Raw genomic sequence first — 288,358 nt, forward strand, 5'->3', positions numbered from 1 at the left:
GCTGGAGTTCCTCCAACATTTGCGGTTAGATTATCATATTTTTTTATTGACAAAAATATAGGCTGCTTCGGCTGATTTTTTTTTTATGCGCACATGTGCCCCTAAATATTTTTTACAGTTCGCACACACCTATTTTTAGTCGCAAATGCGAGTGAAACACACTGTCGAGCCCTGGGACCCGAATCAATCAACAACACTGCTAAATATGACTATATATTAAGTTGAGTTACTTTCTAAATGCTATTATGACAGTATTACAAGATATGAGGACAAGCATCAACTAATAAATTGGTTAATCAATAGCTAACATAATAACATAATTATAGATTAAACACAGCTGTGTTTTAAACACATGTATAAACTGTTTTAAACCTGCCTGTAAAGGATTTGTATATGTGTTTATACAGTTAATAAATGCTTTTAACACCTATGTTATGTGCTATCAAGCATTAATTCACTGTTTAAACAATTAATGAATTATACAGTTAGGTATGCTTCATAAGACGAGCTGTAACCTTTGACAACAGCATTAGGAAACACTTAAAAGATGAATGTCTTATGAATGTTAAATGTCAAATGTTAAATGTGGAGGTTAAAATATTGTATCATGGGAAAGATCAAATCATGGTGTGCCTTATGCAATTTACTGAAAATGCTTGCATCATATTAATTCATAATTCACTGTATTTGTGATGACAGCTCGGCAAACTGGGGCTTTCATGTTTTGTTTTGTGCATTTTTATTTCTGTACTTGCACGGCGCACAGGTCTACCGCTTCAATATCCATAGCCCACGCACTGGCACCTCCAGGCATGTTATTTACGTGTTGACAGCCATGTCCAATCTCACATGAACACTGAGATGTGAACCTGTATCCCCGTCCAATCACGGAAATAATATACAAACCGATTAAAATGTTTTGCTTCAAGATCCTGCATCTAAATCAATCAGAACACACACAAACACAGAGACACGCACACACATCATGTATTGTTTGAGGGTGAGATTAAATCTGCAATCTGTGCACACAGGCCCTCTCGTACTAAATATTTCATTGACAATAAACATTGCTGTGATTGATGTGAAGCCGAGTCAGTCAGAGAGGAAGGGCGAAAGAGGAGAAAGGAGAAAAACAGAGGAAGGGGAAGGAGAGAGGTGAGGAATAGAAAAAGACAGACACATTGTAGACACAAAGCAACAGAACAGATCTGGATTCCGCTCATCATGTTGCTGCAATAATAGAGGTTTCGAGGTCAATCCATGCTTGAAGTGAGAACACTACTTTAATTTTACACATTAGGGCCTAGTCTTGTTTGTAATGAGGCCCTATGACTCATAACACTTACCATGTTAAAGACGGGGCGGTCATTACAGTGCTGAAAGTGAAGGCCAAGCTCTCACTCCTCCATCGGGCAATTTAATTACTGCAATCAGAAGATCAAGAGTTACCAAAAACGACTTCAGTTCCACAATCCCTCTCCATGAAACATGGCTTTACATAGCTCCGAAGGACCCTCTTTTCTCAATAATCATGTTATTAAATCTTTTTTTTTTTTCTTCTTCTCTTGCTATAAATGGGCTAGGAGGCAGCAGCACCTCGGAGACAAAACAAGTTTTATCCATCTCCCGTAGTCATGGTCACTCTCACACCAAGGTTAAAATCCCTTTTGACTCGCCAGTATAGTAAGATTCATGAATAAAATATACAGATGAAAAGGAATAATACCACAGGAGCTACAACGTATTAAGAGCCTTTGCATTCACCTGTAACTCAGAGTCATCCTCCTTAATCTGTCCACTATTTAAGTTTAAATTAATTCTTTCTGGCATCAGCTTTTTATTAGGAATTACCTACTTTTTATCGTCTGGGGAAGAAAAAAATAGTAGAAACACCTAGCATGAAGGTTAAATGTGTGTCAGATGTGTCAGAGGAGCACACTGACTGGCTTGGGTGTCTGCCAATCACTGTTAGCTAGGCCTTGCAGTTACTGTGGCCATGTAAAGCTTTCTGTTCTCACATGTAAGGAGTTTACAATAACTATGGCAGAGTTCCCTTCAGAATTTGGTGTAATTCTTTGATAGAATTGGTCTTTCTGTAGATTTCACACGGAGCAAGAAAGGCAGTCTTCTCATTTCTAGCAAGTGACCCTGTGAGCTAATGCCCCTGCCTTTAGAAATATTGCCAGGTCAGAAATGTAAATAGTCAGCTAGACAGCCTGACATGCTAACATTTGCAGCTTTCATTGGAGCAGACACACACACTGCTGTACTCTTGTGTTGTGAGACAGAATTCCCAGGATCTGATAACATTCTATTAAAAATAGTCCAGAAAACATAGATTAACCATCGACAGTCTCTATAAAGCTTCACTGCCCAATTATGATGTGTCTCTCCATCCATGTTCCAGTCAAAGGCTAGCTTTGTCAGTGGATCAAACATCCATTTAACTATATTGACCGAGCACAGCATGGGAACTAACAAGTGCCTTGAATCCATTTAGTATATCAGCTGTTCAATGATCCCCAGTGACCTACCCTGTATGGAATATAAAGCTAAAACATTTAACTGTGGTTAAAAGATTAAGAGAACATACTTCATACTATGACTGCATATGTGTTTCTGCAGCCATGTCATGAATATTTTATTTTCTGTTTCAGCGCAAATAAATAGACAAAATAGGCGAATATAAGCTATAACATTAGTTATTCATAAACTCATTATCTAGTTGAATCACAAACCTCTTTAAATGAGAAACTAAGGAGGATTTTTTTTATTAAGGCTGGTTTGCAGATGTGTTAAAGATTTCTCTATTACTATTCATGGGTGGCCATTACTAACAAACTACTTCAGGCTTAGCAAGTAGCTGTGGTCAATAAATACTGACGTACATGGGGTTAGAACCAGGTGTATAATGGAAGGTTGGGTTTGAATGTAGGCCCTTACAGCTGATCTTGTGGACCACCATCCATCTCCATCTGCAGCTGACGAGTATATGGGCACTGTAATTGAATGTGAAGATGCAATGGACATCCCACAAAAGACAGGCACAAAGGAATAAATAAGGTCCCCTAATGCTGAATGCAGTCTGCCGTAGGGCTGCTTGATTATGGTTATAAAAATAAATCATATCATGATTCTTAGTCTTTTGATATACAGTATATGACGATTATTTAACATGATTACTCATTGACTTTGCTACACTCTTAGAAGAGATGTGTTAAAAAATGACACAAAAAATGTGTTGTTACATGTGTAACACATTTTGTGTGGATATCAACACAAGTTGTGTACAAAAATGCACAGAAAGCTTAACACATTTAATGTGCTGGACAGTTTGACACAATGTGTGTGTTACTAAGTGGCGGCAACCAGTTTAACACAATGCGTGTGTTACTTTAAGTGGCGGCAACCAGTTTAACACAATGGGTGTGTTACTTTAAGAGGCGGGAAGGGGTCGCCCTTTACGTGTGCTTTACTCTGAGACAGACAAAGGGGAGGAAGATAGAGGCTGCTTCGCCTAGGGTGCTGTCGGACTCTTCGGTAAGTATCCATTACCAGTTTAATTTAAACTATCTCATTGAACTGTTTATCAGTCAGTTAAATTCGACGTGTAGAAAACATCTGCTAAATCATATCTCTAAGAAAATCCAGATACGGTAAGCTTCCCATTTTGTTCAGCAGGGCTGTCGAACAGTAAGCTAACGTTAACGTTAGCTGCTAATGTTAGCTTAAGTTCTACTGTGCTTGTTACCAAAATTACACCAAGTAAAATGCAGTTTAGGACAGTATAGCAAAACAGTCGCTCATTCCATAAAGTCGGCAGAAACCTCATCTAGTTTACTTTAACAATTAACTGGGTTTGAAGTCAATGCCACAGTAATTCATTCATTTAGCAATTCAACACCACCATTTTGCTGGTTTCACTGCAGAGGGGAACTGCCCATTGGTTCGACATCCCATTGGTTCGACCATATTAAACTCACTGTTCCGAAGTCCGTTCCGAAATCATCATGATGCCCTGTGGTTAAGGTCTGGTTAGGTTTAGGCACAAAAACCACTTGGTTAGGGTCAGGAAAAGATCATGGTGTGGGTTAAAATGAAAAAGAAAGTGACAAACTCATAAGCCGTGAGCCTGCTCCGCCTCAAGCCGGTCGCAGCGCACCATACGCCCGCCGCGAGCCGTTCAGCACCGCGGACAGTCAGACTAATGGGATGTCGAACCAATGGGCTGTCGAACCAATGACATGGACCCCTGCAGAGTTGGGGGGAGGGGGGCAACCGTTGAGATTTACGGTCATGTTTTCATTTGTATTTTTTCTTTAATTATATTTATTTAGTACATTAATTTAATGATACATGAATCAGGACCTGCAAGTAACGTCCTTTGGGCATCTGCCAGTTGTGTTTTATGGTTAGACAGACATGTTTGCTTGTTATTTGACTATTAACCGGGCAAAATAAAGGTGTATTCGGGCTGAAACCACTGGTTTAGTGCTGACACACTAGAGACGAAGATAAGCATTGTGCTCCTCTCAGGATAGATTATGCTTAGAGGGAATTATTTCCACCAGACATTTTGACCATATAATATATATTTTTTTAAATTTCAAAATATCGGACTTAGACAGACTTTACAAGCCAAAGACTTGTACTTATGTATAGAATATAAACACATGCAGGTCCATAATACTGCTCATTATTTTCTGCAATGACATGTCAAAATGGGAACCGCAAAAAGTGCCTATGCCCTGTATGCTCCAAATATAATTATTTTGTAAATATAATTTATCATTTGTAGAAAATTGAAGTTTGTCCTTAAATTTTGAAATGTTTTTCTTTTTCTTATGCAGTAGCAAAAATGGAACTCTCTGGAAATGACCCTGGACCACCACCAAAGAAGGTCCTTGTTTTAATCTATAAGGATGGCACTGAAATGTGTAAGAAACTATTCCATGTTAACAGTGCCTCACAACGGTTGGACGCCTGTTACTCAGAGTTTCCACACCTCGTGCAGCTGGAAAGATTTCTTTGATATAACATTGACTTTAAAGAGTACATTGACTGTGACACAAGTGTGGATGTTAATGATTATGACTTTTCACTTTAATGTTTAAAATGAAAATGAAATGAATTGTTGACCAAATGTCTTAATGCTAGGTAAAAGGTTTTTAAAGAAACTTTGAAGTTTCATGAGTGAAATAAGACATGTTGACTAAATGTTTAAAAAATATTTCTTGAAATAAATAATTTTTCAAAATGATTCCAAGTGGCATTTTCCTTTTTATTCATTGTATTCTGCCATTTATTTAGAGTAACACAAGGTTGTGTTCGATCACTGTGTAATTTTGAGTAACACATGAATGTGTTAATATAAAGTTTTATGTATCAACACATGAATGTGTTAATATAAAGTTTTATGTATCAACACATGAATGTGTTAGTACTTACACATTATACACATCTGTGTTAATCTATGTGACACAGTCATTGTGTTGATATATTAACACACTGAATGTGCATATACACATAACACGTGTTGTCCCAAATTCAACTCACTGATGTGTAGAAATTCAACACATGTTGTGTTAATATTGACAAATTCTTGTTAAGAGTGTACAGTGTAAGATTTAAAAAAAAAAGATTTAGGAAAGATGGCAAATGTTTGGTAGGGCTGCTCGATTTTGGTAATGTAAGCTCTATGTAATCTATGTAATGTATTCACCTGGGCTAATGACCCTCTCTGAACAGGAACTTGTGGCTGGTATACACAGATACTTCTTTGCCAGGTTGGAGAGCTGTGGTTAGAGCTTGTAGGGTCCTCCTCAGCGTCCCGTGTCCCTGCCTGGAGGTAGGACTGTAGCTCAAGAGATATAGCTGGGTGAGTAGCAGAGCAGGTCTTGCATCATTTTCTTCTTAAGTTACCTTGAAGAAACTTATCCGGGTCTTCTTTTTTTTTTCGTCTTCTCCTTTTTTGGTGCAGCAGTATCCTCTACATTATCAGAAGGCATTGTTGCTGTCTCAAGAGGGCCATTTTACTTGGAGGGGGCGAAGAAGTTTACCTGTTGGAGGTGAGCTGTTTTCAGAGGTGCAGTAAGAGCCTGTTGTCTGCGGCTCTTCCTCAATATCACACTGTGGCTGTTTTACTCCTCCTCCCTGCGGTATTAGTAGAAGTAGGGCCTGACCGCCTGGAGGCAGTCAGGCCCTACTTCAGAGATGGTCCACCTCTGGCATGGTTGGCTTGGCTTGGCACATCTAATCTTATAATGGAAAGACCAATGGGCGCAGCATGGTTTGATTTGGTGCCACCAAAAGTGGTAATGGAAAAAACATAATACTGCATACTGCTGAGGAAAAAAAATCTAAATGTTAAATCTGACTAACTGGTTATGGGTATTAACATTTATACCTAGAATTACATTGTAACACTTTGACAACACATTCATTTACTTAATTTACTACCAAATCTTTATTTATTCATTTGTTATCAGTATTGTAAGGATCATCACACTCTTCGTCTCAGCTAGTCTGGCTCTGATGGTCCCGTGATTGCCTTCACTTACATATTTTAGCTTGAACCTCAGGCTTAGGGCAGGGGCTATGTAAAGCAGCTCTTGTGTTACTGTGTCATTGTATTTGTCATTGAGACAGTCCATCTTCTTTTTGCTAATATTGAGTTGTTGAAGAGGTGGAGGGTTGGTTTAAAAAAAAAAAAAAACACCTATTTGTCTCCAGAAAGCACATCTGTGAATTTAACCAGAGAGCTGAGCTACTTATTGATGGCCTCCAGTACATCAATGTCCTGCCACGAGGGGATGAGACATGTGACCTTTCAGTCTTTTGAAAGGACCTGGCCAATGGCTTACTTCTGCTCAAGGACCCTGTCGATCATGGCCTGCCTAGATACGCATCTGGTTGGGTTTTCTGTCTTTAGCAAGTGTTCAGGCAGATTTAGCTGCTTCTGTGCCTCTGCAAACTCCCTCTTTTTTCTCCAACTGCAGGAGAAGCTGCTGAACAGCATCTGACAGAGGCCCATCGCACGGTCAACCCTGGGATTCTTCATTGCATTCCCTAAAATTAAAAAAAATATATATACATATTTAGTAGAGAAAAGCATTAATTACTCATTCTTCTTTTTATTGTTGTTGCCTTTGTTATTAAGAATCACATATTTTATACAATCAGGAGGAAGGAAGCCTACTCACCCGTGACCAAGTGGAGTCTATGCCCATAGCACTGGAGACTCATCCATCCATTGATGTCAACTGCCAGCTTTATGTTTAAAGTTTGTAGAGGTGCAGCCAGGCTTGTCTTCCTTTAAGCCCTATGCAGCCCCCGCCTCCCTCAGTCGGTGATGTTTAGCCCCGTGTGGTCTTCAGTAAACTGAAGATTTCAAATTGCAAATTGAAGTTGGCGTCAATGTAATGCATTTTAATACTGATGTAAGGCTCCTTGGTGCTGCATAATCATATGTTTGGTGGCAAAGTATCAGGCTGTAGATAGATAATTTGCATCTTGGCATTTATTATACAGGGCAGGCGGTGTAACTCTGGTGAAATGGTGACACAATGACATCAAACTCTGTTGAAACATAATTCCAGCTAGCTGGCATACATGGAGGGAGAGAAATGGGAAGAAAATTAAGAAACGTGCGAGATGGTACACAAAAGGTCACACACCAACGCATATGGACACATTGAGCTGCATTATGTCAACGGCGACAGTCACATAAATTTGCTGTTGGGTAGGTAGAAAGGTTATTCATGGAAGAAAATTGTATAATTTTATTACACACAACGTAATTCCAAGATTTTTCGAAAACTTTCAAGTGTTTTACTCATTCCATGACTTTTCCATGCTTGAAAAACAGGACTGTGGAGTGTCATAACTTTTCCAGGTTTCCAGGAATGCTGTTGTTTGCTCATTGACCACTTTGTGATTGAATTTTTGATGATTAAACAAATTGGTCTTATTGTCTTGTAGTGCAGACACAACTGTGTCAGAAACCTAGCACAGAGTTAGCTGTTGTTCCTCGTTGAGCACCTTGAAACCAAATTGTTTCCGAACAGCTGAATTGCTTTTACTTTTCCTGTCATCATGGCTAGGGGTAAACTTTATATGCCACATTCTGGCTGAGAGTGAGTTTGGGCTTTTAGGGAGGGGCAACAATCCCTCGTTGTAAAGAAAAGGAGTACGCTGGATTCATAACACAAGACAAAACAAGAGCGTCACTGCCAAATGGAATGCAACACAATTGTCATTCTATCCATTATTTTTTTCTAGGTAATCAAGATAATCGAGATCGTTGGATCCAGCCCTAGATTGTGCTAGAGTTAGGCCTTTTAATAGTATGCATGTTTGAGTGTATGCCAGTGCATGCAGGCAGTCATGGAGACTGCATGTGTGTACACAGGTATGTGTGATTCCACGTGCAGCAAACACACCTGACAGATGAGAAAGAGAAGGCTCAGGACCCACCGGGGACCAATTTCCCCAGTCTGTTCTGAAGGCCTGTTCATTACTGGGAGCAGGAGAGAACAATAGTCCACAGCCCGCCAACTTCATTTGCTGCCATTTTCTCTCATTCTCTCCCTCTCCTCCTGAAACACAACAGCGCGCCGCCCTGACTTCCCACAGCGCACCACTGCACGCCTGTGAAGCCGAGATTGGTTGCAGTGGGCTCTCCAAGGCTCCAAAGCCGTCGCTGCTGCCTAGAATGTTTTCTCTCTCCCTCTATTTTTCATCTGTCATGTTTCTGAGAGTGAAAATAAACCAGACATCTTGGTTTTAGTTTTCCTCTCCGTATTGCATGTGGGCGCCGGGAGTTTGAAGTTGGCAATGGAGAGAGGAGAGGGAGTGAGACAAAGGCAGAGATACAGCGTGCATTTGAAGGATGCTAATGCACCAAGATAGCAGCAAATGGAACTTGAATGAACTATCCTGTCATGGACTTGGTCTTTTAAAGTTTGTTTGCCTGGTTCTCATTGCTCATGCATAAATATCTGCATATACAACACAATGAATATTTTATTTAAGAAGATGACACAAAACAAATAAAAATCCTGAAAATATGTCTGTGGTTGGGAGCGTGACACCATGCAGTGAAGCAGAAGATGTGATTTGTATTTGGGTAGAGAGACATAGCTAAAATTAGATGGCTGATGTACAATAATGATACTATATCAAGGCAAAGCATGCAGCTTATGATGGATCCATGCTCAAAATGAGATCTCATTTCACATTTCTTGCAACACTTATTCTTAGCAAGCAGGAACACAGACAAATAGAACCATCAGATGGAAATTGATCCTTTGCACGAATCAGTTTTACAGGCAGCTCACAGATGGGTGTGCTCACCACAGCATGCTGAATAAATCAGGTTTGTAATGGCCCTACTGCAGCCATGACAAAAAGTCTTAGAGAGGCACTGAGCCCTATATGGGCTCATGGAGCAACCGGTGACGAGGCGTTTTTCTGAGTCAGATGCCGCCTCTTGAAAATGAAGGGTATTCTGTAACTAAGTGTCTGTGGACCCAAATGTTTCCTTGAACTATTTGCTTTCAAGAGTGAATATCAATGATGTGTGGGAATTACAATCTGCACTAGAAACAAACATGTTTGAAATTGAAATGCTGAATAAGACACTTGACTGTGAAAAAAAAATAAAGTCTCTCTTGTCTCAAAAAGTGTGCGTCTGCTTGTGTGACACAGAGATCAATCCTCTGGAGCTCTGACTGCCAACAGTCATTGCAAATCTTGTTGTGTATCAGTTTAAGAAAACAGTTAACCTTGGATTTGTAGCCTGCTAGCAGACATACACACTCTTAGGAGCTCCATTTCAGGCAATTAGATATTTATATGTCAGTAAAACAAAAATGCAGTCTATATGACATTATAACACACATCCCTTCCACTAGAGATGACAGTTTTGGGTAATTTTGCTTTTGATAGCGTGGCGCTTATTAACTAGTAATTTACAGGTTAATTTACAAGGACAAAAAATAAATAAAAATACAGGAGGCAGGCATTTCCTTTTAGTCTTCCACTCCATTGACTCAGTGAGTTTTAGCACCGCATTTCAAAGCGCTTTCCATTTAGACATGGTTTAAAGTTTTAATGTTTTGTGTGGCCCATGTCCCATCCACGGGCAATCAAGATGTTTTGGTTTCACTTTAAGGGAGTGGTCATGTCATCCATCTTTAAATACAGTCTGTGGCAGAATGGTGCCCACTGTCCACCAACCGGTCTCATTTGGCGATTACCACTAGTAACACTGTCCTAGTGGTGGGACAGTAACACTGTGGAAACATGATGGCCATCCTCTGGTCTCCCCCCAGGTGGCCCCTGTGTGTAAGTGGCTTTATTCTGAGCCACAAAACCTTTTTAGCATTGACAATTATGTTAGCACCACTAGCCGTGCTGACACTGGTAACAGCACTAACAGAACTAACAGTACTCATGTTTCCACAAGAATGGTGTTGAGTTGGGATGGCATTACTAGCAGTAATGGCTGAATCAGCATTGCTGTTAGCTAACCTTAGCTTCCAGCAGATCCGGGTGATGCACAGTGCAGTAAACTGAAAAAAAACTGACGTATGGACCAACATGCTTAACTGGTCAAAAATATTCTCTGCAGTTAACCGATTAACAGTTAACCATTGACATCCCCATTTCCAAACTTCTAAAGTAGTTACATTTCAGCAGATATGTAGGATGATCAAATTAGGGAAGTGGCAATAACCACAGTCTCTTAATCTCTGCTCTAAACTGTATACAGTATTTGGACATTGTCCTTTAGCTCAAGATCTCTGCTTGTGAAGACAAGTATCAGCTTCTGTGCTGACTGGATGTCTGCAATGGGGTCTAGACTTGTTTTCACCTTTCTGCCAAATTACTGTCATTGTGTTGAATGGCAGATATGGGGAGCTAATAGGCATCAGGCGAATTAGTATGCCCCCGAAGCACTCTGTGCACTTTGTCAAGACGAGAGGTGATGTAAGAGGGGATAAATGTTGCAGTCTCCCCCTGACCTGGGGCTCAACATCCCCCGCACAGTGACACACTGCCCCCTCTGGGCTGGTAATGGAGATTATATACTTTACAATTTAAACTGCGTTCCTTAAAGTGATTTACCTAGATCTGCAGTGATGTGGGAGCATCAAACCTCCTGGTTCTGTTATGAACTTGAGTGTCTTTAAAGCAAGGTGGGTGCTGACATTAGAGGAACATTAGGGCATGTCCAATTACATTTTAGTCAAATTATACTCAGCATACATAATGGTTAATCTGGATTCAAATACCCAGGCCTGCAAACTCAGGTTATATGATAAACAAAAAAAAACAGCAACAATCTTGGTAACCTGATATGGAGGGCATTCTTCTATCTTATCTAACATTTTGTATTCTAAACAATTAAAAATAACTGATTGATTATTACATTTGCAATAAAAATAATCATTAGTTTAATCCCTAATCTTTTTTTTGTGTTAAATGTGACTGCTTGGCTATGCGCCTCTTTCTGCCACTTCTCCTCCTTCTTCTTCCTCAGCTAAGGACGTGAAACTTCATCCTTTTGGTGCAACATACACACATAACAGAGACCATAACACACTTGTTTTCTGAGGTTGAGGTGTGTTAAGAAACATCAAGTGAGCAGGATTTTCAAGAGACAATCTGCAGGGGTGTTTTGATGGTGCCAGCTACAATACTTTGTGTAGCACACTGCTTGCTTACTTTAGACAAAGTAACCTTACTGTAGCCTAGTTGAAACAGCAACATTTCAAGTTGCAGTGACTGAAAACAAAAGACATGCCATTTCTGTGATGTTTTGACTCTAGCAGCATTCATTTCCCTGATGCTGCATAGACTCTGATCTTATGACTCAACCTGTCATTCAACAGTACCATATAAGATATTTCAGGGAATGTAGCAATCTTTTGATGCCACCTACCCATGATTGGCTGTTATATCTGGTAACAAGAGATGTCATGAGAGCTGGTACTTTGGTATGAAGCTGCTGACAAAATTCTAAAAAAGTGATGGTACTGGTTTTTCTCCAGTCCAATAGGTACCGGAATGAAATTCCTCCGGACCTGACAGGGGCAGCATGTTCACCTACAAGTGTTGTAGTCTGCTGTTAAATGCCAAAGAAAAAAGCAGAATGCATACCAGCATGCAAGACCAATAACAACACATGGAAGACAGTCACAAGTGCTGCTCCAACAACAGCTTCACCTCAGCCCCATAGAAAAGAAAAGCGTTTATCCCCGTGGATCACCTATTTTTTAATTCCTTGCAACAGGGGCTCCATGTACCCTACACTGAGGGAAGCAGTGTGATGAGGCACACATTTTTCAATCTTGGGTAAAATGCTGTGCTTGTCACTGCCATTTTTTACCCAGCCAGGGGTGGGACAAATAGCCTACCACAAAGACTAATCATTACATCTCACAGGTCTAAGTGCTGAACAACATCAGCAATGGAGGAGAAATATGCTAATATCCTGTAGGCCAGGGGTTTCCAACTGGTCCAGCCATAGGGTCCAGATTTCTCTTCAGTCATTAATTCAAGGTCACCGCAGTTTAATATATTCAGCATCATACTTGTGTTTGGCCATGTCCCTGAGCTAGTTTGCCGTCTTTGTCAAGTAGCTGTCCATCAGTCACTCACTCTACAGCAGGAAACAGCAACATATGCCGGAAATTCACTGTACTTCAAAATGTTTTTACATACCTGACACATTCATGAGTCACTCGTGGTCCATTCAGAATGCACCCCAACGACCCACCATTTGGGAATCACTGCTGTAGGCTGTGTATCATGTTTCCTCTCCCACAAATCAACCCAAGTATATTAATATTTTGCGTTCGAAGTTGATCATCAGAGAGTAACAGTAAAAAAAAATAATAATATTTCAAATGTGTTTCTTTTATGTTTGAAGTTCATGGGATTTATTATTTTGTTTTTGATTTTAACTGTGGTATTGAACTGGATATCAAGTATAATGGAACTTTACTGGTGTTGGTATCGACTACTAAATTTCTATTATCATGACATGCCTACTGGTAAACATGCAAAACTTAATGCTCAATGTCTGTACAATTCTGACTACAACTAAATCCAAATGTCACCTTCCAGCTACAGCTGAATCTGACGAGGTTATGGAGTAGTTTTTCTTTAAAGAACGGTAATGCTGCACAAAGGAGGATCAGCGATGAGGGTAACTGAGGCAATGTCTTACTTGTAATACTTCTGGACCCTTGCCACAACCTTTCTAACAACGCATGAATGGAGGGAGAGCAGAGAGTGGAAAGGTTAAAGTAGTTATAAAGAGCGAATGTGCTTGTTAACTTGAGTTGAATTTATTCATAAAGTGCTCTTTACACAGTTTTTTTTCCCACTAAGTGCTTGACAAAGAACAGGGGTCATGAATAAAGATGAAAAGAGAACTGGAAAGAAGAGAGAACAGGCATTTCACAAACGTTGTGATATGGGCCAAAGATTGTGTGGAAAATGTGTTGCTCCATTTTCTTAGCTTAACCTAATGTTAATATGTTTCTTAACTTGGCAGCTTATTACAGAGATGAAACAATGATGCCCTGGAACACTGTAGGAGTGATTTCATATAAAGGAGAACTCAGGGTCAAAGTCATGCCGAGATCTTTAACTGAGTGCTTGAATGAAACTATTGTGGTGTTGAAAACAATTTTGGAGGGTTTTGTAGCTAAATTATACAATACTTTCTGATATCATTTTGCACTGGGCACATAAGCACATAAACTTCTAAAACAGAGAAAAAAGCTACAGGTTATCAGGTATGCTTGCGGCTGTACGGCAGCAAGGAACATACACACTATACAAAATGATAATAGTACTTGTCCAGGAACTGAGCCCCAAAGGCCTTGGAGGGAAATGATTCCTTTTTTTATGTGGAGGAATTATAATTCCTCAGAAAACTGTGTGCCATATTCATTGCAAGAATTTAGTTTTATGGTATGGAAGTTTGAAGCCTAAGAGGTTAATAATCAATCACTGATGTTGCTAGGTTCATGTCCTGTGTCCCTATCGCATTAAAATCTGAAGGAACACAGGGAAACTTACTATAGATGCGTCCATTTTTTCCCCCCCTGATAATGCTACATGGTGCTAATGTGATTTTGCTGCTGATCGATACTGTATTTACTCATGTCGATGATGACCCAGTGTTCTGGGGACAGGTTGTGTTGTCATGCAAGACAGGATCCAGTTCTGTTAATGATTTCAATAAGTGAAAGGAAAATGTAAAAACTCAGGGTATTTCTCAAAATGTTTACCTATTCAATTACAGAGTAGCTCATTAGAATTTGTATGGATTTTCTCTTATCACAATCATATACCACATCTAATCTAGCCTCCATAGTGGGTAGAATAATTTGGTGCTCTCTACACTCAACCATAATTAGAACCATACAACATAAAACACGAACTTATCACTACAATTTGTCAAAAAACACAAATTTCATTGGTGGCCCTTTCAATTTCCCTGAGACCCACTCAAATAACCACCTGTGGGTCTCAGTTTTATTCTTGTTTAACAAATCAAGGCCAACCTGCTGAAGTAACCAATGCAGCTCATGCTGACTCATGTTCCCTATACTGCACTTGTGAACACAGCCATATACCTGAAGAATACAGCGAATAAGCAAACTTGCAAGAGTGGACAAAGAACATCAACTCTTTAAGGACAGACTTAATTTTTTTCAAGTGCTTTGACACAATACTCAATACAGAACTAAGGGGGTCTGTTTAGTTCAAAAAGTCTTAATTTTCAAAGGGGTCCCTTGAACTCTCACCTCAAGATATCTGAATGAAATTGGGTTCTATGGGTGCCCAAAAGTCTCCTAAACTTGAGAATGCTTGTTCTCAGTAAATGTTTTGTTCCTTACATTCAATGTACTCCTTCGAATTGTCTGTTTAAGGAAAATAGCCTGTCTGAAGAACAATGAATCACCTAACACCTAGAGATACATAACATGATAAATAAGGACTCTTCAAGAACTCAAAATGTTAATCATTATTACTGTAAGCAAATCGGATGATTAGTTATATTAAGTGTAAAATAAGAAACCAGTCTGTGATCTGTATAACTGAGTTTTCAACTAGCCTATATACTACAACAGCATGATCAAATACCTGAAATTCAGTTATGGCCTTTGGTTTTGATGTGCTTCCCCACGATTTTCAGTGGCCACATCTGGCTGTCCCTGTTAAAAATAACTGGGGGCATCACAGTTGCCAAGACAAAACATTAACTCCCAATAAACCCACACAAGATACCAGGACAAAGAAACCAACTTGATTTGGCTAATTCCAACTGCCTCATGTTAGCTTTGGTTAAACGTAAGTAAAAGCATTTTTGCAAGGAAACAGGACTGTGGATTCTATTGCCACTGTCAGTGCGTTAACTATAGTGTTTACTGGTTCCAAGCAGAAAGGTGTGTTTTGTTCCATTTTTTAGACTGTCTCATACTCCCTGTGAGAAAACTGTGTTGTATCCGAGTATGTCCACAGGTTTTGGAGTCAGAGTCTGGAAATGTGGTAAATGTTTTAGCAAGCTTGAAGGTGAAGCAAGTCTGTAAGATGCTGCAACAATAGAGTCAAAGTCCATTTTTTTCAAGCCACAACACATCACTTGCCCTGTCCACTGATGCATGACGTCCTCAGGACAGTTTGATTGAGAGCACTGAAGGTAATTCAATACTCTCTTGTTTGCTTGCTGGCATCATGGTGTGTGAGAAAGGAGTATTGGGTGTTAAGAGATGTGTCCTACATGAGCACGTCCTCAGTTAAACTCATCTATAAACATGGGAATTCTGAAAGCAAAGGACTGTGAGGATGTTTTCTGTTTGGAACAGGAAGAAAAGGGTCCACTGAATAAATGATCCTGGGAATAGATCAAGCCTATTGGATATCATTCATTTGAACCAGGAAGAAAGGGAAACCACTGGCTCTGTCTTGTTTGGATAGTGATGGCAGACCAAATGTGCACAACTTTGATGCAATATTTAAATCTATTTAGAATTCTGATCATATACACCTTGTGTTATGAAATATCTAAGATGAAAGACATATATAAGGAAGTATGTTTTGGAGTGGAAAACATTCCTATTAGAATCGCAATTTTATGACGTTTAAAACTTTATAATTCTTTTTCCCAAAGCTCACTGGAGCCCAAATAGCAATAAGTGGGTATGAAAATTAATTGATTTAATGGATGAGTGAAAACTGTATGATTCTGATCTAATCGTATGCTGTATGCATCCATGCGTATGAGTCTAATACCTACTAAACATAGCTAAATGTACCACACCTTGCCTAAGCATATCTATTACAATGTTTCCTCCACAAGGTAATTTTTACTACAAACTATAGATTAATTTGCCGCCTGCATGCTGTCTGTCGTCTGTCCTTGTATTTCTTGGCTCAGCTCAGTCTGCACTCATCCCCAGCTGAACTAGCCCTGGCTCTATGTATGTCAGCCTAAGGGGCCTGTTTGTGGATATATGTATGTAAGTGCGCATGCGTGAGTTGTGCGTTTGTCCTACCTGGCACAGTGCATACGATCCCTAAGGACCTTTGTGTGTGTTAGTTTGTGTGTGTGCGCTTGCATCACTCCAGCTGTCTCCTCACATCCATCCATTCTCTGATGACTGAACTTCACAGTGAATCTCTCCGAGCCGCTACCTTTAGGGCTCCACCCAAACAGACATACATTTCAAACAATGCTTCTTGGGACTGGAGCCAAACCACCCAGTGAAAAGTGGAACTTGCGCATCCGTGTGTGCAGAGCAAGAAATCTTATTTGAAACAGACCAGCGCTGGATGGATGGACAGCCAATTTCTCAATACATGTGCAATTTCATATAAGCCACCTTTCAGCCTTTGTATCTTTTAGAAGAGGTCATTCCTGCTGTTATCTGGAGCACTACATCCACTAAAAGGTACAGACAGCCAAGATAGACATATTTTATTTATAGAACCTCAACATAAAGTACTGTGCACACACAGCTCACTCAAAAGAAGAAGAAAAAACCCTCTATGGACATTTAACCCTTTCTTCCCAAGCTACACACAGCCTTGCACACTTTTTCCAATCACAACAACAATATATTAAATAAAACCTAAAAAAAAAATTGAACAAATAATAAATCAATAAATAATCAGTAAAAAACGATAATTCAGAAACTGAATTGGATGGACATCAACAACATGCATTTCAGAAACTAGATTGTAGATGATCTTGCACTAGGACTTGAGTGTGAATAATGTAAGTAGTACAGCCCATCAGACTGTCCTCAATGTAAAGGCCAAAGCCAATGTCGCACGTTGTTGTCTCCACAAGCGTGGCATTGGGAAAAGATGATTTGTGAGTAAATGCTCCAACTTGTTTTGGAACTAGTCTTGTTTTTATTTCATTATGAATCATTGAGAAAATATCCTACATTTTTCCAAAACACAAAATGACTCTAAAATATTCCGTTTTTTCAAATTACATTTGAATTTATTGCCAATTTCAAAATACTTAAAAAGTAACTGAAATGCATATTTCAAATACAAATAATGGAAATACTACCCATCTCTGATCCTCGTTTTGCACTAAGTCAAGGTAATGTCAATGTGGACTTTTTACAGTTAGTTTCTTTGTTTTTCGATTTTTTATTTTTTCTATTTTTAAGGCGGGAGGTGGTAGATATCTACCAAGTAATCGTCAATAGGCTTTGTCCTTTTCTTAACTGTAGTTATTATATTGGCCTCTAAAAATCCAATATCAGTCGACCTCTAGTATGTGGCCTTGACAAAGTAAGAGGACAGGCCACAGGGTCGTTCTTAACATTTTCTACAAAACAATAAAAATAGTAGATATAATGTGAAGGTTGGCTCCATTGTATGGGCTGTGGATCTTGCAATTGGTGCTCTTTTCTACGCTGCAGCAATAGATGGATGTTATACAGATGATGACCCAAGTGTACGCGGGTACAGAGCAACATAAGTAATGTAAAAGCTGAGCAGCAAGGAGTGGAGGGTGGTTAACTGTACATGGGCATGGTAAAAATCAATTGAACCTGATATTAAAACTCCCTAAGAGTGTGTTTAGCCACTGCACTGTGGATTAATGCAGACATAGAGAGTCTCTCTCTCTCTCTCTCTCTCTCTCTCTCTCTCTCTCTCTCACGACTCCTCACACTTGCACATAGAAGTGTGAACTTGCGACTTCCCAGACCATTTAGATTATTTCTGCAAAGGAAGTGTTGACAGGGAGCTACAAGTGTGGGATCGACAGTGAGTTAATTAACAGCCCCGTTTTCAGGTCCCCAAAGATAAACAACACCTGTAGGGGGAAGACAGGGTGTGTGTGAATTCAGCCTAACACATACAAAACTGAAGAAATCTTACCGATCATGAATATGCATAAAAGTAGAACATAGTGCAGTAAAAGTACAAGTGCCGTATATCTCAGCTGGTTTCCTGTATGCATTTCTTCCTTCTTTGTATTCAAAGTAAGTCACAGGGCCACATCATTTATAGAGCTGTTTGCACTTTTCAAAGTTGATTCTATTGCACCTGCATCATCAATTACCGCCGCAAGCAAGAGCTTCATTGTCAGTGCTACATGAATTTTGTTGTTGATGTTAATGAATTAATTTCCTAGAGGTCAACCAATTGTTGCAGGTTTGACTTATTACAGTGAATGTAACAAGCTTTATGACAAACAGTGCAGTGACAACAAATTTGCCCACAGCCACAAACTACATTAACTGGTGACCCATCACTAAAAACCTCTGGGAAAACCAGGAGGATTTGCTCCTTCACAAATAAAACTCATGCTTACATTAGACAGGTTTGTTTTTCCTCATGAATTAAAAATTAGTGTAGTTTCAAAACTGAGACGTAGCAATAAACATAGGTGAAGGTTTTCACTTTCATTCCTGCAGCTGACTCTGTACCCTCAATGTCTCTAATTAGAACAAACAAGCTGTTTCTGTGATGGGGTCAGTGTGCTGTGGCTCCCCTCTATCCTAATGTCTGAGCCAAGAAAACAACACATCTCCAGATCTCTATTATGAAGACTAACCTATTCAACTTAATTGTTGTTCTCCTCCAGGTGCCAATTTACTTTGATGATAAATTATTGTGAATGTTCTGACAATGCTGTGTTCTGTCTGAATGTGAAAAAGTAGTTAAGGTCATTGTTTATCTCAAAATATCAATAAGTTTAGCTTCAAAGCCTTAGTGTCTGAAAATAAGTGAAACTAAGAAACTTATTTCACAGCCCAGTATGCTAGAGAAGGTACATCACATTTTTCCACAGCTCACGATTCATATCCAGTGCCAATGCATAGAATAGTGTGCTCTTTATTCAGCAAGATGGTATGTAGGGGTGTGGAGGTCGGTGTTGTTGGTCAGCAAGCAGTCCATTCAACCTTATAGGAGACACCTTCTATTACAGACCAGCACTCAAAGGGGTATTTCACCACCATGAAGATGGCCGTTTAATAGAACTAGGATGTCTATGCAGCAGAAAGACACAAATACTTTCAAAATCGGTGCTACAGAACCAGAGAAAACAGAAAAAAAGGACACTTTTCCTCAGGGCAGGAAACAGTATGGCGCCCAATTCCTGTTCACAAGCTCTTGCTATTACAGCTGAACGTGGTACTAAAATATGTTTCTAAAAACATTGTAAGCAAGAAATAGGCAATGCAGTGACATAATCTTGACACATATTTGATCATCACTGCTTAGTTTTACTCTGATCAGATTTTGGTCTGAGTTTTAGAGAGAAAGGGGTGCAGGTCCATCTCTGTGACCACGGTGGCAGCATAAGTGGCAGACAATACTTAATTGTGGAAGTACAGCTTTAGTTCAAGCAACAGCCCGAAAGCCAGCGAAACTCTGCCGGCTGATGCAAATTACGTCATCTAGCAGAGTTTTGCTACAGTTACATTTACACATACTACCCACACAGGGCTCCACACTAACTTTTTTTTAGTAGGAGCACTGTAGCCCCTAACTGAAAAATTTTAGGAGCACAAGCAGAAAATTTAGGGGCTAACCTTAAATCGTCCTGCAACGTAATTATTCACATTTTTGGGCATTTTAACTGTATCATAAACATCTAACATTGAGGTTGAATCATTAACATAAATTACAGATTGCCCGTAAAGCATTTTAATATAACAACCTATCATAATTAAAACAATTGGGGACTGAGAACAAACTGATATAAGAGTTTGGATTCATTTGGATTCAGCCCAAATGTCCGGACTGGTGCAGACTTCATCAGACTTCAGTGATTTAATAACCCACATTTCACTGCAATACAGACGTGACTTTGTGGGTTACTGAACTGCCGGGGAAAAAAAACGTATAAATGTGTAAAATAGTTACTGATGGTTAGGCCTATTAAAATGCTACATCAATTGTGTAGGCCAGAAATAATATTCATCCACATCATGATACAGAAATATGTATAAGTATAGGCTTTAGAGGGACTGAAAATGTATTTTATTATAGCAGCCTATAAAGTGAAACAGGCAAAGAAATTGGCTGAAAAACAACAAAAGAAGGTTTCTAATGTCAGTTAATTACAAATATTTCTGTTTTTGAATATAGACATGTATTAGTATATTTTTGTTTAGTCACAGAAAAAGGCTACATGGGATTTATATCTTGTTATCTGCAGGAACATGAGTAGGTACTGTTCATCAACCTATATGTGACATATATGTGAATATGACAGCAGCAATAGTTGAACACAGCAACGGTCTCGAAGGAGTGTCTATCAGTCGCTTGCCGTCTCTGCCCTCACAGTCTTTACGCGATGACAGTAAATACATCACAATACGTACAACTGAAGTCCAGAAGGTGACAGCCTAAGTATGAGGTATATAGTTATTTCAACCAGAGAGAAAGCGTTTACATCATTATTAGGCCCTAATATTTTTATTATTAGTTTATGGATTAATAAAGTTTCACACCCACCCCTCTCAGTATGATTAAAAATTCCTGAGGCATGGGGCATTTTACTGTGATTGGGCTATTATTCTGATTATTAGTGGAATATTAGGTTCCATGTAAACACACCTACTTTGTGTATCCTTGAAGTCTAAGAAACATGTTGAACATGCTCCTGTTCTGATTTAACATTTTCCAAGTTTATATTTTAAGTCATTCATTCCTTAACTTTTAATAATACTTTAAAATGATGCAGATATCATTAAAGAAATGAATTACTGGGGAAAAATCACAGTTTGCGATGTAATACAATATCAACATTCTGTCTTGCAATAATGTTTCCTTATTCTAGAGCAGCAATCTGCCTTATTCTTTATTCTTCTGAGGTAATGTCTATAGGAACAGGCTAAAATAATCTTACTACACTAGGAGCCTGTAGTGAGGCATTTAGGACTCAATTACAGACAAAAGCAAATTGATAGGGCTGTGATTTTGTGCAGTGAATAGAACAAAATAGAGTGACTCATGTACTTGGATTTTACTGTGAAGAATATTGTTTATCTGTCCCTTTGCCAACAAAGAGAGGCTTATGAATGGGAAGCACTACAGGACGCTACATTCAAAGCAATCAAGCCCTTTTGATTCAAACACCACGCTAAATGATTAAGTTTCATTCTTTAAAGATTTCTGCTCCTCTGCCCAGATAATGAGGCCTGGGCAGCGCATTGTAAAATCTGCCTGAACATCAAGATCTACAAAACCAGCAGAGTAATTCATTTCCAATCTCTTTGTAATTTTTTTTCATTCATTCAATACAAATAGAACATAAAAATCAAAGAATCACAATTTATCACAAAACGGTGGTGTTTAAGTGGCGCATACTGGTAACAGTAGTTTTTTGAAATAACTCAGAGTCTGGTGTAATCGTGCATATTGTGAAATCGACATTATTGACAACAACTGCTCGCAGCATGACCCGGACACAAAGACAAATCCATCTGATATTGCCTCTAGATTGGAGTTCACCAGTCTTTAAAACAGGGAAATGAGCCAGACAGTGAAAAAGAGAAGGGAAATATTCATTTCTGCACTCCACGTGGGCTGTGGTATGATATGGCATTCATTTCTCTGCAGCAATCAAATTTGCGAGTGGAAATGGCAACAAGCATCCAAAGGCCTGCTGGTAGCAGCGTGCCTTGCAGACAAAGGCGCCGCTGGTGCCCTGCAAACGGCATGCTGCTTTCAGCGGCACTATGATGCCTTCACTGAACGGGCATAATAAATCATCTGCTGGAAGAGAGATGGAGAGACAAAGGGTTGGAGGGGAGCGTGGACAGTTTTTGAACAAGATGAAAGCAGATTGAGAGGTGGAGGTGTAGAAACACAAAGATTCAGAAAAAAAACGAGGGGAAAAAAGAGCGACAAAAGCATACAAGAGGCCTTTGTGCTCTGCTTTCGATTTTGCTTGATTCTCTGTGTGTTTGCTTTCTCATTGTACCAACACAACACAACACTTCCAGGACAGCTTTTAGCCTTGAAAATGTGACTAGAATATTGATGTTGGAATCCTGCGTCTTTAATGTCATCCCTAAGCAAAGTAAATCAGCCTTGTTCTATTTGAGTGAGCATGGACAGGAAGTACGGCTATATTTAGGAGGTAGGTTACATCCCGTGATTAAACAAGGAGCACAACAATTAACATTTTAAAGGTTAGCCTCTCTGTAGAGAAACATGCATGTTGTCCCTTCCAGCACACATATGGCACAGTCTCTATTCTATTCTGCTTTGCAATGCCAGCATTGTTTACTGCATATCTTAAGAGTTTGACACAGTTAGGATGGAACAGTTTAAGGTTCAGGGATAATCCCTCGGAGAGAGGGAGAGAGGAAAAAAGAGGACGATTATGAGAAAATGATGAAAAACTGAGTAACATGCTGCAGGAAGGCAGTGTTTCGGCTGTGTTTCAACATAGGTAAAGAGCACAAAAGCAGACTTCAATCAAGTGACGACTTGAGTGGGTCCAATAACGAAGGAAAAAAGCCTCTACAGTGCCTGATCCAACTGCGATTGCATGCAATTGCCCTTGAACAGCTAAAAAATAAGACAGCTATGCCAAAAAGGCAGACAAATGGAGGCCCATGCAAATTCTCTGTCTGGCTAGATCCAATACAATTAGCCTCTGTTGCTCACTGTCACTGTATCACAACCCTAGAGAAACGGAGGTGGGCAGAAGAGAAGCCATCTCATCTTTCATGTGTTAGAATGAGACCTGAGGTAGAACCTATCTTTTGTTCTCTTCCAGGCAGAGAGCCGACTATTCCCACTTGACGCCACCTCTCTCCTGCTGTACATATTGCACAACTCGCCTAGACGGTTGCAGAGGCCTCGATTCCCTCTGCGATTTCTCTTTGATTCCCACTCAAGCCTGTATCGACACATGCGCACAAAAAAGGCCTGTTAAACATGTCCACAGCAGCCAGAATATATCAGAGTTAAAAAGGCACTTCACTAAGCCGTGTGTATATTTACAAGACTTGTCACTTCCACTTGAGTTTAGTTGATGTGCATGAAACATAAATCGAGAGTTAGCTACGAAATACCATAAGTGGCTCATGGGCACCGTAAAGTGGCACCTCCTCCACGCTATACGGCTGCCAATACTGGCAAGAACGCAGATGTACACTCGCACTTCCATTTGTCAGTGACACACACACACACACACACACACACACACATAAATCACTGTGAAAATGCTCGGCAGTTACATCATACTGTACCACAAACACATTCCTAGGCTCCCAGTCAACCCAGCCCATGGGATCATGATGCTTCTCTATAGGATGAGCAGTGTTGGAGATAGTGGGCAGGACATTTTCCTTTATTGGCCTGCCAAGAGATGTCATAGTACTATCAGTATGAATTAGACTTCTGCTGTTGTCACACATCGTGGTTTATTGTAGCGTGACTGCCAATGCTAGAGTGCATTTCTCTCATCCTTTGCTGTTGAAAACATCTAGACCAGACCAGGCACATGAAAGAATCCTAGCAGGTATATTTCATTATAACCTGGGGCATCAACCACATACGCTCCAGGGGAGGTATGGAGTTGATGGCTCTTGCTGCAGCCATAAAAGACATACAATCTCCATCTATGTCAGGTAAGTGCAGTAAAATATCACGTGCTGTAGAATACTGTGGTATCCATCTCAGTGAGGTTATTTTATCGTAGCAATAAGGTCAATATCGCAACTGTATTGAGGTAAACACTACCAGGTCTTCAAATACTGACACTTTGTCACACCCCTCAGAGTCTAATAACGATGTACAGGGCAACCTTTAGTGAATCTACGAAAGGCACAACAGAAAAACACTGTAACACGTAGCTAGTGTTGTGAAACAATCACAGTCAGGTTTAGGCAACAAAACTACTTGGTTGGGTGAAGAAAAATAGACCATGTTTTGGGTTTAAATAAGTATGTGTGTAACGTAACGTGACGTAAATGTGATACTTGAGTGATGTCAGCATGCAAATATTCGACTATAGATTCATCACCCTCCTTCAAATCATACTATCTCGATGGGGTCAAATCGCCAAAGACTTTTCACATTTTTCATTCTGATGTGCACATGTTAATATTCTTTTTACTATAAAAACAAGTCTCTCCTGATTGAAATACAGTTACCAAAGCTAAACACAGCAAGACTGAGAGTTTCTGTTCAGAGGAATATGAAGCGTTAAACAGTGAGCTGCAGTTTAATGTGTCAACACAACAAGTTCACATGGCACTGAAGAACTATAGCGGAGAAACATTGCAGTTTGGAGGCAACGTTAAAAGTACTTCAGAAGTTTGGAGTTACAGATTATTTCCAACTTATATTCTACCAATCTTTGTCAGAGATAAAAGTATGTAACAAGAAACATTTACTGCATTTACTGGACTAAAGTACACTTTTGATGTACTTGTACTTTCATAACAAAATGTTTATGTAGTTGTTTACATAGCTACAGCGACTGAACTTAACAGCCTTTAACTTAGATCTAATCTGTATGACTTTAAAATCAATCCTGACACTTCAGTGTGATTTTTTTTTCTATAGGGCTAGCAAATTTTTAATTATGTTTTTATTCTGCCACTAACGACAGATGGTTATAACAAAGTAAAGAAATTGCAAACTGTGAACTACAAGACTGTGAGCGAACATACCATATGTTTGCAAAGATATGTTCAGTCTGTTGATATATTTTCATTAATTGTATTGTCAAAGCTAAGGAAGGCTGTGTTATGTTGCATTCAATTTCCTCTTCACTATATGAGAATATTTAACATTAACCTCTACTCCTAAGCCTGGTGAAAAAACAAACACAAACAGTTTTGGCCTCTGTAGCTATTTTCCCTATTAACAACTACTGCAGGGGTGATGAATTCTTATGTTATTCACATGTTTACCTTTCATTAGAGCTCAAAGCTATGCACAAATAAGGGTGGGCCAATTTAAGTGACAGGCGGTCTGCGAGACATCACTACAGTCTATAAGTCGGATCTCAGATCCACCCTCTCATCCAATTATGGGCCCTTCCTGGCAACGACCAAAATGCCAAACTCGAGGCATCAAAACGAGAGTCCTCAAACCAGAGGGTGACTTCACAGTGGCTTCGTCAATTAGCTTTATACAATCTATGCTGTAGGCTACAACAAAACAGAATTTCACATCCTCCTTTACATCCTCCTTGTTTGCCATTAAATTCAAAATTATAAAATTATATTGTTCTTAGTCTCCCTGAGACTGTGTGTAAATCTTTTTTTTCCCCCAAATTCAGATTCACAACTTTTACACTGTATTTGACAATCTTAGTGAGATCAGCCATGCTAGCAGCTCTATGAGGCTGTGCTAGCGATGCTTTGAGCCAAATGCCAGGCTCATAATGACAATGTTAACATGAAGATGTGGCAGGTATGTTATTTACTATGTTGATCATCTTAGTTGACTGTAGTGTGTTATCATGCGCACATTTGTGATTAGCACAAAACACAAAGTACAGCTGAGGCTGATGGGAGTGTCTTTAGTTTTCAGGTTTTTGGTCGTACACCAAATTGAAATTCAATTCCAAACACCAGGTGGATCACAAGAGTTATTACAATTAATCCAGAGGGCAACATAAATGTCTGTTCCTAAGTTTGTGGCAATTGCTCTAATTGTTTTCATGATACTTCAGTTTGGATAAAAGGGATGGACCAATCTGTTGGTCGAGAGAGCCAAGCCGCTGGCATTGCTGAAAAGAATAAGAGAGCATGATTTGCTTGAAAGCTTTCAAGTGACATTTCCCCTACTTCTCGGGTCTGATGAAGACACACTACTTAATCTACATTTGCTCACATGACAATACTCCAAGGTAGCTGAAACAGAAAGGGGAGCTTGTGGGGAGGTGAAGGAAAAAAAAATCAAAGTATCAGATCAGTGCTGTGCTAATCTCATTGCCATTTAGACCACAATTGATTTCCATAGGAAGCACCCCCAGCCTCAGGGCCTCCTCTGCCCAGTCTCATCGTTCAGAACCCATGGCCTTATTCAATAGGAGCTAAAGGCCAGGCTGGTGTTTATAAGGGAGGTAATTAGCTTAGTGTCTCACCATGCTAAGTAGCAGCCCCACCAAATCAATCCAGTCACTACAACCCACTCTATAGGGTCACCTGCCTCTGTTACTGACTGCACAGGGAGTGTAGTGGGTAGTACTTTACATCATTTCTTCAAGCTAATAATTGCACTGAAGCATTATGTTTGGTGATGGTGGTTAGTTTATAGAGAAGCTCTTCCCTCTTCATTCTGACAACCTGTCAATAAAAAAGCTGTTGACCCCTAAGTGGTGAGTTTACATGATTATGATGGAAGTTTTCTAAAACATGGACAAGTGGATTGATGAGTGGATGGACAATAGGCAAAGAATGACATAGGCAGACAGAGGATGGGGAAAAAAGAAGTGTATGAGCCTCTCCATCATAACACTGAAGCCATGGCAACAGCAATAATGGTTGGGATGACAACTAGAAATACAAATATTTTACATCTATAGATTAAACCAAACAGAAAGTTCAGGACAAAGTGTGTGTGGAGACAAGCCGAACACAGGAGGAGTCTGTGGCAGTCTCAGGAAAGAAAGAATTGATTCAACCCACAACTATATGGTCCATCCATTGTAAACTGTCAAAAGCCTTTTTCTAGTGTCAAGGACCAACAATACACTGACATGCACACCCTTAGTGTACTCATGTTAACCTCTACACGCTGAAATGTAAGAGATGCGGTGTCACCAACGCAGGCAGAATGACACAGAGATTGATAAATAGGTACATAAACCACAGGCTGTGGAGGGTGTTGAGAGTCTACAGGGGTAAGGAGATAGAACAAAACCTCAAGAGAAAAAGAAAAAAATCCAGGCGCTTAGAGCTGAAAGGTCCTCCAATCTTACCGGGCAGCTCGCTGTACTGTAAATATGTCCCACTTGGTGGGAATCAGTGTAAAAGGCAGCTAGCAGCTGGTGCTTAGCGGGGTCCTGCTGGCCCAAGCCCACAGCCGCCCCGGCTCACTGATGAAGACAGATGGATTGGGCCACAGCCCCGACGCAGGAAACACACCCTCGAGCTGGCAGATTAGAGCCAAGCCGCCAATGGAGTCCTGATAGCCCGCTGAGGGAGAGAGAGCAGACTGGGCAGAGAACTAATGCTTGGTACATAGGCGCCTCTTCACGTGAACTTTTGAACCAAGAGATGATATGGAATGAGGTCGGCTGAATGTCAATGGTTGAGTGAAGCGGTGCACTGCAGATCTGCAAATGCCAGAAATTTTAGAACGATCATAAAAGTTACCAGCAGGTAAATTAACAGCATCCCATGTTTTCAACTCACTTTAGATGGAAAACAACCATTAGTGGAAATTACTTCTCTGACAAGGTTACTTGTTACTGTAGGCCAATAATGTGGTGGTAGCAGAACTTCAAGGTAGCTTGGTGCAGTAAAGCTGTGTCAGTTGCACTGACTTTATGATCAAGATAAAAGATGTTACAGCTCCCCAAAAGTTGGGATGCACCGTTTTTTAAATTATGGGCAGATATCAGTACCAATGTTTACAATAACAATTTGGCTGATGTATGTTGAAGTATTCGTGTTTCTGATAAGTTTGGGTGTATTTACTTATTTGATGCTACAAAGAAAGGGGGTTTGATATCATGATTGACAGCCGTGTGTGTCAATCGAGGGCCCACAATCAAAGATCGCTGCTGCACAGACTCTGGCTCCAAATTACATCACCAGCACAAGATGGCAGCAGCTGTATGGATGGGATGTTTTGGCTTTATTTTTGTACATTGGAAGGAAGTGAAGACGCATCATCCATCCTTATATCCATTCATTGGTTGGGTGTGATTATTTTCTATCTCTAAAAGCATCTTTATGGATGGATGCTTTCCAAACAAATGGAAAGATGGCTTAAATAAAGGCTATAGGTTCCTCATGGTAGAGGAAACTAATTGTTTTGTCCTGCTGTGTTGTAGCATGCATCTTCTGCTGCCTAACAAAGAAAAGTCCTACTCAATAAATGTTTTTTTAGGTTCTTTTGCAGAAAACAATGCAAATCATTGAATTAAGGCATTTATCTAAAACGAATCGGAAATGAGCCAATTACAAAGTGTAGCTGAAAAGTTTTTTACTTTTTGTAAGATGCTATAGGAACAAGCTGTATGTTCAGGGATATGCAGTTTATCTTGTTCGTAGGCTGATGGATCTTAATGTTGAACTTAAACATCACCTTTCTGAGATAACCTTCTGTTAATCTGTGCAAAGGTTCGAGATATAAGTACTGGTACAACCCACGCAGCTTATTATTTTTAAATGTACTTTTTGTTTATTGGCTCGGGCTTCACTACCACCACTGCCTAAAGATGTCACATGCAGCAATGCAAAATCACACACATAGGCCAGCTGATACATCACTTTACCAAGCTCTCCAAAAAGCCTCAGCACAGAAAAATACGCTTTTGACAGCACAACAGACATTTTACTGATATACACCATTCCACATGCACTGAAGCAACTCGGCAGAGTGGAGCAGTCAGTGCTGGATCACTGACCATGAGACTATACTGAATGAGATGAAATGCATGAAAATAAGGTATTTACACTGAGGAACACAAACACTGTCAACAGATACAACACAGCATTTACAATATGGACCTCAGTGCTTTCGTTAATTAATGTGCATTTGTATTAATACTGCCTGTTCTTAAACAATATAAACATAAACACATATAAACAGCTCTACCGAAACACACACAACTCCAGACCACTGTGCGGAGACCAAGACACTGAGAGGCCCAGAGCTGGTGAGAGCTACAATAACCCCAGGAGGTTAGTTTATTGATCGGTAAAGCCCCTGCTAGGTGTGTTACAGTTGGCCCAGGCGGATCTCTGATTGACTTAGTGTGATGAGAGCATAATTAAGACTGCAGCACATTAACAGATGGACGCAGTATCACACAGAGAGCGAGTTAGAGAGAAGATGCCTGGTGTGCATATTATATCTTACTGGACGGCCTTACCAATGCATAAAGTAGGAGACACATCAAAAAAAATACTTCAATATCAACATTGCAACAGTATTACGGGAGTATTGAGTATTGGTGTTTTCACGAAATATTTACACAGAGATTTTTGCTGATAATCAGGGATGTGGATATAATGAGTAGGTGGGTAAGGCAAATAAAAGCCTGATAAGTTCAGGAAGTAACAGTGATAAAATGCTGCTTTACTGGAGAGTTCACACAGATTAAAGCTGGGAAATATGATATTGGTGTCTCCTGACACAGCCACCAAGGTGTGGTCTCACATAGAAATAATGGTGTTTTGACACAAGTCAAACGCCAGCAAGGTGTTATCTTAAAGTCACCTAAAGCTTGTCCATGTAACTTTTGCTGCAACTGTGCAATTACAAGACAACGACACGTTAAATTATCCCTTATTTCCCAAATTTGCTTTAAAATATATCATCATTTTGTAAAAACTGACACAGAAACAGGCTGTCCAGTAGCTTAGTGGTTAGAGCAGGCAACTCATGTTCAAAGGCATGGTCCTTGCCACAGCAGCCGTGGCTCTGATTCTAACCAGTGGCTCTTTGCTACCTTGTCATCCCCTCTCTCTCCCCTCTTTATGCTTAAATCTATTCTATCAAATAAAGGCAAAGTCAAAGCAAAAAATCTTTAAAAAAAAGGAACAAACATTTCTACTGGTGAGAAACCATGCGTTTACTGTATTCCTTACTTTGTCAAGCAATCACAATCTTTTTATTTGGTTTCTTCTTGTCAGATTAAAAGACCAGATATTTAAATATTACTATTTGTTTATGAAGCACTGAATTGTTTAGGGCCAAAATCCATTGCTAATTTAGACCATATAGATATAGTACATGTCTTTTTAAATTGCATATTGTTGTATTTCTTTGTGCTAAACAGTAACGTGCTTTTATAATAAAGCAATTAAGGTTTATCTGTGACACGCATGAAGAGAACAGCAGTAAAGTCAGGTGACTAACAATAAGTTACATTGCAATGTTTGATCATAGTTTCCTAACATTCAATTTAGGGTTTGCTAATGTTTGCAAACATCAGCAACCACTGTGACTGTTGACCTTCTAAACTAAACTGAGCAGCAGTTTGTTTCATTACAAAAAAAACAAAACAAAACAAAACACAATCATTCATTTGTAAGAGAAAGACTAATTTCTTCTTTTTGGGTTCAAATCTCACTTTAACATCAAGCAAGGAACTAGCTTCATCTTGTACTTACAGGAAAAAAGGCACCTCCTAAACAGCTACGTTTACCCTCAAGTTTGGCATTACAGGCATCTCCATCTTGGTATTTTTAAACCAGAGGTGACCATATTTGGGCGAGAGGCTGTCGCTGTGAAGGATTGAGGGGTTGATCTGACGGAGAACGCAAGGATATTGTCAGCAGACAACCTATCACTCAAAGCAGCCCTTCCCTGATAATGTATAACTTAAAGCCTTAATAAAATGTATAAGGATGAGTTATAAGAACCCCCCCTCCACCCCCCATTAGCTATATAGACCAAAACTATGTTTCGTACCAGGCCGTAAACATGTATTCCTGCTGTAAAGTTGGGCATTTTAACATGGGGGTCTAAGGGGACAAACTGGCTTCTGGAGCCAGCCTCAAGTGGCCATTGGAAGAACTGCAGTTTTTGGCACTTCTGTTTTGGCTCAATTTTTCCACCTTTGCCACTTGTGAAAGACACAGCAATGTGCTACTGAACTCTGTGTCTTTGTGTTTTTAACCGAGCTAGACCAGAGAATATCAGGGCAAAACAGATTGGTGATGTCATTTTTGTCCTCATTGTTCATTGTGAATTTTGCTGGTAGTGATGTAATATAGCCTTGATGCCTCTGATGTAGAGTGAGCACTGCGCTGGACTCTAAAAAACAGCCTTTTAATTGCTTGTCAGCAACGGGTCATATGGTAACTTAAGAGGCAATTTGGCCTTGTGCGCTCTGATTAATTTGGAATGCAGTTAACAAACCAGTCATATCATTTTTTAAATAAAAACTCAACTCCTGGTATTTGCTCCTGGTGTTCTTCGCCCCTGATTTGTAAGGAGGAAATAAAAAGTGGAACAAGTGATTCAGCTTTAAAAGTGTCATATTTTCTGATTCATGCCAATTTAAAGAGTGGTTCATGCGGATTTAGAAAAGTAACTGTTAAATATCTGGAAAAGGAACAACTAGATATTTAAAGACACTTTAAAGAAATTCAAAGTGTTAATGTGAGAACAAAATTTGGTGTGATGTTCGGTGCTAGAACAAGCAAACCCGGCAGCAGTCAAGCTACTGAAGGGGAAACACCAGGCTGTATCATAGCTCCATCATGAAATGTTTTGTAGTCTGCTGTTTACAACAACAAAAACAAAAAATGGTCGCAGATTAATATTCATCAAATGTCCTGGAACTTTATTGAACAAGTGACTTACACAGCAGGTCTGCTCATTGTGTTTACTTCTATTTTCCAGTTTTCACCCCAGCTTTCATTCTCCCTGTCTTTTGTTTAGTTTTGCCCCATCCAAATAGGATAAAAAAAGTTAATAGAGGAGAGGAACCTCAGGGAGCAGATGAGAAAACAGTAGTCACGATTCAAGCCACATACAATTTGATGACATGACCAGAAAAATCAATAGGAATTCATTGTGAGAAACCCCCTCAGAGCTTCACTGGCAGAACAAAAGAACAATTCAGTGCTGTCTAGCTGAAGCGGTAATAGCCCAGTAAAGTCATTCTCCTGCAGGAATCAAACTATGCGTGCTCAAGCAGTGCATTATCCTTCTCGTGGTTTACCCCCCACCGCCACCCCCCCCTTCATCATATATCCGGGCGCTAAATTCTGACAGTGTTTTCTTTTGAAACACCATTTACAATTTGAGGGCACAAGCAGCGAAATGAAAAGTTTGCAGAAAGGCAAAGAAACAAAAGTGTTTCTGCTGTTCTTTTGGTAGCCAGTTAGCTGCTTTGTTGAACTCTGCAGAGAAGTCATAACTGCTTTGTAAATTCAGGAGATACAGGCAGCTGCTGCTAGCTTTCCAGCTGCTGTTAGCTCTGATGCCAAGCTCTGATTTATCTGTTGGATGCCAGTGCATATGAATCTTCAGTGTTCTTGTATTTATAGAACCAACATATCTTACATACCTTTAAAAACTATTGGCGGGGAAAATGCGTTTTTCTCCATATAAAAGATGCTTTCAACAAAATGCACACTGAAATTTGTGTTCTTGAGTTTGACCCCTACAAACTGTGACTCCCCTCAGCCTGTTTTTCCCCTACGCATTTGAATGTAACTTCTAAAATAATTTTGTATTCCCTTGTGATGCTGATGCGTTCTTTAGTCTGTCTGAATGCTGCTCATCTAAATAGTTCAGTTTTTTCTCCCACTGCTTCTTTCACCATTCTCCAGCTTGAATATAGATGGATTTTACCATTCACCATTGAGATATTTCCCAATGGTCTTCTTGTTAATGGTTTGTTTCTCTCTACTTCCAAATATGAACTAGTATTAGCCAAAGACTGCGAGGAACTTGACAAAGAGCTAATGGCAATGACCTGGCCTCCAAATTCCCCCAGTCCAAATCTCATCAAGCATCTGTGGGGCATGCCAGTAACCCAGAGGTCCTTTGTCCATGTTGGAGCCAAGTCCGATCCAAAGTTGGGCCTGTTTGGTTATGGACACAGGATCTCTGGGGGTGTCCTGTGGTGTCAGGCACCAGGGCACTGGTGGCAGATCCTTTGAGTCCTGTGGGTTGTGAGGTAGGATACCACCACATTCCATAAATGCTCAATCAGACTAGAATGTGAGGACTTTGGAGGCCAGGTCAATGCGTTGAGCTCTTTGTCACATTTCTTGGGCCATTCCTGAGCAGTTTTTGCGGTGTAGCATGGTGCACCGTCCTTCTGGGGGACCACTGGCATCTGTGAGTGCTGTAGCCTTGAGCGAGTGTACTTGGTCTGCAACTGTGTTTGGGTGGGTGGTGCATGTCAAGTGGCATCCACACTGCATTGTGACGAGATGATCAGTGTTATTCACTTCATCTGTCAGTGGTTTTAATGTTGTGCCTAATCAGTGTACCCAACCATTTAACTGACACACACAGAATAAACCATGATATTATGTTATTCCACCCTCTAGGTCAATATTAGATGCTTTATATTATATGATACATCAAGTGTTCATGTCAATTTTGAAAGAAGACTTACTGCACATTATGCCCCTGTTGGACTGAATGCTGTAATATTTGCTGTCTACAACTGAATTACAGAGTAGGGAGTGTTTTGTTTATTTGTTTCACCCCCCCCCCCCCGATCACACCAGGGAGGAACTTTTAAACCTTTGACCACTGGTCAAACTTTTCACCCTTTTTCATTGAACCATAAAGTTTTACAGAGCCTTTAGTTGGAGGAACAGCAGCTCTCTATGGGATTAGCGCGACACGCCGGCAAGGGATAAGAGCTGGACCGCTTGTTAAACTGTGACAGCGGTGATTTTGAACTGTGCTCCTATCAATAAATCTGGCAAATGTCCGCTCTCTGGCCAACAAGATGGACAAGCTGCTGCTTCTCAAGAAAGCAAACACAGACTTTTGCAAATCTGCCACCCTGGGCTTCACCAAAATCTGGCTTGGTGAGCACTTTCTGGATAGCTCACTACATCTACCCAGTTTCCAACTCCTCTGAGCAGACCGCGTTGTGGAGCTATCCGGGGAGGCAGAATCTGCATTTATATAAATAAAGATTGATGTAAAGATGTCACGGTGTTGAAGAAAAAAATGCAGTCTTCTCCTAGAATCTCGTCATTGACTGTAAACCTTTTTATTCACTGCAGACATTTTCCTCGTTCATTGTGGTCAGTACCCCACCTCAGGCATGTGTCAGTGAGGCCTTACAACACCTGGTTGACCTGATTACAAACGTGGGGAAGAAACATCCAGACTCCCTGCTCATTGTTCTTGGGGACTTGATAAAGCTAATCTCAGTAAAGAACTAACAAAATTCAGACAGCAGATACAGCAAAGTGTCCCACCAGGGACAATAACACACTGGACCATAGCTATGTAGTCATAAAGGACCCATTTGGGACTCTCTGATCACTGTCTGGCTCATCTTCTCCCTACCTACAGGAAGAAACTGAAATCTGCTAAACCTGTGGTCGAGATGGTGAGGAGATGGACCAAAAAGGCAGAGCTAGAGTTACATACTGCTTTGACTACACTCAGTGAAGAGTTTTGGGGCTGCAGCTAGAGACCTGCAAACTCACTGGCAAAGTGACATCTTAAATCAGTTTCTGTGAGGACATGTGCAGACTAAAAACTTCAGGCAGCTCTGTCAGGTTGAGGAGGAGTCATACAGAGGTGCGGACAGACCCTTGTGCAACCCAGCCAGGAATACACTAATGAAGGAGATCTGAGAAGCAAAGAGGAGCTGCTCCGAAATGCTGAATAACAGGTTTTCAGCGAACGACCCTGAATCGTGTGGAGTGGCCGGTGGGACATCAGTTACTACAGGAGTCCAGCCCCCAACACTATGGAGAATCGGCAACTGGCTGACAACCTGAATGCTTTTTACTGCAGGTTTGATTCACACCCTTCTCTTCAAACACTTACCTACACCATGTGAGTGTATTATATGCTAGAATTAACTTAATAGGTTTAAATTCTGTTTTTTTAATAAAAAAAGCAAAGCAGCAGCAGGTGAAGTTGGGAAATATCACATCCAGCACCCAGACCATGAGCACGAGTGCCCCCCAGTGATGTGTACACTTTTAACTGCTCTTCTCCCTCTACACCAATGAGTGCACCTCAAGATCTGCGTGTTAAACTCCTGAGATATACAGATGGCATAACAGTCATCAGTCTCATCTGAGACAGTGACAAGTCACCATACAGACAGGAGGTTGAACAGCTGGCTGTCTGATGTCAGTACAACCTGGAGCTGAACGCTCTTAAAACTGTGGGGATGACAGTGGGCCTCAGGATGAGCCCCCCAACATTATCACACATCACCATACTGATCAACACTGTAGCCCTTTTTAGATAGGAATTGTGCAAATTTGCAGGAAAGCCCAGACAGTCTTTTTTTCAGCATTGGCAGTATTAATACAAAATCGGGGAGTGCGGCAAAATGCCGCCTACCTACTTTTGTTTATACAAAATGCGCCTTTTTCGGGGCAATGGGGGGCGTGAGAAAGTAACACAATGTGTAGCTCAGCGTGTGATGTAACCAGTGACGGCTAGTCAGTCCTTCTGCGATTCTCTCGTAAGTTGGCCTGTTCCTCACCATTCCTGTCATCTGATGTTTAATGGGCAAGGAAGCCCAATTCCTTGTCTCCCCAGTTGCTCATCTTTACAGTAACTGGGTTTCCATCCAAATGTATCACAAATTTTAAGCGAATTTTGTGAAAATGCGCAAAAGAAAATGCGAATTTATGCACGTTTCCATTCAGTATTGTTTTGTGAGTATTGGGAGTCAACAAGTCGAGCAGAAGGTAGCGCTTCTCATGAAAAATAAAAATGCAAAAGAACACCCGTAGAAGAAGAGGGCGCCATGAGATGACGTCATTGAGAGCGTCTCATGTCCACAACTGATGTAAACAATTACCGGCACATCCATGACTACGACGAGATGGAGAGATTCCTTGGGAACTTCTTGGCTATTGCGAGAGCTCTCATCACACTCCTATCAGCGTTGTCAGCGTAGCCTACATAATGCCGTGATGTGTTGGTACACCAGGCAGCGCACATAATGCAGCGGTATTCAACACATCCAGTCTATTCAGGTAAGTTGTGAAATAGCCTACACTCACCTGACACTGGAGTAATTACCTCTCTCTAAGTTCACACTGGTGTGTGTGTGAAGTAGAAGTAGGATCCAGTAGCCTACGCCATTGTTTATTCGCTAAATCTGTTTCCATTGCCAAAAGTCGCATTTTCCTAATATCGATACGCTGACTTTTCCACCCCCTCCAAGCGTAAAAACTTTTTTGCGATATTTCAGCCTTTTTTCGAATTTCTGGCGTTTCCATTCAAGTTTTTTTTCGCAACTGTTGAAAATGCGAATAAAAATAGGTGGATGGAAACCCGACTAGTGTCTGTCAGGTTTGCCTTTCCCTCTTGCTACTAGCTGCTCGCTAATTCCTGCTATCAGCTGTTTCCTGTTTATCCACCGCCAGTGGCTCACACGTGCGGCGTCATCAACAGCTCCTCCCACAAGTCTTCAACAGCCCCTCCCGTTGCGGAAGGCCACCTCCGTCTTTTTAAACTAAAACGGTTCCACCAATATGACTACCCTACGAGACGGAAAATTGGGCACCTCGGCTCAACTCGCCAATCCAGCTCTGTGTGTCGAAACGCTCGCAGTTTGCCAGCAAAACGGCCCAACATCCACGGAAAATCTGGTAGTGTAAAAGGGGCTTGTGTCTGCCATGGAAACTTTCAGGTTTCGAGGACCCACCATCCACCAGGACCTAAAGTGGATGATCAGCATCCACATCAGGAAAGAAACCCCAGAATAGGATGTACTTCCTGTGCCAACTGACTAAGTTCAACCTGCGTCAGGAGCTTGCGAGTCTGTTCCCTGCACATCCATCACTGTGGTTTGGATCAGCCACCAAACAGGACAGGAACAGACCACAATAGACAACCAGGAATCATAGAGAATCATGCAGAAAGAATCATAGGTGCCAGCCTGCCCTCTGTCCAGGACATTTAACACCACCAGAGTCAGGAAACCGGCAGGTAACATCACTGCAGACCCTTCACACCCTGAACACAACCTATTCCAACTTCCTCCCTCTGGCAGGTGCTACAGAGCGCTGTACACCAAAACAACCAAAAACAAGAACAGTTTCTATCCACAGTAGGGCTGTCAATGAATATTCTAAATTCAAATTTGGAAAAAAAAAAAAAGGACCTTTGAATGTGAAAATTGATATTCGATTGTGGAGAAGAAAAAAAAACACCACCGCAGCTGTCCTCTTTGCGAGTGGGTGTTGGCCTGGGCCGCTGCACTGAACGCACTGCATAAGGCCACACCGCCTGCAGAGGTGCTGCGAAGCGCAGCGCACGAGCCGGAGCACTTCCGTTCACATCAGACGCGCATTTCTCCACACTGGTCGACAAGCGGTTCTGCTCCCAACTGTTGCTGCTGACACAATCGCTCGCAGCTCGCGCAGAAAATAGACCAGAGCCGGCCACGGAGCTGTGTGGAAGACACAATCGGTTAACATGGGTGCCGAAAGGAAACTGGCTTCGTTTCTCTGCGCTTCGAGGCTCTTCGCAGCGCTTCCACGAGCCGTGTGGCCTGATGGGTCAGAGAGGGGGCGAGCGAGAGGTCCATGGTCGTTTCTAACGTAATGTGTAGGTATGTAAATGTTTTCAAAGATGTTTATGTTGAAATAAAAATACCTACAAGTAGTTATGTTTCCTTGTATTAATACATATACAAGTATGTTTCCTTGTATTAGTTTGCCCTCTTGTGGATATAATGCGAAAAAAAAAATTTGAATGGTTCGAACCTATGAGTTATTTTTAGAAGGAATATTTGAACATCATTTTTGAGCAATTTTGACAGCCCTAATCCACAGGCTGTCACTCTGTCAATAACCCTGTAACACCAAAACATCAACTGCTCCCATTAGACTCTAACTTTACAGTTTTTAATGCACCATATTTTTTTATGTACATATCATCTGTCATTGTCAATATAAATCATACATGCTGTATATACAGTTTACAGACATGAATTATTTTATTCTTATTGCCAGTCATGAAAGCTTTTTTTTAATATATGTATACAATAATTGCAAAAAAAAAAGGCAAATTACTTGTACGTGTACACATACTTGGCAAATAAAGGTAATTCTGACTGTAGAAGAAACACATCGCTCAATTGTCACTCTTCCAGAGAAGGGTTGGTCTGTTCGTTTTAAACTTAGAGTCTCTCATATCCAATACTATACTCATTACATCACATTCCAGCCAGGGCAATTCCTCTTTAAAACCATTACATTGTACTCTGACTTAAGCTACTCCAGTCCAGAGTAGTCTACTTTATACTGACAGAGGTTTACTTCCCCATTGCCCTTTCTGTGCCATCCTCCCGCCCTTATGTAACCCCTGAGCTTTTTTTTTTTTTTTTTTGTTTAACTCAACAGCAAACCCTTATGGGGACAACACTTCAAAATCTCACCTGACCTTATGTTTATTCATGTGTGTAGGAGAAACAAGAAAGGCCTCTTCACAGCTGAACTACCCAGGCAGAACTAAGGCGATCACCCAAGAGAGAGGAGACGGAGAGAGCCGAACATTTAATTTAATATACACCCCCACAGAGAATGAGGGTGGGTGACAGCGAGAGGTTAGATAAGGGCAAAAGAGTACCTTTTAGCATGGCTGGCCTGATGCAAGTCTTGATGCAGCTGCCCTCTGGCCCTGCCCTGCAGACTACTGAACCACAGGGGTTGGAGTGGAAGCTGGGATCGAGAACCTTGGTGGGCATGAAAGCTCAGTAAACAGGGTAGCCATTTGCTGACCTTCGGAGGATGACTCACTGGAAAGGATAGGGGCATATGATAATGAGAGAATTGCAGTAGGGTGGTTCAAGTGCTGGATAAGAGCGTCTCAAAGGCATGGGCTTAGCATACAGAGCAACGATAATACTTTTATTTATTTTTGGTGAAATGCTGTCAGAGGTAGTAGTGATATCTTTTACAGTCAAGTCCTTGCAACAACACATGCTGCCATCCAGACAATGTCTTTTTCAGGGACGTCCCTGTTTATTCCAGCAAGACAATGAGACACACTCTGCACGTGTTACAGCAGCATGGCTTCATAGCAAATGAGTGCTATTTACTAGACCGGCCTGCTTGCAGTCCAGACCTGTCTCCCGTTGAAAATATGTGGCACATCATGAAGCACAAAATATGACACCAGGGACCCTGGACAAGCAAGAATGGGAAAGAATTTCACTTTCAAAACATCAACAATAGTGTCTTCATTTTCCAAACACTAACTGAGTGGTTCTTGAATTAAAGGTGATGTAACACAGTGGTAAACAGTTTTTTAGCATGTTGTCGGCATCCAACTCAGAATGAGTGTATACTTACAAAATTTAAAAAAAAAAACAAAGTTTTATCATTTCATATCTTGCCTTTGTACTGTATTGTACTGAATATAGGTCAAAATGGATCTGTTTTTGTTTTCATTTTACACAGTGTCCCAACTTTTTTTTGAATCAGGGTTGTATAAGTAGTACGGAGGGCCTTCAAATTATTCTTTGTATTTAAAAAAATCCCTTGCTTTAACCCTGAACATAAGATGATCATACAACTGCTACATTATAATGGACAAAGATATTCACAGGATACAGTTCTAGCTTTAAATCCCAGTTTTTGAGTAACTTCTAACCTCTAACCTTGGAAGTTTAGACCTCAACTCTGTTTCAAGAATACTGACTATGCTGCTGTGTGTTTTGCAGAAACTGTTTTAATGTATGCTACACCAAATACTGTGGAGTAGCCAGTTTAAATTAATTTAGTCAAACAGAAATGAGGAAAAAATGCTGATAAGAATCTGGCGAGGCCAGTGGGTTTTACAGGTTCAGAGAGGTTTGATGTACCAGTCACACATGGCTAAATGTAAAAGAAATGTATGCTCATCTGAGACATACAGAATCCTTTTATCAAGTATTTCTGCTTTTATTCATGTTTTAATTGGAAATAAACTGAAACTCCAAGACAATGCTGACAATAATGACCATTATGTGTTTGGTGGCTCGGTATTTTAAAAACTGGGTTAACTGACAGATGATGCTTCACAAAATGTCTTTTGTGTTTTGACACTTATGATGTGGGATATTTGCTCGTTTTCTGGAATATGGGTTGACATTATATATAAGATTTTGTTTTATATGTATTGTTGTTGCAAATGTTTAGGTTTTATTTCATATTCACTACCTGCTTTATTGATCCTGCTGTTAAGACCATTGCTAATTTGCTTTTTTTTATCTCTTTCGCTATTTGTTACCATGCGACCAAACTATTTTTCTTTCTGTGGAAAGTGTCAAATAGAATTATGTATTTACCACCATAAATCCCTTTATTTTTTTCCAACACATTTACTTTGCAGTCAAACTAAATTTGCCACAAAGTGTGAAAAAGCATGAATTCTTTTAACAGTCAAGTCTTTTTCCTCTATACTGTTAGCACAAAGGTTGAACCCTGCGCTACACCTTCCTGCAGTGTTTTTAGAAAAACACTGCACAAATCTGCAGGAAGAAATACAGTATGTCTCTCTCTCACTCACACACACTCACACACACACACACACACACACGCGTACGTGTGCAAACACACACACCTGCATTTCCCTGATCTCTTTTTGTCTTGTTCTCCTCTTCAGCATTCAAAGCATCTGAAACTAGCAGTCAACTCCTCATTCAGCTGAGGCAACAGTCCTCCTCTGAGGACAGCACAAGTCAAAAAATTAAACTTCACTCATCGTGCCATTAAAAACAACCTGGAGTATTTGAAGCTGTCAGGTGAAAATCCCCCATAAGCTGCTGAACACAACAGAGCAGATATATGAGTGGAGCAGAAAGATAAAACACGCCATCTATTCTTGCGAGTTTCTCTTTGAAACTTCTCTTGAGTGTGCCTCTGAGATGGAGGTTCTTTGCTCCCTGCAGAGCTGCTCCAGCTTCTCCTCTCCCTGGAGAGATTTGCAGAGCGAGACAAACACCTTGGGTTTCTCTGCGGCTGTGTGTTCTCCAAAATTCGCCCCAGGCAACTTTAAATTAATACCTAGCACTGCTTTTCCCCTGATAATTATGTATCATCAACCATGAATGCTATAAACGCAGGATGTTTAGTGCTTTTATAATAGGGCTAAACTGTTCGGCAAAAATCTTGTGCAGGATATAATGAATGCTGCATCTTTTATAAATGTGCTGAACGTCACTACAATTACAGGGAGCTCTGCAGGTTCATAATATTTACATGTTATTACAGCTCTGTGCCTTCCAGCAACGCTTTCTTTTGTTATAAGGAAGCTATCTGTGCCCACAAATGTGACATGTCAGTGTCTGGGATCAGCAGAAATTTGTTGCCTGCTTAACTCTCTCCTGTCCTTTAACCAGGACAAGCTTTGTTAGCTGCTACTACAAGCAGAATGCAGCTCTTCTCTCAATAATGGGCAGACTGACAAGCCCGTGGAGGTTTGTAACCGACAACAATTCTCCCAGGCTCGCTGAATGGCAGAAGCATGTCTCTCCCGTCGCCGCAGTATGCACCCTCTGTTGCAAGGAGACTCTGCCATTAGCTGGAAATTCATTCCCGACATGATAATTGCTGTCAAATTACAGCCAACCACTAACAATTATGATGGGTGCTGACAGGTGAAGTGTTCTCCTCTCCCAATCACCACGTCGCACACACACTGTTTATACAAGGCAAGAGAGTAAAGCAACACACACGATTTGAACACACCAACACAATTTATAATTGCTCCAGGTCCCTCGGTCAAGCAGCGCAGTTCCATCGACACACAACTGTAGTGCTGACTGGTGGGGGGGTGGGTAATTAAATGCTTTGTGATGAACAGGGAACTTTCTCCCTTGTGTGAATGTGTCTTCTTTTATCACACACCACTAACTCATCTACAGCCCCTGAACCATGTGTGTACCAGAGGGAGAACTCTACAGGCTTTAACGTATGGCCGTGGATGCCAAAGGATGTGAAATCTATAGAGAGGAGTAGATTAAGTACTGAGCCAATTACACCTTAGCAAGAGAACTTGGTGTAAATCTGATGTGAAGGTAGGGACATAAAACGAGTAGCAAGTGTTTCCACTAGTGAGGGGCAGACTGATTCCTTTCACAGCCTTGTGCTGCATTCATGTGGAGTCGGAATAATTATATTTCATGGCTCATCCAATCCAATTCCCTTGGTTATCAACGTGTTGTTGAAACAAGTACCAAGCAATAAAATATCTATGTCCTTGTCTACGGAGACTGTCATGTTGCACTACCATGTTTTTTTTCCCCCACCCCTTACGAGCACCCAAACCTGGAACTAACTGGACACTACAAAGAGTCATTCAGGAAGATTTGTTTGTTCATTTTCATCCACAACTACTCTCTAAAAAAATGTAAATCCAGATTCTTTTTATTATTCTATGAGTATAGTCCTATCTTTGATGCTGCAAGTGACCACACAATGTATGAGTTGTCCTACATACTTAGGTATACCTTGCAAAATACCAGTGTTTTTGACCTAAAAGCAGGGTCTCTATAGATCACCTTGGTATGTCTAAGCATAAAAGAAAGAGTAGCATTCTACATGATGGTGTAAAGTGATATTTGGAGGTATACTGGTCATTAATATACTGTACAGAGGGTACTAACATACCATAATACTTGAACAGCAGTTGTTTCTCACAGCAGATATTATGACTTGTCACAGAAGGAAAAGCACAAGTGTTACTAATAACATTAAAGGGGCAAAAAGCGAAATCGTTTCACCGCTAGGTTTGCTGTTGTGCACTGCCTGTAGACCAAAACAAAGTGTGTCATGAGCCACACCTCCCTCTACCTCTGCTCTCCACCCCCTATCGGGCAGCTGAGTGAAGCTGGATGAAGTGGAGGCTGCGGAGGAAACACCGGGATGGGTTAATGTCCGGAGCTTGAGCAGCCTGTGAGCCCGCCAGGCTGCCAGCCTGGCTCGTGGGCTGCCTGCTGTGATTAGCTATTCCCCTGCCTGCTTCAATGATGATGATACCTGTAATAAATGTAATATATTTGCTGAGATGAGGCGAGGCTCAGTGACTAGAGGAGCTGGTAGAAGCGCTCCATAGCTGTAAGTTACTCCAGTAGCCGGTGGCAGCCGACTCGGCTAGTGCTAACACCGGGAGCTAACGCTAACGTTCCTAGTCTTATCCGTGAGTGAGAGCAATGTTTTAAGCCTGATTTATGGTCCTGCACTGAATCAACGACGTTGTTACGTCGTAGGGTATGTGGCTACGCAGAAGGCTCACCGTAGCCCCCGGCGTAGCCTGACGTGCACCTCCCCAAAAATGTAACTACACGTCAAGCCTCCTACCGCTCTGGCGGTGATTTGCACCGCGATGAAATGGAGTGACGGAGAAGTTCGAAGGGTTCACGACAGCGTCACGGCAACGACGTAGGTACGCCCCAGGACCATAAATCAGGCTTTAGCCTAGCGGGCTGCCCGCCTGGCTCGCTGACTGCCCGCGAGCCAGGCGGGCGAGCCCGAACATTAACCCATCCCGGTGTTTCCTCCGTAGCCTCCACTTCACCCAGCTTCACTCAGCTGCCCGATAAACCCGCTGCTTCTTCCCACTTTAACCTGAATAACAAACCAGGGCTCGGTGCTCCGGTTGGATCCAAACAGAGAGCCGGGGCTAGTTGGGAAGCTAGCGGAGGCTAACCGGCTGTGCTTCCCTCCGGTCATGCTGGGGCTAACGCCTCGCCAGCCACTCCCAGCTAGCTCCGGATTGTTATTGAGGTTAAAGTGGGAGAGGCAGCGGATCTGTGGGGCAGCTGAGTGAAGTGGAGCCTGAGGAGGAAGCACTGGTTAGCCCCAGCTCTCCGCCATTTCACTTCGAAAATATGCTGCCATTGCTCACTGGCTGTAGCCTTTTATAAGGACGGATCAAATCAAAGTAACGTTAGCTAAAAGGAATTCAGCCATGTATCATTTGATTACATACACCTGTGGTGTTTCTACTGTGACAAGTCAAAATTTCTTCCATGAAAAAAACCTAGCCTAATATTTATTTTGCTCTTAAATTGTACCTTTATGCTGTATCTATGGTCCTCCAAACAACACTGATGTGTTGAGCTGACGTTAGCAGCTCTTTAACGGACAGTAATGCTAAATGCTAACGTCAGTTTGCTAGCATGCTAATGTGTAACATAACGTTAGCAACAGGTTCAACATCTCAGTTTAGCGTGTTAGCATGCTAATTTGCTCATTCACCTTACCCTTAACAGAAAGTAACTTACAGCTGAGGGTGAGGGGGTGTAGTTTTAAAGTTTTTGCGCATAACATTAAACCAAAGCATTGAACAAAAAATAAAAACAACATTTTTTAGACCAACACTGTAAATCTAATAGAGCCAGTAAGTCATTTGTCTACCGTTATGTACTATTTAACATTTCCCACACACTTTAATACAGGTGATAATCCAAATGGGTACATACCTGTTCTCCTCTGGTGTACTGCTTAATTCCCGTTTGTATGCGCTGTCAATTTGTTCTTCACCAGGTACCACCTCCTCCCAATAACACCCAAGAGAAGTGAAGGAAAATAGCGTCTCCCCTGACAAGCTAACGTTAGCATTTCACGTTAGCCTTTTCGCCCCTGAAGAACCACCCCACATTTGACGACTAATTTTTACCAACGGTTTGGTCCATGACAATATCCAGCGGCTGGTGGGCACTGAAGTATTAAGTGCCAAAATTTTCTTCAAAACGTACTTTCACATTATGCTGAAGAACATAATCCACACTGTTAGTTGTCACCGCAGTTATTTTCCTTAAAAGGAATACTAACTTCTGCCACTGGGCACGTGACAACAGCACCAGTGGCACGTGTCAATTTCGGGCAGTGTGCAGCCACTGACCTTGAATTGTATACATTTTTTTTTATAAATATCAGCAACAGAGGATGTTTAATGACTTGAATTTATCCATAATTATATTAATTTCGAAATACTCAGTACCACTAAAAAACACATCTGTTTTGATGAAATACAGTGCTGAATTTTAACACTTTAAGTACAAAAAAACTTCCTCACTAACTGTGCTTTCAAATGGTGCAAGATTCGAGGTCATAGCCATGGACTCAACAGTATGTTGTAATATTTGCCATAGGCAAGTACAACAACATCAGTGATTGAACCTTAAGTGGATTATGTGACAAAATTCACATAATTAAGACAACAATAGCTGAATATGCCCTTGAGCATCATTATTGAGGACTCAAGACCTTTTCAAGGCCTTGGCACATTGAATCTCTGTTTTTTCGAATGCGTTTTTTTTTTCATCTGCCATCCCATCCGAAAAATATTCTTACGTAAAGAAACCTTGCACACTAATTCCAATGCATTTTATTGTTCTATTCATTGTAAAAATTCATAATACGTGACAAAATGAAAAGACACATTTCCTCCTTTGCCTCTCTCCACTCCCTCCCTGTCTTGCCGTCTCTGTCCTCCACATTCTGTGAGAAGTCCACATCCTCCTCTCCATCATCATCCACCTGAATATTACTATCTGATCTGTTGAGAGTAAGCTGAGTTATGAAATGATTCTGTTCCTCTGTCTTGTCGCAGCTGTGCCCCACTGCCACATTTTCTTCACTGATTTTTGGTCAAGCCTCTCTAAAGGCTTCTGATGGATGCGAAAAATGCGAAATTTGAACTAGTTCAGAAAAATTTAATGGGGAACCAAAGTTTCGGACCCAGTGTGCAAATGTGATTGACACATTGTGAGGTCGTATTTATTTACAAACATGCAACAATTTCAGACTCAGTGTGCAAAGGCCTTTACTTGCGATTTGCTCAGGTACATGTGTACCAGGCTACGGGATTCTTGTGAGGATTCTTGCACACATTGTTGATCATTAGGTGAAAGTGTGGCTAGTTAACTACAGGTAACTTAGCTATGATAGCTAACCACCTTAATGATTTAGTGATTAGCGCTTGCAAATCTACCTGTCTTCACCAAAAAATGGTAAAACCACATGCAAAACTGCAGTACACAGTAATGCATGTTTGCATGTTGTATTTATTGGGATATATATTGGAATATATTTACATTTTGAGCATATTTGAATATTGGGGAGGGGAGTGGGGATGTGTCCTCCCCCGATTTATATCATAATTACTGCCTTGGATTGATTTACATTGCATATGGTTCTCACCAATGCTCGTCCTTCTTCCCTAAATCCCAGGTTGTGGCCTTTCAAGTTAACTTCCGAGGGGGGCATCTCTTATTATCTCTGCAGCGCTGGGTTTTTTCGTGTATTTGAAACCTCAAAAAAGAAAACAAATCTGTCAGTCAGTCGGTTTGTATTACATAGGGCAGTTTATTGAACTTGTAAATGTGTTAGGTGTCATTATGCATGACCTTAGTTTTTCTACACTCACAAAACCATAAAAGTTTGAACATTTATAATAATAATTTGCTGCTTCAACATTACATTCAAAGCTGTAAATTGTTATAGCTACATTTTGTTAAAAACACAATATTTACATTAATTGTAATACACAAATTTTATATTTGGCATACTTACATTAATCTCATCATATAATTTACAGGTTCTCAAGTACTGATTAATGTGAATATTTAATCTCAAAAATTCACAACAAATCGAAAAGTAAATTAACCATACAAAAATGAAACATACAAACAATACTAAAGCTAACCCCCCCCCCCCCCCCCTCCAAAAAATGGTGCACGGATTTTAAGATTGATGAACATTTTATGCCAAAATGTCCTCTATTTTACAAAACATTGTGAAATGTGCCTGCCACGGAACATTTACTTCACTGCAGCAATGCAATGCGGTTGAACCAAGCAACTATTTATAGTGCAGTCATCTCACGTCCATCTTTTTAATCAAACACAAAGTAAATCTCAACTGTACAAATATTTGACAATGATTAGTTTGTAAATATTTCTTCAATAGAGCGTCAGACCTTGTGTGTTTTTAAGGTGACTGCTGACAGTGAAACTCTGGTCCAATTACTGTTTTGTCAAATAGAGAGTTCATAATAACAGTACTGGTCATAATACACATGATAAAGTCTTGTTTGTGCTTGTCTTGAGTTACATTTGATCCGCAGATTACAGTTTAATTAGGATTTTTGGGTGAAATCACTTTGAAAAATTCTGTCTCAAAAATGTCTTTTCAGTTGAGCACTTCTGAGCTTTGTCGAGTCCAGGCCCCAGATCAGAGAAAGTTCCTTTTCAGCACATTGTACATTTTCCTTTGGCACAAAACTTGGTACCCCCCACCCCTAAAGATCTGTTGTCATGTACATCATGCAGGAGGGATAGGGTGTGTTCACATAAATGGCAATGGTCAAAGGCAAAGTCCAGCTTCTACGCATGCAGTTGCACCAGCGGTTTTCTGTGTGTTTGGTCCAGGCTCATGATGTCATCATTAATGGGGGCAATTTTTGGTTAGATGTGAAAATTTTAAGCTTCTAGAGAGAGAGGGGCAGTAGAGTGGATTGTTATGGTCACAACTTCCCACTGAAAACCTCTCTAGTTTTGTGATTTACATAAAACAATGTGGAGCTAAAATAAGCCAAAGTTACCAAACGTTTTATGCCACTGCATAAAAATGTCAGAATATGGTTGTCATTTTAAAAGCTGGCAGGTATAATTAATTATCACACATTTTTTTGTACCATTGCTAGTGTGGATATGACTATAGGAACACACCCGTTTCTACTACACTTCACTGAAATGCATACTCGAGGCCTCTAGCACCTTTTTAGCCATACAGCATACAAATGTTAAAAAAAAAAAAAAAAACGTGCAAGACTCACGGATAAAAGACTCTGTTTCCAATACTTAAGGCAAAAACAATTCTCATATATACCAATATACATATATTTGAGATTATTACATCTATCAAAACTGTGTTTTTCTAGAGTGTTCTGGTAAACATATGTTGAGACTGATCGTGTGGTGACCTATTATACATACTAGAGCTAAAAGTGCGGAATGACCGAGTCAAAGTCAATGCAATGCCCTCTAGTAAATACAAAAAGAAACTTTCCTTATTTGACAGTTTCTTCAGGTTTTTTTTGACTGCCTGTTAATCTATAGGCCTGTGTCTGTTATTGGAGTGTAGGTCAGGAATGCCAAACTGAAGATCACAAAAAACAAGTGAGTGCCCAGTAGAAAAGTGCAAAATACGCCAGTGTGTTTTCTTCGAGCCCCAGACCTGGACGAACCAGCACCTATAGCTGGGACACCTTCCTGGGCAGAGGCCTTGGTCTGGGGACCCGAGGGTCGGAGGTTCCGTCCAGCTTCATGCTGCCCGTGCGGAGCTGATGAGGCTTGGGTGGCAGGGCCGGGGGGTCCGTCTGTGGGGGGATGGAGAGGCTGTGGGGAAGCGGCACAGGCCTGCGGGGGTTGTTCCTCTCGTACACGCTGTAAGGGGGCGGGGTCTTGTTTTCTCTGCGGATCGGCTCGTCCGAGCTGCTGGAGACGGAGTTTGGCAGGGTGGTGGGAGGAGGCAGTGGGTGGTCACCTGCAGGCAGCTCGGTGCCCGAAGCTTCCGACACGCTGCAGCGACTGAGGGAGGAGATGCCACTGGAGTAGCTGCCGGAGAGGACAGGGGAATTGGAGACCAGGCTGGTAGACTGGCACTCGGTGGGCGAAGGGGTGAAAGGTGGCACTATGGTCTAGAGGGAGAGAAAGAATGAAAAGAAATCATATATATTCTTCAAGTGAAAAAATAATATGCTTTTCTTCCTTCTAGATTCACTCGTGTTTGGCATTTCGCCTCGCTATATTTGCCTTTTTTTGGTACTGTACCTGACGTTTACAGTCTGGCACCTGGTCACTACCCTTTTCATAAAGCCATGACCTCACCTGAGCACTGTGGGGGTACATGCCTATAAACATCCTGAACACAGCAAAATAAAAATAAACTATGAAAATACCAGCAAAGGGCAGAGTCTATGCAGAAAAATACACCACCACATTCTTCTAGTCATAAGTGATGACTGAGAGGAATTACTTCTGTATGGTCTAAATGGACTGCACTTGTATAGCACTTTTCTCTCAAGGCATTTTTACACTACATGTCACATTCACCCATTCACACACTGGTGGCCAAGGCTGCCATACACCTGCTACTCAATATTCATTTACATGCACTCACACCGAAGGAACAGCCATCGGGAGCAATTTGGGGTTCAGTATCTTGCCCAAGGATACTTTGACATGCGGACTAGAGGAGCCAGGGATTGAACTGCCCATCCTCTGATTAGATCGGTGGACGAGAGCGGTCGCCTTAAGCATTGTTATTTTTTTTTAAATAGTGCAGAGTATATCTTTAAAGCCGAACCAATTAGTTGATGAACCATCAGACAAAAAAAAAGAATCTGCAACTATTTTCATTGTCAATTGATTGTTTGAAGAGCAACACAGCAACTCCAGGTTACAGGTTCAGAGCACCAAAACCAACCACTGTCTTATGGTACAACCCAATAATGATTTTTATTATTTAATTATTCAATTATGCTGTTGATTACATTTTTTGATGAATTGATGAATCGTTTAGTCCATGAAATGTCAAAACAAATTGAGAAAAAATGGCCATACCAGGGTCTTCGAGCAAGAGCTGACATTTTGTTTTGTCCAACTGAGTCTAAAACCCCAAAATATTCAGTTTACAATAATTAATAAATACATAATATTACAATTTCTGTATCTAGAACCAGTGAATATATGCCATTTTTGCCTGAATAAAAAAAACATTATGGAAATACTTGACAGTTCATTTTTGTTAATCAACAGTAACTATTATTAATGGCAGAACTTTACAAGTGCATTGGATTGTGATGTTTGACAACTTCAGTTCAATCAGGAACACTTTAGTCAAAGGAAACTTAATTTCCATTTGTAGTATTATATTTGGCAGTATGGCTCTGTTCTGGGGCCCCTCTGCCTTTCCTTGGGCCCAAGCAGAAAGTCTAAGGCGGAGAGCACACTTCTCTGCCCTTCCACGCGCATACTTGAAAAGCCTTGAAGCAGAGAGAGCACACCTCTCTGCCTTTCCATGCACAAATGAGGAAGGCCTGAGGCAGAGAGCAAACCTTCCTGCCCTTCCATGCGCCTACATGTAAAGCCTAAGGCTAAGAGTAGGCATGTAATGATATGTCGAATTTCGTTGTGTCGCGATAAAATAAATTCTCAATACCATCATGGGAATGCCACGGTAGTTATATAGCTGCGTTCTCCTACAGAGCCGGTAATATGACTGTGTGACTACATTCCCCATACTCCTTTGCATGCAACTGCGCGCGCAGGTGAGAGCAGACTCGTGCAGCTCAGCCTCTCAGCCTTCGACTCTGACCTGTGCGTGACCAGAGGAAACAGCGAATAAAAGTAAGGAGATTGACTGTTCTTCTCTGTGGATTTTCTCCACGACCGTTCGTCATAGCGAGAAGCCACGCATATCACGTGACACAGCGGAATCGTGGCTTTCCAACAAATACATCATATCGTGGACTCTTTATCGTGATAATATCGTATCATGAGTTTCTGGTATCGTTACATCCCTAGCTAAGAGTGCACAACTCTCCATCCGTCTGTGTGCCTACATGGAAAGTGCCTTGCAGAGGAAGCCGCAACAGTCAGCAGGCCAGAGTAGTTTAAATAGAGCGCCCTGAATAAGATTTGCCAATTGGTTGCACAGAAAGGAATCATGCAATCAGCTGACTCCCTTCCAACAATCAGCTGCTCCATCAGTTGATTGGGCTGTTTGAGATCAGCTGATGTAGCTGGGATGTGAGCTGAGCTTGACATCGTGTCCTGCCTGAACTAAGGCTTTGCTAAAATAATATCTGCTGTGTACGACTCACAGCTCCGCCCGCTCACCGGAGCATCTCCAGTCTCTGTCTTTGCCGTCTGTTGAATGGCAGTCTTCAGTGTTGACTGCCTATTACTCCTGATGTGTAACCAATCAGGCAGTGCTGTGGTGGGACTTTGAAAGAGGCTACAGATGGTGACAGAGAGGCAGCTGCATCAGAGCCAAAAGTAGCGCATTTTCCAATTAATTTATTTCATCAGCCATCGGACTGTAAATAGTAAATAAAGAATATAAAATCAGTATGTGGCGGTCAGTGTTGATATTGTGGTGGGCAGACACAAATAAATCAATGTATGAGAAACACTGAATCCATTAGATAGATCCAGATATCTGAAACAGTTATATCATTGGGCTTTGGGCTATTGGTGGAACAAAGCAAGCAATTTGGAGACATCACCTTGGGCTCTGGGTAACTGAGACGGAAAAAGCAAATAATCAATTAATGGAGAAACTAAACAGCAGATTAAAAGATAACGAAAATAATCATTAGTCATGGCCCCAAAGCAATTTCTACTTGTAACCTCAGATTGTTTCATTTGAAAGATTTTTAGTGGCCTGAATTGAAAGTATCCAGTATTTCTCAAGACAGAGGCAAAAACTAGTTTACATCTGATAAAAATACGCTGAAAACAACATAGCATTACTTTAGATTTATGGTAAGTATGCAACCATATTGTCTCTTTTTCTGCTGTCTGAAACACGTTTGCTGACACAGCCCTCCAGCCACAATAAATACTTTTTAAAACAGGAGAGTCAGTGAACAGATTGAGAGGGCCAGGTTTTTACACTCCATCAACTGGCCCTGTGCACCGAGATGAAAAAGCACAATATGCCGCACTCCCCCCCCCCCTCAAAAATCCGATCGCTCATCAAAAATGTTTTTCAAAGCAATTACACCATGCTGCCATTATATCTGCTGAAACTTAATTGGATCTAGTGGAGTATACAATTGATCAGTAAGGTTGTAGTGTTCATGCTACAGGAGGCACGCACCAAGAAAGGTATCCATTTGACGTGCACGAATGGACAAACCTTTTCACATCTGGGGCAAGCATGATGAAAATCTGTGTATTTAATATAGCGCTGACAAGCAATTTCAACTCCTGACCCAGTTCTCCAGGGAGAGGCCGGCACTAAATATCATTTCTACCTCTGCACATGAGTAAGTGCAGCCCTGTTGGACTGGCACCATGTGTTTTCTGCAGGTTCACTACTGTCCTGGGGTTTGTGGTCTGGTAATGGGCCCCTGGCTGCACTGACTGATGTGTGCGTTCACCGTGTGTGCCAGATAATGGGGCCTGCTGGAGGTCCACGGAGGACCCGTCTCTGGCTGTGCTGTGATGGGCAGCTTGGTTCTCCCGCTCCAGGCCGCTTCTATTGCCACAGCACGCACGCACACACACACACACAAACGTGCCAGCATGAACACACCTAACCACACACAGAAATCTGATTGACAGAGCACGCTGAGTGCCAAGCTGTCACTCACACTTTGGTTTCCAGAGTTGTTCTCTCTCTCTCCCTCTTTCCGCCTCACACACACACAGACCACACCAACACACGCAAACAGCCGAATTCTTGGTAGCTGTCACATGTAAGAAGACATCACACCCGCAACAAAGCCAGGAGCTTAGCACTGTTGCTTGTCACAAGCCCACAAAGAAGATAACAGTTAGCAGAGAGACAAGCTTCAGTTCACCAGAGTTTCAAAACAACTTTTTTCCCCTCATTAAAAGCTCACTCAGCGCTTAGTTAACCTCTCCTGGCCCTCTCCTGCTTCTGCAGACTGGTATTAACTACTAAGAGGCTCATTAACAACAAATCAGAGCTCGGAGACAAAGCAAGACTAATCAGTTTAACTGCAGATAAACAGAAAAACACTTGAGGTCAGAGGTATTATAAAATTGTTTCAACACATCTCACTTGAGAGATGCAGCATACAGAGGTCTCAAAGCATCAATAGTAAAGGAACATAACATTAGCAATTAGCGTTTTTGAAATTTAAATTCACTGATAAAGTACATGTAGCTGAAGTTTCATAAATCAATCTGTTTTTGCTCATTTTGGGCAAGACACCAGGTGACATCCTCTCAGAGCTTTTGCTAAGGATCCCAACTTCCCAGATAACAAACTTTTCTCCTTGTTGAGAGTTTTGCGTGGAACCAGTGTAATAAAGATTGCATTAAGGATGCAATATGCACAACGGAAGTAAGCAGTAGTAGCAAAATGGCAGATCCCATTGCTCACCTGAGAGCTTTTGTTATGTTTTGCAATTTTTTTTCTTATCCAAAAAAACAAACATGGACCAACTATTGAGAGGACATAAAAGACTATTACATGCAGGACTCCATCTTTTCTTTGTGACTTGTAGCATAGGACACGCCCATTAAGCTTAAGGAAAACCTACTATTTTTTATTCCAGCTGAGAACTATTTCATTTCTGAACCAATTTATTTTTGGCCAAAATGCTCCAAACGGTTCAAAATGAGGAGCATGAACTGGAATAGAACCTGTTCCATTTTCCATGAAAAGGGTTATGCGAAGGGTTGGGTATCATTTGGGTTTTTAAAAGTTTAAAGTATAGTTAAATGTATAAATATGAATAAGTACAAAACACTTGTAACGATTTCACATTATAAATAAAACCTAACCCAACAACAATAATTTAACACCAACAGTTACAGTACTGGGATCAATATTTGTCTCCCAAACTCAACGGTTCAGACATTTCTCCATTATCTATTTAAGAGCAGCTAAGGGCGCTTTCACACCTGCCCTGTTTGGTTTGGTTCAATCGAACTCAAGTTCGTTTGCCCGCTAAGATCGGTTCATTTGGGCAGGTGTGAACACAGAAATTACACTCAGGTGCACACCAAAATAACCAAACTGAGACCTTCTTGAAGAGGTGGTCTCAGTCTGGTTACAAATGAACTCTGGTGCGGTTCATTTGTGGTGAGAACGTGTTCTGCCCTCGTTCCGAACCAACTGCAGTCACCTTCCACATTGTTTGGGTTAAACATGAGCATGTTACAGTCCTGGAGGATTATTAATGTGCACCTCCTCCTGTACTTCCTTAACATGCACATTCAACACATCCAATGCATCAAAACATTGTTTTCTAGTTGGAGCCGCGCCTCGTTTTCAAACTGTATGGTGTGACTAAAATGAACAATGACAGCAATATAGTACATGATGACCAGCGCTAAAATCAACCTGTGTAGTTGTCCCTCCATTGTGACATTAGAAAGTGTCGCATTTATCTTTCAAGCGTACTCTTCTTTAACGTTTTGGTTACTTCCTGGATTTTTCCCACACAGAAATTCTGACCAATCAAGAGCAGCTTTCTCATCCAAGGCATTTGATCTGGTTCGTTTGTAAATGCTGCCGTGAGAACACGAACCAACTCTAGGCAATTCTCCAACTTTGTAACAAAATTAGTCCCTGATTCAGACTAAAGCAATACAACTCTAGGTCTGAAAGCACCCTAAGATTGTCACTACATTGAGAATAGCTGGTCCATCTTAACAGTCGACCTTAAGAGAGACTAACTTTGAGCACAGATCCTTGACTTAAATCAGCAGGTGGTAAGCAAGACACCGGAACTTGACTTGGGTCTTGAGTTGTAGCATTTATTTGCTAACTAAACTGTTCACACATTGTACTGCTACGTTTAACTTTATACTCTCTGCTCTGGTCACCACAGCCTACGCACACCATCTGGCACCAAAACGAGGTACTGAAATCTGTGTTGTAATTTGGTCCAGTAGGTACCGGTCGTATAGGAACTGGACCCAACCCTGAGATGGAAGCTCAGAAAGAGCTTCTACCCTCAGGACACTAGGATCTTAAATGAAGACACTTCCAAAGAATGCCCCTCCTTAATCATCAACAAACAGGATTTTAACTAACAAGAAATTATATTTAACTGGAACTGTAGCTTATATAATTTAATGTGAAGAATAAATTGATTGATTGATTGATTGATTGATTGATTGGTTAAACACAGTGGACAGTTGGCATGTACCAGGTGTACATTAGCTAATATGAGTGCCCTCCAGCCAGTCCCATTTTCTCTTTGAGACAGCCGTGTCATAAAAAAACTACAAAATCAGCAGCACCGGAGCAGTTAGCAGCTTCACTGAACAGTAATGCAAAGCTCCCAGGCCTCCGGTTGACACAGACTAGGATAAAGACCCTTGAGCTGGCCAATAAGACGTTAGCAGTGCAGGATAAAGGCCCAGAGGCTGTCACTAAGCAAGGTCAGCCTGTCTCAGGGAAAGAAAGATAAAGTTAAAAAAAAAAAAGAAAGCCCCAAAACTCACACCAAACGGAGAGAGGAAGTGAGTGACACAAACTAAACCAACCTTTTGCGGCGATCTGGACGCAGAGACAGGAGACTGCGACCTCATGTTTTTAGCCGAGGAGCCTGCTGACAAGCAGATGAGGGAGAGAGACACAAGAAAAGAGGGCAAATTCAAATTAGAGGGCCGTTTTCTTCCATTCACCATGATGACACAGCGTGAGTCATGCAAACATACACACATGGAGCTGAGAGGGCCAGTGGCTTAAAGCATCAATGAATCAAATAAGCGCTGATGTTCTGCAGGTCTTTTAGGCTGCCTTAAGCTGTTTCTACATCCAACAGCTGTTCCTGCTCTTTGCAATGAGGGCAGAAAAAGTAGGGGGAAGAAACACTCCATCTGCTTACTACGCTGCTGGGCAGTACAATATATCAGAAAGCACTGGGGAATAAGTCAAGTCTGTTGCATCTGTAAATAAGTAAACAACTAAAACACAGTTTGAGCTGATGGTGGAAGACAAACTGTTGTCGAAATGTAATGACATGCAATTCTCAGGGGGCCTGAAACGGAAAAGAAACACAAATCCGGGAATTGACTGGAATTTCAATTGGGATTGACTTCAGCCCTCTCCAAGTCCACAGAGATTTTCATCCTTGTTCTCAGCTTAACACACACATCTCACACCAGAAACTATCAGCATTTCAAGACAGTTAGTGAAGAAGATGCTGTGGCCATTGTGTATGTGGATGATGTTAGGAGCAGCAAGCCAGGAATCAGCAGCTGGGAGCCTCAGATGGGAAAATGCCACAGTAGGAGGAAGAAGAGGAAGCACCAGGTGTCAAAAGTCAGAGTGGAAAAAATTAGTACCATTCTTCGTCAGAGGATTCAACATGATCGGCCACTTTACCTGAGTATGGTGGCCTAGGAGGTACAGGCGGGCATTGCAATTTGCCAAAAGAGTCAGAGAAGGATGGAGCGCCCTCTTTGACACTGTCTAGGCTCCAGCTACTGGGTGTGGGTCTCACTTACAGTACACAGAAACATCACAAGTCACTCAACAGCTTATGGGATAACACAAGACAACATGGAGAAACACATTTCACATGGATGGGATGGTAACTGGAAACACACTGAGCATGATCAGCTGACTGTGATGTAGTCAGGACACATTCAGGAACAGTAGTTTCACACCAAACGTGCAAAAGTACCTAGAAATTCAGCTCCATACAACAAGAGATGGGATCCAACATGTACGCACTGTCTTTTCCCACACAGTTATGGTTACTTTACATGACTGATTTCTGTGTTGCTTTGGGCTCTTCTTACTTATTTATTTCTTTTAAAGAGGGCAGAGCTGAAGAAAAGTGATGTCACAAACATGCGTGCACCAATCACAATGTAAGCAATATTTAAAGCAGAATCTGATGAAGCCAAGTTTTCAGGAGCTTTAATGAAAAATGCCCTTTTAACTCTTGTAGATCTCATCCCTGCTCATATTTTGCACCTTTTTTGACAATATATGTAAAAAATACATGTATATACAAAAAAATCTTTTTTCGAGTTTTTCTATATTAAAATCTAATCATGTTTTCTTTCTGTAAACAAAATAGAATGTGTGCTTTTGTAAGCTAGTACCAACCAATTTTGACCAAAAATATCAGGGCATCCACCAATCCATAAAATTTGCAACTTCTAGCCACACAGAGCTAAAATTAAGTTAGCTAGCTAGCACAACATGCTACATCAGTGTGTCTTCTTTTACCCAAATACCGTGTTGATGGGCCGAGGGCTGAAAGAGTTTATCCACTTTTAGGAAAGTGGTAGCAGCTTCTGATTATGCACAAGGCATTTTACACGGGACTGTTTCAGCAACTAATGTTACATGAAGCATACTATTGGCTTCATCTCTCTCCCCATTGATACTACTAACCTTTGGGCGTTACACTGTTGTAGCCTAAGGTTTTAGCGTTGCGATGCGCCTGCCGTTTCTGGGCTCTAGGCGCCTGGCTTTTTTGCCAGAGCGCTCTGGACTCCACAAGCTGAAAAAACTTCAACTCTCAACGGAGAAGCGCTCCTCATAATCTCTTTTTTCATTGCTGGATCCCCAGAGCTGTATGATCCGACGATAGACAGCAGGTTTTTAAACTGCCCCTGCCATCGAGGCGAAGCTCCTGGACCAACTGGTGGTACTCCCCATTACCCACCCTCGTTTTAGAGTCTCATGTACCCACACAGATCTCTGTTTCCCTGTGACCAACAAACTACCTACTGACAGCCTCTCACCTTCAGCCAGAGCTACAGCAAGTACCCTTGCCTGTCCATTTTAGAAACTAGCTACTAATTACTATGAAATAAAAAAAACAGTAGCTTGATTACAGGGGAAGGTTAGTGTAAGGAGGTGATGGGGTGGTTGCCTGGCAACAATAAAAAGGCGCAGCAGGCGTTTTTGATTTTTTTACTAGTATTATAAATATATTTACTATTCAATTTTTTTAAAAAGGCAGTACGGTGCGGCTCATGTTTTGCAACACTTTCTGTATGATCAAGGCCTAACTGTTATTACACACCCACTTTTCAATGATCAAGTCAAATTTCGTCAAATACTATATCCCACCTGCCTATTCTGTTTCATTCAGAAATGCACAATACTGAAGCTGGATACACACAAAAGCCATTTCAGCTGATATCTGATATCAGAATATCAAAAATCACAAAAATCATTTTTCAGGTTGGTATTCTCTTCTGCTCTGACAAAAGATGCAATGTTTGAAATGGGTTTTTTTTATCCAAAATTGTAACAGTATCATAACTGTGCTACCTCAGAGATGCACAAAATTTGCTTTTTGGTGTTTTGTACAGTGAAAGAGGTGCCATCATGATTTCTGCCTCCTAACATTAGAATCCTACTGGCTGTGCATTGCGGAGGTCAGCGCATTTGAGGTTATACTGAAATGAACTTTGCCTGTCAGGGCAGTTCTCACCGCTGTGGCTCACTCAGCAGCCCAGGAGAGCACAGCTCGGTGTATATTTTGACATCCAATTGATTCAGTCTTTTCTTTTGACATAAGTGGTGACACTTCAGTTTCACTTTTTGCTATGCATTTTTAATGATTATGTCTTCCTGGAATCCTGAGGCCTGTCTCAGTCTTTGATGTGTCCCAGCTGTTTTGTTCTTGCTTTTTTCCTGACTTCCTGTCCTGTCTCTATTGTGCTTTTCAAAGCAGACTGTGGATGATTTTAGCCCAAAAATGATTCCTTTATTTCTTCCAAGAAAAAATAACATTAGCTGATATCACTGTTAGAAACATGACATAGAAATGCAAGATGCTGCTTAAGGTCAGGCAGCTAAATGAACCTCTTTGCAAGTGATACTGTATTTGTGGGTGGTTGAGGATACTTTTTAAACCAATTATGAGCATACGATGTTAGATGCACGCAGGTCACTGACTTTGGATGAGATGTTGTGTGAAAACAATAATTATCTTTCACATTATTGCTTGCTTTAATTTGCTGACAATAACTTAAATGTTCACAAACAGAGAGATCAAATATCTGTGCAATGCAGCATTTGCACATTTGGTGTGAAAACAGGGTACAAGGCTTTCATGAATGTACATTTTACATCAACAGGAATAAACTCCAAAATAATGAGTAATAAGTAAACAGAAACTATAATTGAAATCGCAGTCAGGGTGATTGGTCAGGTCACAGTTTATAAAGTTGTGGTAGCCTGAGGTGTCTGGACACCACTACCGAACAGGCTTCATTTTCATTTCACTGCTATAGTCTAGGGAGCGTCATATTTTAACGACACTATATTTGGTATCTGGAGTTGTAATCTAGGTTCAAAGCAGAAACTGTGGCAAGCAACACTTTTATACAGTCACAGGTTTTGTGTAAATTCTCGCACCTTTCATCATTGTTGTATGCATGAAGGTGTCATGTCGCCATATTGTGGCAGTTCATCTATCTCTCACTGCATTATTTACAGATCACACTCGAATCACATGGAAAGGTGTGTGAGTCACAAGGAAGCTATCACATCCGCACTCCTCGCTCTTTATTTAAAGGCGTCTCTTCCGCTACTCTCACTAATTATTTCACAAAGCGTTCGCAAGCAGCACTGATGGAAGGAAACACATTTTACACTCAGTTTTGCTGGAGTTCAGAGAAAAGCAATCAAACTGTTCGGGGATTTTTTTTTTACTTTAATTACACATAGGAAAGGGGGGGTCAGCTTTCATACTTAATTCTCAGGCATATTTTTCCCAGAAAATGCAAAAACTCGACTACGCTGAGCAAAATGACAACCAGGAGGCTTAACTAACAGATATGAAGTCATACATATGAATGTCACACACGTCCATCAGCGTCGCAGGCATAGTACCTGCAATTTTATTACTCTTCTAGGATAAGGGAAGATGAAAAGCTGCAATCTAGACAGTGTGTCTGGTTAGGAGTCGGAGGAAAATGGAGCCCAGCATGTGTGTGTGAGTGGATGTGTTTGTGTATCCTGAGGAGCTCCCAGAAGCAGCTGCGCGAAGACAGACGCCTCTAGTCTCTCTGCAGTCAAACTGTCATACACACTGCATGTCTGGGCACATGACCGCCACCCTGGACGGCGGTGTAAGTGTCGGTGAGTAATAGAGAGGATGCCTGTTACTGCTGACAGTAAGGAACACGAAAAATATAAATAATAAAAACTGCACATCTAACTTTAAGGGCTGCTCGACGAGGGCAAAATTCATATTCACAATTATTTCGGTCAATATTGAGATCGCAATTATTCAACACAAATACTAACTGTAGGTGGCTCATCTGCCCTAGTTCTTACTGTAACAGTTAAGGCACTGAAATACTGGCATATAGTCAATAAAAAAATATACAGTAAACAACTCTTCATCGCAACTCTGACCTATTGATAATTCCTGAGCTGCAGCTTGCTCTCATTTACACACAGCAGGCACAACGGACTGACTAAAAGGCACACGTGACAGCACACTTTGACTGCACGCTCTAATTCTGTATTCTCTACCATATGTGTATATGCATGTGTGGTCAGATATTTGCGGCGAAAAACACTCTATAGCATTAGTTATTATGGTCTGAATCTACAGCGAGGCTGCCTGAACACTCAGGGGAGAAAGAATTAACCTTTCAGTCTTGCTACACTAATTGACACATTGGAGTGATGCTGTCATGAATAAAAAGTTTCGTTTAAAACACACCAAACAGCGGCAAATTGCAACCTGCGGCAAGCTGCCTTGCAATGTCCATGGAAAGTTGTAGTAGCCGCTCTGAGCTCAGCGAGCTGTGGGTGTTTGATTCTGCAAGGACTGCTGCCAAAATAAAAGTTAAAGATAGTTTGAGGGTGCTTTCACACCTGCCCTGTTTGGTTTGGTTCAATTGAACTCAAGTTTGTTTGCTCCCTAAGCGCGGTTCGTTTGGGCAGGTGTGAACACAGCAATCGCACTCAGGTGCACACCAAAACAACCGGACCGAGACCATCTTGAAGAGGTGGTCTGGGTCCGGTTACAAACGAACTCTGGTGTGGTTCATTTGTGGTGAGAACATGTTAGGTCTGAAAGCACCTTAACTCCTGTAACGTTGATGATAAAAAGACTTTCTTTCCACCTGAAACACGTGAACACGCTTGCCGGCTGCCCAAAAATGCAATTATTGTGGTGAGCCACACTTTGCTGCTGCTTGGTGTGTTTTTGGCACTAGCAGCCATCATAAGAGCTCCTCCTCATAATGTAATGAGAGCTCAACAGGCTGCACTGGAAATGGTCACAGTGGCAATGGGTTAATAGAGTTACTAGAGGGTCTGAAAAGTCGCTAACTTTAGCGAGAAAGTCGCTATGCTGGCTGAGTGCACCGCTGTAAAGGGAAGGACTGTGCTGGATTTATGACACAAGACAAAACAAGAGCATCGCTGCGAAACGGAATGCAACCCAATGATCGTTTTATTTTGTTTCCATAATTATCGGACGCCAAAAATGTAAATGAAAATACAATTTAATGAATCAATTAACATTTTTTCTGCTAGAAGGGATGCCCTGCAAGGTGTATTTCAAGGGTTTCTGAATGTGGAACATCATGAGTCCACAGAAGAGAAGGATGTGAAAGAATATACTAAACACAGTGATTTACCTTTGTCTGGTGCTGAGAGGTTGGGGTCACTCCTTGGTAAAGTGGTATCGCCTATCTGATGAGGAGGAGCTCTCTGCAAACAGAAGAAATAGTCCAAATTACTGTCAAATATGTCCAGCGTGAAATATTTGAGATAACATAGGTAAATGCCAGCTTTAATGCAAAGAGGAATAATTGAATATTGGGCAGTTAAAACAAATATCAAGGTGTGAAATCTTTCCCTCACAAATTCAATAGAACAGACAGAGGGAGGCTCAGACAGCAAAAGAGTCAGACAGAAACGGTGTTGAATGCGTAATGACCTTTATGTCTGGCAGTGGTGTGGTATTTGTCGAGAAGGGAGAGCACTCCATCCTCAAAAATATATAAATACGATTTCTTCTTATCCTGTTGCTAATTACTGTAAATGATACAAGTGATCAATGTTTCTAACAGTCACTGTGACATTAGCAGCTAATAGCTGATCCGTCTCTGCTCTCAGGTTGGAAATAATTGTTCAGCCTCCCAACATCTATTCATCTGTGGACTTAAAATGATTCTTTTGACTCAACACAAACAGGATAAGAAAAACAGGTGAACTGTGCCAGTAGCGCTGACCGCAGAGATGAAAGGCCTTGAAAAGCAAACACATTATTTTTCTGTTACAGTAGCTCTGTCACTGAGGATGGAGTGTGTGATTGCGTTACATACTGCCCTTTAGCAAGAGAAGACACTGCAATATCGTGTCGGCTCTTGTTCTTGCTGTACTACAATGTTGTTGTCGTTTTTTTTGTGCTGAAAATAAGGCTGCTGCTCTTGAAAAACTGCAATTCTCAGCTACAAAAGGCCTCATGGCATGTGCCCTCATCCGAGAGGCAATTTTTCCTTGCAGAGAAGTCACCCATTGAGATATGCTGTATAATACAAAGGCGACCTTGATTTCTGCCACAGCATGCACCTTATGGGCCGCTGCAATGTTGGGCAAACATGCAGCTGTGGAGTCGCCTCACATCACCTGTGTCATGGTCTGAAAGTTGTGCTTGAACACACCGAAAAGACTACAGCCAACTGAACATACTTTCTGCGCCTGCGTGAGAGAAAATACCTCTCCATACCAGCCAGGCCACCTAGGAAGTGCACTGTGCTTTCAAGCCAATTGTCAAAGTGGCATTACACAATCACATGATACCCTGCAGCCCAAAAAGACTTATACAAATAATTATGATCCACTTCTGCTACAGAGCTCAGTGGCTAAAAATATAATCGTGACAAATCATGGTCGACCAAAATCACAGCGTCAATGATGCGGGACCCCCTGCAAAAACTAGGGCTACAGACGCTGAATGATGGCCAACCATCAACTTGGTGTGTCAGGGCCCTGAGGAGCAAAGTCTCAAAACGTATATAGAATTTGTCTTATTCCAAATAACACAACCACACATTTGGTAGACAGGTGGAGCTAAGTGAGCACGGCTGAAGAGAATCATCTGTAGGAGCTGCAGGTGAGATACAAAAAAGATCCTTCCTCTTCCATAACCATCTGCTTACAGTAAAGAGTGGGAGGGGAGGTGTTTTCCTCATTCTCTATTCATATTTCAAACTTTTCTTTTAATCATATCCTCAGTGTTGCTTGTTAAAGAAACACAGACGGCTCTAAATGCTGCAAAACCCATGAGACCCGTGATATTTTCTTTTACATAGCTGTGCATCTTCTTTACTGATGATTCAACCGGCAGAGTTTTGTGCCCACTGAAGCCATGAAAATGCTTCAACTGTGAGTCATCTCACATTGTCTGTGCAGAAAATGACCGTGTCTTTTACTGCAACAACCACTGACATGACGCCACTATTGGGACAACAAAACAATTAATTCAAATTTCTGGTATCTATCACAAAATGGTGTGTCTTCATTTGTTTTTTCTTTCAACCAAATATAGAACTACGTATGTGACAGCAGGAGCACATACTCTAACTTTCCTCATAACAGCAGACGCGCTTCCTTCGCGTTCAGGTCACTGAAAGGCCAAAAGCTTGTTTGTCTGTTTCTATTTTTGTATCCACTTCTTCACTGCCTGCAAATATCCATATGTTGTAACCTGAGGGTGTGACAGCTGCATTGCACTTAAATTGACTTGACAATTAAAATCCATTCTATAGTATACTGGAACTAAACTTATTGCTGGATCCCATAAATAGCTACACTGTGCCATTCCCTGTGGTTATACCTTTCACACTTAAAGCCTGATTTATGGCAGCGCGCTCAACACTTTTGGTAAGTGTAAGTCAAGTAAAAATAAACAGTTGTGTGTCGTTTTCACTTTATGCTTCAGCCAAGGGTGTAGGTTTCATGCGGGGGTGGGGTCCTCTGCAAATTTTGTCAAAACAAAAGTCCTTTGCCACTTTCATGTTTTGAATTGCACACGTTCTAAATACTGACAGAGATCTGTCCGTTGCACCCCTCCAGAAACCTCTGTCTATGACTTCTGGGAAAGGTTTTTAAGTTATCTCCATGGTAACCAGAGACCTACTGCGTTCTTTAAAGATCTGAGTCTATTTCTGTTGCATTCAGTAAAGCGTAATCCGTTTAAGTCAGCTGTTAAATCACACAAATATCCTGTTTTTAACTATGGTACACTGATTGCTCAGCTACCAGTCTGTGTGTGAGTGGCAGATTCCCTCACCCATTTTAGTGGGCTGGGAAATCAAATCAAAGTATCAATAAACAGAAACGCTGCTGATTTCCTCCCATGGCGCTGTCATGAAAACTATTTTGGTTCCGTAAATGTGTGCTGTCAGTCAGCCTGGCGAAGGCAGTTTGGCCGGCCGCAGTCCACTCAGCTTCCTGGGTGCTGCTGCTGACAGACGGCCTATGTGGATTGAAACCCACTATCTCCGTGGCGTTGTTGGTAACACTATCCAATCACATTGTGCAACAAAATATGACACTGTCCAAAATAACAAAATTCTCAAGTGGCACGGCAGGAAAGTGTCAAGCAACGCATTTTTTTCTGTCTAAAAAATACGCCATTTCTGTTGAGCAACACTTATCAAAAGTGTCAAGTGCCCTATCATAAATCAGGCTGGAGTGTGTGTGTGTGTGTGTGTGTGTGTGTGTGTGTGTGTGTGTGTGTGTTAACCTGTGCAGGGTCCAGGGGGTTGGGGAAGATAGCACTGACCGGTCTCTCTCGTGGAGACAGACACGCATTTTCTCTGGAATGCTTGTGTTTCTCTGCCATCTGGGGTGAACCTGGAATGGAATGGTATGAGATGTTAGAGCGGCCACACACACACACACACACACACACACACACACACACACAAACACACACACACACACGCACAAGAGCCTGTGCAACACATAAGGGACCAAATAGCAGCAAGGTGTTAGACTATTACCTACAAATACTGGCAATCAGGAAAGGCCAATCTCTCTTTCTCCCTCCAAGCCTCTCTACCATTCTTTCAGCCTCACTAGCTCTACGACGTGATAAATGGCCTGCGCCCTCACACACACACACACACACACACCCTCCTTACTCCATCCAAATCGCACTCCCTCACCTCCTCAGTTGGACTGGACAATTACAACAGACAGCACCACCTGCTAAACCATAACTCAAAAACATATGTAACCCATGCACCGACAAAACCCCACACACACACGCATGCCAATGATAACACTCGCTCGCACCATTTTCACAGCACTTCCCCTCGTCTGGTGTTAGCCACTGTATAGATCTCGATCCATTAGTGACTGCGATAGCACTTGGAAGGCTATCATATGAGTTTGAGATACCCATCGCTGGCTCTCATTCAGATAAGACCACACAAGCAATAATTCTCTGTAGGCTTTATGGGTAGACAGAGGCCACTTTTATAAGGGCGCCGCCCGCTGCCAGCAGCTTGCCAAAGGGGAGTGAATAAGCTTCCATAAATGTCTTCATATATCCTTACTTTTTATGATGTGGATCAGGCAGAGACACATTTGCACATTTGAACACAGCGAGATAAGAGGGCAGACAGTGAAGGCATTAGATATTCACACTCCACACTGTGGAGGAGGCCTTGGACGCACTGCGCTGGACTGCTGGAGATTGCACGCAGGTCCAAGAAGGATACTCCACAGAGCTGCAATCATCTCTTACTCTCTCTTGCATTTTCACCGGCTCCATGTTTCTTTCAACAGCATTTGTCTCCACGTCTCAGCCCATTTCATTTTTCATCTCAGCTCATTTCGTATTCTCTCTATTTTTCAGTCTCTTAACTTTCCATTCAACCCTCTCTCTTCATTGTTCACCTTTTTTTTTTTTTTTACCCCCCATCTTCCTCTCCTGCTTGTGCTCCCTAGCTGTCTTCTAACCTCCCTGACCTCACCAGACAGGACGCTATGGTGGTTTGAGAGAACATCGTGTCACTGAGAGGTCAAAGGTTCAGTCCCTGTGTTTGGTGTGTCCAGCTGAACCTCTGTCTTCTTCCTCTGTGTCACTCCAGGGTGAAATAACAGCTAAAAGCCTCCAGTGTATAATACTAAGAATTTTTTAAAGAGTCTCACCTCTGGCACTGGAGGGGGCTGAGCTGGTGACATTGGGCGAGGCAGAATGGTTGGAGCTGAGGCTTGAGGTAGACGGACTGGGCTGTAGGTGGGATGACAACAACAACAACAACAACATTACTAACATAAGCCGGAGCATTATGAAACATTATCTTTTAAATATGAAAATAAATCAGCTTAAGTCATAATTCCAGTATCGAAAAAATGTTAAGACGTTTGTGATGAAGTCTTGGGGTGGGCAAGTTATGTCTTGTTTGTTTAATCTGTACAAAAACCAAAGTGTAAAAGCAACATGTGGTGGTTTTTACAGGCTTTATGTGCTGGACGATTCTAGGCTGGGGGCTGTTGCCTGGCAACTTTCAATGTCGACAAGACTAAGCTAAACAGCTGTTGGTGATGGCCTCATATTTAGTATACAGACAAGAGAGGGACCTGATCTCATCATCGGCAAATGAGACCAGTTCAGACACTCAAACAGACAAAACAAACAAAAAACACCCTGTCATTAAAAACTAGAATTACCACCTCATAGTTGTGTGCCTCTATGAACCACTCGTGTTGCCGTTACAGTTTACATACACGTCTGTGAAAACACTGATGCTTCACACACATCTTCCCCCTGAAGAGGATGTCCGCAATCAACACAATTTCAAGGTGGACACCCAAGATGAGTGTCACCAATTCAGTATCTGACCAAATGTCTCTTCTGTTCCTGAGATATGATGTTGAGTAATGGCCGGAAAAGTGTTTTTGCAGAACAGGATGATGTCACAGTGAAGTTGACCATTGACCTTTTATATATCTGGACCTTATACGTCATTCTTCTTGACTAAGACCTCTTGTCCTCATCCCTTTTTGTCCCATCTAGTGGTAGTGTTAATTAGAGAGTACTTATTTGAAGACATTGGGAATTCATCATCAGCTCATTGTAGGGCACTGGGAATTTATTATCGTGTCGTTTGAGGATACTGGGACTTTATCATTGTTAACAATGTTTAGTTTGTTTGATACTTATCAGGTCCTACTAATCCCAAATAGCTAGGAGAAATTAAAAATGCATGCCAAACAAAAGTTCAGGCCTCAGGAGGATATAAAATGTCATCACTTTATCATTATATGGTATTAGACATTTGTGAAATTTGGTCGTAATTAGTGTACGACTTCTTGAGTAGTGCCCAAAAACATGTTTTGTGAGGTCGCAGTGACCTTCAATTACCAAAATCTAATCAGCTCATTGTTGAGTCCAAGTGGACATTTGTGCCAAATTTGAAAAAAGTCCTTCAAGGGGTTCTTGAAAAATCATGTTCACGAGAATGGGACGAACGGAGTGATGGATGAACAACCCAAAAAACATAATGCCTCCAGCCATGGCTATTGCCGGTGTGAGGGCATAACAATCCATGTACAATCCAAAGTCTGCAACTGAAACCTGAAAAATATACCTCTCTAGGAGGTTGGGGGTTTAAGGCTTAATGCACTTTGTGACTTGAGTTGTTCAGCAGTGATACTTGTCTGTAGGATCCTCGTTAAATGAATTGTACTTGATCTACACAACAAACACTTTGATGTTCAAAAATAATATTGTAATAGGTTGAGTCAGATCCCTGACAACAGCCTTTTTCCCTTGTGTTTGTCTCTGCTTCCTGTTATTCGAGGCCTGCCAGGTGCGCTGGACAGCTTGCGGGGAGTTGTCAGCAGCTTTCTCAATTGGCCAAATCCAGTTTAGATTACTGCCCGACTCCAGCAAGCTGCCTGGACGGACCACACAAAGCACTGTGTCCTTATTTGATATCATCATGATAATTTACTTGGCCGGACAAAGATCCGAACAAGCAGAGAGGACGACGGAAAAGAAGGGTCAGAGTAGGAGAGAAATGAGGAGTGAGAAGGATTAAAATGTATTGGATGTGAAAGCTGTAGGGAGTAGAAAGTCCTTGTTGGCATAAGGACTCGATGTACTTACCTTAAACCCCCCTCCCCAAACAAGTTTTACTTTACTGACTAACACTAAAATTTTGTTTAATATGACTTTCCCATATAAATATTTTAAAAAGCAACTCTGAAAAGGGGCTGGAGGCAGATCTACTCTTTTTCCCTTATTGAGAAATTCTGGATCTAGCCTCCGCCCCGCCCACCAGCGCTGCTCGCACTCGGTTGACCCATAAAAGAGCGGATCACATCAAGATGACTAGCGCTAACCTTAGAGGAAACATCGGAGAGATTTAGCCATACATGACATCAATCAGACCCAGACTCAGATGAGGAGTCTCATCGACTAGCAGACATATCAGAATGGTGAGTGTAGTTAGCATCTTTTATTTATTTTCTGGATGTGTACGATTTGTCGACATGTCAATAGAATGTTGCTACAATTGCTCGCCGGCACCAGAATTACTTGTTGCTTTAGCCTGCTGTTAAAATTATCATTTTAATGCAATTGCATTCACCCCATCAAAATGCCTAAATTGCCTTTATTTTCCTAAAGAATATTGTTTTCAATAAATGTTATTTGTTAGCTTTTATTTAGAGTTATTGTCATGTTATGTAGAATAATGTGCAGTGGTCATATCACATGGCGCAATGTGCCGCACATTTCAGTGGCATTTAAAATATGATTTGGTGACTGAAAAATGTGATTAACGATTTTAATTGGCTCTACTCTATGCAATATTTTTGTGGACAACATTTAACCTTGTAGATCAAATTATGCACAATTCTGACTGTTTTCTGAGTGCTTTCTTACTTTGAGAGTAGCTGACTAGTCTAAGTTTCAACTTCCATTTAAAAATCACAGACTCCGTTTTACATCCAAAAACCGCTCTCGTTCATCATGTTTGCTGCCAAAACTTTTACTATGCTAATGCTTACTCTGCTCTCTGTAATGGCAAGACTGCTCTGCAGTGAAGGTTTCAGATTTCTTCGCCGATGTTGTGTTGAAGTGTGTTCCCCGTGTATACGTGTTCCCATTTTAGACTGCGACTGACTTTCAGTTTGAGGTGGCACAGTTAGACAGTGGTTAGCATTGTCTCCTAACAGCAAGAGGGTTCCTGGTTCAAACTTTGGGGTGGGGAAGAGCCTTCTGTGCGGAATTTGCATTAAGGATCACATGTATGCATCTGCAATAGACAAGCGGGAGATTACCTGCATGTTGAAGACTTCATCTGAACTCTCCGACTGCCCTGTGATGTTACTGACTTCATTGGAGGCCTGAGACGACAGTGAGGACGAGGAGTAGCGGTTCACCGCAGGGTAGCTGGGGAGACTGAGGGTGAGAGACAGATAGAGAGAGATGGTTCTGGCGACTTTCGGTAAAGGAGGCTACAGTATTTTGTTTCATTAGCTTTCAGAGGTTTTCACTCACCGAAAATTCGTCGCAGAAAGGCAGACAAAAAGACAGGCAGGCAGGAAAAAAGACAAACGGACAGAAAATGTCAGATTATAAGAAGATAAATCAATGCAGCAATCACAGCATTTCATCAAGCACTTGCCCGCCAAAAGGCAAAAGTGTGAAAGAAAGGTTAGAGAACAAACACAATGGGATTTTTAAAAGGAAGGTTAAAGCGGGAGTCGTCACCAAAAAACAGACGTAACCTGTTTTTGTGTTGCCAAACAGAGAGCGAAAAAGAAATCAAAACTCTACAAGTAAAACATGAAATGTCACCGGGAGACTGAGGTGATGTGTGTGTCTCTATGTGAGGCATTGCCCCCTGGGATCAGACTGTGGAGGCAGAATGTCGCAGGTAGACAGAGTGGCAGGGTCACTGAACACATCAAAAACACACACACAGACACACGCGTATGCACACTGTCTGCCTGCTGGCTCGGCAGCACCCACACAGAAATGTCCCTGTGGGTGCCAGCCGGCCACCCCCACCTATTGTATGCCCAGATGGAGCCACACCAGTAAAGAATGGAAGGGAGAAGAGAGCAAAGGGACAGAAAGTTGTGTTTGAGGTGAGGTGGGGACATGAAAAAAGTATTAAAAAAGATGAAGACAGAAGGACAGCGCATCAAGAGAAAACAAGTAGTAAGGTGAGAAAATATGAACAGGAAATTTAATACTAAAAGAGCCTTCCTGGTGCTTCTTAAAAATCCAATCTAATATAAAAATAGAGGATGAAAAACAAAAAGGCACCGACATCAATAAAACACAACAAAATTAGACAAAAGAGGTCGTCACCTCCGCCTGGCAACCCCTCTGCCGCCGTCTGGGCTGATGATGTTGGGCACTGAGTTCCTGCATGTTCGTGGGCTCCCGTTGGTGAAGTGTACCGGGCTGGCGCGCACATAAGCTGGAAACTCCTGGGGTTTCAAATTGGAGAAGAGGGAGTGCACATGATTAAATGCTTCTTCATGCCAGCGTGAGGTATGTAAATAAAATACACAAATGCAGATGAAGGAAGTGTGTTTAATGAAGGGTGGCTCTCTCCTCCGAGGACTAAAGGGGTCATTCACTCGGAAGTCTGAACACAGCAGTCGCTTTCTGTTGTCACATACAGCGTGCGCTTCCATAAAAGACTTAATGATTTGAGGAAAATCATTAACACAAGTGGTATTGTTTCAATCTTCCTAACACATAATTGGTTGTCATTAACTGAAATAACGTCTGTTTAACTTAATATCTGAATCCCTCATTGATTTACAAATGCTTCTAAAATACACTCTTTAATGTGTACGATCTAAGATTCAAGATGAAGTGTCAGCATGTCTCGTCTTCTCCTACCTGTATGCCAAGACTGGATTTCATCAGATGGAACTGGTCCACTAACTTCTTGTGGAGAGGTCTCATGTCCTGGGGAACAAACTTCTCATGCACAGCGAGGCCATACTCCAGAATGTGTGCCTGCAAAACAAAAGCTGGTCAACATCTCTGGATATTACAAACAGCAAAATCTGAGGACAAGAGAGAGGGATAAACTGAATATGAATGAGAGAGCTTTTATTCCCCCTGCTTCATTTGTAAATCATCCGTGTAAATCAAAAAATATTTGCTCATTTGTTCCAGACGTGCTTGGGTAAAATACAAATTGACACATTAATTGAAGTGCATTCCGTTTAACACATACAATTGTTAAGTGAGTGTTGTTTAGCCATACTTTGGCAATATTTGACTACTTTTTAATAAGAAGAATTTGTAAACACACTGGGATACACTAAATATTTAAAAAAAAAAATATGGGTTGTATCAGCAAAAGCAAGCTCATTTCAGTTGATAGAGGAAGGAATTAGAGCTGGATCTACATATTATATCAAGATATCTTTGTCAAATGTCTTTAAAATAAATTTAAGGGATCCTCATCAAACATGCTTGTATATGATATGTGTTGTAGTTAAAAAATACTGATTTATTCAACTCTCAGGCACAGGTATTGGCCTCAAAAATCCAGCATGGGTCTTACGACTCAAGGTCCACTTACTTGCATGCCCTAGAGCTTTTTTACAGTATCATAAAATCTTCATCTGCACATTCTGCAGATGGAGAAAGCTTCAGAACAAGTGAGTAAGAGGACATTGAGTTAAGTGCTTCTGTCATGTGCTGTTTCAAATGTCAGGAGAACTGTTAAGATTTCTGTTTCCATGTAGGGCTGGGCAATATGGCCTATAAATAAAATCACAATATTTTTAGGCTACATTGGATACACGATACATATCTTAATATTTTGAAACCTCCTCTATACTACTAAAATACTAAACTAATAGGAAACTACTGCTACAATAAAGTTAAATAAAATACTGTAATAATAAAGTTGCATACTGTACTGTGATAATGAAGTTAAAGTACTATTATAATAAATTTAAATAAGGCACTATTATAATAAAGTTAAATAAGGCACAATTATAATAAAGTTAAATAAGGTACTGTTATAATAAAGTTAAATAAAGTACTGTAATAATAAAGTTACATACTGTACTGTGATAATGAAGTTAAAGTACTATTTTAATAAAATTAAATAAGGCACTATTATAATAAAGTTAAATAAGGCACTATTACAATAAAGTTGAATAAGGCACTATTATATATAGGTTAAATAAGGTACTGTTATAATAAAGTTAAATAAGGCACTATTACAATAAAGTTAAATAAGGCACTATTATAATAAAGTTAAATAAGGTACTGTTATAATAAAGTTAAATAAGGCACTATTACAATAAAGTTGAATAAGGCACTATTATATATAGGTTAAATAAGGTACTATTATAATAAAGTTAAATAAAGCACTGTAATAATAAAGTTACATACTGTACTGTGATAATGAAGTTAAAGTACTATTATAATAAAGTTAAATAAGGTACTATTATAATAAAGTTAAATAAGGCACTATTATAATAAAGTTAAATATGGTAGTTATAATAAAGTTAAATAAGGTACTGTTATAATAAAGTTAAATAAGGCACTCTTATAATAAAGTTAAATATGGTAGTTATAATAAAGTTAAATAAGGTACTGTTACAGTAAAGTTAAATAAGGAACTATTATAATAAAGTTAAATAAGGCACTCTTATAATAAAGTTAAACATGGTACTGTTATAATAAAGTTAAATAAGGCACTCTTATAATAAAGTTAAATATGGTAGTTATAATAAAGTTAAATAAGGTACTGTTACAGTAAAGTTAAATAAGGAACTATTATAATAAAGTTAAATAAGGCACTCTTATAATAAAGTTAAACATGGTAGTGTTATAATAAAGTTAAATAAGGCACTATTATAATAAAGTTAAATGTGGTAGTTATAATAAAGTTAAATAAGGTACTGTTACAATAAAGTTAAATATGATAGTTATAATAAAGTTAAATAAGGTACTGTTACAATAAAGTTAAATAAGGAACTATTATAATAAAGTTAAATAAGGCACTCTTATAATAAAGTTAAACATGGTAGTGTTATAATAAAGTTAAATAAGGCACTATTATAATAAAGTTAAATATGGTAGTTATAATAAAGTTAAATAAGGTACTGTTACAATAAAGTTAAATATGATAGTTATAATAAAGTTAAATAAGGTACTGTTACAATAAAGTTAAATAAGGAACTATTATAATAAAGTTAAATAAGGCACTCTTATAATAAAGTTAAACATGGTACTGTTATAATAAAGTTAAATAAGGTACTGTTATAATAAAGTTAAATAAGGCACTATTATAATAAAGTTAAACATGGTACTGTTATAATAAAGTTAAATAAGGTACTGTTATAATAAAGTTAAATAAGGCACTATTATAATAAAATTAAATAAGGCACTATTATAATAAAGTTAAGTACTGTTACAATTAACTTTAACATACACAATAATTAATAATATAATAAAGTTAATTACAGTACTGTTATAATGAGGTTAAATAAAGTACTGTCATAATAAAAGTTAATTAAAGTACTTTTTTAATAAAGTTAAATAAAGTACTGTTATAATAAAGTTTAAACAAATCAAAGCGTAACCACTGGTGCTTTTATTCCGAAGCACCCAGCAGGAAGTGTGGATGGTTTTGTTGTGAACTTAAATCTTCCAGTCAACAGTTAGCTGTTTGCAATAAACGGAAAGTTGGAACTGTCACAGTGGTACTCTTGTGTAGACGCCCTAAGCAGGAAACTCACAGCTCTTCGGTTCATATATAAATAATATTTGTAAGTCGCACTGGTGCTCCATGGTCACAAAAAGCGACTAAATGGTTGCAGTCTGGAACCCTTCAGATACCATAACACAAGCCTCGCCTTGCACACATTGCACGTTGCACATGAGAGAGTAGTCTGGATAGGCACAGAAGTGTGTGTGACACATCATGTTTTTGTTCTTACGTCTGTGAAAGGGAGAAAGCGAGAACCAAAACAGCAAAGCAAGTCTCATGCCAGTGGCTTTAAAAACATGATGTAACAATTTATACTAGATATTCGCAATACAGTCATTTTATAAATCACATGTGGAACAAGCCACGAGTATAACATCGAGTATAATCGACATATTGCCCACCTCTATTTCCATGATAGAGAATAAACATGCTGTTAGATATGAGATGGCTCTCTAATCACTGTGTATTTTTGTCTTATTATTTCTTGAGCATGAGCACACACTACACTTAAATGTATACATCTCTTACTACGAACCTGTTCAAACATGAGTTCTCTCAGCCGCCCGATCTTCTCTCCATCCTCGGGGTGATTCATAATGTAGTCCTTCACGAAGAAGGCCTGCGTGGAGACAAAATGCAGAGCATAGGTTATGCACACACTGGGAGCTGAGGCAGTAGGCTTTGTGCGCTGCAGTGTTACCTGAATCCCCGCTGGGCTGACACAGTGAATTAGTGTCCACACAACTTTGTTGAATCCTTAAAAAAACATTCAGGAAAAAACTGCGAAAATAACCAAACAGAGCAAACTAACATCCAGCTCAAATGGGGTGTAATGCTCCTGTCTGGGTTTCTGTGCTGTGATATTAATATCAAGTTCAGGGACCAGAATAAAAGCACACAGTGGCTAAAAATAGAGAAAGAAAAACACTGTGCCAAATGGTGGAATCAAAGGATTGATTTCACTTTGATTTAGGGGCCAATTTGGTCTCAGATTTTAAAAGCTTTTTTTGTCAAATCAAGTTCATTCATCTAACAGCTTCCTGTTACAGATCATGTCTCATCAGATACATCATACGTCTTGATTACGGCTCACAGACGGCGCTTTCTATTCACTTTCCCAGACATTTTCTTCAAAAAGGCGACTCAAAGGAGAAACGGATAAGATGAGAAATGACCTGGTCAGCTTTGAATGATGATCGCTGTTTTTTGTTGCATCCATGAATTACATAAACACCCAGTCCCTGGTTGTTTACAATGCCATCAACACTTGTGATGTGTCTACAGATTATGCGAAATCCTTTTCAATCTGCGTCAGAGTACACAAAGAGGGGAGACGACGAGCCGATGAAAGGCCCGGCTCACAATCTGCTTTCAAATCTGCCACGGAGGGAAATGCACACAAAAATAAGGGACTGAGAGGTAAACAGGGAGTTGGCTAAAAAGATCAGCACGGTTCCTCTCCCAAGGACACAGCTGTTTATCTCCAAAGAGACAGAGCCAGATGACAGTTACAGAGAGAAGATTCTCAAACATGTCACACACAGACACACAGATCCCTGTCAATGAGCGCAGGCAACTACAGCTTGTCGACTATGAATCCTCAATAAAACAAGGGATTTTATTATTCCAGACAAAATCCTCAGATGGCAATCTTCATCAAGATAGCACATATTAGTATGCACTGTACATGATATCACCCTCTTATTAAACCACGCAACACAGATGGAAAGGAAATGAAAAATGTTTTATTGCATAAACGTTATTACGCTCTTTATAAGCAATGCGCTATAAAGTACATACGCAACAGTGCCAAGGTAGTAAATCTACAAAAGAGAAGGTGCTGCGTCTCAGCAGGAAATTCCATCCAAGGACCTCCGGAAAAGGCGGCGAAAATAATCAATAATCTTCCGAGAATGATGGAAATTTCTCGTCGGGCTGCAGGGAGCCGGTCCTCGCCATGGAGTGGCTCAGTTAATCATTAGAAAAGTCCAATTAGAGTTGGAACGCTGAGGGGAGGGGAAATAAATCAGACGGCATTCCCCCCTCAAGAGTTTCAACTCAAACTAAAGCAATAAATCTGAATATTAATAATGACAATTTCTCCTTCATTTGTCGCCGAGCAAACCTCCGCAGCTGTCAATCGGCATTACGCGGGGAAATTAACAGATTTACGGCGCAGTCCGTGGGGGTGCTGCATGCGATATCCTGCAAAGCAAATGATATCTGTGGTGGTGCGTTTGCTGCAGAAACAGCCCCATCTGTGTCCACCTTGTGCAAAATAATTGAAGTATGTGTCACTTTTGATTGTGTGTGAAATAGCTGATGGTCAATCTGTACCGAGATAAATGCCATTTATGCAATAATAGGAATATACATAATCCTGCCTGCAGTCGTATAAAATATGAGACTGCTCTATGAGTGTATTGGAAGCGGAAAATCATTCAATATACCATCATTTTCCCAACAAATAATGGCAGTAAAGGTGGAAAGCACTTCAGTCAGTGACCTTTGGCTTTGTAGCTCTATCAAGTATCCTACAAACCTTAATAAGCTATTTCTACACAGAGGCACGCTCTTCTGCACAAACCCAATACACACCCACAAACACACACGTACAGTATATGCCCACACACACACGCACAGATATGAACCCCCACATACGCGCTCCCAGTGGAAAAGGCTGGTTGCTATGCGACACGAGTGAGTCGCTGAGTCCACTGGGTTTGTTGAGGGTAAAAACCATTTTCTTGAGTAGATTTTTTTCTTCCTTCAATCGAGCTCCTCCTGGTTAAGAAATGGTACTGTACTGTTAGCCTGCAATTGTCTACTGTCGAGGAGCTTTTAGAGCAGCAGTAGATGCAAATGTTTGTCAGCGGGATTGACCACATTCCAGTTTTTCCTCCACCAATCTGTGCGTCTGTCTGTTACCACTTGAGCGTATAATATAGCAGCTGCATAAACACTCCCATCTCATTCATTCAGCCATTATAATTCATCCATCTCTTTATACTCCTTCCTCCCACTCCTCTGTCTGCCATATTCTGACCTGACCCCTCTTTCTCCTCACATCCATCCTTCCATCCATCCATTGACCGAATCCCCCAACCATCCGCCCATCCCTGCATTACTCATCCATCTTATTTTCCCACTTCCGCCCCCTCCTGCTCTCCACTCATCTATCCATTTTGTCCATCCATATCATTCAAACCTTCACTCATCCATCCACTCATCTGTTCATCCGCTCCCCCCGCCGCAAAACGGCATTCGTCTCCCCACTAAATCCCACCTTCATGCATCATTAGGTAATCTATATGTCATCGCTCCTCGCTCCTGCCACTGTTTCTAAGACCCTCCAACCTTATCCTTCATCCATCCTTCCTTCCGTACCTCTTGGTAGCGGGCCAGCCCCCCATTGACGGCGGCGTCGATGACCCCATTGAGGCACATGGTGAGGGGGTTGATGTTCTGCATCTGCCGGCTCTGACACTGGGTGATCAATGTGCGTAATTGTAAGTTCTTGTTCTCGATCACCTCGATGGCATTCTCCAGCGGGCTCACCTCCACCTATGAGGAGGAGATTGTGGAAAGATAAGAGCGTTTAAGGGGCCACTTCTTATGTAGCTCTAAATGGAGCTTTCTAAAGTCGATTTGTTCGACAAATTTGCAGGTTTGCGTGCAAAAAAATAAAACAACAACAATAAAATAAGCTAGTGTCTGTCCACTTTTATTGCAAAAGCAATAAAATGTACACACTTCCACCTTAAGGTCTGCCTGTCAAGTCATAGAAATTAGTAGATATGTTGTTATCAGAAAAAATTCAAACACATATCAACAAAATTTTGGCCACTTGGGACCAGCTGAAAAAACATAAAGCTGTAAACACAATACTGACTTACTGTCATCTTTAAAGCTTTAAATATGAAACCTGTCAGCTAATAGTGGCTTATGTACACATGAGCAGATTTGGAGCAACATTCACATCTAACTGGTGTTGTGTTTCTGCCTCCTGATGAATTTAAGTCTAATTTTCACTCTCTTTTCAGCTCTATTTTTGGTCTCCACCAGCTCCAGAGGGAAATATCTGGAATATCAGCAAAATGCTTCACTATCTTGACCTACATGTTGCTGTGTCTCAAATCGGATACTCCCGGCACCTACAGGTAGTACACTCAGTACACTGTGTATTTAATTGTGTAGTGCGGGAATTTTGACAGGGTAGTGTTGTCTGAAATCAAACATGCCCTTTGCACACAGAAATGATGATCGCAAGATTTGACAGCTTTTCTTCTCGGCAAATTATGACCAGATGGATCATTATCCCCAACATATACCGAAATAATTTTCACTCACTAAAATATCTGCTTACTATATCTGCATGTTGGCTCACTTGTCTTCTTCTGTATTCATTTATTTATCCATTGTTTCACAAATAAACGTTACAGCACATTTCAATATCTGGATGGCTCTGTCACTTGCTGATCTACCAAGTTAACGATAACTGCCACATTTTGCAAATACTTACAACTTGTCAACCATCTGACCACAAATCTGATACTAAAATCTTCTCCAGTGAAGACGACAATTTAACATGCATTAACACGAAATGTAACTTACGCCCATAGATTGTATAGCTTATGCCACAGCACACTTGTTGCCTGATGATAAAATGAGCTGCAGTTAGCTGGCTAACAAGCTAACATTAGCACTGGTGTTATTGTTCATGGCACCAGATTATTACAGAATTAATCCAATGTACAATCTGATGGCTCCTATCCCACAACAGTACAGTGATAATGAAAAGGTAGCAGTAAACCTAGGTAATAATAGCACACTGCAATTTGTCATACTTCTCAGTGTGCACGCACTTGTGCACTCAAAATAGCAAGTACAGAAGCATCCGATTTGAGACACAGCTTTTGTCAGTCTTATATTCAGTGGTGGGCAGGCAGCATACAGTGGATTGTTTTTTTGTTTGTTTGTTTTTTCCCACTAAAAAGTGCTGCCTGCTGCATCGGGAAACAACACTGATAAGTGCAGTCAGACTGAACCAAAACAGAAAACTTGCAGGCCATGAGACCAAAACAATAACCTGAAAAAAGCTAAAACTCTCTACAGAGCTTATGGGAAATGTGTAGCTGGGTGATAATTACCTGGTTTTATCACTACCTGCAACACCTTTCACATACACGTAGCAATTTAAGCCATTGTTTATATAAACATAACAATTATAGCAGCTTTAATTATACGGCACACACTGCAAACACATAATTAGAATATGGTCACTTTTACGTTTACTTGTGGATGCATAAAATATGTTCTCCCCTTCATCCTGCATTTCTTCTCCTCTCTCTTTTCTTCCTCCGTCTCACACAAAGCTTAATCCTCTTGCTAATAGAGCTTTTGCCAGTTCTGTATTTTATATGCTATTGCACAGCATAACCATCATAGAATAACACTGGGTTCACAATCCACAATTTCACACCACGTTCAGCAGCTATGCGCGAAAGAATATGTGCTTAAACCAACAGAGACACTGTGTTATGTTTTGCATACGCTGGACAAAACAGTATTTAAAATCCTCCCACTCCTTAGAGATGTGAATGAGGAGATCCAAGATGAAAAGCTTTTGAGGGGATTTACGTGTAGCAATGGACTCGTGTCAAATATGATAGTGATTCCAGGCTAAAAACACTGAAAAAAAATTCCGAATGCAACAAATCAATTTTAAAAATCGTTGGCCATCAAAGCAAAGCAATTAGGTTTTTAGCAATACATTGAATCTACCCAGTGGAGGAAATGAAATGTGTCCAATAGCCCCAAAGTCATGACCCTGGTCATTATTGTTGTTCAATGAAATGACTTGGATCAATACTTGGGTATTGGCTAGCAGCGCTCTAAATTGCAACCTGGAAAATAAAAGCGTATTATAGTGTCCCTCATGTCAGATGACCGTGTGTTGCAGTTACGTCTTTATGGTTTTTTCAACAGAGGCGATCACACTCACCAGCTCTCTCTTCTCTACTTCAAACCAGCGGGAGATGCCTGGAAGACTCTGGACCAGAGTCAAGGTTGTCCTCTCCACCCACAGGCTCTGTATTAACACACGATACACTCCTCAGTATTAGCTGATTTCTACACACATTTTAAAAAAATCCATAGGTACTTATGCCTGATGCACACATGCACTCAATCTCTGGCAGGCAGCACACAATTTAATTACTGATATATAGTTTAAGGGGAAACATGTTGAGCACACCTACTGCCAAACACCCACTTGAAGGTGTAGGTCAGATGTCACGTCTTATATTTCATTTCATCATTCATGTTCTACAACTTACCTGTCGGCAAGCGTGCTTGTCAACATGCCAGCATCCCACAAGGTTATTCTGACAGCACATAACTATGGAAACTTCAGCATTCACTGCAGGCTATTAACATAAAAGATTCACATGAACATGGAGCGCCTGCAGTAACATTCACACACTGTTTGTTGTTAGCACATCTGGAGACATGAGGAATGGAAGGTGGATAACGATTCTGTACATACGTAACATTCGGAGCATTAATCTAGCAGCAAAACAATTTTTGCAATGTGAAGATATAGCGGAGTAATGGCGTCCTGAGCAGAGAACAAAGTCACGCTACTTTTGTGTGTGTTGTAATTCAAAGCCTTTGTTAGTTGGCGTGGTAAATGGTTGGCCGTGCATGTGAGTGTGTATGTGTGTATCCCACTGGGTAACAAATCGCCACTGCTATGGACTGCACTCAAATGACTGTTACGTGTGGTTATCGCTGATTACAGCCCCTTCAAACAATTCTAGCTGCTATTCCGTGTATTCTATTTACTGACAGGTAAAAGATTAACTCATCCATCAATGTATTTTAAAAGAGCTTGAAAAAAATCTTAATTTACTACTTAATATTTCTTTCTGCAGCTTTATTTTGCCCTTTTCTTTCTCAAACTATTGTTTCCAAGGTCAAGAATTAGCGTAAGAAGCGCAAGAATGTTTACCACTTTTGGTTCTCTTGTACTGTGGCAAAGGAGGAGAAACTGGTGGAGTTGTGGAGTGAACAAGAGGTACTGTTTAGTTCGGCGTGTGTCGCTGCTGTGTTGGGGTTCACACATTGAGTGCCGGCCCCTCCTGGTTTCGAAGTAATAATGAGTCAGTAGTCGTTTAGATTATCAGAAATGAATTTCACACACATTGCTAGGGGCTTGCTACTTAATTCTAGCAAAATTATACCAACCACACTTGCTAGCAAATCAGAGAAAGTGCATAATGCTGTTGTATAACCAGCAACCTTATTATGTCCCTAATAAAGATGTAAGCTGTCCTACATTAGCTAACTTTCATTTAAATATACAAATTATCTACAGCACACATAACCTTATATTTGCAAGTGGAGGTTAAAGCTATCCGCCACTATCGGAGCCCCAATCTGCCAGTGACGATAGTTTATATAAAGTCCTATCAGCGCCGATTAATTGGCCAAACCGATGAATCAGTCGACCTCTACTCTAAAGATTATATTACTAAGGAATTGACAAGATTCCTGTTTCTAGAGATATGTGTTTTTGCGGACACATAAGGAATTGTTAATATGTCATATTTCTTGAAGGGAGATTGGTGTAATATTATCCACCAGGAGCAGGATGGAAAATAATATCAAAAGGAATCTAGTTGTAGTCTTGCAAATAGTGACCCTGCAAGATCCCCAGTCTTTGCAAGATCTGATAGTGTGTGACTAAAAAGTCACATTTTCTTTAGATGTGAGACTCCAGTCTTTTAACAGTCATTTCAAAGCCTTTTCAAAGCATCCTGTTGTACAGTAGGCATAAGAGTCTCTGTGAGGCTGTATTTAGGCACCACAGAGCTTTGAGCTAAATGCTAATACCAGCATGCTAACATCCTCACAATGACAAGCAGGTTAAATGTTTGCCACTTTTCACATGTTGGTTTAGCATGTTAACATGCTGACATTTCCTAATTAGCCTTAAATTAACTTGTTTCAAGCTAAGGTTAGAAGCCAGTGTATTGCTCAAGGACACTCCAGCAGAGAAGATGAGTGTTGGCAAGCAGTATCGATCCAGTGTCCTCATGCTGAAGAAGGGTCTTCCGACTCACTACACAACCTTGCTGCTCTTTATTGATTTCCTGCTTTTTAAGGCCAAGAAACCCACCTGAACACCTTTTGAAAAAAACATGCATTACAGTTAAAGAGCAGGAAGTTGAAAGGGGAAAGCTGACAAAAATAAAAGTCTTGACCTTTCTGCAAACACGTTTTCTTTTATTCCGCAGATAGAAACTTCTTTGTGGACTTTTGAAAATGGCGTTGCATTATTATGACTGATCACACCACATCCTGGCTGCTGCACGCTCGTGTCGCCAGGCAAAAGTTTATCATACATATTATTCCCACCTGAGGGCCGCAGATATCCAGCACTGATGGAAATGTGATATCGTGATTAAATTTGGCCAAATAGCTTTGATGGAACTGAGATGAAATGACTGCGTGTGTGTATGTGTGTGTGTTAATATGGAATATTTATGAGCCTAATATCAGGGTCTGTGTGGTGTGTGTGTGTGTGTGTGTGTGTGTGTGTGTGTGTGTGCGTGTATGCGCGTGTGATGTGTTTAGAGTGCGTGCAGCTGAGAGGGTTTGGATGCGTGTGACTGAATCAGACTTTAAAGACTTTGGCTCTGAGTAGTACCTGAGTATAATTAGTGGTGCTGGAGTCATGATGAATAAAACATGTGCTACACACAGACTTATACCTGGGCGCAGGTTCAAACTATCATTACCTACACAAGCCTATGATCGATGAACAAGGTAGAGAAGGGAGAAAATGCTAATGACCATAAATGTATAATGTTAAATTCTGAAATATTAAAAAAAAATCAGCAAATCCATGGAGTGAAAAAGGGATGATATAACATAAACGCAGCGAAACGCCTGTGTCCGTTGCTCTCTCACCATGTGTTTGTGTATGCTGTGTATATGTGCCGACTGTGCTTCATGTGTCAGCATCTCTCTATCTTCCTTTCTGGTGAACTTCTTTTTCCCCCTTACCTTGAACTCATTCTCCTTGTCTTTGGTGCCCTTGTGAAAGGGCCGGTCATATCTGAACCTCCAGATGTGATTGAACTTGTAGAAGCTTTTGATGTTGTCAGGCACTCCGTCTCTTTGCAGCACATCCTGACTCTCTGGGATGGGGGTTACAGCATAGATCTGCAGGTCTGGGAGCACCAGAAGTTAAGGAAAGTACAAGAGAGTGGAAAGGGAAAGCAGCGCAGACGAGAACTGACAGGAATTCTTTAGTGACCTGAAAGAACATGGGAAATCGCAGGTACGCTCACACAGAGGACAAGGACACACAAAAGGACACAGGCAGAGGTTTCAACGTAGGTTAAGAGTGGGTCTTTGAGATCTCTCCTGCAATGTATTTTGTTTCATTAGTCTCACACACACTTATTTAATAATAATTAAAAAAATACGAATAAAACCACAGATGCATTGGTACTCCCAAGAGGTTAGCAGAGGGCCATGGCCCTCCGATTCAATTACTGGGCTGGTAATACTGTCTTTAGGAGGTTGTGGCACACTCATTTTTAAAGCTGGTGCAAAGGTACTGGTATCTTGTGAAATCAGACATTGTGAGGCCTCAATGGTACCACCCATGTTGGCATAGTTTGTCTGGAAGAGGGCTACATCATGCTCTCAATTTAGGCTAAACTTTGGTGAGAACAACTGGCAAGACCATTTTCAAAGGGGTCCCTTGAAATCTCACCTCAAGATATCTGTATGTCCTGTACACACACTACTGTGTAGCCGCTTCAGCTTTGCTGAAGACACAGCTATGATGGCACAACTAATGTAAAACTAAGGAGATGACAGTGGACTTTGGGAGGAAGCAGCCAAAGAACTACACCCCCCTTAATATCAACAGATCCTCTCTGGAGAGGGTAGATAGCTTCCAATATCTCTGTGTCCACATCACTGAGAGCCTGACCCGGGTGTTGCATACTGTCTCAGTGGTGAGGAAAGCTAGGCAGATACTGTTTTACCTGAGACACCTGAGGGAATTCCAGGTATCCCTTCAAATACTGAGGAATTTCTACTCCTGCACCAGTGAGAGCATCCTGACAAGGAACAACACTGCAAGGTAAGGGAAAAGCACCGAACAGGACCGCAAGGTTTGCAAAGAGGCCAGACGCTGCAAAAATAAGGCCAGGAGAATCATGAAAAATCCCAGCCACCTGGATAACTGCCTTTTCACCCTGCTGGGGTTGGGAAGAAGGTACCGGTTACACCAGGCCAGCACTGAGAGGCTCAGGAAGAGCTTCTACCCTCAGGCCAACAAGGATACTGAATGATGACCCTGACTTACCCCAAAAATGGATATTTATTTACAAGATTGAAGGAACTAACAACTATTCATTTTACTGAAATCATATTCATGGTTTTTAAGACACATGGAAGCTTCAGGATTCATGAGTGAGGTATTGACTGACGAATTTTATGTCTTAGAACCAAACGTGAAAGTCTCTCAAGCTTGTGTTAACCACAGATCTTATTTCAGGCATCTAACCAAAACCCCATTCAAAAAACTAACTGACTTCAAGACAAGGAAACTGGAATGGCTAAAATGCTGACTCATTTCCAAGTTTCAGAACTCATTCCTGCACCACTGTATACACAGTTATGGCTTTTGGTTTTGATGTGCCACCCCAAGATCTTCAGCGACCCTATGAGGCCATCCCTGTGAAAAATGTCTGGAGGTGCCACTGGACGGATGCCTCACAATCCCACACATCAAAAAAAAGGAATAGCAGCAAGTTCTCTATTTCTTAACAACTGGTAATTGCTGACAGAGAATCTTGCCAACTAGTTTGACCTGCTTTGTGGTACTCCTGCCAAATCCCTCACGTACACACACACACACTCCCAAAAGACCGCATACACCATTGTGCTTGTACACAATCAGTGCACTCAGATCACAAAGCAAAAACTGAAGAAAAAGAAATAGAAGAACTAAACAGAGAAAAAAAACACACAAAAAAAAAGTCAGGCCGCTTTTTTTTTGTTGTTGTCTAGTTTGAGAAAATAAAAACATCAGACAGCACACAAGTCTTGTCATTGTGAGCAGTGAAGAGGGTGTGAGCAAGTAGGAAGCGTTGCAGTGTTTTTCCTGCGCTGCTCAGGCTCACCTTCATCAGGAGCAACCTCTACACTCATGAACGACTTGACCAGAGATATATACGAGTTAGGACGGTGAAGGTCCACGCATGCATGCATGAGGATGCATAATTATGCAGGGATGTACAGATGGGTGAGCAACCTGAGAGACTCTACTGATTAGTGTTAGGTAAGAATAACACAGCGGTGTGCTCATTCATTGAGATGATCCCTGGCCTTTTTAGGAGGGGAAGCACAAACAAGCAAACATATCACATGCAAACATATAAAGAAACAAAGCATCTGAACATTCTCTGTCTTCTATCTGCCTTTTTATACTGCTGCTCTCTAGAGTCATTGTGTCATTATGCCATTATGCCGCTAAGGCAATGCTTTTCCCTCCCCCTCCCTCTATATAGGCCAACAGTTGTCCCATACATTAGTGTGAATAATTAAAAAGGGTCCCATATTGCGAGGCAGTGAGTGGATTTATGTAAGGGTGCAGGTTTGGCTTCAGAAGTGGGGGCATAAAATTAAGTCTAATACACAGAAAATAAAGTATGAGACCCTCACAGGACTTAAGGCAGGCTGAAAAGTAATGTGATAGTCACATGTCCATACATCCTCCAATCACGTATGTGCGTGTATCAACATTTGGCAGCTCTCTTAGTCTGAACACACACAAATGTGCTGACAACGGCAATGCCGTCCAGCGCACCTGTGGAGAGTCTTGCGCTGACGCTGAGGATGAACCGACTGCTTGACGAACGATTGAGAGATTGCTCCTCATGAGGTAGAGCCGCTGCTTTAGTGATAAAGACGTCAAATTAGTTGAATCAGTCTACTGTAAAGCCATGGTTTGGTGGTTTGGTGAGTGATCGACTCAAGTGAGTTTGTTTGGCCCATTAAATGCCGTTCATATGCCATTTAAACACATTTTTCCAAAAAGTTCGTCATCGTCCAATAGCTCTGAGAGGGCTATTCTCTGATATTATTTTATTTAGGCCTATTGATTAACATTTGAGGCGATCAATATTTGTGTGAGATAGTGTTAGGAAGGCCAACCTCTTTGGTAGTATTTTACATTTTGTTAAAGTTTCGTTTTGAGGCAGTTATAGCCTACTGAGGTGCTGTCTTGAATCTCCTTATCCTTGTTTTTTGCTGATATTTAGGCAAATGGAAGGTATAACATTATATTGTTGATTGGAAATTATGTGACAGCATGTCTCAGGTGATGTTGCAGAGTAACTCAAAGAAATGTGACGAGTAGTGTAACAAATTACTTTCTACAGGCAGTAATACAGTGCTTTGTTTTTTTTTTTGAGTGACCCCGACAGCGATTATAACCCTTCTTAAAGCCATATTAAGTATCGTAAGATAGATTTCAGCATCTTTTTAGAAGAAAACTGACTGTAAAGAAAATTCCTAAGTAGGATCTGCTGTTTTCCTGTCAGGCTTCATACTGTTCCAACAGCCGGCAGGGCAGCTAGTGTGTAACTGACAGCTGAAACGCAGGATGAAAAAGTCCTCGAAGCACTTGCTGCTGCTTGTGAAGCTTACTGCTACTGTACGAGCACAATGAAATAACTGAGGCAAGCCAAATGACTGTAGTAGTATTAATTTTAAAAGGTATGTATGACCATTCTTTTATGAGATTCTGTATGTATCATGTAATATGCAGAACAGTATGTGTGTAAGCTGTGCATGAGCTTTGATTATGACAGGAAAGAGATTGCGGGGATAGAAGGAGGAATGCCGTGTGATAGCGTGAGTCTCATTACAGCTAATTGTCTGACTGTAAACACAAACCAGACTGTGCGTTAACCTGTCTGTATGCTCGCACATATGTATGTATACTGTGCTGTTGTCATATTTTATGCATACCCGCTCATTTAACTGTGTCTTCACAGCACGGTCCACGTTTAAATGAATTATCTCCTCTCTCTATAGCGAAGGATACACTGTGCGTCTGCCTGGTATATGGTCTGATCTGGCTGGTTGACGTGCTGCATGGCGATGGCGTGGGGGAACTCGTTGAGCATCCGCTGCTGGAAAGCCTCCAGCCTCTCGTAGTCATGGCCGCGGCACACAAACTCCTTATTCTGCAGAGGAAGGAGGGGGGGAAGTGGAGGACAGCGTGGGGTTAGCTTGACATCTAGTGGTCGAACATTGCAACTGCGACTGCAAACTCCACCAAGGACAGGGCCTGTTACATCATTAAATGGCATTGAATAAGAGTTGCTGAATGTCACCTCACACTGGAGGAGTCTTATATAAGAAAAGTTAATTCTTCCTGCAGGTCTATTTCTGCTTTGGAGAGGGTTATTCTATTCAACTTGCTATTCATGAAAAGAGGGAATATGGAGATTTCTTTACCCGTAAGAAGAAAGGGAACTTCTTTCCGTAGAAACCCACTCTGAAGAATTCAGGTTCTAGCCTTTGCTGGTCCATAATCTTGTCATAGAGAGAGGCTTCCATCATCTGGGGTTGGAAATAAAGGACGACATTGAATACAAACTAACTGTGTGCAACCAGTAAGGGATTTGGTGCATTGACAAAAGCATTATAAAGTGAATAAAGTTAATTTTATTCTGGAAAACTCACCCTCATCTTGCTCAGGTTCCTGTAGTCGTAATAGGACTCATATTGATCAGCGAGCTCTCTGCACAGGATGATGCCATTCTCCCAACACTGGAGACAGAAAATCACACACTTCATTCTCATGCTCAGTGTCTTGTCTCAAAAAAAGTAAATCAAGGACACTCATGCCAATCCATTTGACTCAGACTGCTGTATATATGAATAGAGGGGCTTCAGTTAAGTTGCTCTGCAGTGGTGCTGCTGAGCCGTGTTTTCCCCACTGGATGGCACTGGTGAGTCAACAATATCGAGAGTCATATACAACCTCTTCATGCAGGTACACGCAGCACCCAGCCATCTTGCTAATTAAATGAAAAGCTTTCCTTCCCCGCTGCCTTCAGATCCCCGTGCGGCAGTACCGGCAGATGGCATAGCTCGTGAATGTGAAGAGAAATTGGACTATGAGTAACGAGGGGAGCGGTTTTAATGAATCCGTGGAGCTATGTTATTTCATCAGGGATGCTGAAGTTTTGTGTGTGTGTATGTGTGCGTAATTTTGGAGGGTTTCCATAATGCCACTTTTGCCTGAGATTGCAGAACAGTGGCAAAGGTAGTTAGGATAAAGAGATGAGATCAGTAGCAGTAGAGAGGAGTAGTGGGAGGAAGAAAAGAAAAAAAAAAGTACTGCTACAAAGCCTGCGTGCCACTTCTTGAGTGCTGCTGCATCCTCAATCAGCTGAGCTCTGTTCAAGCTGCCAATCTCACTGTTCATTCTAAAACCAACACGCCAGTGCAGGTCACGCTTCACCCATCAGTCTCGCCGCCATCATCTCCCACAATATTTCTTAAAGGAGCGGTGGAGGATATTGTGGGACGATATGGATCCTGCTTTAATCACAGCCGCCAGCGATTCGTCTGATTAAACCGAGGAGGTGTTGATGCCTCAAGCCGTTGTCACAGTTCAATACAGGTAGAAATTAAATGTCTGACCACGAGTGACATGTCTTTTAGTTGCTCCATACAGTTCACAGATCTGACCTACTCTCTTATGAAGGGATTAATTTCATGTGAATGACATCACATCACCAATAAACAAGCGGGGAACACCAGTTCTTTCATCTTTGATCTATGAGTAGTATCATAAAGTTAAAAAAGTCTTCATATATCCACAAGAAATGTAGTGCTACAGTGTGCTACAAAAGTGCTGAAGACAGGAAAAGGGATGGAGAAAAAAAAGATTCTTAGATGCATTGTTGGTGCATTTCTCCTGAAGGATTCAGTCTCCATGCAGATAAGTCAACAATCGAACATTTAAAACCCAATTCTTGATTTTATAACCTCCTGTAACACTTTTGTAAAGACAGGGCAGTACGTTCCTTGCGGCTGGACCGATGGTGAAACATAAAAAGCTTAAATGTGTCTCGTGTTTAAACTAGGCAAATCTAGGCTAGGTTATTGTCACTTCCAAAATTTTACACTTACATGCTATTAGGTATCCTAAAACAGTTTGTGGGATATTTTTAGTATATATGACATCTAGATATTACAGTATGCAAACTCTGAACACTACGCCAGCATAAATGTTTCACAGTGCAATGTGGTAGACGATGCATGTAATATAGCCAATGACGGACAGCAACCAAGGCAGATGTCAACAGCACTTTAATTTAAGTGTAAGTACGAGATTTCACTTTATTAGGCGTAATGTGAGGAGGAAAAAACAAAACTAAAGAGGTTTATCTTGCTCACTGTCAGGTATTGCTGTTGCCAGTAGAATGAAGCTAAGGTTGGCACAGGGTTACCATGGTTATGTGTGTCCAACCGGCAAGGAGGCTCTCAGGAAGTGACATCATACTAACTACTGTTAATTCACACAAAAGTATTTTGAACGAGAGCACAAACGTCAGGTATGTATTGCATAGTATGTGATTTTTACTTGTTGGTACTATTGTGTTCATAAAAGATAAGTATATTCATGGTTTTATTATAATTATGGATCCTTACAAATATGCTATATTTAAAAGATAGCAGGTGGTAACACAGAGAGAGAAAATAATCATGTATAGAAGTCAAACATTTTGATGCACGAAGCTGCATTGATATCTGTTTTATAAACGCATTGCAGCCCTCTGAATTGAATTGAGTCATGAGGCGCCGAGAGATTCCCACCCATCGAGAGGAAATGTCTTGTTTCTGTTTAACAGTCAACAAAATATTGCAAATACAGTGTGGGGACAAAATGTGTGTGTTTAAGCCCACCTTCCCCCTGTCAAAGTTCTGGACGATAGTGAGATGCAGATACTCTTTTCTTTGCCACTCGCTCTGCATGGGGTAGTTGAGAAACTCTCTGAGCGGCCTGTCAGACCATTCCAGCAGTTCGTCGTACAGCAGCAGGGTGTACGATGCCTCTGTGACACACAAACAAAAACAGTCAGGGGATAGCATGCATACTGTGGGAGCATCTGAGAAGAAAACATTTGGACATACAGTGCTAAAAGGATAGAAATATGAAAGGACAGTGAGTGTAAACACACACAGTAAGACCACAGCAATGTTTCTCCCACACATGCCAACACCCACGCTCACAAATACTCAGTGCTGGAGTCATTCCTTAAGACATACCTGTGTAGTTCTGTGCTTTCAAGTGCAGGTCGTAGAGTTTGTGAATGTAGCGGATGTACATCTCCTCTTTGTTCAGCTCAGTTTTGTAGAAGTTCTGACAGGAGCGGTGGGTGTTTTGGGTGATGATTGAGGACAAAAAGAATCACATAAGAAAGAGAGAGGGAGGGATTATGAAAATTATAGAGAGAGTTGGTGATGCAAATGAGGACAAATTTTAAAAGTGACAGATTGTTCTATGGTAGAGGTGCAACAATATATTTCAGCTGCTGATTAGCAGTGACTTCTGATCCATCTGCCTACACACCCAGGAGCTCTTACAGATGGCTGCAGTTACATAAGGAGGACCTTGCAGGCAGAAGGGCTTCATAATAGAAACAACAGTTATGTTGTTATGTTATTATACAGAGTTATGTCTATGCGTCAAGGAAATGAAAGACACTCAAGTATGAAGTTATATTTTCACACCGTTGGTCACAGAGACTAATAACATATCTAACAAAACACACAACAATAAAAAAGCAATAAATTATGGATAAAAGCCTGAACTGGATAATAAACTAGTACACATGCACCATATTTTAATATTTTATTAACAAAAGGGTAAAAACATGATAGGACTTGTAACAGAAGCAAAAAATAAATTAAGATAAATGGCTACTATGCTCATATATTCTGCTCTCTTTAGCACAAAAGCCCTAACACTTAAAGAAAGTTAGACCTACTGAGAAGAATTAAAGGAATACTTCACCCCCACATGATCATTTGTGTATGAACTACTCACCACGTATTACACTGAATCCATAGAGAAAACTTTGCTTTTCTTGCATGCCTGAACTATGAATAAAGAATCCAAAAACTGTGAAAACATTTAAGCACTGACGTCATTGGGGTCCAGTTTTAACAACAGCAAAACTATATCAAAACATCTGTTTACAAACTCTAATACTCATGCAATGTAACACAAGTCTCTTTCATCCATTCGTAGGCTCGGTACTTCCCAAACAGACAGTCCATTAAGACAGGAAACTGAACTTAAAGTGAATCTTATCATGCTCTCTTTAAAGCCAGACTCCATTGACAAAAACAGCAATTTTACCTTGCTGAACACAGGGGCTGCTGGTTTACTGCTGCCTCAGTTGGTAGTTTGTTTTATGTTATTGTGTGACTTTGGTGAATCTGAACTAACCCTTAAAAAAAGTCACACAATAACAAACAAACCAATCGAGGCAGCGGTAGACCAGCAGCTCCCATGTTCAGAGAGGTAAAACTGCTGTTTTTGTCAGTGGAGTCTGCCCTTTAAGAGAGCATAGATAAATTACGCTTTAGGTTCAGTTTTGAATAGTAAGGCTTTGGCAAAAAATTAATGTGTTTGGGAAGTACTGAGCATACTACTGGATAAATTAGACTTGGATTATACTGCATGAGTTGTGTGACAGTTTGTAAATGGATGTTTTTTTACAGAGTTTACCTGTTAATAAACTTGGACCCCTATGACTTAAATTAGTCAAGAATTCTCTCCATTCCTGGATTCTTCATTCTCCGGAGGCATGCAAGAAAAACTATGTTTTCTTAACAAATTCAAGGTTACACTGGCTAAGTAATTGAAATAAAAATGGTCATACGAGGGGGTGAAGTGTCCCTTTAAGTCGTCACTTAGAAGCCTGCACTTTAATACAGATATTGAAGGAATAGTTTGATATTTGAGGAAATACACATATTCTCTTTCTTGCCAATAGTTAGATAAGCATGTTATCACTCTCATGTTTATGCCCTGAAATATGAAGCTACAGCCAGGAGTAGGCTAGTTTAGCTTAGCTTAGCATAAAAAGAAGCAGGGGGAAACAGCTAGCCTGGCTCTTAAGGGGATGCATTCAGTCAGTAACTCGTTTGACGATCTGGTTTTGTAGCAGCCAAAAACAAATCGCAAAACAGCAACTACTGATACTAAAAGATTATACAGATGACAAGACAGACTCTGGAAGTCACTGCTTACTCACCAGTAAACTGACAGTACATCCAATCTTTTTTCCATCCACTTCTCCCAGCTTCATACAGTCCCTGTGATAGAAACATTATCAGACATGCAACGCTATGACTTGGGTGGCCACAAAAAAAAAAACCCAGGCAAAAATAAATTGAATTGATAAAGCGTGTCTGCATGTTCCTGAGAGACTGTGCAGTGTGCACTCTCACCTGTAGTCCAGCAATCTCTCCATTAAGCGAGTGACGGTAGCGATCAGAGAGATGCCACTCTCCCTCCAGGTCTCTCTCTCAATCTTCTTCAGCAGGCTGGAGGACAAGATAGAGAGATGTTAAGATCAAAAGAGACAGGAGATAAAAGAGAGCAAATGGGAAAAGGAAAGGTGACCAGGGAGGGAGGGAAAAAGGAAGAAGAAATTACTACAAAAGAAAGGGAGGCGAAGCAGAGAAGAAATCAATCCCAGTCACACCAGTGTCACCTATGCTTGTTGGCCTGCCTGAGGGAATTAACAAAATAAAATGGTGGCTAGGAAAAAACATCACAAGCTCATATACTATTTTGCCACCTACATATTTTTTTCAGATTGATTTTAAATTTAAATATTGCCAAAATTTATTTTGGCTTTAGTTACTTTCCCAACGTCAACCCTTCCCGCTGTTCCCCCTCACACAGACGACACAGAGAGAACAAAGAGGAGAGCGTCTTACCTAGGGTATGGACCAAACAGAGGAATTCTACTCCAGGCGGGAAGCATAGGCGGAATAAATTAATATTAATACGATTAATGTCAGCACACACTCACACAGGTTAGTTACGGGATTAGTGGAGTTAGTAGGAGGAAAATAAATTAAGGAACTAAATCAAAACAACAAATCAATTAAGCAAACGTAGGCTAAAATCATAAACACTAAGCATAAAACTAACTTGTAATCTGCATTCAGGCTGAGTTAAACACTGGCAATTTAATTAAATTTTTTTCTAATGCATTATCATATTATATTGCACAATATAGATTTAATATAGATAGGTAATAATTTGCGTTCATATTACACTGATTTCTGAAAGGTTTTACATGTACAAATGGTGGGAAAGAGAATGATTGACTATGGAAGACAAAGGGACAATTCAGTAGATGCATGTCCATCAAATACTTATCACGATCACATTTAAATTCACATCTATGTGATACTAAAACAGACATACAGTATGTTTGTGATCAGAACAAAATGACTTTATTAAATGCAATAATGTTTTTGGAAGCTATGTTGAAATGTAGCGCTGAGTCCAGATATTGTGGTCTTTTGTGGAGCGGGACATAAAAATATGAACAGGCACAAAAAGAAGCAGAGGGACACACACACACACACACACACACACACACACTGACACACACACGTTAGCGTGAGCACATACACTAAGCATGCAGGGGCACAAACCTGGGGACACAAGGACAGAGTGGACAAGGACTGGCCACAGAGGAGGTGAGAGTGAAGATGACGGTGAATACTGATCACTTACCTCTCATTATTGTATCAACAATTAAATGTATGTCAATAAAGAATGACCCACTGCTTATTATTAAATGCTAATGACAAGATCCTTATCAGCAGCATGTTCTCTAATAGATCTAACATCTTAACCCATGTAGCCTTTTTTTAAACTTTGGTAAAGGATAATTCCCCGAGCATTAATTTGTTATCTCTGATCTTAAGTATTCAGGGTTAAGAAGTAATGTTAAAAAGCGGAATACGTCCACTCACAGATTAAGTGGCCATTTACTGAGGCAAACAACCTCTGAGTTGCAGCCACACATTTAAAGTGAAATTTGCGTGGGTTGCCCTTAACTACCCTCTTTAGTTGGGCCTTTATTGTAACTCTACTGTTTAGTAAGTTGAGGTCTTGAGTCTTTGGGTCCCCTTTGAAACAGGCAGGAGTACCGCCATGGAAGCTAAGCATTGTACTGCTGTGGACAGAGCAGGACAAAACATATATATTTTAGCCACTGAAACCACTGTCCATTTATGCTCCCTTGAAAGCCACCAAACTCCATTGACAAAAACAGTAATTTTACCTCACAGAACATGGGAGTTGCTGGTCTACCGCTGCCTCAATTAGTTAGTTAGTTTGTGTCATTGTGTGACTTTGGTGTTTCAAAGGGTTAGTTTGGATTCACCAAAGTCACACAACGGCACAAACAAATCCCACGTTCTGTGAGGTAAAATCATAGTTTTTGTCAAAGGAGTCTGGTGATGGCTTTGAAGAGAGCATAGATAGGTAGGTAAAGTGGTGAAAATATTCTTTATATGGCCAACACTTTAACTGATGGAGATTTTTTTCAGTGGATATGTTTTGCTACTGCCCTCGTCCAAAGCAACTGCCTGCTTCTCCAAACTGGAGACATGCCAACTGGCATCTACTGTATGTAATACACTGACTATAGATGAGTGCCTCATACAACCCCACTTCAAAAGATCCAACCTATACGTTTACAATCCGAGGTAATTAGACAAATGTCAGTAAGTATGCACCGTATTTTCTGTTTCTATTGCTGTTCCTTTCCTTAACTCACATGCTGTTGAAGAGCTCCCTGTACGTCTCGTCTCCCTTGCCCTCAGACATCAGGCTGTCCAACTTGTCAATCAGCTTGGCCTCCACCTGGGTGGGAAAAGAAAAAAGCATTTCAATCTCAAAGGGGCAGTTAGTTCAAACGATATTGGCAAAATGACCAGGAGGAAGGGAGCTTGTGTGGTTTAGTGCTGAAAACTGAACGGTGTGTTAGATCAAATCACTTCATGTCAAAGTCAGTCACATGTCAAAGTAGTGGCAATCGCCTCTGACATGATTCACATCTACAGTACGACTTAAAGGTATACAATGCAGGATTTTCCTAAAAAACAAGCAAACATAAAGCGATGTTTAAACTCATATAATCCATTTTACTGTCACAGATAATTTCAGTCCCAGTATTGGAATAAAATCATGAAAGTTTTACGTCAGTTGGTGCTTGCTCTTGTGATCTTGACTATTTGGTGTAACGTGGTCATAAAACTCAGTCCAAGCTATCTTAAGTCAGTCTTTTTCTTGTCTTGCTGTTCCGACAAAATCAAATATATTTTAAATTATTGTAAATTTTTTGTCTTGGCTCATGCAAATACTGAAGTTCAATGATGTGAACCGTCAAAAAAAATAGCTGCTCTCTCCTGCACCAAACACAAGGCAAGAGGCAAACTGGGTAGGTCGTAAACAAGGAGGGGACTCCGGGGAGGCACAAGCACGTAAAAAGTCTTGGCTCTCTTGTCCTGTGGAAAAGGAAGAGAAGCTGGTGGAGCTGTGGGGTGAACAACAGTCGGTGTTTCATTCGGCATGTATCCGATCCACCAACCAGCACTTATTTTAGGGAGAAATATTCATTTTTGAAACTGTTTGCCTCTCATTATTACTGTCTCCTCCCACTAAAATAGCGAAGGTAACCAACAGAGGCTGGTAGCAAGTTGAGGCGACAAGATCCAAAATGTCAAGTTTGTACACAAATGCAGTTTATCTTTATAGATTATATTGATGCCGAATTGACAAGAATATTTTCGACATTCGACCCCTTTAATATTGTGTTTCTAGAGGTATGTGTTCTTGCAGACACGTAGGAAATTGTTAAAATGTCATATGTCTTAAAGGGAGTTTGGTGTAACATTTTCACCAGGAGCAGCATGGGAAATAATCTCAAAAGGAATATAGTTGTAGACCCTGTGAGACCCCCAGTCTTTGCAACATCTTACAGTGTGTGATTAAAAACTGACATTGTCTTTAGACGTAAGAATATGTCCAGTCTTTTAAGTATTTTGAAAGTCTTTTAGTGTATGATAGGCATAAGTAGCTAGCTACACTGTAGCACACCCAAACTTTAAAAAGATATATTCTAATATTTGCAATTTTGATCATTTGATTATATTAAATAATGCTTTTGAGCAAAATAATGAAAGCAGCATTTATGTATTACTAACTCAAAACATTCATTTTTAATATGGGTCACTTTTGACCCACTAATGAAAGCATGTTGGTTCCAATGACCTGAGCATGTTAAGGGGTTAAACTTGCCTTTAAATAAGTTTCGGGCAGATAAAACTATTTCCAACAGCCACGTACCTGTTTGAAATTGCCACTGCGTCTCTGCTCCCAGTCCATCATGTCATGGAAGATAGGGATCATGACATTCCTCAGATCAGGCTGTGGTACCAGTGTCACCTCCAGGAATGGACCAATCATGGCTGGGATGAAGTTCAACTTGTGCTCCCCTGGAGGCGAGACACAGGTCAACACAGAGGTTAGGCTCTCACTTTATCCCTGAACACAGCGTGTTGTTTATTTCAGAGGCAATTTGGCCAACTCTGGAGAGCTGTCTTCTTTCTTCAAAACTTTCAACTACCACAGGCTGCTGTGATAATTTGGTTTAAGTGCACTGCACTCTAAACAAATTTATGCGGTATTTTAATAATAATAACAGCGCCTGTTTTCCCCAAAATGTGTTACTGTCAGTGGGGAGACTTTTGTTCGTATTAAAATCAAATAAAACAAAAATAAAGTGACTTCAAATGAATTTAAAATTGTGAAAAACACCTTAAATGCACATAAAAACACTATAAATTATTATAAAAACACAACATTGCTGAAGTAGTAATTTGTCTTTGCTTTGTCTGACGTCAAGAGCACTACTTTTGTATCGAAGGAGAATAAATATGGAAATATTTTACGGGCCTGTGAGAAATGGAAGACAGATAGTTGCCTTCAGAGTACCTAATTATTTGCAGCACCACTCAGAATAAATCTGAGTGTCTTCTAAACATTTTCTCATAAGTTTTTGGAGTACATGTAGGAATAAATCAGACCATGTGAACCATAATGTGCATGAGATTAATGTTTTATCATCTTACCCAAGTTCTGCCACATGCTGAAGATTTCACATCCCATCATCACCCTCATGTCTCCATACCTGCATGATAAAATATAATGGTTAGAAATGTGCGCTTGCTGAGAGGAGCCATAAAGAACAGCATGTTAAATCCTCATTAGACTGTGTGTGGCCCACAGTATGCTTAGTGTGTGTGTGTGTGACTTTATTGCATTTTGACAGAGAACAGGAGCAGAATAGGATGGCGTGTCTCATTACACACGCAGCAAAGAGTGTGTGCACGCGCATTTGCAAACAAACTTACTTTTCCAGTATCTTCTTCCTCTTGGAGGGAGAGAAGGACTCCAGCTGAAGGCAGGGCTGGTTGATAAATATTACAGACAGATAGAAGTACGAGTCCCACACCTGAAAATGACAGCGAAAAACAGCATCACGTCAACGCTGTGCAGAAACTTCCTCCTCAAACTTCAGCTTTCAGGAATTTGGACAAAACTTGAGTAAGTTGCAGATTCAGTTTACATCCATGTCTGTGCAAACATGGATGCTTCACACACATCTTCAACTAGGCAGCACAGAAGATCTATATAGTAGTCAGCACAGTTTCAAGGTGGACACCCAAGATTAGTGTCACAAATTCAGTGTCTGACCAAATGTCTCCCCTCCTGTTCCTGAGATATGACGCTGAATAATGGCCAGAAAAGTGTTTTATGCAGAATGTAATGATGTCACAGTGAAGTTGACCTTTGACCTTTTGGGTATAAAATGTCATCACTCCGTCATTTTATCCCATTAGACATTTGTGTGAAATTTTGTCATAATTAGCACATAAATTCCTGAGTTATGGCCAGACATATGTTTTTTAAGGTCACAGTGACCTTCAACGACCAAATTCTCAGTTCATTTGCGAGTCCAAAGGTGTGCCAACTGTGCCAAATTGGAAAAATTCCCTCAAGGTGTTCATGAGTTATCATGTTCACGAGAATGGGACAGCTGGATTGAAAGATAGACAACCGAAAAACATAATGCCTCCAGCCATGGCTATCGCCTGCGCAAAGGCATAAAAATAGATCATTTGCAACTGGTGTCCAGGGGATTTTGGTGGTATGCTGTGGTACAAACTGTGGTACAAACTAGACAACAACGGCGTTAATTAAAGTGATGAGCTCTTAATTTCAGTCTCAAAAAGAGTAACAAATACTTAAAATAGGATCATTTTCAGCAGATGTAATTGTTTTTACTAATAACATTAGGTCTGGTTTTGTCTGTGTCTCTGTGTGTGAGTTTCTGAGTGAATGAGGCTTTTTCATACTCAGTGTTTTAGCACTGTAGCATGGTTCAGATCTACACACACACACACACACACCTTGTTAACACTTGGTTTTAACAATGAATCTTAAGTGATCTGATCACAAGTGGACAGTGCTAAATAAAGTTGTAAATGACTACCAAGTCACATTGTGACCCAATCACTCAAACAGCTTGCAGAAGTGGTCCAGGATGCATTTGACCACGCATATTTTGTAATCCATCCATCCATCCATCCATCCATTTTCATCCGCTTTTCCGGAGCTGGGTTGCGGGGGCAGCAGGCCGGGCAAAGCACCCCAGACGTCCCTCTCCCCAGCAACGCTTTCCAGCTCCTCCTGGGGGACCCCAAGACGTTTCCAGGCCAGTTAAGATATGTAATCCCTCCAGCATGTTCTGGGTCTGCCCCGGGGCCTCTTACCAGTTGGATATGCCCGAAAAACCTCCAGCAGGAGGCGCCCAGGAGGCATCCTAATCAGATGCCCGAACCACCTCAACTGTACTGTACTTTTGTAGTGTCCCCAACAAGGGCTAAGTCATTAATGTAGGATGTGGTGTTTTTTTGGTGACTGTGTGTTAACGCTCCACAACCTAGTTTTCAATGAGTTGGACGAAGTGTCGGGTGACCATGCATTGTTTTTCCCTACTGAGGAGGACGTTTCGGATCCTGCTGATACCAATATCTCCAGCTGCACCAACACAACCACTAACATGCCTGGCAAGAGTCTGGGCACAATTAAAAACTGTATATGAGGCCCTTTAATCTTCTAGCTGAAGTGACGTAGGCAGTAATGAACTCTGAACAGAAGTGGTCAGCTGAAGATGCATGACAGCCACAGGTGTGAACAGCGATGTGTCTCAACTGTCCACTTCTGTTTATATCACCAAACTGATTTTAAAAGTGAGTGTAAACAGGGTCACAGAGAAGTTTACTGACGCCCTCACCTTGTAGTCAAACTTGTCATTGAGGAAGTTTTTCCTCAGAGCGTCAGAAAGGTAGAGGACAGTCGTGATGATGACACTGAAAGAGAAAGAGAAGAGGAGGAAAATGCATCACTGTGAACTATTTACATGCCATTGAAATGTCCCGTTTATAGAGTGACTGTGCAGAGATGGAGTGAAGAAACATTTGCAATTACATCCCATAATGATGAGGGTCAAATATAAAAACCAGAGGGAAAACCAAAAACACAAAAAGTGCAAAGGGGCACTCTTGTCCTGCTTTGACACGAAGTTGCTGAGTTTCACTTTTCGGAATTTAAGAGGAGACACTCAGGTGAAAACAGTTTTTTTCACGCACTGGTAAATTTTGAGATTTTGGGCTATTTTGCTTCCATAAAAAGTCTTCTGTCAGACAAGTGGAAAGAAAATGTCCAAAGTACACATTTTGATATATATTTTAGTTTAGATACCTGTTATGGAAATGTATACAAAAAGTGCATACTTTTTTGCATATTTAAACATAAACTTTCTGAAAACTTGCAATGCAAATTACTTTATGTAAGTAATCAACTTGGAAAGTTTCATAGTCACATCTGTCTGCTGAAATTTAACACAGTGTCTTATCTGTTGTCTGAAATGTATGGAATCTTACAAAACATCTTTAAAGACTAATTTCTCAAAATATTTTTTTTCACTCTGAGCCAGAATTCTCAACTTCAGCAGCACTTACATACGCCAAACTTTTCAGTTTTATTCCTCTCCATATCCTGAAGGTTTTTTCAGAGGGGTTTGTTCATAAACCATTCATGAACTGATTTATGGAACATTTTATTGCTAAAAACATGCAGAAAATGGATGTTTACTTTATGGCTGTCGACAGTATTTCCTGATCTACGGAGTGATAAAAACAGATATCCAAATTCCCACTGTAAAAACTGATTTCTAACATGTCAACAAAATGACACAAGAATTTTAAACCTGGCTCTATCCAATATTCAGATACCTGTTCTGGAAATGTATACAAATTAGTGCATATTTTAAGTGATAATGAATCACTTGCATATCTAAATGTAACATTTCAGAAAACTTGCAATACAATAAATAATTGTCTTTATGTAAGTAAGTAGCTGGGGAACTTCCGTGGTGATATCTCTTAATCTGTAGTGTTCTCCCTTAAATGTGTGAGACACAAATCTGTGTTATCATCCACAAACAGAGGTGCTTTTCCACTAGAAACATCAACAGCATCAGCTGATATAAACAGATTCTGTCAATGTTGACAGTTTTGTTAAATACTTTACTTGTCCTTGTACCTCCACTTTGCTGCTAAAATCTATTAATCATGCACTAAGAAACAACACCTTGGATTACTGATGGTATCCGACCTCTTAAAAGAGACTGCAGAGAGGTGGAACATGGAGATAGACAAGGCCTCTATATACACTTTACGCAGATGATAGCTGTGTCTATGTGTGCACATATGGTTGTGTGGGGTCTGTCTTACTTGTTTGTGACCAACCGCATGACGGTCCAGTCTTTAGGAAACATTTCTGGTCGGATTAGGATCCTGAAGACTGTGAAGATCTGAAGGAGAAAGTCCTGAAACACAAAAACAAACAGCAGACATGTTATCATGTTGGAAGCTCAAATCAGTTTCAAGCTTGTGCAATATTTCAAAACAGTCTTTCAATCGTCATCACCCTGACAAGTGTTTTGAATAAACTCACTGTGGGACTTACCATGGACACTAAATTTTTAAATCCATTGAAAGTACATTCAACAGGACATACTGATGTTTCTGCATAAATGTATTACACAAATTTACCACTGTGAACATGCCAAACCATGCCAATATCTAAGGATTAGTGTGTAGTATAGGATCAGATAGAGTCAATGTGTGTCTCTCTCCATGGTGCTGAAACAATGACGTTCAGTGTCTCTCAGCTTAAATCAATTTTAATTTAACAGTCAAATCTCAATTTGTTTTATCCAAGTCCTCTGATTACTCAGTCTCTTCCAGACACTTACTTTGGATACTCGAGATAAAAGTACATGAAATAAGGCATGAAAAATGTCCCTCTCGGACAAGAGCTCTCAATCTAACAAGAGTGAAATACCGGTCTTTACTTTTTCTGACATTCAGCAAATTGACATTTATCACTGGGATGAACTTGTGACCCCGTTAACTTTCTCTGTCTCTCTTATTCTGTGCTGCCTTCTCTCTGCTCTTCTTCGTTCTTCGTCTGCAGTACTTACACGTACAGCACATCAACATATATGCACGTGTTTATATATTTCAGAAATGTCTGCAAGTGCAGCCAGTCAGTCACTCTTGGAAAAGTGCAAAGTTTCTGAAAACTTTTAGAGAGTGGCTGAGAGAGAAAGAGAAACAGACAGAGAGGCGGAGAGCTGGAGTAATGACTCAAAGAGGCAGGGAGGAAAACAAATGTTGTTCTGACAAACAAAGATTAGAATGTCAAATCCAAAAAACAACATATATATATGGAAATTCTTCTCTCGCTCTCTACCCAATATTTATATGCAATACACACAATGGACAAGAGATGGTGAAGAAAAAAAATGCACTGTGGCTTGAAAGGGATAAATATATGGAAAAAGAAAGATTGATGTGGTCTCAGGGAATGGGGGGGGAGGGAGAGAGAGAGAGAGAGACAGAGAGAGAGAGAGAGAGAGAGAGAGAGAGAGAGAGAGAGAGAGAGGCATTGCCTCAGACAGATAGGGAATGAGAGAGATGGATGTGGTGGTCCTACCCTCAGGTTGTCTTTGCTGCTGAATGCCTGCAGCAGCTGCTGGTAGTGTCTGTCACTCATCTGTCGCAGAAGGGCCAACAAACACGCCACAAACTCCCCCTGACAGGATAAAACGCAACAGGGAGAAAGAGGGAGAAAGAGAGGAAAGATTGTGTGGTCATCAGTTTAAATGTTGTGGTATAACCATGATTATTTTCAGAGGTGCCCTAAATGAGTAAATTCATTAATTACTCATGCTATTGTGGTTTAATCATTTATGAGACATTTATGAGACATTTTTGAGAAGGTGAAGGACGAACCCAAGGTGATATGTAAACTCATCTTCATTTGTCGACTACAAACATGACGTATCATCTGAAACATTGAAGTAGCTCCATGTCCATTAGCCACTTAGCACAATCATTACTGCTTTGCCGACAGCGTCATTAACAGGCGGCTTGCTCAGTGTGTGACGTGCACTTGTAGATAAAATATGGGCCTATATTAATGAAGGTTCATTAGTACGGTTTTGTATTTCTCTGTTCAGGGTTAACAATGTTACGGATACTATTCTTTCTCACACCTTCAACTCAAACCATTGTGTTGCCCCTCCAAAATTAGGAAAACTCTTAGTGTGGGAAGAACTAGGTAAATAGAAAAATTACTCGGAAATTTCTAGGAAAATTCTCAGTCGGGGGCAGCTCTATCAAAATCCCTGTCGTTTTTTTTCCCTGTAAAACCAGGTGAAACAGTGTCAAACGTTTGATGACTCGTCCTGCACTAAGGGGCATTTGCAAAAGTACATCCAATCAATGGGTGCGGTTACATGATGGCTTCTCATTTGAAATGAAATAAATCTGAATGAAATAATTCGGAATTAAAGTTTTTCCAGGTAGTTTACATGGGAAATATTCATTCTGAATGAGGGTTTACACGGGAGATCAGTTTAATCGCCCTTTAATCTCCCTGTATTCGGGTTCGCGCAAGGTTTGGGGCAGGGAAGGTTTCGGATAGGATAGATGGCGGAGCGGATGTTACGTGTTTACATTTACCGGAAGAAAACACTGTAGTCCTCATTCTGGATAACAAGATGCTTGACAACGCCATCCTTAGTGCCTTTTTCGGGCTTGTTTTGCTTATATTCTTAAAGCAGCAGTACAACAACAACCTTGTTCTGCTAATGCTTCGTCTGTTGTGGAGGAGAAGGTAGGGAGAAGGTCCAAGAAGGGAGACAGAAGACTGTGCTTTGGCGAATGGAAACCGGTTAGTGCAACGAGTTGTGAGCGTGCTATATACGTCATCGCGCCAGAAGGGCAAGGAAATGAGCATGCGCAGAAAGACCGGAATGAACTTAAAGAGGAATGAGTGTATACAAGTGCGAGAAATTCTTTCATTCGGAAATAGAAACAGAATATTCCAGCCCCTTACATTGGATTGAATTTTCGATCGCATTGGCCATTTTCATTCCAAATTAGGTGTCAATGAGACTCAACCCCTAGGCAACTATTTAGCCACAGAGGTCATATAAAACCACGCTTTATCAACCGTGGGTTGTAGTAGCTAAATGGAGAGAGATAGTAGGGCACTTGTGCTTTCATTTCCAAGACAATGTCCCTGAGCTTTAATTCACTCATCTCGCCCTCGTCCTCCTCCTGATCTAACAGCGAGGAAGGTGTGTGTGCAGCCAACATTCTGCTGTAGCTCTGTATCGTGCTAAACTCTAAGCCCGCCCACTTCTGAGCAGTCCAAACACTTGGGTGGTCACAACTCTTGAGACTGTACACCACTCGCATTTTCACCAGGCAAAAAACATCACAGTTCAGAAGCTAAAGCTCTAACTTGCACAAATTTCCTTCATTTAAATATTGTTAAAAAATAAAACAAAACAAATCTATAAACAAAAGTTAACTTGTGTTACATAAATGTATGGTTTAATATACTAATTAAAACCTAGCTGTTCAAAAATATGTTTCATTGCACTTGTTTACCATTTTTGGATGTTTTTCATTTCTATTCTTGCGTTAGATTTTTTTTGTGAGCACTCTATTATAATTTAATGTGAGTAATAGAAAAAGGAAATTACTTAAAATGCCCATCCCTATCCTTTATATCCTTTGCTGTAGGAAACAGGAAAGGAAGCACTTTGTTATATCATATTTGCAGAATGCCCTTTATTAACCTCTATTAGCAACCACTAACAACTGCAGTAACATTAGCAGAGCTACTACAAGTGGAATAACCCCTCCTTGAGTGTCCATCATCACCCGGTGATGATGATCTTATTATTATTCACTTCACCGTTCCCCTCTCTGTGCAGTGCTGTATTATAAATCTTAATTATTGCCATTAATGTTAATAATGTTAGTGGAATTAGTTGCCACAGCAGCAACTTAATTTTGAATCCGTAATTACTCCTGCACATTTTGTTAAGTCCCAAAACAATTTACAGAGGTAAGCTCACACACACACATGGACAGACACACAATGTAACACACGTACAGTGACATCCTGGAACTGCAGTCTCATGGTGGGTCCAGCAGGCTGCGGCCGGTTGCTAATTTCCAGGATGGTTCTCAGCAAAACTCCCAGCAGGCTCTCTACAATTAGCTCCACCTCTTCAGAGACCACTGGCTCCTGCACAAAGAACATGACATGAGTGACAGGCAGCAGGGACACTTTATTTTCACTTTATTAATAAATACAAGACAAGAAAGCCAAACTGTGAGTCTAAAAAGTCTAAGATGTGCGATGCCTGAAATTGAAACGATGATACTTCTCTCTCAGAGTTACATAAACGTTCTCTTTAACTTATCTTGACTAATTTGAATTCTAATTGAGTTTATCTGTCGGCACAACCTTGAACCGTGATCGACAACGTCGACGTCACTCTGCCTGAGAGCCAAAATCTGCACTCCTTACCCTGTAATCTTACTTTCATCGCAGTTTTAATGAGCCTTGAACCAGTAAGTTTGGGGACTAATAAGAAGTTTCAAGGCGAAGAGCAACATTTTGAAAGTCTAAATTCACAGAGAAAGAGGAGAACGGAAAAGAATAAAAGACGATGGAATACAAAGGAGAGAGAGACAGTTTAAGATTAAAAGCAACCCTAAGAGCGTGGAGGATAAACTGGTGTGTGTGTGTGTTTGTGTGTGTGTGTGTGTGTGTGTGTGTGTGTGTATCTCCCTCTAGTCTCTACCCCTGACAAGACAGACAGGTTTTGGACAGAGCGATAATGAGAAGGAGCTTCAGACTGGCACATTGGCTGTCACTTCCCTTTAGATGTGGTGCCACTCTGTGCGTGCATGTGTTGTGTGTGTGTGTGTGTGTGTGTGTGTGTGTGTGTGTGTGTGTGTGCTACCACTAGCTGCCCCTCTGGCAGCGAACAGTGCAAGTCAGGCAACCCGAGCTGCTACACACACACAAATGAGACAAACACACACACACACGCAGCTCTAAGTGACTGCCATTCTAACAATGCCCATTGCTAAATTGATGGGTCTCATTACTGAACTGCACGGCTGCCAATGTCCTTGTTACAAAGACTAATTGACCATATACACAACAAAGCAATCTGCTATTGCAATGCACTGGCAAGGAAATTGCTCTAAGACTAATTCCTTTAGCTCTGACTTCCTTTAAAGTTATTTTCCACTTATTATGGATGGTGATTCCCTCGTACAGTCTTGTAGAGTAGTAAATTAAATTCACTTTAACTGTACAGGATAATGTAAAGGTATGAAGAGACTTCGTCCATAATAGAATGTAAATGCCACTTATCTTTTACGCACGCACAATAGCTTTAAAGAACAGTTCAACTTTTCAAAATAAACGCTTGATTGTTTTCTTGCTCAGAGTCAGATAGGAAGATTGATGCATGCCAATCTCATGTATGAATGCTAAATATGAAGCAGCTAATTAGCTTAGCCCAGGGATAGGAAGATTTGGTGCCATGCCATTGTTCCGACGGCCCAAAATTCCAGAGCCCCATTAGTCCGAAAAATATCCCAGTGGATAAAATGCCAATTTCTCCAACAGCCTGTAATCCCAAATGCAAATGCCCAATACTCCAAGGTCCCAATTCTCCAAAAATACAAACTCCCTCCAGTTAGTTTGCATTGAGTTTGAGTTGAGCTACTGATCTCAAGTTTCTCTCAGGCTTCACGGTGTTTCCCAGCTGCGTTTCACCCATCGAACACAGGTGTTCTTCATCAACCCGTCCCTGCTTTTGCACCAAATGTGGGTGTACGCCAAAACATAATCTTTTCCTACATATAACCAAGTCGGAGAAATTAGCTTTCCGTCCCCTGGGACATTTATCAGACTCACAGGGCTTTGGAATTCTGGGCTGTCAGAACAATAGGCAGTCCTCGGGGGGAGGGGGGGTTTGAGACTTTGTCACAGAGCTAGCCATATATTTGTTTCCAGTCTTTGTGCCAAACCAAGCTAACTGGCTCTTTGCAGTAGCTTTAAAGTCCATATACAAACATGAGAGTGGTGTCAACCTACTCAGCAAGTATGCCCAAATAAGCACATTCCCAAAAAAGTTTTGAATAATGAGATAAACATATGTAAACGTTAATCCCTGTGAGCAAAAAACTCAGGCTTCAGAGTGTTCTGAATACTCCTACGTTCTTTTCTAAACTGACGTCAGTTCATGATAGATTTCTTTATATGGTCATCTGTTACTGGCACATTAAAGCCCTGTTTCCACCAAACACTTTCGGTATGGTAGCTTTGGAACCAAAAGTAACCATTCAGACATGGTACCTAGACCCTAGAGTTACCACCGCAAACAGTACTCTTAAATGTGGGCGGGGCTGTTATCACTCACTGCTCCGTTCAGGACTAACTGTGTTTCCTCATTACCGGTGACACAGAGGGAAGTCTGTACCCCGTTTATCGTCCACAGAATGGAGTTGCATGCCGTCATTTTCAGGACAAAATAAAACAGATTGCAGTGAGAGACTCTCTCCATGGGATATTTAAAAATAGCAGTCCTTCTCAGGCAAGCTCAAGGATTTAGTGTTGCTGAAGCCCACAGGAACGACGCTTAGCCACGTTTTTTTTTTTTTTTTTTTTAACACTTTCTGTGTGCTAGGTACCCAAAAAGAAGGGGTGACCAAAAATGGATGTAATGGCAGCCAATTTCCACTGTAACACTCACCGCAGTGCCATTCTCCTCCTTCTTGATGAGGGACAACATGCTGGTGAGGATGCGGGCGCACATGACCAGGTCTCTCTGCTCCTGCATGTGTGCCTGGAGGACACGGAGCACCACCGGCAACAGGATACACCGTGACTCTGCAACACACACAGTTGTCACACATCAAAGACAAATGAACACCAAAGGAAAACACACTCTTTTTGGTTGTACGAGTTCTCGTTTTGCGTTCACAATAGCAAAATGTTTCTTAAATCTAATTAAATGTATGTTAATGTAATTCTGTGGGTAACATTAATGTGAATTGCATGAGGGGTGTTTGTCTTGCTACATGTAGCCTTTGAGAACATGCTAGAAATTGACAGTAATTTGCTTCAGTGTGCAGCCTTAGGTACTCTGGAGGGTGACAATTAGCTGAGGTGTGTTTTCAAATGATTTCACCACAGGAGTGCACAACCCAACAGTGTGATATGGACTAACAGCCTGTTTGTACGTGATGCAAGGCAAACACACAGTACAAAGTATGACTGATTATTATCTGCTTTTTGGGGATAAATCTGGTTGTTCAAATCTGTTTGTTTCTCTCTGTGCTGTTTATTTTTCCTCTGTTCATAATCTGTACACATGGCTTTTTTTTTCTGTTTGTGTTATTTGCTCACAAATTTTTCCCGCGTTGGGTTTTCAGTGTGTTTACAAGATTTAATTATGTATTCACATCAAACTGTGCATCTGTTTGTGTGAGCAAGTCTTTACCTGGGTTGATGTAAAGCTGGCTTTCCACCGTCTTGGCGATGCACTGCAGTTTGACAGCCTCCAGGCAGTCGGCGTGTGCGGCGGTGGGCAGGCTGCCCAGCGTCTCCCTGACGAAGTTGGCCACCTCTCGCACAGTGAAGATCTTCAACAGCTCGCCATAAACAGCTGGAAATGTCCGCAGGAACACCGCCTAGACAGAACGGGGCGATGATCAGTCATTTGGAGGATAAACTGAACTGTCAATATTTTTTTTTCTCTGACTGAAACCACTTTGTCACAGCCAAAATCATTCCAACTGCAAAAATATGCATGTTTTATACATTTTCCACTCAATCGGCATTACAAAATGTTGTAATATTATGTGTAAGTGCTGTGAAGCTCAATGGGAAAAACTGTCAATAACAAATTGGGCTTTGGATGAAAGAATTCATTACACAAAATTCTGTCACGTTTTATAAAAGAAAAGGCAACCATCACATAATACTCTTTGTATTCATATACATCTGTGTTTATAGAGAGCCGTCGTGCCGTTGTGTTTGGAAAACAAAGGTAAATGTCGACCATTGTGCTATGAATCATTAGCCTGGAGTGGATTTGTTTGGCAGTCAGGGATTATGTGGATTCAATTTAAGGGCTACTCCAGTGGGATTGCTGTTGGTGGCTTGTTTGTAGCTCTCAGTCTGATGCTTCTTCTTTCTGACAAGTTCTGTCAGATTCTCGCAGCACAATTGAAAAATGAAGATTACTAAAAATCTAGAGAGGTGAGTCACTGTCTCATTGTTTTTCCTTTCTACTGCCATTTCTCCAGGAAACCCTGGCAGAGGACAGACGCCATTTATCAGCAACATTGTGTTTCAATGTCACAGGTGTTTACTTTTGACAAAGGAGCAGCTCAGATTGAGAAAAAGGAGCTTCAAAACACTGCTATTTATTAAAGGCTGCTCAGTGATAATGGCTAATTCAAATGGTTTCTCTAGTAAGGTCAGGTCTAGACTCGGATAACAGTCATAGAAGATTGATATTTTCATTAGCATAAACACTAATTATGTTCTAATTACATGATTTTCTTTGTAATCTTTTCAACTGCTGTGTCCACGACACATACATAACAGAATGATCATATACTGTCATGCACGTAGCCACTATGACATCACCTATTGGTTTGTGGACTTCTGTTTTGAAGCTTCTGGTGTTTGGCCATTGAATCTTGGATTTTTGGAGCCAGAAGTGAACATATTTGGATATAAGAGTGGAGCTCAACCTATTGCTAGCTGGCAGCTTGGTTAGCATGGTGCATTTACAGCATTGGTTAACTGTGAAAGAGCAACTGCTAATTTTTGCTCGCAAAAAAACAGGCTTAAAAACATTAAAAATAAAACATTTTACAGAAAAACTGAACATCTGACAAGCAAACGTTGCAAAAGATTGCAAATTCTTGTTTGATAATCTAATTTAAGTTTTAATTCATTTTTTTTTTAAATTAAACAATTTCTGAAAATACACAACATGAATCCAAAACATTTTTGGCGAGGATAAATTCACATACTAATTCAAAATAATAATAATAATTAAAAAAAATTAAATACTTTACAGCACACAACATAAATGACACACTAACTGTTACCCATTAATACTTGTGCAATCATGTGAGCTAGCTAACACTAAATCACTCTGCAGCATTTATCCATAACGGCAAGGTAAACTAGTTAGCTAACATTTATGCACTTTTCAAACACATTGGCCAATTAGCTATATTATTTTTCCAAGTGTACAGACATTACTGTGAGCCACAATGGATCATGTTATAACTTTTCAAGCAAGAGACTCCGAAATACCGTCTGCCTCAGAAACCACCAGCGCCTCAGTTTCATACAATATACTGTATGTGGTAAGGAGTCTCTGCTCTGTCCCTTTCAGCTAAGGGGTCCTTGGCCTGAAAAAAGTTGAAGACCCCTGCCTTAATAACACTTATATGGGAGAGTGTATAAAAACTGACCCCCTGTACAGCTGTCATGAAAGAGTAAATTAACTATAGCGATTTGTTTGTACCAGGCTGTAAACATGTTTGTTTCTGCTGTAAAATTGAGCATTTTAATATGGAGGTCTTTGGGGACTGACGTGCTCTTGGAGCCTGCCTCAAATGGAACTGCATTTTTTGGGACTTTCGTCTTGGCTTCCGTTTTTCAGCCCCAGAGGCTGCCGCTTGGTAATAATCAGCTCATGGGCCAGAAAAGCTTGAGAAATCCTGTGTTAATTGTTTAGACAAACCACTTGTTCCCTAACACAATAGTTCCCCAAGGTAAATGCCATCTGTGCAGAAACTCTTATTGACAATTGTGTCTAGAAGGGAAAATTTTAGCAAGGTTTTAGCAAGAAATGGTGTCTGCTATCTGTGTGTGTGTAGGTGCTCAAAACATCAGATTTTACATCATCCTGTGATGAAAACTGGTTACAGGTGGTAAATTACAGCTACATGGCTTGTGTTGTATGTGTTTGTGTGTGTTAAGGCAGCATGTGTGTGTGCCCACATGTCACAGATCAACTTGGATTAACATTAGCCTGGCCTGCATCTTCCCACAGCTACTGTTGTGTTGAGAATACAGATTAGTTGAGATCAGGAGTCAGTGGAGGGCTGAAGTGGAGCTTTTCAGACAGCGTGGAGAGGGCACAAGTGGAAAAGCCGATGTTACACTTGTTTTTTGGCCTTAAAGAGAGGTAAAATAATTACAGAAGTGACTGAAGGGTTTAAAACAAGACTGTCAGTCTGCTGAGGAGACTGTTACAATTGTTCAAATGAGCTGTGGTAAGAAAACCAGATGAAGTAATGCAAACGATGAAATTTTTGTCTAATGCTAGAACAAAAATATGTTCAGGATGAGGGCACATGGGTGAGGCAAACAAAGCAATAAAGAGAGGGGATTATTAATGTACTTAGGGGAATGAACACACACACACATTTATGCGAAGGTTTTGTCTGACTTGAGTGCTGAGCGCAACCTGGGATTTAATCGATTAAAAGAGTACACGACTCTAATGGACTAAAGAGAAGTGATTGGAAAAAAGAGGCAAATGAGAATACAAAAGAGCCAAACAAGAGATGATGAGGAAGAGGGGGAGAACATGGCGAGGGCAGAAGAAAAAGAAGGGATGAAAGCAGATCACAGATCCACACACAGGTTCAGTAGATGCAAAACATGTGGGTATATCCCTACAAGTGCGCCCAAATACACACACAAAAAAACCACACAGGCATCTGTTTCTGGTGTGTAATTAGGATTATCTTCGGCGTCTTTAGCTTGTTTGTTTTGGTTTGCTTGTTCGAAATCAGTGAAGGCGGCCGCCCTGCTGTGCAGACCTCCCAGTGGAAATGGAAAAGCTGCCACAGAAATGCCTATTCCGACTCCAGCCCCGGCCTCTGGCAGCATGAAATTCAATTACAGACAATTTCTCACCTATCACAGCTGCATTAACAGGACTCCCTTAGAAGGAAAACATAAAGTGGTGCACAAGTACCAACAGGTGCAGATTCACACGTCCACATCAGTGCACATAGAGATGCACACTGACAACATTAGAGACATGTATATGCATGTCACACAGACATACATACAAACCTGTGTTTGTGCGACGGGGCTGGTGCTTTTGTTTTCCTGCGACAGGAAGAAGCGGATGGACATGAAGAGCTCGTGGATGCAGACTCGGAACTCCTCCTCATTCTGGCCTCCTGTGGCCAATGAGAAGAGCCGGCGAGACTGGATGATGTACTTAAAGATGTACTCGCTGGCCTGGAGGAAAAAAGGATATTGTTGTTAATCATCTGTCCTGTGATTAAAAAAAAAAAAGTCAGGCTTTCCTTCCAGTGAAAACAGTGAAGGTATTATGTGACATGAAAATTTGGTCTCTGATGTATGTCACCCAAAGCTTGACTCTTATGACTCAGTTTACATGAAAGCAAAAAGTGGTGTGCATTTGTGTTGAAATGATAGAAAACTCCAAGAGTGCTACTTCTGTGTAAAGGGGACAGCCGGCAGGACGGGATCATGGGCGGCATAGTTGTGACATTTTGACGATGTGTTTTGCATGAGAGGTTTAAAAAGTAGCTGATTGCAGTTAGCGGCTAACTCATAGAAGAGACACAGCTGCTGAAAATGTCCCCAAATTGGGAAAACAATGACGTCCCGGAGCTCTGTCTTCTGAGCAGAGGACAAGATCAGCCGCCATATAACAGGGACGGTAAATGATTGTTATTGCCATAGTAATGCCATCGTTATTGTTTGGACATATGTTATATGCCAAACTAGAGACCGACACTGTTGTATTACCTCATACACATCATGCCTCTTTTGCTTCTGCAATGCCAGCATGCTGCCTAAAATCACACGTGTGTAAAGGGCTATTGTCTCTTGACTTGATGACATCACAATTTTGAGACTTACATCTCTGATTTCTGGCTTTGACAAAGAAAAGCTCATGCTCACAAATACTGATTGAACTTTCCTCAGCCATGTAAATAATATATTAGAACCCTTAATTTAGGGTGTGTTCCCCTTTAAATGTGTCTAAAGGAGGTGCTCTAAAAAAACAACAAAAGACATGCTATAAATCACTCAGACTGCACAAGAAAAAACCTTGCACACACATCTGCGACGTGTCTCATTTATTATTTACTGCATGACAGAGTAACATTTACTTCTGGTGGAGAACGTGTTGCGTGAATGATAAATGGAAAACCACAGTACAGGAGCCGCAATGTGTCTCTCTGACGCCGCATCTGCATGAGTCATTAGAATAATGTGATGTGGATCCCCAACAACCAGAGGCACTGCATTTCTGCTGATTAAAATTGCATGCAGCGTAATAGGTAGAGGGGAATAATGAATGGTGGCGCAATGTATTCGCTGCTGATGGAGGAGGGGGGGCGCGGCGGCAAATTAGGAGGAGTGATAGTGAGAGGGAACAGGTTTGTTTGTTTGTATTTGTGGATGCATCTGTGTTGATGTTGTGATTGATATCCATGATTTTGTGTCTTATGAAAACATCACCTTTGCGTGTGTCCTGTGTGTGCATGTGTGTGTGTAGGAGCAAACACCTCACCTTGAGCACCTGCTGTATGTGATCCTGGTGTTCTGCGTCAACAATGCGGTCCACGTACCACTTCAGCACTTTGATCAGGTCCCTGGAGAAGACACACACACACACACACACACACACACACACACAGTATCACTACTCACCCCTGGCTACGTCACACATAGCTTCTGTCACTGGATTTAAGATGAGGCAATGCAGTGTTTTGAAATGAAACACTTCATTATACCATGTTTAATCAATTTCATTTGCCAGTTTTTCATAAATACAGCTGATTCAAATGCTCCAGCTGAGAGTAATAATTTTGAAATGACGGACAAAAAATAAATAAAAATCTGGTGTTTGTTTCACTTTTTAAATTAGTGGAGACTTCAAGAGAGGCATCTCTTTGTGCAACAGTGAGCTGGTGACAAAGACGACAGAGAGTGATTACCGAACAAGATGACTGTCTCATCCTAATCAGGACTGGATGGCATCTTGATTCCCTCTTAATAACTTAAGATAACTTCTCCGTCAATTAATTAAGGTGTGACACATCTAATGAAACAATATCACGCAGGTAAGAGAGTTTAAAGCAGATGGATGTGGCAACAGCGTTCTGTGTGGGTGCGTGCGACGACCGAAAAAAGAGAAGACAGCGCCAGCACGATATCTTAACAGGTACAGAGAGTGTGAAGAAGACAGCCGGTGAGAACAGCAGGTTGTGAGTATGTGTGCGTATTTATATGTGTGTGTGTGTATGCATGTGACAGATAGGAGAAAAAATGAGGAGGTAGAAGAGTAAAAAAACTAAGTACAATTTCAAATTTCATCAGCCAGGGGGCACCATACGCATTTCATTCACACTTCTGTTGACTGAATCACAACACAGAGCTGAGCAGAGCTGCCTCTCAGCGCTGACGCAGGGCGACCTGCCTGCCCATGTGATACAGTATGTCATTAGAATATAATATATGGGTGAGGCTTTGCTGTTGTACGCTCACAGCATGTACCTATAGGACAAAGCTCCGGCAAAGTGGCTCTCGATGTAGGTGTCCATGACTGGTTTGAAGTGCTGGAATTTGCTGTCCTGGAGGAGGTTGATGATATGGACCTGGAAATAAAGAAGACATTTTACAATTTGCCACCGGACATGTTCCACCCACCCAAACACTGTTGCAGACCAAGTACCCCCTCTCATGGCAACAGTACTCCCTTATGGCAGTGGGCCCCCAGCACAAAAAAGGAGCATGCCACACCACAAAGACTGTCTAGAAATGGCCTGTGGAGCGTCACATAAAGCTCAAGGTGTCGACCTGGCTTCGAATTTCCCAGGTCCCAATCCGCTCAAGGACTCTTGTGATGTGCCGGTACCCCAGATGTACCCCTGGTCCAAGGTGGGGCCTCCTTGTATCAGACTTGGCTCTGACTTGTCAAGGCATGAACACAGGATCTCTGGGAGTGTCCTGCGGTGTCTGGCACTAGGGCATTGCGGCAGACCCTTTGAGTCCAGTGGGTTGTGAGATGGAGTAATGGCACGTGCCGCAAATGCTCATTCAGATTGGGATCTGGGGAATTTGGAGGCCAGGCTGACACTTTGAGGTCTTTGTCATGTTCCTCTGGCCATTCCTGAGCAATGTCTGCAGTGTGGCATGGTGCATTATCCTGCTGGGGAGTGCTTATGCCATGAAAGTGTATACTTGGTCTGCAAGTAAAATTCTGTATCATTTTGTTCCAGCTTGTCATTGGAGCTACATGATGAAGCAAATATTCATCTGTCAAAGGGAGACACTGAATTGGGAAGTACTGAGTGTACAACTGGATAAATGAGACTTGGATTATACTGCAGGGGTTTTGTGAGAGTTTGTAAATGGATGTTTTTATATAAGTTTTGCTGTTGTTAAACTTGGGCCCCAGTGACTCCAATTCATCGAGAATCTTCTTTTTGGATTTTCCATTCATAGTGTGGGCTTTCAAGAAAAACTTAACACACGGTGAATAAATTGTTATTTTGCAGGTGAAGAATTCTTTAAGCAAACAAAACACATCATATGAAGTGAATGTTGTTTTGCTAGCAAAACTAAATCAGAAATGCTTTATTGGTCCTTGGGGGGGAATCAGAGAATATCACAGTTGCTCTACGACTTATAATTTCTCTGTGCATACTATATATATGCATACAGACATTATAAGAAAACTGAAAAAGAAAATAAGAAGTATGTAAAAGAAAAACGCTACAATATAAACATAAAAAGAGCAAAAGAAAAATTAGATGTAAAAAAAAATCTCAGAAATATGAACAAATATGAGCAAGTATAAAGACACCTGATAAAATGAAAAATCAGTAAGAAACTTTTTAAATTGTCTCGATTATAAGAATTTTTACCTTAACATTAAACCTCAAACGCTAACAGCCATATGGTACATCCACAGTGAGACAGTAAAATGTTTAGACACTACACGAATATACAACATCTGGGCATCATTTTATGTTCACTTAATTTCAGACATGTGTCCAAAAGAAAAGCGTGAGGAAAACAATTAAGACTCAAAGGAGCTGTGTGTACGGTTTAGTGCCATCTAGTGGTGAGGAGTGCAGATTGCGACAAACTGAAATTTCTCCAATGTGTGAACATTGGGTTAGGATTCCTTTAGTGTTCATTGTTGGGAGGTTTTTACTTGAAATTATCCGCAGAGGTCTTGTCATCTCCAAAACAAACAGACGGAGTGATTAAAACCAGTAAAACACTGACTGAAGGAGTTTCACGTTACAAATCAGTGTTTCTCCGATGCTGTTCAGCTTGTATCAGACAGGCCTCTAGCCTGCTAATGTGTGCTCACCTTTTTTCCCTTATAATTTAATATCCAGATGTTCAGGGTTTTTTTTTTTTTATCAGGAGTCAAATTATCCTCAGAGGTCTCTTTCTTTCCAAAACAAATGGATCCAGTGATTTAAACCGGTAAAAACACTGTATAAAGCAGTTTCAGGTGTTTTTAACCACGGTGTTCAACATAAAAACGTAGCCAATGTTAAGTTTGTCCGTTCTGGGCTTCTGTAGAAGCATGAAGAGGCAACATGGTGGACTTCATGGACAAGGACCCGCTCCATATGTGGATATAAACATCTCATTCTTAGTAATGAAAACACAGCAATTCTTATTTTCAGGTGAATATACATTGCTAAAACATACTTATTGTATCATAATCCTTTTCTGCTGGTATATATCCCTCTAAATCCTAGATATAAACTTATATAGACATCTCATACCACATCTTATATAGGCATAGACATCTAAAAAACATAATAAAACCATGGAAAGTAAATTTTATATAAACCCTACAGTATGCCTACAGCTTATTTTTTTTACAGAGAACATATTCCACCCATGCAAAGGGCCCTTCACAAGCTGGAATACTCCATGTTTGGCTCATGTGCGGATTGTTGTGAGATGCCCTGAATTTGTCCGACCACAGAAGATAAGTCCACATGTCAGACTTGTTGGATTGATCTCAAAACCACAAAACGGAAACCTGATGACTGCACCGGCTTGCTGGACCTTTTCATCACTGATAACACCACGCTGAGAGGAGAGAGTGTGTTCATGTGTCAGCGTGAGACTGATGTAGAGAGAGAGACACACGGAGAAAGAAAGAGTCAGAGAGAGAGAGAGCCAGATCGATCACAGGCCTCGCTCTATCAGCGCAGTGCAGCGTGACCGGGGTGAGATTGGTTCAGCGAGTTCTGTGGCGTTACATCACACGATCTTTCTCTGTCAGTAAGTTTGTGTTTCTGTGTTTGATTCAAACACTGTGAGATTCTGCTTGACATATGAAGGAAAAGAGGCAACAGGAAATACCAGCAACAGCAAAATACCACCACTTACCAGTGAATCAAACACCTTGAGGCCATATCTCTGAGAGCTTTCATCCAGAATACCAAAGAGAGTGTCCAGGGTGTCCTGGAGAAACTGAAACAGGGAGCAGAACAAAAGAGAGTTTGTTTGTGCTGAGCTGCAGCATCAAATTAACTTTTTAGTTTTTGAACATCCTCATCCACTGGACTTGAACTTTGAAAAAAACAAACGTGTGGACTGAAATCAAATCAAAAACAATCAATACTACAAATGCCAGGGTAGCAGGAGCAATTCAGCGCTGAGAAATGTCATTGTGGGCCTACTTTGACAATCTCGGAGCCATCGATCTCTTTCAGCTTAGAGAGGCTGTCGTTTATCCTTTCGGGGTGGGCTCGCCACTTCAACAGGTCCAGCATATCTCCTGGCGAAAAAGACAAAAAAGAAAGGAGATAAGATAGCAAATGAAGGAGATACGGAAAAACAGCAGTGACAAGCACAAAAGATCAAGACATATCTTGTGTTTGTTTGTGAAGAAGCGCGGGATTATGAGAGCAACGTGCACCTCAGATCACAAAGCATCACCGCACCCTTCAATTATAGCCCAAAAACTCCACAGAATCCAAACAAATGATGACATTTTCAAGTGCGGCGGGATAAAGGAGATAAAAAGTCATTTTCCTGAGCCAGGGTCCCCAGACATATGCATGAATAAAACATGAGCCTGGAGAAGAAAGTCTTTTAGCTGTCTCTTCGGATTGCGTTCAACCTGAAGCGTGTCTTTTTTGCAACTTTGAATTTGTGTGTGTGTGCACGTGTTATGAGTGCGTGCGTGACTGCATTTGTTTTTTACCAATCTGTCAAGCTAATTTTGTCGTCAAAACACTCTGCAATATTTCTATAATCAATTCAGCGACAAAATCAAATGTATTCAGGAAATTAACCGCCTGTTGCAAGTGAATTGTGCCTGAAGCCTTTCTGTTTATATATTCTAACATCCACTTAATGAGGTAAAAAAAAAGGACTTACAATTCACTGTTTTTTTTTTTTTCATTTGCAGTCTGAAAATACTATTGTCTGATACAACAGTGACAACGTCTGGTAAAGTTTGGAACACACGACTCATTCTCAAAACGTCTCCTTTGTGGCACCCCTTCTATTTCAATTTATGAGTATCGTTGGCTACTGTTCACAGCAGAATAAATGAGGGCAAAATATCAGCGACGAGCCACTCCTGCTGAAATAAGACTACAGTTCCCACTCGGCAAGCAGATTTCTGAAAGCAAGGATTTATAGGTTCATTAGGGAGTGCTGCAAACTCCAAGTTTTTCCCCACCACACTGCACATTCACAGGTTTTCTTCACACTCTTGAATGCTTTGGATGGAAATATCACTTTCTCACCTGCACAGAACTTGTCACTCCCTCTTTGTTTTCCTAAACAAGTTGCTTTTCACCATTATTTTTAGCCTTTTGTGAAGTGCTGATCTCTATCTTTGGCAATAATAGTTGTATACCTTAAGCTTGGTATACACTGTACAATTTGAGTTTGTTTCTGACCTAATGTTTGAGCTGCATAATTCATGTCGGAGTGGGACCAAATTTGGGCTTCGTTGAGCATTGTTCGCCATGCAGTGCAAGGACCGATCCTGGTCCAATCAACGGCTCCAGCTGTTGGACTTTAGGATGAATTTCTGACATCAGAAAATTTGGTCGGCCATCATCAAGCGCTCGTACAGTTGAAGCAGAGCCACGAGTCACTTCTCCAAGCTCAGTGCCTTTTCACTCAATCAATCAATTACACAGTGTGGCCCAGTGGTTACTTACTCGTGGGTCATGTTCCAAAAGTGGGTTGAGGGTCCATTCTGAATGGACCGCAAGTGACACGTGAACGTGAGTTACATTGCTTTAGACTATTTATCTGCATAGTTGGAGTTGGCATTAAACAACAGCATTTCTAAAATGGGCTCAAATCATACAGTGTATGCAGAAGCACGGAACCAGCTAGTGTATGAGCTACCTCCAATTGACAAGAGTTCAAGCGTAGAAGCCAAAACACCTCACTGGGCCGGTAGCCAAAATGTCAATCACTCGAGTCGACTTTACCGTTTTGTGTGAGCTTGGTGGAGCAGAGGAAGCTGGTGATCCAGAAAGACTCCTTGGTGCCTTTCAGAGTCTGGTTGTTGGATGGCAGGTTGGCTTTGGAGAATGGCAGCTTCAGGTAGCGCGAACAGTCTGCCAAGCTGGTGTTCTCCTCGCACTGGGAACGAGGGAAGGAAGGACAGAAAAAAAGCACACATTTTGTAAACTGGCACAGGTGATTAATAGGAGAGGAGCAGAAGGATGTGATGTTATCACAAAGCTGAAGTAATGAAACATTTCATTAGATTATACATGGGTGATAAATGTCATTGGTTTCTATATTAATATCATTGAACACCGTATATATCAATCATGATTGAGACATTTCAGCTATTGCACATGATCAATGAGAGACAACTTGTTATTTTTGGGATTTACTGCGCTGCCTTAATGCCTACAGCTGAGGCCATTTGAGCTCCAAAGCTACCACACAGTTTGGACTGATTCTTCTGTGTCTATTTTGGGTCTGAGGAGAAACTAGGCCATGCCAGTTTCATTGAGCTTTTCAGCAACTTCCATCTGGCATTAGAATGGGCCTTTTTCCCCCCTCTCAACGGTGGGAACACACAGGGCTACCAGAGCTGTCCTCTAAAACTGGCAGGCTCAGGTTACGAGAGTTTAGCAGGACTAAATCTGGCCGCCAAAAGGAGACAATGAAAGGGGGACTTTTTGTTTTTTAAGGCTGTTGAAAATAGTTTAGCGAACAGCAAAATAAATAATCAGACGTTTGGTCACTGTTCCGCCTCACTGCCAATAAAATGTATGAATGCACTCCATGCTTTTCTGTCCTCCGCAGAGCCTGAGGTTTATGCACACACCCTTTGCCTGCAGCTGAGTAAAACCATGTAGTCTGCAATTATTCTGAATTACACCCAAGACAGTCTCGCAGAAGCTTTTAACAGGGGGAGGTTGGCCATTTTATTTGCCTTAGTCTTTTCATCTTTCAAAACCAAAACGTGTGAAAAGATGAGTCTCTTCAGGTCTGTAAAAATGCAGAAAATGGACATAAAGGTCACGTTAAATACAGATATAGATGTGTGTATGTACAAGCACTCGCTTGCGGTTCTAGTCAACCGCACAGCTTGGAAATGTTACGTAAGCGAGCATGACTCATGGGCAGGTCGGTGTGTAACCGAGTGATGTGAGCTGTTTGTCAGCCCGTGGCACTGAACAGTGTGATAACAGAACGGACACATTTTGCCATTTGGAGCACACAGTTCACATAATCATATACAGCATGTAATCCCATCTGAGGTAGCCCTGGCGACACCTGAGTGATGCAAAACAGTGAGTGGGTTCACTTAAGAAAATCTCTCTTCAATTTAGAAAGACCATGAACTGTTTTTCTCTTTCTGCCCGCTGAAAATCTTTTGTTTTGAAATTGCTCTTTTCCTGTTAAATACCATGTCAAATGTGTCATGCAAGGACTGCAGAGTGCCCACTGATGAAGGCCAAGTAGCTTGAATTATCATAAAAAGCAGATCCCTCCTGTGGTAGTGAGATGATAACACTGCAAGTCTGATTTTTGGATGGAATTACACATCAAGATTAATATTTCAGCAGAACAATGTGTGCCAAAAACAACCATCCTGCAAAGCACACAGTCGATTCATGTCGTTCAGTCACAATCTTTGTGGTGAGGGTATGAAGGGTTTTTTGTTTTTTTTTTACCTTATGGATAATGAGCTCATGGGTGCCATCTGGCAGAGTCCTGCCATCCTCCTGCATCAGAGGAACAAAGGAGTAGCCAAAGAGTTTCTTCTCTCCCTTGTCTTTAGCTGTCAAACAACAACACATGGACATGGCATTGAGTCCAGAATACACCAGCACAGACTGCATGGAAATAAACAAAACAAACACTATTGTTATGAAACCACTTCTCTTCAGATTATGCAATAAACATGAATAAATTAAAAAAAAAAGTTGATCTGATGCTTTGCCTTTAGCGCATTTATTCTACTTAAAATGTGAACCTAACACCAAGCTAACAAGCGTTGTTGACTGTGTACGCAAACCAGTGTGCAGTTGATACACACTCCATGGTTTTACATTATTCCCCTGACTGAAAAGAAGAAGACATCCACCCAGCAAACATAGATGCAAACAATTCAGGTTTTAGAAAGGTTAACTTTGCAAATGTTTCAAAAGGAGGGAAATATGTTAGGCCTCTATGATGCACATGATGCATTTGATGAAAAACACTAAATACAGGCACACGCTTTATATGCACCTTTACAGGAAAACTCTAGAGTAGTGGTTCCCAACTGGTAGGTCGCGCTCCACACCAAATGGACGACATGTGACTCGCAAATGTATAAAGTTTGTAAAAAACACACTTTACTTTGAAGTACAGTGAATTTCCGACACAGAGCTTTTAATTTGAAGAGCCGTTTCCTGCTGTAGAGTGAGTGACTAACAAATAATGATTTGACAGAGACAACAAACTAGCTCGATGCCATGACCAAACACAAGTATGGCACCAAATGTATTAAACTGTGCGGACACTGAAGTAATGACTAAGGAGAAATCTGGACCCTGTGGCTGGACCAGTTGGGAACCACTGGTGTATCATGCAGTGTGGGACTCGCACTGGTCTGGTCTTGGTCTTGACCTCTCAAAGTCTTGCTCTTGTCTCAGTCTTACTACCCTCTGGTGTTTCTCATGACTTGATCTTAGTTTAAGGTGGCCTTGACTACAACACTGGCTGTAACCACACACAGCTATATGATTAAAGTAGGAATTGACTGCTATGTTCTTTTTCTAACTATTGGAATCTGTGGCTCTGATGCAGCTGCCTCTTTGTCCGTGGTCACTACTACTACTAGCCTTGCTCAAGGTCCCACCTACAGCTCCGACTGTTTACATTTCACATGTAATAGCCTCTTCACACTGAAGGCTACTGCAGTGTTAAAGGCGGCAAGGATGAACGCAAACTAAAGCTGCTCCGGTGAGCAAAAGGTGCTGGGTGTCCAATGTGAGGCAGCAGATGAAGTCATAATAAACATCACAATCCTCTGCAGGGAGGTTACAAAGACACCCAGTGTTTTCGCTGGTAACATTTCTTCGTTTAGTTGTATGTGCAAGTATGAGAATTGCAAGAAGAGGAAGAGGGATTGAGAGGACACCTGGAAGCAGCAAGAGATGTGACCAGTGTATCATACTGTAGTTTACAAAAGAATGCAGCCCAGAGACGATACAGACATTTCATACACCAGACGTATATAACGTGGATCTACAGATCTGCATTTCACCTGCCTTGGACCCCTTCATATGAGAGAGCCATCACTCCATTTTTCCCTGTGAGTAGAGACTTCAGTGAGAATTGTGGAGTAACCTGGGTCGACCCCTAGTTTTGACTGTACCGAACACACCCTCAGTACACTCACACACATCCTAAACCGAAGGCAAAAAGCAAAAACAAGATTTTTAGATGCTGTTAAGTTACTCTTGGAGGGCCTGATTAATGCAGGCTGCTGTGTTTTTAAGAAGCTTTCTGAAAGCTCTGGGCATAATTTGCATTATGAACACATGTAATCTGATTTATCTGCCGCTTTAGCAATAACGTGCTAATGTGCGCACAGCGGGAAGTGAGAAGTGTTGCGTGAGCAAGGTTTCTATTATTCCCTTTTCCTTTTACCATTTAAGCACCCTCTACCAAGCCTCTTTGTGAGTGTGTGTGTGTTTGCGTGTGTGTGTGTGTGTGTTCAATCTCCCGGGAGAAGCACAAGTTGTACTGTATTAAACTCACAAAATGGTTCTGCACCATGGCCGTTTTATTTCTGTCTCGCTTTGCCATGATTGAGTTTTTTTGCAACAGGGAAGTTATTGCTTCTTAGACTCAAGACTGTAAACTTTTGCTTTTTGTTGTGTGTGGTTCTTTTTGGACAGGTTTTCTCAATCTGTAAACCCTCATAGCCTCAGGCGCTAGGAGATTAGGGGAGATTAAGTGGTACTGTATGAAACTCAGGCTTAGTTGAGCTTGGCAGACCAGGTACAGATTGATGTATGTTATATCTGGAAACCACTCGACTAAAAACACACCATGCTATTATATAATACAATTTAATAGTTTGGGGGCTTGTTAGGAATTCAAGGTTTCATATTGTAAACATAGAAAGACTGCATTTTTAACTGTCTAGTGAGAGACAAAACTCTACAGAAATAGTATTATCATTAGCATACATGTTTCCATTGTTTTGAATATAACAAAAGCTATTAACAAACAATCAGCTGTAATAAAACAAAGTACTGTGCTGCTGACGCTGACAGGTCTTTACAGTCCCCTTTAGCACCATTCAGGAGCAACAGCGCACTCCCCGCAAACAAATTAACAATTACCGCTGCTGCATAATGAGCGCGGAAACAAGATGAAATTTAAAAGCATATTCATGAAACTGAGCTTTCTGTTTTTCCTTAATTGAAAATGAGAGTGTCTGCTAATCATATTTCTACAGGCAGGTTGCCCAAGAATTCGGGAGCCCCTAATAGTACGTCTAATATGGTCTCCTCAGTTTGGTGTCACCACAGGCTTAAATTGGGCTCTTAATGGGCAGCCCTTGGGTAGCAAAATGCTAGCACTGCCAGCAGTAATAAGGCTACTATATCTACTGCACACAGCCACACAGCCTCCCAGCTTGGCTGCAAACGGCATAATAATATCAGCTTGTTATGAGAGAAGAGACTCTGCCCTCTCCCCGCAGCCCAGAAAGGGGGGGAGAGAGGGTGGGGGGAGCAATATTTTGGTCATAATTAAAGTTTTGTCTCATTAGGAGGTGAGAAGTTGGACAAACTAGTCTCGTTATGAAAATGCTTAAACAAGTGCACACTTATGCACTTGGACATCGTCTATTTGGGGGAGGCAGCAGCAGCAGCCTCGGCTTGGAGCCGGAGGGTTGGCAGATCCAGTGAATGCTTATCGTGCTCATCTCCCTCCACAACAATGCCTCTTTACTTTCCTGGATAATCGACCGAAAAGGAAAACAGCACCTCCGGCACTCACACCTGAACAGCCAATGTTTGAAAATGCGCGAGAGCCTAGAAAAATGTGCTCACTTAACCTTTCCTTGATGAATAAACGTTACCTACAAACCCGTTCCCACTTACTGGAGCAGTGTCGAAACTCAAATCGGACGTGCGACCCGCGGAACATGTCGACCGGGATGGGCAGCTTGATCTGTTCCGCCCAGCGTGGGCTGTTGTTGTGGTACAGCACCAAGGAGTGGTACTCATCCCCACCTGGCTCGCCAGAGCCGGCAGCCACGTGACTCTGAAAGACAGAGAAAAAGACTGAATAATGACAGAGGCGGAGAGGAAGAATGAAATGAAAAACACAGGAAGTGAAGAGAGGAAATGAGAGGCCTCGCTCAAGGATGAGGTAAAGGGGCAGATTTGAAGAACACAATGAAATAATGAGTCAGACGTGGAATGATAAGAGTGTATTGAAAACCATCCCCACACCACAAATGCCAATAAAGTGAGAATGACATGGTTTACATGTGCATATTTATGTGTGTCAGAGGGTTGCATGCCATGCGGTGGCAGCGGCAGTGGCAGCAGGGTTATATTTGAGTCTATTTTCTGTTCAAGGCCGAGGCAGCGCAGGAAACCACAGGAGCAGACTGTCACAGCACTGCACCAGAAATGGGCAACACACTGGAGAGACACTTAGCTCTCATCTGGGTCAGCGATATTTAAATGAAGAGTTTTGCTCCAAAATAAGACACTGGCTATTAAGGAAAAAAACGGAGATAACTAAGGACTTAAATAAGGCATTTAGTCTCCTTAAACACAGTGGTTAGATGGTAGAAATGATACATTTTCCGTATGATAGTTCATACAGTAGTAGCAGCTGTGACATGCAGTTGCTGAGTAACACAAAAATGTGTATTTACCTTGAGGATCTGTCCATCCATATCCAGCACATAGACGGTGATCTCCACGTTTCTGGCAACACTTTTCCCACCCTTCTCAAACTCGCCTTTCTCCAGTGTGATGTAAAGGTCATTCCTCATCTCCCCTGCAGGAACAGGAAGGTAAAAGAGGCAACAAGGCATTGATTATGCACACAAGCAAGCATTATTAATGATCTCTCAGCAGCTTGACGACAATTTTTAGCGCAATGCTTCATGACAGGGGTGGACAGCGTTTAGATTAGTGGCCTTTAATGATACATTTCCTGCTGACGTGAAATCTAAGCCTGAGCTATGACCTTCCGCCGCCAGAGAATACAAGATTTAAAATCTGCTGTGAGTAATCTGGGTTGCTAAAATCCATATTCTTTGATTACAGCAGAGTAACAAGAAGCCATAGTCCTCAACCTATTTAGCATCACACTGCTATAACATTGTCAAACAAAATCGATGCAGTAGAGCCGAATATATATCATCTTCTCTACTCAACGCATTCTTCTTCCTTCCACAAAAGCTGGCATCTACATTACTCACAATGGACCAGACAGGACCCAAAATAACCTGATGGATCAGACAAATATTTACAAATCATGCTCAGGTTCAGGTCAGGTTCATCCTAAAAACAACGGATCTACTCTCTGTGTTGGGCTACTTCTTGTTGAGTGCTGGGGTTTGGTATTTACCATTTTTAGGTGGTAAATATTCATGTAAGTTAATGTGAGCTAGCTCCATATGGAAGACCTCAAACAATATTTGTCATCACCTAACGTTACCCAAAGCTCAGTGTATTTGCTCACGGCATTCTGGCCTTTCCAGCTAGAAGCAGCGGCAATGAATGGAACTTACAGTTGCTGCAAGGACCACTGAACAGTGCTGAAGCTACCCACAGTGGATGCCACCACCTTCCTCCACAATCACACCAAATAAACCATGATGGTTGGATTATGTAAGTAGCTCAGTTAACAGTAGTTACAGTTCAAGAAGAGTTCGTACAGATAAAGACAATAGTAAGACTAAAATTGTATTAATTATAACTGCTGATGTTTAAAGTGTGTGTGTGTAACCCCTTTGATGGTCATTTACAAGGTGCGACATCTGAAACCCTGGTATACAAGCATTAACTCCATTGGGCTCCATTCGGATTCAGACACAAAAAGAGAAAGCATGTCGGGTTCAGATCGAGTTTGGTTACCGTTCTCTCAGCTCCTAGTTGGGATCAGACAGAAATATGCGACATGAGCTGCACTCTAGTAGCCACCAGCCTCAAGCGGAGATGTGAAACAAGCCACAGAGGTCTGGTAAGCCCACTTCTTATTGACTCCACATCACTAGATATTTTTCATTTTCACTTCCTTTAGCCCCGACCGACACTGACCCAAGTGACCTCAATTGCGGCAGTTAATCAGATTTCACGCAACTTATTTAAGGCTTTCTACAACTTTTTTTCACACATGCATTAGTACAACCCAAAATCAAGTTCCCCTCTAACACGCTGCTTTTCGTTCTTACATGTAGATGTAAGTGCATATCTGGCCCATATGTTTGCATTGTGAGAAGACAACACTATGTACACAAGGAAGAGAAACATGTACTTGAGATTGCAAGGTGTCAGAGTTCATCCTACAGCCGCAAGGCTTCAAGTTCAATCCTCAACTAGACAAAATAACTGTCTACATCCATGCATCCTATAAAGCAGGGCTGCCCAATTTGGGGCCCGCGGGCCAACCGATTAGTTTTGGCCCGCGGCCCATGCTCAAATTTTCAATAATTAAATAATTATTATTTTCCCGCTGCCAGCAGTCGCAATATCTCTTTAAATATTTATTTATTGTTGCACTTCCTCTACTGACCACAAATCAGCATTGTGTTACATTGAGGGTAGGGTGGCGCTGTTTAGCTCCCGTCAGCTCAAATCCGGCCGGAACTGACCAGAGAGGGAGAAGATGCTGGGATGGAGGCATGGAGCGTGTGAGGAATTGGCACACTGACAAAAGAAAGTTTAAAAATTGTTGGGAACACGAGTACTTTTTTACTGAAATTGATTCCAAGGCAGTATGTCTAATATGCAAGCAGAGAGTCGCTGTTTTAAAAGAATACAATCTCCGTCGCCACTTCGAAACCCATTTCCCATCAGTTCTCAAAATACACCGGAGACGAGAGAAAGGTGAAGGCTGGAGACCTGTTGTTCAATTATATTCCTATTTGAAAATGATTGTTCAAGACAGTGGAGACTGTAATATATTGGTCTTGTAGGGACATGTTGTGTCCCATGTTTTTAGAGACATAGGCCTGGTACTTATTATTTTTCTGCTTTCAATAAACAGAAATGTTATTCATTTTCTAAATTACTTTGTATGACTGTTTATTTTGCATAGTTATATCATAGTCATTTAATTAAATGCACTGCAACATGAATGTTTAGTTTTGGCCCGTGACCCTCCACCCTGATTCATTTTTGGCCCTCCACTGAGAAGTATTTGGGCACCCCTGCTATAAAGGAATAAATTAAATACAGTCCATTTCTGCACATATATTTCATACCTACAAGTGTGTAAATAACAAACTCGTCTCTGGGATTTATGAAAAAAACAAGAACCTGACCTATAAACCTTTTCTTAAGAGCAAGTGGTGTTGCAATCTGTATATACAGTTCAGGAAAATAATCCCAGGAAGTAATATTCTCCATCTTTTTGTTACAATTGCAGCTGGATGTACAATGACTGGACCAGACGCACACTCATTTCCTTCTGCAGGGGGATGTCAGAGTGGTGCAAAGCGCTCTGGGTAAGAAAGAGGATAGGCCTGTTTCCTCTGCAGCCAAGCTGTGGTCAGACACATTGTAAAATAGCTTCCCTATATAACCTCTGCCTGTGTGTGTGTGTGTGTGTGTATGTGTGTGTACTCATCATATCTCTATCTCTAGGGTCAACATTGATTTTCTGCTCTTGACAACAGTAACCATAGCAACATGGGGCATTTTATATACTGTACGCTTGCTTTGCACACACACACTGACACACAAAGAGTGCAGGAAGGCAGACACACACACACGCAGGGGCAGTTTCTTAATGTACAATAGGAAAAAGGGAAGTGAAGAGGGTGGGGCTTGAGCGGCTTAGAAAAGAAAATGAGGAGCCAGACACAAATCCAGAAAGAGACAGAAAAAAAGAGGGAGAGACAGTTTCCTTAGCTCAAGGGCAGACTTACACCGGCAGAAAGGGGTGAGAGCACTCAGCGTTAAGGGTTTGTAGTCAGACAAAGACAAAGAAAGAGACAGTGAACATAAATCTGTGTTAGTGAGGCGCTGGGGGACCCGTAGTCTGTGGTTCCTCTTTATCTGTGTGACCAGACAGCATACCTCACCTATTTAAAAGAACGGCTCTTCTGTGGAGAAAAAACCTCCCCTGATGTCCAGCTCCCATAAATGAATGAACACACAAAGAGTCCAACGGCTAATTCAAACAGAGCTTTCCCTTCTGTGCTTTTTCCCCCTCCACAGTACATGTAAACAAACATGTACATCTTTGGTCCCTTGTTTCATCTTACATTCAAGTGATTGTAAATTTGTTACCACGGCAACAAGACCCCATACAGCTAAGCCAGAGGGTCTCTCTGCAGGGGTCTCTGTCATTTAGAGAAGAAGCTATCTAAGTGATGCCTATCTACCTGAAACAACTTGAATATTTCATCTTCCTGAGGGCACCCTAAGGTGGAATTCAAGTAGTCACGCAATAGGTTGGGATGTCACGTGTTACCAAGGCAACCACAGCAGATTGTTGTAAGGCAGTAGTGTACACAAAACAAATATGAGAAAGTGCATAATTGAGTTTATAGCCTCACAAGGTGCCAGCAACAATATTATTTCATGAATTAACATTTTATATGGAAATTAATGTTTTGTTACTCTTACTGAATACAAAGTTTATGTGTCTTCACACCTGCTGCCTGGTAATGCCTACCATACAAAATACTTTTAAAAGTCTGACACCCTCTCACATCTAAAGACAGTGTGAGTTTTTAGTCACACACTATAAGATGTTGCAAAGACTGAGGTTCTTGCGGAGTCACTATTTGCAAGACTTCAAATAGATTAATTTTAAAATGATTTCCCATTCTGCTCCTGGTGGAAAATATTATGCCAAACTCCCTTTAAGAAACGGGACATATTAATAATTCCCTATGTGTCCGCATAAACACATAACACTAGAAACAAAAGATAAAAGGCGTCAAATCCCAATAGTATTCTTGTCAATTCGTTATCAATATAATCCATTAAAATAAATTGTATTTGCGTACAAACGTTACATTTTGAACCAGCCTGAGTGTAGCTATTGGTTGCTAACGTCATTGAACTTCAGATTATGTTACTTATCTTTTGATAACATTTAACATTTTTGATTGTCAGAACGTCAAGAAGAGAAAAGGACTGACTTAAGACATCTCGGATTTAGTTTTATGACCACCTTACGCTAAGCGAATGAGATCACAGAGGCATGCATCAGCACAGGTAAAACTCTCATGACTTTCTGACATTTGAAATGTGTCTGTGACAGTGACACTGCTTGAAAAGTTGTTTAGCATGAGGCTAGCATAAGTAGGAAACTATATGTTTTATGTCTCCATCTAACATGTTCTGTCGAGGTCAGTATTTCTTGCACGTGGACCATCTTCTCAAAGTCCAAAGATACAGAGGTTGGTGAATTGGACACTAAATTGTCTCCAAGTATGAATGTGACTGTGTGAATTTGCCTGTAATCTATATGCATATTAGTTTTGTGATAGAGATGATATGAGATTTAAGTAATAAATGGAAGGACGGAAACTGGGTGGTTTGTATAATCAGAAAAGGTCACAAAGGAGAAGAAAATGAACTTCAACAGAGAATCGAAGGATGAGTATATTTGGTGCAAGCCATTCTTTGATAGCCAAGTGATCTTTGGGGCATGTAGTGGAAAAACACTGCAGCAGTGACGGATTAGCACCAAAAAATGTCAGCAATACATTGGATGCATTTATGCTGAAGTGAACTGATTGGCAAAGCAGCTGATGTTACTACAAGAGTGTTTTTGGTAAGGGTCATATGGATGTCTTCCTTAATTTGATGCATTTCCTGTTGGACCAGAATCTCAGGGTACATAAAATGTATTAAAGGACGAATGTTAACTGTAAAAAAATATATATTTGAAGGGCAGAATTATTGGCATAATTTAGAATAACTTTGGTTGGTTGGCACTGGTTGGACAAGTTTGTTACTGGTGCAGAAAGAGATCCCAACTCAAGATATTCTGGTTTACAGGCTAAAAAAGTAACTCAGTACGAAATGTGTAGAGAATGCAGTGCAGCTAGCTAGAAAGCTAGCTTCTTAAATTAGCAATGTGCAGGGATAAAATGCTACCTCAGCATCTGACCGACAGAGAAGTTGTCCGTGTTGAGCAATAGGAAGGAAGGACATCTGACATCCATGATGATCACAAACCCCAAGAATGGGGAAGTTGGTATTGACGGAAGGTAATAGCTGAAAAATCAACATAGCACCATATAACTTGTGCAAGTGAGCTTGTTTGTGGCGTCCTACCTGGCATGATGACATCAGAGAAGCCCAGTTTCCTGGTGATGGACACACCCCGAGTGAAGAGGACCATGTACTCTCGTCTCAGCTGCTCTATGTCCCCGTGGAGGAGCTGGAGAGCCACTGCCAGACCTAACAAAAAAAGAATAAAATTCAAAAGCTGAAATATCCTATTCTAATATTGCAGCCTTATTTGCCCTCCCTTACCCCTTACCATAGTCATGCAATAAAATGCTCAGAATATATCATAAACCTATCCCCTACACAATAAATAACCTTGTATTGGTGAGCTCAGAAAAAAGTATTCACAAGAGCATATTTTCAGTTTTATTACAGCCACATAGACTTGCGAACCAGACAACTACAGTTACTGTATGCCTGCCAACGGCGATGCTTATGTGTATGGAAGGAAGCACACACCCCCACATACATACACCAAAAAATGCAAACAGCCCGTGAGTCATCTCCAGCTCTGTTTTTTATTAGGAGGAAATCCTACATGAAGGCTGTCGTCTCAAATCAATATCCTTATGCAATAACTTCAAATGTCAGCGCAGCCAAATTAAAGCACCGACTTTTATTTAGAGCTCAAAACGCATCTCCTTGATGTCCACATGTTTGTCCCGCTGCATGCTCATGACAAGGAGAGGCAGACACACAAACAGCTTAACAGTAAAGGAGTGTGTAGGAGACAACAAGATAATGATTATTATTGTTGGGGACGTTTTTACGAAAGTTGGGAGGGAGCAGTGAAACGGTTCATTAGCTGTGAGAGGTTTCAGTCACTGGAGGTCAACAAGGCAACGTGGCTTGTTTGCAAACTTGTGAGCAGTATGCCAAAATTCACTGCACCAAAGGCACAGAGCAGGGAAAGACTGTGAAGTTGAGAAAAAGGGTTTAAAGTTTTCAGATGTGCTGCCAGATTGTGTATCAGATAAAAATGTTGTAATGAATTCCTTTTCAACTTCAACTTAAACTTCAAATTTATTTTGTCCCTGGAGGGCAATTGGTTGTACAGAAAGTAAAAACACACATAAGAACTGAAATACTCAACAACTGGGGGGAGGTGGGGAGAACCAAAGACAGTGAGCTGAACCAACAGTGGGCAGTGGAATATAGCCACTGCAATGTTAAAAAAAATACAGAGCAAATTAAATGATTAGCAGCCATTTTAGGCTGATTATTTTTCATTTTAAAAAACAATTGCCAGAACCTGCATAATTCCTAAACAAGAATTACCACCGTACGGTTGTATGCTTCTGCGAACTAGTCAAGTTGTGTCTATGTCTGTCCAGACTTATACGTAGCCATGACAGCTGACAATGCTTTGAAGATGGAAGTTGCGCAAAGAAGCTTCATATTCTAAAACTCAGATGCTTTACACACATCTTCAACCTGGGCTCCAATGGTAAAATGCAGTACAGACAAAATGCTAAAAAAAAATTAAGGCAAGAAAATAAACCTATTTTGATTATCAGCATCCTATAGTTCAAAAGATTACTGTCCACTATCAATACTTTATGAAATCGAATGCCTGGGAAACACAGTTGACCTCCACTAACACCCAAACCTGTAAAGACTTCTGCTGGAAAAACCTGATTCGCTTTTTCATCACGCCCAAACAGAAGTCTTTTATGTAAACAAACTGGCACCCAGCTGTGCTACTGGAGGGAATGTGGAAAAATCATGGTTGACCATGCCCATAGTTTAAGGTCTTTTTCCTCTTTTCAGACTTTCTGGAAAGAAGTAGCAACAATCATTTCAAAAACTTTGGGTTTTAGTATTATTAAAACGATCACATCCCTTTATCTTGGACAAATCCCTGATGGACTAAGTAAAGATGATACCTGTCTACTAAAGATCTTGCAGCAAGTAAAAAGGCCATTACAAAATACTGTCTCCAGAAAAAACTATCCTACTGCTAGCCTCTTTTTTAATACAATTAAACACTTTACATCTTCTAGAACAGATGACCTACTCCATATGACTCCAAAAAGAATTGGGAGGAGAAAATGGTGTATTTATTCAGGAAATCTTTGAATTCGGAAAATTTGTCTCGACTTTTTAAAGATCCCATGACCTCATATTTGTCTTTACTTTCTTTTTCCACCTATGTACTGCTTTCTATTCTTTCTTTTATGTGCTTATCAAGTGTGAAAAATGTCCACAAATAAAACATAAAAAATATATGTATTTATATGAAATCAATGAAATACATTAATTTACAATTAACACTGAGTTTGTGTGGAAGGTAGTTTAACCACACTACATCACATAAATTCTACCAAAAGACAAAAGCAGCTGCAAACATTAGCCTACTGTGCTAACATTTAACTAGTCATCTTTAGCAGGAGTTTTAGCTGAATTGATTTAGCTGCTGCCTCATTTAATTATGTGAAAAAACAAATTTATCTATCAAGCTACTTTATTAGTTAAAGTGGATATTCTTTTAATTACAGATACCAGCTAAGAAAACTTTAAACGTAGGCCACATTTAGTTTTAGGTTCAGTGAAGGCTAGCCATAGCTAGTAGGTAGTAGCTAGTAGCTGGTAGTTAGTAGCTAGTAGCTGGTAGCTGGCACCTAGTAGCTAGGGGAACTGCACATTGGTCCGACAGCCCATTGGTCCGACATCCCATTGTTCCGACCATATTAAACTCATTGTTCCGAAGTCCCGTTGTTCCGAAATCATCATGATGCCCTGTGGTTAAGGTCTGGTTAGGTTTAGGCACAAAAACCACTTGGTTAGGGTTAGGAAAAGATCATGGTGTGGGTTAAAATGAAAAAGAAAGTGGCAAACACATAAGCCGTGAGCCTGCTCCGCCTCAAGCCTTTCCCAGCTGACCCAGAGCCGGTTGCGGCGCACCATCAAGGCAGAAATACGCCCGCCGGGAGCCATTCAGCACCGCGGAGAGCTCCCCACACAACCCGGACCCCAGAGTTAATAACAGGAGGTTATGGTGTTTCACTCTCTTCTCTCTATGGCACTTGTATCTCGACCAGTAGCCTACTTTTGTTGCGTTTGCTGATCCTCTATGGTACACAAATACAGTATAGCCTAGTATAATCACATATCGGAACAACGGGACGTCAGACTAATGAGAGGTCGGACCAATGGGCTGTCGGACCAATGACATGGACCCGTAGCTAGTATAGGGTTAGGGTTAACGTAGCTGTTAGTTAGTAGCTAGCAGATAGTAGCCAGTAGTTAGTACTTAGCTAGTAGCTGGTAGCTAGCAGCTAGTGGCTGATAGTTAGTAGCTAGTAGCCAGTAGCTGGTAGCTAGCAGCTAGTTGCTGGTAGCTGGTAGTAAGTAGCTAGTAGCTAGCTTTCACATGACTGGTTTTAGACTTCATTGTGTATACTGCAAAGTTTAGATCCTGTTTTCATAAATTACACATTCTTAAGGTATAGTAATTTTCATATGGTGAAAAAGATGTCAAAAGTCAAAAAGAAAAAGAAAACACACACACATGTACACACACACACACACACTCACACACACAGAGTGTGAAGTGTGACAGAGACACTACAGACAGAACAGTCCTCTGATCTTAAGTAATTTAAAAAATAACACACAGTCCATCAACAGTGTGTGCAGCCTGGCACAAAGGCCTGGTGGGAAATGAAAGGAGATTCCCATTAGGTACAGGGGAGACTTTATTTCTACCCAAGACTAATCTGCCTGCCCCTTAATGTGATCAAGCCGCTGGCATTTATACACACATAAACAAAGACACACACAGACAGGCTCTAAAAGCTACTGCAGGGCTACAATTAGGCAAACCAGCTTCATTACTATTCTGCCTGCTAGATGTAGCTGACGCTGACAAAAACACCCTCAACCTTTGCTGCCCTCAGCCCACCCGGCCTGCCTCTTCACAAACTAAAAAAAAATGAAAATAAAAACTCAAAAACAAAACAGTGGAGTTGTCGCAGCCTCTTCTGTCACTGCCTACGCTTGCATGGAGGTGGGAGCTGAATTATCTACCTGACCTGACTCATGCAGAGCCAGATTCTTACGAAATCCCTTTCATGGATTACTGGGCTACGTGTAAACAAAATCACCATCTCCTCGCATCAGCTCCCTCTCTCGTCTTTTGAATTCGATTACCCCGTAAAGCCCCACGACCCTGAAACACACAGGTAAAGAAAGATGAGGTAGTCATTAGGCTTCATGTGAACAAAATAACTGTCTCTCCATACAGACTGTCTCCCTGCCTCTTTATTACTCAAACAGCCCAGTGTTTTTTATATTTTAAGGGCAGTGCATTCATCTCCCTCCAGCTAATTGGCTGCTAATAAGAGACTTCTGGCACACAGCCAGGCCCTTTAAAAGGCGAGCTACACAGTGAGACAACTTTAGACACACACACTCATACAAAGACAGCACAGTGCACACATATATAAACATGTACGCATATATACACACAAATACACATTACATTATCTCACTCCACTGCGCACTTGTTTTAATTGCCCTCCTGACACTAAGTGTAATAAATTGCAGTCCTTAAATTATGCATGGTGTTCCATAACTCCTTCATGGACGTTTTCATGGGGACAAAGTGGAGAGGAGACACTGACCTGTTTGCTAAAGATGAAATATTTTCTCCAGTTTGCACATTTGGTGTCGAGGCTAGGCGAGCGAATCAAGTGTTATCTATGCTGTAATGTTGCTCTGCAGAAGAACAATTGCCCTTTGGGAGGAATTGACTTTTCAGATGAGGATGTAGCCAGTAAAACTGTGCTGCAAGTGATGTTGTGTGTAGCTGTTCTGAATGTAGAGTGAGCACAGCTAAGGTACAGGGATTTAAAGACCCCCTCCAATGAAACTCATGTTTTGATCCTTGTCAATTCGTCCATATGGTGTTTTTTATTTGCTATGGAGTGAAACAAGCCGTCAATGCAATGGGCGAGTATTTCCACCTTAGAACTACTATGTACCAATGTCTCAAAAACATGGATTGGATTCATATAGCCAGGGTTTCATTACATCACATACCTATGGAACCATTCCCATCAACTTGCGGGGTGGGGCTTTCCATACCAAAAGGAAAATGCTACAGTGCAGTGAGGGGTATCTGAAGCTGCAAGCTAAGTTTCTATTTCACTTCAGATTCTCAGACTTCGTAATCTGGAACAAGGTTTATCCAACATTAGCACCACCGGGTGAAGGGTGGGTGAAGATAGAGGTGGGGTCTAATTATGATATTCATTCATTCATTTTCCATAACCGCTTACCCTGTCAGGGGTCGCTGGGGGGCCCTATCCCAGCTGACATTGGGCGAGACGCAGGGTACACCCTGGACAGGTCACCAGAATATCACAGGGCTGACACATAGAGACAGACATCCGTTCACACTCACATTCACACCTACGGACAACTTAGAGTCACCAATTAACCTAGCATGCATGCTTTGGATTGTGGGAGGAAGCCAGAGTACCCCAAGAAAACCCACGCTGACACAGGGAGAACACATAAACTCTGCACAGAGGGGGCTTCCCACCCCAGGTTTCAAACCACGAACCCTCTTGCTGTGAGGAGACAATACCAACCACTGCGCCATTGTGCCACCATGGATATTCATAGATCCCGAAATAGAGCAAAGGTTTTAGGTTACATTTAAGCCATTTAAGGGCATGAAGAATTTTTTGTTAATGGAAAAAAGTTCCATGTAATTCCATGTAATGTCGATGAACAGATATTAAGGTTCAGTATTAAAGGATTTAAATGGGAACTCAACCTAAATTTACAATACATATATGTAATTTCCATGGTCTTTGTAAAGTTCAAGCAATATTTGTGAGCATGAGTTACTCTTTCTCAAAGCCAGAAACCAGAGAAGAAAACTAGCAATATCATCAAGTATACAGTCTGGAGCTGCTCCATAGACAATGAATGGGAGCCTGATTTTGTGGATCCACACAATGTTTTTTTTATACCCAAATGAGCTTTATTCTATTGCAGTGTTCTCAGTTCTGAAACACAAAATGTACCCATATACTCACAACATTCCCCTGAATGCTCTCAGTGTCATCTTTAACATTTCTAACATAAAACTTTGGGGAATTCAACACTTCTGGGTACACACTGCTGGCAAGCAGACTAGTGACTGAAAATTCTGTTCTCTGATTTGAGGTATCATGACGAATTCTGGACAAAGCAAGTGTAATTTTCAAGATAAAAAGGTCAACTGACATATGGCAGCAAGCCCCAGAATCTTATTTTGCTATCTTCCCCTTTGTGTCAGGGTACTTCTTGCCAAATTTCATACTTGTATGACTATTTGCATTTACATCATTTTGCCAGAAACATGACTGTATTAGACGACAGGAATCGCAGGAGGGGAGAAGGGAACTTTGAGAACTAAAAAAAAAGGGAATCAGAGTTTGCACTGGAAATGTTTCCTGTGGTTTGTTTGGGTTAGCGTTTAACTTTATAAATGTGGACATGATAGCAGGTTGTGTCCCTACTGTCATCAGTGCTGTTAGAGTAAAAGCAGTAATGTGAGACGTGCTATTAAAGAGATAAAAGAACTTAAAAAGAGGCAATAAGAGCCACAGTGCAAACTGTCAAAGCTAATTAAATGATAATGAATTAATTACACCCACACAGATGAATACTGCTCACTGTACACAAATGAAACCAAACGTTCAGGAATGATTATCTGAGAAATTTAAGTTATTACCTCTGTGTTTATGATTAAAGCTTTTCATTTGGCACAATCAATGTCAAATTCAGTTAAGTGGTGGAAATGTCATTTTTGTACGAACTCACGTGAATTATGCATGCCAGAGCATTGTGGCAAAATACGCACAGCTCTCCTCTAATGCACTTTGAAAGAGAAAGCACTGATGTTATTCAGCTGTTCAGCTGGATTAATGTCTTCAGCTGACAGCTACTCAATAGCTAGCATCCAAGTGTTTGTGATGAACTGCACACTGCAGCCAAGACGGGAGTAACTCTTTAAAATAATTCACTTACATGTGTTACTGATGTGTGGGCCAGTGTGTGCTAGTGAGCATAAATAAAAGCCTGAAGCAATCACTTGTATGTTGGATACAGTTTGAGAAACTAAGGCAATGTGCTGTCTTCTGCCAGTAATGTTATTTTCTAATGAGTGGAATTGTTTTTAATTTACAAGAATTCTCATCTAAAAGCTCGAAAATGTCACTGAGTCAGCCGCACGTCTGCAGTGTCATCTGCAGCAGAAGTTTAATATCAACAATGCGCCACGTTATCTGTCTGCTTTATCAGTAATTGAATCTGATAACATGTGCGGCGCTGTGATAATACAGCCACTCTACCATTTAAGTAGCAAGTAACGCTGATGAAGAACTTGCCTGAGACTGTGTTGGAGTTCAATATGAGATAAGGAAACAGTTAAGTGGTTGTGTAATATTCCCATTTTAATGTTATTCCTTCGCTTTATCGTAAATTAATTTCGACTTTTGTTGCACTTATCAGCTCAGCTATGCAAAGCCCCTTACATCTCCATCTATTCAACAGCTGCAGCGTCATATAGAACTTTAGCTGTATGCTGCAGTTTTGTTATGAAGCGACGTGGTGTAAAGATGCTGCATGGATAACGCGGACTGCGTTAAATGGCTTTGTGTCACTCAGTTTAATTACTGTGCTCCTTCACGCAAGATTATCCACGATAATTTCAAGTCCCGCAGTTGTATGACTTCTCCTCAAGTAATTATTGGTCTTCTAGGGAGGGGGGGGTGAAAAGAGGAGCTGAGTCAGTAGATCAGTCTCACAAATTCTTGATGTTTATAATCCCTTCACCCTCTATGAAGCAGGCTGTGGTGCTCCCCTAAGAACACATGATGGAGATGTAAGAAGACAAAATGAACATTGTCTTTTTGAAAAAGCCTGCAGCTATATTTTACAAAAACATTATGTAAATCAGCTTTAAGACAAACTTCTGATGAACTGTTGCTGATTGCCTACTGTTGGTTATACATTTGCTACTTTATGCAAACAGCTGCAAGCTAGACAACACTGTTTAATTCGTGACTGTGTCTTCTCACGTCACACTTTGCACCGCCATTTGAGCTTCCGTCACTGTACATTATAGTTTGAAGTTGTAATCAGAAGTTCATCTTAGCCTGTAATTTTGTGTACATAAAGATGTTGGGTTATAGGATTCCTCTCGCAGCTGCATCTATAAGAGATCTATAAGTATGAATCCCATTGCGTAACAAACCTCTTCATATGTCACATGGCATTTCTTGGACTTTTGAAGAACTGAATGTTCCGATTCTTCACCAACCTGTTGCTATGGGAAACTGCTGATGCTGTTGTTCAGTATGGTGCGAAGGCAGCTATTTATAAAAATCTTCTGAATGCATTTGCAAAAACGGGCTTCCTGCAGACACGACCATGTGAAGACTGATCAGCTCCCCTAAAGAGGAACTTCACTCCCACATAAACGCTGCTCAGACTGACCAGAAGCTGACTATTGCACAGTAAGAGATCGATGATGCAACGGAGATTGTTATCACAGCACAATGAAGGTATGGGAAAGAAATAAGATGTATTATCATCCGGCTATTGAATAACAGCTCTGAAAGTTGTTTCCTGATCATAAAAAACATGAAACAAAACAAAAAGTGAACCAGTAGAGTTGCTCAAAGCCAGTACGACTGAAGAGGCTAGCTCAAAACATTACACAATCCCCTTGTTTAAAGGAGACCTATTTGGGATTGCTAACATACATGTTAACATGCTTAAATGTAAAAAAAAAAAAAACACTTGCAAAACCTGTTTTCACCCTCTGTCTGAAACACTCTGTTTTAGTGCCTTTCTCTTTATGCTCTGATTCATCAGTATTTCCAAGTCAACGGTACCTCAGTGTCTCTGTGCTGTCATTGCAGCTGAAAATGTCTGTTTCACGGCACTTTCTACCATGAAAATTCACTAACAACAGCTTCCAAACCAAATTCTTCACAACTGAACATGTTCTAACAGGAAGATGATCCAAAATCAGGGAGAAAATAAAAAAATCAGCAACCAAGATTACATGCTTCCCAGACTCATCACTGCATTATTTATGATTTGGTGGGTTGGACGTCATTGACCACTCACAGACAACAGCACTGGTATATTTTTATCTATAAACCACTATTGGGCAAACTTCCAGCCTACCTCGACACCCTTCTGTGTGTCAGCTCTAGTAGTCACCAGCTAAGTTCCTCCAAGTGGTTGCTTATTAACGTACCCCAGGTTTTAACAGATCTGGGGAAAACTGCATGATCCTAAATTACAAACATTCATTCCATCAATGAATTTAAGGGCATCATGAAGAATATGGTCAAAGAGACATGCTTATTTTCCTTGAGAGGCCACTATGTTTGAGTAGTTGTTTTATTGTGGATTTTTGTATTATATGTTGTATTTGTTGCATTTTAAATGTGTTTTGATTGGCTACTACCTCGACTAGGTCTCTCTTTTAAAAGAGACTTTCGGTCTCAATGGGACTTCCTGGTTAAATAAAAGGTTAGCATGCAGCTACATGTAGCAGCGCACCTGCAGCTGAGGAATGACTCTAACCGTGCATAACAGGACTTTCTACCATCACAAATCACCAATAAAAAGCTTCTAAACAGGACTGGAGATGCTCAAGCAGGAATATGATCTGAAATCAGTGAGAAATTAACAGCAATCAAGTTTATATGTATCCCTGACATTAGCATGTAGCTACATGTAGCAATGTATGCAATGTAAACACTTGTAGCTGCATGCCTGGAAAAGATTAAATCTGTCAGCAGCTGACATCAGCTTGTCTCAAAAGAAGAACAGAGTATTCAGAAAAGTCAAGAGCCTGAGGTTTTGTGTTAGTCTTACATATGTTTACCTCATTATTTTAAACTTTGGCCATGTTTAATATGAATATCTGACATTTTAACACTGTCTGTATGACTATGGAGAGCAAAGAAGGTCCTCTTAACTGAATTAAACACGTGGTTCTTACCTGTGTTGGAGCCCGACAAGTTGTACCTGGAATTCGCCTTTTTGATGATGTTCTCATGGATCTGGTACCACTCACTCTCAGTGTTACACCTGAGACAGAAAATATTTTCTTAAAAAGAGATTCTCTACTTCAAAGGGCACTACAGCAATTTAATATTTCACTTTAATAAAGTTGGGAAATTAATAAGGACAAATGACTAAAAGAATGTTATGAGTCAGTGCAGCAGAGGCTGATGGTTGCTGTTCTGTTGCACTCAGTTCTTTACACTCCTAGCAACTGGTGGCTTGTAATCTTGATAACATGTCATGTAAAATGAACCACACGTTGGATGCTACATAAATCACAGGTGCGAATAAAACATTATGGGTCTGACTGTGACTACACACTATTTTAACTTTAAACTAGGGCAGGTCAAGTAAACAAATTCTTACAGTATTTACAATGACGTCTTGTCTAGACCTAATTCTAAAAACATTCAGTTCAGGACTTTAATGCTAATCCGACTAAAACCTCTGTGGTGCAAGTGCAGGTATAAAGAAAGTGGTTGTATTTTCTTCTGAGCTAAATGTATTTGGCCAGTCATTCTGATCCTGCTATAATTTAGGTCAAACTACTGTGTCAGTGGTTGCCTTTCCTATCCCTCAGGGCATCGTGTAGACTAGGTTGGATCACAGTGTCCTTTCACTGCCACTGTTGGTGGAAAAACAACAGACTATTGATGTACGACAGGAAAAGGTGCATTTTTGTTGATGTATTGGTAAGTTAGATGAATCAAATCACTTTGTAGCTTCATACATATATCTTTGGTTGGTATGTAGAGTAAAAACATAACTTTTAAGATTACTGACTCTTTAAGAAAAGCTTGAGGTTTGAAAAAATCTTGCTGAAAGTGAAATGAGATCTACACCACTTTCATATGTGACTGTAATATATGAAGCAAGAGCCAGGACACAGTTAGCTTTGCTTAAAGAGAAAGTTGTTATCACCTTTTGGTTCTTGTATGAATTAACAAGGTACATCATGTTAATCAGTGAGCTTTCAGAGGGCTTTAGGCTCTCTTAAAGGTCTTTTGTGTAGGATTTAGTGGCACATAACGGTGAGGTTGCAAAATTGAAACTTCTCTGTGGGCCAAGTGTGTAGGAGAACTATAGTGGCCACCACTAAAACGCAAAAATGTGAATTGTCCTATCTCAAGTCAATGTTTGGTTTGTCTGTTCTGGGCTACTGTAGAACAACATGGATGACTACATGGAGGAGGACCCACTATATATGTAGATATAAACGGCTCGTTCCAAGGTAACGAAAACACAGGGATTCATATTTTGAGGTGACTATAAACTAGTAAAAACAGTTATGAATATTATATTTCATTTCTGCCAATAGATGCCCCTAAATCCTGAACACTTGGCCTTTGAAGTGTAGTATAGCATGGTGTAATATTTGGAGGACAGGACTTTGTAATGACATGCTGGTTGTCAACGGTGACTTACGCATAAACCTTGAGCAGGTGGTCATCCTTGGAGTCAGCAGTGAGAAGATCGGCAATGCTGACGACAGCACAGCCAAACGGCCGCCTGTACTGTATGCTACACAGATTCTTCTTCTCCCCTGCTCCCATTCTCCCTGCACACCCACCCACACACACACACACACACACACACAAACAAAGACACATCCACAGTCAAAACAGTACTGCTATGAAAGCTCAAGAGATTTAAAAGACATGTAGCGCTCAGTTGAATAAAGAAGCTGCATCCTGTAACTCCCACCTATCCTTATGATGTGCACAACGATGTAGACATCTTTTCGTAGATCACTGCTTCCCAAATCCTGAATAAAAAAAACAGGAAAACATACTCTAGCATCACATTGAATCATTGTAAACAAGCTTCAGAGCACAGGCTGAGCTTTTAGTTTCCAGGGCAATAGAGCATGACTTCAGCTTAACTGTACATAACTCTAAATTGCCCCCAATCAATCTCTGTAAATGCAAAGTCATGTTCACTACTCACCACGAACAGCGTGCATTGTCTTTCTGTCTTCTCCGGTGACTTGGGCAACCCGCTCTTATTCAGCTTGACAAAGAACCTTTCACTGTACAAGAGCAGAGACAGAGGGAGGGAACACACATTGAGATGAATGGGGTCAGGAGTGATGGCTGGATGTCATCATAAACAACTGCATCCAAGCCACTGCTAACTCTGAACAGAATAAAGATTGAAAAAAAAAATGTCAGAGATGTCAAGCTCTGAATGGTGGGCACTGGAGAGAACGCTTCAAAGTTAAAGCTTCAAACTAACGCTTTCTGAAGCAGAATATGAGGCAGACAGGCAGAGGAGGAACAGAGACAGAGGGAGAGAGGGAGAGAAAAAGATACACAAAGCTTGAATAACTGAACCAAATCCCTAACACAGGATGTCTGTAACATATCAGACAACAAGTACATCTACACGTGGCTCCTCCATGGCTGACTAAAATATTCAGAGCAGCTTTGTTGCATATTGTGGATTCTCTCGGACACGTTCCAGCCCAGATACTGGACTGTCAGCAAAAACAGTGATGGGTAACAACAAAAAATGTACAACCTCAGACTTATAACTGCCAAGCTGGTTGTCATAAATCTTCTGGTTATGACAGAGCAACTCTGAGACTATTATTAAGATGGTGAATAAAGAGAGAAAATAAGAAAATGAACCTGCTCAGTGCTAGTAAATGTCAAAGGCACTGTACTATATATGTAATTTAAAGTATAAATAATCAAATAGCAGTTGTATGAGTCATATATGTATCTTGTTGTGCATGTTATGTACATTACAAGGAACAGCTTAGCGACTCCATTGGGCTGACATTATCTAGCATAATAGCTATGCTAATGCTAGCGCATGAAAACAAGTCCACAGCCATGCTAACAACTCTGGAAATGACACTCAAGCATGTGCTGAGCAAGAAACTTGAAGTACAGAAAAACAGAAACGCGAAAGACAGACAGACAGGAAAGGAACAAAAAAATGCAGACTACATCCCTCTGTGGACACAACTATGAGTCTACAGTCATGCTAGCAGCTCCATGAGGCTGCAATTATGGTGTTACAAGTCAGAAATTTCAACTGGAGCACTGCCTGAAATTGTATTTTCGACTCGCAAAGTCAGAGAAACCTCTCCCACCACAACCTCAAAATCCAATATGGCTGCTCTGCGCATTGCTATTGGTGAAAGCTGTACTGTTATTCTTTAACTACCATTAACTCATCACTATCACTATTATCAGTAGACATGTTGCTACTGTGTTTGAAACAACTGTCATTGCTAAAAATGGCTAACCTGGCTAGAACTGGTAATGCTGACAAAATCTTGGAAAGCAGCAGAAGTCACAGTGATGCTTTTAGCTAAATGCTAATGTCAGCACTCTAACATGCTCACAATGAAAAGCAGACATGCTAATATTTAGCAGGTATCTTTACCATGCTGACCATTTTAGTGCAGCGTGACAGCATGTTGACAGTTGCTTTTTAGCAAAACATAGAAAGTACAGCTGAGGTTGATTGAAATGGCATTAGCCCTAGAAGTAGTTGGACATTAACTAAAGTACTGGACAAATAAAGAATTTGACCTAAAAATGGAGTTAAAAAATATAAAAGATCAAAATCAAAGGATCAACCAAGTAGAGCTGATCGAAACCTTCGAAGCTTAGAAACTTAAATCGCTGCCATGGTAATTGACGTCCAATTTAGCATTCGAATGCTCTGTTATTTTATGTTCATATTAATTACCTCCAAAGTCCCAAATAGCCCATAAATTAAGAAATAGTAATCCAACATTATTTACATGAGAATATTGAATTCAGGGATAGTTTTGTGTTACTCTGACTTGCTCGCATCTAGGGCTGCCACTAACGATTATTTTTATTGTCAACTAATCTGTCGATTATTTCTTCGATTAGTCAACTAATCATTTCATCGAAAAATGTGTTAAAATGTTGAAAAATGTCGGTCTGTCTTGCCCAGACCCCAAAATTACGTCATCTAATGTCTTGTTTCATACTCAAGCCAAAGGGTTTTAGTTCACTGTCACGGGAGAGTGCGTAAAGCTGCCAATATCTGAACATAAGAAGCTGCAGTAAGAGTATTTTGGGGTACTTTTATAGTACCTTTCTATGAAAAATGACTCAAACCAATTAGTCGACAGCTAAAATAGTCACCGATTATTTTAATAGTCGATTATTCATCGATTAGTCGACTAATCGTGGCAGCCCTACTCGCATCTAATGTCAGTCACTAGCAGAACCTGGGACAGTTTGACCACACATGACAGGCTTACAGATACACTGTCAAAAAGTCGAAAAAGTCAACAAGAAAAAGGTGACCTTCAAAAGGTCAAGTGCCAGATATGACAAAGGAAACTGGTTCACAATCTACAAGCTTGGCAAATCAATTGACAACTGTAAACAAAAGTTTAGCCATCTAGCAAGGTATTCTTTTTTCTAGCTATTATTTGCTGCTACCTGCATGCTAACAAAGTGGCTAACTGTCACATTATTTTAGGTGGACCAGTGGTATTTCTGATGCTATTTCTCAGTGAACCTTTGATACCAAATGTCATGACAATCCATCCAAAAGTTGTTGAAACATTTAACTCAAGACCACAAAAGTCAACGTTCTGGTGCCGTTAAATGAAAAGTCAGGGAATGACCAAAGTCAACAGGATTCAGCCTCTGGGGACCACGAATTTGATGGTAATCTAATAGTTAATGAGATATATCAGTCTGGACCAAAATGGCTGAACAGCTAACCAACAGACAGACCAACGCTGCCATCCCTTGAGCTATGAAGCTACTGTGGCTAAAAATAACACTGTAAGCGGCCACACTGAGACAATTGGAAAAGTAAATTGTCTGGCGTCCTGTCTAAAGCAACACCTAATCATACTTTGGACAGTTTCTACATACTGTATTAGAATATGAAATTCAACAGCTTCACAGAGCCAAATGACCCAACTTGAAATAACAACCCTGGCCTCAAATGCCCTGGCACCCCGCCTTCGTGCAGGGGGGGGATATTAAGTGCATGTCGGGCAAAAACAGAAAGGACGGACACAGATCGCCTTTTCATTCTCTTTGTACTCCGTCCTCTCTCCCTCTATCTCGCACACACGCTCAAAGAGAGGCAGCGCAGGCATCCTGCTGGGCCCGTCTCATCCTGGCTGGCGAGCTGAAGGCTAATCCAGTTAGGTGACTTTCACAGTCCACCGATAAGCAGAGAGAAAACCTTGTAATGCACCAGCGCCTGACAATGAGCCAAGTCTCTGGCGCGGTTAGCAGGCGCGAGCTACAGTAGGCCCATTCACACAAGAGCAGAATTTACCCAAACAGATCCTATATAACTTGACTTCATGCTGCATACAGCTACAATGGATTAGGATGTTTTATAATAGTCTGAGCTATTAAAAGCTCTTATTACAAGAGCTTAAAAGTTGTCTCTCCATGATGTAAATAAGAGGCTGCTTCTTGCACTGTAATTCAGTGTTTTGTGTATGTAGGGCAGTGGGCACCCATGTTTGAATTAATTAAGCTCCTGATAATTAATTATACAAATGCTTATGATTTTTCATACATGTATTCCTTCAGTAAAGTTTCCCTTTTATGGGCCGTATTGAAATGAACCAGTTGAGAGCTAACTTGATTTCAATGCGGTTGTTCCTCATTAGCTGCTCTCTGTAACTTTCCAGGCCATTTATCCAGCCATATGGAGACGGATTCCTATGCATTAGACATGAGACTTGCGCACGTTTTTTTCCCGAAACCTAATTAGTGCTGTATTGTTGAAACCCCAACTGCCAATTAACAGCCACTCCTGCAAACACAGACACACATGCCCGAGTCTCTCACCCTCCGCTGCCACCGACTCTTCTCCCTCACAGCTGCAGTGTGTTGATCACCCAAGCTAAGAGGACCAGTGTCCCCCAGCGGGACCTTATCTCCCTCTATCACCGCTCACATTAACATAACATGAATGGCCGATTTCCCTCCCCTCTGGGCCCCCACTGCGCTTGCTATTCCCTCTCCTGATATCGATGATTGCATTAAGAGCTGTGCGCTCGCCCGACGAGGGGGCGGAGGGGGGATGGGATAGTGGGCCACTGGCGTGTAAAATACTGGCTAAATTAACTGGCACTGTTGCCTCCCTCCCCCTGGCTGAAAAACCTAAATCTACCCCCAGAGGCCACGTGGAAAGGTGAAAAAATGACCTGACAAGACAGTGACACTGGGCCTCTGCAGTTCACACAAAGTGCACAAAAACACCCACGTCCAGTCGTCCATGTGTGACCTTGTTAGAGTTAAATGGAGGATACAATTAGGAGGTGGAGGGCAGTGTGAATATGGATTGAGGGAACAGAGAACGGCAGTATGAAGGGCGTGTTTGATCTGGAATACCACCAAAATTTACAAGGCAGAAAGAGCAACAGGATCATGTGCGAGCGTGGCACAGTATGCCAGTGTGTCTCCAGACAAGAAGCCTGTATTATACACAAAGAAGCTGCCACGGCGCACAGGCGCTGCTGGTGTTGGCATGGTACTAAGACAATGGGTCGGACCCCCATCTGGTCTCTGACGCACACACACACACACACACACACACACACACAGAAAGCACCAGCACTGAGGGAAGTGTGGAAATGGCTCAATGCCAGGCATCTTGCGCAAATGTGTGTGTCTCTGTTTATGTGTGTGACCAGACAGTGAGAGACAACGTTGGCAAGCTGCCACTGCGAGATTTTCCTCGAAGACAGCACCAGTAAGGTGCAATGGTAAAGGCCTCTGACTGCATTGATCCCCCAAAACTGATAGAAAAATTCTAATTAGCTGAATTTGGAAACAAGATAAACTGTAGGACAGAAAATACCTTTGTGTCTATTTGTTATTATAGAATTTCTCCTAATTTATATTCAGTTTGATTGAAACATATAAGATCTCTGTTGTATGTTGACTTTCTGATGCTGCTGTTTGATATCTTCACAGTATACAACATTTGTGACATTACCCTATTAACTAAAGCCGACTTCATTCTGTTCCAGAGAATGAGCTGTAAATCCACTTCAAATGCATGCATGCTTCAAGTGGAACTTAACATGGTATCACTGGATGCTAATTACCCACTTCAAGACAAAGTGTGGGCTGGGAATAGTCTCAAAAATGTACCTCTATTATTGCCAAAGCTTTTACCGTACATCAAGAACAAGGATGTATGAGCTAAAATGAGGTGAGAGAGGACATTAAAATGTACCTTGTTTATTAAATGAGCTTTTGTGTGGGTGCTTGTGTGTACACATGCAGATCAGATTGATTCAGAAACTCATCTTTCTTTCTGAGATAAGTCACCTCATGAAAACCAAAAAGGCCTTGCACGTTTCTTTAAAAAAAAAAAGAAAGGAACTTGTTTATAGCCTATGTTTTTTTTGGTTGTGGTTGATACGTTTGGTTGGTTGTTATATACGGTGTTTCCACACTTGGTCCTTTTCACCCCACTAAACGGACTCAGAGTGGTGAGTGGTGAGAGCGCTCCAGGTTCACTTTGCTTTGTATTCAGCCCTCGAGATCCCATGCTATTGCACTTGGACGCTTGAAAAAACAGACAAAACCACGTCAGCCCGTAACACTTGCAAGGACGCAGGACAAGGAGTAGTTTTGGCCACTTCCATTAGCTGCTAACATCTATTGGCTAACAGCTAATGTTAGCTAGTTCTCTTCCTGCTGATTTCAATGCAGATTTGTTGTTCACAATGTAGCATGTTGAAACAATAGGGTACGCCCATGTTGCATTGATAGTGAGTTTACTGTTTCCTTTCATCCCAGAGTCGTCCTGGGGAAGATCTCTGTTCAACCCAAACATCTTTTTTCCCTGGAACGATGGGATGACAAAAGTAATAAGCCCTGCTCCTTTAGCTTGTCTTATGTGCTGACAGGTCGATGGCAGTCGACAAAGTGAATATCGGTCAATAGCAATGTTCGGCTCAGAAATCGGTAACTCCCTAAATCCACTCCAGATGCATGCATGCTTGAAGTGGAACTTAATATTATATCACTGAAGGCTAAATACCCACTTCCAGACAAAGTGATAGTTGGGAATAGTTGCAAAAATGTACCTTCATTATTGCCAAACCTTTAACTGTACATTAAGAATGCAGATGTATGAGCTAAAAGGAGGCCAGAGAGCACATTTAAATGTACCTTATTAATCAGAGGTGGTTCTGATCCACTGAAACATTGCGTGTGTGTGCTTGTGTGTACACAGGCAGATCTTTTTTGTTCAGAAACTCATCTTATTCTCAGACAAACCACATCATGAAAACCAAAAAGGCCTTGCAAACTTCTTGTAAAAATAGAAACTCTTTTCCTGTGCGCTATTATTCATAAAATACAGGAAAACCACAGACTCTTCGTGCAAGGTTTTAAGAAAGTTAGGTCAACCAAGTCAGACAAAAGTTTGATTTCCTGTCAGTAATGTGATGAATAATGTACTGGATTTCAATAGAAACAGAAGTGGAGCTACTGTATACTGACACAAAATAATAAAAGTCCCATCAATGCCACCCTTGCTCCCCTGATGTGACCCTGTGGGGCGGAGAGTACACGTCAAACACAAGCATGACTTATCAAAAGCAGTTACAGCGTTGCCGTGCTCATTTTTCCACCCACTCCTTTTCCTTGCCTGACGAATCCACTTGTTTGTGACATGAAATGGAATCTCTTCGCTTTGAACTATGAAACCAAGGAGTTTAAACACAGTCTTGTATTTGGCCGACGCCCCGTCAGCAGTGTGTGGGTGTGTGTTGGTGTTCTTTCGTGCACGCAAGTGATGTGTGAGGACTCCCACGGTGATGGGCTCTTTTATGTGGACGGCATGGACACTTTTTTATATGACAAAAGAGCACGGCCTTGCCCACTTTTATGTGTTCAAGAGCGCTTTAACAACTTGCTTCATTTAATCAGTCTTCATGAATATAATTAAAGCAGTCTTCTTGACATCAGGAGGTAGAGCCATTTGAAGTGCCCCTCTGCAATCACCAATCTACCTCCCTTACATTGCTATGTGTTGTGCATCCAAAATATATGAGCAAACATAGAACTATTTTAACCACTTGAATCTTGGCACACTGCCGAAAAAAATCGAAAATTTATAACCTAGGTTTAACAATGAAGCAAATTTTGTTACTGGTACAAACGATTGAAGCATTTTCCATCACTACGTCATCAAATTATGGGGGATTATTGTCTTCAGAGTGTTTACCTGAGTGGCCGATTCTCCCGTCCATCATAAATGTGGAAGAAGACTTCAAGCTCCTCCCCTAGATTGGCGCTCATCAGGCTCTTCACATGCACAAACAAATGATGGGTGCTAGCGGGTGCAGGGGTCTCCTTCTTACGATGCCGATGTTCCATCTGCAAAGACAAGGAGAGGTGATCAGTACTGGCACAAATCAACCCCTGATGATATTCTGAACAGTGAAATCTTTATATAGTAGACTTAAAGCTAAGGTTAATCAGTTTCATTTTGGCATCATTGGGCAACAACTCCATAATAAACATTGAGCACATCTTAATTTAAGTGGATTGAGAGACTTCTGCACCTCCTCTTGGATCTGTTTTCAGGCTTTAGAAAAACTAGCTCATGATGAAAGACTTTCCTATTGGCAGTTCTACAAATGCAGATGCGCGTGTACGTCCCTTTGGTAAAAGCTTGATTTAATGGCAGAGAATCCTACAAAGAGAGTTGCTTTTCCAGCATTGGCAACAACTGCCTACACTACAGAACGACCCAAAAGAGGAATATGGACTTATCAAAAGAGTCAAAAAGAGAGTCCAAAAGAGAGTCTCACAACAACGTCATGAAACACATGGCAATATCGGCGAATTTTTCAGAGATGGGGAGTAAATGTTGCCAATAGTTTAGCCTTCTGCTAACCGGAGCTAAAGGCTTATAGCTGAGGCTTCATATTCATGTTTAAGTCCCTAATGTTAGCTATGGCCTCAAATCACAGCATGTACTCAGCCTAACTCTCTGATGCTTCAAACTAACTCGCTGGGAGTAGAGCAGGTAGAAGTTCCAGCGAAGGACCGCCAGTCAGCTGCCAGAGCAAACCAAATCCAACAGGAACGGTCCGCCTGAACTTCTCGCCAGATCAGTAAACTTTCTGTTGCTGCCATTACATAGGTTATACCCAGCTGACAGAGGGGGGTTTGCACTGACTGAATTTGAGTGACTACAGCCGTCAACCGACAGTCCATCTCCGTGCTACTGCCCACTTCCCTTCCAGCAAAGCAGTCCACACCAGCAAGCGGCAAGGCAGAGGGACAATGGACAGCTAGCTAATTCTAGTCTCATTTGTGGTGTGATAAACAGCGAGAGTGAGAAAGGGGCAAGGAGGGCCTGAGGGAATGTACGCAACTGTACAATAAAATACGACTGAATAACTCAATGTATGGGAACAGTGAGTTACTGTATGAAATGCAATCATATGCCTGGTGGGAGGGGCTTAGGACAGAGAGGGGAGAGCTGCAAAAGGAGGGTGTATTTTTCCAGCTTCCTGCCTACCCCAGCTTTAATCTACAACTATACAGTGCTACAAAAGTGTTATTAAAAGTTTTGATAAAAATACACATAGTACTCTTATGATACAGGATTGAAAGGCAGGATTTGGACAGTAAAAAATTCCATAAACTCTAAATCCCAAAAGATCCACAAACACACGATCAAAGCTTATCAGATACAGTTAATTACAGGAAAAAACAACATGTGGTTACATCTCTTTTAATACTGTCCAATCACATTCATGAGCTGCTGTATTCAGTGTTGAGTTTCCTAGTCAAAGATAAATAATATCCCTCAGAGACACCTCACAGCTGGGAGGAGTTCGGCTGCAGATTTGCATATATATTTGAAGACTAAGGCTAAGATAGATTTTGTTGATATAGATTGGGTTAATAAAATGTGTAATATCACAGACTGTCAGCAGCACCAGAGGCTACAATGTGAGAGTTTGAGGTTTCTTTGTTGCAATGAAGCAAATGGGGCACAGGAGGCACATATTGCTGTATATACAGATATGCACAGAAACACTTTACACACAAGTACTTGCAGATTTATTTCTGTACTTTCACAGAAATGTATCATAGTCTATTTAACATCAAGAATAAAAGCACCATTAACATGTACTCTACCTTACTTGTTTACGCTGAGCATTTATCTTAAAGTAGGTTAATTATTTCTTGACACAAAGACAAAATGCTGGTGTAATTTGCATTCCTTTCAACTGGTTGTTTAATTTTAGAGAAACAGGAACCGAAGCACTGAAATTCACACTGAATATACTAAACACAAGCAAAGCAACAGTCAAACAATGCAGCACAAAGTCACATCTCAGCGCCTGGTAGAGCGTCAACAGTGTGTGATTTTACATGCTATATTAAGTCAATCTATATCAAAACGATCGATAGAGCCTCACACGGCATGGTGCTGCGTTGAAAATACCATCCAAATCAACACACACATTGCGGCTTTGTTTATGAGAGGTTCATCCTAATCTGCTGTCAACATCCAAAAATACAAGGATAAACACACACACGCACACACACATACACACACGGAGTACCAGATGGCCGGTAGAGTCACTGCCAAACTGTGCTCCGCATTCACTTCTGTAGTAGGATGTAAAGAGATGGAAAGGGGGGGTGAGAGGAGGATGCGCAGAGAAGAAAAGGGGAAGGATGAAGAAAATGCAAGGGCAAAGTGCAGTGAGGTACCACCACAGAGAAGCATCACTGAGGATCAAGAAATTGCTACCTCCAATAGTATATTATTAAAGGAGATTATACATGAAAAAGCAGGGTTCATCTGTCCTGTGAAGGTTTAGGTACATACATTTTGTTGCTAGTTACATATTGTTGGGTGGTTCTGCAGAAACAACCATGTTGGAACCCTCTTATTGGTGTGTTTAAAAGGAAAAGGTTCACGCTTTATGGTCAGGAGTTGTATAAGAAGATCGATTTCCATTTCACCTCTCAAGCTTAGCTTAGCATAAAGACTGTAAACAGGTAACAGCTAGCCTAGCTCCATCCAAAAGTAACAACTCTAACTCTCATTAATTAACATTTTACGTCTTGTTTAATACATACAAAATTCAAAGTCTTACAACAATTTAACATTTTACGTGGTTGGCTGGGAGCAGTAAATTCCTGGAATCAACGATGGCTGCTTGGTTAGGCTAGCTGTTCTAATACATTTCCAGTCGTTACGCTAATATAAGCTAACTAGCTGCTGACTCAGGCTTCGTATTATACATCATTAAACATGTCATCAAAGTGCATTCCCCAAAATGTTGAAGGATTCCTTCAAGGAACATCTGAGATTCGACAGTAAGTTCCCTGTTTCTTTGTGGTATCTTTACAGTCAGTCTTAACAAGATTGTTGTCCGTATTTTGGCCACGAATGAGTGACTTTGCAGCGGCGTTTAACTTTAGAATTGTGATGCGTTTTCTTCATAACTTGCTGTATGTTTACAAATGCAAGGTTGTGGAAGGAAATTGTGATATATCGTGGAGCTTGTTGGGTTTAAATGCACAAACTGGATTTTACAGTGTGGAAAACTGCAGTGATTGAAAAAAGAATTAAAGAAGAACTGAAATTTTCACTGCAATCACAAGATCAGGAGGGACTATATAATGGCAAAAAGTAGAACCTGGAAAACAGCCGCATTTTTTGCACAGTCAAATCCATCGTTGTCAACATAGATGAGGGGGAAGGCAAACTAAAAAACAAGAGCAACACCGCTGCAGCGTACAAGCGTTCCCAAATGCCTGTTTTTCAGGAAAGGACGGCTGTGCCCTAACATAAAATTACCTTTTTGAAAACAACATTGTGCACTATGTCATGTGACAAAGCAAAACCAATTTTTTCTTCCCTTTTTCAGGGGTGGCTCTGTGGAGCAGTCCTCTGTGATTCAATCCTTTGCCCCTGCAGTCTTTTCTTTTCACTTAAATCTTAATTAAAACAATTTTTGTGACATTTCAGTTACAAAAGCATAATAAAATAATTGAAAAATAATAAGAGCTAACGAAAAAAAAGAAGCTACTTGGGTAAACAGCCTTAAGGATTAGTGTAACTATTCATTATTATTTCAGTCCAGTGTCTCTTTTTGAGTCTTGTATAGAGTCCATTTTCCCATTTTCTTTCTTGTTGTGCTTCTTGTTGTCTCAATACGTGTGTCAGTTTCTCCTTTAAAAAGACTCCTTTCACAATTGTTAGCCATTGATCCTTCGTTGGTGGTATTTCTTTACCCCAGTTCCTACTGACAGCTTTCTTGCTTGCTACTAGTAATATTTTGATAAAATATCAATCACTAGCAATGATATTTTCTTTAGAAAATGTACACAGATAACGCACTAAACAACTATGAGGAACCTCATATCCTAGTATGCGCTTAAGCTCTTTACATACCATCTCTCAAAATACAGTTTTTTTCCTGACATTTCCAAAGAACACAAGAGTGATCTAAAATCAAAAGACCCACACTCTTGCCAACATTTCTGGCAGCTATGGAGATGCTTACTTTTCAGTTTTGGCGTAATAAAGAAACAAATCAGATTCCTTCATGAGAATTACCCCCAGATTCGCAAATTAGTGGTCGAATGGTGTAACTTCCATATATTATACCAATCTTCACCTGAAATTTCTACATTGAGTTCTTTCTACCATTTTACCTTGATATATTTAGTTTAATGTTTGTCATTTGTGTTTCTGTTCTTGATATGTCAAAGTGTCTGTAGGAACAAAATTAATCATTACCTTATATAGACATATAGTATTCTGCTTCCTGTTGTATATCAGGCTCCATTGTACCTGGAGCAAAGTGTGTCCTTGGAGAGTTTTCATTTGTATATGAGAAGGTTGCTTTGAAGCTATCAGTTAACCAGATGCCTCCCTTTGCCTCCCTTTTTCTGTGCACTTACAAGTTTTAATTATATTACGTGACTGAATCTGTGATTTTGAGGCGCTCAAGGTGTCATAGCTCTAACCTTTCAGCTGAAATAGACTGACTTTGTTATAACTCTTGTCTTGTTCTATCACTTTATTAAATAACACAAAAGACAACTTGAAGAGAAGTTGATCAATTTAGCACAAGGCTACCCAAAGCTTCAACTGCAATCTGTCCGACAGGTAACATTTTAGTTCTCAGGTAAAAAACAATGCCTTAAAGAAGACTGCCTCCGAATTCTGGATTATTGGTTAAGTCGGCTATGGTACGTGCTGGTTATTGTCACTTAGCCTGTCTCCAGACCCTTCAAAGTTGGTGCAAGAGTAGCACCTCACGCCCAGCCTCGTGTTTTGGAGGCAGTAAAAGACGAGGCATGTGTCAGGGCCTTGAGTCTCTGAAAGCTGAAATTTTTATGCCACAGTGAAATGTGAGATAAACACTGACTGCCTCAGGGGTAAGGAATCAATCTAAAATTTATGATATGCTTTAGAAAACAGTTGGCTGTACTATAAATATAAACACAAACAAACCACTAACATGGTCCTCTAAGTCTTAAACATGCTTGAAAATTACACCACAAATCATTTTACAAGTGCAGCATCTGTCAGTATGATGAATCTGTTTTGTTTCGTCCTGACTGCTCTGCCCTGTCTGAGATCCCAGAAGAAAACACGACAGAGAATGATCTAACAACAACACTGTTTTTCACCGGATCACTTATTCTCTACACAACAGGGCAGAGTCGCTGGTTTTGGACGCAGGATGACTGGGAAGGCCTAATTTATGCTGTGAGGTTTTATTATGAGGTTATTTCCAGTGTGTCATTTAAGCTGCCCGACTGGAGCGGTGTGTGGTTATAGGACAGCTTCAGCATGACTAGACACAAAGGATAGACATGACAGCCTGGCAGCCCTGCTGGCAACATAAAACGCTGAGGGAAACAAGGAGAGGACCAGAAAGATACAGCTGAGCAGAGGGAGCAGGACCATGTGTGTGTTTTCCCAACCGTCTCATTATTGTTCACTCGATAATCTTTTCCTAAACAGCATGAAGCAGCACCGAGTGGGGTGACTGTCGAACTACGAGGAGCAGAGGGGGTCAAACTGAGGCCATGGAGAAACTTCTATGCCATCCCAGCTGCCTTTCATCACTCTCTTCTGCATCAGTATTTAAGCCTCTTTTCCTCCCTCTTTTAAGCTTGTGGGAGGGAGATCTGTGTGACACAAGAAGGAAGCCAGAGATGGGAGTGTAGCCTTTAAGCGTGCATCACTTCAGTGATAACTGAAGTCACAGAGGAAATTTTACTACTGCATGTTCAGGGCCAGGCCCGGGCTATCCATCACTGCTGTCTGATCTCAGATTGTTAATGAATTCATAGCTCTGGGATCTGAACTCTGGTCTGCTCCGCTAATGCTCTGTACCTGGACTCACACTCCGGGGGAAAAACGGGAAGATGTTTTGCCTTTGCACTACTAACAGCTGTAGCAACTGAGCATAGCATCAGACTGAAGCCACTGGAGCCAATTAGGAATTTAATTGAGGTTTTCTCACTTTAAAGCTACTACCAAACAAAGGAAGCTTCAAAGGGTGTCTGTACTGAAAAGTCAAGTATGTTGACAAAAAAACAAAAACAGGACTCAATCTCCTCACACATACTTCCTCCAATAGGTAGGACATAATATCACTGGAATATGACATCCTCACAGCCTGACAGGAAGTACAGTGGAAACCATTTACAGTGATCCCATATGTCCAAGTCAGACTGATCACTGAGCGAGTGATTATTATCACCATTTGTTTTTATTTTTCTTTGTTTCTTATGCAGAATACCGGTTCAATGCAACAACCACTGTCTATCGTTTCTCACCTACTTTAGATGAAACCAGCTGCCTTCCCATGAAAACCACAAAACCTGCTGCTGAGTGTTGGGCGTCACCTGTGAGGCAGGGGTGAGGAACACCAAGTTTCACTGCAGCATCAACTCATTTTTTGGCAGTTTGACATATGCTTCCTATCCTTCTTTGTTTTCATTGGGAGAAAATGACTGTCATGATTTCAATGTGCACGCACACTGTAAAAGAAAACTACTTCTTTTGAGTAAAACAAAAAAAAAAACACAGAATTACTGAATTACTGCATAACACTGAATACTGTATAAATTGCTTTTCCATATGTTGTCAGGTAAGAAAAGACCCACAATGACCACCTGATGAACTACTTCATTAATGTGCGAGAATTATTTTAACAACATTTGTATAAGAATTATTCTGTCCAAAGCGTATTGATCACTGAAACCATGATAACTATAAACGGTTTCCACTGAACTTAACTTCCTTTTAGACTGAATTCAGAGGGAAAAGCTAACTTTCACCGATTTATACATCTGGCAGACATGGAGCAACATTAGCACTCAATCAGTCTTGTTTTTGTCCACCTGACAAATGCAAGTTAAAGTTTTTCCTCCAACTTCTGAAGAAAGTATCTGGCTCTTTCTTTGCTAATGGCTATGGTGGGGCTATGATGCAATTATACAACAATTTTTGATGCATCTTGATGCATTGAAAAAATTAGTCTTCTATACATGGTTAACTTTTTCACTGTGTAACTGTTTGCTTCCTTTAAAATATGGCACATTTGTAATGATCTATAATAAAATTACCGGATAAAATTACTTCTATTATGTTTAATTAATACAATGGCAGTAAGATAGGACATAAACAAGACACACATGGTTACATCTATTGCATTTCACCATCCAATTGGTCCAGCCGTAAAGACCGTACAGCACAGTCTTAGAAGACTAACGTGTATGATCAGATGACAGTGATGTCAGTGATGACAGACTAACTATGCATCTAAGTATCAAATTTATCCCTGACCTCTGCTGTGTTCATTTGACAACTGGCCGCTAACTTGTGTGTCATTGATTGATTGGTTCAGCTGGCATACAGTGGGTTTACACAAACACAGCTTATTTGCTGAAAACAAGGTTGATGAGATCAGTGAGAGTGAAACCAAGAGGTACAGTTGTGGACAGTAAAAACCAAAACAGTTGGCTAAAAGATGCTAAAATGCTATATTGAGCTGAGGGGGAACTACATGGGTGAAAATACACAGTGGGTTCAACACCACAAGTCATCACCACATTGCAATTTGACTTTGTGGTAATATAAAAATATTCATCATCGCAGCTTTAAATATTGCCAGAATTTATCTCAAAATTATATTAAAATGGCTGCAAATCTTGGTGCAAGTCACTGCAAACTCAGCTGTAATATCACAAAAAGACTGTGAGATATATTAATATATATAAATTAAATATTTCATTTTAGAATAAAACTCATTATATATAGTCTATCACATGCCCTTTATGAAATCTCTCTTATTCAATACACTGAATGTCTTTCTTTTACCCTTCTCATTATCCTCTTTATTTCTCTCTGGGCAGATATCATATAATTTCTTGACACAATGCAGAAGTGAAGCTACATTTTCCCACAGTAACACCCCGCTGCCATTTCACCACACACTCACACACGCACACACACACACCAGGTAATCCCCATCTCAACTTAATTAAACCACACCACAGCGGCACAACACCAGACAGAAACAAAGACCCTGCTCTCATAAACAAAGATCTCACTGAAAGAAGAACACTGATGTAATTCAGGGTCGATGGGATCATGTTTTGTGTCTTGGCGCTCATGAGTGTGCGTGTGTTTGTATGTGAGTGGCGGCGGTGAATGCCAGCCCCTTTATCTTGTCTCAGTATAGGGGAATTGCAGTCATTTGCTCATTTTGTACGCCAGTTAATAGAGGTGCATTTAGCTTTCATCCTGCTATGCCTGCTTTTGTTTTGACTAACAAAAAAAGAAACAGATGGATTAAGAGCTTCAATTACCCCTGCGAAGGGAAAGCCGTCACACTGTGTATGTGGTGTGTGTGTGTGTGTGTGTGTGTGTGATACAATTCTCCCCGCACTGTATCAGGGCAGAGAAGTGGTTGCCACGGTAACAGCGGTTGGGGCTTGGAGAAAATGAGAAGGGGAAGCAGGGAGCAAACAGGAGGGAAAGGAAGGAGAGGAGAGAATGAGCGAGAGAGAGAGAGACATGGAGACAGATGGAAGACACTTTATTTGTCCACATGCAGCACTTGATGCCAGCAGCCCATTGAGTGGCTGACACCGAAACTGAGTTTGTTGTGTATTAATACAGAGAAAAGTAGCTAAAATGGGGGTTAAGAAAATGGTGTCTTTTGATCACTGCTGGACACTGGCATCACAAATATTCTTTTTCAATTGTTCTGTCTACACTTTAAAGCCCACATGAAGTCCTAAAAGTATTCTGAAAAACAGATGCTGATTGTGTGACATCATGAAAAGCTCCACAGCAGTGGTGAAGTTGTTTTGCCAACTGCTGTGTCCAAGGTCAGGAATGAACTTTCAATTGCAACTTTTAAGCCAACATGGACGAGAAGAAGGGATGCATAATATATTATTTTCAACATCACTGCAGCGTCAGACAGAGCCCTCGCTGTAAGGGCTTCGTCTGGTCAAATCTGCACCTAAGTGTAGTTTATTGGACTAATGTCGCCATACTACTCTACTGGAGGAAAGTGTGACAATATGAGTGCAAAGTGTGAATGCCAAACAGGAACTAGTGTCTAAAAAAATAGCAGCCATCTGGCAATATTTTGGATACAGGACAGACAATATGGTTGCCTGATAACAGACAGACTTCTCAACTCGTTACATTCATTTTCTATCTTCAATCTGTCCTTGTGTCCACTCTTTGCAATCTCCTGGGGGAGGGGGATTTGATTTTCCCTAACCAATCACTAGAGACCAATATATACCTGATCTTAGGTCATTTTGAGTCCACACTGATGCGTACCCATGCATATCTACATAACAAATGGGTCCTCATGGAGTACACCACACGGTTTCTACAGTAGCCCAGGGCACAAACCAAACACTGGCTCTAGATAGGGCCACTGGCGTTTTCACATTTTCGCATTGGACACCATGGTTCTCCTACACGCTGGCACCCGGAAGAAATTTCAGTTCTGCAACTTCACAGCTGAATGTCACCAAATTCTACACACTGGCCCTTTAAGAGTTGAGCAGAGCAAAGTAAAACAGACTACAATTTTGAGCGATATTGAGAGAAGACATGTCGATTTAAAACAGCCCAGATAGCGGCATCTATCTTGTCTGCAGCCACCACTATTATTGTTGTTGTATTGTCTGGCGCACCATGTGAAAGCATTTGACAACAGCTTGAAAACGGCATTAGTCGTGGTCACGGCACTGATTAGTAAATCATTAGTCCCTCTCTGTGCTTATTAGTCCTTTTTGTGTTTCAACCCAGAAATCGCTGTTAATTGTCATGAAGCCTAACAAATCAGTTAACTCAGTGGAGTGGGCGGCTTTTAAAGTTTGGACCCAGGCACATCATGTGGCACAAACACAGGTACTGTGCATGTCTGAGTCATGAACGGAGTGCACTTTAATATCTATTTATTCATTCCAAGGAACATCATTATTGCAATATTCAAAAATGTTATTACTTATTTTCCTCATATTGTGCAGCTCTAATGACAAGTCTTTAAAGTGCTCAATTTAAGTGATAATTTCTTTACAACTAGGAAAACTCAATCTGCTGAGGAACTCGTGCAACACAACGAAAAGCTCCAGAGCAACTACTGAATGAACCTTCACACCACCCACTCTGACACCTACCAGCTTTGAGGAAGAACCTTTAAAGGCAGCTTCTCACATCATATTAAAGGTTAGCTGGATCAGACAAACGTGAACGAACAAACTGGTAAAACATCCGTCAGTTGTCTGATGCGATCAGTTGAAGGATGTGTTGTGTAAAGGGGTTTGCTTGAAGCAAGTTGTAAGTCTGTGAATGATAACAGGGTTCCTAAAGCTTAAGACAAGTTCAATATAAGACTTTTTTTTCCCAAATATTTTTTCTAACATAAAACATGACTTTTTTGTCTTATAACGAAGACAAAGGTAGAACAGAACTGTAAAATACCTGCCGTTTGTTGGCAGGATTTCTCAACTTTTTTCTTACTCCACATATGTGCTTCCACTTCAGTCAATCCCCATTGTGCCAGGTTTGACGAAGTTTTTGGGTAAAATACATCGTTACACTATCCTGATCTGTGTGATGTTGATTCAAGAGGCATTCAGTAAATCATTTAAAAATAAAACTGGGGCGTCTGTAGTGTAGTGGGTAGTGCCGGCCCCCCATGTACAGAGGCATTGCCTCGCTGCAGCGGTCACGGGTTCGAGTCCAGCCTGCAACCCTTTGCTGCATGTCAGTCCCCACTCTCTCTCTGTCTCCCCATTTCACACACTGTCCTATCCATTAAAGGCAAAAGCCCACAAAAATATTTAAAAAAAAATAAATAAATAAAACTGATGTTACCGACAATATTGAGATTTTACAATGCAGTACAAGAAAAAACACGACCTTAATAAATGCTTTTTAAGGATCCGCAGGAACTCTCGACGAACAAAATGGTAACACTGCATCAAGTATATGCAATATTATATATACGGTACATCCACTCATCTGTTATCTGTACCCACTAAACAATGAGCTGGGATTTGCTAGGGGGTGAAGCCTCTATGCTTCATCTGTCTATCCTATATATTTTAATATTCTTGGGTAAAATTAATGGTAACCAGCTTGTTGACACATGACTAGTTCTAAATATGAATGGCAACAGCACTGCAGTAGTGACATTGTTTTCCAGGTAATGAATATAAATAAACTGAATGAGAAAAATCACACATACACACACAGGTTCACAGTATTATTTGATGCCATAGACTAAGCCTGTTAATACTTCTGTCAGATATACGGTACAAAAGATAAGCTGGGTTTAGCATCTTAAACAAGGACACTTCCAAAGAGCACACGCTCTTCTCATCACCTGCACTTCACCACCCTGCAGCCGTAATGAGGTGCTGGTTTGATAACAAAGCAGTTATGTATCACATGGAGGGTAAGAAGACCACTCACCAGTCTGTAAAGCTCTGTGACGCTGATTTCATCGGGGTCCACCATGCTGAACTCCCGCCTGGGGACCAGGTCCAAGCCCAGTTGTCTGTAACACAAAGATTCAAACAGTAAGCACACACTGTGGAATGGCATGCAGATCATACACGTTACAGTATTCTAATCTGTGGCAGGCAACGCAGACAAGGTTGACTGAAGTGAGCATCAACAGCAAAGTGAATAAGCACACAACATATAGACCCACAAGTGCACAGAAGCACACACACGCCAGCGCTGTCAGATCATCCATGTCAGTCATTTAAATACACTTGACAGATCGTCCTCTTCTCTAAGGAAGACATGAAAGGAAAATGTCCTCTGCCTTTAGCCTCCTGCTATGCCTAGTGTCCTCTTCCTTCCAACTTCTCCCCTCTATCTCTTTCTCTCTGTCCGTCCTCTCCGTTCCTTCACGGTTTCGACGGACAGCTCTACCTCTCACTTTCTCCTTCCTCTCCTCTCCTTTTCTTCTTATCCTCCTCCAGGCCGGCCCTTTCAGTGGACCAAATCGGCACGCTACAGTGTGTCTCCTTGTCAGCAATAAAAGAGACAGGCCTGGTCAACCATACAACAGCCCACAGCAAGGGACCGTCCACCCATCTCACTAAGGAGGTGTGCGTGTGTGTGTGTTTGAGGACAGCCCACAGCAGGGGAATGAAGGAGAGTGAAGGGTAAGGACAGATATAAAGAAAGAATGACAGAAGTTGGGAGATTTTTTTGCTTCACCCCCTATGGCATGGAGAGGAAAGAGAGAAGAAAGAGAGCGGGAGGATGGAGGGAGTGCTGTCTGTGTGAGGGGGGGAGAGTCTTGATTGAGTGAGGAGTGCGCCTGCAGGGATGGTAGGTGACAACAAAAGACAGAGGAGCAAGGAGAGAAGAAAGAGTCAGACAGAGAGAGAGTTTGAGGGAGAATGGAAAAACGAGTTGCAGAAAGCTCCAGCTCGCAAGAGAGAATAAACAAGTAACAGAATCAAATATTTTGTTTTATTACAGTTTCCTATCTTTCCCAAAGTACGTGAAGCAATGTAATGTAATGTGTTTTCCAGTGTTGTGTTTGTTGAGTTGAACTAATTCTAGATGAACCATCATTAGACCACACTTGGCTGCTTCTCAGTAACTACACACATGCTTTATGTTACTGATAACCATTTTCCAACTTAAGTCTGAGTTGTTAAATTAATTTTCCACCTTCCTAGAAGCTTCCATTAAAATAAAAAATACTTTTGGGGACTTTTAACTCACATTAAGTGTGATTGATTTTATTCATTAGAATTTTGTGGAAGATACAGGGTCATAATGAGGCTATGCAGATGCGGACTGGGAATGATTCATGAGTGGTGCATTCAAGGAAAATTCGACACTCGAGATTTCAGTCAGTTGTTTAAAAGGGAATATGGAGCCACAGGAATGAGCAATGCACCAATCTGATATGCTAGACCTGTGTTGTCATTATACTGACCTTATCAAGCAGATCAGATATGAATATGACGAGGCCAATCCCCATTAAATACAGTTGCTATGGCAATGTCATTATAATATCCAGCTTTCTGCTTTCAGGCTGCTGGCTTTTAGAGCCAAAGCCATTGCTGGCCTCATGTTACCTTACATGAAAATGGTTCCTCTGAGTTTAACACAGTGAGATGAGAGATTTTAAATTCAGGGAAAAGAGAACTCTTCTGCTTTACTTTGTAACTTCATTAAAACAAATAGGAAATGTAGTTATTTTTTCTCAGTCCTCCTGTCAATGATACCAGTGGTAACAAGTTCCTGTGCAAAATTAAGCTGATCTTGACCTTCAACAGATGTATCGGTATCGGCGTATTTGCTGCCCGATATGCCCCGATAAGTCTTTTTTTTTTTTTTTTTACAAAACATGATCCAGAAAAAGATGCTTGTAAAAAAATTATAATTTTAGATATAGATAGATAGATAGATTGTACTGGCCGATATATCAATATCTGTATTTTTTTTTCACTCTCTAATATCGACATCTGCATCGGCCCTAAAAATCCAGTATCGGTCGGGCTCTAATGCGCAGGCTGTGATTCACCTCAACTCAACACAACTTACTTTGTCCCTGTGAGGGCAACTGTATGTTTTAACCAGAGGTGGGAGTAAGTCACACATGTGCAAGTCACAAAAAAGTCTCAAGTCTTGAGCTTCAATTTAAATCAGTTGCATAGACAGTGGTCATGAAAAGTTGAGTTTTACTTTCAGCCTTAACAACAATTGTTGAAGTTGTTGTTTGATCAGTCAAGAAGCTAATACGTTAGCTAAGTAGACCCATTACCGTACCTTTCTTTGTGGGTTTTGTAGTGATGAATGAAGCTGGATATAGACATAGACTCCATTGGCTTCAGTCAGGGTGTACATGAACCCACTCACTGTTTTAACCATACCCTCGATCTAGTTCTGACGTATGGAATTGAAATTGATAACCTAAAAGTCTTTCCGCAGAATCCCTTGCTATCAGATCATTATCTGATTACTTTTGATTTCTTTTTACTCGATTACACGCCACTCAGCAACAGTTACTATACTAGATGTTTATCAGATAGTGCTGTCACAAAATTTAAGGAAAAGATTACTTCGTCGTTAAATTCAATACCAATACCTTCAGTAACAGAGGTTTCCCGTGCCGACTTTAACCTCTCCCAAATTGATCATTTTGTTGACAGCGCCGTAGGCTCGCTGCGAACAACGCTCGACTCTGTAGCTCCTCTTAAAAAGAAGTTAACAAAGCAAAGAAAGTTTGCTCCTTGGTATAACTCTCAAACCCGTAGGTTAAAACAAATATCGCGAAAATTTGAAAGGAATTGGCGATTAACCAAACTGGAAGAATCTCGTTTAATCTGGACAGACAGTCTCAAAACTTATAAGAGGGGCCTCCGCAATGCCAGAGCAAACTATTACTCAGCATTAATAGAAGAAAACAAGAACAACCCCAGGTTTCTTTTCAGCACTGTAGCCAGGCTGACTGAGAGTCAAAGCTCTATTGAGCCTTGTATTCCTTTAGCCCTTAGCAGTAATGATTTTATGAGCTTTTTTAATGACAAAATTCTAACTATTAGAGGCAAAATTCATGACCTCCTGCCCTCAGATGGTAGGCCTACCTATCTAACCTCAAACACAGCTGTAGAATCTAATATATATTTAGATTGCTTCTCCCCAATTTCTCTTCAAGAATTGACCGCAGTGATTTCTTCATCTAAATCATCAATGTGTCTCTTAGACCCCATCCCAACTAGGCTACTTAAGGAGGTCTTTCCTTTAGTTAACACTCATATATTAGATATGATCAATATATCCCTATTAACAGGCTATGTACCACAGTCTTTTAAGGTAGCTGTAATTAAACCTCTCCTAAAAAAGCCCACCCTGGATCCAGAGGTGTTAGCCAACTATAGACCAATATCTAATCTTCCCTTTATGTCAAAGATCCTTGAGAAAGTAGTCGCAGACCAGCTGTGTGATTTTCTCCAGGATAATAATTTATTTGAGGAATTTCAGTCAGGATTTAGAGTGCATCATAGCACTGAGACAGCTCTAGTTAAAATTACAAATGACCTTCTGATTGCTTCAGACAAAGGACTCGTCTCTGTTCTTGTTTTATTAGATCTTAGTGCGGCGTTTGACACAATTGACCATCAAATTCTACTGCAGAGACTGGATCACTTAATTGGCCTAAAAGGTTCAGCACTAAGCTGGTTTAAATCTTATTTATCTGATCATTTTCAATTTGTTGACGTTCGTAATGAATCATCCTTACGTACCAAAGTTTGTTTTGGAGTTCCGCAAGGTTCTGTGCTCGGACCAATCCTATTTACTCTATATATGCTTCCTTTAGGTAACATCATTAGAAATCACTCTATAAATTTCCATTGTTATGCGGATGATACACAGTTGTATTTATCGATGAAGCCAGAAGAAAGTAATCAATTAACTAAACTCCATAACTGCCTTAAAGACATAAAAAATTGGATGAGCACCAATTTCCTGATGTTAAATTCAGACAAAATTGAAGTTATTGTTCTTGGCCCCAAACAACTCAGAGACTCTTTATCTGATGACATAGTTTCTCCAGATGGCATTGCTCTGGCCTCTAGCACTACCGTAAGAAACCTCGGAGTAATATTTGATCAAGATTTGTCTTTTAATTCTCATTTAAAGCAAACCTCACGGACTGCATTTTTTCATCTGCGTAATATTGCGAAAATTAGGCCTATCCTGACCCGAAAAGATGCAGAAAAATTGGTCCACGCTTTTGTTACCTCAAGGCTGGATTACTGTAACTCTCTATTATCAGGTAGCTCTAGTAAGTCCTTAAAAACTCTCCAGCTAATTCAGAATGCAGCAGCTCGTGTACTAACAGGAACTAAGAAACGAGATCATATTTCTCCTGTTTTAGCTTCTCTGCACTGGCTCCCTGTAAAATCCAGAATTGAATTTAAAATCCTACTGTTAACTTATAAAGCTCTAAATGGTCAAGCTCCGTCATATCTTAGAGAGCTCATAGTGCCATATTATCCCACCAGAACACTGCGCTCTGAGAACGCAGGGTTACTCGTGGTCCCTAAAGTCTCCAAAAGCAGATCAGGAGCCAGAGCCTTCAGCTATCAGGCTCCTCTCCTGTGGAATCATCTTCCTGTTACGGTCCGGGAGGCAGACACCGTCTCCACATTTAAGACTAGACTTAAGACTTTCCTCTTTGATAAAGCTTATAGTTAGGGCTGGCTCAGGCTTGCCCTGTACCAGCCCCTAGTTAGGCTGACTTAGGCCTAGTCTGCCGGAGGACCCCCTATAATACACCGGGCTCCCTCTCTCTCCTCTCTCTCTCTCTCTCTCTCTCTCTCTCTCTCTCTCTCTCTCTCTCTCTCTCACTCTCATCCTATTACTGCATCTTGCTAACTCGGCCATTCTGGATGTCACTAACTCGGCTTCTTCTCCGGAGCCTTTGTGCTCCACTGTCTCTCAGAATAACTCATACCGCAGCGGTGCCTGGACAGTGTGACGTGTGTGGTTGTGCTGCTGCCGTGGTCCTGCCAGATGCCTCCTGCTGCTGCTGCCATCATTAGTCATTAGTCATACTTCTACTGTTATTATACACATATGACTATTGTCACACAAGTATACTGTCAGATATTAATACATACTTTCAACATATTGTACCACAGTAGCCAGAACTATAACTATAATATTATTACTTTCATTAATGTTGTTGTAAGCTACTGTCATTACCTGCATCTCTCTCTCTCTCTCTCTCTCTCTCTCTCTCTCTCTCTCTCTGTCTCCTTGTGTCATATGGATTACTGTTAATTTATTATGATGATCTGTTCTGTACGACATCTATTGCACGTCTGTCCGTCCTGGAAGAGGGATCCCTCCTCAGTTGCTCTTCCTGAGGTTTCTACCGTTTTTTTTTCCCCGTTAAAGGTTTTTTTTTTGGGGAGTTTTTCCTTATCCGCCGTGAGGGTCTTAAGGACAGAGGGATGTCGTATGCTGTAAAGCCCTGTGAGGCAAATTGTGATTTGTGATATTGGGCTTTATAAATAAAATTGAAAATTGAAAATTGATGTTGTGGTTGTGGTGTCACTTATTTTTGAATTGCAGATCTTGCATACCACTGTTTTCTTCTTGGACTAGGCCACGCTAAGATAGCTGGCCTTTACATGGCACTGTTCTTGTCTGCCACACCCTAGCAGGTTGCCAGGTTTGCACACATTACGCTACAAATCACCCAATAATATTCCAAAAACAAAAAGCAACTTCTCAATATCTAGAAAAATGCAAACACTTAAACTGTCTCAAGACTAAGGCCCAATCCCATTTCTACCCCTTAAATCTTCCACTTGGTATTGAGTGCCCTTGTTTGCAAGATAACCCTTGATGAGGGAAGTGAGAAATATTAGGGGAGAGATCTTTCCCTAAGAAATGAGACACCACTTCATGCAAATCAGCATGGCTGACATGCAGGTATACGTCAGGCGTAGTAGCGACGATACTGATAGTCATTCAGGTTTGAAAATGTCGGCTCCAGTGCTTGTGTTGTGGCATGTGCTATGTTTATTCTTCTCTGTCTGATGAATCAACGGAGAAGAAATGCTGAAAACATGAGGTACCTACGACGTCTTCTAGTTCTGATCGATTTTGTTTGGGTAAGTCGATTTGCTTAAATATTTTGACACTGTGTTCCACCGAGATGCTGGTGAGTTTACGCTAGTCCAACCATCTGTTGTTTGCATAGCCTACATTCCGATCGTACAGTAACAAATTGTTTTCCAAAACTTGCCAAAGTTGCTGACTTCGCAAGGTGTTCTGGGAAATTTCACCTTCCACTTCATTGTAAGTGTGGGTCGGGGCTTCCTTGGAATCTAGGGCGGATTTTAAGTGTTGGAAACCACTTCCACTACTTCAATTGTGTTTTGGGATACCACTAGCCTAAACGTGAATGCGCACAACCAAGTGCAATTGCGTATTTCCAGGGGAAGTGTGGGTATTGGGACAGGTCCTAAGTCAAGTGTGAAGTCAGAAACGTAATCAATGTCAGCCAAGCAAGCCTCAAAAGTCTTCAAATCAGCAACGACAACCAGCCACGTTCACTACTGAAAACTCAATAGTTCCTGGATCATCCCAAAGTACCTACAACAGACAGGGACTTTCATGGGTTTTGAAACAATGGCATCAGAAGTAAAGTTTTAGTTTCTCCAGTCTGAACACAGGTAAAGTTTGGTGCTAAAATGATTCCTGAGTCACCTCAAAAGTTCCTGCAGTCGATAGGGGCTAATGGAAGACAAACAAAAAGCCAATATAAATGATGGAAAAAGGATGATGTGAATTTGGTAGTGCCTTTGCAATAAAAACTGCACTTCAACAACAGCATTTCAAATCCCAGATGTCAGACTTTTTTATTGCCTGCACCAAAAAGCAAGACTTAAAGTGGCTCTGGTTCACAACTACATTACCATGCAATATAAGAACATAACTTTTACAACAAAAAAATGACTGAATGTTCCCTGTGATGGATTACTGTTCTCAAGCAAGCCTCTAGTCGCTGGTATTTGATTTTCATACATTACTTTAAAGTGAATGGAATCCAATGGCTGAGCAGAGGGTAGAAAATCAATCTAAAAACTAGTAGCAAAGTTTAACTGATGAATGATTAATGACATAAAACACAGCAAAACAAACACAGATATGGTCTTTTGAGATGGAACAATAAACTCACTCGTTGCCCCAGTCCAATCTCGCCGTGATGTGCTGCTTGACGTCCCTCATGCGGTCATGGGTGAGATGGCCCACCAGCACCTGCCTCCTCAGGTCCAGGATTTCATTCATCACGTGCCAAAGTCGGTGGAACAAATCCCCCTCATTCTTCTGCGGAAATAGGAAACGGTGAGGAGGGACGGAGGAGGAAAACATTCGTGGAGAAGCACAGTGAGCCGATCAAAGGCAGTGATTGAAGGGGAAATTGACAAAAAGGAAACAGAATGGAGGAAAGACACAGATAAGACGATGAAAATATACAGTTGCATCGAGCCTCCCAAAAACATAAGTAAAAACGAAGTGACAGAACACAAATTAGAGAGCCAAATCGACATCGAGAGGAACAGGGCGACCCACAGAGAGAAGCAGACAGAAGGACTTAAAATGGATTTGTGCAAATTAGCTCCAGTGTCCTGCTGCTTTTCGCCGTAAATTTATGCACTTTGATCTGCGAGTATTCATCAGCTCAATTTAATCAGCACCCCAGATAGCTTAATAGGCCACAAACACAATCATTCCAACTAATGAATGTGTATGAAAAAGCTTTGACTGTTTGCATCTTTTGAATTACGGAGGGCCAAATAAATTCCCTTCATGAGAAACCTGAAAAGGCAGCTTCTCTTTGGCAGTGGAGATATTTAAATCAATGCAAACTGTGTGTGTGATATGTGTGTGTGTGTTGGATTCTTACCACATAGAGTTGTTTCCACATGGCACCCCAGTCTCGCAATGTGGATGTCATTTCTGTGATGACAGAGTCTTCAACAGGGATGACCGTCTCAAATTGCCTACAAACACACACACACAGTGTTCAAACCTCTCCCGCAAGACACAGGAATAAGAGAAGAGAAAAAAAACACTGCATTACTTACCCTTTATTCTTGACGTGGGCGTTCTTCAAGTGGATGTAGCTGGATGGGAAGATCCCCTTTGGACAGAAGATAAACAGGTTAATGAGAGGTCTGTCAGATGCTCAGCGAGTCATTCTAATATGTGGCTATTAAGCCCATAATCAATACAGAGCAAAGTGTGTTTGTGGGTTAAAAGCAGGGGAGCAGACAAAGAGATAAAAGCAAGGAGCATTGGGATTTAGGAGACAAAAAAAGATGAAAAGTGTGTTTGTGTGTGTGTGTATGTGTGTGTGTGTGCGCCCTGTTTGACGCTAATAAACTGCAAGTTGCTCCCCACTGACTTGGGGAGATCAAAGCCGAACTTATGTTTAAGTATCTGAGAATAAATGCATCACACTCATGTTTGAACACACAACTAACACTTTACTCTCAACTTGATTTTTATTATTACATATTTTCCTGCATCAGAGCTTTTTAAAGCCACACCTGTTACTATCAACCAGACTGTCTGTTTTAACAGCAGTCTTTTGTGCCTTGTGATTTGTGCATGGGATGTGGCTCAATTAACAGTAATGATTTTGTCTGGTTTAACTGTGGGCCTTTTCCATTGTCACTTTTGGCCAGGCCAAGTCATACCATGCACCACTGATTTGCCTTTCCTTTGTCAGTTTAACATGCCCAGCTGCACTGACCTGCGCCAGAGATGGACCTTCTCTGTAGTAGAGCCAAAAGCACGCCTGACCAACTCTAACAATAAGAACAGAAACCACCACAGTGAAATGTTAGATGAAGAGCAGCAGGTAAACTTCTTTTACCTGCCCTGCTGTGTGATGGGAAAATACTTGCAGCAGAAGCACTAGGGGACTTAACTGTGGATCAGCCTGCTGCTTTTAAACATCATCATTCTAGACAAGCCGTCTTCAGCTAAAGACACACAGCTTTAAGCGGGTAGCCCTGTTGTAATAGAGACGTAAATCCCTGCTGCGCTGGGCTGATGGACCAAATCAAACCAAACCAAGCCAAGCCAGCCGCGAGCACAGGGTTTTCATTATCAAACTATACGCAGACGAAGACTCGCTGTCAAATGGAGTTGAATTTTAGATGCAAGAGCTGTCATCTACTTGACTTTTTGTATGTTTTTTTACTAATAGACTTTATTCATCGCAGTTATTCTGAACTGTCATAACCTTTAAAAAGCAAGCTTAATTAATAACACTAACTTTCGTTCCATTCTTTTTAACAGTCCTCATAAGCCAGGCCAGTAGGCCATCACGCACAACAGCAGGGTGCTTAAACTGACGAACCTGACTGGAAGGAGCACAGCCGTTATTCCATTTCCTGCTATGTCACATCATGATATCTGTCATGAAAAAGGTTTCGGGGCTCTGTTTAAACAGTTTGTAGCACATGGAGTAAAGTGCATGGTGCAAGTGCATCTAGGGCAACTCCAACTCCACTTTTGCTAGTTAAACGGCACATAATCTGGGTACAAAGTAAGGCACAAGGGGCAAAGAGGTTGTATTTAGCCCCTTCATTAATTACAGGTGTGTTTTGGGCATATCATGAATTCAACCTATCAGAGTGTCATCTCCCATTCCCTTTAAAGCCAGGTGTGCCTGCTATTTACATGGTGGACTTGCAAATTGGAGACGCAAGCAGTGTTCTGCTGAGAGTGATGGAGTAAGAGCTTAAAATTTGACTTTTAGCTTCTGAAATAATAAATGAAGTTATGCTGCTCCTTTGTATATTTATGCACAGCGAGTATGTCGACAGCTCTGCTCTGCTCTCTGCTATGTTCACATTTTAGAGAATGTTATTAATACTTCCCTCATTGACAATGTATTATTTCACCACCTATCTACGTGTCCCTATGTAGGTGCATCTTGCTATCTGAACAATGCACCCTTCAAATAGCAGGAAAATACTACTACATTATGACTTTGGACCAAGTTTGTGTCAGTAATAGTGCAATGCTTTCTGCTGCCTCACGATAGAAACGAGCCCACAATGCACCTGACCACACTTCATTTAAGACCTACATGCCCCTGGATGGATGCAAGTACATTTGCTACTTACATAATTTGACAACTGCATAAATCTGACACTAGAAATTACAGTGTGTCACTTTGCGCTTGGTGTAAGATAGGGCCAGTAAAGTGGTCCCACTCGAACTGGTGTAACAAAACTAAAAGGAGTGTACCAACATAGTGCTACATAGAGCTCTAATCAGGCAAAATAATGCAAACACCTGTGTGGATGTGACAATGGTGCGTAGGGCCTTTAAAACTAAACAGAACTGGCACCACTATGACTACAATAAAAATGCAGCTGATGACACAGCTAGCAGCAGCTAGCAATGATAAGCCTAGGGGACACTCGCAAATATGACATCGCTGCTCTTGACACAGCGTACAATAAAAAGCAGAGGGGGTTAAGTGAGGGCACAAATGACTATTAAGCAACCTAAATACACACCCAAAAAAAAAATGGTCTCACCTTGACATTTGGATTCTTCAGGATGAATCCTCGGTACCAGCCTGCAGAGACAAAGCAGCATTTTAATTTCCAGCATGTCACTGTGAATAAAGCACCTTGAAATCTTTATATCTGGCCTAAACTGCAGGGAGGAGAGGAGCGAGAGATATATGGAATATATAAATCTAATAATAGGAGAATAGGGGAGGAGATGCATGTGTCCATGTGAGAGAGATGTTGTGTGTGTGATTTAACGACAGTGATCCAATCCATCTGACAGCTGTATGCACAAAAAAATTCATAACAAGCCCAACAGACATTTATTTTTATTCCAATTCAGTGTCATGTGAAAAGTGGACTGAGACACAAATGGATTGCTGACTGGGTATCTCACTGCCAACTGAATAACTTTCCGCTGCCAATAAAAATGTCATCGTGCCAGTTTAGATTTTCTCATATGTCACAGAAGCACTCAGGAGCATTGCGGTACAAAGTAACTTCTATTTTTTTCACAACCTGTGTTTGCAGTGACCACAGGCTAATGCACAGCAGAGCGAAGGGAGGAAACCTGCAAAACAAAGCAGCACTCAAAAAAGAAACCCCATAAACCTCACTATGACTTGACCAGCAGGTGTGAAAGAAAGCAGAGGCGGAGAAAGAGGTGAAAAAGCTGCGGCTTGCAAACACTCAAGCTCTTCTCCTCACACCATTACACACTCCAATCTGGGCTCAAGCCAAATTAGAATCTGCTTGATGCTTTTTGCAAATCCCAGCCCTGATAGAAACAATCTAATACCTTTATATCGGAGGCTCTGAGCTGATGCTCTTTTCCAAACTGACGATTTAAGCTCATTCCACTGTTGCAGTCATTGTAAGTCCCTCCAGATAAGAGCATTAGCTAAATAGCTCAAATGTAAATGTATTAGATTATTCTAATCGCTGTTGGATTTCGCCAGAGCATCTGTGACTTAGGTAGTATTTTCTCCCTGGTTTGTTTCAGGCACGCATGGTCAGAATAGCATTGAGTAATTTGTCTGGTGTGCACTGTGGAACACATGCTCAGTGTTTCCTAGATGAGTCATTTTTTCAGTAGACAAGGTCAAGTACTGGGACAGCTTTCTGCAAAGTTATATGAAAGCAACACATCTGTTTCAGATAAGATGTGATAAGTGATCAATGTTTTCAATCAGTGACTCCCAACCAGGGCTACCTCTGCATTTGCAAGGAGGTATGTGCAGACTGAAAACATAATGCTGATATTTACTAATTTTTTTGTCATAGTAACAAGTAAGCAACGTGCTACAAATCACTGCACAGTGCACACCTCCCACTAACCTGAACCAGTTGTAACAACTCATCTCCTTGTGTTGTGATAGAGAATGTGAAAAAAACTTGTTAACAAGCAAGCAAAGAAGTTAAAATAGTCAGCTTGTGGCAACAAATAAACATCTTGTGCCACTTCTGTAGTGGCATAAATTCAGACTTTACCAAACCGAGTTAAACTTTGATAGTTCATTTGTATAGAAAAATGACTAGGGCTGTACTGAACAGTTCAAAACTTCATTCACAATATTCACATTCAAATTCTAAATCAATGTTCAAATTTTGTGCACATTTTTTTTGTTGTTGCATGTTTATTCATCCTGTTTAAACCCTGTATTTTTGCGCAGTTTCAGATAAGTTTTAGGCTACACTATCATTATTAGTATTCTATTATTTGTAAAACTAGATTCCAGTGGTGGCTGCGAAAGACTGTTTCTGAGTGGTGCTATCCAAACATTTCTAATAACTTCAGAGCATTGTAAAGTCCAAAAGTCAACATTTATTGAATATCAATATGTTTTCATGTGATAAAATATTCTGCTTTGATTCATGTTTGTTGATGTGATAAAATATTCTGCTTTGATTCATGTTTGTTGATGTACAAAACTATCCAAAGCCTATCCCAGCTGACATTGGGCGAGAGGCAGGGTACACCCTGGACAGGTTGCCAGACTATCACAGGGCTGACACATAGAGGCAGACAACCATTCACACTCACATTCACGCCTACGGCCAATTTAGAGCCACCAATTAACCTGCATGTCTTTGGACTGTGGGAGGAAGCTGGAGTACTCGGAGAAAACCCACGCTGACATCGGGAGAACATGCAAACTCCACAGAGAGGGGCTCCCTAATGAACCAGGAACCCTCTTGCTGTGAGGCGACAGTACTAGCTACTACACCACCGTGCCGCCCCAGGTTTGAGCAGAATCATTGTAATCAAGAATGTGTCATCAATGGGATGCCTTGCTGATGCACAACATAAGTAAACAGTAGTAGCAATATCGCGGATTACACTGGTTAATTGTGAACTTTTGTTCTGTTATTAAAGACATTTGTTTTTACTCAAAAAACAAGCATGGACCAATTAATAATGAGACCACTGCACATTGTTTTGTTTTCTGACAGTTTCCTACTTGACTTCTCCATTGTCGCCTTCTCCATCCTCTCTTTCCAACCTACTGAATATGACACATTCACTGGTGTCGTCATGGTGTGTACTTCAGCTCAAGGACCACTTGCTATTTTTTGGCTCCAGAAACAACTTTTCAGGTTCTGAACCAATTTATTTTGGTCGAAATGCTTCATAACAGTTCAAAATTAGGTAACTGGAACATAACCAGTTCCATGTTAGTGGAAAAATGCTAAGGTAGGCATGCGCCTGTATTAGGGCGGTCTAACAACAATCTAACAGCACCATATATTACATTTACTGATTAAACAAAGTTGATTTAATTAAAAAAAAGAGACCCATTTTATTTAATGAATAACTTTACTCAAACTGAGGATTTTGTTCAAGGATTTTTTAAATAAAATATGACCACAGACATTTAAAGCTTCATTCAAAAAACTTTAATAGAAGCTTCAAATATCAAAAAAAAAAAAAAAAAAGACGGTAAAGCCCTAAACGTTACTGTAACAATATCCACTTTTATGTGAGTTTAACTAACGTCCACTGTAAAATCATTTGAGATGTGGAACATGACACATTAAGTGTCTATGATGGGGTACTTGGGCTCATCTGACAGAGCTGTGGGTGCACATTAGATTAAACAGGTTGGGAGCCGCTGTTTCACATCATTTCAACTACAAACTGTACACTGCAAATGTATTCACTGCTGTCAGGAACTTAACAAAAGTTCAAAAAAGAGCCACTGACGTGCCGAGTCAAAAATCAATTACTGAGGCGGTGCCTCCACAGACAGGAGCCACATGTCAGCAAAGACACTTCCACGCGATAAGCTCCTGTGTTTTGAAGTGTCAACAGTATCAACATGAGGCAGACCCATTAGTCTGTCTCCTCCGCTGTCAGCAGCCCGTCTCTCAGCCTCCTCGCTGCTGGCAGGATTTTGATTTTGTTCCTCCCATTTGGGCCAAGCATTCCGCTGGCTGTGCTATTGTCTACTTCCTCTGGGCCTTTTACCGCAATATCACAACCCCTTTGGCTGGCTGGCTGACTGGCTGCATGACTGACTGCTCGACTGGCTGACTGGCTGACTCTCTCTGCGCGAGCGTGTCTCCCAACAGGAAGTGAGTGTGTCAAGAGCTCCGGAAGAGGGAGGTGTGTATGCGTTTGTGCGTGGCTGTTTATTTGTGTTAAGGTGTGCATAAGAGTGTGGCTTGGCTGTGGTTAGATGATTTCATATCATTCTGGTAATTAAAACAGAGGCGGAGAAAGAGAATACAGAGCAAAAAAGAGGATGAAAATCATATTACAGACTGCAAAAGTGACAGCGTTGCAGAGAGAGCAAGTAGAGGAGAAAAACAGACTCAGCGTGGGCAGGAAGGCGGGAAAAGCAGCCAGTCTGTGGTGCAGGAAACAGTAGCAAACATGAATTTCCACAGGCAGTCATCACAGACACGATGCTGCTCAATTCGTGCACTCACTGCACACTGATTTCCCTCAAAAATACATGAGAAGTTTGATATTCCGCAGGTTATCTTCTTTACTTGATCAACCAACAAATCTAAGCGTCCTTGCATGTGTGTGTGTGGTTGTGCAAATCACTGCAGTAATGTGTGTTTGTGGACCTGTTTATGGTTGCATGCATAAATATGTGCACCAGTATGAGAGTGTGTGCATGCGTTTACCAATTATCTGTGACAGATTTAATAAGGTAAATCCAAGAGTAACAGCTTTCAAGTGGATTTACATGATGTATAAATGAAATGAAAAGAGGAAGTGTTCCAGTGCATGTGTTCGCTTCACTACTCAAGCAAAAGCAATTGTTTTCCTGACACGTGCTATTCTGTTTCATTCATTCTCACAGAAAGCAGCTAATTTGGAAATAATTCACACTTGTTAATTGTGTACCATGTGCACCGTACCTTCACATTTCTCCAGGATCTGCACCGTGTCTCCGATTTCCAGCGGGAGGCCATGCTGAACAGTCCCTCGGAAACTGGCCAGCACTGAAGGGAAAAAGAGACACAGACACCCACATGAATTATTTTAACATTTGAGCTTAGTTATGCAGAGTTGGAAAAAGGTTCAAAGACATGAGCAAAGCTGTACGAAACAAAAGGCTGAAGAAGTATCACAAAGAGAGAGGAGGTGCGATCGATAATCTGTGTAGGTGAAATAAAATCAAAGCTTATATAAATAATAAAACATCTCTGCATTTCTGCTCAAACTCAAAATAGTAATAACCAAAACAAACTTACATAAATACATGCTGTGTCATACAAAAAAATTGAAATGCATGCATAAAGAGAAAGAATGAAAACATTGATTTTCGGAAGGTCTGGAAGGACGGTTACAGCAACCTGAACATGGGCACATTTGCAGTAATGCAACACACCACCCACTCAGTCCTCAACACTCAGAGGTCATAAATCATTTTGCATGATGCACAGATAGAAGGAGCAGCCTGTGTTTTGCTTCACCTTGGACTGTTTACCGTAGTGATTTCTTTCCCTACTGAGAGACTACCCAGCGGGCGACCTCAGAGACACGTACAGGTGGTAAAATAACATCTCTACCAAGTTCTACAGATCTGACACGGCCCCTTACTGATACTGTTTATATGATGAAAGCTTTGAGAGTGGACATACAAGGGCAAAGGAATTGTGTTATCCTCCAGGGGTCAAATATTCAGACAGAACTCTTGAGTTTTTACATGTTTTTTACTTTCCAAATCAAATCAAAACAGATGGAGAGCAGATGTAGGGATGGACTTTAAGAGAAGCTTCTGTATTTATCAGCCTGAACTGGATTTTTCCATGTTTTTGTGTTGAAATGACTACTGAGAACAATAATTTTTGAAATTGGTCAGGAAATGAGCAAGAGCGCTGCAGCCAGCAGAGCTCTGTGAAATGGCCTGCAATGTAAATCTTTGGGGCAATAGCACACATTCAATGTCCGTCCCCTTAAAGTAGGGATGGGTATCAGTACTTTATAACTTTCTTCGGTCAAACGATACCTGCATTCCATGTTTTTTGTACCCAGATCGAGAAAAACATGACTATTTATATGGTTTTGCTCCCAGCCAATCACCACGTCTTCAGCAGCTACAACCCAAACAGTCTGTGGTTTGGTGAAGTCAGTAGTTGGCAGTTCAGTGTGCCGAGACACCACCAAAATGTTTGGCTATACTACATGCCTGGTGACATTTTTACACTACTGAATGCTGTAGGAAAGAGAATTCCCACACACTGTCTTATAAGTTGCAATAAACTTTATTTGGCAAACAACATTTCGGTCATCAGACCTTCATCAGATGAACTTCACCTGACGTTCGAACAGTGTGCGGGAATTCTCTTTCCTTCATCTATGGATAATTTCGTCCTACGCCCCTGTCTACAAGCTTTTGAAGGTGTTTTACGCAAATGAATGCTTCCATTCACATGTTGGGTATCGAATGATGTAGGTATCAAATGCAGTTCTCCACTGGTATCAAGATCTCTGTAAGGGTACTAGCATCGTAATTTCTTAAATGATGCCCAGCCTGAACCAGAAGTGATTGTTTTTGCCACTGACAGGCTCTGATTGTTAGTATAAGTGTCTGATAACATTATGGAAAGGACCCTACAGAGAAATAAAACATCTGACTTTACCTTTCACTTGATCAGGTCTGTTTGTTATTGTTGCCTACAACTACTCAACTTTCAGGACTTCAAATCAAGACTTCTCTTTGAGCAAGACTTGGTCACAACAAACAGACCGGATCAATCAAAAAGTAAAGAAAAATGTTTTGTTTCTCTGTAGGGTTCTTTCCGTAATGATGTCAGACACTTATAATAAAAATCTGAGCCTGTCAATGGCAAAAACAAGCACCTTTACGCGAGAGGCACCTGACAAAAATAACCTCTGGTGATTTACCCGATATCAGACACAACTATTACCTTGTTACACTCCGTTTCCGTTTTCAGTTTGGCATTGATATTCTCTTAACAATCACTAGTGACCAACATATCTGCCTGAATCTAACATCATTTGAAGTCCACACTGAGGCTTAACCATGCCAACATACCTGGTTTGCTGGGATTATAAAAGTGAAGCGGAGTGAGGTAAAACAAACCACAATGTCAGGCAATACTGAGAAGACGCTTAGATCTTAACTATCTATAGCAGTTGCTATTGTTGTTAATACTCCTAAATGGTTCTGGCGCACTGCTTGACAACACTTGAAAATAATTCCCCCTGTGGCGCTTATTGGATCATTTGGATCGTTTTTAATTTCTACCAAGAAACCACTGTTTCATTTCGAGTATACATACCCTTCAACAGAAAGCCTCTGTTACAAACTGTGCTTGTGAGGTTGCAAGATGTGGCTATTCAACAGGTATGGTGGATCTGATAATAGGAACTAATAGAGCTGCATTTTGAGGAAGTGATCCAGGGTTTTTGAGGCTTGAACCACACAAGGGACAAGAAAACAAGATATGTCAGCATCTGTAGCACCTTTTTTTTGTAATCTGTTTTTTGTGAGTCCCCCTGCCTTAACGAAATGCCATACTAAAATCTCAGAGTATGCCTTTAAGGAGAAGTATGGAGAAAAAGAGAAATTATGCATGTAAAGGCAAAGTTTAACATCAAGCAAAGCAAGCACAGAGAACTGGAAACACTGTCAAGAAATGGAGAATTCTTAATCAAATGAGTTTGGATACTGTCTTGAGATAATGATATAATGAACACATTGTGTTGAGCTTTTAGTTTGTACATTTTTTGAAACAATATTGAAATAAAGTGTGGAAGATAACGTAGAATAAGTCAGAACAGAGAGACGCTGATGGTCCATTAGCAGTAAATGGTACTTTGTGCTGTCAGAGTGTAATAGCCATCAGCAGTGAGCGTCAGTTGACAGCTCTTCAACCAGCTCTTTGCAACAGAGCTGTATCCGGCTGACTCGCTTGCTGCAGCCTGACACATACACACACACACACACATAAATTAACCCACACCCTCAAACCTATACACACACATATATGTCAACCACTGCACACAGATGTTCAGACAGATACAGAAATACAAACGCTGACAGATCCAGCCACACACACAAACTGTACAAACGTCTACACACACTCTTACACAGGCAGCAAATTCACACAAGCGTCCTATTCAAACAGCGATGTATGCGAGCGCACACAGACATGCATTCACACATGGACACACACACGCAGAGGAAAAAGACAGCTTTACTGGGATTTGGAGTGGAAACGTCTAACAAGAGTCCCTGCCATGCAGAACTGAGAGGGATCCCGCTACAGCTAAAGTGTTTAGAGAGAATTTCATTTCTTCTGCCTTCTGGGGCTCGTCCAGTGTACCTGAACGCACCGTCCAAACAGCTCTGAGCGAATTCCAGCCCGCTGGAGAGGGATTGTATTTAATCCAGCCCAATTTAAAGACACAGTGAGTTGCACCTAGAGGACTAGAGTACAAACACGGTGAACACACAGGTTATGTTTCAAGGGCTGTTGAACGCATAACGGCGCACTCATTTACCGTTTACTAAATCCAGAAAGTCACAAAAACTTATTTGAGATGGCTCACTAATGGATTACGTTTGTCTTTTAATGTTTTAAAAATCCAATAATTCATCAGTATTTGTTTTGAAAATCAAAAACTGATAAAAAGCTGTCATACCATCTGAAAATGTGGGTACTTTTTTTTATAAAAATTGGCAAAAAGTAAACAAGATGAATTTCACTAATAGACCAAGCTGCACAGATTAGAGGTCGGCTGCCAGAGGTGTTTAAGTTTTTATGCTAATGTTTATTTTGCTGGCAAATTAGCCCACTACCCCACTACCCAAGAGAGGATTCAGCTGAATTACCCATCCACCCACTCTCTCATGTTGACACTGAGATCAAGTCTGCTGATGAAATCAAACAGCAGCTAGACACTCTGTGCTGTCTGTAACTCTGTGTGTGTGTCTGTGTTAGTCGGTGTCCTGCATTTTATGCTGAAGCTTCACCAATTCCTTGTTATCCCCCGAGCTGCAGAAACACTATCTTTACAGGGGATTTGTCACAAGCGCACATCTGACTTTGTAATTCATTCAAAGGCCGACTGTTGCACGCACACACGCAGAGAAACCCAAAACTTGCCTACTTTTTTGTAATTCATTCAAAGCCCAATCACTCGCATACACACATGCACACACAGAGGAAATCACAGCAAACACACTCACACTCACAAAGTGTGCCCAATGCATGAATTATCCAAGTGACTTTCCCAGCTGCAGTCGACTGAATTATTCAGTTTCAAGTCGCCTTTTTTTTCCCCTCTCTCTCTCTCTCTTGTGAAATAAAAGCTTCCTGCCTGTCGATCCACAAGCCAGCTGCTGTCTGTCCGTCTGTCTCTAGCTGCCTGTCATCCGTCTGCCTCAGACTGTTTGTCTGTCAACTGTCTGGGCTGGCTAACCGCCAAATGATGCACTGCGGAGACAGCAAAGGTGCTTACACTTGAGGGAATTGATTTGTTGTTGTGTCATCCCACTTGCGGGCAATTGCGGGTTCTGTACTATTATACTGCAAGAACAGAACAGTGAATACAAATGGAAGGAAAGATGCCATTCATTGCTGTTCGACCACACGGCTGCTGCAGAGCTCAAACACAGGCATAGCAGGGAGGAAATCCTATAAACCGACGAATGCATACACACTGCACACACACAAATAAAGCAAGTCTAAGTGGATGCCACTGGTGCATTGATATTAAATTGCATAAATTGAAGAAAAGCAGACCAGCTGATGCCCAAATATGAAATAAACACTCTCAAACACTGCCTGTCTATTGAGCCTGTTATACCCAGTTTCCAGATGGCCTTCAATGTGCAGCAATTCAGCCACCAAAAGGCAAAGTGATCCTTTCTGACACACCCAAACACTCAGCCTGATTCTATGTGACACTGGCCCACTGGGTCAGGGCAAGGACGCGGCTATTCTTGACCAGTCTATCATCTCCCAAACTAGACATTACAAAAGGATGGCAGTCTGGAAGAGCCATGCACACATGGATAAACAAACACAGACACAACAGAGAACAGACAGAAGCAGGGAAAAACTATGTTGTCAGTCTTCTCAAGAGGAAACAAGAGAGACGAGGGAATCCAAACTGACAAATGCATCAAGAGAGGAACAGAGAGCAAATACAGACACTAAAATTAAATTCAGAGGGTCTCTGGTGGAGAGCTGGTAGTGTAACGCTGATGCAGTGTGTCAGTGGGTCTTCACAGGGCTAACATGGCAGCACCCATCAACACAAGCAACACTTGAGGATGTCACTTTGGGATTCTCAGCTCATGTGAAGGTCATAAAGAGACAGATACTGAGAGAACATGATGAAACTTGGAACAAGGTGAAAAGGTCAAAATTATATTCACTGATAAGAGCAGTGTCACAGTGCTTCCCCTTGGATGTTTTCCAGCAGCAGTGCACAAGTGTGTGAGTTTTATTATGCACCACTGATGCTATATATTTAGCAATTATATTTAGCATCTCCGCTGACAAGGGAACGGCTTCAGACACATATTTGTACACAGTTATAGATGTTGAATTAGGTTTAATAGAATGCATCCTGTGAGCTGCTATACATGCAGCCTGACCAGTGGAGCTATTTCAGCGATGCGTAGCGAAATTGTCTTGCGTGTTTCACGTCATCTGATCGGCTCTTTGTGTTGTTGTGAAGGCATGACCCATCCTACTGTTCCTCTGACTGGCTAGTACTCATTGCCTTCATTGTTTGGGTTTGTTAGGTTTTGGTAAGTGGAGTGAGACTGGTTAGGGTTAGGTTGAGAATGTCAAGGTAAGCCAATCAGAGGCAGAGTAAGGTAGAGTAGGGAATGAAATGCAGAATCACATGGGGAAAACAATATTCTTTCTCAAGTACTCACTCCATATCAGAAAATCAAAACACTTTTCAGTAATAAATGCCACAATGCTATATTTTGCCCATTGTAGCCAATATTTTGTTTTAATGTATTATAAGACTGTAAAGGTCACCTTGTACTCATTTGGGTCTCGGGGCAGTATGTCAACATGTCTACTAATGTCTCAACAACTTCTGGATGGATTGCCATGAAAATGGTACACAGGCTTCCCCTCCCAGGATGAACTGTAATCACTTTAGTGATCCATTAATTTGAATATGTTTGACTTTTGGTCTGTCTGTGAGACAAAACAAAGCATCTGAAAATGTCACCTTGGGCGTTTTGGGAACTTGAGTTGACAGAATTTGATAATCAATTATTAAAAAGCGATTGACAGCTTCATCAATAATTAAAGTCATCATTTTCTGCAGACCTAACTCACATATTTGATCACACAAAGTTGCACTGAATGCCAATTATCTATTCATTAACTGACAGCGGCTGTGTCCACATGGGCTCCTGAAGTCAGAGGTTACATTTCGATCCCTTTAATGCACTTTCACCTCGCTTTAATCCATTAGGACATTTTGTGTGTTCGCTAGAGCATACTGCTGAGCAAGTCCAGATCCCTAGAAAGCCGACTGTTCTCGGATTAGACTTGCATGTGTTTTAGGCTGCCACTTGGAGTCAAGGCCTGTCAAACCACGTTACATTTGGTTTGCTCTTCCCTCCGTCTAAGCCCCTTAGAAGAACAAACACTGCCACAGGCCCAGAGTAAAAAGACCAGTGCTCCTCCTTCGGCAAAAAAAAAAAGCGATGACTGAATGAGGCAGGTATACTGCCAGTGATCAAAGCTCGATATTATGTTGCTGCTAGACTCAATTTTACACAGATTTCACCATAAAAGTAAAAAAAAAAAACATAAAAGACGCGTGAAGAAGCCACCAATTTCTGTCTCACAGCCCTCGACTTTTACCAGCTTTTCTGCACTACATCACAAAGTAAATTTTATTCAAAGCACTAGTTAATATGCCTTTTAACCTCATTAGCCTGACCCTTTCTTCTCCCCGACTGATCTGACAATGATTCACGTGTGTAATCCCCTCCCACATGTTAATTATACAGCATTTATATCATTAATATGCTAATTTGACAACACGGCAACTGGTGGTGCTCCAATGGCCTCCATTGCTGCCAAAAGTAAGGATCATGAATATCTAATTTGTGCGTGGGAATTACACGTGTGAGCATTATGAAACACACACACACACACGTTTGTGAGGGGAAAAAAAAGAGTTTAATTTCGAAGAAGGGAAGATGAGTGATGTCTAGAATGGAGAAGCAATGCTAGTTCTCATCCTGTTTCTTGCACATTTACAAGGTGAACTCTTTAAAAAAGCACCTAACACACAGAACTGAAAGTTTACTACACCAATAAACCTCTTTGCTTCCTCATGCCGCATATTCTGCACGTCCACCATCCAAAAGCATAACACTGTCAGAACTGCATTTGCCAAACCAAAAGTACCCTTTCTTCCAGCAATGTGACTGAAACATTCCTCCTCAGACCAAAACCAGCTCAGCTATGTTTTGTCTTAGCCAACTTCATGCACACTGTGTTCTTAACCAAAGGCTTCAGGCATTTATCTTTCTATGTGGTGAGGTAAACGGGGCTAAAATGCCTCCACGTCATGTCAAAACACTGTAAGTGTCCCACCGCCTCATGGATTCAAGGCAGTGAGTCTGTGAATGTGGTTAACAAGACACAGGGACTTGCTCAGGGATCATGTGCACTAAGAAAACCAAAAAGACGTGTTTATGCATAAGAGGCACGCTTGCAAGCACAAACACACACAAATTCACGAGTGTGACAGAGTAGGAGAGGTATCTGACAGCTTTAGTGTGAGCGGGAGACAGATTAAGTCAGTGCGCGTGTGCGCTCGTGTGCATCTGCTGCAAAAAAAAAAAAGGTGATTTCTCTGGTTGAGCTTGGAATGCCGGGAAAGCAGCATCATGCATTTTAAAGCAGGGGAATCGACGGGGGTCGGCAGCGGGGGAAGAGAGTAGGCAGACGGCTCAAAGTCACGGCGCTGAGAAGGCCTTGAACAGAACTCAACTTGGCAGTTGGTGCACGCAGAGACAGACAAAAACACACGTGTGCAGACGTAGAGGTCTAATAGGCAGCGCGGACAAAAGCCGGGGCCGACGGAATCACCCAGGAGGAACGGCTTTCATTTCGTCTTCTCCATTGCCGGCCGCCAGGTTCCTTTCGCTGCCTTTGTGTGTGTGGAGATAGCAACCTAACTGCCATCACAAAACCGCTCACTAGCAACAATAACCCTTTGCTCAAATCACGCTGCTGGAGCAGAAGCTCTCAAAGCAGAGTTGTGTGAGGAATGTTATTACTTTTCTGAGATGGCTGTGTGACAAAAAGTGGAGCTCAGGGCTCAGTATCATTTCAGCACTGCCTCAGTTTGTGAGATTTTATACCAACTGCATTTGATGCATGAAAGAGCTCAAAAATAAATAGAAGCTGTACAGGTGACACAGTCAGACACTTACTTAAGGGATACTTTGTAGGTGTTCAACTAGCTTTGTGTCATAACAATGTGGGTAGTGTGTGTAAATGAACTGTGGTCAACTTCCCTCCATCTTAACAGCATCCAGATCTCCCTGCTCAAATTTTTTGATGGCTCTAGTGCTGTACATTGAATGACAGATTGTACTTCCATTCTTCAGTATTTTCGTATGCCCACCACAACAAATGCAAAGGGTATAGATGCAGATCAAGAGAGAGCCGCTCCTCTTTCTCTCTCTCAAACTCAGACCAAAGTCTTATCGGACCGTAAAACTAGGCAGTGCTGATCAACTATAAACCAAGATTCTGTGACTAAATTGCCTATTTCTTGCCTAAAATGTATTCAGAAACATATTTTAGTGCACTGTTTGGCTATAATATGAAAATTTGCAAACAGGAAGTGGCACCATACTGTTTCCTGTATTGTCAAAATGGAGGCTAAATATACTGAGATCAAACAGTGTGACGATTCTGTTACTGTGTTGTCTATTTCTTACCTGTTATATTTTCAAAAACATATTTCAGCTTACTGTTTAACTGTAATTCTGAATCAGCTGTTACTGACCGACTACCATATTGTTTCCTGTGTCAAAACAGACAAACCCCCATTACATCACCCATCACGAGTAGTGTTTATTGGTCCAGTGTGGGGCAGTGCATTCTGGTAGTTGTAGGTTTTCTACCTTTTGATCAAAAGCAATAGCCACAGCTCTTTTTCTTAGAATGAGCCAATTTTGATATTCTAGGCCAATACCGATGTTTACAATAACTACAGTATTTGGCCGATAGCCGAAACCAATGTTTTTATATTGTTCTTAAGCTTGCCAAAAACTACATTTTACAAGATTACATTTAACACATTATTAGAAAGTTATAATTTAGCTTGGCCCAGTACTCATTTTTACTGAATAGGGCTTGAACATATCATAATGAAACTCATTGCAACCTCCGCTAACAGCTAACGTTAACTAGCTCTCGTCCTGCCAATTTCAACGCTGCTTGTTATTCACACTGAAGCATTACCCAGGGAAGCAATAGGATGCATCGATAGTGATAGTGAGTTTACTGTGTCCTTTTGTCCTGATGGAGTCCCAGAGAAGATCTCTTTTCGTCGTTGTGACACCGAGACAACCGCTGCTGCTAGCCATCTCATCACACAACAGTGACATCATAGATTCCATCCCATCAGGCATTGTATTCTTCATGTACCTGCTTGCTTATTTAAGATTTTGGCTGCACAAAATTGATGTAACACAACAGAAAAACATCAGCCACTGCCGTCTGTGAATGTCATCTTATTTGCTGACAGGCCGACGGCAGTCAACAAGGTGAATATCAGCCATTGCCGATGTGCAGGTGGTAAGTTGACTGAATCGGTTTCTCTGTTTTCTCTGATCAGGTAGCACCTATTTTAAAAGTATTTGCTTCTTACTATTGCATGGTCAGCCAAGTTTTATAAGGAGACCATCTTTCCAGCAGTGAAATACTTCTTTAAACACACTGAGTTTGTCAATTTACATTTTCTACACAAAGCACAGAACACATTAAATTAGAAAAAAGTAACAACACACTTTTTTTATGAGCTTTTACATTAGCATGATTACCTGCTCAGGTAACCCCAGCTTTTGCCCCGGTCATAAAGAGCATGGAAACAGAGAACAACATTCAGTCTGTCCCACTGGCCTGAGCGGGAGAAATCATAAATGACTCAGATTAAATAGAAATATAGGTCAGCGCACTAAACCTCACCTCATTCCCAGACATTAATCTGACTCTATGTGTGTGCGTGTGTGTGTGGTTTTTAAAGCTAGCTAAGTGGATGCATTAGATAGCCCACTGATGCCAAAGTTGAGATGAGATGATTATTATAATCCTCTTGGGTGGTTTTATCTCACCTGCATAAATTTGTCATTTTCTCGCTCCTCTGTATCACACAGTGACTATTACAATTTCTTAGGCAACTAAAAAAGACTTGTGTCATCTTTATCACAATCCTCCTCTCTAATCCCATATCACTTTCCTGTACTTCACTTCTTTTATACCTCAGGATATCTAGTCACAGCCAATGAGGTGCATGATGACATAAGGGACACTTCCTGTGACTGGGTTGAATGGCATTCTTGCCAAAAAAAACAACCAGCTCGGATTTCATTGCGGAGCGGTCTGATGCCAGCTCTCCCTGGAGGACAGGAGGAAGCCTGCTGAGGTGCCACTATCACTCAACTACAGTGTTTCAATGTCTGTAAAGATATACACTCCGAAAAGCAGCAAACAAGTGAAGTGTAAAAGAAAATTCATCATCTTCATCAGGTATGGTATGTCTTCAAAGCTACAGTAATTGGTTTTTAGGCCACTTGGGGGATGTACAACTAATTCTAAACACAACATTGACACATCTTTTACTGTTGATAGTAGGGTGGGAACCACAAAGTAACTCATGATACGATACTATCACAATACATTGCCCACAATAACAATGGTATCAAACATAGTAAGTACGCAAGTAAGGCTGTACCGGCTAATCGCAACATTCTGTATCTGTAATGACTGATCAGAAATGTGCAACAATATTTTTTGCAGACACTAGAAATCAAACAGAAGCCAGAGACTGTGTCGTACTAAGTGGCTGTGAGCTATAAATTCACAACGTCTAAGCAGAAGGAAGAAGATAACATAATTCAGAGCCAGACGGGGCAAAGCCTCTCTTCCTCCGGACAGCTGCCTCCGTGTCCATAACTTCCTGTACTGAAGAGCAGCATAAAAGCGAGAAGCACTCACTCTGCAGCTAAATCTGGGGACCGATACGACCCCAGAAGTACACTGCACACAGACTGACAAAAAAAGAAAAGAAAAGGGACTTTTTCATCTGAAGGAACCTCCGACGACTGAGGAGTCTCTGACCGATTAATTGAATCTCCAACTTTCAGGGGGAAATTGCAAGACATGAAGCATCTATGCTTTTTTATGCTCTGTACGGTGACCTTGGCTGTTTTGAACGGCGCCTTTTAAATAAAATATATTATTATTACTATGATACATCATGATGTCTGTGTAATGGAAAAAGAAAAATATCCCTAAAAAGGCAGAAATCAGGTGTTATGCATTTATTCACTGCATTGTGGTTTCAGTTTCACAGATTCGACAACTGAGATGATACAAAAATTGTGCATAGAGTTAGCTTAGGGCCTCTTTAACACATGCTAATTTAAAGTTATAGTAGCATTAGCTGTTTTCTCCCAGATGACATCAGAGCAATGACAAACTAGGTGGCTCTGCATGTTCATTGTTTTGCCCATGTACTTCACTTTCACAGGAAAGTTCTTGCATATTGTGTCGTCGTAATCGATTTTGTTTGTCCCATCTGTGTTGGACTTCAAAGATAATGGTATCTCTGATTTCTGATTTTCATCATTGGGTTTCTTTTTCACCGCAAGTTAATTAACTTCCATTCAATTTACTCTCATTCATTTGATAAGCGCCACCATGAGGAGTCATAGGGTGACTCTGGTAAGTCAAATTGGCAGGGGAATCCCATTAGAGTGCCTTAAGTGCATGATTCAGTAAAAATATTAATGTTTACAGGGTGCCTAGTAGCGCACCATGGCCCTTTGCCACATGTTGTCCCTTTCCTGTCTATCTTTAGTTGACCTATCCAAGAAAGGCATAAATAACCCCAAAAAATAATCACAAAAAAAGACGCCAAAACTATTTGGTGCCAGTGTATCGTAAGTGGATATAATAAGATATATTCCCATATCAATATTTTGTCCCGCCTGTAGTTCATATGGCAAATGTGCTCATCAAAGAGTAGCTTATATCTAGCAGATACAGAGCAACATTAGCATTCAACTGGAGTCATGTTTCTCTCCACAAGGTAAATATTTACTCTCCTTGTAGCTCTGTTTTGTTCTCCACCAACTCCTGAGTTACGTAACTCGCTGTTTAGCTGCTAAATACTCCACTATGTTCACTAGCTAGCTGTTAAGGTTGTCTCTCAGCTGTGTGGTCCTAGCAGACAGCATACATTGGGTTTATTGGAGCTTTTCACTTAACAGCTTCCTGCAAACGTACAATGTTACCATAAAATGGTGGCCAAATCTACAAAAATATGAGCTGTGATTGGCCAGAATAATCCTATCCATTATACTGCAGTTACTTGAGGCTTTTTTAGACAAACCCCATGACACCTCACTCACAAAATCATCTATTCTCACTCTCTTTCTCTCATATGCCTAACACTCCAGATGCAAATGCTGGGAGCTGCGCCTTTATGGAGTGTTGATTTTCGGCAGAAGCTGGAGTCACACCGCACTGGTGCCTACACATCCTCCCACCCTGCAGAGAGAGAGAGATGGAGAGTGGAGGAAGAAAGGCTAAAATACAGAGAGGGAGAGGAGGGAAAATGAAGGGTGTGGGTTTGGTTGATGATACAAGATACAAGACAAAAAGATGTTTGGGAGACAGTAGAGAGTGATGGAATCAGAGGGACAGAGATAGGTAAGTGGAGAGTAGGCTGTATCTCCCACTGACAGATTGAGCAGAAAAGAAGAAAAGACAAACAGGCAAACATCTGCTTTTCTATCCTCAGGTATAACGGTTAAATCTGGGAGTGTCAAATGAAACCTACTGCATCAATCTGTTTCTCACTCTGACTCACTTCCTATCCTTCCCTCAACCGCTCTCTTTCAGGGAAGAGGAGGTGTGACTGACCTCTATGTGCACTTCAAGCTCTCTTGAATCAAATTACAACAAATTATGCACTTGTGCTGCAGTAGCACATGTAAACACACTCGCACGCCCTGAGCTGACAGGAAATCAACAGGGTGAACACGTAAGAAATGAGAATTGCCGTCTAAACAGGACACGTGTGTACCTGTGGACTGAGCAAGTGCTCTTTGTGGATGCATTCAAACACACACACACACACACACACATACATTCTGAAACCATAGATTTATGGCGTATTTGGCAGGCTGTATGTTCTGCTGTCGGCAGCACTATTAAACAAAGTCTGACATCACATCTCTCTGACATGACATCAGCAAAAGACCTTCACCCACCACTAAAAACTAACACACACACGCTGGTTTTAGCTCCAGGCTACAGCAACCCAAACAGCAGTCAGGTCCACATTGAGGATGATGAAACTATGATGAAAAAGTGATGAAACAAAATCCACCAAAAACAGCATCTGTGGTTTTATCTCGCAGCTCCGGCTCAAACACTGAAGGTGTGGCTTTTACAAAAAGAGGAAAGAAAGGGAAAGCGCTGCTCCAAGGTGAAGCGAAATCAATTGGAGTTTATAAGCAGCTAAAAGCGCTACAACCGCTTAGTTTGGATTTTTATTTGTGTTACGTGTCTGTCAGGAGACTTAAAATGGGAAAGACAGTGCAGTGTAGCCCACAGCCACAGCCTCGAGCCGATAGATGTACAGACACAAGTGGGATTTGTGCTGACTCGGGAGCAAGAGGAGTGAGTCTGGATAAAGGCAGACAGTGAGGCTGACAAACAATGCGGTGCATAGAGACAATAGAAAAGACAGGATGAGGAGGGAGGAGTAGAAGAAAGAGTGAGGGAGAGTGAATCAAACAGAGGCAGGGGAGATAAGTAGCTGTCAGCTTCTGTGTATCTCACTTCACTTTGTTTGCCCCTGTACTGTATGGCAGCTTGAGGGGAAGAGAGATGCTCCCTGCCAGCTCTAAAACATGATAACACTGATGGAGGGGCCAGTGGAGAGAGGTGTGGATGAGATCAGGGAGCTGAGCACACATCAAATCAATCACGGGGAAGAAAGAGAGGAACAGAGGGCTGCATGACATGGAGAAAATATCTGTTAATAGTTGTATATGCAGTTGAATTTCAAGATTTACATGTGAATTTTGCTACACAGCTACAACAGGATGGCTGTGGTTGGTTGCTCTACGTACTCTACATAATGATTGAAGCCTTAAGTGTACAATTTCTTACATGTCTCTGGACACTGTGTACATGATGAAACCTACATAATTTCTCACTTTTTTTTATCTTGAAAACCAGATGCATTCATCAGCTCCAAGGCTTTTCACTGCCATGACAGCTTCAGGTACAGAATGTGCGAAAAAACTGTTACAAATGTACCGGGAGCTAATTTGTTGCTGGATAAAAGGCTTGGACTTCAGTATAGCTCTGGCAAAGAATAACATTAAAGCAAGGGAACAGATGAGAAAATAGCAAAAAGCTCCCACCTGTTAGATAACAGCAAAGAACAGTTACATGAGAGATGGAGAAACATTGTCAGGGCAACAGCAGGTTTCTCAAAGCCAAGCCTTGTGTAAAGTGCCAAAACAAACACACACAGACGACAAATTAAAAGGAAAAAGTTGAATAAATTAGTGGAGAAACATGACAAATGCAGATGCTCACATACAGGCCACGAGGGGTGACTCAGTAGTTTGATGATGATGATGAAAGTGATGTGAAAATACCCTATGGGCTTTACAGTCATCACATCTCAACCTGACTGAATACTATGGGAGATCTGGGACCACCAGGTGAGCCAGCACTCTCTACCGCCATCAATAAAACACCAAATGAGGGAGTAGTTTTTGGAGGAATGGTGTTCATCTCTGCAGCAGAGTTACTGGACTTGGTCGGTCTATGGCAGGGTGCTCTGAAGCTGTGAAGGAGGCTCATGCTCACCCCTCACCTTCCTTAGACAGTTAAAGTACTTAAAGTACAGTCTTGGTCTGTATGATGCAAATCCATATGAAAAGTGCATTTAAAGGGACAGTAGACTCCAAAATCAATCCTCTTACCTGTAGCTCTATTTATAGGTCTAGATTGTTTTGGTGTGAGTTGCCGAGTGTTGGAGATATCAGCCATAGAAATGTCTGCCTTCTCTTGAATATAATGGAACTAGATGGCACTCGGCTTATGGTGCTTAAAGTACCAAAACGTACATTTAAAAACACTCAGCAGCAATGTCTCTTTTCAGGAATCATGACCCAGTTAGTCAGGACAATACAGAGACCTTGTTGAGAGCAGTTTCATGTAAGAACTATCTTCTGCCGAACTACACAGGCAAACTGCATCACCACTCAAAAGGACGTGTGCATCTACTCATGGACAATACACTCGTGCTCATGACAGTGCAAGATGTAAACATTAATGACATCCTCCTCGGCTGAGCTGTAATATTAGCTCGCTCAGTGGTGCTAGGTGAGCTAGCGGTGGATGCACACTTCCTTCTGCGCTGTGATACGGCTGGCAGATTTTGTTCGGTAGAAAGAAAATAGTTCCTACATGAAACTGCTCACAACAAGGTCTGTGGATTATCTTGAGTACCTGGGTCATGATTTCTATAAAGTGACATTGCTGTTGAGTTTTTCAGATGTATTCTTTGGTACTTTCAGCCCCACAAGCCAAGTGCCATCTAGAGCCATTATATTAAAGAGAAGGCAGACATTTCTACTGCTGATATCTCCAACACTCCCTCAAAAACAATCCAGACTGATAAACACAACTACAAGTAAGAGGAAAAATATGTATTTTTGATTTTAGGGTAAACTCTCACCTTAAAATCAAACACATTAAATCTGTTATTCCAACTGGAATCACTGGATTGTATTTCATTGTCTTACTGGTGCCTTGAACAATACGCCTCCACCAACACAGCCCCCCTGCTTTGTTTTAACACAGGCCTGTTTTTGGTCTGAATCCACGCTAAGTCAGTTTGTGATCAGTTATCCAAGAAGTTCCGTGGGATTATGTAAGACATCATCCTCTAGATGCAGAATTTCTGCACCAGTGGACCTTTGGATAATTTTATATTTCCGTATGCCATGGAAGAAATAAATAAGGTGCTACCAATCTCTCTGATAGACACCTTGTTGTTGGATAATCAGCTTATGGAATTAAATTTGATCTGAGTATCCATCCTAAGATGCTCTTGCTTCTAAATAAAGTTAGGACGTTGTTATATTTTCGAATGGCTATCGGAAAGTCTAGTGCAGCAGCATTTATTCATCCCCCAGGAAATAAAAAATACTCTTTCTTATTATTATAATTTTAGGTTCTATTTTTGTATCTTTATGTACATATCTTCAATCTGAGTTCATCGAGAAGTGCAGGAGAGCTGTAATTTTCATGCTTTCTTGAATTCAAAAGTCAGACCTTGAACTTTGAAGTGGGTTTTTTCAAAGCCTGAGGACAATGCAGGAGCTGTGCAGCTCAGTTCGTGAAGGATGATTCTCATTTGTTCACTCAGCGTGTGTTACTGTGTTAATGTGCTGGTATCATACCAGTCGATTCTGCCGTATCATACTGGACAGCTGGTGCTTATCACCTCATTAAAGAAATATTTCCCCACCCCAATCTGACGAAAAGCATGTTGTACTGCTCACATACAGTATCTCAGCATGCATACATGCATGAGATTGCACTCATAGGTCTGTGGAGGCACACGACACACACACAAGCACACCCACACCATGCATGATGTTGGCACAGTGAGCGGGGGGTAGCCCAGCATCTCTAAATCTGCACTGAGCCATGAACAACCATATGGAGGCTTTCTTCTTAGTTAAACCCACTGGATTGTTGCACAACGGTAGCCTGGGAACAACTTACCCATTTTATTACACACAGATGTGAGGTGTTTTCAACACTGATTTGTTGTTAAGGCAACACGCCGCCACAACGTCACCGCCGCGCTCTCAATTGTGGAGTGCGAGCCGTGACACAAAAGACAAGGAATGAACTTTCAGCAGCTCAATAGCGCACACAAACACCTCCTCTGAGCTAAAATTGAAACTATTGTACAGCATTCCTCACTGCAGAATGAGATCCATCCACATTTCCTGGTGCTAAATGGGAGCGGATACAGACATAAATGTACTTTAAAGGTAACTCTATCATGCATGTGTGGTAATAAAAGGGCAGTGACACACTCTAGCTCTCTAGGGTAAAGGGCTATGTTCAGGGGGGCAGAGAGGAAATGAAAACAGAGACTTTTCAGCTGCATTTCCGTGAAAAACCACAGCCTGGTCTCTTGCTATAAACACACACATACCTTGGTATCGATGTGGCATCTTAATGCGCCCGTGTGTGTGTCTGTCTGTGTGGTAAAGTGCACTTGTGCGCATACATGCCAGCAGTATCTTACCAAGTCTAAACAAGAGATGGTGTTAACATCGTCCCTATGGGCAGGCAGGCTTCTGCCTCATCTGTTTAGCAATGCCGCAAGTGCCACACACACACACACACATACGGAGAGAAGGGAAGGAGGGGAAAGGTTAGCCTGGGAGCTGGGTCGATCAACACGGGTTCGAAGAACTAATGAAAATAAAGGGACACTGAAGTGATGGAAGAGAGAAGGTGAAAAGAGGTCAAATGTAACTTTGGAAAATGGGGAAGACAGAAACATTTAACAAGAGGGGAAAAAAAAGGCTGGGAGCAAAGACGTTCAAGGAGGAGAGCTAGGGCAAAAAGATAAATGTCAGCAGTGAACCGTGGGGTTAATATTGACTTCAACCTCGTAAGCCATTTTCATCTAGTCTTCCATTAGCGATGAGGCTGACTGAACATGTTCCTTTGAAGCACGATATCGGCTAGCCATGGAAAAATGACCCCATGCTGCTACCGCTAAATGCTAAGCTTCCCAGAAGATGCACTAACTAGACTGCTAAGAAAAAGAGACAAAGACAAAGAAAGTGGGGAGGAGGGGGAAAATTGCCATGTTGATGATAGGGCTAAGGCTAATTATAGAGCTGAAGACAATTGAAGCAATTATATTTACTTGTTTCCATGTCTGCTCTAAGTTGGCAATCATGCTGCCAACCACTCAGAGTCTTATTTAGCCCAGTTTGTTACAAACAAAATAAAACACAAAACATGGAGGATAAAAGAAACCTCATAAACAGACAGAGGGGGAGAAAACCCCACTGGACTAGTATCCCAAATACTGTGCAGTCAGTACTCTATATGTTCACTTCACGTCCTGGCCTAGTAGCCTTCATTCTGCTCTCCTCCTGAGAAGATGAAACAAAGAGCTCAGTGACAAGTAGAGACAGAGAGACTGTATAAGAGAGGAGAGAGCGGTGAAGCATCAGTGAGTGATTCGAGTCACTGGGGGAGTGTATAAAAAGCACAAGAGTGAATGAAAAGACCACAGTGTGGGTCGTCTGCACTGAGCTGAAGGGCCACTGGGTGCAGGTCGGGGTGTTAGATGTGTGCTCAGATTCACTGCATGGGGTCGAGACTGGAAGAAGCTCTGACTGAAACCTGCGCAGTCACACGAACAAGAAGTGCACATGTGAGTGCGCCGTGCTTGTCAAAAGGCACACACACATACACACAGTGACAGACGGAGATAGCCTCCGAGCACAGCCGGGGCAATTGAAAACACTTCATAGGAAGTGGCAGCGTGAAGTAACTCTGAAATACACACACACACACACACACACACACGCACACACACACTCGTCGCACATACATAGTGGCCCCGCTCAAGGACACACAGATGGCAGGTGCTACACAAATACAAGCCACTGGAGCATACCTTATTATCACCTAAGCTAGCCAGCCAGCAACATAGCCACTGCTTCACAATGGGGACCAATCTGCAGCTTTATGTCACCTTCCTTCAACATGGGAAAAGGACAGCTATGCAAACATCGTAAAGTGAAATCTGTGAAGCATAACATGTTCAGCAAATCAAATGGACATAAGACTGGAGGGATATGTGATGGATGGGTGGATGATTTGTTTAATGATAGAGAGATAGGCTAGACAGCAACCATTAGCTGGGTGTGTGCGGAGTAGCAAGACGTTTGCTGGACAGATTGAACACTCAACAGTAGGGCTGGGGACTGTTCACATTTAAACGAATTACTGATACCAGTGCCTATACCTGGAATTAAGTATTTAGAGATGATAATACTGAAAGAAAATAGACCAGACACCAAAACTATCACTGTAGATCAGTGCTACAGCGATAATTTTGGCTCACTCAGAAGCTAATGGAGCGGCCGATGAAGTGGCCGATGACGCAGCCAATGGAGTGGCCGATGGAGTGACCTGCAGAGCAGCCTGCATAGTGGCCAACAGAGCAGCCAATGGAGCGGTCGACTAAGCTGCCCTGGCGCTCCAAAGCCTGCTTCCCAGCTTCAGGGTGCTTCTGCTTCCTGACTGAAGTTAAACCATCATGGCAGATTGCCGCCACAGAGATAGTTTTTGCTCACTGGGAAGCTAACTGAGGGACCCCGGATGGCTTCCAGGCTTCAGGGTGCTTCGCAGCACTCCCGCCTCCTGTCTATCGCCGGATTCGCACTGGACGCAGAAGCACCAGATTTTCCGTGGAGTGCTGCCCGCTTCATTATGGTGCCCATGTTAACCAGTTGGGCTATTAGGCTCCAAGCTAAGTGGCCGGCTAGTGATCTGCAATGATAGTTTCGACGTCTGGTCTATTTTCCTTTGAGCAGTGAGCGAATCTGACTGGAAAACACACTGATAATCTATTATGAAGGATATAAAGGATATATTACATATGATCACATGTGATTATAATAACTGTTAAAATATGCAACCTGTGCTTCTACATATTTGAAGCCAGACACACACACAAGCAGACAGACAGACAGACAAGGCTCTACATGTGATCCCCCGCTGACCGGCGCAGAGAAATGCGCTTCTGGTGTGAACAGCTAGGTGACTGCTGATGAGCAGCTGCACCTAAATTGACTTATCATGGCACTTCTGCTTCAGTGTGAACATGGAGTAAACCCTGAGTTCTCACCCATATGTGTTCTCTCCGATTTAACGTGAAAAGGTACTCAGCAGTACTGATATTATTCGGTCAGTACCCTTAAAAGTACAGAGTTCACTACCCAACCCAACTCAACAGTTAATCTGTGTGGTTGCGTGTGTACATGTTTTCCTTTTGACACCTTCCTACAAATCCAGGTTTAAAAATACACCATATCACAATGTGAATGGTCTCATAAGCCATCCTAAATCCCAAGTTATCAGCACAGAGAAAATTACAACAGATATAAAACAGTGCAGATGCAAAATTAAATACTGCCACCGAAACCTAATGAATAAATTAACGAAACACTGTACTGTTTTCCTATCGATAAATTGCTGGAGAGATGTAAGAGAGAGTAAAGAAGAGGAAGAGCAACTAGGGAAGAAATTAAATCACTAAACATGAAACCAATGAACTTGCGTCAACACAGCAACACCACACAACACAAACTACAAAATACTGCCAATTCTGGTTAATACCTAAGAGAGATGTCTGAGCATGGCTGTGGTTCTTGCATAAATTAAAAATTATCTATACAGAGGGAAATATGAGGGTGTTTCTAAAGTATTTTGTTTCCCACAAGTCCATAGTTTACAGTCTGATTTCAAATGCAAATCTGTTACCAATACAGTTTAACATCCTCAGGGCCTTTAAACAAAAGAAGCATTCAGCAGTGGCTTTTCCGAGTACAGGGTGTACCACCGGGTATCAGGCAATCCTAAGCAACAGCAAAAGTTTGTAAGCTCTGCCACAAGTCCTTCCGAGATCAGCAGTGTCGAGAAAGAGCAGAGGAGGCCGTGTAGACTACAATAGAGCGGCGCTAACAATGACAAGAGAGCGACAGCGAAGAGGGGCGACTGAACCAAGAAATATGACAAGTAGGGGATCTGTCATCTAGCCCAAGCCTCGGAATAAAAATAAAATGTTTTCATGTGATATGCATTCCGCTTTCCATGAACCACAAGATATGGAGAATGAATGTGTGCGTGTGTGTGAGTGTGTGTCCGTGTCTATATTGGCACTGATTCTCATTCTTTCCTATAAAGAGAGCCTCACACACTGAAAACTGAAAAATGAGGCTTGGATTCCGCGGCTTGCTAAAATGCCAGTCCTTCTGACATCTGCTATAACTTAGACAGATCAATAATGGATGTCGCACACATACACACGCGCGCATGCACGCAAACCGAAATATGGGCAAGTAATGGCGCAGATCAGAAAACACACGAAAACAAACTCACACAATTGTTCTCGCCTACAAACTTGGGGTATGAAAATGATATCAGGGAAATCACTTGTGTTACAGTGTCTAATGGCTTTCTGTGGGAAATGGGTTTCCTTCCTTCTACGCCTTGCACAGCGCTTGCTGTCAGGAAATGTAGGCCTCATGTAAAAATCCAAGAGGTGACTCGCTCCTCAAATTTGCTTTCATGTTCATCCAGAGTCAACATAAACGAGAGCAAAATCGCTAATGTAAACAAGGGCGGATGGCTGGTTGCAACTGATTCCAGCACAGCCAACTTTAGAATGAAGCGCTCTGTTCTGCCCGGCGTGAATGTATGGCCTGTGTGTGTGTGTGTGTGTGTGTGTGCACACATGGTCAAACATTCCTGCAGGGCTAAGGGGTTCAGCTGTCGCCAGGGCTATTTTCCTGTGCACTGCATGCCATTGGCGGATCAGAGAGGATTATTCCAGGGGTCGGAGAACTTTGGACTCGGAGAGATGGAGAGGGGAGAAAAAAAAGGAGAAAAAGAGAGAGAACCACCGTGGTTTGGAACGCTCTCTTCCAGGAATCAAACTCGGGCAAAAGGGACTGCGGAGCGGAGCTGTGTTTGTCAAAGCAAACCACGTAGGAAATCACACAGCCAAGAGCTACACTGAGCGGGAGACACAGAGGGAGAGAGAAGAGAGAGTAGCCACTCGAGCCATCACGAACCGTAAAAATAATTAACCGATACTCAACTGTCACACAAGAAAATCCCCAGCGCCTGCTTTGAATTTTCTTTAGCTCGAGGAGCTGCTTCACACTTTGCCTTAATCTTGTCCATTACTGCGACGACATCAGTATGAACAAAGGGACTACCCTCCAGTTAGTTTCATAACGCCTCTCATCCTGTCAGGCACCCCAAATGGATAAGATTCCCAACTCCGCTACACATCCTCCAGATCAAATTGGGAGGGGAGGGAGCAGTGGCTAGGCTAAACTGGGCTATTTCAGATGCAGCATCGAGACAGGCTGAGAGACAGACGCTGAGAGCCAGTGTCAAACTGATGGCCCTGCTCAGCTAATTTGCCCGTGCTCGGGTCCACACAGACAAAATCAATGGAGTGGAGTAAGAAGTTGGAGGGGGTGAGGAAAAAAAACGCCCCAGTTTCCTGATTTAGGTCAACGGCAGTTGTGTGCACCCTAATGCTGTCTGTAATTAAATAAAACTAGTTAAAAAGTCTGCAAGAGCTGTGCACTTGAAGGGGGATGAGGGATGAGAGAAGTGGGAGGGATGAGGCTGGAGTGATTAATTTCATCTTTGTTTTTCTCCTCCCACAGTTGCGGGTGAACACCATTACACAAAGTAGAAAGGTAGCCTCATTTGTGTGCCCGTTCAACGCCTGGCGCTCCCTGGGGGGGGGAGAAAGTATAAAGATTCTAATGAGCTACAGAGAGAGCTCCTGAAACACAAACGGGCAGATAGAGACACACTGGGACGGTGCTCTGCCAGCCTTGGCAGCTCAACTCTGAGGAGGAACTCCACATGGACCGTCAATTGACAGCCCGTCAACCATCACATTCTGTGTCTGTCGGATTCTCTCCGCCTCGTTGTATCTCCTCCTCCATCTCATCCATATCCACCTCTCAGTTCTTCCTCCCTTCACATTCCCCTCACTCTTTGAGTAGTGTTCGGTAAAGCCTGGCAGATCATGATTGGAACATTAAATGCATATACAGTAAAACCATCATGATCAGTCAATATCAGCTTGAAAGGCCCGCACAGTTAGAGCTTGAGATCTCCGTTATATAACTACTAATTTATAGCTGTCCCATTAACATAAACTGACAACTAAAGTGCCGTTGATAGTGCCAAGGTAAGTGAGATTACAGCACAGTCATTCATTTACACATTCATTTGATCATGTTGTGCACTAACTATGACTCAATGTCGCAATATTTCTAACATTATTTTTCTGATACAGCTATATACCTCTCCCAGTCAGCCCAGCCAACCTCCCAGTGATTAAGTTTTTCCTCAACAGCATACATAATGGATGTCAGGGGTAAGATCAGGTGTTGTTGTGAGTAGCCATTTTATTTTTCCAAGTTGCTAAGAGTTCTCTTTATAAATCAAAATACATATTTTTAAACCATAATTCATATTTAGTTTTGATTTAGAAGGACTACAGAGTTGACAAGCTATGGTTGAGTCAGCTATAAAACGTACAGGTACCTGGGCAGCATTCTCACCTTTTTGGAAACCAGGAAGTGAGGCAGGATGCAGGATGTAGGATGTAGCTTACTCCTTTAATCCTGATTAAATTATGTTTTTGTAGAAATCTGTGGCACATCTCTTAAGAGCCAACATCTTCACAAAAATATATTTTAAACAAAGCAAACAAATTGTTTGCAGTTGTAAACTCTTGTTGGGGACAAGGGCGATTTCTGACAAAGGACAAGTTTAAAGTTTAAAAAAATTCTGTTTCACCCCAGAAACAAAATTAGTGTGTTGATATGCAATAACTTCAAGGGTGTTTTTTTCCGGGTAGGATTCATCCCACTTCTCAAGAATGGGTAATATCAAATATTCTGAATGTATGTAGAGCTGAAACTAGGGACGAGAACCGAGAAGCGGTTCCAGTTCCAGTTGTCCTTTCAATCAGAATCGTATGCCTTCGAGCTTATCATTTCCTTTCATTGACACTGGCTTGTGTTTCTGACAGTTGTATCGTAACACAATGAAGTCAAATTCATGCATCTAAGCTGCTGGAAACTTGCAACGAGAGGGAGTCTTGGCAGAAAGAAGGAAGTGGTCCAAAGTGTGGCTTCATTTCATGAAAAGAGACAACAACAGTGCTCCTTGTGATGTCTGGGAAAGTTTTTTTTTAATCAGGGTGCAAACAGCAGCAATATACTGAAACACCAATTTACACAACAGGGGCTGAAATTTCAAGAATGCTATGACTGACACTCTATGGCCATTACTGAGGGTAAATATCCGATGTCATAGTAGATTTTTAAATAAGGGAATCAATATAGAATTGGACGGATAAGCAGAATTGATAATGGCATTGGTATCAATAACTATTGATTCCCATCCCTTGCTTAAAATACTAATAAACATAAAGTAGATTGACAGAAAACTAATTGTCAATTTTTATGATAATAACTGAATCTTTTTTTTCTTTCACCAAAACTGCCGAACATTCCCCAGTTCCAGCATCAAAACTAGACATATGAACACTTCACGTTGGGGTGTAAGAACATGTGATGGACGCTTTTCACTATTTTTTGGCATTTCATAAACCAAACATTCTTTTAAAATAAGCAAATCTGCGAGCAAAACCACAATGTATGTCTGGATATTTCAAAATCATTTCGAACAAGTGCTCCATCATGACTACTTTCAGTATGAAGCAACGCCAAGTGTAGGCGACCCCAGATGATTACTGGAACCTGTGAATGTGGATTGTAATATGAAGTTCTACAATTTCTACAATCGGCTGTTTTGTCACTTATGAACTTAGATTTTAGGATGTACAGCATTTATTTCCCCAAGACCAAATGCCTGATCTTTCAAGGTTAACAAGCATAAAAAATTATTTATGTAATCACCCAATGAGTCAGATCCACTCTCAAATTTAATGGGTTCTTCTCTTTTGTGTAATCCTACTGACAAACAAACAAATCAGCAAACTGAACCCAAAAAAACATAACCTCCTTAATTAATTGAGATAATAATGACAATAATCAATGATGAAAATAATCATTAATCGCAGCCCTAACTGTATTGCATGCAAGATTACATACAAATGCTGCAACTGTTGTCCAAGGCAGTGAACTGCATAATGCATCAGACAAAGCTCTTCACACATGTAAAAGGAAAACATCAATACCTCTTTGGCTTTTAATAACAGCTCTGCCCACCCCAAACAAGCTCAACCAATCTTGCATTCAGGTTTCAGTTATATATGGTTAAAGATTAGGGTTATGTGTGGTTATGGGATGCAAATCCTTGCAAAGGAAGATGGATTTGTACAGTGACATGATGGTGTATCTATTCTTGCTTTCAAAAAAACACTACTGATGCTATCATCTGTATTTAGGTGGAGTAATATCAAAGGCTGGCCCTATCAATTCCCAGAATATGCACACTTGTTTCCCTCCATGTTGGTGTTCAAGTGTGTCCACTCTCACAGCTATGTGCCAAATGAGCACAGTCACAGCCAGCCGCTGTCACCCAGTCTGTATTCCTAGGTGGTGGTGATGGTAAGGTTACTAGTGCATTAAGACAGCCTGTGTAAAGAGGATTATGGCTGCAGTCCAGATGAGGGTCCGGGGGGAGCTTACGGGTGACGCATCACCACTGATGATGCCTGGAAACATTCCCCTACAAATCAATGGCCTGGTTCCAAGCGCCCATTCAATCACTACCATTACCACACTAACCTTTGAACTCGATACAGGCTGGAGGAAATGCAGACGCAGGATGTTACAAAATGTCAAACTGAGTGCATACTTGTGCCCGAAGAGCTGGATCTGAACTTAATTTTAAATAAAAAAATAAATCATAAAAGTGCGTCATCCAGGTTATTGTCCACTAATGATTCAAAAAGCAAACAGCTGCGCTTTTATCAGAATCACAAACCAAAAAGTTCATTTTCTGCTTCGAGCAAACAACAGCAGCATCAGCGTCCATGCTAAAACATATGTCATAAACGTGTGCAGTGCAGCATGCTCCATTTGTGCATCAGTATTTTTAGCATCCCAATACTCATTATGTCAGCACGGCACAGCAGAAGGCCCGGGCTGGTCTGAGCGAACGGAGAGAGAGACACAGGAAGGAAGACAATGCACGGCTCTGCCTCAGCCTGGGCATCTGCTGCGGCATGCGAGCCGCTCACATGTATGCTGGCTGTGAAGAATGTGTTTTGCTTTTCACTACTCCAATTAAGTTTATTTTTGAGGGTGACGGAAAACAAATACGCCTCGTTTCACTGCTGTAGCTGCGAATCAGCGAGCTCTGGAGGTGCTGCGTAAACAAAGCCAAGAGGACGGGATTCGAGACAACAGACATAAATCACCGTGGTTAAGCGATCCATCTCGCAGCTCTTTCAAGTTTAACTATTGTAACGACATGAAAGCATCTTCAAAAAGCTCAAAGTTCTCAAAGATGGAAATATGATACTGGGCTTTGTAATGACCATCAAGGTCAAAATGGAACCACTGACAGGTCATTAGGCAGTAGATAAATAGGTAAGGGGAAACATGATCCAAAAAGAGATTTCCTTTATTGATCCATTAACAGATTACTATCCAAGAAAACACTTCCAGTTTGGCTGTGATGCTATTTTTAACATTCAGATGCCCTTGAGTATGAAACAGAAACCACCACTATTGGAATGTATGTTATCACTTAACCAGCAAAACCATCTGCTGTCAGAAAGGATTTTAAATAAATACCAGTAAAACTGGGCATTTCTTCATTCCCATCAAAGCTTCTGTACTATTTCCATGCCAGCATCTGTATATTTTATCTGAGGCCAGCTCTCAACACAAATTGCTTGTTAGCAAGAATAGCCAGGGGCCTCTGAAGGTATGAGAACCATCCCCTGGGAGGGAAGCTGCTATCGGATCACGTTTTGTGCCTAAATGTTGTGTACGTAGCCAGCATACATACACAAATAATAACTCTTCTCTCCTGTCATCCCCTCTGCTAAACTGACCCAACTGCCCGAGGTGGCCATCCGCCGCCATCACCCAGACCGAGTGCTTTTACTCTCCGCACAAAGGCTTCCACAGCAGGGGGGTTTCCTTCGCATTTCCCCTCTTGCCCCCACACAAAGGGGATCCATTTCAACCGCTTTTAGCAGCACCACTTTCTGCTTTTAGTTCTCCTGTCTCCCTCCCCTGAGGCTGCGAGTGGTGGAAGGGGGAAAATTAAGACACCAGGTGGATGCTTGGAGAGAGGTTAGGCTTGTGGCAAACAGGGCCACTTCAAGCCAGTCCCACTGTGGTTGGATGTTGTCTTTTTTTGGTAACGCCTGGCAGGAGGAAAAGAAAATGATACCAGTGCCTGGAGTAACCTTGGTGCCTGGTTTAGTGCTGTGTTGTCATGCTGTCTGAGAGCTGATGCAACATCAGTACTTTGAATAACATTGGATTTGGGGTTCTCACTTAACATTTTGTGAAACAAACTCATTCACTTTCTTGCTGAGAGCTGATAAAAGATTGCAGGGTTTCCCAACAATTTATTTATTTGTGACGACCTGCCATGATAACAACATCTGCCGCCACGTATTGATTTTCTATTTTTGGAACTGGACCATTCATTAGGAGCACTGTTGGAATATATATACCATTGTGTAATTCACTGCACCACACTCTCGGAGCACAAAGCGTACTCCGCACAGATGGAGGAGCAAAACAGCAGACGCAGAGAAGGTGAAAATTGTATATGAATCCCACAAACTTCCGCTGAGAAAAAAAGTGAAGCGAACTAATGAAAAGTGCAGCTAGCTGCGTTCAAGAGCCTGCAAAAACCTTGCAGGTTTACAGCTAATTTCCCCATTCAAGACAACTGTCCAGGGGGCTAATTCCTATATAACTCACCCATTTAAGTGTTAAGACTTAGAGTGACAAGTAGCTACCATGGCAACAATGCTGGTTAGGTGACGTAACCGAGATGTAACCCCAGATTTACAGAGTTTCAGTGTATTTCCAGTTTATGAAAGTTAACTGTAGCTTTTTGGTTGCCTACAAAATACTTGTTCAGTGTTTTGTGGTACTTAAAGACCCTCTAAGGAGTCGGATATTCAGTTTTTCTGTGAAGCACATTTTGTAAATGGTATTAAGCCTATTTTTTGATAGCTAACAATAGCATTAGCATTATTACAGTTAACCTTAGCTGTAAATGCACTGTGTTAACTAAGCTTGCTAAGATGGCGATGGCTAAAATGCCAAACTTGAGGCTTGTATGGCATCATGGTTCATACAATCTATGGGATAACATAATGAGGTATAACATATTGATTAGTGAGCTTTAGAGATGCTGGATGAAGCCATGCTTGCTGTATCCCTTTCTTTTAGTGTTTATGCTAAGCTAATGCTTGATCTTGCGACAGATTTAGCATACAGCCATGAGAGCGAATATGCCTTCTACCCAAAATTTCAAACTATTCCTTTAACTCCATAAAATGTCTTCAGTTCTGTCTAAAATGTCAGGAGAAGTAAAACCCGGCCTACTGAATCAACAGAAGAAATCCTCTGTGCAACTTCCAAAAAAGGAGCACAAACAAAGCCAATCAACCCAACAATCCGCTGCGATGCCAACCTTTGGTGTTGCTATAAAGGCTAAAAAGGCCCCATTCAATCAACGATAAGAGGCAGTAAGCAGGAAGACACTTGGTCTTCTCCCCTCAGACAAACAAATCTTCAAATAATACAGCGCCTTAGATGTTTAGGGGGCTTATTAATTCAAGACAAGTATTTAACTAAGAAATCTGTTTCTGTCTCTGCGTGGTTTGAAGGCTTTCCTCTTAACTGGATAAACATTCCAAATGGGAACAGTCCCCGAAGAGGAGCTGGTTTGAAAAGAGGAGACGTAAGAAGTGAACTGGGTCGCAGTTGGAGATTTAGTCAACCTGATGAATTAAACAGACTCTCTGAGGCAATAACACTCTACAACACCCACACAATTAATTTTGGAATTCATAAGAATCGTTCAGCTGAGCAGAGCAGTCAGTTTCAAAGTAATCATATTCTGGAGCTTTGTCACCCAGATTGGAGTTAATCTCATTTCAAAGTTGTAAGTCCTCTGTTCTTTCGCCCCATAAATCTAAATGAAGAACCCCCCAAATGTAGAATACTATACATCCTATACCTTCTCCTTGGATGGAATGAAGCTATTTCAATCAGCCAAGCAGTCTTGCGCGCCAAAAATCAATTGCAATTGGCCTCAACACTTCAGTCTCAAATTGGCTGCAAAAAAAGAAGCTGTAGCAAAAGCGAGCGGCAGTGGGCTGCAATGAAAAGGCCTTTTGAAAGTCAACCTGACATTAAACTGGCTTTTCTGTGCGCGGGCAGAGAGAGGAAGTGAGGGGAGCTGACAGAGGCGAGGTGAGGAGGACGGGCGGCAAGCCAGGACCTCGCATGCAGCAGGTTGACGTGCAGAGGAGAGCCGGGCCATCATCTCGACGGCACGGCAAGGGAAGGAAACAGACTGCTCGCACACATATGCATGCACCTCAAAGGGGGCAAAGATCAGATGTAACGTCCGTATATACACTGATTCAGCCGCACTGGAGGTGTACACACACACACAAACACACACATTGTGTGGGTAATAAGACAGCTAATAGCAGCCAAGGTCGGAGAGGCCGCTGCCCAGAAATCAGCCAGGCAGCAGCTGATCCTCCCAATGTGAACTTTACAGAGACAGAGAGAGTGATGGAGACGGGAAAACAGTTCAGTCTCAGAGGAGAGAGGGAGGGATCTAAACCGATCAATGTCACAGCCACAGCTCTTGAGCCCACAGTCAATATACACCACAATGTAACACTAATATGACATACCTATGGTGTATTTGTGCAAGCATTTCTGTTTGCCGCAGAGATCTTCATGGTCAATTCTAAACTGATCATCACTAGAAATCTGCTCTGATTCAAATACGTGTGCACAGAATATAATTAGGATAAAAACGGAAGATGACTGGAGACAAGAAAAGAAAATTCACACCAGTGCTTTTTATAGAGACAGATGTAATCGACAGAGAGGCATCAATGACAAGGAGGTAGAGTCATTCTTGTGTCATTTCTGCACTGCAGCCAGCACGCTAACAGCTGTCTCCACCATTAAGAAAACACTGATAAAACAGGTACCAAGGTCAAAAACAGAACAGACACAATGAGACAGAAACCAAACTCAGAGAAACATGAACAGACCATCTGTCTGCCTGCTACATATAACTCAAGGCAAAGGACTTATGACAGACAGATCCAGAAAAACTGTAAAGGATGATTTATCAACTGACCGTATCCCTTAGGTACAGTCGCTACCCCTGTCAGGCTTCCTGTTTGCATAGCGAACATAATGCAATCTACAATGAAAACACTGGCAGGTTTGCCACTCTGAAATATTGGGTCTCTGATTTCACACAGAGGTATACTAAAGCAGGCCTCAATTTCTAGCCAGCAAGCATTATTTTGTTGAGTGAAATGACGGCTTAATCAGCTGTAGCTAGCTGGCTACAGTAATTAACACTAACTACATGAGGTGGTTGAAAAAATACTTTTTAAGGCTGACTGATTTTAAAACAGAAGCGTTTTAAACATACAATTGATGGCTATATACAGTTCATGATTGTGCTAAAGGACTGAGGCTAGCTCTAGTAAGGAAAATGCAAGCTGTTTAGCTAACTGTTTTCCACCATTAAAAGTTGGCGATAGATTTTTATTGAACCTTTTTTGGGTTGTGTCATGTTCAATGTCACCAACGGGCGGGAAACTGGTTAATGAACAGTAGAAAGCAGCATGGAGGCCAGTGAAAATGTTACACTGGTTACTCCTAATATCTCTTACTTATTCAGTCTGTCTCAAACTAGGAGCCGACTACATTCTGAAGGATGTTTGAACGCTGCTTGGACAGAGACAGACAGTATTTTGTGGTGGCCGTCATTCCGTCATTGCATTGTGTCGGCAAAGGGGCTAAAATTAGCCCATCATATTTCCATCACTGCCGATCAAAGCTGGAGTAGATAATACATATGACGACTGCTATGAGTCTTTTGTCCCTGAGAGTGAATTCTGATTGTAACTTTTTCCAATAAATTCAAAAGCCAGATGTTTGTGGGTGTCAGTGGGTTTTCATGCAGTGGGAAAGGGACTTCATATTGTTCTAGCATCTCCCTGTTTGAATGCTTAGTTTACTTCGACATGCTAAAAGTTAGCTTTAGAAACAACATACGAGTAAGACTTCACTTTGACAAGAGAAAGGGCTTTAAGGATGAGGGAGAACTGATGAATCTGGCAAACATAACCCTATTTCTGGTGACAAATTTGGCTAGGGTTGCTGGAGTTTGAACTTCCCCAGGACCGACCAGCTAATGTAGCTAACATAACTCTTTCAGTCCATTAAATCATGAACCATTAGCTAATGATCATCATGAAGTCTTGGCCTTGGCCTTGGAAAAAGCACCACATTAGCCAGACGTGGCAACAGCTTACATGAGGAAAAAGATTGATTCCTTAGACCTCTGCTCAGGTTTTTTGGATTTGGAAAGGCGATAAAAAAGAAAACTAAGGTATGACTGGATATACCAAAGGGGGTAGGTTTCTTTTCAACACTGAATGGGGGGGCACATATAAAATTGGGGACTTGGGGTCCTCCCCAAGGAAATTTTGAGCGTCAAACACTTAATTTCCTGCATTCTGATTCATTTGTATGCATCAATTCTTGCATTTTCTGCATCGATTTATGGTGGAAGTGTCTTAAATTGCATCAGAAGAAATGGGTGGTGGGGGGGAACGCATGTTTTAAATACTGAGGGGATGTGTGGCCTACGTGCCCCCCTGAAATCTATGCCTATGTGATAATCACTGTTCTGAGATGGGGTTTAGCGAGCGGTCAATTCATATTTATAGGCACTGCTAAGTGTCTTTTTTTTATATCTTCAAAACAGTGAGCATCCTGGGTCTAAAATGCTTCTATTTTGTCCACTGCAGCGTTTCCTTAATCTAAAAACTTTGTGATACATTTTTCACTGGCGACCACTTCAAATGACAGCTTTCGGTGTTTTCAAATCTCATTTTAAAATGATATGCTTCCATCAAAAGGAAACACGTTCCGTAGGATTTGATGGCAAGCGTGGGTATGTAGCACAACAAAAAGATGTATAACATCTGCTGTAGCTACAGCGCTACTCCAAAGCCTGTGGGGCGTCTGTAGTGCTTTATCATCTTCAGACTTCCAGGCCACTGAGGCTGCTGCAAACACACCCAGAAATACAACATACAGAGGTGCACACGAGCATAAAAGCACACATATGCAACATCAGCCACAAATATGCATGTATCCTTGAATACACAATCTTGTACACACAAGAGGCAAACCCACACAGCATCTGGGGATATCTGGGACAGGTGAGTGTGGATTCAGGAGAGGGAAGGGTGGAAAAAAAAGAAAGAGACACATGTGGAAGAGAGATAAAGGTGGAACAGACTGCAGCACAGATAGAGGGAAGTGGGCTGCTGAAAGAAGGGGATATAAAAAAAACAGATGGAAAAGGAACGAGTGCGAGATAGATGAGAAAAAAAGAGGCAGAAAGTGAGATAAGGGTCATCACAGTGTGACCTGCTGTCTCTGGAAACAGTTCACTCTGCAGGAATGAGCAGGAGAGTGGAGGGGGAGAGAGACAATGATACAAAGAGGGGAAACAGGAAGCAAAGTAAACCAAATCAATTCAACAGAATCACAAAAGCATTTCCATTTAATTAAGGCACCACAAGACAAAAGCAGAGGAAAGGGGGAACAGAGGAGGTGGCCAGCACAGTGTGGACAATATTGTGACTGAACAGCCAGTCAAGGTCGAGCAATGGTGTCTACAAGCTTTCTGTCTGAAGACCTTTCACCCTTATCCTCTGTCACTGTCTGTCTTGCTGACATTGCTCCCGACCGTCGTCTTGCTGATAAACTCCTGAGAGTGTCCTCATTGACCTGGACTGGACTGTGATGCTTTTCAGAGAAACTGACCGGATAGCCACACTTTTTCGAGAGACAATTTTGTTATAAGTATTTGGCACTTAATGGAATTTAGGTCATGTCCACAAATGCGTCTTTAGTGCTTTCATATTGGCATTACACCCACACTAAGCTGGAGATTTGTGCAACTTAAATCTAGTGGTTTAGAAAACACTCTGCAAAGTAGACACAAGGTTTTAAATGACTGTTTATGCCATGTAGTGTGGAAGGAGCATGACAGCTTTTAGAAAATGCTAAGTGGGTAGGAATGACCGAAATAACCAAGTACAAAGTAGTATCAAAACTACTCAAGTCAAATGATACTAGATCAATTTTGTACCCACATCTCGGACAAAATGACAACTTGTGTAGTTTTGCTCACAGCCACTCACTGTTCTTCAACTTAATGCGATGTATGATTGACCCACTAACCCAGTCCAGCATGGTGTATTTGATGGAGCTGGTAGCTCACCGTGCCAGTAGGCCACCGAATGCGTAACGGTGGCATTCTACAAAACGGAGTGCTTTCATTAACATGATGGGAACCCTAACCCTTCGCAAAGGGTTATTTTTGAAAATGTCAATGTGATATCTTGCTAATAAGTTAGTGACAAGTTTTGGTACCAACCAATACTTATATTTGATGACTTGATTTAAGAATATAGGCATTTGTTTCTAAATACTCTTTAGCCATGCCAGTGGCATATCTAGACAACCGTTAGAATTATTGCCATGATTCCATGACCTTTACCTGAGAGTGCTGACAAGCGTAGTTTTCAACTGTCTAATGTTCCACTCGGTACATGTTGGTCACAATTATTTAAAACACATGTTTATAGGATTCTAATAGGGATGGGAATCGATAAGAGTTTTATGATACCCATGTCATTATTGACTTTGCACATCAGTGCGATTCTTTATCGATTCTCTTGTTGATTCCTGACCAATTTTTTGCATGAAAGGGGGAGCTGATGGCCGAGTTGAGCTAGTTGTAGCCTGCGAGTTACTTGTAGCAACAATCTGACTGTCATCATCAAAAATGGATGAAATGAGAGAATATCTCTGTACAGCAATTGTTTTATTCATGTTTTCTTAGTCAAAGAAAAAGTCTGCTAAGCCCACCTACGTGGCATGACTGTTACTATAACAAATGATATTTACCCTCAGTTACAGATGGCATTCACGCATAGAGTGTCAAAGCTTTGGACGGTTTCTTCCTCTTTGCCATGACTTCTTCTTGCTGCAAGTTTCCAGCAGCGTGGACACATGAGTTTGACATCATCGTTTTGCATTGCACAACTGTCTGACAAACATGCTGTCACTGATAGCAGGAACTTACAAGCTCTGAGGTACACAGTTCCAATGAATCGGACAATACGGAGCCAGTTCTCATATGAAACTGGTACTTGATTCTCATACTGAACTCTCATTGAACACTGTGTTGGTTAGAAAATGAACATCAGATGCTGTAAACTCTCAAATGCTGATATCAGTATCCTGTATGGGTGCGTATGAGACCACTGGAAAATATCACACATACATTATTAATGAGAGCACCTATATATGTGATCAGCTACTATATGCTGATACAGATAATTAGCATAAGACTGAGACGAATACAGCAGTGTCCAACCCCTTTTTATTAGATATTGGCAAGGAACCAGTTTGTTGTTTGCCAATCATCAGAAAACTAAAAAACAAAAGACAGCACAAATCATTTCTGTGCGGGCACATACAGGATGTGTCCTTAGTGTCATTATGAAACCACAAAGGGTTGAATTAAAAGGAATTATTCTCTGAGGAAAAACTGCCTCGATGTAGATTTAGCCTGATAAGGGTCAATCATCCCACAGAGAAATAGATTACACTGCAGAGCAAAACAAAGAACTGCACCACAACAATCTGTATGAGTCTCCACTGGTTACACATCCCCCACTGTGACTGTGTGAACGAGTATGTTAGGGGCCAATTCTATATTCAAGAATTAACAGGATAATTGAAGACAGAGACAACCACTGCCATTAGCTCTTAATGCTCTTAAATTATGCAGATATCCTTTAAGCAAGCCTTGACACTTTATTAGCCATCAATAATACATTAAAGATGTAAGATTTATCCTGAACAGAGTAGAACTACCCTTTTTTATTAGCATGTTAATAATAAATTAAGCACACTGGTTTTAGGAACTTAAGGGCAGGAAGAGGTAGTCACTATTAAAGTGAGCTTTATGGGAAAATGGTAGCCTTGAGGTAATATGATGCAAAGGGTCACCCACATAAACGCTCACACAAATCAATTTACACTTCCTTTATGGTCGATACATGCGAGCCTGGATTACAGCCACAGTACACAGATGCTGGACCAGTGCAGGCAACCGCTGTAAATGAGCACAAAAAAAACAAGTGTCTCTTGACGCATAAACAGCTCTCCTCACCCGCCAATCACAGTGATTGTCACCGGCAGACGCCCTTCGTTTATGAAAATAGCATGTCAGTCATTTTTCCCCCGGCCCACACAGATGACAGAAACACACACGCATAAGCACACACACTCTCTGCCACTACAGGAGCGCTACTGATCAGTTAAGCTGCTGAATTCCTAATAGGATATATCCCATTAACCTCCCTCACACAGGGATCACAGATTGATATCGAGGAAAAGGGGAACCACAACCACGCCAAAACAGGCCTGCTACAGGCACAGTGCTTTATAACGTTAAAGCTCACAAAACAGATTGAAAGCTTTGATTAAGAAAAACACAAATGCCATCTTGAAAGGAAAGAAAATCTCATTACCAAAAAACTCACTTCATTTCTTGATCTCAAACCAGTGCGCAAGTAAACCAGAAAGACATTAGCCATCGCCAGACAGACGAGCATTTGAAACCAATAATTCACGTCAAGCCTGTGTGAAATAATGGCCATTATAACGGCCATATGCATTCTGGTAAACTGGAAATCACTCAGCCATCTCCAAGCAGAAGCATCGGCTCCCTTCAGCGATCACGCTAGCCTACCACTGGAGTGGAAATGCAGGAACGCTCCCCCCAAGCTGCCTGTTTCAACAGTACTGTGAATGTGGACAGACGATCACAGCATATTGGTTTGTTTGTGTCACCGACTCCAATGGGATTCACGAGGGTATCCCCTGTGTGACAAAAAGCTGGAAGGAGGTAAAAAGAGGTATAATATTTTCATTTCCACAAAACATATCTCAGATGACACAATTATGTCTTTTTCTTGCGTCTGGCGGTGCTGGATCTAAACAAACAGACAATGTTTGTGTCGTTTGGGTGTTTTCTTTCATAATTGAGGGCTCCGTAATAAATAGAGCATGATTTAATTGAATAACACAAACGAACCACCGGTGGCATTCCTCCAACTCTGTCCTCACGTCTCAAGCCGTGTTTGTGCTACAATGGCTATTATTGTCAGGGTGAATCAGCAATGAATAAAACGCTCACTGAGCCCTGTCATATGTCACATGTCCATTTAGATTTATTTAACCCTTACATGATGCACACACCAGGAAACAGCTTGGTTAATTCCCTTGCTCTCTTTTCATTTTTTTTTTTTAATTTTCTGCATCTGTTCAAGCCACAAGGGATCCTCCTCCTCCAGTCTCCCTCCATGTTGAATGATTGCGTTGGTGAGTGTGTGTGCAAATGTGTGCGCGCACGCGGAGGAGAAAGGGGTGCTATCTCTGCAGATGGAGACGAGGCAGCGGGCAAGGAAGCAATTACAAGCTGGTAGGCTTCACCTCACCACGCCTCCCTCCCCCCACCCTCTCACATACATCGCCCTGGGGCTTGCTGCATTAGGGAATCATGGGTATAATGGTGGAATGGGCCTCGGGGCCCTCCTCCAAAACAACCTGCTAATCCCCTGTGGAGTGGGAGGTACAGGAGGGAGGGTGAATTTAGGAGTAACAGGGCAGGGCAGACGCCCCGACAATGAGTCCACCCCTGACACGCGCCAGCACCCTCAACCACCCCATCAACCCCCCACCCCCCATCAACCACAGCGACATCCCCCCATGGGAGGAACCAGTGAAACCCTCAGCCTCGACATTGGCCCTCCATCGCAGCCAGGCCTCTCCCATTCTGTCTGTATCTGATGCTGCTGGTTGCTTTTTTGCACAACACCCAAATAATGAGTTGTACACTAAACCAAGGTTTAAGAATTGCACACACATGGATGCAAACCAGCTCATTAAAACGGTTTAATTATGTGTCTAAATTATGATGAGCAATGACATGCTTGATTGGTTGTATCAGAGGGCCTTAATGAGGAGAAAGGCCTCACTCTCTGTCTGTCTGCAGCATTAACTGTACGTTTGCTCTAGACATGACACAATGCAGCCTCGAGTATGTTTTGTAATCAGTGATCGAGTCAGAGTGTGTTTGTCTTCAGTGACATTTGTGACAGATTGGAAAGATATTCTTGAGTACATCTGTCATCCAGCAATGTCAGATCATCAACTTCTCACTTTTTATCCTCGATTTATCCTCTGTTACCTGATGACATCATTTTTACGAGCAACCTCACCCATCTTTTGTTCAAAAACATGACTTTGATGTAACAGACTCTCCCTCTTGGCTCAATCTAATGTCTCCATATCCCAAGTCCATTTAGGAATCAGATATTAACATCATGTCATCAATCTTCCAACCTTCTTGCTTCAGGTTAAAATCCAGTAATCACCCCGCTGGTGGGCTAATGGGCGCCTTAACATCAACTCGCCGAGAGTCCATTCATATTTCATCAATGGCAGTGGCCCCCGTCCTTCCCGGGCCCCGCTTCGCTAGTAAGGCGAATCGACATCAAACGCCGCAACCTTCCAATTACACAGCGAGACCATTCTGATCTCATCTCGATTTGGCTCGAGATCAAATGTTCCTGCAAGGATCCAAGGATTTCCAAGCCCTTTTAGTTAGCCAGCCCCCCTGTCAAACGGGGATAAAATGTTCGCTGAAAGCACCTGGAGGAGATCACATTTAAAATGGCTGAGGTAGACACTAACTTGTACCAATATTTAGATATCACAGCAATTCTACAGCATGGATATTCATGAAAGGCCCAATAGGCCTGGGCATAAAAGTAAAAGCAGATGTGGATCAATGACGTTAATTCTACTGAGGTGTGATTTAGTTCAGTGTCATTTCAGGGAGTGTTCTGCTGTAAGACGTGGAGACCTGTGGAAAGGCAACAGCTGTTCCTCCTGGCATGAATAATTTAGGGTGGGATTCATTCTGAGGATCAATGGTCATTACTGGTGCGAGGCTATTTTGCCACAAGGATAAACATTTGGTTATCCTTTCCCTCTGCAAAATAAGTGAACTTGGAGACCTGCTTATGGAATATTTTACCTCATCAGGTGTAACAACACTGCAATAACCACATATATTTCAGCAACGGCACAATGAAAATGTCAAGTCTTTTATTTGATGGGATTACCTGATAAATACTGAATTATTCATGCAGGGCTACTTTAAAATTTTTTGTGTTGAGATTTAAGACGCCAGTATGCTTCATCAGAAGTGCTTGTCCGGAGGTAAAACAGCGTTAGAAACCCCCTTACCTCTGAAGCTGACACCTTCTGGTCGGTTTGTCGACTGGTTGGTCAATAAGCCACGACCACATTTTTACTGGTCGGACAATCACTGGTGTTACTTTCTGAAAACAAATAGCTGGAAGTGCCAGAGGGCTTTGGAGGCATGGTATTTTTTTAGATGCTCTGGTTGCTACCATACCGAATATCAGGAGCTAAAATTGTCAGCACACGATCAGCATACTTGCTTTGCCCTTGCTCTGGATAAAAGCAAAGCTGAATCACGTAAGGAGAGACGACGGACCGACAGGTATAGGTGTATTAATTTCCCATTCATTGCTGTTGATGACGGTTGGTCTTTGTGGTATTTTGCTGCATTCAAATGGGCTTGTGTTTAGCATGTTCACCAGAAAAGTTCCTACAAATGCCATTGTGGTAGTCATGATTTCGGAAGTGGGAATTTTCTGAGAGCTCCAAGTTCAAGACTTCGTGAATGACTCTAAACACTGGCTCACAAATTCCATTTGAACGCAGCATTTGTCCCACAATAAAAAGTGAGAGTGACGAGCGGTCGCAGTGTTTTACCCAAAGTCAAACCCTTTTCAACTCTTGCAGACCAGACAAATACGCTAAACATGCAGCGCTCAGCACAGAATAGACAATCAGCGTCTTGTCACGCTTCTGGTGTTCGTAGCAAAGTGGCAATACTCATCGCTCCCATTGCAAAGAATAAAAAAAAAATACGCTGGCCTCATGAAAAAAACGCTTTGGTTGAAAAGTAGGTGGGATTTCAGTTGACCAAGGTTTTGTTGGGTCGACTATAGCCCTACTTCCCTCACATCTTTCAACACAGGAACTGAAAGAGGGGCTCCCTTTGACAATATTTGTAGGTTTCCTAAAGCGCCATTATGACATCCACGCACCTTACGCAGTGGTTGACCAGCCGTGCAGAGGTAGATCTATTTCAGACCCTTTTTGTGCTTATTATGAAGACAGGAAAGACTGTCTGGACACATGCAGTTATTCCAGTATTTAAACTAAATTTAAATGAATACAAAGTCTCAACCATCTCTGTAATGTCTTCTCACCCCAACTTCAAGTGTGGCAGTTTGGAACAGCAATGAACACTTCTGCTTTATGACATGGTCAAGCAACACGTTATACGAACCAGTTGTTTTGTAGCATGGACCGACCCTTATTATCCCCCTAGAAACACTCAATAGTCTCTTTACAGTCTCCATTGATCCACTTAAACAGAATGAATGAATTCCTCTCCAGACAGTGATCGAGAATGTACAGTACAAACAAAACCAAAGACCAGAAGCACATCATCTACCTTTCTGAAAGTCACTCTGAAAAAACACTTAACCTGAAGCTGACACGTTGAAGTCGCTCTTATCATAACGGAAACTAATCTGTGCCTCCAAATGCTCCTTTGTGTGTGAGTGTTTGTGTATCATGTAACCAGAATTTCATAACAGGAAAACACCCTAGCTCCTTCCTAAAAAAGGACCAGGCCACAAAGAAGTGCACCGTTGCCAAAACACGTCTTTGAAAAGAAATCACAGCCAATTAAATTAGTGTTATTGCTCTTATTGAGAAAAAAAAGGGATAAAGAGACTTAATCCAATTAGCAGAGCCCACTCTTGCAGTTTGGAAACAATGGCAAGTATTTAGCCTTCAAAATAAATGTCTTCCTTTTATCCAGCCAAGTGAACTTTGACAGGAGGGGGTGGGTTTAATAGGCTAAGTGGAATAAATCTATTTTGCGCTATCAAAATATGTGCGCTGAGGGATTAAGTATAATATAACCGCACTCTCACTAAGGTCAGGTCTTTAGCACTTACATGGACATCGACAGGGAACGGAAACAAGTCTATATGAGGGGAAAATTCAGCAGTCAAGTGATCAGACCAGAGACTGTGACAGAGAAAGGCCAAAGGCTAGTTTCTGGTTCACTGTGCTTCACTGATTTAAGGTCGTGGTGGCAAGGTGGCACTTTTTTTTGGACAGTAAGCAACATTTAGAAGAGCCTTGGAGCAAGGATTATATTATGCAACCAGATACAGACAAGAAAGGAAGACTAAGGAGAATGTGTGTAATCCCTTATCATATCTGTGATTTTAAGAGGTTTTTACTGGCCACTTTTTTCCTGGCATCCTTGCAAAGATTACAAAATGATTATTGGCTGGTTTTCACGGTGGCTGTGGGATCATGTAGGGACCAGAGCATCACACACAGAGCAGACCAATATCTCTGGGGAATAGAATTATGAGACATTTAAGCCGCCTCTCAGCGCCCGCATCTCAATGAGCCCATTTTTTGCGGGTAAAGAAGAAATTCCAACCACACAAACAGGACAAAGTCAGTGTGGGATTTTTTATTCTCTCCCCCCTCTACGTTTGGCTTGGGTTGCGTTGTTGTCGCTTGTTTGTCTCACTTCAGTGTTTGATCCAGAGCCCCCGACAGCCTGGAACAATGCACTGAGGGAGACTCACATTTCCAGGACCTCTCAAGATCCACAGCAATCTCAATCCCCAAATACACACAAATAAATAAAATGCCTTTTCTTTGTGTTTTTCTGTGAGATTTGTATGTCTTTCGAAGAATTGGCAGAGGTTGCGCAAAATACACAGACACACAGCGACTGACTGGTGAGCAGCTGATTTTGCCCATTCAAACACATACAGCACAACAAAAGCAAAACACAAAGCCTCTGAGTCAAGATAACCTACTAGTTTATGATCTGACAATGCAAGAGGGAAATCACGAGTAGGAAAACAGAAATCAAAATGTGCCTGCTCATTTAGCAAACCATGGGGGGTCAGAGCGACAACCCTATGCTTTGCAATGTGGCAGTCAGATGAAACCCAAGCTCTCATCACGGGCTGTTTGAAACAGAGCTGATGCTGCCTTCCAGTGAAGGTAAAAAAAAAATCACTCATATCACAATCCGCTCTTCATTCCGGAGATGTTCACCTCTAGAAACCCATCCACACATTCACACATGCCCTACAGCTGAATGTGAGTGAGCGCAGAGGACAGCAGTTGGAAAACACATACAGGCAATAAACTTACCGACACCGTATTTTTCATGCTCCGTAGGTATCCACATGTTTACGGTCGGCGCATTTAAGTGAGTGGTCGGAATAGCAGCGAAATGCAAGGTTTGGGTGCTGGGTAACGCATTCTATTGGTGTGCTTTCCTCCAGTCTGTAGTAGGAGTCATTGTTTAGGTTACAGAGGGAGAAAGCGCTGCTGCTGCTGCTGCTGCTGCTGCTCGTAGTGGAAGTGGTACGGAGACTTGCTGCCTTCAGGTGCTGTCGGAAATATGAATAGTGTGAGGTCAGCGTACTTGGAGAGCCCAGCAAAATTAGATAATCTATTATTTCCTAACTTCCTGCCATAACAGTGCTGAAAAAATGAAAGCTGTACCAATCTTTGAGGTTTAAATCGACGTACTTAAACACTTTTGCTCGTAAATTAACCTTAAACTGTTAGTTCTTTGCTGTTTCATTACATATGCTAACGGTATATGATAAATTATGAAAATATTAAGGTCAATTTCCAACTGGAGGACAAGAAAACGTTTTCAATTAATAATTTAATTATTTAGCAAAAATTAAATAAATAAATAAATAAATAAATGTTGCTTTTTACAAACTAGCCTGCATTTCTAAATGAGGTAATGTTCTATACAAAAATACATGTAAAATGCTGTATGAATATGAATGAATATCTGTGTTCCACTTGTATTTTGTTCTTGTTTATTTTTATTTGTATTTCATTATTATTAAGGCTATTTCTGTCTTGTAGTTTGCTAGGTTGTATTAACACTGTAATCTCTATTCAGATGTCATATAACGTGCCTTTTTCTGACTGTAAATAAAACACAAAAATAGTACCATGCTAGCATTACATGTAATCATTTTTATTGCTGACATTTTTGTATGATTAGTTTTTCTTAATTTCAATTGGTGCCACTAAGGGCACATATTTAAACTAGCTCAGTCACTGCATGGGTCAAGCAAAAACATATTGACCACCATTATGTGACATAGCTATGTGTTAACTGAATGAAATAAGGTTGCTTTACAATAAAAAAAAAAACATTTGAAACAATAAATAAGCTAATACTAGTATGACTCAGTGAACTGCAGTCAGTACCTAACAGTAACTTAAGGCTAAAGAGCTAGTAGCATAAAAGGCTAACGCCACTAGCATTAGCCTCTTTTTGAAAGATGGGCTAGCTAGTAAGCTAACTTATATGTTCAAAGAAAATGCGTCACAACTAGGCTATTTTTCTTTCTCAGTATATCTCAGCCTTACAGAGGGGCTAGCCTACAAAAAAACACAGAGCTCCCAGTTTAAACATGCTAGCTTTTTGTTGACTTTTCCATCCTATTTTGATGAATTACTGGCAGACTAGACATGGGCTTATAGGCTAGCTTAGTAACACAACACATTTAATAGGACCACCACCACAGGTGCAGCCAAATCCCCCAAAACACACAAGATCAAATATTCAATGTAATTATAGTTATAAATTGATGAACACTTACATAATTTGACCCCTTCATCCTGCCATAGCACTGCAAAGTAACAGCCTGTTTCATTACTCCAAATACAGAGGATTCATGAAGACGTCCACTCCGAGTTTTTATTATTTTATATTACAGCCGCTTGAGTTTGCAGGCGGAAACTGAGATTTATTCAAACGAATATTAGAAGTCCCGAGGAGTACTTGAATGCAGCAGCATAGCCAGCGCAGCGAGATACGAGCGCAATGCATTCTGGGACTTGTAGTATAACCCGGTGACGTCAATGTGGATATGAATAACATTATCAGCATCTTTACAGCATTCAGAGTATTCTTCTGTTGGACATTTCTGTAAGCAGTTATCAGACAGACAGACAGAAAGAAAGAAAGAAAGAAAGAAAGAAAGAAAGAAAGAAAGAAGAATGAGCTTGCTGTTTTCTAGAGATACTTTGATATTCCCCCTATGTAGAGATGTGTAAGCACATATTCATATTAGATGTTAGCCCTCATTTCAGGGTATTAGTGTAGAACATGACCTTGTAAGAGTCCCGTCCTGTACACACAGGCCTTCTACTGGGACAACTGGTGCATGAAAAATGCATGAGACCAGGCAGGGAAAACTGGAGGGAGTTCCAAAGCCAAAATGAAGGAGTTCAACACACAGCTCTCAGTGTGTGCATGTACACGAGAGAGTGAGTTTGTGCATGGCTGTGTCGCACGTGGGTGAGTGCATGTACACCCAATGTCACACATTTTTTATGAGCCGGCTGTCCTCGCCATCTAATAAATCCATAGCACCCTTACACTCCACCCTTTTATTTCATTCCCTATAACTCTCATCTGCTTAGGTGTTGTGTTTGGGTACAAAGGATTTTTTCATAAAAAACCCATTCTAATGCATGTTCATTTCTCATGCTGTAAATGGGGCATTAAAATGCTTTGAAGTGTCAAATGTGCCTCCCTTTCCTCTCTGTCTCATCAGTACTTCGCATGTCCACTTACCCATCCACCTTTGTAGTTTACATGGTGAATTATGAATGGATGCGCCAGGAAAAAGCAAGCAACCCCAGGTTCACTGCTGGCTTGGCAGGTTTAAGGACATACCATGTGCTTAGGGCAACATGGGTCGCATGTCATCCCCTTTTCTTGTCCACACTGTTTCTCTTATTGTATACACCAACACATTACGTAAAGTAAATGCCATGGAATACTACAGTTAGATAAAGAGCAGAGTGGCAGGGCTGAATTAATTTTACACTGTGTTTCCATGTTGCACTGCCTCATCCCCATTCCTCCTTCGATATTTCTGATTGGAGATGTAGGGGGTTGTGGGTGTAGGGTGGGGTGTGGGGGATTGTTGGAATGTTCTACTCCACATATGAATAAATCATAAGCCAGGGAGCAAAGTAAGACAGAAACCCAATGGATTCATTCCTGCGAGGACAGGAGATTGGAGCCAGCGTGCTCTTTTAAAAAGTGGAAACTAGACTGTGATCTACATCAGTGAGTCACTGCGTACACTTAAGGCTGCCATTTTGGTTGTGATAGAGGTAAAAAAGATATGGCACGGTACACAAGAAAACAGGAATGGGGCAGATAAGACAGACAGAGCTGTTGACTGCCTTCAGCTTAATGTGACCTAAAAGAAAAAGGGTAGTGTTTTATTGTCAGACCTTTGTCCCAGTGACTGGCATACAAAACGGGACTACGTATTTATACTGACTGTCATCTAATTTGAATGATCTAGCTGTCGTCAAAAAAGTACTATTATACTGTTTTTACAATCCCGGCTCAACGGAGAACTAATATAAAGAATGGACCTGCACCTGCAGAGGGCCTTTCTGGTCTAGGGATATTCTGAGCCACAGCCGCCCAATAAAGAAATCAGAATATTTAGAAGGAACCGTGATTACAGGCTTTTATATCAGCTCGAGCCCATCACCACTGCAGCAAGGCAGTGGCGCTATCCACTAAGCTACTAACGCCCCCCAAGAACATTTTTAGCCGGTTACACATATTGGTCTACAGGCTTTTTTGCTACTCTTCAGTTTACTGCACTGCGCACCTGCCGGGTCTAGTGGGAGCTAGCTAGCAGTGTTGCTTGCTTAGTCAGAAATTACAACTATTAATGCTATCCCGACCCAACCGTGTTGCTGTGAAGACACCATGACCACCCTCTACTCTTCCCCCAGGTGGCCCCTGGCTCAATTTTGAGCTGCAAAACCCCTCTAGTATTGTTAACTATCAATGTTAGCTCTGTTAGCACCATTAGTAGTGTTAGCACAGCCAGTGGTGCTAGCATAGTTAACAATGCTAAGGAGGTTCTGTGGCCCGGGAACTGCCCATTGGTCCGACAGCCCATTGGTCCGACAGCCCATGGGTCCGACATCCCATTGTTCCGACCATATTAAACCCATTGTTCCGAAATCCGTTCCAAAATCATCATGATGTCCTGTGGTTAAGGTCTGGTTAGGTTTAGGCACAAAAACCACTTGGTTAGGGTTAGGAAAAGATCATGGTGTGGGTTAAAATGAAAAAGAAAGTGACAAACACATAAGCTGTGAGCCTGCTTCGCCTCAAGCCTTTCCCAGCTGACCCAGAGCCGGTTGCGGTGCACCTTTAAGGTAGAAATACGCCCGCCGGGAGCCGTTCAGTACCACAGACCGTCGGACCAATGGGCTGTCGGACCAATGACATGGACCCCTGTGGCCCAAACTGCAGCCACTTACTCACTGGAGGGTGACCACTGTTTCCACAGCAATGCTGTCCTGCCACTAGGATGCCATTATCGGCAGTTATGGCTCAATGAGCTGCGCTACTGGCTAGCTCCCACCCAACCCGGGTGGTGTGCAGTGCAGAGCAGCCAAGGGTAATGCTAGTTAACCAATGGAGATTGGAGGGTGGGGAGTAGGCACTATGTTTCTAAGTATTAACATGGCTAGCTGTCTGTCTGTCAGCAAAGCCAACGGCCCAGCCAGCGTTTGTATGTGGGGCTCATGTAGGTACCAAATGGGCTGAAAGATGGGCCCTATATGGGATTGTACAAGTTCCATATTGACCCCATGCCAATTGCCCACATGGGTGGGTTTACTCAAGTGGGCTCCACATGGGTTATGCTACGGCTACCTGAGTAGCAATGCATATAGGCCCATAATGGGCACCTTATCTGGGGCTCATTTAGGTAAACTTACCCTTGTGGTTATTTGGTATATGGTCATTATGGAGGCCATATAGGGCCTATTTTTCAGTCCATCATATTGGCCCCAGATACAAATGTTGGCTGGGAGAAAATTAAACAAAAGGCAAGACATTTATATCATAAAACATTAAAATTACATCACATCTAAATGGACAGTGTTTTGAAATGGGACAATAAACCTCCTTGAGTCGATGGAGGGCAGGGCTAAAGGGAAAAAGGGAAAGGCTTCTCTTATTTTATACCTTTTCTTCCCTTCTTCTTTTTAAAAATCAATCAGTTAGTTAGGGGTTTATGAGCATTGGGCTATTGAAAGCAAAATGAACCAAATCAGACATCCCTACTGTTAACCAATAGCATTTCATTACTGGCAGTGCTAAATGAAAAGTCAGGGAATAACCAAAGACAGCAGGATTCATCCTCTAGAGTTTATGAATGCCTGTGCAAAATTTGATGGCAATTCATCCAAATGTTGAAATAAGTTAGACTTAACCAACAACCAACCTAACCAACGGACATCCAATCAACATTGCCATCCCTTGACCCACACTGCTCGTCTGGGTAAAACAGTGTATTTCAATACATTTACCATCCTTTCTATGTCTGACATGTGAAAGCATGTGACACTGTAAGCCTCAGGCTGACGGAGAATGATGAAGTAGCAGCTGAGGGGCTGAAGATGACAAAAATGGAAAGCGAGGGATCAGAGGGGGCATATCTCTTAACCGACCATGCTGTGAAAGGATTATCATGGCGGACTGAGGACAGGTTGAGTCACCCAGCAGTACGTTTAGCACTTGATTTCTCCTTCCCTTCATCTCTACATCTCCCCTTCCCTTTCCTCTTACCACTTATCCATCCCTAGTGTCCATACATTTCTTCATGCTTGCTCTGAGTTTCATCAGGGGGTCCCATATGTTCCCTGCAGGGTGTCATAGTTGGGAGTACGGCTGAAGATGATGGAGGGAAGATGGAGTCGGTCATTTCGACAGACAGTTCCACTAGCCCAGATGGGCTCTGAAGATTGCTTAGCATTTCCTCCATTCAACCACCAGTCTCTTTTCATCTTTGGCCCTTGGCCACATATAAACGCAACATCTGTGATGTATCAATCAAAATTGCTAGGGTGAGGAGAAGAGAAGAGAAGAGAAGAGAAGAGAGGAGAAGAGAAGAGAAGAGCTTTGTTATTTGCTTCAGCATCAGTCATGATTCCATTGCTTAACAAGTTGTATGTAACAAGGGAGATGCCAAACGACATGCTCAGTGATGCGTTTTAAAGCCATAGTAGAGCTTTCAGGTTTCACTGAAGGACAACCATCGTTTCTTTTCTCATGTCCTCTCATGTTTTCCCCCTTTGGGCATCAAACCACTACAACTACAACCGGTGTATTTGTCATAAAGTGTGACTACACAAGGCTGATTTACTCTGCTGGTCGGTTGGAGCAAAAATGACACCAGCTTATCTCAAGAGACCACTGCCTATCACCTACTTCTCAGCACTTCTCAGCTTTGATTTAATTCACACCAGGAAGTGCGGGTCAGATGGAGGGGGAAACATATGCCTCCCTCAGCTCACGCGCAGCGGGCAATATCCTCACTTCCAGTAGAAACAGGCCTCTAAATATAGCCAGGAAAATAGGCTGTGCCTTACAAGAAAAACACACCTCCCTGTACATTGTACCATATGATGGATGGATTTCACAAGACAATACCTCTGATGAAACCTCCTCAAAAATGGTGCCCTTAATTACTTTCTATTTCCTAGACAGCACATTCACAATATTGGCATGTTTAATGTAGCTGTGAAAGGGATTAGGCATTTGCTTTCTGTATAATGCCCTTTCCTCCCATTAAAGCCCATTTATATTAATATAAACATGTAAATCTGTACACACATAGACATGGACACAATATAGGCTACATATACTAGACATGGTTAGCACATATGCAGAGGCCTATGAAGGAGGACCTACAAGCACTGTGAAAGAGTGAGATAAATTTGAAGTAGAAAAAAGGGAAATGTGTCAACGCAGACACAGATGTACACAAAAGCATTTAAAATAAATCAAAATGGAGAATAAATATAAAGATGAATCGCAACCTCAAACCTTGAAGACAATGAAAAAAGTGCAAGTCCTCAGCTATGCTAGTAGATTTGAGCTAAAGGCTAACATCAGAATGCTAACATGCACAAAATGGTGGTGTTTCCATTTATGTATTTTATTCATGTGATTAAGAATCACATTAGAAAAGTTGTATGCAAATGGAAAATTAAATCAAACTTCTTCAAATGCACAATTTGTATGACTTTGTTAGGTTAGGTTTAGGTAAGTAAAGTTACATTGGGTTAGGTTAAGGAAAAGAAACACAGTGACCACGTACCTTAATATAACTTAAAGATGACTTGGTTTCACACAGTTCCAAACACTGATCTCCCGGGGCAAAGTCCTGTGTTGTTTGACCCATCCACCACCCCAACCTTCCTTCTTACACCAACTTTTGGTCTACTTGTTTCTTTACTTCTATCGGCACATTGGTCATGCAATTGTAGTCTTCCCAATTATGTGGGTTACATGACCAAGTAGTTTGTGGATTATACCCAAATTACTGCCTCATGATTACGTGGGTTGTATACAAATTGCATTGCTTTTGTTTTTGTAAGTATACATATGCACGGTGCATAGGAAATGTCTTTGCAGAACAAGTTCTAAGGTATTGAACATGTAACTCACAAGACATATCAGCTGTTTCCACTGTCAGTGTCTTCCTGTGCCTTGGAATTTTTGCATTTTTTTGTCTTCATCTCCGGATATTATGAAACATGGCTACAATTAGCTAACAGTTAAAACCTGCCCAACTGAAACCTGAGGACCTGTTTGTTTCTCTCGCTTAGAAGGGTTGGATGGCCAACCTCTATTTGTTCTACTCTGTTTACTGGCAGATTAAAGCCACACGATAAGCATAGCCTATACCACCAACTTTTGGTGACAGTACGCTTTGCAGAGCCTAGTTTATTCACTCCAACCTGGAAACGCATCTAATTCAATTTAACACTAAATTTCACTTGGTAATTTCATGGAAACACAACTAATGACTGGTAAAATGCTGATGTTTAGCTGGTATGTTTACCATCTTAATTTAGCATGTTAGCATGCTAACACTTGATACACTGGATGAAATGCTAAAACATGTAAAAAGTTATGACAAATCCTTCTGGAAGGAATATGAATGTGTGTACCAAAGTCCATGACAACACAACTAGTGGTTGTCAAGATATTTTACTAAATGCCACAAATGTTAGCTTTATGGTAATGACAGGGGGAAAGTCAGGGAATCACCAAATTCAGCAAGATTCATCCTCTGAGGAACATGTCTCTACATGTGGAAATGGCAAGTCATCAGATAGTTGTTGAGGTATTTCAGTCTGGACTAAAGTAGTGCACTGACCAGCCCACACACTGCTGCTAAAAATCATTTAAAACCAGTAAAAGGCTTTGTATCGCCTGATATCTGAGCATTGTCTTTGACAGTCTCTATCTGAGCAACGTGAACGATAGAGCAGCATCTGCAGATCCTTGAGACTCTAGATGAGAGCAGCGCATCAGCTCAACTTTTTTTCCTCCTCTCCGCTGGGCCTTCACATCAAACCTTGTTTTGGCTGGATGTAAAAATAGACCTCCTCCGTCTCGCTCCTTTGCATCAACACGGAATGCACCATTGGATGATGTTTCATTGGTTTGATATGCAAAACCGCACTCAGTAGCTATGAAATATGATTTGAAGCACAGGAATGGATTCTGTCACCTGCAAGTGTTCACCGTGGGAATCAAAAGACTGAAAAGTACAGTGTTCCCCCTCCGTGTTCTCTCTTATCTACAACTGTAGTTTAACCGCTTCTCTGATACACCCAAAACATTTACTATCAACGGGCTTATGAGTCACTGCAAGATACGATTATTTCTTATGTTCGGCTAATGCTTGTTTCCAGCTGCTTTTCACTTTTTTGAAAAGAAATCCTTGTTTCTTCAGCCACAAAGGGTCTCAGTTTTCACCATGTTCCCAAAGGTCTTTGATGTTCATGGGAGCTAAACCCTGATCTTGTTTCAAGATATCAACAAGCGGAGTTAAAAGGCAGCTCAGTCCTCCTTACACCAAACTTCATTTGTTATCTCCTTTTGCCTGTTAAGTGGTCTTTTTCATCAGCTCTTCCTCCAGCAAGCATCTGAACAGACAAGCTCCTCTGCTGCCCACAAAATATATCATATGGTCACTTGCCACCCTGGTAACAATTAAGACATTTTCATTTTCACACTTTCGCTGCACTGTATGATCGTGAGAAATGTTTACCATAAGAGAAGAATAACTTTATTGGATACAGTCAGCTAAACCACTTCCCTTTGACTCATATTACCAAGATGAGTTGCAGCCCTAAAAAGCCACATTGTTCTCAAATTGCAGTTTTTGGTTTATGATAACTGTGGGCCTCAGATTGGGCATCTACAAATGTGTTTTTATGACTAACATGGTCTGCAGGGCTCCCACGTCCCCCCCGTGCTGTTGCACACTGTGGGCGCAATATTACAGTATACAGCCACCTGGACCCCGACACCCACCAGCAAAAACATAATTGTGCCTGGAAGTGTATACACACACACACACACACACACACACACACACACACACATACATGCTGGACAGATGGCTGTCATAAATGGCTGTATCTGTTAGCAAGTTGAAAGCAATCCTTGGCAATGTGTCCCCTCCCCACACCTACCCACCGACCCACATACATGTTTCATCTCAACAGCTGACAGCACACCAACACAAAACACAAAAAAATATGTCTTAACAAGTCCAATTTTCTGATTTAAAAATAATACTGTAAGACTTAAGAATAGGAATAAAATATAAATAGAGAAATTAAAATGAGTGTTCATGTGTCGCTAAAATATCCAGTTGACCAATCTTAAGTCCTGTATCCCTTAGTTACTGTTGCTAAGTCAGGCGAGCTTAACCAAAAATTCAATATTCAGATATGCTTATAATGCCCATCCAAATATACTAATAAAAAACATGTTAAAAAAAATTATATGGTACAACAGACAACTATGCACCGCCATCCAGAAATAATCATTATGGACTGTTCGTTATTTACGAGGGGGGACAGGGTGGTGCAAAGAGGAGGTTGCATGTCAACTCATTTTTTAAGCACCCGAGAGGGCCTTGTGTTTTTTAATTTCGGTTTAGGGGAGGGATATACAAATTTAAATGGTTGTATTTTGCATTTATTTCACCTGAGAAAACATGCCCTCCAAGCCTGCAGGTTTGGAAGGCATGCTGTCTTTAAAAAAATCACCAAAATGACACCCGTTATCATCACCAAGGACTGTAAAAACAGTAACTATCAGTGCATTTTAAAATGTCCAGTGGTCCTTGGACACCTCATGTGCAACAAACTCTTCCATCAGAAAAAGAAAACATGGCCAAATGTGGGTTTAAACGAGTGACATTTCATCGAAATCACTATATTTTATGTCTCATTCAAAATTTAGTCAAAAATAAATCATAGCATACATGAGTGAAAAACCAAGGACTTTGTCAACTTTCAAACATCCAAGGGTAAGTTTTAAAAATCTAGTAACTAATTAATGGTGGAGGGAGGGTCATGCATTTTCCACCAGTCGCTCAGGGAGGCTCAAGATGAATATTTGTAGCCTTGGGGAGGGACAATACAGATCCCCTTTCAGGGTTGGGTCGCAAAAGACATACATTGAAAATGGTACCCATGTGTGCTTATTTTATGTACTGTGTTGCTAGCATTTTGATAAATTAAATTCACTCGTAAGGAAAGTAAGCAATGTACTGCCATGGATGGGGGTTGCAGCAAAACGGCCTCTGTTCCCCATTGGAGTGACATTGCGTGACATCAGGGTTATGTAAACAAAAATTGTGATTCGGGCTATATTTTTCCCTAGCATACTTAAAATATGAGGAGTAACTACTTCTACATTGCCATACCAGAGCTTTTTCTTTGCTTTTAGCATTATATTATATTAAAAAAACTTATTTAAGATCATTCACAGCCAGACACTGAAAAGTCAGCTGGAGATGTTTTCAACCAACAAATAGAGCTAACATTAGCTTAATTAGCTACCTAGATGCAACTGATAAAAAAATCAACCGAAGCAGCTGTCATTTCAGCTGGATGGAAATGAGAATTTGCTTTTGTCAGCCTCTTTTTGAATTAAGTCATAGTTCATAAATACATTGTTGTTTCAGCAAAAGTGACAGACATTCCCATGAAAAATTAGCTATAAAGGAAGTCACGACATTTTATTCGTGCTAAAAGTGGATTATTAGAAAAACAGAAGCAGAAGTAGTGCTGAATAATTGGAAGAAGCCCAGAACCAAAACTCTACTGAGATGAAAATCCAACAAAAATCAACTAAAAAGGGACAATAATTCAATAATTCAGCTAAACAGTTTCCTGATTTGATCCACTTGTTTTCACCGTTGTTCAAAAGAAAAAGTCACCATCAAATTAAATAACATGCACAAACATGCAATCTTTTGTTTCTATGCTTAGTCATCTGTCTTACTCATATCTGTAAAACCACAGACTGGCAATGGCCCGACCAGCCCTCAGCTAAGTGCTGTTTGCTCTTTTCTGGTTGCTGTTTAGCTGTTCAGTCCGCCTGTTGGTCTGTGGGTGTTGGTGTGAGGAGCAGTCTGTGCTGCGATGAGTGTAACCACCCCACCTACATCCTGTAATCCGCATAAAGAGGTGGTGTATAAGATTCACTGACTCGCAGGTGAGCTGATAATTTCTGCTTCTCCGATACATCAGGCCCTCGGTGCATAAAAATGTCACAAGGGGTGTGATTACCACGGTTGCATGTTTACATGGACTAATAACATAAAAACACGCTGGCATGTTTAACTGTAGCCTGTGACACCTGTGACAACATGCAGGGCTATCAACCCGAGGGGCTGGAATTACACACTGTAATCGCTAATGCTTAGAATTAGCTGAAAGTCAGCAGTTAGGTTATCTCTGGTAAAAACATGGCTACAGAGAGAATGAGCTGATATCCAGAAATATATAATGAAAATATGAATTTCCATATTGCTCTGATTACATTATACAGATCATTATGCCATACAGTATGTGATCTGTGTGAATATGTAAAGCAGCCTCTGACAGGCTGGGTGAGACCGTGTTTATGTGGGAGTGTTTGCATAGCATTTATGTTATTCAAATGTACGTGTGATTGGGAATCAGGGCTCCTATCAGTGCTGGACCTAGGACATCCAGCACCCTAGGCGTGACCCAATGCAATCAAACAACTTAGCTAACAATATAACACATTCTCACTCCGATAATTTCTGCTTGAAATTACTACTGACGTTTTGGGTCATGGGCTTTCCACGTCCACATACAATGTGCAAGGTACCCTGGGTGTATTGGTTGTTGATGTTCTGCCAGTTACATGCATTGTCTTCTTTCAAAATACACCTCCTATTTCACAGGAGATTTAACGTTTATGTACAATCTCTTAAAATAAACGCACTATGTCGGTACAACACTGTGAATAGACGATTTTTCCTTCAACACGCATGGTTGGGTTTAGGCAACAAAAACACATGGTTAGGTTGAGGAAAAAAGAACAGGCTTTAGAATCTTTCGGGACACAAACGCCACTCTCTCGGGTGAAAGTCGCTGATTGTTGGACTTTCGTCGCCTTAACTTTTGTCCTTGTCCCGCCGCTTTTTCCTCTGATGCCACCGGGCACCACTAAACTATAACAGCAACCAGCCGCGTATCATGCCGATGTTAAAGGACGGCCTTTTTTAGTTGGTCTCTGACTTCACAAGTCACTGCCCATGTGCCAAATTTTGATGACTTTGGAGGGAGACTGGGCCCAACTAAAATAAAAATAAACAAAAATAAGGAATACCGTATGTACAAAATGCCTTTTCATTTTCTTAAACTGCAAGGCTCTCCACATATGCTCCCTCCATCATTTCCCTTATGTTTAATTTTTTTGGGGTGTCAGCTGGCTAAATTACCTTTTTTCCCCCTTAATTAACTAGCATTGTTGTTGATTTTATTTAACTCAAATTAGATGGAGCGATAACCCAAGGTCAGCGGATTGGCTAATTAAATCTCGGTGGCGATCAAGATCTGGGATTTCCGACGTTATAAGATTATCTAAGTCATTGTTATTATGATGAGCTCATATGCCGGTGGGAAGGTCTCTAAATCAGCTCCCGAAGAAACAAAGTCCAGTATATCTTTCCTAATCTGCAGTGACTAGCTAGAAGCTGTTTTGTTTTTATTTGTATCCATCCTTCAAACTGTTCAGAAACCCACTATACAAATAAGGACTACTGTTACAGCTATTCTTATTTATATATGTGAGGGTGTGCATGTGTTTGCTTGAGCATGCACACATGCACACTATAGAGTGGCTTTGGCCTGTCAGCAAAACCAGAAGCAGGAAAGACTGATCTGGGCAGATAAGTCAACAGAATTACAAATCACAGCAGGATATGAAACAGCCTAGATTTACTGCCTTTGGAGGCTCTATCAGGCACACAGTCTTATATGTTGTATACATATATCATTTACAGGTCTTCGTGCTGCACAGTCGTAAACAATAAACCAACATAAAGCCTGTGTTTCAGTGTATTTTCAATGATGTAGTGGAGTATATGTGGAGAGCGCTTGATAAGACACAATGACGAAGCAAAAGCCATCCAGGATGCACATACAGTATTCTCTTATCTTTGTTTGTTAGTTCGTCTCATTAGCTCTTGTTATAATAATCATTTTTCTGAGGGTGGGGTGGGGCAGGAGAAGCTTGCCTAGGTCGCTGTATATGTTAGGTCTGGCACTGCTGACAACAGCAGTGTGTATTTCACTCTGTGTACATGTTAACCTGGCGAAACAATCAATGTTAATTTAAGTAAGGATGTAATTTCAGCAGTAAGTCAGTGCACCATCAGAGTCAGGGGAACGCTTTTTAGATAATTTTGAACACTTATCCCAGAGCTGTATCGGCTCTATCAGTGAACAAACAACACTCCAATCAACACTTGTCAATACCAAATGATTGTCACCAAAAAATCAACATACATTAACGCTAGAGGATTTGCTGTGCTGTGTGTGTTCTTGTGCAAGACTGTGTGCATTCTTGAAAGGACACGAAGATGGTTCAAATTGATGGTTAGAAATCGGGGTTACAAGTAAGAGAAAGGGGGCTGAAAATTAATGTGACAGAGAGGCAGATAAATAATACCTGTGTGCTTTCAGTGCCGTTGCATTAAGGCGCAGATGAAAGCCGGTGGAGGGAAGATCTGTGCCTCCTGGCTCAGTGGGAGACACACCAGGCTTTACTCTGATAACCCTCTGACAGTGAGGTGAGGAGGGTCTGTGAATTGCAGCTCCACTCGCTGCAGACAGGAGTGCAACGCAGAGATATCCTCAACCAGCACTCACATGCCGGGGCCTATTTCAAGCATGCAGGAAAACATAAAAGATAGAAACACCGGATAGGGGTAGGCAGAAGAGTAAAAAGGAAAAAGAGATAAAGGAGTGAAATTACAAAACTGACAAGAGACAAAGACAGACGTACAGTGAGAGGAGGAGAGAGAGAGAGACAGCTCTGGACAGATTTGTAGCAACAGAGAGACAGAAAAAACACACAGCTCCGTTCTGCCTCCCACATCAAAAAGCCTCTTCTCTTCCAAATGTCAGGGCAGCTGGATACCAGGCCTGCCTGTGCTTCTGTGGCAGGGCCTCATGGTTTGATTTGCTGTCCTTAAACCTTGACTGTCAGGCGTCTCCTGCAACCAGAGCATGCACCGCTGTCCTTTACGATTAATATTTAATATGACGCTGCGGCTACTGGGCGAGGATAAGGCAGGGGAGATGACCATTTCTCGGTGGATGAACTGATGTATGAGAGGTAAGGTGAGTGATAGAGAGACAGACTGGCAGACTGGCACCTGGAGAAATATACAGTGGGAAGCAAACAGCTGCTGTGTTCCCATGATTATGATTTATCACCTCAGGTAGTGTGTGTTTAATCCACACAGACCTGTCATCCCTGGGTTCTCACTATAGTACATCCCTTAGGGAAGTAAATAGATTGTGTCCAACATGCCATTTTGTTAGGTGAGCAGGGTTTCAATTTATTTCTGCGCTTTGGTGTTGTTCATATAAAAATTTTAGCCCCCTGGAGGGAAACTGAAACCCTTCTGCACTCAAAGAAAATGACACAGCTTTACTCGTTCAGACTGTGAATGACAGTCCAACCTTTGATCCAGGAGATAAAAAGCAAACAATTTTTTTATTATAGCGATCATTGCCTTTATTAGACTTTCTTATTTCCCTCAAACACATTTGCCTCTCTTTCTTTATACGTCTCTCTATCTCCCTTCCTCATCTCTGGCCTGACAGACAGAGCTGAGTCCCGGCGGATATTCTTTTCTCCTCCAACTGTCACAAGCGATGACATAACCTTTAAAAGCCCTTTGGCTCGCTTTCTTACATCAGTCTGCTCTATTTCTGAGCAGCACCCTGCCATGATTGCAGCAATTTTTCACTGAATGCTCAGCCCGGTTTATTATCAACTGAACATGACATGTAGCGCTCTGAATGGAAGACCAAATCAATAAAATGAGTGCAGCATCTTTGGTGTCTTTGGTATTTTAAACTGCTCACAGCGATAAAGCAGGGAGGAACATCTTGGAGTAACAATTTGAGTTGTGCTCATTGTTTTTCTGGTAACATGCATTTGTGTAAGTACTTTAAAATCTTCAACATAGTCAGTGGATTATGGATAATGTTCTCTAAACACTGTTCTCAACATGGAGGTGGCTGAGCCAGGAGCTAGCAGCTGACGGTAGCTAACTCCATAAACACCCTAACAATGGTACTGACAAAGCTTACAGTGTTAACCAGGAGGAACTGGGAATGGGCACTAACACCACAACAAAGGCCAGATGACAACACACAGAGGCAGTGTGACTGCTCAGGACGCCATTACTCCACTATATCTTTACATAGCAATTAGTGGTTTGCTGCTTTATTTATGCTCTGAATAGCCCTGTTTCCACCAAACACTTTCGGTATGGTACCTTAGGAACCAAAAGTTACATTTCAGACATGGTACCTAGGTCGGTTTAGAGTTTCCACTGCAAACAGTACCCTTAAATGTGTACTATGTTGTTGTCACTCACTACTCCATAAAGCACAAGCTGTATTTCCTCATAGATGGTATGTCTGCGCCTCGTTTATTGTCCACAGAATGGGGGTTGCCACTGACATTTTATATTTAAAAATAACGGTTTGTGTACGTAGTCCTTCTCAGGCAAGCACAGCCCACAGGAACAAAGCGCAGCCCACAGGAACAATGCTCCACGATGCTTTTTTTTTTCTTTCACATCATCAATTCATGCATTGAGTAACATGGCAAGTAATGTTCCACCTTAAAAGTTGCCGGCAGTCGACCCAGTGAATTGAAGACTACAGCTGCTGTGGGAGGCAGCAAAGCACCCTTCATTTTTGTTGTTATAGTTTACTAATGTAAAACCTAAGCAAGAGTGACTGTCTGCTATTGACCAGTCGACAGACTGCAGTGTTCACAGCTCTACCTTTTAGTACCAGATCTATGTGCCATGTATCCCAACAGAGGGGTGACCAAAATTGGAAATGGTATGGAACGGTTCCATTGGTACCATCCACAACTTTTCACAGAGGAAAAGGAAAAAATCCGTACCGAACTGAACTGAACCGTACTGTACTGCTTAGTGGAAATTGGGCTCACATCCAGAACCTTTAAGTATGTCCGAAACCTTAGAAAGAAACCACTAGTACATTTGTGCATATAGTGAAATATTATGGTATGCAAACACTGGATAGTTTGCCAGCATAAATATCCCACAATTCAAGGTGGTAGACAACAATGTTCATAATGGACAACAAAGACAGCGCTGTAGAGTCAATGATGCATTAATTCAGGGATAAGATTTCTCTTGCAAGGTGTATTAGAAAATTTTTATTATAAATTATTTAAAAATGCCGGCAGAGCTGAGGATGTCACGAGTTATCATGGTTATGTGTCTCCAACCTGAAAGGAAGCTCTCAGGAAGTGACGTGGTACAGCTCAGTGCATCTGAAAACAAACATCCTGAAGTCTTCATTGGTGATGGACCCCTGTAAAAACACAAATTGTAGTTTTACCCTAGAGTTTTTGTACAGATTAGATAAAGGAGATATAATGTCTTATATGGTGAGTTTTAGAGGGCGTGCTGGCCAATTTTTCCTCTGAACAGAGCCAGACTAGCTGTTTCCAGTCTTTATGCTAATCTGAGCTAACCAGCTGCTGGCTATAGCGTCCTATTTACTGTAAAAACGTAGAAGTGGTAGTGAACCTCTCATCTAACTCTCTGCAAGAAATCTTATTTCCCTAAATGTCAAACTATCTCTTTAAATACACACATAGCCTACCCTGTATGTAATGCATTCCTATCTACAGCTCTGAGGCCCTTAGCGGTGTGTTAACAAGACTTGCAACATGCTATGCAGAATTGTATTTACTTAAGGTCAGTGGTCACAAACTGGCAGGGCTTTGAGGTATCACATTCGGTGATTCACCTTCATGCTGGAGCAGCATTATGCGGCTGCATGACGGCGGCACACACTGTAGAGGCATCTGACATCAAACCCCGTATTCCTTGCCCTCTTGCCTCGGGGCCTTGTCACGGTGCTTTTGAAGATACGCATGCATGCCTGTTAGCAGCTCACATACATGTACGAATGCACACACCAAAATATGATCTATGTATCTTTGATCTCTGTGCTGGCTGCATACATTACCAGGGTTGATTTGTGGTAAAAGCACCTTGGAGGAGGAGGAAAGCTGGAAAATTATGAATTCTCCGGCAATTCTCTGGAGAGAGTTAGGCCTTTATTATACATAAGGCCGGTTGGGCGGGGGGTGGATTGGATCCATGGTTGTCATTTTTCTGCCAAATATGTTTTTTTTTACCAGTGGAAACAAAAAATGTTAACATTTAGATATCAATAACTCCAGTCAAACCCAATGCCAATGCCCAAATGCAGCCATTTGTTATGAAATATGTAGTTGGTGTACAGATACATACAGTATGACAGATTATATTAAATGGTATTAATAGCTTAAAAAGACAGATTTTCCTGCCATGTGAACCACTCACATGTGAAGACAGCTCAAAGAGATAAGTGCCGAATAGTGTCAACAGGCTATAAGATATCTTGCCTCTTGCTGCAGGGTCAGACACATAGGGTAAAATGCACACACACAAACAAACACCCAGCTGCCTCGGCGGGAAGTAACACTCTCTTGAACATTGTGTTAGTGCCGAAATCAGAATCAATAAGTGGAGGAAGGAAAGCAGACTCACGAGGGGGGGCAGACAGTGTGAGAGGCGAGACAGAGAGGCAACAGTATAGATTTAAGCATACTGTAGATAAAGGCAGACACAGATTGGGCATGCAGACATAACTAAGCTTTTTTTTGCAGGGAAGCCATGTTGACTGTTTTATGGAGTTTCCTTTCGCTGATAGCAGCCAGACAGCTAACAAAGTATCCAGGGGGAAAAGACAAAGCTTCCTCAGCCAGCTGTTTACCCCCTAACCACAATAAGAGCTTCTATTATTCAGCTCAAACACAAGTGAGAGCCTGCACAACAAACAAAACAGGAACACGAGCCGTCTGCTCTCCGTCTGATTTTTTTCTCCTTTGACGTGACACTGGCTTGAAATTGAGATGCATTACATACAGTAAACAAACACTATAGAGTGCTCTTTGTAAGTGTAGCTATAGTGCATTTACCTGCACAGTGATACAGAAAATATGGAAGTGCAGTTATGACATGCTGATAAAAAAGGAAGGTTGAATTTAAGGAGGTGGTATTGAATAAGCTGTGGAGATATAATCAGAAAACATAATAGACAACTGAACTGAATCCATTACGTATCATATATCTGCTTGTACAGAGTCATTTCAATCCACTGTATATATAAGTGGATTACTGAATGAGCGCACTTGGCACAAGGGCCCAAAGTGTCAAGGCCCCCCTCTGGCCTTTGTCTCCAAAATGTTGCTTAAATTAATGCGTATTGACTTGAAGAGACACAAAAAGAACACAAACAGATAAAAAGAAACTGCAAAGAAACAAAATAATCACAAAAAGGGGGCAAAACAACTATAGAGTAACAAAATAACTACTAAGAGACACAAAACGACCGCAAAGAGACACAAAACAACAAAAAGATGCATACAGACTATAGATACGCACAACAACAAAAAGAGGCAAAACCACCACAAGGTCTGTGTTTGTTGCTCCAGTGCAGGAGAGGCGGAGGGGCCTTTTGCATATCTGTGCCCTGGGGCCCATTGTCTCATACTCTGCCTATGACTGTAATATATATATGTATGTATATTGACAATAGTCAATCTGAGCATCACATAAACAACACAAACAACACTGAAATGTAAAATGCTTATGCATCCCCAAGAGGTATGTTGTTTGATGCAGTAAGAAAAACAATGTTTGTTTTTTTTTGTTTTTTTTTTTAAATTAGGATAGCAGGGTGGTTATATTACAGTCGCCTGTGAATGGGCCCGATTCTAAAAACAAAAACATGTGCACGCCTATTAACATAATTCATAAAGTCACTCTTCTCAGATAGTAACAAGCAAATACAAACACAACAGAAACACAGAGATGTGTGCTATTTGGGTACTGACACAAAGTGTACTGTATGTGTGTACTTCTGTGTGTATGTTGTTTAGCTGAGGGCAGCAGTATTGGTGATGGTTTTGGGACTCAGGGGCCCAGTACCCTGCTTCCCTGCTTCTGCCCACGGCCTCACTGGTCTGCTCTGCTAGAGATCTAAGCTCCTTTTACACACACACACACACGCACACACATACGCACGCGCGCGCACACACACACACACACACACACACATTCCTGTACTTCTACCTCTGCGAGGACCCCCATTGACATAATGTATTCCCCAACCCTTACCCTAACCTTGACCTAAACCTAAGAATAACCTAAACCTTACAACCAACCCTCAAATAGGTCTTTGAAGGGGTGAGGACTGGCCAAAATGTCATGACTTTCCAAAAATGTTCCCACTCTGTTGGTTCAAAACATGTTTCTGCCCTCACTAAGCAAGTACAAAAACACAAAGGCTATACAGTAACGCTGGGTGCACAACCTTTTTTTTCCTGTTTTAACGGAGCGTTTCCCAACGCATTCCCCACCCCCAGAACAATGCCGCGAGGTTCCGTCGTTGATGGACCTGGCCAGATGCGGGCGGCTAGCTAGCGTGCTGTCGGCGAGAGCTGTTAGTGAAGTCATCTAGCAGAAGAGCTAGCAATATCTTGCTGTGAAGATCTCTCATGTTGACTGTCACTGTACCAACTGAACTGAAACGGGCTGAATAGTGAACTATTGAAAGAGCTGATATAGGCGCGAAATGGGCTATGGAAATGAGCGCAAAATTATATATAATATAATTATATATATACTTATTTCTCTTTTGCATAAATAAATGAGATATTGTTTGTTTACAACTGCGATTGCAATTTATTTCCTACTTCCGGCACCGTAACGCTCCATTTCTCCCATGTTGTCAACGCCCGAGTAGGAAAAATCCAACGGTCCGATGGTCAACAGAACCACTGCCGTGCTGCGTGCTAGTCCGTTACTGTCCGTCATTTTCACCTCCATTGGAATGAATGACTGCCGGTCAGCGTCAGTCCGTCAATGCATAGATTTTGTGCACCGAGGGTTAGGCAGGGTGAGACAAGATGAAAAGCAATGCAAAAATGATGAGTAAGTAACGTTAAGTTTCAAACTATCAAAAATATAAATACTAATAGTAAGGTTCAAAATATAAAAACTAGCTAACATTAAGGTTCAAAAAATAAAAACTAGCTGACAGTAAGGTTCAAAATATAAAAACTAGGCAGCAGTAAGGTTTGAAATATAAAAACTAGCGAACAGCAAGGTTCAAAATATGAAAACTAGCTAACAGTAAGGTTCGAAATATGAAAACTAGGCAACAGTAAGGTTTGAAATATGAAAACTAGCTAACACTAGCTATGTTTCCATCCAAAAGTGATTTGAATCATTGGGAATGCGCATTAAAAGAAATACGAATCCTGTGTGTTTCCATTAAATGTACGGACTTTGGTGAAAACTACGAACTCACGCGAGTTTTCCGCAGAACCGGAAACAAAACAAGTCTCGCATTCATCTTCTTCTACATTTTCTGGCAGTTGGCAACCAGCTTGTAAATGCATTACCGCCTTCCCGACCCGGAGTGTGGATATCACCATGGACAGAGGTGCGCTAGACTTAATTCGAACATAACTGTTTCCATCCCCTGTTTTGCGAATCAACATTTTTTTGAATCAACCCGGCTACAGTGAGCGTATTTTAGTTTGTGCGAATCAGGGGATTTTAATTCAAATTTTGGCGTTTCCATCATAATTTTCCAATGCGATACTTCTACTGTAGATGCGCATCTAAACAGGCTGATGGAAACATGGCTAGTAAGGTTCGAAATATGAAAACTAGTCAACAGTAAAGTTTGAAATATAAAAACTAGCTAACAGTAAGGTGCAAAATACAACAGTAATGTTAAGGTTTAAAATATAAAAACTAGCTAACGGGAATGTTCAAAATATAAAAACTAGCTAAGGTTTAAAATATAAAAACAAGCTAACAGCAAGATTCAAAAGATAAAAACTTGCTAATGGTAAGATTCAAAATAAAAAAAAAAAATAGCTAGTAAGGTTCAAAATAGAAAAACTAGCAAAGAGTAATGTTCAAAATATGAAACTTACCTCACAGTAAGGTTCAAAATATAATGAATAGCTAACAGTAAAGTTCAAAACATGAAAACTAGCCAACTGTAAGGTTCAAAATATAAAAACTAGCTGACAGTGAGGTGCAAAATATTAAAAACCAGATAACAGTGAGATTCAAAATATAAAAACTAGCTAACAGGACAGTTCAAATAAGGTGCAATCCATACATCAACCATGACAAAAACAACTTAACCGGCATGGATGATAAATATGAAGATAAGAATGTGTGTATAATCATATGTTTAGATATTTTCATCAGACGTTTGTTGTAATTTGTAAAACTGTTAAAATGTTCTAATTAGGTTCACAACTGCCACTTCTTCATTTACAGCTCCTTCAATATTTCTAGCCAACTGGGGGTCGGAAGATGTGCTATTCAATTTCCTCACTCAAGAATTCTGTGCTTACATTAGTATTTTATTGTTTTCTTTGAGAGTGTTGGCTGGATGGCAAACACTGCAACCTGTAAAGCCCATTGAAACACCATATGAAGCTTTATTAAACTTGAACTGACTGGAGACTGTCCACCATGAGGGTAACAAGTTACAAAGTAATTCATTACCCTTGAAAAAACAGTTAATATGTAATTTAACATCTTTCAAGGTTTTCTAATCCCCTGCCCTCCTTTCTCTGTTTCTGTCTCTCTGAATTACTGAGTGCCCATTGGCCTAGCAGGCAGGCAGCTCCAGTGAGCACACAGTGGTAATAATTCACAGTCAATCTGTGCACTGGACCGCCACGCAGACTCATTTAAATACTGCCCACAGCCATTACTATATTTCTCTGTCTCTATCCTTATCCATATCTCCCCCCTGCCTTGCTCACTTGACCTCCCCATGCTTCCTGCCATGACTGCTTCTACATTTGTTTCTTCTTAGACTATCCCTCATTTGTGTATTCACAGCACCACTCCTTCACCTTCCAAAAATTATTCGATCCGAGCTCCCTTCATTTCGCCCAACCTTCTCTCATATTCTTTATTTATCTATTCACCCAATCCTCGGAGCTCAGGGGTGAGTTGCCAGGAAGCTCTGATTTACTTATCTTTGTTTAGGGCCCCTGGCAATAATGTTAGAGCTCAGACAGAGAGCACGGCAAGGGCTGTGTCAGTGTGGGATATTAGTATGCCATCAAGATGCCTGGATGAACATACTGACTGAATATAGAATGAACACATGCAGAGTGACATTTATCATATATATATATATAGTCTAGTTTCTTTTGTGTGTTTCTCCACATGCGCATCTATAATGTCCTGCTGTTTTCATACCATCCGCCAGGACATACAGAAAAATGTATTCATTCATCAGTTTCTGTATACTCCTCTGGCTGAATGAAGCAAATCTAACATTCATGATGCTTCACGAGCACACATGCTATGCTGTAGCTGTGAAAATATTAGCGATCAATTGCACTAAAAAATGTATTTTTCCTTTGTTTATTTTTCCTAATATATCTGACCTTGTCTACTCTGACTTGTATCTGTGCAAAGTTTGTCACTAGTGAGGTGTTTTCACACTTGAAGAGGGCGATGTCTGTGCACTTCAACATCTGAGATTCAAACGTACCTTCGGCAAACTAGATTAGGTACGTCACAAATTTGAAAGCCAATTGCTATTTAATTTGCAAATGCCTGCAAAGAAACTGGAAATGTTAAGCGCAGAGCAGAGCGAACAGTCAGAGTCCGAGGTTTTTCTTTTTTACTTTTTATGTGGGAAAAACATGTTAAAAAACATATTAATCATAGAAGAGAATTCTTACATACGTTAAAATGTGTCTGGAGGGTAACTTAAAAGACAACCTCTACTTGATGGTACTTTTCATGTTGTTGTTTTGATTTGGTTATTTCAGGAATTATTTTGTGAAGATGTCTTGTCGTTTACTTTCTAATATAGTCTACCAACTCACTGAAGCAATATTTTTGGCCACTTGGAAGCAGTGAAATGAGTAGTATACATTAGGCCATGTTTATCACATTACAGTATAAAGCTGATGTGTGAAAAATGACATGTTTGCCAACAGTGGCCTATTTATATCCAGTAGGGCACAACATTAGCATGCATTTAGAGTCATTTTTGTCCACCTGACAAATATAAGTCCATTTTCACTCTTCTTTTCACCAACTCCTTAAGGAAATATCAAAACTAGCAAAAATGTTTACCAGCTAGCCGCTTCCTTTTTTTCTGTCTGCTGTCTGGTGCGGTGCAGGTAGTGTACAGGATTTATTTGAGCTTTGTTGCAAAGTTGCAGGCTGCAAGACCAAAACAATGAGCTTTAGCCCTTAAAGAAGCCAAAATGTTCTGTAGAGCTGAGGGGAACTACAGAGTTGGGTGATAATTCTCTGTGGGTTTGTCACCATGAACAAAATCTTTTACAATATATAGTCATTTGAACTAATATTAATATTGAAACCATTTTATATAAAAAGTAGTCTCGCTCACCAGACCTTTCTCAAGAAAAGAAAGGTCTGGCTGGGCCGACTCTCACTTTAAGATTGGAGAAAAAAAACGCCCCGGCTGCTTGTATTTCTTTCATCCAATCACAATCGTTCTGGGCGGTGCCACAGCAACGGTGCGCTTGCAAAAATATTGCCAGGGGGAAACAGGTTTTGGTGTAACACGCCCACAAAAATATCGCGTACAGGACACGAACCATGGCAGAAAAAATGGCTACATCCCCGCAAGATCAAACACCACAAAAGTTAGTAAAGGACGTGTTGAAAACGGTTGAAAACTGCTACACAACCGGAGGTGGTAGGGCGGGACTTCAGCGGGTGGCTCGTTCCGCCCAATGAGAGGCTGATCTATGCAGCGAACTTCCGCCCACTCAGACTATATAAAAAGTGACAATAAATGGTCAAAATAGACCTTTTTTTCAACAAAAAAACCCAAAAGATTATTCATTTTTCATAAATAGTTAACTCACGTCAATAAATAAAGTGATGCTTTAAAACACATTGCATATGTATTTTGCAGTGTATTCGTCATCACAACTCAAATTTTCTGAAGTATCTCCAGATATCAGTGTGTTCAAAACCTCCTGAAATTGATATTCTGTTTACAAAACCAATGAAATGCATTATAAGCCAATCATTTAATTAGAAAATCAATTACAACAGTACCTTTGCTGTACAGTGCTTCCTTTTTTCCTCATGGTTGGCCATGTTTGTTTATAAAGGGGGCGGAGCTCTACTGCAGTCCACTTTAGATGATGTGAAACACTGTGATTGGCTTATAGACATCCCTGTGACGTGATTGTATGCACACTCGCAATTTTTTTTCTACATGTTTGCTGTCTGACTCTGCAGGGATGACATGAAACTTTTATGTTGTCGATAAAATTTTTTTAGGCAAAACAAACAGATCCAAAATGCAACACAAACACTGTTTGCAGCGTTGCCTCACTCCCTGCTTTATAAATATGTTATTTGGATGGTTGGAAAGAGCTATGTGGATCTCAGTGCACTACGGCTGTCCATCTGCAGTGGTTAAGGTGTGTGAGAGAATGAGAGATCAACAAGTGAACGAGGGAATTGGAGCATGGTAAGAGATTCAGCCTGAGAATCGTAACCATCTCCAGCTGCTGCCCACTTCTCTGTTGTTTCGTTTTTCCTCCAGATTCCCTGCTCTCTCTGTCCTTTTTATCCCCCCCCCCCTCTTTTCTTCCCTCTCTACCCCGGTGTTATAATCTTCCACACAGCTGGCAAATCTAGCTCAGGGTACCCATGGGCTGTGTTTATCCCAAGCTCCAGGCTCCCCAGGCAGGCAGCAGGCGAGAGAAGAATCCCCCCACCAAGCCTCACCGCAGGTTCACCGGAGGTTCTCATGGCTTCGCTGCATGCCATTCTGCAGCGCACAGTTGGTTCTGACCTACAGAAAAGAAAACATCACTGAGGACGGGGGATAGACTGAAATGGGAAAGCACTTGTGGAGTTCATATGAAGCAAAATATATAAGAGTTAATCCAGCCCTCTTTAACACATTCTTTCTTTTAATTTTGTTTTCCCAGATATTATAAAGAGAACAAGTTGTGGATTGCTGGATTTTTTCATATTTTGATTTGAAACCCATCCTTGTGGTTACATAAAACGTCATAACAAGCCCCACACTTCCCCCTCTTTGTGGCTATGGGGTTGCCAGGCAACTCCAAATACGTCCACCTGGCTGCAACCCTGTAACCTTTTGTGGTACTCACACACACATCGATACACACGTACAACCCAGTGCTTTAAATCACCTGCTCTCTTCTGTAAGTGTCTCACCTCAGAGGTAGATAAGGTGACTTGGCTCTGTTATCTGTGTTTATCTAAGTTGATGACACTGCCAAAAGAAGAAGTCTGAAAAGAGAACAGAAACTTCACTGGACACCAGATGACAGTGTGGAGTTTCCCAACAAACTTCCTGGCCAGAGCTGGCCAAAGGAACTTGGACCCATATCGAGGCTGTGCCTCAGTTTGTTGTCTTTGAAGTCTTGTGCCTTCAAGCCATATTTTGTTGTCTCTGCCAAACTTTCTGGCGCGGCTAACTGACTAAAATCAAACACCATCACTTGTGCTTCTGATTCGGTTTCTGCAAAGCTGGATGATTTGTGTTTAGCAGATGGGTGACACCAGGCAGCAAAAAACCCAAAACAGACCAAGCTATTTAGTGCAACATGAACTTGGTGAATGTGCAGAATTTGCTGGAAGCTTTGAGTCTTCGCCCAGTGTCTGGTCACTTTTAGTCAGACAGACATGACTCTGACAAATATAGATTTTCTTTCCTAATGAACGAAAAAAAAAATGTGAATCAGAATCATCAGGATCAAGTAGCGCTCATGCTGAACATGTTGAGATAGATTCACAGTCAGAGGGGTTCTATCTGATGTAATATTGCACATGAATAGTTTGCAAAAGTACGAGGACTAGCAAGAAATGGAAGCAGCAGAGGCCGACAAATCATGACTTTTAGTCCCTAACTCTTGATCCTACATTTCCCATAGTACAACTCAGCGGCCGGTCATCTGTCAGATGCCATGCACCATGTCTGAAGTTCAGTTTAGTAATAAGCAACTGTGTTGATGTTACTCAAGACTACACATATGAACGTGTTTCTTAAGTACAGCCCTTAAAGGGGAACACCACCTTAATTAAGAATTACAATATATTATGGCCCAGGAAAGTTCAGTCAATATCTGTGAACATGAGCTACTCTCTGTAGAGGACAGACACCTGTGATATATGTCTCAAATATGTGAGGTCATCAACAATAAAATCTGGAGCTGCTCTATCGACAGTGAACGTGAGCCTGATGTTGTGGACCCACAGAATGTTTGCCTTCTTTCTTATACCCAGATGAGCTTGATAGGCTGAATCATGGTGACGCTGCGCAAACAACTGTTTTGAGTTGTCAAAATATGTAAAATTAGCAAACTTGTTTATTTCTGTTGTCATTTTCAGCCGTAACTGTAACATTTAATGTAAATTATGTTTGAGTCTGGTGGCTTATAATGGCTTCTGTTCCTTGTCGGAAAGAGTCACCTGATGGCGATGTAAAGCGATGAAAAAATCCAAAATGTAGGGTACAATTAGAATGCTATGGACTTTTTGGAAGCTAAAAAACTAACGAAATGAGGCAGCATCTGCTGAGCCCTGTTTAATTTTGTGTATGTGACATGGGGGTTTTCTACTTGGAAGTTATTGTAAACGAACATCGTGATTGGGTCTCTTCTACTGTAGTTTTCTCAGTTGTGGAACAGAAAATGTACACATTTACTCAGAACATTTCCCTGGGTCATCTAGAACATCTTTCTCAATTCATTGTCTATGGACTTTACACCATATGACATCACAGATTTGAGTTTCAGCACTTTTTTTGATTTGGGAGACAACTGTTCATGTTTACTAATATTTCTGGGATGTCTTAGACCATAGGAACAACATGTATGAGTTTTGAAAATGGACGTAGTTCCCCTTTAATATGTATTTCAGAGGAAGAGGAAGGTAGTGTCTTATCAATGGATATGAAACATATAACTTACCTATATTAGCTCATATTAGCTTAGCTTACAATTCTGTGTGATGCGTGCCCATTTCCTCTCTAACTGCAATGAATGACCTAGTGTGTCGTCTGTGATTTGCTTCAAATATCTCATACAGCTATACTGTGATTACACCCTGATTACTCGGCTGTACTCTGAGACTGGGTTGTATTGGACTCCATGATTGAACAATCCAGTCACTGTCCCTCCTTTAAAATGGATTATTATGGGCTTGAAAATGGATTCACACTAGACGTCCTCTGTATGGCGAGTGCAGGTGCATTGACACTGTGTGGTATGGTAAACAGAGGAAGCCCTGACAGCCCTGAATGGATGCCAAATCGCACAACAAACCCTGTCTCAAGTCAGAGAGCTTTACACAGGCTGAGCTTACGTCAAGTTAAATAGTAGCTTGAAGCAGACTGTGTCGTATTGATGTTTTATTCACAGAACACCTTGTAAGGAATAAAATGACGAAAGTACCAAGTAAGCAGAGTGGACTCTTGTTGCACATCAACAGGAGGGACACATGGACAAACTTGTTGCAAGGATCAAACTTCCGCCTACTCATACATCATCTGCATCTGGATTTTTATCCCAGGTAAAAACAGAGAGAGGTTTAATATTTTTCAGCTCTGAGGGTACAAATAATACAACATGGGTCGATAGGCACCTTGAGATACCAGTCTTTGTGCTCCCCACAGGCACATACGCAGAGAAAAAGGGAAGGGAGAGGTGGGCAAGGGAGATGTTCGTATGTAAAAACATGAGAATGAAAAGCAAAAATGCTCAGGATGCAGAGAGATACAGGAGGGAATAGAAGGCTAGCATATAACAATGAGGTGTAGTCATCCGCTGTGGCGAACCAAAGAGATTCCCCAACAGATCGTCTGTCTGTTTTAATAGCCTTTGGGCATAATGTCCTCTTCAGATGGGACTCTCATTGTCTGGTTGGCTGCTGCCTGCCCAGGCAGACACAGACTCCAGCAGCATCCATGATTACCTAATGTTTTCTTTAAAGGGACAGTTCATCCCAAAATCAAAAATACATACAGTAATTTCCTCATACCTGTGGTGCTATTTATCAGTGTAGATTGTTTTGGTGTGAGTTGCTGAGTGTTGGAGGTATCGGCTGCAAAGATGTCTGCCTTCTCTCCATTACACTGGAAGGAGATGGCATTCGTGGTGGCTGGGCTCAGCCTTAGAGATAGGGTGAGGAGCTCGTACATCCGGAGGGAGCTCGGAGTAGAGCCGCTGCTCCTTTGCCTCGAAAGGGGTCAGTTGAGGTGGCTCGGGCATCTGATCAGGATGCCTCCTGGGCGCCTCCCGCTGGAGGTGTTCCGGGCACGCCCCACTGTTAGGATGCCCCGAGGCAGACCCAGAACACGCTGGAAGGATTACATATCTTGTCTGGCCTGGGAACGCCTTGGGGTCCCCCAGGAGGAGCTGGAAAGTGTTGCTGGGGAGAGGGATGTCTGGGGTGCTTTGCTTGGCCTGCTGCCCCCGTGACCCGGCCCCGGATAAGTGGATGAAAATGGATGGATGGATGGATGGATGGATGGAGATGGCATTCGGCTTTGAAAAATTAAACAGCAATGTCTCTTTCCAGAAATCATGACCCGATTACTCAAGATAATCTACAGACCTTGGTGTAAGCATTTTCATGTAGCAACTATTTTCTTCCCACCGAACTACACCCAACACCAACTGTATCACTGCGCAGAAGGACCTGTGCATCTACTCATGGACGAGAGGCTTGTGACAGCATGAGATGTAAACATTAATGGCGTCCTCCTTAGCTGAGCTGTAACCTTAACTAGCTCAGTGGTGCTAGTTGAGCTAGCAGTAGTTGCACACTCCCTTCTGCATGGTGACACTGTTGGCATATCACTGCCGATTTATCCTCATACAGTGGTTTGTATGATATCCTATGAATTAGCACCACGCAAATGACTGTATGTACTTAACGTAAAGTCACAGAGGTTAGGTTTAGTCAAGAAAAGTTACTGTGGTTAGGTTTAGGAAAAGAAACACAGTAAGGGTGTACATTAAAATGACACAAAGTTCTTTCAAAGTTCACACGGTTCCAAACAGCAGTCTGCTTTGGGAAAGTTACAGGCAAAATACCTGTGTTTTGTGACCCATCCACCGCACCAACCTCCAACCTCAAGGGAACACTTCCTTCTAAATTCTTTAATCTCGTCAGTGCAGTGGTCCCTTGATAGAAGCCTTCCCAAATTTGTGGATTACACACAAATTACTAGCTCATTATTACGGAATGTGTGAGTTTTGGTGCATTATTTTTTGTAGCAAATGAACAGTGCATGAAAACAGCCTGGCATAGTTCGGCAGAAAGAAAATAGTTCTTACCTGAAACTGCTCAGTAAAAGGTCTGTGGATTATCTTGAGTAAGTGGGTCATGATTTCTGGAAAGAGACATTGCTGTTGAGTTTGGTTTTTTTTTTAAAAAATTGGCGATCCGAGCACCAAAAGCCAAGAGCCATCTAGTTCCAATATATTCAAGAGAAGGCAGACATCTGTTAGGATGATATCTCAGAAACTCAGCACTGAATTGCACGACAGGTAAAAGGAAAGAACATGTATGTTTGATTTTGGGGTGAACTGCCCCTTTAAGAGTGTGTCTTGCTTTGTTACTGATGTAGTTTATTAGCTTTTTTCCTACACACCGAACCGTGGCTGACAACCTGACAAAACTGACATAATATGTACAATAATAATAACTCAGATGTCTCAGATTACAACCTTAGGGTAACTGGGGGAGAAGACTGTCATTTGAAATTAGTCTAATCGCTTCAAACTGAACAGTCTTTTAACATCAAACAATTCATTCAGCTTGCCTCTCCGGGTGGCTGCACCAACCAGCCGCCTCCCGCATGAAACTTTAGATAGGATGTCTGAACTTATTTCAAGTGCTTTCCTTCCAACCTTTTCCACAATCTCTCCCACAGTGGAGGAAGGGAGAAAATAGAGGAAATTCCTATAATAGGAAAGGGGCTTTTCTGAGGAAATGGAATTGAGCAAGCTGTCTGGTAGCTCAGCCCTCTATTGATTCAATGCCCAGAGCTCTTAGTCTATCTATCTGTTGAGACCTTGCAAAATGGACCTCACATTCAAGTGGCTGCTTTGTTTGTTTCTCAGACCAAACGAGCGGTAGCACAGAGATAAAAAATTATTTTTGGAACATGCTTTGCAACAGGTGAAAATACACCTGGATGCCTGTGATGGAGTTACGGATTTTCCTAGGTAATTGGTTTGGTTTGTGTTTACAACATACTATAGTCTTTTCAACCACAACTGTGGGTGGAAAATGGCGGCTACCTCCAGAGAGAGTAATGAGGATTGAGCAGTGGGTGCCATTTACCCCCCCATGCAAAGCCAGCAGAGCCAAAACGAGCCACTAAAATGTGTTTTTAATCTACTTAATCAGATGCCCAGACGACAATGACATCACCTTATCGGCTTTGCCCGATGTGTGTGTATGCTCGAGTGTGTGCTTGCGGGACTTAATGGATTTTTCCCAGGTGTCAGATAAGCCTATACCTGGAGTGCAAAATGCTTTCAGTGCAGATTCCTATTCAGATTCTGCAGCAAAATGACGATCCCACCTTTTGAGCAAGGCAAAGCTCACCTTAAAATAACATTTAGGGTAAACAGAGGCAACTTATTATTGAAGTAGACCCGTTGCAGGCAGTGCCAGTCAAAGGTGGCTGGCTTTTAAACATTCAGATATATCCTGATGTTTTATTGGATGATCGCTCAGCATACTAATTTGAAAATAGCTATTTAAAGAGAGGCTGTGACGCAGTGGCTTTCTGCTGTGTGTGTGATTAGGTTTGAAGTTGAGATGAAAAGGCAGAGCAGAGGTGGGGTATACAGGCGTTTTTGACCGACCTTTCCTTTAAATGTATTTTAAATTTTATTTCACAATCTTCAATCAGTTAAAGCCCATATTCAGAATCCCAATAGTGTGAAACACCACATCTTCAGAACAAAGACCTCTGAGATTGAAGTTGAGAAATATGAGCCACTAAGACAAATGTTTGCAGGCATGGAGAGGTAATTACAACGACAGGAGCGTAGCCCTAGCTGTCATATTAAGCTGTCTGATAAAGTGCTAAACCCCTCTCAAAACCACAAAATGACGGGAAAGAATCTGGGATTCAGCCAGTGACTAACAGACTGTAATTAGGAACTGGATGCTCTAATCTGAACACCGTGCCGCCATCAACCAGCAGTTGTTTTTATTTTCTGAACAGAGCTGGCCATTTGATAAATAATATGAATTTGAATTATGGCAGGCAGTGCTCAAGCCAAGTGGACTTGATGCCAAATGATACAGTGTGATATTTTTTATACAGGTCACATTAAATCAAGCTTAGAGTGTATCCACACAATTAGAAAGGCAGTTATAGCAACATAAAAATGCCGTCATCCCTGTAGGGAAGCTGAGCTCTCATAGCAGAATGAAGAATACACAAAATAGAGTAAACAAGGCAACCAAATCTAAAATGCATATATTTTGAATTTGCCTCAAAGGAGAATTTGGAAATGTATCATTGTATCACATTCAAATAAAAAGATTTTTTTAATAAAATTCAGTTACTCTCTTTGTTGCAGAGAGTTAGATAATAAGATTAATACCACTCTCATGTTTGCAACAGTAAATTTAAGTGCACAGTCAAACACAAGTGAAATTAACAATTGGTAAATTATTGCCTCCCGTTCACTTCCATTCAGCGCAAAGGAAGGGGCGAATAAAACATTTGCATCCAGTGGCAAAGCAAATTTGCATCTTTGCATCACGCTGAGTACAACTGTTGTAAAATCTGAATGGCTACGTCGCAACTTCAGCCAATACCAAGAATGTGTGGAGGAGACACGGACTGATGTGCTGTCCAACCACTTGATATTGTAAAATATTGGCCATGAAAAATACAAACTGCCCCACATGAGAGATGCTGCTTGACTGGCAGTGCATCCGTAGTCAGGCATTGAATGTACGAAAATGGAAAATGTTTCACTGACATCATATTTTGTGGTATTTATAGTTACCCAGCGATGAGTCCTAAAACCTGGAAATGAGTTAGCATTTCAGCACTCCTGGTTCCCTCGTCTTGAAGAAAATTGTTTTTTTGTGATGGGTTTTTCGTTAGATGCTTGAAATAAGGTCTGTGGTTAACACAAGCTTAAGAGACTTTCATTTATTGTGAAGCTTTAATGCATCTTCAAGAAGGTGATTGCTAACAAGTTGCTAAATGAAACTACAGATGTCATCATGATGTGCTCTGGGGGTGATGTTAAGCCATACGACTGTGGTGTAGTTTGTTTATAGCCTAACATTAGCTTTTTACCTCTGGCGATTGCATTTAGGCTTAAAAAATCATGAAAGTGGTATTCATTTGTGAAGGTTATCTTGCTGGACAAAAAGTGAAAGTATCATGAATTGCCCCAGAGTTTATTGACGGCAATGAGCCAGAATCCAATGGAAAAATCCCATTGTCTTTTTGACAAGGGAACCAGGGCAATGCTAACAAACGCATTGGCCTACAGGAAAACATCCCTGGCACACTCTATTAGCAAGCTAGCTAACATTAACTAGCAAGCTAGCTTTCCATGTGACACTGCATTCAGTGCAAATATCACCTCGGTAAGCGTAATGGTAATGTCTGATCCCTATTTTTGAATCACATTCCCCTGCAGCATTGCATCCCTGTGTGCATTGCAATATACATAAAACTAGCATAGCTTTAGCTAAATAAAGTGAAATAAAACAAAACCATGACTAGAAACAAAAACATAGGATTGATTGACACTTAGTATATTGTCATTGGATTGCTGTTGAAAATAACTTGTAGTCTGTTGCTATAACCCTCGTAGCATGAACACAGCATAAACCTCCAGCCAGCAGCCAGCTAGCATATCTTAGCATAAAGACAGAAAACATGGAAAACAGCGAGCCTGACTCAGTCCAAAGGTCACAAATTCCACCTACCACCACCTCCAGAGCTCAATAATTCACAATTTACATAAAATTGGTTTAACCTGCACAAAAGCCAAACTCTATAAAGCAACAAGTCATGGTTTTACAAGGGACTGCTTCTTCGCTTAAGGCAGTGATTTTCTTTTGCTGTGTTGTGGGGTTCCCAGGCAACAAGTGGATACTTCAGGAGATGTACTGGTAGGCAGATTTTGTTACCTGCAGACAAAGACAGGCTACTGCTTCCGGTCTTCATGCTAAGCTTAGCTAACTGGGTGCTAGTGATACATTACTATTAATCTTACAGATAGAGATGGTAGTGTTTTTTCATCCAAAGCATAAAAGCAAATCAGGCTACTTTCCACAACTATTCCATTAAACTTGTATTTTGCATGTATAGAATAGCTTTATGTATTGATTTCTGCACATCTAAAATCCTTTCCACAAACAAACTACAAATGATATGAGAACAGATGCTTGGTGAGGCCTTATTTGGTTGAAGGTTTCACTGCCAGATCGTTCAGGAAGTGGAACAAGTCAGAGCCATTTCACCCTGAGGTCTGTGGAGTCCTGTTTACAATAAGTGACGAGTAAAAGAAGAGAAGACACACTGCTAAATTTCAAAGAAAAATGCTTGCGGTTTTCGAAAGATCCCCTCTGCTAAGCTTTTGAGGTTGTGTTTGCATCAACCTACAGACCTAAAATAATTTCCTAACCTCGCTCCCTTCTCAGCAGGCTTTAACCCATGCAGCCTCACCACATTGCTCCAGGCCATGTCATTTATGAATAATTTAAAAACTGTAGAATTGCACATGAAATTAATATTCAGATATTTCCCATTATCTGCTGTCAGCTCTCTTCCTCTCTCTCTCTCCCCCTCTCTGCTATCTGTTATTTTGGTAATGATCTGTATTCCTGTGGCATTAGGTTGGTCAGGGCTTGTGCCCATTGATGCAACGTGCCAGGCATGCTGAGTGAGGTTACACTGGGCTGCTCTGTTTTTTTTCCTTTACTCCTACACTGGTTTACTGGCAGGTGATTTCTCTCTCTTTCCACCACACATTGCTCAGGCTTGCGTGAACCAGTTCCCACTACCTTTCAAAATAACATCTGCTTTTTTCATTCTGAAACGCAACTTTTTTGCAGACGTCCTAACCAGTTTGGTTATTTGATATTTACATAGCACGCTCCAGCCCATTAAGTGTTTAAAGCACGACGCAGCTCAGCAGTGAGCACAGTTCACTGACTCAATAAATTATGCATCAAAAAACATCTTTTGGAATTTCACTTGCTCATGCTGCAGGGAGAGCAGTGTGTCCTTTGAATTTCAAACAGAATGGCTCCCCCTAGTGCCAAAGACGGTTGTAAGGTCTGGATGCTGAGTCCTCATCAAGTAAATAGGTTTAATATTACAGGCAACTCTCACTGTAAGTGTCTGAATTTGACACCAGCTGGATAATAACAATTAAACCATTTGCCAGCTTTTTCAGCCAAATGCAATAAAACAGAGCCTTTTCACATACCTGCACTGACTAACTCACAGTGTATTCACAGTTACACACACTCTGATTTTGCTTTATTGCCCAAGCTAAACAGTAATGGTGGAGTCAGGTAATATGGGACATTGGGTATAATGGGACAAATAAGGTTTTACATCTCGGACTCTTTAAATATTAGCAGCCAGTCACTTAACATTTTATTGCATTGTTACTACAAATGTGCTTTGATTGGTCTGAGATAACTAGGAAGGGAAGATTAAAAAAAAAAATTGTCTTAGAACTTGCAAGGTGAGCCATGTGGCATGTTGATTTTATCTTACTGGTAATAAGGGTGCTGCAGGGAAGGCAGTGAGTGCATAACAACAACTGTTGTAGGCTGTTGCATTTTATTAACTGTTTGACTCTGACTCAAAATATCTTCACAATAGACTTTACTCTTTAAGGGAAAGGGTTTTGAGTTGCGTTCAGGTAAAATGGGACAAAAAGAGAAACCAGCATGTTTTAGGCTATCGGTGCCATAAATCATGATTTATTAAAGATACATATTAAACATATTAACGATGATGCAGTGAGTCCATGTCAGTCACAATAGTCCAGAATAAGCTATCGTTACATGCACACAAACACACAAATGTATGTCGATTGTAGACAATATGGCACAGAGGAAAAAGGCAGCAAAGAACAGGGAAAGCATGGCAGAAAAGTTGGAGGATCTTTTTTTTAATAATTATTTAGGTTACATTAATGATTTAATAATTTAATGACTGAACTGAGAGATGGATTTAACCATTTAAAAAACAAACATGACTGTCCCATTTTAGCTGACTTTACTTTACTGTACTTTACTTGGCAACATATTTTCTTTCCATAGATATAACAGAGACACATCACACATTCTAGCAGTAGCACACAAGGTAGTCTCCAGAATTTTAGGGGCTTTTCTTGGTAATCTACCACAAAGTATTCCAAATGACCTGACTTCACCCCAGCAAAAAGTCGACTTAAAGATTTGAGGGCACTATTGGATCCCTTAAAAATCAAGGAATGCATCTTTAAAAATATATAGCTAAAATTTATGTGTGGAATGCTCCCCATTTGACCCCACACTCTGTGTCACAGTGTCCACTTAACACACCCCAGCTCCTCACATAATGAATTATTCAAGCTGGATGCTGCAAACAGAGCAGCACAGTGCCTTAAGGGCTACATATAGCCTCTTCTGGAGAGTACAGTACAGTCTTGCGGTGGGCCATTTTGAGGATAAAAGTGTTTGTCAGCTCAAATATTCAAGACAGCACATCACTCCGTGGACAAAGACAAACCACATGTACTTGCTCATATTGCTAGGAGTGTTGCAATACACTAGTATTGACAATAACCAGGATATTCAAAAATAAAATATTGATACACTATTAATTATACACATATGATAATATCATGTAAATAATCCAGCACCTCTTGAATCATTTCTTTCCGCTCTCGCTTTGTCTCCCTCCCCCAGCACCATCTGGTTGTCTTTTCACTTTCTATTAAGTGTAATTGCCTTTATTGTAGGATTTTGTGCAGTTATTGCTACAGACTCTCTCCACCTCAGTACTGTTGCATTTTAAGTGTAATTCATTCACAAAAAAAAAGACAAAAGGCACAATAACTAAAGTTGAAGATGAATATAACTGATAGCAATATTACTGCAAAAATTGCCCCCCTCCCTCCCTGTATGACCATAAAGGAAATGAGTGAGAGAAAATGAAAAGGGAAAAGCATCCATGGTGCAGTGCAAAAAAGGAAGTTTGTTCGCTAAATTATTTATTTGGGTTGATTTCCCAGTAGCTCTTGTTCTTGTTATTAATAAATACAATAATTAATAATAATGATACAGGGGCAGCTTGCCCTTGGGCACCGGGTGTGCCAGGTCTAGTGCTGTTATCAGCTATGTTTTAGTGATATAAATTGGGAATGTTTTGTCTGGTGTACCTACAATTGTAGCAATTTCGCGAAGACCTTGTCATCTTTGCAATTACCGCACTGCTTCTCAAGTTTTTAAACTCTAGGCTCCACTGTTTTATGAAACGCCAAATCTTCCTCTCTGTATTTTGCCTGGTAATGAAGGATTTTGTGGGTGACTAAGTACGGAGCTGTGTGTGCTTTGTTTAGATTGCAGCTGCTCCATCCTGCTGCTATTGGCTACTGCCTGCTGAAGTGATTAGAGAGATACTATTCCATGTGTATTTTTGCACATGGTAATATGTTGATCGTGTGGAACTTTCATGTCTGTCTGTTACTGTCTTGGCAGGATGTGCGGGAAAATCTTCTGGCAGGACTACTTGGTTAAGAAAAAAAAAATGCTGAATGTGTTTTCAAGTCCACCCACGTCTTGAGAGTGTTTATGGATCATTTGCATCTCCAGAGAAAATCTAAACTGACTACCCGATAAAAATCAGCTTTATTAATTACCTAGATTTCAAAAGGCAACAACTGCAGATCATTCTCAGCGTGGAGGTGCATGTGTGTGTTCGGGAAACAGCTCTGGAATCCTCCCAAAAGTCGAACGCGAGGTGCATGAAAAATGAAAGTCAGCTTTGAATATCTGCAAGCCTTATATTCTGATGTTTGTCAGGTCTGAGCTGGCGAGAACACTGTTGACAGTTGGCTCGTGGGAATGGCAGCACGGAGGCTGCATCTGTGAGATTTTCCACTTGTGTAACAAAGAAAGGACTATTTCTGTGCTGTCAAGCAAAATGCAGAGGGAGGGAAATAATCAGAGCCAGAAAAGATAATTACCGACAATTATTCCAACTCAGCTCTTTGTTAGGCCAAAATTTGATAGACGCTCATTGGGATATTAGGCAGCAGGACAATTAAGTGGAAACTGTGAATATCAGATGCTGTCCTGTATTTGACCTCGAAACTCCCTGTGGAGAGATAAAACAAAAAAAACACATGATTTAATTAACTCAATCAAGTTCACTCTGTTGGAAATCATGTGTGGAAAAGAAGACTTTTCATGTTGTTCATGATGTAAAATGATCAGTTATGCATATCCTTTCTAGTGTATCATGGTTGAACTCTACATGAGCAGACATCGCCCTTCAAAACTGAAGTGTAAGCCTCCTTCAGAACAAGACACAAGTGACTCTGCAAGTTTTTGGAACCCAGGGATGATTCTGAATATGTAGACTAGACGTTTAAAATATAGACTACTGGAATCCAGTTGAACATTAACATATTTTTTAAACTCTATAACTCAGTTCTTGAGCTGCATTCATTCCTGACAACTGATGTTTACTGCAACTAAACACAGTAAGTGTGTGAAACTGTGGTCTGCTAGCTGCATTGATTCTCCCTTGCAGCGTTAGTGTGGGAAATATTCATACTTCTAGTGCCTCTGTAAATAAAGCAACAAGGCTAGAGAAGTGTTAGGTTTATATCACTTTTCTCTGAAAGAAATAAATATGAAACACTCAGTTTCACACCCTTTCACTGATGAGCGAATGTTAATGGCTGCACTGACCTTCATTCACACCCTGCCAACAGAGGAAAACTGTAAGCAGACTTTCATTTTGTGGCATTTATGTAGAGTTCTTACCAACTGCTGTCCTCTTGAAGATACAACACTAGTGTGCATATTCTGCAATCTGCTGATTAGGTTATGATCACAGTCTCTAATACATTATGTAATAACAGCATACCTGCAGCAAGGGGAGTATCTGTTTCATCACAGTCCTCTAATCACAGTATCCATTGCATCACACAGTCCTATTACAGTGTAAAACTGCATTACAGTAGTCAATAATTACAATCACAGTATCACGGGGAACTTTATCAGAGAAGGTTGTATATTAAAGCAGAGAGCCTTGTAATACCATCTACTCCATAAAGATGCACACTGCATCACAGACAGTTATACAGGATGTACTCAGACCCTGTACTGAAAGGGTGACTCTGTTCTTTTTCAACCTGGATACTATTTCCTCATGTTTTTGTGTCTAAGTGACTAAAGGGAACAACAGTTTTTGAAACTGGTCCAACACTGAGGAGACCATTGCAACCAGCAGTGGTGAAACAGGCTGCAATGTGGTTACTCGCAGCATTTGTGCACTGTCAATTTAGATCCAATAAATTTTCTTGTTTTGCCACTGATATGTTCAGATTATTATTCTACGTGTCTGAAAACTTATAGAAAGCATCCCTACAGAGATACATGTATTTTTTAGAGAGTAAACTCATTTTTGTTTAACCAGAAACAGCCTCAAAATAGCTTTTGCCAAAGCCAGACTCCATTTAATTTCACAGTAATTTTATCATCATAAAAACCTCTTCCTTCAAAGTCAACAGAAACAAAATAAAACACACAAAAGCTGTCTTGGTTTGTGTTCCGCTTTTACAATAATCACCAACTCTGTTTTGGTTAAAATAAACTCTTCCTTCACCCAGTCAGAGCTGAAAATATGTTGGCTCTATATGCACTAAAATTACTGTTTATTTGAATGGGGTCTGGTGTGTTTGACAATAACTATTTCAGGCATGTTTCTGGTTAAACAAAAAGTATCTTACTCTTTAGCAAAAAGGGTCTTTTTCCATAGGGAGCCTTTCCATACTTTTTTAGACACTTACAATAACCATCTGAACCTGTCAGTGGCAAAAACAAGCACTTTCAGTGGACCTAAATAGACGGTGCACAAATGCCCTGTTTGGTTACATTGCATTCTGTTTCGCTGCTGCTGGTTGCAGCACTCTTGCTTAATACTGGACCTGTTTCAAACAACTGTTGGTCCTATTACTCAAGTAGACATGAAACATTGGAAACTAGGGTCCAGACTGACAAATACTCAAGTGACCCTTTAAGTAAAACCAAAATGTAAATAGCATGTTATAAGTAAAGGTAGCCTACTGCATTTTACTAAGGTCAGGGGGAGGCAACCTGTGGCTTCAGAGCTCTTTAGCCCCTCCCCAGTGGCTCCCCATGACTTTGACCAAAAAAATATATGAAAATGACCAACAGTTTTTTTTTAACATTTTAATTTTCATTTATCAGTGTTGTAGGCCTAAAGAAATTCTTACATTCTCCAACTGTAAAAGTGTGATGCCTATATACTGAATGAAAAAAAAAAGGTTTAACATTGCAGCGACTAAAATGTGCTGATTACATCTGCCTAGAACAATTTCTTCAAAATTTTGCCGAACATTTATAGCAGTGGCTAGTCTCGAATCTCCCTTGCTGGTTAGCTATGGATGCCAAATCCCAAAAAAATAAAAGTCTTGGAATTAAATAGAGAATTTAGTAGTTCCTGTTTTCTTTCACTGCCAGCTCTGCAAAGTTAAAGTATTCGATAATCATAAATAGTGCTCTGCAGAGTAGACACCTTGTGGGAAAACATATCAATGAATGCTCATTTAGACTACTAGTATAGGCTAATTTAGACTTTTCATGCTATGTTACCTTCATTATGAGGCTCAAATATATTTTGCAGCTCCACAAATATAATTTATTATTATTATTTTTGGTCAAAAATGGCTCTTTTGATAGTAAAGGTTGCTGACCCCTGACTTAGGTAAAAGGCTACAGTCATGTCAGTGATATGAGACACATGTTTAAGTATCATAATGTAGTTAAGTATCCAAAGTATAGAAGTAAATTACTCATTTTGCAGATTGGCCTTTTTAGGGGTGTTAAATCATTATATACTGTATTATCCTAATTTTTGATGTTTTAATGTAATATTTAAGCAGCATTTTAATGTAGCTAATACATTTAGAGCTGCTTTTTACAACTCTATATACTGCTTTGTTGTTTAATCTATAACAATAAGACTAAGTTACACAGGTGTCATGGCAGTGGGGAGTAGTGTACAACATATCCTACAATATTTGCCACAGAAATGTAGTGAAGTAGAAGTTAAAAGTAACTTTATACAGAACTGGTGTTACTGTTTCCTGTTACTGATCACAGAGGCATATATTCACTGTTTGTATTGCACCATAAATTGCAAAAATCACTACTATTTTTTTCTTTTCTTTGTGTTTTTGTGGCTGTTTTTGTCAATCAATCATTTTCAAGATGTTTTATATTAAAGATCAGCAGTTTTATTTTACCTTTGCTTCATAGTAGTTCTACAACTGTGATGACCATAACAGGTACACACTTTACCAGAATGACCAAATACGCATTGAGCCCACGTTTCTGTACACTACATCACGAGTGAACACATGCGACGCATGTTCCTATTCCCGGATTGGTCAGTGATGCCGGGAAACCTCCTCGTGACATGTCAGCCGGTATAAATACTCAGTGCCGCCCTCTCGTAATGCAGCCCTGGTTTATGAGGGAAAATGTATCGTCTCGGCCAACAGTCTATCTCCAAGATCGCCTTCAATTCCTTTTTATCCGCTGTGCCACGGGAATATTTTCATTTTACGAGACAATATAATAAAAGCTGGTCGTGTATTGGCTGATTTTTGATCATATTGTACATTAATCTGCACGAAAATGCCGAGGACCAAGAAGAAGAATAGCAGGGGTAAGTGAGCGAGCGGCCGCATTGCTTTGGCCTTGCTTATGTGACGCGTGTATGTTGATGGGAATTGTAGTTCTTTTCGTGTTGCCAGTCCATTGAGAGGAGTTGAACGTGTTTACAAGAAGGACTACAAATATCAGAGGCGGGCCTACGTCAAAACACAAAGCTAACTAGCTGTGCTCACACAAAGCACCGCTCTTACAAAAACGTGCCATCATATGACAGTGTACTTTTGCTTTATATTTACATTATTTAAACTCGTTTTTTGTTTATATACTAATTTATATTGTTCACGGGCACATTGTCGCACTTTACAATACACGCTAACGGCTAGCTAATGTCAACTTCCCACTAGCAAGATGTGGTTGCTAGGTAAAGTACATTTACATAAACATACTTCTGTGACAACTTGACAGCTTTGAGCATGGTATTAGCTTCGATAGACGAATAAATCTTTTTTTGTAGGTCTGTAAATTAAAGATAAAATGTTAGCTAGCTCGAATCTAGTAAAGTGAGGTCGCCTTGTTTAAGGATTGACCTCAGTTGATCTTTAGCCGAATTTTTGTGTGTCAGAAAGCATTTCCGACTAACGTTACTGAGTTTTAACTAGTATTTAAGACAGATAACCGTCTTTTACATTGGTTGTTATTGTTATACGACAGAAGGCGGACATTTTGGACTCCAGAGAGCGGGGTGGAAAAGAGGCGGCGCCCGGTTCTCAGAAGTCAGCTGGCGTGGGGGAAGAGTCCACGTCAACACATAGAAATAGCCCATATTAGGTTGATAAAATGGTCTTTTATCAGTCAGCTGACAGTGTTTCCTTTAGCGTTATCACGGGTTTAACGTTACATTTTAAGTACTTTCATTTTTGGTTGCGACGTCTCTAAAAACGTGGTCTCACAGTGAAAGGCTTACCAGCATGTGTCTCAGAGGTGAATTCAGGTCAGCACAGAGACGCCTGTTGTGTCTGGTTGCAGTGCAAAACAACTGAGGCTGCGATTTCCTACACTTTATGAGGCGTTTATTGGATGTTTCTCACAACTAATACAACTGAGGCTTTTGAGATTTGAAAAATTAACAGACAAAAGATTTTCACACCGTTTTTATCTGTGAATTTTCACAACTCTCCCACACAAGACCTTCAAAATATTCTGCTTAGACTGGCAACCATACAAGTGTGTTTCGAAGTGCCTGTTTGCAGGTTTCATTCCAGTTTCAAGTATTCTAACTGTTCCCTTTCTTAATCACTTGTATTGTCTGCTCTGGATTTGGACAGCAAAATCAGCTTCCTGTTTGCCCTCCATGACACCTTGCTTGCTGTTGTGGTTTTGGACAAAACTGTATTCTGATCAGTAGTTTTGCACCTGAGAGTAACTAACGACAGTGGCAGATTGTCAGAGCGTCTGTCATGTCACAAATGTTCAGTTGACCCATGTCCCTCCAACCTGAACATAATGTTGTGTTTACACAGTCAACAGAAGTGTGGGTTTACCCTTGACCCTGAAAAACATTGTGCATTTTCATGCGAGATAATGAAAGTACAGCAGGATAAGGCATGCAAAGGACAAAAATACAGATTAGATAACTGCAGTATCCACTGCAGCACCTGCGTGGTGCTGGGGTTACATAATAGGCTCAACCAGACCTGCTGCACTGTACTAATGCATTTGATTAGATTAGGAGAAATTATATTTTCAGTGCTCATGTCTGTTTTTTTTTGTGTGTTCAGGGGGGCAGCATGGAAATGTGCAGCCTTTCAGTGATGAGGATGCCTCCATTGAGACCCTCAGTCATTGCAGCAGCTTCAGTGATACCATCAGTGTTGCAGATGAAGGTATGTGTGTGTGTATGTGTGTGTATGTTCTGTACTCTAGTCTTTGTTTCAACTTGTTGGTATGTGTGCTGGCTGTGCTGACAGTGGGTGTGTCTGTATTGGCCAGTGTTAGCAGTGTGTGAGCACTTAGGAATGTAGTAGATGCCTAGCTCATCTCTTGGTTTGATTTTTGCCATAAAACTTGTTATTGGGCAAATGTGTGTTGTCCAGTAACTCTTATCAATACCTTGAAGCCTAACAGACATGTGTCTACTTTCTGTGGTGTTGCCAGGTGGAGAGGCCAGTGAGGACCAAGCCCAGGAGGATTTCCAGTACAAGCTGAAGGGGTTTATAGACAGCACGGTAGATAAGAGGTAATAGAAATGACTTCCTGCTTGTCAACAGTCGACACGCACACATTATCTGATCTTGGCATGAAGCCTGTGACATGTCCTGTACAGAGTTTCCCCTTTTCGACAAGATATATTGAAAATAAAGTGACTTTATTCTGTAAAGAATGCTGCATAAAAGCAAGGCAGAAATCATTTTAGTTTAGAACGATTTAGGAATCTTTTGCCCACAAAGAATATGATAGAATAAATAACAATAGTACAAAAGATATTGACAAAGTAATTTAACAAAAATAGGTGTACACAGTTGTGGATTAATACCCTTGAAGTATTGACAAAGAGCCTCCAGAAACATACAATTTTAAGAAGGTGCAACTAACGTGGTTTAAGCTTATTTCTGGGAGTCTGAGTTTAGAGTGCTGCTGTCAATCACAGGAGAAAGGTGTCATTGAGGTTTACAGCCCAGTCAAGTTAAAAACAGAATTCAACATGTGTCTGCTGAGCTTGATCATATTTAGGTATGGATGCACCAGTAGTCCCACTTCATTGCCAGTGCAATGGGGGAATTAAATTTTAAGCTTTGGCACATTAGCAGCACATTTCAACATTATAGGTGTTTTTGATCATTTGATGAGTGATTAATGTTACAAATAGTAGTTCAGCTTTAATACTTAAAACTGCTTGTAAAATCAAGGGCTAAAGTGACTTTGCTAGTCCCAGTACATATAAAATTTAAGAGTATATAAAAACAATGGACAAACTAGCTTAACATTTTAGCTCACAAAATAATACTTAAAACTTTTAATTTGAAATTGCTCTAATTGATCAGTGCTGGGTTTCAGTCAGTTAACTCCTAGGGCCCTCAATCAAGCTTCTGGCCAAAGCAGTGTGGGTGTTTAGCAGATGCTTTTTACATGCAGGGTTCCCAGAGATCCTTCAAAAGTCTTAAAGGCATTGAATTATTTATCGAAAAATAAGTCCTTAATTGCTATTAAAATGTTCAAAATCAGTCTTTCAAAAGTATTAAAAATGCTAAGACAGTGGAAGTAGAATTTTATGATTTTTTTTCCCTAACATTGCAATGTAAAATCTCAAAGTAATTGGTGACATTTGTTTTTATTTATTTATTTATTTATTTATTTATTTATTTATTATTTTTAATAATTGAATTCCTCTTGCATTAACGTCACGTTAGGATAACAAAACCAACAACCCTCATATTTTCTTTCTGGCTGGGATGCTCAGAGCTGAAACTGTACAAGGCAATGCATATTAGATTAAATGTGTTTAATGCAAAAAGTTTTTCAAACTTGGCACAATGGGTATCAAGGCAGTGGAGTCCCACATGCAGGGTGAGAAATGCAATATCCCTAAGAAAACCCGCCAACAAATGGCTTATATTTTTCAGTTTTGCTCTCCCCTCATCTCGTAATTTAAAAAGTCTTAAATCTAACTTGCATTTAGCTTTATACATTGGCTAATTTCTTTATGAAAATATATTATGATATCTCCCTGTCAGGCATCATTCTTCAGTCATGTTAATATAAAACAAGAGACACAGTGATTAGTATATTAGTAATACTGTTTGTGTACATGTTTCCTCAGTGCTAAGACCAGACAAGGGGCGCTGGATGGGCTCAAGACGGCCATGGCCACACGGATCCTGTATGAGTTCATCTCAGAGAGAAGGATGACCATCACAGACAGCATCGAACGCTGCCTCAAGAAAGGTACCAGAAAAGATAACTGAAGTGTTTTATCAAAAGTCTGGTCCTCCTCGCTAATGTCACAGCAGATGTTTTGCTGTTTTGTTTGCCTTTTTATAGCATCAGTGGTTCTGAAAGTGGTGAAATGCTGGGGTTAAATATATGCTCTGTAGCTGTACATCGACATATTGTTATTTTATAGGATCTGTTTGATATTTTCTGCATGATATGGTGAGGGTAAATATATCTCTATTTTGTGTCAAATGTTCCCTGAGCTGAAGGGAAATGTTAATGCCCACTCTTCTTCCCGTCAGGCAAAGGCGAGGAGCAGCGGGCAGCAGCTTCTTTAGCCTGCCTGCTGTGTATCCAGCTGGGCTCCGGCATCGAGAGCGAGGAGGTGTTCAAGACCCTGAAACCCATCTTCAAAAACATCCTGGCGGACGGAGCAGCCAACATACAAGCCAGACAGGCTGTGAGTACCTGATATTGTTGGGAAAAGCAATACCTAATATTTTTATGACATCCGAAGAATGCACTGTTGACAGGTTGTGGAACAAATTACACACTACCTGCTGTTAAGTGTGTGTCTGGGTTTTTCTGTAATGTGTATATGCTGTGAAACGTCAACTGAGCACATCTGTTTCTCTTAATAGGTGGCGACAAGTCTGGGCCTCTGTACTTTAGTAGCAGAAGATGACATTTTGGTGAGTTCTTGATCAGTTTTAGTGTCTATTCTGTAGTTTGACACCTTTGGGCTCGAGGGCGAGCCGCCGCGATGTCTCTTCTACAACCTCTGTCAGTCGTTCATTTGAACTCATTATCAGTTGTGACACTGTGCCTCATTCAGGCTTAATGTTCATGTTAACTGCACTGGCAGCTTCACTCAGACTGTGCCTGGAGTAATTAGTCACAAAGTCATAAAAATTTTATCTGTGTGGACTGGTGGTGTTTTCATTACCCTTCAAGCGTTTGATTTTTGCAAACACCTGTCTTCACATGTTCCCTGCTGCTTCCTGCTCCAGGATGTCCATGCAACCATGGAGTGCTTTGAGAACCTGTTCACCCGGTCCTATGCGAAGATGGATGGAACCTGTCCTTTGATCAGTCCCCAGACGAGCCAGCTCCACACCAACGCCCTGCTGTCTTGGGCACTGCTGCTCACCATCTGTACTGCCAGCCAGCTCAAAGACATCCTGCGCAAGTAAGCCTCACTTTTGTCAACCCCTTAACTTAGTTTCACAGCCAAGTTTGTTGCCTTGACCACACATTTCATTTGAGTGCATCCCAAGCCCAGATACTGAAATGTAAGAAGTGATGCATGTGTTTTTTAAATAATTTTGATTGCATGTGTTTTGTTGTGCAGACACCTGCCTAAACTGCCAAGACTGCTAGAAAGTGAGGATGTCAACATGAGAATTGCTGCAGGGGAGACCATTGCACTGCTCTTTGAGTTGGCCAGAGACATGGACCCTGTAAGTTCATTGTAATCTTTTAAAGTACAGCACACTCAAATACTGGGACTAAAATTGGGACTAAATTACGGGTGTGAGATGAATAAGGGACTGTAATTTTGTTTTTATTTTGCCCTAAATTTTATGTTTACTTGACTGTCTTTCTGTAAACATCTGTTTAGTGTTGCTAGAGTGATGCCTCTCACTTTTTTTTACTTTTTAACTGGTCATGAATGCAGCATTTGTTTTTCTGTGTCCCCTCAGGAGTTTGAGTTTAATGACTGGGATGAACTGTGTGACAAACTGAATGCGTTGGCCACAGACTGTAACAAGCACAGAGCCAAGACAGACAAGAGGAAGCAGCGGTCGGTGTTTAGAGACGTACTCAAGGCTGTTGAGGTGGGTGTTTGGTGCATTTTAGATGCTCCTTCCTCCTGAGTGTCTTAGAGGAGGACTGAAGCTGTCAAGTAAATGTTCTGTTTTTGTCTCTGGCCATTTTTATTTGTCTGACCTCCATCTTTGTCCTTCCAGGAGGGCGACTTCCAGTCTGAGACCATTCGCTTTGGGACAGAGCGCATGACCATTGACAGCTGGGTCAGAAAGAGGACCTATGACGCCTTCAGAGAGTTCGTGGGCTCTGGGATGAACTACCACTTGCAGGTATGTTTACAATACGTCGTTACATGTTGGTGGAGTATGGCGTAAATGTATGAGTCAGTGACAGCACTTCGATGCGTGCAAGCCAACATTCTAATTTAAATGCACTGCAGAATCACGAGTTTGGGTTGTTGCGTCAGATGATGTGTAACAGGAGCTCTTTTCTCCTGCACTGACACAGCAATAAAAGACAATGAAGATCTGCAGGCCTGCCTGACGCAGGAAGACAACACTTAGAACTTGATTTAGGATAATGTTTCGTACTGTAAGGGGGGAAAAAAGCCATTACAAGTAGCTGGTTAGAGAGTAGTCCGCACCTTGGCTTGCAGCCAGCGCTTGTGGTACACTGCAACATTTCACAAGTGAAGATTAGACAATGGAACATATTTCAGAGCCCATAACGCTGTAAACAGTATCTAAAATTATTGCTCACATTCTGTATTGTCTCATGGTGATGGTCGGTAGAGGTGTTTTGTTGATTTTATTGGCAGCCAGAGGATATGCAAAAGACAACTACAGATTCTTTACTTCACACCTGCTTTGGCAGTTATATATTACAACAAAATCAAGTGCTTAAAGGTAAGAAAACAATGAATGAGCCAAAAAACAAAAATAAACTTAAAATAAAAAGGAGAAAGAAAACGTCAAGCTTCAAGTCAGTTTCTATTGGATTCCTCATCCCTTTTATCTGAGGGAATATTTTACTTCATTTTTCTTTTACTGTGTCAAAGTCACACTTTGTCCAATTAGATCCCAAATAAAGAGGAGATAAATCAAAACATATATAACTAAATGAAATAACAGTGGAAGTATGAGAACTACACTGGAATGTAACTCATATTGTTGACAAATGTAGGAAACCATAATTTAGTTTCCAGATTAAAACGTATGAATCTCCTTCCTCATTAGCTGTATTTTGCACGCAATCGCTGGTACCAAACAGAACTATGTACAGTACATAACAAATAGAAGGAAACGTAGTATTCCAGTCATGCAAGCATCTCACGTCAGGTGACGCGGGTCAAGTGCTTGGCTTTGGCCATTGGCATACAATGGACGCGTCACGCAGCAGCTCGTCAACATGATGACCACTGAAAGTTCTAACTACCTTTACTAAAATATCTGTACTTCATACACCTCTGCGTTAGCTTAAAATCATGTGTGGACACCAACTAATTAAAGTTGATTTCTCACCTGAAGAGCCGATCTCCACTGGCAATATCTTCTCGGTCATTGTCTTCATAATGAGGGCACTGTGGGTCGTTCAGCTCTGCATATTTCTCGACCTCATAAGGAGTCTCTCGTCATCCATTCCCCATCACAGACGAGACACAGCAACAGCTACAAAGTTGTCTTAATGCAACAGCGGTGATGAGTCGAACTGCTATGGGAGCTAGTCGGAGTAGTGTTGACGCCGCTGCTGGTTAAGAGTTATACATTGAAAATAGGGGCGTATTTTTTGACACATGGCGTTTGCTGCCAGTGTCTTTTGGCCTTGAAGGGATAGTTCGACATTTTGGCAAATTCGCCTATTGCCATAATCCCTATAGTCATATGAGTAGGTACATTACCTTTAATTGTCAGTGCATGCTGTTCTGAGATCGGTGGGGCAGAGCTGCCCGCTGAAATGGAGGTGAACGGTACAGCCCCCTCTCTCCCTCAAAACTAATCAAATACACCATCAAATGACTCCAAAACGCTCTTGTGGACAACTTGTAACTTACCCATTCACCACGCTATGAAATAATAATGTAATATTACGAGACACAGTTGTTTTGAAGCCAAACGCAGAACCGGAACTACATTCCAGACATACAGTACTTGCTGGGCGGAGTGATTTCAAACGGTGTATGTTTAGTGCAGTTACTCCCGTCATCAAAACAACAAGTTTGTTGAGAAGAAGCCAGAATATACAGAGGAAGAGTTACAGGTTTTGGAAGAAGAGAGAGCAAGAAGAGAGGTTGAGGCTGCCGAGCAACCAGGGGCTGAGGGGAGACCCAGTGCCGGTGGTGTAAATGTGGGGCTTACTGGCCACTTTATTAGGTACACCTGTGCAATATAAATATATTGTACGCCTCAAAATAATCACCGGAACACGGGGAGAACATGCTAACTCCACACTCATAAATCAACACAACTCCTGAAGGAACAACAACATAAAATGTTCCCTAGCAGTCTGTTTATTCCCAGCAATGAGAAGTAATGCCAGTCACTTCACTATATGCTCTGGGCAAGCACTTATCCATAACATAACCACAACAACATTTGCATTTTAGCCTTATTTACCATGCTTGGGTTGTAGGCTAATGTTACTCAACATGGAGGTAACGTTAACGTTACAGCAGAGAGATTGCTGAGCAAAATACACAACGATCACTTACCACGTCTGCTCGTTTAGTGATGTCGACAGATGGTATGACAGTATCTTTCAAGAAAAGCGTTTGAACCATTCCTGAGCTTCTGCGCTCCATCCTTTCACTGTAATCCTCCGGTAAAAAATGGCAGGAGCACACAAATATTTTCCGGACCATTTCCACAGGCATGTTGGGGTCGATGTCCAGCACAAATAGCCATTGTTTCATCCTGTCCGTATTACTGGTTGGAACTATGAAACTTCACTTTGCTCCATGTCTTCGGCTTGTTACTGCAACCTTTTACAATACATGTGTAAACCATGATTTACAAAAGCACTTGTAAACTTTCCTCAAACCTTTTGGTGTGTCCTGCTGACGATACAGCAAATGGCTACAAGCAATAACAACGGCACTGTCTCAGCTGCGCACTGTGTCACTCCGCCCAGTGGTTTACTCAAGAAAGTAGTTCCGAGTATTTGCTTCATGTGTTGTAATGTTACTTAATTATACATTATTATTTCATAGCGTGGGGAATGCGCAAGCCATGTGTTGTCCACTAGAGCGTTTTGGAGTCATTTGATGGTGTATTTGATTAGTTTTGAGGGAGAGAGGGGGCTGTACCGTTCACCTCCATTTCAGCGGGCAGCTCTGTCCCACCGATCTCAGAACAGCACGCACTGACAGTTAAAGGTAATGTACCTACTCATATGACTATAGGGATTATGGCAATAGACGTATTTGCTAAAATGTTGAACTATCCCTTTAAGTTTTGTCTTTGGAGTTTGATAAAATCAGTCCACCTTGATCATATATTGGTGAATTTATCTTGGTGTGCTACAAAGAAGTGTTTTCTTAATGATTTTCTTTTTTCTTAAACAGGCAAATGAATTCATCAGAGACGTGTTTGAACTGGGACCACCTATGCTGGTTGATTCCGCCACAATGAAGGCCATGAAAATCTCTCGCTTTGAAAGGGTACGAGTACACACTCGGGCTATTTGAACACTCCCTTTATGTCAAAAGGCTCTTAAAACTCTAGCATCTCACTTTCTGATACCTTGTTGTATGACACATTTGCCACATTAAACATCATGTGTCACCTTTTTTCTACCTTTTTTAAATAGATTTTTTCCCCCTCTCTCTTCCAGCATCTCCACAACTCTGCCGCATTCAAGGCTCGGACCAAAGCCAGAAGCAAGTTCAGGGACAAGAGGGTGGATGTGGGAGAATTTTAACCTTTTTCTCATTTTCTTCTTTTCACTCTAACACTCTATTTATCAGGCTCCCCTGCTTTTTAGATGAATTGTCACAACTTTGTGTGATCCTCCCTCAAAATCTATATTTTGAATATCAAACCGTCACCTTCTGCAAACTTGAAAGGGGGCTTAAGGCCACCTTGTGGCGGACTAAACATTCTTTTTATAGCCTCTTTTCAAATCTACAGGAGGTGAGTGTTTGATAATCAAACAATAGATTTAACATAGAGTATACCTTTAAACAGTGGTGTTGTACATACAGTGTATATTTGTTTTCCCCTTATGTTAATATTCATTATGTGGCCTTTTTTTAATAAGTTATATGATTTTTCCAGCATTTGTCTTGTACCATGTTAGTTTAGTTAGTTTATAGCAATGTCAAGACATGTGACTGATCTAACCCTTTGATGTATTTGTATTAAGTTGCACTACCTTCCCTTGTAAGGTTATTTCTGTCGAACCTTGGTAAATATTGTGTTGTCTTTTTAGTAGTGGGTGTGTAATCTAAAGGGCAAGGATGATGAAATAAACACTGAAAAGCTGTAAGAAATGGATGTCCTATTTTTGCTTGTTTATTATACAAAATTTGCTCTACTTAAAAGGGCGGATACATCTGCTTTTTTTTACTTTGTTTTCCAAATAGAAACTCGCTCACCCACCAAAAGCAGTGACGGAGGTTGTAGTTCTGATCAAAGGAGTCTAGTGGCTGTGGATAGGAGCGGCAGCAAACTTTATTTTACCAACAAAACAACATTGATTTAAGTGTACGCAATATTAACATTATTTTACTGCTTTACCTTGCTGTCTGACAATCCTTTCCAACAGCGAACTGAAGCCGCTATCTTTGCTGTCTGTCTTCAAACCCGCCAGACTCCGTAGACAGAAACTGTAATTTTGCCTCGCAGCACAAGGAAGCTGCTAGCTGACTTGATCATTGAGTTTGTTTGTCATTTTGTAACTTTCGAAATCAAACTAACACAGTGTTTGCGTTGGTACAAGGGTTTATAGGTTTATAGGTAGCAACCACATTGTACAGAAACCTGCACTCTGGGAACAGGGAAGGACTAATGAGACAGGTGTGACAGAAAACAGGTGGGAAAACAAAGACAGGAAGTAAAACCAGACACAACACATGAGAGAATCTACAAAATAAAAGAGGAAGCAGATTAAATATGAATGAATAACATGAAACAAGGATCACAAACAGAAAACTCCAAAACACAGTCCATAGGATAATGACAAATAACATAGTTTTTAATCTTTATGCTTGGGGCAAGTGTTTTCAAGTCTAAAGGCCAAATGAAGTCACAAGTTATTGGTGTTAAAGTCCAAGTTCAGTTGCAAGCCTGTTTTGATTTTGTAAAGTCGAGTCTAAAGTACTCAAATTAGTGACTTGAGTCTCAAGTCCAAGTCATGTGACTTGAGCCCATACCTCTGCTTTGAATTAACAGATACGATGTGTGTTGCATTGATTTTGCAATGAAATTCTTCATTTTTCTCCACAGTGAACGATGAATCCAAAAACAGAAAATCCTTAATGAATTTATGTCACTTTCGAAGTCAAACTAACACGGTGTTTGGGTTGGTACATGGGTTTATAGGTGGCAACCACATCGTACAGAAACCTGCATTACGTCACGTAGAAAATTTCTATTAGAAGGACTTAGGAAAATAGCATTTTTAAGCTAAAACATACATCCACCAAAATTTGAATTCTGGGATTTGAATGCACCAGGAACACTACTGGAAGACTACATAATGATCTAGAAGACCTCCAAAGTAATGGAGCTGCCCTTTACTGACACAGTAATGCTGATTGGCCGAGATTAGTTCATCAAAAACATCAATAGGGTGCTAAAGTAAATTTTCCCATTGTTGAAAATGACAATGACAATAGGTTTTGGTAAAGTGTCTTGCCAACTTCCCTTCTAGTGAAATTTCAAGTGAGTTTTGAAAACTAGAAATCTCTGCTTCTCTTTAAAGCCCTGGCAGATTTATGGAGGCCATTTTGAGCAAAGGGGCAGTACAAATCTTATTTATTGCTACTTCAACATATCAAAGTGAAGGATCTTGCAGCCAAGGTGACAGTGGCATTATAGTGAGACTGACTGAGCAGTACGCCCAGCCTCTACCTTCCTGCATAGATATGAGGCTTTGTGATGTGCCCTCTTGAGTTATTGATACAAGTTTGTCAGTGGTGAAACTGTTGAGGCAGCAAAGGAAATGATGGAGGTTTAACATACTTTGTACACAGTACATCCCCCCCCCCCCCCCCCCCCCAGGCCCCACTTGAAGGCTGCTTCTTTTATAGGGCAGTAAAAATAGTCCATAACAGCAGTGAGGATCACATGATAAAGGTTAATGTCACAAACCTACAAATAGTCCCATCAATAATGTTGGCATGTTACCCAAGAGTTTGGAGCACACACAGGCATCCTGCAATCGATAGACCAATTCAGCAGCCTCATACCTCAGGCAAAACAATATTACCTTCAGGAGGAAGCAGCAACACAGAGTTGATACATTTTTCATGGCCTGTCTATTGGCTTTTTCCCGGAGGAGGGTCGTATTTAAGTAAAGAAGAGTTTCATGAGTCCGTCAGCCTTTTGAAAACAGGCCTTCATATTACTTTGAATCAGAGGTGGGACTAAGTCATTGTCTTTGCACTCAAAAGTCAAATTTCCTGTCCCAAGTCAAGACAGGTAAGTCCCAAGTCAAGTTGCAAGTCCAGATTGAGAAGTCCAAATTCCTAAACTTACATCTTTCACCAAATGTAATGACATTTTAACAACAGAGTAATAATTATCAAATTTACAAAATAAATTACGCTTTTAAAAAATTGTATTAATTTGTTACAAGTTTGAAGTTTTGGCATCTCTGTCACTTTCAATCAGCACATTTTGCATATTGCAAGTTGTTTTTTGTTCACCATCCTTAATTTTTGTTTGTAAATGATTACCTTTGGTATCGTTTTTTTCCATCTGCCGCTCAAAACTGCAATATAAGTTCTTCATGGTTCTCCCCTGCAACTTGATTGGATGCTGTTAAATTGGTTCAACCAAAATATATCTGGAGAATTAAGTTTTAGGGGGCTGGGAATGAATAACATTCATTTTTAATTGATTCAGGACAAGAAGGGAAATTAATTGGTTTGTGACATACTTTATAACCTTCTGCGACCTTGTGTTCTCATATGAGGACATTATAATTTGGGTTAGCTGCATCTTAAACTTCATTTTTCATAACTTAGACCTGTTGTCCTTGTTCATGGAAACTTTTTTTGCCATCTAGTGGTAGGGAAAGCACAATACACCAAGCCAATTTAAAAACAAGATGGCAGCCATCTTTACTCAGTCAGTCTGCAGCTGATCCCGACACAGAAGTGTACAAGATACATAACCTGATCAAATTTTATGGTTGAAACGTGTTTATTTATCCCAGTCCTACTCATCCTAAATAGCTAGGAGAAATTAAAATTGCATACCAAACAAAAGCTGGGGTCTCAGGAGGTTCAGTAACATACTTTTAAATCTCTATGCGTGAGAGAAGGTATCAAGTGTTATAAAGTCTGAGGGCCAAATTAAGTCACGAAACATTGGTGTTAAAGTCCAAGCTTAGTTGCAAGTTTTTGATTTTGTCAAGTTGAGCCTAAAGTCATCAAATTTGTGACTAGACTCTGACTCAAGTCCAAGTCATGTGAGTTGAGTCTACAGCTCTGCTTTGAATCAACAGATATGATAACACATCTTTAAAAACACAGCATAAATCAACTGAAATTACTTATGTGTAAAGTTTTAAAGGAATACTTCATCCACAAAATGATCAGTTGTATATCAGTTACTCACCCAGTGTTGTGTTGAATTCACAATGAAAATTTTGTTTTTCTTGCATGCCTCCACGGTGAACGAAGAATCCAACAACACAAAAAAATCGTAATAAATTTAAGTCATAGGGGTCCACAACAGTAAAACTATATCAAAACATCTGTTTATCCAGTCGTATGCTCAATACTTCCCACCACATGCATTTAAGCAGAAACTGTAATATTTAAAACAATTCAGCATAAACTGTCTCAAGCATAGAAAAGTTGCACGCCTCTGCTTTATACACGTTAGTGTTATAAATTGCCAGGTGTAAGTGAAAATGCATGTGTTTGGGAAGTTTTGATATAGGTTTGCTGTTGTTAAACGCAGTCCCCATTTACTTCAATTCATCAAGAGTATTTGCTTTTTTTGGATTCTTTGCTAACCATGGGCACATCCGAGAAAAACAGAGTTTTCTTCACAAATTCAGTACAACACAGGGTGAGTAATTGATACACAAATGGTAATTTGGGTAAGTTTTCATCTAAACTCCTTGAGCATTTAATCCCTCCCTTACATACACTCCTCTTTATGTAAGTATCTTGTTATCTAACTCGTCTCTGCATCGTATCACTTTGGATTTTTAATTTTCTGTTAAACCCTTTAACTGTATTGACACCCAGCAATCTGCATCACCTCTTAACCCTCCCTCTTCATCAAACCTCAATATCTGAAGGGCATACTGCGAAGGAGAAAATGTGTCTGGGATTGACTGACTGCCTGCCTGAGCCAAATGGCATGCTCTAAAGTTCTTCCCTGTCATTTCCCATTTCTCTCAGAGCAGACCATTGTCTCCTGCCATAAAATAGGAAGTTGTGGGCGGCTTGTCTGCAACTCCCTGACATTAGTGGTTGACTTAACATTTGCGGGGTGAGGCTGTGCATCTTTTTGCGACCTGAGACGCAAACTGAGAGATCGACATGACCTATGGTTGTTCTTGGACCAGTAAAACCTTTAAAGCTTGAGTAGAGGAAAGTTCAGTCACTCCTATTGAATGGCTTAAACAGCAGAGGGTAATTGCACTTGTTACACAAATTTCTTCAACATTTTTGTCCCAGCAGGTTTATTCTGATCAAGAGGAAAATTCTAAACCGAACAAAATTGCACTGGCACTTACTGATTACATGAAGAGTCCTTCGCCTCTTGAATATGTATTATTTAAATGATTGGAGAGGATGAATTTGAAGCATGGCAGAGCTGTAATTTTTAAGGATTTGGGCTTTTAAAGAAAGTCCTTTCTAAAATGTGCTTTGCGTCAATCCTCTTTGGTAGAAGAGAAAAAGATGCACAGAACACTTTCTCAACGACCTGAATAAGCACTACATATCGACCCTGGACCATCCTTTTCATCATAAAATAATTAAAAAAGTAATACCAAACTAGCATGGACTGATTTTAGTGGAAATAACTTGAATATCTAAACCATACTGCCAGGCAGAGCACCCGATGGGGATGTTATCAGCCCATTAAACACCCCTTATCTGTGGTTATGAGCCTCATAGATATGGGTCAGTAGGGACCTACTACACCAACTGGTAGGTTCAGAAGGCTGTTATCAGCCCATTCAATGACTTTAACTGGTTTGTAAAGTTTCACTTCACTTTCCTTAGGTTGAGGTGTTAAAGTGATGTTATTAGGTTTAGAAAAAGATCACAGTTGGGCGTAAATATTGTTGTCACATGGGACTCAAACTCTGGTTTCCTGGGTGAAAGTCCTGTGTTTGACCCATCCACCTACCTAAAACCTTTTAACCATGCCAACTTAGGCTTCCTACTTATGCTTTATGCTCTCTCCTCCAGTGACCAGGGAATCGCTCCCCGTCCGTCATCATGAAGGATCTTACAATCCCTTAAATGCACCTTGAGGAGACGAGAAGAAAGGAAAGAGGATGCTTCTGGGAGCTTAGAGCGAGGAAGCACCGGTGTATCCTACACAGAAGTCTTTTATCAGTTGGCATGACTATGGAGCTCCCTGAGGGTCACAGGAAGATTTTTCTTTTTTCGTTCTTTAATGTATAATGCTGCACCTCCATATGATTCTTTATTTACACAGTTTATTCTCACAGTGCTTACTATGTAGTGTCAGTGATAGGGATCTACAGATAATATAATACAACACAGTCACATGATGGGATGCCATATAGTGTGCTGTCAGCGCGTGTGTGTGTGAAATGTAACCCTTTATAAAATATAGGATCATTTCCTGTAAAGTGTGGTGGCATCACCAAGGCCTTTTTTGTTGGTCTTTATTTCCAATACAGTTGTCATACACATATTCTTATGCAAATATGTGATGTATTATTTTGCAGATCACAATAATGCAAGTAAATAAATATCCTAAGCAAAACCTAAACCGAAGTTTTAAAAGAAATATTTAACAGTGATTAAAATCCACAACAACAATACTTGTCTGTTAAACAATTTACATAAATTAATCAAGGACTACTGTAGCTACATGTAAGAGATTTTCCTGACTATCTTTCTGTTTACCTGTCTATAAAAGATGCCATAAGGTTTTGAAATTCTTCCAGTCGGTGATACAGTTGTGCAGCATGTCATATGTAAATGACGTCGCTTGAGACTGATGCTATGGAACCAAGGATTTCTCATTTGGAAGCTTCGGCTCCTCCTTGTGTCCCTCCATCCCTTCCTCGTCCTCTCTGCTTGCATCTCCCGTGGCTTGGACCAAGATGCAAGGAAAGGAAGAGAGGACACTCGTTAGTGTGTTGAAATGCCCCTCACAGACTTCCTTACACATGGAAGTCCCATGAAAGCCCTTTCTGGCAGAAAGTTTATTTCCACGGCATTATACTGGTCTTCTCAACAGTAGGTGTGGCAGGCACCTACTAAGCCATATCTTTGACGCTTATCACCACTGATAACGACCATTTAATGCCCTGATGAGCTGAGTTCAGTCATTTAATTAAATAAGACAATGTCCAAAAAGCAGTAATCCCTAGATTTAGGATTGCTCTGCTTTGACAATGTTTGGTTCATAATAGACTTAAAAAAGAGAGAGATCAAAACCGATGCAACAGTCTTTTTTTATACTTATATTTTCCTCCTGGCACCTACATTACCCACAACTTAACTAGATGATAGATAGATGCGAAAATGTTCCATAGAGTGCCAAAGTCACGCCCCTTCCGGTGAAGCTCATGGGACCTTAGATCGTAAAAAATATGAATGGCAGTGAATGAGGAGAGCAGTATTATCTTTTGGTCCCGTTTGAGTTGTGACATGAAATCCAAATATGTCGTTAATGAATTTAAAACATAAATTTTAAGGTCAAGAAAGTCATACTTTGTGGTAAAACTGTTGAGATATAAGCTTTTGAAAAAAAAAAACGTAATTAGAAAAACTACACAGGAGGCGGTCGCGTATGTGACGTCATAGCCTTCGCTTGCTTCCTGCAGCTTGCAGTGACTGCAACCTGGCACAAAACGCACAGACATCTTCAATCATAAATCGATTAATCATAAAACAGTGGAATTTCAGCGGGGAGGCCAAGCTGCAGGAAGCGAAAGGAACTGATAATTCTCTGCAGATTCATCACGACTAGCAGCTCCTCTCCCATACACACAATCATCTAATCCACTGTTAATCTAAAAATACTGATTGTAACAGCTTTGAGACCAATTCATCAGTGTTTACTCAAGAATTTAATACTTGCTATTAAAAACCATATCAGTTTCAGTGCTGATTTTATGGATCAAAAACAAAGTTCTCCCAGCATTTATGGCTTCCATGTAGATAAATAATTATCATTTGATTAGATCCTCTCCAATTTAAAGGAATGCGCAGAATGCTAATGTTCTTTTGTCATTATTCATATTTCATCACAGTCTGTTGTTTGCAAAGAAAAACCATCACTGCCTAATTAAGAGGGATAAATGTGGAGTAAGAGATGTGATAAGGTATCTTCAGTTTGAGCAATAATTAGTTTCATTTGTGCGTCGTTGTGCGCTCAGTGTAATTTACAAGAATGAATATTCTCACTGTTAATCGACTCACTGGTTAAGCAGTTCCTTCTGTGAGGTTTTGTTGTGTGCAAGTTGAGAAAAAGCTGTGGAAAGTGCAGCGTGCCTCGGGAGACGTGGAACAAAACAATGGAATATGTCATTGTGGTGGGTGGGATTTCACCTGTGGGTGTGTGGAGGAGCAAAGCAATGAGCTCAGAGGCAGTATTTAAGGAAAAGCAAATGCACTCACGATCACTTCGCCTGCTCTACGCCTCGACTGATTCCTGCCGTTGACTGTTTGATATGATTGTGATTGAAATGAGCATTTGGTTTCAGCCAATTGACCTTTCGAGGCGATTGATTTTAAACTAGGAAGCTCGTATCTATCATTCAAGGTAATTGTTGTAATGTGGCATTGTGTTTGATTGGCTGCATTACGTCGACACTCTGAGCCGGTCGTTGCCATGGCTGGTTAGGCATCCCATGTTGAGTTTCCATTCATCGTGCCGCACATTGGCAGCAAAAAGGGCCTGAAGCCAAAACAGTGAGCATGTGTGGCACGCACACACACAGGCAGAGATACTCACGTTTACACACACGCACATTCCAGATGGATGCTTTTCAATAGCAAACCAGGTTAATGTATTTATTCCACTTGTGTGCTGCTGGCATCTCAGCAGCTGTTACTGTGTCACCTACTATAGATTAGCCTATTTCTTTTTACGTCTGATGTTGACACTAGTGTGCCACCTGCTTGTACTTCCCTCTCACCCTGCCTCCTCCTCCTCCTCCTACTCTCCAATGTCTCCCTTTCCTGGCCCCGGTTGCTCCCCGGAGCGAGGCGTATACAGTAGCTATCACGATGAAAAATGGATAGAGAGATTAGCGGCACTTTGTCAGCGAATAAGTGTTGTGTGTTCGCCATCCCAGCATGCCAAAGGGGTTGTTGTTGTGGCTGATAAAATGGCTGCTGCCTCTGATGACTTAAATTATGGTACTTACATATATCAAGATAATGATTTATACCACTCTTCGTCACCCTCTGGAGTGTTGATGTGCCACATACAGTACTGGACCTGGCAGCGCCCCAGGCAAGCTCCCCCCGCCGTCGCCCTCCTAATAAATAAATGAATACATTTTTTTGTATTACAAATCAATACAAATAAACAACTTAGCAAATTTCATTATTGTCCTTTTTTTTCTGCATTCTCATTTTCCTCTTACCCTTGTGCTCTCCACATACACTACACTCAATCATACCCATCAATGCTCTCACACGTTGAACCTCCTCTGATGAACACCTTAAGTTGAACTGCATTGCCAGGACTGGAGGTGGTACCCATACTACAGACTCACTATTAGCATTAGCATTAGCATAATTTTCCCCTTAAGTTAATTTTTTCTTGAAAAACAAAACAAAAAACCTGTGGGTGGCGTCCACTACAGGACGATCCGCCACTAGACAACAATCCACTGGAAATTCTGGACAATGAGAACTTGCTTTCTTTGTTGGTGTGACAGATTTTTTTTTGTCCTGCACATGAGATGACGTAACTCCTGAAGTATCTCTTGCTCCTCTGGTTGGTCTCCTGGGAGAGAGCGTCATCTGTATCAGATCAGCTGTAGAATAATTAAGTAGCTGTGAAGAGGGAGAGGTAGCACACACACACACACACTGAGGGAAATCATTGCCACAGCAGGAACATGATAACCCTGCAGACAACCACTGTCTGTGTTTGTATTGACTGTCTCGCTGCTTCCTTATTTAACCCGACCTTTGCGTGTATATATCGAGCTGCGACATCGCCGCAGAGGCAGAGGGATGGATGGTTTTTCATTATTTAAGATATTGCACACGTTATGAAGTTACCGTAGGAATAAATTACTTGTTTGCTCAGTACTTATTTACACGTCCGCACCAAAGTTAAGTGAGAAGAGTGTAAACAGAAAGTGAAGTGAAGTGCTAATGTGTCTACTTATGAAGTGAGACTTGGAGAAAATTGGCAGACTCCCCAGAGAAAGATATTAGCTGTTTTTCCAAGTGCAGCATATTGAGCCATAAATCATTGGTCATACACTGAGTGTATATTATTCCCACTACCGATGTCTATGCTGCAATCCATGTTTAATGCATAGCGACTCATGCTCCATAGGGTCACACTCATGGCCTGAGGCGTGAGTGCTTTCACTTGAAAATGAGGTCCAGTATCTTGGCACTTTCACATGAGAAAGCAGGTGGAGGAGGTGCAAGGTTTTATTGTGCATGTTTATTATGGTGGGTTTGTCTGTTTCCTACACTTCTGGTGCCCAAATTTTGGGGACAGTCTCTTGTTATGGTAGCTGGATGAAAATGTTTTTATTTCCAACAACCTGGTAGATTTTTTTTCCTTCCCTTTGTCACTGCAGCTATTTGCCGATTGACACCCATAACGACGTGTTAATACAGATCCTACTGTGCGCTGTGCTGTGCTTAGAATGGTTAGGTTAGGGCTTGTGCTTGCCATTTAAGTGGTAAATTTACAAGAAAAAAAAAACTTACAAATGTACTGCCTGGAAGTCAGGTGACGTTGTATAAAGAGCGACACGGTCCATGGAGGGAGTAAGATGTGATGGATGAATGGATCAAGCAATGGACTTCCTCACAGGAGACTGTGGTTTCAGTCCTGTGTGAGTCAATGTTGGCTTATTATTTTTAGACGTTTAGTTTTTAGGATGTATAAAGCTGCTGAATGTATACTGTATACATAACCTTTAGCTGAATGGACCTGTTTGTGTTAATATCATATTTCAATGTTGCTAGGATGCCCAGGAATATACACCTGAGTGCAGAGAACGTCTGCCTTTTTCCCCCCTCAATGCCTTTCCTAAATCTACAGGTAACACACCCTAACACCTGTTAGTTGGGTTTTAGATGTTTTCCATTCACATCACACAGCCTGGGACAAGAACTCCTCACACAGGGGCTAATAATGGCAGAAACAAAAATGTGGTGCCCATAATTACACTACACAGAGATGGAAGGATCAGTGACCAGGAGCACTGCAAGACAGAGACACTGGATCATAATGGCAAGAAAAGTGTTGCTGCAGCGTAGATAAGCTGCTACCCTGCTACAGCTGCAAAAGGAAAACCATAAGATGGGCACTTCTGGGGCCATATTCACAAACATTCTGAGAGACCTCCTAACTTAGACTAAAAATTTTTAGTAAGGAGTACTAGGTTAGGAGTGATTTAGGAAAGTTCTCAAAGCAAGGAAGGGACAGAAACCTTTATCTTAGTGAGAGGGTGTGGTTGACCCTGTTGCTAGGTGTGATGCTTCCTTCAAACAGATGTGATTGGTTGTCACAGACAGGCCCTTTAGTGAGCCTGCAAGGTGTGGACACCCAGTGGAAATGAAATGAACTGCATCAAAATATGGGTTTGACAGTGTTGTCATTGTTAGTGTGATCACTCTGCTGATGGAAGGTTGAGACAGACCAAAGTCAGCGCTGCTGCATTTTTCCAGTTTTTCAAATATCTTAGTATTGTGATAATTTTATTTCTGGCGTTCTAGCATTATTTTGTTAGGTGGGAAATGCGTGCGTATCCTAAATGACATCGACCACAAACATTATCCCTGCACAATCTCATCTGTAGCATTACTCACTGTCATTTTGTGTTTAGAGACCGTTTCGTCTACCTCTTTGTGTTTCCACCATTTTCTCCTCTGCTTAGGAAACTCTTAAGCCTCTCAAAAGTCCTCCTCCCTGCTCCTAACAGTTTTTCACCTGAGGAACTCTTTTAAGGGCTAAGATGCTTTGTGAAGAACTTTTATCTTTACAAGGACCTAGTCTTAACTTTAAGGGGAAATTCTAAGAAAACGTCACAATGCTAAGAATTTACTTCGTGACTAGGAGCAACTCTTAGCACTAGGAAACTTTGTGAATACGGCCCCTGGTCTTTAAGAACAATGGTTCCCAACTGGTCCAACCATTGGGTCCAGATTTCTCCTTAGTCATTAGTTTGGGGTCCCACAGTTTAATATATTCAGCGTACATACTTGCGTTGACCATGTTATTGAGCTAGTTTGATGTCTCTGTTAAGTAGCGAACAGTTAGTCACTCACTCTACAGCAGAAAACGGCACTTCAAAATAAAAGCTCTGCGGTGGAAATCGACTGTACTTAAAAATAAAGTGGGGGTTTTTTTTAGTAGTCCATTCAGAATGGGCTTGTGACCCACTTTTAGACCGCAACCCACCAGTCATTTTTGCTTATTGTTACACAATGATTTTTTGACCTAGACTGCATTAAACCTTGGGTCAGTTTTGTCTGGCTAATATCATGAAGAGGTCCAAAAAGTAAATTTCCCACAAGGGTTAAATACTTTAAACTGTTTTTATGCCATATGCTTTAACCTCTGCAATACTCTATGGAGTAGTGCACAATAGCCCTTGAAGATCTATCATAGTTGAATTGGTGTCAATCAACTGCAAAGACATTTATGTAAGCACATACTTACATAACCCTTTGTTCACCACTTCTATATACAGGATAGCATGGTGGCATAAGGATACTTCATTGCACAGCAACTTGACCTTCAGTACTAATTTACTACTTGACAAATGTGTCAGAGAGGACTCTGTTGTGAGAGATTTGCTGCATACAAAATAGATATAATTCTTTCTTGATAGCATGACTCACTCAGTCTCTTATGGGTCTCTCTAATGTGCAAATTCCAGTCTCCTTGAAAGCAGAACGTGCACTCAGCAGAAGTTGGAGAAATAATGAACAGTGCATTTCTGGCTTTATGAATTACTGACACAATACGTACATATATATACAGTTTAAAAACATTTTTTGTTACATGCTGTCTGGTGCAGTTTTTACTTTGTTAAAAAAAGAGGTTAATGAAACTCTTCCTGCTGCTGCAGTGGAAATTGTTTTTAGCTGAAGTCATTAAAGTTTATTTATACTGCGGCTTTTCTAGAGCACGAGACAAATAACATCACGAGCTATGAATCATCTCAATGATAAAGCCCTGACGCAATTACGCACCGTGTTAATTTTGCTCACATTGCTGTTGACATCAGTGAAATGCACACGATGTCAGAGTAATAATGATGTCAAGGTGAGTGTAGTTTCAAACTCCGCCAGGTGGTGGCAGTTGTTCACCATTAAGCTCTCGGCTGTATCAACACTTGAATTGGCAGTAATCACCTCTGCACTTGCAACTGAGCAGAACTGGTGATACGGAGGATGGATTCTGAGGTTAAAACATGAAAGACTTTGTTGAATTATATAGAAATACATCTCAATTGAGCTCATTCTTTTGGGCACTTGTTCACTTACAATACTTAGAATAAAGAACTCCAGCTCACTTGCCGTCAAATAAAAAATCATGCTCACCTTTGTGTGAGTTGTTCAGACAGCAGATCTGTTTGGAGCTGGAGTAAATGGGTGAGCCAGTACAGTATCAATAAAGCATCCAATCACTGAATAACACACATCTCATTCATCTCTCAGCAAAATGGAGCAGGCCCTAAATAATACTGTGCAAAGCTGACACCATATGGATTGTGGTTGTAGACTTGAAATAGAGTCAAGCGGTACACATTTGTCGTGCTGGGCGCAGATGCATTGTAGCCCCCACACTGTGTGACTCATAGCTACTGTACACTCGCACAAACACACATATGCGAAAGTGCACGTGCGCACACAAACTCTCCCTCCCTCTCTCTCTCCCTCTGTCTCTCTGTGATGTAGGCCAGTGACAAGCGCAGACCCCCATCAGGGCTGACAACTGTTCACCGGATGATGCCACAGAGAGGAGGCAAGAGGCCATAGTTAAGGGGACGACACCTGTCTCATAGTCCAGCAACGTCAGTCCCACACATATGCAGAGATGCAGCACATCCGCACAAAAAGGCCTTTTTGACAGATACACGTCTAGGCTCCAACATCCAATTTTTTTTACCCCCCAAATTTCCTCAACAAATAGAGTCAATACACACTCGAATTTGGCATCTGAAGCCAAGTCTGCACACGTGGGAGGCCGAGGCTTTATCTCTTCTTTTAAAGCGTTGACTCACAGCCTGAATCGCAGGCAGCCCTTTGCTGACAGGAGGGAAGAGATAGCAGGGTTCCCCTCCCTGTCAGCTCCCACTATCAGCTGCTCAGAGCCAAACTACAGCCTCTAAAATAAATCAGGAACTGGAGTACGTTTTTGTCATTTTACCCGTGACCAACTTCTGTATTAAGACATTACAGCAGAATTAAAGGATGAGTTAAGGCTCATTTATGCTTAGCGTTAGATACGTATATGGACACCTACAGAGCCCTTTGTCTGTACTCTGCGTCCATGTTGTCAGCATATGTGCATGATTTCCAATAACAGACAAAGCGGAAATATTCGGGGCAGAGTAGCATAGTTCAAGCATTTTAAACATGGACACAATGCATCAGTAATGTAGAAAATAATTCTCTGTTCACACTGCAGACTACAACACTGCCTCTGTTAAGAGGTACATTATTCCAACCACTTCCACCTTTGCCACATTTTTTGGTGTCAGAAACCTTTTACTGCCCCCGAGTGCCATCTTTTGGAAATATTTCTGCCAACATGAAGGTGCATAGAAATACGTTGGCAGTGACGATTACAACATTTAGAATGAATGTATCTATTTTTGTACATAAAGGGAGTATAAATGAGCCAAAACCCATTTGATATGTGCTTATTCTCCATCTTCCTGAGAGTTAGATAAGAAGACTGAGACATGTCTGTACTCAAAACATACGATGACAGCTGGGAGATGGTTAGCTTAGCTTCAAAAGGTGCTAGTAGACAGATTTTATGCTAAGCTAAGCATAGTTAGTCCAGCACAAAAAACCCTGTAAAAACTATAATCTTAGTTTTTGCACTTAGTTTCATGTAGCCTACAGACTAAAAAGGTGTGATTTAATGTTCAAATTCTTCTTCTTCTTCTTCCTTCCTGTTTTCAGTCTTTGTACTGAACTTACCTGTTTCTAGCTTCCTTATTTACAGACAGGTTATATCTTTTTTTATCCCTGTAGAAAACCAAAGTGTTCAAGCAACACATTTTGGTTTTGAGGGGGGTTATGTGCCAGACAATTTCCTGACTGGCAGTCACTTCCTGAAGTCTTGCAATCACTGTTTTGTGCTAAGGTAGGTGTACGGAGAGCTCAGCCCACTGCAAAGAGACACTGCACAAGCAAATGAAGAAACATCTTCACCATCTTGACAACACATGCACAGCAGTTAGAAAACATTCAGCAACTTCATGACACACGAAAACATCAAATTGACAGCATATGTGCAGGATTTAGAAAAGGCGCTGTTTTCAAGAGACACTAAAAAGTGATGCACGAGGCTGTTGACAACTGTTTTTCATGACAGCACGACTACCACTAGCACTTTTTTTAAAAAATGAAGTTGCTAAAAGATGACATCATATGCTCATTTGCATATTGGTACCATCATCACACATTTATTTGCATATCGAACATCAAATTCAGTGATATTCATGTCATTGTCATGGTGTTTATACTATACTGCACCACTTTCTAACACTTCCAATCCAAAGAGTGAAGGCATCAATGTAAATTAACCATAGAAACTCATTACAACTGAACTCTATTTTCTGCAGTAAGCAGCGTCTCCTCTCCTTCTGCCTGTCTACTGACTACCTGCACAATTAACAGCATGCATAGGAATGAATTATATTGTAATGTATTTCTCTCATTTTCCTTGATGGTCTGAAAAAGTCTAAATTTCACTAGTCACTTTATAGAAATTGTGTTGCTGAAGAGGGTCTGAAAAGTCACTAAATCAGGTGAGAAAGTCACCAAGTTGGCAACACTTTTGCATATTTACAATGTAAGCATGAGAATAGTATCATTCTTCTCACGTAACTATAGAAACAGAGCGCAATTAAGTCCCGCTCCGACCACAGGAGGAAACAATTTAACCCTCTCTATCAGGGGTGGACTGGGACATACGGTATACGGTATGCGCTTCCTTCTTTTTCAATTTGATTGGCGGCCGGCTGGCTCATAGATATCTATGGGCCAGCTGGCATCCAATTTAAGGGCTGCCACCTAGCGGACTGGACGTGGAACAGTAGATTATCAGGGAGAAAAAGGAAAAAAAAACAAACAAAAAAAAAAAAACGGTGATGACTGCGTGGCGGCCGCCGACCATCCTGGAGTACCGGCCGTTCTGTGATTCTCCAGAACCTCCAGATGGCCAGTCCGCCCCTGCTCTCTATTGACTTTGTGCTGTGGCAAGGTGTCTCCTTGTCTTTTTGGTCTGCCAGCAAACAACACAAAATGCCTAAAAACTGCTGTGTGGTGGGACGCACTACCAACAGGGTGAAGAACCCAGAACTAAAGGCACTGACACATCAAGCTGACAGTTAGCTGTTGGTCAGTGTTGGGGTATTGGTGAGTGTCCGTCGCCCTAGTCAGTGTGGGGTGTGTGCACTGCTGGCCCTTGTTGGCCCACATTCATTCAGCATGTCGATTTGGCAACGGCGGAGCCAGTCAATGAATGAAAGCACTCTGATTGGCAGTGCAGCTCAGCACATGAGAAGAGAATTAGAAGTGAGGAAAGTAAACAAACGGCTAAATGCAAGAGGGAGTGAGACCAAAACAATGTTGTTACATAGGGTAACATTATTTTACTTTAGCCTTTGAGCTCTTTAGCAGAAACATTTCATGAAGGTTTTTGTATTGTTTGCTCACGCACTGTAAATATTTTTTATTCTTTTAACATTGGATTGCATTGCTAATGTGCTAATTGGCTAACTAGCATCAAGACGGTCTTCTGGTTTCTCTTCTTGAATGACTGATACAGACTACTACCGTCTGCTGGAACACAGGTGACGTGAGGCGATGCAACAGTCAGCTTTTGTTGCTGCTAGTTCTTTTGAGTCAGATTGATGTGTCTGGGCCTTAAGTTTTTATTTGCTTCCAAACTAGAAATTCAAACTTTTAAGAAGACAAAGGTGAATACAGATGTGAGGCATCAACAGGAAAAATGGGAAAACCGTGGGTTCCTGACACTCAGGATACTGTGCACAGCAAGCATTTTACTAATTTAACCAAACAAACTAAACTATGTGAAGTCTGGTTTTGTTAGCTTTGTTAGCTTTTATGATGATCTTACCTAGTTATTCAATAAAATAATTGTAAATATCAAAGTATTTCAACTCTGGCCACTCAGTGGGATCATTTCTCCAAGATAAGAAAGGGACACTGAGCTAGACTGGCAGTTTTGACTTAGAATATAACTCTTCTCTTGAGTAAACATATGGTGCTAAAATAATCCTTTGACATGATGACATACAGTATAAGGTTTTTAGCTACTATAACTACAGGAACTTTGTTAGTGTTTCAGCCCTAGGTTGCATATTGCGGTGCCGATTATTTTCCTCTCCCGTGGGCGTGATTTTCAGAGTACAAAAGTTCCCATCATGCTGGATTTTTATTGGTTTCACTTTTGCCAGAGAGGACCTCTATCTGTACATCAGCTGTTCTACAATCAATTCCTGCCTGACCCAACTTGGGCGAGTTTTCCGCTCGATCCTATTTATGCAGGCACACACCTGTGTGTGTATTCGGACAGCATGTGTCTTGTGTGTTTATAGGAGATCGTAATAATGAATTCATGAGGTCATCAATTAATCTGTCACTCGTGGGATGAAAAACGGCTCAGCCTTAGTCTTCAGTGTACACACTAGATCAGAACAGTGTGTGTAACGAGTCAGCTCACACACAAGACCTGAATACAGAGGAGACGAGACAGATTTTATAGGAGACGTTACGAGCTGCACACTCACTCTGGAGCACAAATACACACTTTTCACACACACAGATGTAAAGACAACCCCCCGTACACACACACACACACACACACACACACACACACACCACGCTACTGTTCTGCTTTGCCGGGGAGGTTGTTGCCAAGGCTCAGCATGAGCGAAATGATTGGTCGCCTCTGCTCATCACCGTAGGAGCTCACCAGTTGGATTGGCCGGTTCTGTAAAGGAAGCTTTTCAAGATGTTTTCCCGTCTCCCTCCATACCAACCACTGGATCTCTCATTACTCTTATTATCGCCACACACCGCTCATCTGATTTAATTAGCTCAGTTTTATAGTGATGGTTTTTTCCCTTTTATTGCTTTTATCATAGCAGGCAAGGTAGTGTAAGATGAATCAAGGGGGGAAATAATTTTCCGACTACAGATCTATCCACATTATCATATGAATGATGATTCAAGTCAGAAACGATCACAGCAATATATTGATTCCCACCAGTCTTTGGCAGGATGAGGTGAGGAGCACATGCCTAAGGGGGGGGGGGGGTGATATTGTGCGTATATGCTGTATGCAGTGGTAATATATATGCGGCACAAGGACATAATCCTGGAACAGAATAGATATCCTGTGTAGACTAGCCAGCATAAGCAGCTCACACAGACACTTTCCTTGTCTGTGGTTTATATCCGTTGATAAGCACCAATGACAAAATATGTCCTCGGCCTCAGGGTGAGCACGCTTGAGTGTGTTTGCACGTCCACGTTGTGGGTCTGCGTGCATGACTGTAAAGCATGTGTGTGGGTGACTGTGTGTTTACGTGCCTCTGGCTGTGTGCGGCTGTGCGTGTGTGTGTGTGTGTGTGAGAGAGCGTGGCAATGTACTGTATGTGCTGAATTAAACAAGGTCACTCAGTGCAAGGCTGACTGCTCCGGCAGGCCCAATCAAGACAGAGCGTCTCCATGTCCGGATATGGTATAGTGGTTTACATCCCCCGCCCCTGGAAGAACGTAAAGAGATGAAAGGGCATATCCTGAAAAATGACAAG

General features: G+C 41.2%; 2 protein-coding genes across 12 annotated transcripts; one reads left to right on the forward strand and one right to left on the reverse strand.

The window, feature by feature from the left end:
• Positions 1-48,436: 48,436 nt before the first annotated feature.
• dock4b (dedicator of cytokinesis 4b) lies at positions 48,437-218,625 on the reverse strand. Of its 11 annotated transcripts, none has more exons than XM_078165404.1 (53): positions 218,454-218,625; positions 176,536-176,619; positions 172,186-172,226; positions 169,711-169,766; positions 169,530-169,626; positions 168,801-168,949; positions 161,543-161,627; positions 149,756-149,907; positions 142,484-142,565; positions 142,241-142,301; positions 141,962-142,094; positions 140,472-140,560; positions 130,496-130,621; positions 124,903-125,027; positions 124,115-124,277; positions 120,683-120,789; positions 118,976-119,129; positions 117,197-117,294; positions 116,904-116,987; positions 114,033-114,133; positions 113,047-113,128; positions 111,567-111,737; positions 107,953-108,142; positions 107,203-107,339; positions 104,538-104,672; positions 102,060-102,158; positions 100,793-100,887; positions 99,292-99,367; positions 97,346-97,446; positions 97,064-97,122; positions 96,279-96,427; positions 94,708-94,793; positions 92,846-92,872; positions 92,351-92,446; positions 92,155-92,215; positions 90,158-90,251; positions 89,795-89,943; positions 87,560-87,646; positions 87,332-87,436; positions 86,916-87,057; positions 82,850-83,016; positions 79,782-79,868; positions 77,165-77,341; positions 74,313-74,396; positions 70,936-71,055; positions 70,393-70,514; positions 69,354-69,465; positions 66,213-66,294; positions 64,798-64,907; positions 61,682-61,754; positions 56,436-56,552; positions 55,592-55,653; positions 48,437-49,032 (listed from the first exon to the last, which is right to left on the reverse strand). In XM_078165404.1, exons 1-53 carry the CDS (start codon positions 218,488-218,490, stop codon positions 48,586-48,588), a joined length of 5,925 nt encoding a protein of 1,974 aa, XP_078021530.1. In that variant the 5' UTR covers positions 218,491-218,625; the 3' UTR covers positions 48,437-48,585. The 11 variants fall into 11 exon arrangements, with proteins under 11 accessions (XP_078021530.1, XP_078021529.1, XP_078021528.1 ...); XM_078165403.1 differs by having other exon boundaries at positions 55,592-55,656; XM_078165402.1 differs by having other exon boundaries at positions 69,354-69,474.
• Positions 218,626-259,912: 41,287 nt separating this feature from the next.
• ifrd1 (interferon-related developmental regulator 1) lies at positions 259,913-270,218 on the forward strand. The gene is made up of 12 exons (XM_033615273.2): positions 259,913-260,084; positions 261,811-261,915; positions 262,187-262,268; positions 263,850-263,974; positions 264,265-264,422; positions 264,604-264,654; positions 264,973-265,151; positions 265,314-265,422; positions 265,666-265,800; positions 265,933-266,061; positions 269,292-269,387; positions 269,561-270,218. The coding sequence occupies exons 1-12, from the start codon at positions 260,054-260,056 to the stop codon at positions 269,645-269,647; spliced, it is 1,287 nt and encodes a 428-aa protein (XP_033471164.1). The 5' UTR covers positions 259,913-260,053; the 3' UTR covers positions 269,648-270,218.
• The last annotated feature ends 18,140 nt before the right edge of the window (positions 270,219-288,358 follow it).

Source organism: Epinephelus lanceolatus, chromosome 23, assembly GCF_041903045.1.
Source record: "Epinephelus lanceolatus isolate andai-2023 chromosome 23, ASM4190304v1, whole genome shotgun sequence".
NCBI lineage: Eukaryota > Metazoa > Chordata > Actinopteri > Perciformes > Serranidae > Epinephelus > Epinephelus lanceolatus.

What these genes read in the sequence shown, in the direction of transcription:
- dock4b (XM_078165401.1), bottom strand. Translation starts at nt 218,490, where the DNA reads ATGTGGATACCTACGGAGCATGAAAAATACGGTGTCG. An exon ending in AGAACTTTGACAGGGGGAAG is followed by an intron (nt 87,647 to 89,794) that starts GTGGGCTTAAAC and finishes TTCTGTCTCCAG; the next exon opens with TGTTGGGAGAATGGCATCAT. An exon ending in ACAAGGAGAATGAGTTCAAG is followed by an intron (nt 79,869 to 82,849) that starts GTAAGGGGGAAA and finishes GTGTTAATACAG; the next exon opens with AGCCTGTGGGTGGAGAGGAC.
- ifrd1 (XM_033615273.2), top strand. Translation starts at nt 260,054, where the DNA reads ATGCCGAGGACCAAGAAGAAGAATAGCAGGG. An exon ending in CTCAAAGACATCCTGCGCAA is followed by an intron (nt 265,152 to 265,313) that starts GTAAGCCTCACT and finishes TTTGTTGTGCAG; the next exon opens with ACACCTGCCTAAACTGCCAA. An exon ending in AAATCTCTCGCTTTGAAAGG is followed by an intron (nt 269,388 to 269,560) that starts GTACGAGTACAC and finishes TCTCTCTTCCAG; the next exon opens with CATCTCCACAACTCTGCCGC.